This window comes from Rana temporaria, chromosome 6 (genome assembly GCF_905171775.1).
Source record: "Rana temporaria chromosome 6, aRanTem1.1, whole genome shotgun sequence".
NCBI classification, from domain to species: domain Eukaryota; kingdom Metazoa; phylum Chordata; class Amphibia; order Anura; family Ranidae; genus Rana; species Rana temporaria.
In genome coordinates this window covers 126,334,152-126,567,792 of record NC_053494.1, presented here as the reverse complement: position 1 = coordinate 126,567,792, position 233,641 = coordinate 126,334,152, and the positions used below count along the sequence as shown (strand labels likewise).

Genomic DNA, 233,641 nt, shown 5'->3' with positions numbered 1-233,641 from the left:
TATTGGCCTTAAACTGAGGAAAACAATGTTTTATATATGTTTTTGGGGAATATTTATTATAGCAAAAAGTAAAAAATATTGAATTTTTTTCAAAATTGTCGCTCTATTTTTGTTTATAGTGCAAAAAATAAAAACAGCAGAGGTGATCAAATACCACCAAAAGAAAGCTCTATTTGTGGGGAAAAAGGACGCCAATTTTGTTTGGGAGCCGCGTCGCACGACCGCGCAATTGTCTGTTAAAGCGACGCAGTCCCGAACTGTAAAAACACCTTGGGTCTTTAGCCAGCATATTGGTCCGGTCCTTAAGTGGTTAAAAGCAGGGCTTTAACATCCCCTATATTATACAAGCAGTAAATACTTGCAATGTGGGGGCAGCCCCACTGCAAGGGAGGACTTTTGATTTTCCCAGAGTTCACCTTAAAAGCTTAGCTATTCATTTACAAATTCATGATGCACTAAATAGCATACAAATACATCCATTCTTAGGGAGTAAAATATTTTATTAGCAGCATTTAAAATTGTGCATTGTTAAATAATTCAGTGTAAGTCTACGGCTCTTCGGAAAGAACCAACCCTGCTGGTAACACCGCCCCAGTCGCTGTATCTCCTGTACTCTCCAGGTCTCAGGTAGTACTGACGCCCTCTATAGTTGGGCTCCTCATAGAAGATCCAGTGTCCGTCAAGAACATTGCAGGAGTGGATGTCATTATGGCGGAATTTTTCAAATACTTGTGGGCAGTCTTCAGTAAACTCCATCATCTGACCTTTGAAGTCTTCTCTCTCATATACCCTAATCTTGCATGAAGTTTGCTGAAAGAGACAGAAATAGATGTTAAACAAATTTCAGAAAGAAAAAGCTTTGCACAAAGAGAGTCGCTGTACAGAACCCAGCTGATGAACTATATGGAAAACCGCGCCGTCGCTAATGGCTGGTTCACATCTGTGAATGCCATTTTAGGTGCATTACCATTGAACTCTATATACAGCAACATGCAGTTTTCTGAAAGTGCATCAAAAATACAGCAAGCAGGATATTTTTAACACGTCACACCCAAAACACACATAAAGCATACAAGTGTGAATGAAGAACAATATGCAACTTTCTGTGTTTAGTTGTGGTACAGTGTTTTGTATTTTCTAAATGCAGAGAACATATCGTTACAGTAAGCAAGTGATAGAATTTCAGTATTATGTTCTGATAAAATAAAGATAACCCTAAAGTTGAATCTCAAGCAGATACAAAAATCACCACTTACTATAATTCAGATATGTCATTTTTAAAAATCATTGCACACAATTCAAATACAGCTGGAATAAGTATCTAAGTTTGCCTTTACGTTATATCAGCCTGCAGTAATCCCCTACATAACAGAGTTCAGGAGAGAGGAAGGACCAGCAGTTTTGGCCAAATAGTCTCTGTTGCATTGTATGTGTTGTCAGTCTAACACAGGTGACATGCTTACAGGGAGGCAGAGCACATATTTTACTTAATCAGTGTGCTGCTGGTCATCACTGTCCAATCAGGAAGCTGGAACAAGAGTGATGATATCGCTGTATACCTTACATTGGCCACGCTTATTTCCTGGCTGTATCTGGTTGTGGCTAAATAACATACGTACAAACGTACAAGCATATAGCTAAATAACATGGAGAAAAGTCTTAACGCAGAAAACAAAGTGGTGTCACCCTTTTGACTGTGGCAGGGGAATTCCAAAATTGTCTTAAGAAAAATCACAAATATTCTGCCAGGTGAAATCATTCACATAAATGTATTTCAATTGTGCATTTGTTTGTCCTGAGTTTAGTTTTAAAAAATTAACTATTAACATAGTGTTGCACATGAAGAAAACTGATAAATTTGAAATAATAATGATTGTTTTAAAATAAGGATTTTGGTAAATAAACTAAAATACATCAGTCTTTTGGTGTCCATCATGAATTTGTGCCTGTGGGTAAAAAAAAAAAAGTGATCTGACAGTGAAAATCTTGCTGCACTCACTAGGAGCATTTATTAAAAGAGAGTGTTCTCTTAGTACATACTGCTTTTATATGCTGTTTTTAATCTGTACTTTACTAGAAACCGTACCAAGGATGCAGTAAGATTTTTTTGGTATCACACGGAATACTGTATTTATTGGCGTATAACACTCACTTATTTACCCTGAAAATAGAGGGTAAACTGTGCCTGCGTGTTATACGCAGGGGGCCGTGGAAAGTTTTTTTCCTGAAACTTCCCTCTTAAAGTTAGGGTGCGTGTTATACGCCGATAAATACGGTAGATAGACACAACAGAAAATAAGGGGAAATCTCCCCAAAGTCAGGGGAAATCCCACCCCTGACACCAGAACAACTGTAATTATTCAAAGACAATCCAACTTACCCTCTCTAAACTATATAAAAAATATATATATATTTTACTGCAGTTCCACGTTAAGCAGTTGATAACTCCTTGTCTGTCATGGTTGTTATTCAGTGTCAGAATTTAGTATCTTACTGATCTGGATAATGTTTTGGCTAACAGAATATGTATCAGTGTAAAACATTCAATAATACAGGCGGTCCCCTAGTTACAAATATCCGACTTACAAATGACTCCTACTTACAAACGGAGGGAGACAATGGGAAGTGAGAGGAAATCTACCCCTAGGAAGGGAAATTCACTACTGTAAGCATTTTTATGGCAAAAATGTACCTTCACTGGAGCTTTATCACCAGTCCATGTTTCCCTAACAACCACCAACATTTCTCAAAATCCAATTGTCATTGGAACAGAAAGTGAGGTGAAATCTTCTGAACAGGGGCACAAATAGTAAAACAAATGTGTATACTATCCAAAAAGCTTAAAATAATTTTTTTGGGCTGAAGCTACACCTAAAAAATGTACATGTTGCGACTTACAAACAAACACAACTTATGAAAAAACCTACAGTCCCAGAAGAGTTGAAGCGGTTAAAGCTGCAAAGGATGGGCCAACTCAAAATTGAACCCTACTGACTAAGACTGGGATGCCATTAAAGTTCATGTGCGTGTAAAGGCAGGTGTCCTAATACTTTTGGCAATGTAGTGTATATTGACTCAAGTAGCACATCACCCTGCTGTAATTCTCATCAACTGATACATTTGTTTTGTTTTTTAAACAGAATCTTTACTGTGATGCCTATTTAATACCCCATGTCATAAAAATTGCACATGATATTAAAGCAGACAGCATGTGAAAAAAAAACTAATTAGGGCATATTTCCTAAAATATTTACCTGAGGGATAATCCTACAGGATCTGACGGAGTCCCCAAAGCCCAAGCATTGTTCAAAATCAGGATATTCCCCTCTTTTTAAGAAAAACTGGCATCCCCTGTAGTTTGGAAACTCGTAGACCATCCAGTTTCCATGTTCAACCCGGATTGAGCCACAGCGGTTAAAGAAGGAAAGCAAGTCAGAGCTATCAGAGCTACACTCATAAGAGCGGCCCTGAAAGTTCCTGTCCTCGTAGAAGATGATCTGGCCAGGGATTAAAGGAACAAGAAAAAAAAACGATTTTTCAAGATTTTATAAAGTAGTATATATAAACTAAAATGCAATCAAAATTGGAAATTGTTATCAAGAATACAAGACATAAGGGAACATTTAAAATTTTCTCATTTTACTGCACAGACAGCAATAAAATAACCTTTCAGGCCGCGTACACACGTTCGGTCCATCCGATGAGAGCGGTCCGAAGGACTGATGGTCTGATGTGCCTACACACCATCAGTTAAAAAAAACGATCGAGTCCAACGGGGGACGTAAAACACAATGACGTGCAGAGAAAAATTAAGTTCAATGCTTCCGAGCATGCGTCGACTTGATTCTGAGCATGCGCAGGTTTTTAACCGATGCTTTTGCATACTAACCATCGGTTTTGACCTATCGGTTAGGCGTCCATCGGTTCAGTTTTAAAGCAAGTTCTAAAATTATTGACCGAAGGATAACTGACCGATGGGGCCCACACACAATCGGTTTGGACCGATGAAACGGTCCTTCAGTCCGTTTTCATCGGTTTGGACCGACTGTGTGTACGCAGGCCTCAGAGGTTCTATCCCCTCTCAAGGTTTATTGAAATCTGTGTCCCACTATAGATCTTTTCAGCTCTCTATTTTTCCTTCTGATGCATAAGCAAATAAAGGAAGTTCCAGCAATAAAGATACAGCAAGCAATAAAAACATAACAAAAATGTACCCTTGTCTCTTTTTCTGATGACTGGTTCAAACCTTTCCCCTCTCTCTCTTTATTAAATCCCTTCTAAATCACTCTGGACAGAAGAAAAAATATATCCTTGCAGTGGAGCTGCTCCCATTCGACAAATCTTTAGAGAACCGACCAATTTTTACAAGTGATTTTCTAACCGTGTACAGCCAGCTAAATACTTACCTTATCCCTAGACTTCCACGACTCTGTGTGACCGGTCCTACCTAGCCACTTGTCAACAACTCTCTGTCCATCAGTCACACTCTAAAGCCCTGCATTGTATATAACGACAACAAGGGCCCAACCACAGCCCTGAGCACTGGAGAGAAGAGGAGAGCACTAGCTGCTAAGGGAGCAAGGACTAAGTATTACAGCTTATTCCTCTGCCCCAAAACTTAGGGTGGGAATGTTGGAACCCCTGTTGTGTTTTTACTGCTATCTGGGTAAGGCTAGAATCTCTGTCAGATTTTTACTTCTGTCTGTGCTCCTGTTGCAGATTTTCTCTTACTTTCAATCTGACAAAACCATTGTTAGGGGGACACGGAGTGAGGGTAAAACGCTCTTATTGAGCCCTGAATAGTAGTAAGATTCTAAACTTTCCAGACTCTTTTTTTGCATTTGATTGAGAATGATCTGCATCCTTGCCAAATTTCTAAATTAACAATCTGTGTGTGTAGCAAAGGCTACAATTTCCTACACACCATCACCAGGATCTCTAAAGCCCTGTATACACGATCAGTCCATCCGATGAGAACGGTCCGATGAAGCTACACACCATCAGTTAAAAAAACGATCAAGTCCAACGCGGTGATGTAAAACACATAATGCGTCGACTTGATTCTGAGCATGCGTGGGCTTTTAACCGATGCTTTTGCATACTAACCGTCGGTTTTAACCGATCGGTTAGGCGTCCATCGGTTGAATTTTAAAGCAAGTTCTACATTTTTTGACCGAAGGATAACGGACCGATGGGGCCCACACACCATCGGTTTGGACCGATGAAACGGACCTTCAGTCCGTTTCCATCGGTTTTGACCGACCGTGTGTACAAGGCCTAAGGGTCCTTTTTCACATGTGTGGACCGTTCAGATCTGCCTGTCAGTTTTTTCAGGCGGACCTGAACGGGCTCTCCATGTACCTCCTATGAAGCATCGGATGTCAGCGGTGACATGTCCGCTGACATCCGATCAACCCCGATCCGATCCTCTCCACTAAAGTGTGACCCTATTTTGCATCCGTCTGGCGGATTGGATGAAAACAAACAGACGGTTAGTTTTCATCCGATCCCCCCATAAAGGAGAGCGGAGATCTGACTGGTCCATTTCTGCACAGTGTGCAGAGATGGACTAGTCATCTGCCGGCTCAGGGGGGATCAACAGAGCGATTAGGACTCATTACATTACATGCACAAATAGGCTTTTAGCAGCATTTTTTGTCAGGGGCGTTTTCTGGCTGAAAAAAAAAACAGAACTAGTGGGTTTGAAGAAGAGTTTTTCAGTTGAAGTCGCTGAAAAACACGGTTATTCAGATTTTATGTATAGTTTTTCTAAAAAAAACGCTGCAAATCGCTACTTCAAAAATGCTGCAAAACTAATTCTATTGCTACAGCTTTCTACAGTGAATGTTACTGATGTTTTTACAATGTCCAGTGTGCATGAGACCTTAGGCCCATTCACACCTATGGGTGCACAATGTAACCTGTGTTGGTGTGTGTTACGCATGCATTGTGAGTGTATTTTTGTTATGTGGTGATGCAAATATATGCAACAAAGTCAACACCCCACCTGAACTGAAAAAAAAGGTCACATGCGTTTTATGTGTGTAGATGCATGATGAGAATCTACATATAACAGATGTGTACATACAGAAATACATGTGCTGCAACACGTATGAAGTAAAATAAGGTAATTTTAACTCAATCTATGGCTATGTTCAAACATTTATAAAAAGAGGGAAAACAAAACTCTTGGTTCACTTTGTATACTGATCAAATCAAACATTTTAAAACAGAGCATTGATGTTGTACACAAGCATACTGACATATTACTGGGAGGTTTTACATAATTTTTTTATATTTTATAGACGTAATATTGACCCACAATGTATGTGAGATTTTTACAGAATAAATTTAAATAGTTACAAAATACTATATATATTTCATATACAGCGATAATAGCTATAAGAATAGATCAGTAATGATCTGTTCTAATAGAACCAATTAATAGGACTAATAGAACTCTGATAATAAATCTGATAAAACAAATTAAAACAAAACTAAGCTCCCCTGTAAAACAAATCAAATCTGTGGTTAAAATCAAACTAGTTGTCCTTGCTTTAAATATCTTTTAGTGTGGTGTATATAAATTCTCAGTATTTTGCAGACCATATATGCTGCAATAATTATTTCCTTTATTAGATGTAAAAAGATACATGCAAAGATGTATAAATATTATAAAAGAATATATATTATACTGTATAATAAATCTTACCTTTCCCATTTTGGCTTGTTTACTGGTCTGCAAATCACAGTTTTTTTTCTGCCAGTTATCTCTTATATACTCTGCACAACTATAGGCTTTAAAAAAGTGCACAAAAAGCAATTGAGGCCCCTTTCTGTCAGTAGAGGTGAGCCAGCTCTGTCTGTGTTCTATGCTCTGTCTGTGTTCTATAGGGTGATATCTATCCTTTGTAATTACCTATTGTTGGAGGGATTTTCATCTCATTGTTCATTAAGAAACATAATCATTGCGATTAATCCATCAATAAGATAGTAGTACAGCAAGGAACTAGCAATGCATGCAATGGATAATGAAATCATGCATTATTTACTGTATAACCTCTGCAATAAGAAAATACGTAATTATAATTTAGATATGATCTACATTATGTTTTATGTGCAGTCCATATAATGTTTGTATAGTGTATCTACTTTGTATCACAGGTCAGGCATGTTTTTTATATATATATATATATATATATATATATATATATATATATATATATATATATATATATATATATATATATATATATATATATATATATATATATATATATATGCATAGGTTGCATTTCCCTGATTAAAAAATATATATATTTTGATAAGCTGATTACCCTTCTTTCTTTTTGGGTTCACTTATTCTAACCACTAACCTAACCAATACCCTAATATTACTGACTTATGAAATAAATAAATAAATGAAATAAAAAAATATATATATAATATATCATTTTTTTTTTTTTTTGGATGTAGCTGCAAAATGTAATCCCCCTCAACCCTGTTTTTACTGCATTTTGCAGAAACTTAATACAGTCCATTTAACATGTTTTTTATGGTACATGTTCACATCCATACGTTTTTTCAGCTGGTGCATTTCTGGAAAGGGTCAGGGACTTTTTTTCATATTTTGCGTAAAATAGACTTCAGTGGACACGTACCAGAAACTCAAGTGTTGCGTTTTTTATTTGTTTTTACATGCAATTTGCATTGTTTTTTTTCCTCTATGAATAACTGTGTATAGCTGGTTGTTAAGGAGCAGGGCGGGAAGCCGGCCACCGCATCCTTAACAACCAATGGGTCATCAGCTGTCAGCAGGATTCCCCAAAGACAGCTGAATGTAAAAAAATACAAATAAATTGCCGGCAATAAAAAAAATCGTCAAAACATCATTGGGTCCCCCAATCCATACCAGGCCCTTCAAAAAAAAAATTCTGGCCTGTGGTTGTGGGGGTCTGCGGGCGGGGGGGGGTCTGAATCTGGAAGCCCCCTTTAACAAGGGGGTCCCCAGATCCCAGCTCCCCCATGTGAATGAGCATGGGGTACAAAGTACCCTACCCATTCACCAAAAAAGTGTACAAAGTGAGTAAAGCCAACACATGTTTTGACAAGTCCTTTATTAACATATACAAAGTAAATGTCCCCCGATGTAGATTCATTGTCAATCATGACGCCCGCCACCACCGCCTACTCAAAAAAGAAAAAAGCTTTGCTCTGCTGACGGCTCCCACCGTTTGCCTGCTCTGCCATTTGCCATCTTTTTAACCTCCCTGGCGGTATGATTCTGTCTGAAAAAACATGCTGAAAGCGGTACAATTATTTGCAAGGAAATTTGGTGTTTTATACTGTAGGCCTGTAATTTTTAGGAATAACTCACTTAAATCTGACCAAACAAGAATCTAATAGGCATCCCGGGTATGACATTTTTTTTAAAAACAAAATTTTAAATTATAATATAATAAATAATTATAAATAATTATAGCAAGTAATAATATAATTAAAATAAAAATTATTCAATAATGTAATCAACTCAAAATCACTGAAATTTGCTCAGTTGCAGAATTGTCGCTGTCATTATTTATTTATTTTTTATGACGAATTTCCCCACAAATCGCTATCGCACATTTCTGCAAGTGATTATAATTTATTATCGCTGTTTTCTAGCTGATCTAAAACCATTTTTGACATAAAGGGACACTTTTGGACAATCTACAGTTTTTAGGCAGAAATGACATTTTTTATTTTTATAAAAGAACATGCAGGACACTGGGCAGACCACTAGGGACAAGGGGGTGTGTATTTTTTACATACAGTACTGTAATCTATAAGATTACAGTATACTGTATGTAAAGTGTTTGTTTACTTTTTTGAATTTGGCGCCGTTCTCCGCTCCCGTGCGTCGTAACGTCGCAGGGAACGGAGATCGGCGGCACACAGAGGCACTGTGTGAATCGAGCGAGGAGGTCCCGCTCGCTCACACAGCGGGGTGTCATTGCTGGATCCAGGGACAAGGTGAGTAACTTGCCTGTGAATCCAGCGAAAGGTAAGCCGCGCCGCTGCACACTCTGCACGTCCACCCCGAGCGTGACTCGGGGTTACCGATCCTAGCATAAAAAATCAACCCCGAGTCACGCTCGGGTTTACCGCCAGGGAGGTTAAGTAGCTAAGGGGTGGGGCCACCTGGCAATGTCACCTGGTGACACCACCCCTGTGACATCATCAACCGATGCTTGCTGGTCTTCCAACATCACAAGGGGCCCAGCTATTTAAGAACTGTCGGTGGAGCAGGCAGACGGCAGAAGCCTTTAAGTGGAGTTTATTTTTTCAGGTCAGCGGTGGCGGTGGCGGCAGGCGCCGTTATTGATCGATGTAGCGTCTTTACTTTTTTCACTTTTTTGGTGAATGGGTAGGGGTACTATGTTGAGGGCATGTGGCCTGGTATAGTTCAGGAAGAGGGGGACCCTTACACCATTTTTTAAATTTTTGTGTGGGGTTGCCCTCAGACTTCATACCAGACCTTAAGGATTGGGGGGGGGGCCTCGGCAATTTTTGCCGATTTTTTACATTCAGCTATCAGCGGGGAACCCCACTGACAGCTGATGACTTATCAGTTGTCAAGGAAGCAACAGCCAGCTTCCCGGCCCACTCCTCAACATCAAGCTATTCACAGTGTGCTAAAGAGAAAGAAAAATGCCAAACTCATAAAAACGGCATGCAAAAATACATCAGCCGCATAGATGTGAACCAGGGGTAAAAGGAGCAGCAACCACAGAACCTTTTGAATAACAGAGATGCCCAATTATTAATGGTCATGGGTGGCTCTACATAAAAAGTAACAAGACATTCAGGTACGTTATTGATTGGTGTCAGTTTATGAAACAGTTAAAAAATTTCACTGCTTCATTCTCTGGCATTCACACAGAGGAGATCGTTCGTGTGCCAATTTATGAAGCTTTGGAGGAGTGAAGCGATCTACAAATGCTTCAAACAGTGGAGAACTGCCTCTAATACTGGAATGACATGAGACTTTATTCTTTCATTAATTATTTACAAGTTTCTGACCACTTATAAAATGTGTTCAATGTGCTCTCCAGTGACATGCGGCAAGTGCTACGCTGTGGGCTCTTGCTGAATGAAGCTAGGACAGCCACTGATGTTTCTTCATTAGACCCCTTTCACACTGGATACGCCTATAGCGGAGCCTTAAAATCGCGGTAAAATAGCAGTGTTTTACCCCGATTTTAAGGCTCTGCTATAGGCGTATCCAGTGTGAAAGGGGTCTAATGAAGAAACATCAGTGGCTGTCCTAGCTTCATTCAGCAAGAGCCCACAGCGTAGCACTCGCCGCATGTCATTGGAGAGCACATTGAACACATTTTATAAGTGGTCAGAAACTTGTAAATAACTCATGAAAGAATAAAGTTAAGTTAAAACTAAGCACACTATTGTTTTTCTTGTGAAATTCCCAATAAGTTTGATGTGTCACATGAACCTCTTCCTATTGAAAAAACAAAAGTTGGATTCAAAATGGCCGACTTCAAAATGGCCGCCATGGTCACCACCCATCTTGAAAAGTTTCCCCCCTCACATATACTAATGTGCCAAAAAACAGAAATTTAATATCACCAACCATTCCCATTTTATTAAGGTGTATCCATATAAATGGCCCACCCTGTATATATATATATATATATATATATATATATATATATATATATATATATACACACATACACATAAATATGACAGAGGGGCAATGTGATGCCCTGTACACACGATCGGATATCTGATGCAATCTAATCCGATGGATTTTTTCATCGGATATCCGATGAAGCTGACTTTCATCAGTCTTGCCTACACACCATCAGTCAAAAATCCGACCGTGTCCAACGCGGTGACGTAAAACACTACGACATGCTGAGAAAAATGAAGTTCAATGCTTCCGAGCATGCGTCGACTTGATTCTGAGCATGCGTGGATTTTTGACCAATGGAGTTCCACACAGACGATTGTTTTTTTCTATCGTTTTTTTATCCATAGGAAAATTTTAAGTTTATAATTTTCCTTCTTCCCCCTGGATTCTCTCTTGACTCCCCGATGCTCCTCCTCTGAGCTGGTGAATCGGGGAGTGTGAATTCTGACACAGATCGCCAGTGAAGTGCTGAGATCGCAGCTTCATAAACTGCCTGTGTCAGTCAATGGCAGGTTCTCTGTGTGCGGAGATCATCGGAGGGAGAACATGTTCTCTGTTTTATAAACCGTTTATGGATTGTGATCAGTGGCGATCCTCCGGATTACAGATGTTCACAGTTTCAAAAACGGACACCTAAGTGGTAGATTTATAGCTTTAGTAAAGACATAGGTTGCTTTAAAGCTCTTGCTCTTGGGCACAGAGCTGGATCGAGATCGGGCACAGAATGCATGAAGGCAAAAACCTTCTGCCTTTAGAATCACTTTAAGGGGAGACCAACATTTCTTATTGATCTTAAAATTTACAGAGGACTAATTCTTTTATTTCTACTTCTTTAATGATTACATTTCTATAAATATATAAATACATGATATATAAATTCTGTATGTTCCCTTAATCAGGGGGGTTAAAAAGCATTCACCTGCACTAATGATATACCTACTATGCTTATATTCTTATTTATAGATATGAGTCCCCTAACAAATGTCGATTCTGTATTTGAAATATGTGCATTATATTATCCATTCTATAAATAACAAGAATTCTGCAACACGCTACATATATGAATAAAAGAAGTTTAGAATGCAAATAGCTTGTCTTCCCAACATGTCTATGCATAATCTCTCCTAAACATGCAAATGTCCCTCTCTTTCTGTCAAAACCAACCCCCATTTATTGAACATAGTATACAGGCATGTAAATAAAGCACAGCTTTATATTGGTAGTGTAATCAAATTTATTAAGAACATGGAATGCTCTCCCTATAGATACAGTAAACTGTATGGTCTTTTTTATCAGAAGAGTTCAAATGTGCAAATATTATTTGAGGAAACTATAAGGACATACAATATACAGTCAAAAATACGGCAATGATTAATTACCGTAGTTATATTTTAATATCACGGTTTATAAAAGATGAAAAAGGGTCCAACTCACAAGCAGTAAAGGAAATAAAACTGAAAAAAGGTAGAGCTGTAGTTAATTCCAATCAATCCTTATTTGGCTAAAATATTTTAATGCACCTTTCAGAGCAAAAAGGCAAAAATCCTACTGGTAAGAGCAATTAAGAGCAGGGGTTACTAGGCCAATAAAGGTCATTTGGAGACATGTAAGGCTTGAAAAAAGAAAACCAAAATAAAATAAATTTTTAGAAATCCTGAGGCCAGGAAATAAAGCCATAGGCCCATATCTGCAACAGATAAGCAGCAGGCTTCTCTGCCAGAACCAATACCAGTAGCACTCTGATGTTTACAAGACTTGAACTTAACTAATCCCAACTTGCATGTCAATAGTCATATCAACTAATCCTGACAAAAGTTCAGAAAACCAACCAGACTTCCTCACTATTTATGGATCCTCCATGTCTATAATATATGTATGTGTATTTTCTTCTTCAGCATGTCAAAACATGCTTTTGACAGGTTCCCTAAAGTTTTTTTTAATACAGGGGTGTGCAATAGGTTCTTGTGTCTTGTTTCTGAGATAATCTAATGTGCCTATCAGCAGCCCCATTGGCTTCGGAAACAATCCATAATATCATAAATTCAATTTAACATATATATATATAAAAGTTAAATTGAATATATATATATAATATATATATATAGTATGTACCTGACTTCTGTTCATTTCCTTACACTCAAAACTGCCATCAACACACCAGAAAAATATACAGTATTTTGGGGAATATGTGGCAAGCAGGAAGCAAATATTAGGAATCAGCAGACTGAGAAAAATCGACTCTTTCATTAAAAATATTAAATATTTTGTTTCTGGCAGGTAAATGAAAAAGGTAGTCAGGTATTTTCAAAATGCTGGAGGGCAAAGAGAAAAAAGCAAGACACATCTAGGGCAGAGGGGCCCAAGATAGACAAATATAAATAGGGGGGAAGAGATTGAATATAAGTAAAAGGTGCATGGAGCAAAACAAGGACCAAGGACCAGGAGGCCAATAAAAAAGAAAAAATCATGGCCAAGACTAGGCAAAACTGGAAGCCATAGGCAGATAGCAGGTATTTAGTAGCTAAGAAAGGAAGATGATGCCACAAAACATGAGGGAAGATATTCTTAAACATTTTAAAGACTGCAGGAAAAATACACTGCTGGCATAAATTTAGGGACAGAGAATACATATAGATGCAGACTAGAGACTAGAAAACAATGTAACATAGGTATAATGTATTCTATTGTCTAGCTGTTAGGTCAGTTTTTGGCCAAATTAATAAAGGGATTACAGCACTGTGTTTACTAAGAAATGCAATAAGCCAACATGGGATAAATGTTCTCAGTTTCTTTATGGATTTATTTCACTTTCAGTTTCTGCTGTTGTGACTTCTTCAGTCTCAGAGTCTATTGATGTTTCTTGTCTTTCTGAACCCTGTAACAATGCAAGAGTAGGAAAATGATATATATTCAAAATTATAATGGGGTCACAGCACACAAACTATTAATAAACGTATTATCCTAACAAGCTTCAAAAATTAATATAAAATACTTACTATGGACAACTCCATTCATTCACTTGTGACTTTTTCACCTACCTCCAATGTAAGGGGGTATTTCTCCACTCAAGGACATGATACTATAATTTCCACTACTTGTGTTTCTTTTCTGGCCAAATACTATTATTATTGTTAGCTTCATTATTATTACTGGTATTAGTTTTGTCTTATATAGAAGAGGGGTTTTAAAAATGGTCTGTCATAGTTGTCAAATTGCTATTATTTTATAATGTCCTTCTATTTACAATTAATTGATCACACTAATGTACTTGGAACTGTAGATGTAAAAATTAAAGCAGGGAGACATGAAATGTATTTAAAGGGTTTCTTTGTGTTAAAAGGGTTGAGAAAGGTTTATATAGAATTCCCACTAAAATACTTACAATAGTTTGTTGGCAGCATAGCTTTAAAATATTCCTAAATAATTTTTTTAATTTAATGAAGTAGTTCATGGTAGGTTTTAGGTATGTTTTGGATCATTTTCTATAGCCATTTTCTATAGTTACCCCAAACTGAGTGGTGAGAATGGAAATCATACATCTCTGGTGAAGAAGGATCTCCCAAGCAAACTATGCATTGATTTGCATACCATATTTGGTCTCTTTTGAATCATAATATTATTCTTTTTACTAATATATTGGTTGTTGCATGGCAAAACATTGTCATCTGAAAACATAGATATAATTCGAAGAGATGACATTAAGGAACATCATAAAACATCTCCACGCCCTGCAGCAGGCCCTTTGATTGGTTGTTATTTCTGTAAACTCCTGTTCAATGGACCAGAAAGTATGGCTGCATCTGCAGCTCCATAGCTCTCATCTCCATCGAAACTATGAAGGAATATGAGACAGTGACTTTGATACCTCAAATTGGATATACTTTGCCAAGTTCCTATATTGATCTACTTTGTTAAGTACTATTTCACTTTTAATCCCATTTATGTTGCTTATTGTTTTGTTTTCTTACATCTATTTTCTGTAAATATTCCTTCTTTATAGCTTATCCGAGGGGTATATCTACAAAGTAGTGAATGTGACTTTCGCCATTTACGGGTGGTGAGTCAATCACTGCCACCTTAAAGGAGTTGTAAAGGAAACATTTTTTTTGCCTAAAATGAATATCTGCAAGGTAGACAGACAGAATAGTGTAATGATTCTGTTAAAAAAACGAGTAAATACCTATTAAATTCCTTCATCTATATCACCTCCGGCATTCTGCTGCCTCTTTTCTCAGCACGTTGTAGTGTTTTACGTCACTGCGTTGGACGCGATCAGATTTTTAACCGATGGTGTGTAGGCAAGACTGATGAAAGTCAGCTTCATCGGATATCCGATGAAAAAATCCATCGGATTAGATTCCATCAGATATCTGATCGTGTGTACAGGGCTTTAGGCCTCTTTGCAGCAGACCGGTTGAGAAACGCTATCTTAGGCCGAACATGTCCAATGAAAACGGTCCAAGGAGGTGGCTTTTAGGGCTATAGCCCAAAACCTGGGGCCCATAGCCCCAAGTCCCAAGGGTCCCCAACCACAGGGCCGCAGCCCACTACCAGGCTGTGGCCCCCCTGCAGCACGGGAGAGCCGGAGGGCGGCAAGGCAGCACGGGACAGCTGGGCGGGCGAGAGAGCAGAGAGATCACATCATCACTCTCCACCCACCCTGCATCACTGCTGTTCCGCCCTTACTGTGCAGCCGCAGGCAGCAGAGAGATTACATCATCTCTCACTGCCCGCCCTCTCTCTGGTCACCCTGATGTAGGGAGCAGCTCTCTGGGGACTCTGAGGTAAGAAGGGGCTCTCTGGGGACCCTGATATAAATGGGGGGGCTCTCTGGGGGCCATGATGTAAGTGTGCGGCTCTCTAGGGTCCATGATGTAAGTGGGGGGATCTCTGGGGACCCTGATGTAAGGGGAGGCTCTCTGGGGACCCTAATGTAAGGGGGGAGGCTCTCAGGCTACCCTGATGTAAAGGGGAGGCTCTCTGGGGACTCTGATGTAGGGGGGGCTCTCTTGGGAGCCTGATGTAAGAGGAGGCTCTCTGAAGACCCTGATGTATAGGGGGGCTCTCTGGGGACCCTGATGTAAGTGGGGGGCTCTCTGAGGACCATGAGGCTCTCTGGGGTCTCTGATGTAAGGGGGGCTCTCTGGGGATGCTGATGTAAGGAGGGGCTCTCTGGGCACCCTGATGTAAGTGGGAGGCTCTCTGAGGACCATTATATAAAGGGGGGCTCTCTGGGGACCCTGAAGTAAGTGGGGGCTCTCTGGGAACCCTGAAGCAAGGAAGGGGCTCTCTGGGGACTCTGATGTAAGGGGGCTCTCTGGAGACCCTGATGTAAGTGGGGGGGTTTGCTGAGGGGCCTGATGTAAGGGGGAGGCTCTCTGATGTAAGGGGAGGCTCTCTATGGACCCTGATATAAGGGGGGGCTCGCTGGGGACCCTGATGTAAGGGGCAAGCTCTCTAGGGACCCTGATGTAATGTGGTAGGCTGTCTGGGGTCCCTGATGCAATACTGAGGCTCTCTAAGAACTCTTATGTAAGGGGGGCTCTCTGGGGACCTGGTTGCAAGACTGAGGCTCTGGGGACCCTGATGTAACGGGGAAGCTCTCTGGGGACCCTGATATAAGGAGGGGCTCTTTGGGGACCCTGATGCAAGTGGGAGGCTCTCTGGGGACTCTGATGTAAGGGGATGCTCTCTGGGGAGCCTGATGTAACAGGGAGGCTCTCTGGGGTCCCTGGTGTAAGAAGGAGGCTCTCTCGGGACCCTGATGTAAGGGGGAGGCTCCCTGGGATCCAGATATAAGGAGGGGCTCTCTGACCCTGATGTAAGTCATTCATTCAAATCATGTCATTCTGAAGGTGTCTGTAATAGTGGAATGCATCTTTTTCTCGAAATAAAGAGTTTTAAAAAAAAAGCCGTTTATGCTTACAGTGGAATGTTTTCACTTTTTTGTGCACTTGCGTATAGTTTATATACTGTATTTGTGCGTGTTTGCAAAATTAAAATAGGGCCAAATTTTTTTCCCGGTCCAGTCCTGAAGCTATACATAAATACTAGTCACCTATTTCAACTGAAAATGGCAAGATTGGTGATGATCCAACATTAATGAAGTATCTGCAGATTGCATTGACTAGCGCTTGTTGGTAAATATCAATCACAATTATCTTACCACTAATGAGCCAACATTTTGTGTTGTTGGACTGCACTGAAAGACATAGGTGCCTATAGGCAGATCATGCTTGCACATCCAACTGTTCTCTATATGTCTATAATATATTTTTCTCTTGCAAAGACCACAAGCAGTATAATGTAGAGAAGAAGGGGCTGACTTACCAATTTTCCTTAGCAAATGCCTTGTACACAGGATCGGTTTTCCCGGTGGTAAAAAGTCCGCCGGAAAAACCGAGAACCTGCTCAGTAGCTTTTTCCCCCTACACACCCAGCCGTGTGTATGCTCCATCGCAGGTTTTCCGCATAGATAAACTGCTGGCTTAAAAAACACTGGGAATCCCAGCGGTAAAAAAGAGAACATGTTTGCCTCGTACACACAACCGTTTTTTCCGTCGGGAAAGCTGCCATGATAGCTTTTGGGAGGGAAAACCGGCCGTGTGTATGCTCCATCGCAGTTTTCCCAACAGGAAAACCGTCAAGAATCCCAGTGGGAGAAATGAGAATATGTTCTCTTTTTTCCCGCTGGGATTCCCGGCGTTTTTTAAGCCAGCAGTTTACCTACGGGGAAGCCTGCGGTGGAGCATACACACGGCCGGGTTTTCCGACCAAAGCTCTCATGGCAGTTTTCCTGCCGGGAAACCCGGCCGTGTGTAGGGGGAAAAAGCTACCGGGCAGGTTCTCGGTTTTCCCCTCGGTTTTCCTGGCTGACTTTTTACCGCCGGGAAAACCGATTGTGTGTACAAGGCAATTCTCATTTTTCCCGCAGGGATTCCCGGTGGTTTTCCTGTCGGGAAAACTGCTATGGAGCATACACACGACCGGTTTTCCCGGCCAAAAGCTGTCATGGCAGTTCTCGCCGGGAAAACCGATGGTGTGTATGAGGCATTAGTGAATGTGGTGAGATTACCCGGTTTTGTGCAAGGAACATAAAAAAAAAACATTTTGTTTGCACGTGATTAGACGATTGAAGAAAGCAAAGCATCACCTCATTCAGTACGCTAAGAGAAATTTTCTTTGAAAACTAAACAGCTTATTTGCCTTTAGTAAATCAACCCCAAAATCTCCTACCCTAACATGAGAGGTTATTTTGATGGCAGGAATTGCCGATTAATATTTGCTGCTCTACAAGTTATGGCACACTTCGAAGACATTTTTTTATTTTTAATATTTTTGCTAAAATATCTTTAATTTTAAATATATCTGAAAATGCAATATACATGTCATTACAAGGCTGTTCAAGTATAATAACTGGAGGGCACACCATAGTAAATAAACAGCATATTTGTTCTAAATTACTTCTGTAATACATTGTCTTTCAATACAATGAGATTGTTTTTTCTTTTATATATATATATATTTATATATATATATATATATATATATATATATATATATATATATATATATATATATATATATATATATATATATATATATATATATATATATATATATATATATATATATGAATAAAGTATACAAAAAGGAAGTCACGCTAATAGTGATAAGAAAAAAGATGTGCTGAAAACAGTGCAAACCATAAAAATCTAAAATAAAATGTGCAGTGAATCAATTAAATAATGAATGTAATCAGGGCCGCCCTATGATGGGACCGGGTGGTACCATGGGTACCAGGCAGCACTTTTAGGGGGGCAGCATACTGATGCCCGCCAGCCCGTTCTGCTAGCTCCGCTACCCAAATAAAATTGATGTCCTTTTTTCCTCACAAATAGAGCTTTCTTTTGGTGATATTTGATCATCTCTGCGGTTTTTATTTTTTGTGCTATAAATATATATATTTTTTAACTTTTTTCTATAATAAATATCCCCAAAATTTAGAAAAATAAACTATTTTCTTCAGTTTAGGCCAATATGTATTCTTCTACATATTTTTGGTAAAAAAAACAACACAATTAGCGTACATTGATTAGTTTGCACAAAAGACATTGTGGCCGCTGGCAATTCACAGGTCCCTTTATACTCCTGGATACATGTATAGAGCCCATGGCAGGTCCTTTTATACGCCTATATGCATGTACAGAGCCATGACAGGCCCTCTTTATACATCTATAGAGCCATGACAGGCCCTTGTTATACTCCTTTATACATGTATAGAGCCATGACAGGTCCTCTTTATACTCCTATATACATGTATAGAGCCATGACAGGTCCTCTTTATACTTCTATATACATGTATAGAGCCATGACAGGTCCTCTTTATACTTCTTTATACATGTATAGAGCCATAACAGGTTCTCTTTATACATCTATAGAGCCATGACAGGCCCTCGTTATACTCCTTTATACATGTATAGAGCCATATCAAGTACTCTTTATAGTCCTATATACATTTATAGAGCCATGACAGGTCCTCTTTATAGTCATATATACATTTATAGAGCCATGACAGGTCCTCTTGATATTCCTTTACATGTAAAGAGTAATGACAGGTCCTCTATATACATGTATAGAGAAATGACAGGTCCTCTTTATACTCCTTTATACATGTATAGAGCCATGATGGGTCCCCTTTAGTTATCATGATATAAAATAATGAATGTGGGGGCCTTTTGGTTGGCGTGATTTTTTTCTGGGGGGGGGGGGCAGCATTTCATTCTTGGTCCCAGGCAGCACAATGTCTTGGGCCGGCACTGAATGTAATGACACAGTTGTGGATGAACCAGTTCACAAGTTATAACTCAATATTCAGTAATCACAATTCTCTCCTATGTCAGGGGGTAACACAGGAAAACCCGATTAAGGGGGAATTGATGAAAACATTCCTGTGTTACCCCCTGACATAGGAGAGAAATGTGATCACTGAATATTGAGTTATAACTTGTGAACTGGATGTGAGTCCTATTCAGCTGTTAGACCGACTATTATTATTTTTTTATGATCAGTTTATGGTGTCCTTGATACCCATCCAATGACTTATATTGAGGGTTTCAGTCTCGTAGAGACATGATATATTGATAGTTCGATTTACAGTCGAATTTGCTTAATTAATTTTTTACAATTAACTTTCATGTCTTTTAATAAGTATTTACATAAAAGTTTATGTTACTTACTTTTTTTAAATTTTTACCTTTTTACAATAAGGGATGGATGTGCGGGGTGATTCGCCTATTTTTTGCCCTTTTAATATCCATACTTTTTTGCTTTTTGTTTATGTAGGACATCTGGTTGATATTCTCTCCAGATACCTACTTTTTTCCAATAGTTAAGATGGTGTGGTTGCGGCCTTTTAAGACTCACATCGAGGCTGCACCAATCCATTCTGTGTATAAATGCGGTGATTCAGAACGCCGCCTGTATCCCGTGATCACGTCCCCATGGAGACGAAACGTTGGGAGGCGACGTTCTGACATCACCGCGTCAAGTGACCAGACCCGGAAGATACGGGCTGCACGTTTGAGAAGCCGGCCGGCTTGCTATTTTATATGCTTCATGTTTTCATCATTGATGTAAGTGTACATCTTTATATTTTATAATAAACACCCGAAGATTTTATGCTATGCGAGTTCTCTCTTCATATATCTTCTATTGGGGCACTGTTTGAGGCAACTTACCAGTGAGAACATCTTCGGTTGGCGATACTATCCAAAGGATATCATTGGCCTATGCTGTCTTTGATCTCCTATAATTTAGAGATCATACATTTCTGGTAAGAGTCAGTGTGTGATCGTGGTGGAGGTGCTTCTGTCATCACTCTTTCCAGGACCGTTTGTGGATTGATTCTTCACTGGGAGATCATTGAATGTGAACACTTGCCTATGTTGGACTATTTCATTGATTGTGGTTCATCTACAACTGTGTCAATACATTCATTATTTAATTGGTTCACAGCACGTTTATTGATGTCAATTTATTGATTTTTATGGTTTGCACTGTTTTCAGCGCATCTATTTTCTTATCACTATTAGCGCAACTTCCTTTTTGTATATTGTTGTTTATGTTGTATAACATTTTTTAGTTGCAGCTTTCACTCCACTAATTTCTAGAGTATGCGCAGTATTTTTTCCTAAATGAATAAAGCCATTACAATAGCTGCCCAATACTCACAGGTTCATGATGATTCATAGCTAGAACATCTGAGTTTTGATCTTCAGTCACATCATTTTCGTTTCTACCCAGGTACTTACAAAATCTGGTACCTGAAAGAGAAAACAGGATTTTGATCTAGGGCCTATTCATACTTGCTTGCTTTCCTGCAGTAACACACTCTAACTGCACGTACTTGAATTTCACATAGAAATCCTTTTATGTTTTACGAGGCTAGTTCACATATATGCCTCGGAGTTAAGTGTGTATTTTTAAAATGAAACTATAAGGTCCCACTACTATACATACAGAAACTCTCAGGTATAGGTTTGGAGGTTCCCTTAGAGAAAAACAATTTGCATTTGGCGATTCAAAAGGGCAACCAACTGTGAATTGCATTTTAAAATGTAGACTTTCCTACTAAATAAAATAAAATTGTATACACTTTGAGGACACTTTATTATGTACACCATTCTAGTACTAGGTATGGCCTCTTCTGACTTCAGAACAGCCTGTATTTTTCATGGATTCAATAAGGTGCTGAAATTGTTGCTCAAGGATTTCCTTCCAATCTAATGATAGCAAAAAGATGATTTATGCAGATTTATCAGTCACAGATTCATGCTGTAATCCTATATCCCATATCACAGTGAAGGATCCTACTGTCTGTATGTCTGTAACTGAGATTCATCAGATCAGCCAACATTTTTCTGTTCTTCAGTTTTCTCATTTTGGCGATCTTAGGCCCCGTACACACGGCCGAGGAACTCGACGTGCCAAACACATCGAGTTCCTCGGCCAGTTCAGCCCTGAAGCCGCCGAGGACCTCGGCGGGCCGAGAGCTCCCATAGAACAACGAGGAAATAGAGAACATGTTCTCTATTTCCTCGCCGAGCTCCTCGTCGGCTTCCTCGGCCGAAAGTGTACACACGGCCGGGTTTCTCAGCAGAATTCAGCCAGAAACTCGGTCGGAAGCTGAATTCTGCCGAGGAAACTGGTCGTGTGTACGGGGCCTTATGCTCCCTTCTGCATGTCATTGAAGTAAAAAGAGGTTATGTGTGCAGTTGTGGACCTATTTTTAGCTTGAACAAGCTTGCTTAATGTCCTTTGACCCCTGTCAATACCAAGCTGCATTCGCCCAAAGAACTACCACTTCCGGGATTTTTTCCTTTTTTTTCATTCTCTGTGAACCCTAGAGACTATAGTGCTTGAAAATCCCATGCAGTCATCAGTTTCCAATATGTTGTAACCAACATGCCTAACACCAACAATAATAAGTTGCATAGATGATGCATAAGCAGATGGACCTCTTGAATATATCTGCATGTTGTATGTATTGAGTTGCATATCCAATATTTTCTTCTATTGGTATATGCATTAACAAGCATATATATCTATGAAAGAGGCCACAGACTGTACATAAAATAGATAAAATGTACATAAAATACTATATAAGGTATTATACAAGTATATTTGTTATGGGAAATGAAAGAACTGTAGTAATTAGTCTTTGTAACGCAATATAAGAAAAACGATCACTATGCAAACAAAAAAAAAAAAGGTATTTTATCATGCTTGTATTTGGTAAAAAAAAAACAAGGCCTGCTTTCTATCAGTGTTTCATTTTGCACAGTGGTCAAGATATCAGAGAAAGAGAAAATCAGCTCCAAACAAAACAACCAATTGAATACACAGTTGTACTGTTTCATCTTCCAAAGAATTTGAAACTCTGTTCAGTAGGTTTTTCGATTCCAACATCCCTACTAAACAGTACACCCAGGCCACTGACCTTCACTGCAGCAGCAACACAGCTTAGCCAACAACACAGCCCCAGCCAGCTAATTGTACAATGGTAGAGCAGCCAAACTCTACCTGGCCCTGAATGCAGATAGCACCTGCAGTCTAAGAACATCAGGAGGCTGATGACAAGACACATTTAGGTACTGACAAGTTATTGGCAAGTAACTGCCTTAATACATATTATTTTATCTAAAGCCTAGTAACACACTATTAGTTTATTTTCCTTTCGTTCGCTAAAGAGATCAGGAGGATATCATGTACTAACTATCCAATGTTAGTACAGTGATCTCCCCCACTGGGCTATTGTGTTCTAGTGGTGTCCTCCTCCAGAACACACCAGTGAGCACCCCCAGCTGAGAGTGCTGATTGGATGCCTTTTTTGGTCATGCCTCTTCTGTCAGACCAGCTTCCGTACTATTGAACCAGCCAATACTGCTTTCATATTTGGCCCATGTGTATGGCCCTTAACTTGAATGAGCTTTAATTATATTACTGTTCTGGTTATTAAAAAGATTAAAAGCATATAAAGATAACGTGGGCAATCATGACCTAACACACTATCAGTTGTATCTGACACTAACAGAATTATACAGATAGCACACAGATAACACTGCAGCCTGAATGTGGTAGTGTTAATCCATAGTTTCAGGGCCTTGGGCTTGTGTAAATGAAATCAGTTTGAAGTTGATCATTTAGACATCCACTGTGTTAATTTAGCATTCATTGATAGGTTCATTCAATTTGCAGTTGACCATCTTCCTACCTGCGTTTGACCTACTTCAAGCAATTTCACATTTCTATAGACTCATTATACATGGGAGTGCCAAAACCCCCTTTAAGCGAACAAAAGCCTAATCGACACAGGCCCTAAGGCTCTTATTTTCTCAGTGAAGCCTCTAGTCTGCACGTGATCTCCTTTTCATATTTGGAATAATGATCACATTATCAGGAACCACTCTAAGTACACACGACCGAGTTTCTCGGCAGAATTCAGCCAGAAACTCGATTGGAGCTGAATTCTGCCGAGAAACCCGGGCGGGTGTACACTTTTGGCCGAGGAAGCCGACGAGGATCTCGGCGAGGAAATAGAGAACATGTTCTCTGTTTCCTCGTTGTTCAATGGGAAATTTCGGCTCGCCGAGGACCTCGGTGGCTTCACAAGGAACTCGACGAGCAAAACAATGTGTTTTGCCCGTCGAGTTCCTCGGACGTGTGTATGAGGCCTTACTGGTTCCTGATCATCAATGGAGGACCTGAACTGTGAGTGAAAGCAATGACTGAGGGCCATCAGCCACACAAAGCTTTAGCTAGTGGCTCTCAAAGAGGGGACATTTATAAACAAATCTCTTGCATGAGGCATTGTGCTGGGAAATTGATGTGTGTGTTTAATGTTTATGTCACTCCTTGTAACTGGTAAAATAACCCAAATTTGCTCCCATACATACAGTGCTTTAAAGCATGTCTTGCAGCTTGAGGTGCTGTCAGCATGGCAAATGGATGTAGTGACAGGTTAAAGGGCTGAATCCAGTGACCCTGAAAATAAACAGTTTTTTTAACAAATTAGTGTTGGTCATGTTATTATATACACACCATATAGGACTATAATGGCTAAAATGAAAAACGCTCCATAACACATAAGAAGTATAATAAATTGTTAATGTTAAAGTAAATGTGGCTAGATAGAAATTCAAAATTTGTAAACTTGCATGGCTGACTACTTGACTTCATATAAGCTGAATAGACTGTCCTTTTGCTGATCTGGTATATCAGATCTAACTGGTTTATGAAAATCGAACTGGTTTATGAGCAGCTTAGAATGTCTATTGCAGATCATTTTTTAAAAAATACTCCAACTTCTATACCGCAAAGGCTCAATTTGTAATCAAACGCATACAAATGTAAGGACAAGACTGTTGATTTAATTTTTATATTTATATCTTCTCTCCTGAGAAAATTAGTATTTTTTTTTTCTATATTGAATATTATGACTAAACATCAGTAGTGTAGCTCAGCCCTTCAAAAGAGCAAAGCATCATTGTTACAATTATTCTATTACATTCTATATTACTATTACATTAGATTCTATATTACATTTGTAATTATAATGTACTGCTCAAAAAATGGGTAGTACGTGACATATAAGCTAGAGTACCAGAAGCCAAGAAGTTCATCTAAAAAGCAATTAGCCTAGTTATTCAAACGATAATTTACATGTACTAGTATTTAACAGAAAAAAAATCATTCTATGTCAGATTTGTTTTTAAATCTCACGTAATTTTATTTAAGACAGGATACACTCAGTCTTCATTGTGTTTCTCAAATCATAAAAGACAATGGGGGTTATTTACGAAAGGCAATTGCAAAGTGCACCTGAATTTGCACTTGGAAGTGCAGTCGCTGTAGATCTGAGGGGGACATGCAAGGAAAATAAAAAAACAGCACTTTAGCTTGCACATTATTGGATGATAAAATCAGCATAGCTTCCCCTCACTTCAGATCTACCCCTCGAAAAGGTGTAGGTCTCCTAATCTTCAGTGTCCTTTATGACTTGGCAGATTACTAGAATTCAGTGTTGTATCATACTGGCTAGAAAGGTTGGAATTAAACACTAAAAACATATATTTGTACTTTTGTTTTGTATTTTGTTTGATTAACTTTTTCCTTGATATGACAATTGACACATGTAGTCCCTGTATGATACACAAACAGTAATGCTAAATTATTGAAAATTAACCGGAGCAATTAAAAATTGTCATTCCATTATTATTATTTGGTTTACACATTTTGTCCAGTTTTGTGCATGTAATAGCATTAAAAAATAACTAAACAAAATGAAGTAGATCTTTCTAAACCCTACCTGGGTGACATTTAGTTTGCTTAAGCAATGTGTATCATAAACTGTTTCCTTTTTGTTCTTTTAGAAAATAATTTCAGTTTTTTCCATCCTTTTCTTTTTACATCTTAGGCCCCGTACACACGGTCGGACAAAACCGGTGAGAATGGTCCGACGGACCCTTTTCATCGGTTCACCGCTGAAGTGGCCTGACGGCCTGATGTGTGTACACACCATCAGTTCAAAATCCGATCGGGTCAGAATGTGGTGACGTAAAACACACGACGTGCTGAAAAAAACGAAGTTCAATGCTTCCAAGCATGCGTCGACTTGATTCTGAGCATGCGCGGGTTTTGAACCGATGCTTTTCTGTACTAACCATCGGTTTGGTCCGATGGGGCAGCGGTCCATCGGTTCGGTTTTTAAGCATGTTTTAAAATTTTGGACTGAAGGAAAACAGACCGATAGCCTATACACACGGTCGATTTGTTCCGATGAAAATGAACTTCGCTTCATTCTCATCGGACCAAACCGACCGTGTGTACGGGGCCTTAGTGCTACTGATCTCCTCCAGCTTCTTCGCAGGCACTTCTTGTTCACACCCACTCAATCTAGTGGCAGAGTCATAGAGTGACACAGAGACAAGACATTTGGGAGACGGACAGACTGTTGTCACTATGTGGCTAATTTACCAAAACTGGAGCGTGCAAAACCTGGGGCAGCTGTGCATGGTAGCCAATCAGCTTTAACTTCAGCTTGTTCAATTAAGCTTTGACAAAAACAAAACTGGAAACTGATTGCAAAATCTGGTGCAGCTTTGCACAGAAACCACACTCCAGTATTAATAAATCAACCACTGTATTGCCTAAAATGCTTGAACAAGGACCCTAATGGTGGGATCACCAGGTATTATAAAAGCTACAGATTTAAAAAAATATATATAAATCACCTTTAACATGACATAGTTCGTTCTGTGAGATTTTAGTGACGGGATTAAAATCAGCTGTAATTTAATTTGAGCAAATTTTAAGTTTTATTTTTTTGTAACTAATAATAAAATAAGTATTTGTTCTTTCTAAGTAAATATATTTATGATCATATACAGTGCTCAATCGGTCTGTATTTTTTTTTACATTGTTTTAGGCCTGATGTTCTGTATTACAGACAAATACTAAAATGTTTTTTAAAATTTCGACTGGTACCTTGCTTCAGATTGCTCGAACCAGCTAGCACCGCTACCAATGGCTATTCACAAAATACCCTATTAAATCTGCTGACCCCATATATGACGCCTGACATAGTCTCTTTGTTTTCGGAATGCTACAAAGCGGAATTTTGCCTAAGCATTGACTACAGAAAGAAAATTCTCCAATAAAGCGTGACAGCCTGTGTAGGTCTCTTTTGCTGAGTAAACTACTTTATGTGATGGATACAACTAGCTTGCTGTATAACTGCCCTGTTCATACACAGAAGTATATAAGGAATCCCAAAGCTACTGTCAAAACAGTGTTCAGTCAAAGCGTTCTCTGACAGCAAAACAGCCAAAATGGGAAAGGTAATATATTTCACCTTGCTTTGTCTCAGATTTACTAATTTATGATTTAAATGACAGCTAATGAATATGTGAGAGTTTCTGCAGATTTAATGGGTTTTTTTTAATTAAATTTGAAACAGTTCTAGCATAAAGCCATATACTTAAAATAGGTCATGGTTTATATATTTCACTGACAGCGTCACAGATGCCTTAATTTTGATCTAGAGTAACAGACAAACCCACAGTATCAACATTGCCCCTACATATTAGTAAAGAAAAATGAAAAAAAAAAATGTTTTCTGTAATAACCGGAATATGATATTGAGCCAGTGACCAACCATGCAAACAATGATAAGGCACATAATGGTGTTCTGCAAAAGAATCCTGGAGGACTGACAACAAGAGACTATTCAGGTACATCCTCTGATTGGCACCACCACCTGAACAATCTCTTGAAGTCAGAGCCTCTGCACTAACCAGAATGTAAAATGTCTTCACATATGGAACGGGTTCAAAACGATAACATATATGTTATTTAAAGGCTTAAACCTCAGGTATTAGGCAATGCACTGACAAGAATGCAATTTAGTGTTTCCTCAGCTGTATTAGAGCAGTCGTTTTAACCAAAGTAAATGTTGCTTTTGGGTCTCATTAGCCATTATTGCTGAAAGTTTTTGTCAATAGCAAGTCAGGTCATTGGCAAGTAATGAGAGAAAGAAATAGAGTGGCAGCACCATCCGGGATTAAAAACAGATTTATTTTGCGTCCATAAAAAGTACAACATGACCCCATGTGGTGTGGTGATGTTGTACTTTTTATGAATGTGAAATAAAGCATCTGTTTTTATCCCCAGATGGCGCCACCACTCTCTTTCTTCCTCGCATGCTATCTGGCTGGCACCCGGGTTTATACAGCAATGTTGGGATCTCAGTGAAGTGTCTTGGAGTGGTGTGTATCCAGTACAGCTCTACATTGGCAAGTAATATTCATTGTAGCTTAGTGAATTGAGCCTACTGCACATTAATTTCCCACAGAATGTGTGTTAGTTTAAATTTTGCACCAGGGCTCCAGCTTATACTACAGGAGGTTCAATGCAGATAAGGATTTACTAACAATATTCCTTACTGCATAGCAAAAAAGATGAATCCAAGAACCATTATGGAATTTAGTTGTACAATCCAGTTATCCTAATACCTGACAACAGAGATCTAAAAAGTCAGACAGACAATCTGTTTACCTAAATAGCACAATAACTAATAAACAGATGTGTTAATTAGAATGATCAATCTATTAAATACAAAAACAAAATGTAAAATTTGCTGGAAATTATAGTGCTATGATATATTCCAATGTAGCAATCAAAAAATAGAGCTCTTTTTTGATCAATGTTTTTGTTTACAAATTTTAGATCATCTTCTACGAGGACAGGAACTTCCAGGGCCGCTCTTATGAGTGCAGCGCCGACTGTTCTGACCTCCACTCTTACTTCAATCGCTGCAACTCCATCCGTGTGGAAAATGGAAACTGGATGCTGTATGAGCATCCCAACTACACCGGACACCAGTATTTCCTGAGGAGGGGAGAGTATCCTGACTTCCAGCAATGGTTGGGATTCAATGACTCCATCAGATCTTGCCGCATTATCCCTCAGGTGTGTCTCCTGATTATCAGATAAATCTACCTACCAAATAGACCAAAAAGTTGAATATGTTCTTTGTAGTTTCTTAAAGGCCCTCGCTAGTGGAGTGCATATATTATGACTTCCAATTTCACAGGGGGCACAGAGTTGTTGAGTTGTGCAGTGATTTATTTATTTATGCATTTAGAATAGAATTTAGGTTTACATAATGTATACACATTTCAGAAATATCTATACAATTGCTATAAATGCAATTAGTATTCTTAATACTTGCAGAATTTCCCTAAGGATGAAGTTTAGAGAGACATGAATGAGCTCAATAATTTTGTTATTGAGCCCTATAACAAATGTTAGTAGCCCTTCCCCATTCGTCAAATGGTTGTTTTTAACATTCAGTTAAAACCTACTTACAGTGCCACAATAGTGTGTGTGGAAGTAGACAGGAAGTGGAAACTAAGTGTAAAACAAAGTCAGAAAAGCCCTTGTTCATTACGTGTTCTCATGCATCTTGCACAGCGGGAAAAAAAATACATGGACATAAGATCAAATATAGTTTTTTAAATTATCCATTTCCCCCTATACCCTGGCATTTAGGTACACTGGAAAAATGTCTTCATCTTGCATTTTTGTGCATTGTATGGCATTTTCCAATTCAATTTATAATTTAGTGGAGTTCCATTAAAAAAATTATCACTAGCGTCCTACGTTAGTATTTCCCAAATGCTGGTCAGCAATATACAACTAACTTTTGCTTAAAATCACTGCAGTGTCTTCATATGTACTTTTCATTCATAATGACCCCAAATTGATGAATCTGCTGATCTTCAAAAATGCTAACATTATCTCCTCCAAAATGACTCTGGAGTTAATAGAAGCAGACATAACCTGATGATTAAATCTGTACTGTTCAACTAGAGCCTGTAACCGGTATTTAACATCAAACTACGAATGTTCTTTAACAAGAAAGCCCTAAAAAGAAGTTTTGACTTGAACAAAAGACACATAAACACTGTAAAACAAGGGCTTCATTGGCCCAACAAAATTACAACACAGTACACAAGTCTTAAAAAAAAAATCTTCTCACCAAGCAGATAACAGTAATTCAAAGTTATTGGGTTTTTTCTCCACAAATGCTACATAAATATTTTGTTTTAGTGAAAGTAAATATCCTCAGTTTTTGAAAAATGACTTTAAATATAAACTATATGATTCTTTTATATTCTAGCAACGTGGTTCCTACAGAATAAGGATCTATGAAAGGGAAGACTTCAGAGGCGAGAGCATGGAATTTTTGGATGACTGTCCATCTGTCCATGAGCGTTTCAATTATCATGACATCTACTCTTGCAACATCTTGGATGGCCATTGGATCTTCTATGAGCTGCCCAACTACAGAGGTCGCCAGTACTACCTGAGACCAGGAGAATACAGGAGATACACTGACTGGGGGTCTGTCAATGCCAGAGTTGGCTCCTTCAGACGTGTTAGAGAAAACTATTAAACTGAGTTTGAGCAAATGATTTAAATAAAAATATGGTAATTTAAAATTCTACAGTGATTTATTTTAAGTATTAAGTATTGCATAATTTAATTGGTTTAATTGGTTTTAAAAAAAAGGGTAGAATCTTCTTCTGGAGTTAATGTATACACAGGACATTTATCACAAAACATAAAAGAAGTACCGGTACTAGTCATAGACTTGAATAAGCTAAAGAGAAGAACCTGAAAACTGTCAACTGAAACATTGCCAGTAATTCAAAAACACTATGTATATTCATAATACATTCACAATAGAATTCAGCTTAGTTTAACAGTTATAAAATGTACCTTGGCAGAACTATGCAGGTGTGTTGTTGAAGTCTTGTTTCCATATATTTCAAATACATCCTCCACTGGCAAGCTATGCTATTAAATATTAAGCAAGTTATTTTAACTGGAAAGTTTGTGACAGCAGTATATTTAAAGCAGTATCACATTTTTTCATTTTAACCATGCATACAAAATGGTGTAACACTTATGCCGCGTACACACAATCATTTTTCGGCAAGTAAAAAACAACATTTTTCAGCCTCTAGAAAAAACGAAGTTTTTCCAACTTCATCATTTAAACGACGTTGCCCACACATCGTTAAAAAAAAATGCTCTAGCAAAGCGCAGTGACGTACAGCACATACGGCGGCACTATAAAGGGGAAGTTCCATTCGGATGACGCCACCCTTTGGGCTGCTTTACCTGATTTTCGTGTTAGTAAAAGACGATTCGCGATTTTCTGTCTGTTACAGCGTGATGAATGTGCTTACTCCATTACAAACGGTAGTTTTACCAGAACGAGCGCTCCAGTCTCATAACTTGCTTCTGAGCATGCGTGGGTTTTTAACGTCATTTTAGCCCACACACGATCATTTTTTACAACCCGAAAAACGACATTGTTTAAAACGTCATTAAAAAATGCAGCATGTTCGAATTTTTTTTTTGTCATTTTTCAGAACCCGAAAAATGATGTGAAGCCCACACACGATCATTTTAAATGAAATTTTTTTAAAACGTTGTTTTTTACATGCCGAAAAATGATCATGTGTACGCGGCATTATTGTTATTCATTGACAATCAAGGAGCTCACAATACACTACTCTTCCTGACTATACCTCCCCTTTCCCCAGAGAGGCTAATCCCTTTATATTCAAGCATCCTTCAGATGTTCAATAAATGAAAAAAGACCAATCCAATCCAATGTTAGTACACCCGGCTGTTCTATTATCTTCTAACAGGGGGACAGGCGCCCCCACCAGAACACTCTGGTCAGTGCTCTCAGAATTGGCTAAGAGCGCTGATCGTGAGTTGAGCGGCTTCTGGTTTTCCAACATGCTCGTCCGACAGAAGCCAGCCGAATGGTCGGCTTCTGTCGGACAGGCTGCCATACACACGGCCGAATGTCGGAGAGTTTTTTTGAACTGGCCAATGTCGCCCGACATTCAGCCCGTGTTTACTAGGCTTAAAGCAAAGCTCCACTCAAAAGTGGAAGCTCCACTTGTTTACTTCCCCCCCCCCCCCTCCGGTCCACATTTGACACCTTTCGGGGGAGGGGTACCTGTTTTTGACCAAAGGCCTTATCACAAATGGTGGTGGGAGAACCCGGGAGCCGATCAGAAAATCGGCTGGGGTGCTGACATTGCGGGATCCCTGGACAGGTAACTGTCCTAATATTAAAAGTCAGTTTCTTTTTTTTTCTTTTCCCAATATTAAAAGCCAGCAGCTACAATATTTGTAGCCGCTAACTGTTCATTTTTGGAGGGGGGGGGGGGCTGGAGCTCTGCAGTTATGCTTTCAGGTGTGTATACACGTTGACGCAAATAAATAGACCTGGACCATTATGCAGGTTAAGGACCTTGCCCCTTTTTGCGATTCGGTACTGCGTCGCTTTAACTGACAATTGCGCGGTCGTGCGACTTGGCTCCCAAACAAAATTGGCGTCCTTTTTTTCCTACAAATAGAGTTTTCTTTTGGTGGTATTTAATCACCTCTGCGGTTTTTATTTTTTGTGCTATAAACAAAAATAGAGCGACAATTTTGAAAAAAAAATCTATATTTTTTACTTTTTGCTATAATAAATATCCCCCCCAAAAATATAAAAAAATATTATTTTTCCTCAGTTTAGGCCGATACATATTCTGTTACATATTTTTGGTAAAAAAAATAAATCACAATAAGCGTTTATCGATTGGTTTGCGCAAAATTTATAGTGTTTACAAAATAGGGGATAGTTTTATGGCATTTTTATTAATCATTTTTTTTTTTAGTACTAATGGCGGCGATCAGCGATTTTTTCGTGACTGCAACATTATGGCAGACACTTCGGACAATTTTGACACATTTTTGGGATCATTGTCATTTTCATAGCGAAAAGTGCTATAAAAATGCACTGTTACTGTGAAAATGACAATGCAGTGAAGGAGTTAACCACTAGGGGGCGCTGTAGGGGTTAAGTGTGACCTCATGTGTGTTTCTAACTGTAGGTGCGGGGCTGGACATTTGACGTCAGTGATCGTCATTCCCTATATCAGGGAACAGACGATCAATGAAAGTGCCACAGCGAAGAACGGGGAAGGTGTGTTTACACACACCTCTTCCCCTTCTTCAGCTCCTATGACCGATCACGGGACATTGGCGGCAATCGGGTCCTGCGGGCGCGGTCACGGAGCTTCGGACCGGGTCGCGTGCACGCGCCGGCTCTTAAAGGGACGTACAGTACAGACCAAAAGTTTGGACACACCTTCTCATTCAAAGAGTTTTCTTTATTTTCATGACTATGAAAATTGTAGATTCACACTGAAGGCATCAAAACTATGAATTAACACATGTGGAATTATACATAACAAAAAAGTGTGTAACAATTGAAAATATATTTAATATTCTAGGTTCTTCAAAGTAGCCACCTTTTGCTTTGATTACTGCTTTGCCCACTCTTGGCATTCTCTTGATGAGCTTCAAGAGGTAGTCACCTGGCGCAGCACCCCATCACTCTCCTTCTTGGTCAAATAGCCCTTACACAGCCTGGAGGTGTGTTTGGGGTCATTGTCCTGTTGAAAAATAAATGATGGTCCAACTAAACGCAAACCGGATAGAATAGCATGCTGCTGCAAGATGCTGTGGTAGCCATGCTGGTTCAGTATGCCTTCAATTTTGAATAAAACCCCAACAGTGTCACCAGCAAAGCACCCCACACCATCACACCTCCTCCTCCATGCTTCACGGTGGGAACCAGGTATGTAGAGTCCATCCGTTCACCTTTTCTGTGTCACACAAAGACACGGGGGTTGGAACCAAAGATCTCAAGTTTGGACTCATCAGACCAAAGCACAGATTTCCACTGGTCTAATGTCCATTCCTTGTGTTCTTTAGCCCAAACAAGTCTCTTCTGTTTGTTGCCTTTCTTTAGCAGTGGTTTCCTAGCAGATATTCTACCATGAAGGCCTGATTCACACAGTCTCCTCTTAACAGTTCTAGAGATGTGTCTGCTGCAAAAGGTGGCTACTTTGAAGAACCTAGAATATGAAATATATTTTCAGTTGTTTCACACTTATTTGTTATGTATAATTCCACATGTGTTAATTCATAGTTTTGATGCCTTCAGTGTGAATCTACAATTTTCATAGTCATGAAAATAAAGAAAACTCTTTGAATGAGAAGGTGTGTCCAAACTTTTGGTCTGTACTGTATATATACGCCCTTGTGCCCAACCGTGCCATTCTGCCGACGTATATCCGCGTATATCCGCGTGCGGCGGTCCTTAAGTGGTAAATGGCTGTTAAAATGGCTGTGAAAGCTGTTAAAATTATATCTAAAAAAAACTCAAACAATGGAACTGAATACACAGTTGCTGCAGAAGTAGCTTGCCATCTTTGCTGTGATTCATAAAGAAAAGTTTGGTGGTTAGCACATACCCCCATTGCTCCAACTTTCTGGTAAGGAGTCTTTCAAAAATGTTTTCAGCATGCTGGATATTTTGATCCGTGATCCTTTCTTTTGGTTTTAGTAAAAAATAAAAACATGTCAATTGGAATAGGCATAATTGCTGAGGAATTTAATGATGATGAATGAATAAGACAAGTAGGTGACACAATAATGTATTAAAGTGAATTCATCCTCTATTAATGAAATTTCTTTATTTGCTCTGCTGTATCCACCATTGAAAGTTTTTTTTTGTTTAAATTAGTTCACCATCTGCAAAAAGTACCTGATAGTCTTGCTAGAAATGTTATAAGCTGATAACTTCCCGTTCTCTATACAAATATACAAAGATGAAGGTAAGAACACTGGCCCATAAATAGTTATTTTTCTGTCAGTGAGTGTCATACAGTAACCACATTAAACCTCTGCCACTGGAAAGCCTATTGGGTGTTGGACTAAGGGGCTTGTCTTTGTTCTGAGAAGATGCACTGACAGAAAAGCAGAAGCCACAAACCAATGAGGTCACTCAGCTCAGTACATTTTTTATTCAGTGAAATCTCTATAACATGTTGCATCGTTACGGGCTTAGTCATAGAAATGAGGAAGGTCGGAAGGAGGAAAGATTAAATACAATGAACAATTCAATAGTCTATTAAATAATTAAGTAAACGTATGCCTTGTACACACGGTCACACCTTCCCCGATCTTCACAGTGGCACTGTCATTGATCGTCTGTTCCCTGATATATGGAAACACGATCAATGACATCACAAGTCCAGCCCCGCCCCCTACAGTAAAGAAACACATATGAGGTCACACTAAACCCCTTCAGCGCCCCCTAGTGGTTAACTCCCAAACTGAAATTGTAATTTTCACAGTAAACAATGCATTTTTATAACACTTTTTGCTGTGAAAATTACAATGGTCCCGAAAATGTGTCAAAATTGTCCGATGTGTCCGCCATAATGTCGCGGTCACGAAAAAAAAAAATCGCTGATCGCCGCCATTAGTAGTAAAAAAAAATATTAATAAAAATGCCATAAAACTATCCCCTATTTTTTAAACACTATAAATTTTGCTCAAACCAATCGATAAACGCTTATTGCGATATTTTTTACCAAAAATAGGTAGAAGAATACGTATCGGCCTAAACTGAGAAAAAAAATGTTTTTTTAGATCTTTTTTGGGGGTATTTATTATAGCAAAAAGTAAAAAATATAGTTTTTTTTTTCAAAATTGTCACTCTATTTTTGCTTATAGCACAAAAAATAAAAACCGCAGAGGTGATCAAATACCACCAAAAGAAAGCTCTATTTGTAGGAAAAAAAGGACACCAATTTTGTTTGGGAGCCAAATTGCACGACCGCGCAATTGTCAGTTAAAGCGACGCAGTGCCGAATCACTGCGTAATGGTCTGGGTCTTAAGTGGTTAAAGAAACCATACTACTTATTGCATATGAAAAATAAAACAGGCATACAGGAAAGCATGTTTTTGTAATAATATGTCACATCCCATTTATAATTCATTCTTTGTGGAATAAAAGTGTCCAATACTAAACACTTCTTGTTGACTAAGCAAGAAAACGCAGTCTCCTTCCCTATTTAGACAATCCACTTTTTCTATGATCTGAACTCTGAAAGTGTCTATATTAGGCCCATGTCGCTCTCCAAACTGTTCAGCTACATGTGTATTTTGGTTTGTCTGTATGTTGTATCAAGTTGTCTCAGAGTCAGACAAATACGAGACATAGTTGAGGAAACACTCAACCAGTGACATTCTCTACTCATTACAGTCCGAAGTTTAATGCCATCAAACAGAATGTGCACAGGTATCTGCCAATTTTGCATGTAGATAGAAACTTTGTCAAAAGGGGTGTGCTTCTTGGCAAGAAGGGCACCAACAATGGGCAGTATTTTATCCCCAAGCTCATTTACAAAGGAACAGAACTGACTTTATACAAAACACCCACAAATGTAGCTAGATATTTTATAGAGCAAGAAGATGAGAAGTGTTATGGATTTTTACATCAGACATTCACATCCCAAACATGGGCGTCCGCTGAACTTTTTCCAGGGGGGGGCATCATTTTACGATCACCTATGCTCCGCTTCTTTGACAATGTCATGTAGGGGGGAGGGGCTTAGTCATTATCCCATAAAGCGCAAGCATTTGCCCATGATATGCAGCCTCACTGTGCTGATCAATTGTACAATACAGAGGGTGTACAGTATGTGTATAAAAAGGAGTGGATGGTATTGGTATATAGAGGAAGGAAGGTGGGTATATACAGCTCTATATATAGGACAGATGATGTATATCTGCAGTGAGTGATGATGGAGGAATACAGGAAGGAAGATGGGTGTATATAGCTGTATACAGGACAGGACAGATGATATGATCTTTCCTATATCTGGCACCCCCCCCCCCTTCACTGATCATACCTGTATGCACTCAGCTGCCCCCCTCATCTGTATATATGTCAGCCCCCCCCCCCTGTACACAAACAGCCTCCTCCCTTGACTTGTACTCACAGCCCCCACTTGTAAGGTCACGGTGGTCTTCCTTCTCCCAAGTCCTGTTTCCACATGTCCCTTTGAAAAAACATTACAGGCAGCAAAGCAAACATGAGGGTGCACATACAGGAAGCAGCCAGAGGTGGCAGTAAAGAGCTCTGTAAGCTCCGTGAAACTGATTTTACAACAGCTGTGGAGCCGACTCACACAAACACAGAGTCAGCACAGCTACAGATGCGAGCATGGCAGACCATTGCTGATTCCAGGGGGGTCACTCGCCCCCCCATAAACCTATGAGCGGACGCCCATGATCCCAAAACTAAAGAATTATGAGTGGGATGTGACACAAATAGTCACTTCTAGGAGTTGTATCCCTGTACCCCGCCCCACCACCATCTTTTCCTTCCCTTTCCCTCTCCCCACCCCCTCCTTCATGCCACCCTTTGCCTTTTCCATTCCCTCCTTTCCTATCTTTTTTTCCTGAACCCTCCCCCTTCTCCTTCCTATTTCCTTCATTTTTCCTCTCCCTTCTTTCCCCCCATTTCTTTCCTTCCCACCTCTCTCTTAAAGTGTTACTAAACCCAGGACCCCGCATTCACTATAAATCAGGGGTGTCCAAACTTTTTTCAAAGAGGGCCATATTTGATGAAGTGAACATGCGTGAGGGCCGACCATTTTGCCTGACATTCTTTGAAACATTAAAGTAATTCTCTTGCATTTGTGGCTGTGTGTGGTGAAGAGTCTAAGGATGAGCTTGGGCGTGTTATTTGGATATACCTTATTTATCGGTGTATAACACACACCTTAACTTTAAATAAAGAACTGTGAAGAAAAATAAGGGTCAGTGCCCATCAATGCAGCCTAATCAATGCCCATCTTCAGCCTCACCATTGCCTAGAATGCAGCCTCACCATTGTCATAAATGCAGCCTCTGAATGCAGCCTTACCATTGCCATGAATGCAGCCTTTAAATGCAGTCTCACCAATGCCATCGGTGCAGCCTGATCCATGCTCATCTGTAGCCTCGAAGGAGACAGGGAGGGGGCGGGACAAATGCCAACAGATTACATACAGGAGAATCTCCTGTTTACTCAGTGGTGTCTTTATTACAAGGACCCACCTCCTATGATAGATATAACAGTCATCCAATGCCAGCCCAAGAGATGGCACTTCCTATTACAGAAGCTGCCAAGTAAACAGGAGATTCTCCTGCATGTAATCTGATGGCACTTGTCCCGCCCTCTCCCTGTCCCCTCCGAGGAATGATAAATACAGTATAGAACGTAGCAAGAATTTGTATGGTACTACTGTATATTTATTATGCTAAATATATTTTACTGCACACATGTCCAATTATATTTTGTGTTCAATAAGCAGTATTTTTTTTGTATCTTTTTCATCTGTTGTATCCTTAGTTTGTGTAATTATTTCACCTGAATATTGAATTGATCTTGGCATTTAATCACTCCTTCTCCAGACTTTCTATGACTAGCATGCAAGGGTGAAACATATCAGAGATGAACGGTCTCCAGTTGGCATTGCTTTTATGGCTAAATACAGTTGCCATAAAAAGTATGTGGACTTATTTGGAATGATATGGATTTCTGCACAAATTGGTCATAAAATGTGATCTGATCTTCATCTAAGTCACAACAATAGACAATCACAGTCTGCTTAAACTAATAACACACAAATAATTAAATGTTACCATATTTTTATTAAACACACCATGTAAACATTTACAGTGCAGGTGGAAAAAGTATGCGAACCCCTAGACTATTGACATCTCCAAGAGCTAATTGGAGTTAGGTGTCAGCCAACTGGAGTCCAATCAATGAGATGAGATGGGAGGTGTTGGTTACAGCTGCCCTGCCCTATAAAAAAACACACACCAGTTCTGGGTTTGCTTTTCACAAGAAGAATTGCCTGATGTGAATGATGCTTCGCACAAAAGAGCTCTCAGAAGACCTACGATTAAGAAATGTTGACTTGCATAAAGCTGGAAAGGGTTATAAAAGTATCTCCAAAAGCCTTGCTGTTCATCAGTCCATGGTAAAACAAATTGTCTATACATGGAGAAAGATCAGCACTGCTGTTACTCTCCCTAGGAGTGGACATCCTGTAAAGATGACTGCAAGAGCACAGCGCAGACTGCTCAATGAGGTGAAGAAGAATCCTAGAGTGTCAGCTAAAGACTTACAAAAGTCTCTGTCATATGCTAACATCCCTGTTAGCGAATCTAAGATACGTAAAACACTAAACAAGAATGGATTTCATGGGAGGATATCACAGAGGAAGCCACTGCTGTCCAAAAAAAACATTGCTGCACATTTACAGTTTGCACAAGAGCACCTGGATGTTCCACAGCAGTACTGGTAAAATATTCTGTGGACAGATGAAACCAAAGTTGAGTTGTTTGGAAGAAACACACAACATTATGTGTGGCGAAAAAGAGGCACAGCACACCAACATCAAAACCTCACCCCGACTGTGAAGTATGGTGGTGGGGGCATCATGGTTTGGGGCTGCTTTTATGCGTCGGGGCCTGGACGGATTGCTATCATCGAAGGAAAAATGAATTCCTATCACGGGCAGACTAGTACTTACCGAGGCCGAGATGCCGAGAGCAGTTCACCCTTGCGACTAAGCACACTTCGATCCCTGGAGGTGAGACAGGGGAGGAAAGGCACAAAGAGGCACAGGCTACCCAGCAGGTTCAAGTAGACTTGTATCAGGGTCTTTCAAGTGGTCAAGCAGCTGTGTCAAACTGGCAGGTGCGTGGCTTGCTGGAAGAACTTAATCAGAGAGTCCAAAACCAGACTGAGGGTCAAGCACGGGCTGGCAAGATAGTCCAAACACAGCTGGAGGTACTGTGTAGGGAACATACAAGGCAAGTCCAGGTCACAGGCAAAAGGTCAAGGCAAGGAGATAAGAGGCAAAGTCCAGGTCACAGGCCGAGAGTCAAACACAGGAGACAAGCGGAATCCGTAATACAAGCCGAGGTCAGGTCCAGGAGAAGAGTCAGAGGCAATCTGGGTCACAGCAGGTAATCAAACACAGGAACAAGTCACAGGAAACTGAAGACAAACCAGCAATCCCTCTGAGCACTTCCTGAGCTTTTATAGACAGTTTCACTGTCAACTTTGCTGTCATCTAGCATTCAAATGAAAGTAGAACATGACTCTTCACAATGTGTTTCTCTCACAATTCCCAAGTTTATCAAGACATTTTGCAGGAGAACTTAAGGCCATCTGGCTCAACAGAAGATGGGTGTTGCAACAGGACAACGATCCAAAGCATAAAAGTAAATCAACAACAGAATGGCTTAAACAGAAGAAAATACGCCTTCTGGAGTGGCCCAGTCAGAGTCCCGACCTCAACCCGATTGAGATGCTGTGGCATGACCTCAAGAAAGCGATTCACACCAGACATCCCAAGAATATTGCTGAACTGAAACAGTTCTGTAAAGAGGAATGGTCAAGAATTACTCCTGACCGTTGTGCACGTCTGATCTGCAACTACAGGAAACGTTTGGTTGAAGTTATTGCTACCAAAAGAGGTTCAACCAGTTATTAGATCCAAGGGTTCACATACTTTTTCCACCTGCACTGTGAATGTTTACATGGTGCTTTCAATAAAAACATGGTAACATTTAATTATTTGTGTGTTATTAGTTTAAGCAGACTAGATGTCTAGATGTCTAGATGTCTAGTTGTGACTTAGATGAAGATCAGATCACATTTTATGACCAATTTGCGCAGAAATCCATATCATTCCAAAAGGGTTCACATACTTTTTATGGCAACTGTAAAAAAAAATACTAAACCAACTGATGTCATTGGTGTATAGCTTCTCCTTTTTTAGGGTTCACTAGGTGAACCCTAACTCCTACAGCGCCCCCTGTGGTTAACTCCCAAACTGCAACTGTTATTTTCACAATAAACAATGCAATTTAAATGCATTTTTTGCTGTTAAAATGACAATGGTCCCAAAAATGTGTCAAAATTGTCCGAAGTGTCCGCCATAATGTCGCAGTCACGAAAAAAATTGCTGATCGCCGCCATTAGTAGTAAAAAAATAATAATTAATAAAAATGCAATAAAACTATCCCCTATTTTGTAAACGCTATAAATTTTGCGCAAACCAATCGATAAACGCTTATTGTGATTTTTTTTACCAAAAATAGGTAGAAGAATACGTATCGGCCTAAACTGAGGAAAAAAAATTTTATAAATGTTTTTGGGGGATATTTATTATAGCAAAAAGTAAAAAATATTGAATTTTTTTCAAAATTGTCGCTCTATTTTTGTTTATAGCGCAAAAAATAAAAACCGCAGATTTCCCACCTTTTATTTGTGGGAAAAAAGGACGCCAATTTTGTTTGGGAGCCACGTCGCACAACCGCGCAATTGTCTGTTAAAGCGATGCAGGGCCGAATCGCAAAACCTGGCCTGGGCATTTAGCTGCCTAAAGGTCCGGGGCTTAAGTGGTTAAAGGAATAACAGATTTGGAAATGTGCATGTATTGCAGAGATGTATGAAATAAATGTTGTCTTGTTTTAATCTAAAATTCACTTTATTTTTCTTACCATTAGCGTTCCTGCAAAAGAAGATAGAATCATAGCTTCTCTTTCCATCCGGTTAGGGTATTTATGTTGATTTAGTGCTAGCTTGCTATGAAAGAAAAAATACTTTAGTTTACTGTTATCAATACTGGGTAGTTAGTTATGCAGTAATTAGGTGCATTTTTGAAAAGTGAAATCACACATGTAGACATGGGGCCAGATTCAGAGAGATCGGCGCATCTTTAGATAGGCGTAGCGCATCTCATATGCGCTACGCCATCGTAACATTGAGAGGCAAGTACTGTATTCACAAAGCACTCCCATATGTGCGCCGGCGTAACGTAAATGGCCCGACGTAAGCCCGCGTAATTCAAAGTAGGCAGGTAGTGGGCGTGTTGTATTAAAATGAATCGTGACCCCATGTAAATGAAGCGCCGAACGAACAGCGCATGTGCGCGCTTGCTCAGAATCACGTGAACGTAACCTATGCCCAGCCACATTCACGTACGACTTACGTAAACAACGTAAAATCCGACGGCTGTTTCGTCGTCCATACCTTAGCATTGGCTGCGCCTCATATAGCAGGGGTAACTTTACGCCGGACGTACCCCTTATTTAAACGGCGTAGCTTACTGCGACGGGCGCAAGTACGTTCGTGAATCAGCGTATATAGCTCATTTACATATTTGACGCGTAAATCAACGGAAGCACCCCTAGCGGCCAGCGTAAATATGTACCCAAGATACGACAGCGTAGGAGACTTACATCGGTCGTATTAAGCCAAAATTCAGGTGTATCTTGTTTCCTGAATACGGCGCATAGATACGACAGCGCATCCTAGAACTTACACGGCGTATCAATAGATACATCGGCGTAAGCTGACTGTGAATGTGGCCCATACTGTGCTTTCATAGAGCACTCCACGCTGTTACATCAAGGACCCAAATTTTTTATTTTCTTGTATCCATGTCCTGACTGAACGCATAAAAACCTATACCTAAAACCCTTCCCTAAGCCTGTTTTTACCTGCCATGGTTAAAAAATAAGAAAAAAACAAAAACACAAACTTACACGGTTTCAATCGTTAATGGGCAGGCTGAATATACCAAGTTGATCAATCGATCAACTTGGATACAACCAGCCTGCCAGATTATTTTGCTAGCGGCTAACATAGCCGCTAGCAATAATCACTATCTTCTCACGGCAGGGAGTGATTTCCCTGCCTGCCCCCCAGGAGACGACAATCGCTGATTCCCCTGTCAGTACTGTCTGTGTTGATGGAGAAATTGTGCAAACCCATGGTTATAGGAAAGAAATCTGCACCGTGTATGGCGGGCCTAAGGCCTCGTACACACGATCGTTTTCCTCGACAGAATCCATCAAGAAACTTGGTGGCAGAGCTTTTTTGCCAAGGAAAACGGTCGTGTGTATGTTTTTCGTCGAGAAAACTGTCGTGGAACTCGACGAGAAAAAAAGAGAACAAGTTCTCTTTTTCCTCGACGGGAGTCTCAATTTCCTTGTCGTGTTTCTCGTCGGGCTGGTTTACGACGAGAAACACGTTCGTGTGTATGCTTTTTTTTTTTAATTTTCAAATGCAACTTTTTTTGGACAAATACAGATTAATAAATGTAAGTAAATACAAAGACAATGTAATACCAATTTTTGGGGGTAAAATATAAAAGATGATGTTACAGTGAGTACATAGATATCTAACATGTCACGCTTTAAAATTGTGCACCCTTATGGAAAGGCGACAAACTACAGTACAGTACTTTAAATTGTCCATAGGTGACAATTTAACCACTTGCTGACCAGTCACCGTCATTATACTGCAGCAGGTTGGCACGGCTGCGCGAATCGCCATAGGTGTACGCCGGCCATTCAAAGAGTGATAGGGGCACACGCAGAGCCGATGCGTGTGGCCACCCGCGATTGCTCCACAGAGAGCCAGAATGGGGATCTGTGTATGTAAACAGATCCCCATTCTGACAAGGGGTAGAAAGAGGTCTGCTGTTCCTAGTGATCAGGAACAGCGATCTCTCTCCTCCTCCAGTTACTACACTCTCCCCAAAGTTAGAAACACCTCCCTAGGGAACACTTAACCCCTTGATTGCCCCCAATGTTAACCCCTTCCCTGCCAGTAACATTTATACAGTAATCAGTGGCTATTTTTAGATGTCACAGGTCCCAAAAAAGTGTCAAAAGTGTCCAATCTGGCCATCGCAATGTCGCAGCCCTGCTAAAAATTGCAGATTGACGCCATTACTAGTAAAAAATAAATAAATAATAAAAAAGACATAAATCTATCCCCTATTTTGTAGACGCTATAACTTTTAGGCCTCGTACACACGAGGGGACATGTCCGATGAAGACGGTCCGCGGACCGTTTTCATCGGACATGTCCGCTCGGAGATTTCGGTCTGATGGTTGTACACACCATCAAACCGAAATCCGCGCGGACAGGATACGCAGTGACGTGGCCGCGACGATGACGCGGCGACGTGCGCGACCCTGGAAGGTCAATGCTTCCACGCATGCGTCAAATCACTTCGACGCATGCGGGGGATTGCGGCCCAGCGCACATGTCCGATGAGTTGTACAGACCATCGGACATGTCCGACGGACATGGTGCCAGCGGACATGTTTCTTAGCATGCTAAGAAACATTAGTCCGCTGGAAACCTGTCTGCTCGGACGGGAGTCCGGTCCGCTCGCCCATACAGACGACCGAACATGTCCGCCGGAAATGGTTTTCAGTAGACATGTTTGGTCGTGTGTACGAGGCCTTATGCAAACCAATCAATATACGTTTATTGTAATTTTTTTACCAAAAATATGTAGAAGAATACATATTGGTCTTAACTGATGAAGACATTTTTATGTTTTATGGGATAGTTATTATAGCAAAAAGTTAAAAATATTTTCTTTCAAAATTGATGCTCTTTTTTTGTTTATACTGCAGAGGTGATCAAATACCACCAAAAGAATGCTCTATTTGTGGGGGTAAAAAGGACATACATTTTGTTTGGGTACAACGTCGCACGACCACACAATTGTCAGTAAAAGTGACGCCGTGCCGTATCACAAAAAATGGCCTGGTCATTAAGAGGGCAAATCCTTCCAGTCCTTAAGTGGTGCAGGTTACCAGTTTAGTGCTAGAATTATTGCTCTCACTCTGACACTTGTGGTAATACCTCACATGTGTTGTGCGATCATCACTGTTTACATATGCATGCGGGACTGACTTGTGTGTTCGCCACTGAGAGGAAGAACATGGGGGGGGGCTTTCAAAAGAAAAAATATTTATTTTATTATTATTGTTTTTTTTACATTGTTTCTTTAAAAAAAAATGTGATCACTATGCGGCCAGTAAACAAAGAGCCGGAACTGGACGTGACAAAATAGTCGTTGCTTCCAAGTTCTGATGTCACATCGTGGGAGGAACAACTTCAGTTACTCTCATTGTGAGTCCAGAGCTGGATGCTGCTGTTCGCATCATTACTGGGCTTCCCAGTAGCGATTCCAGTAAAGGTGGCAATGGGAGGGGGTGGGACCCCTTTCCACCACCTGTAAAAGTATTCCATCGGCTGCTTAGCCAAGCTCATTACTTTTACTTGCTTTTGCTTTTACTTTATTACTTTTACTTGCAAGAGAATCGCTGGGGCTAAAAAATTATGATGGGATCATGGTTGTAGCCTTAACCATGATCCCAGCACAACCACTTTAAATGACAATTGCACGGTCATACAACACTGTACCCAAATGAACATTTTATAATTTTAGAAATAATTTGGGAATTTCGAAAAATAGAGCTTTCTTTTGATAGTATTTGATCACCTCTGCGGTTTTTATTTTTTGTTAAAAAAAAATTAAATACCAATTTTTTATTTCTTTTTTAATTATATTTTTTTTATATTTTGTTATAAAATTTAGCAAACGGGTAATTTTTTTCCTTCATTGATGTATGCTGATGAGGCTGCACTGATGGGCTGCACTGATGGGCACTGATGGGCTGCACTGATGGGCACCGATGGGCTGCACTGATGGGCACTGATGTGCTGCTCTGATGAGCACCGATAAGGCACTGGTGGGCACTGAGAGGTGGCACTGATGGGTGGCACTGAAGGGCATTGATAGGTGGCACTGGTGGGCACTGAGAAGTGGCACTAATAGGTGGCATTGATAGGTGGCACTGATAGCTGGCAGTGATGGGCACTGATAGGTGGAAGTGATGGGCACTGATGGGTGGCAGTAATGGGCACTAATATGCCACACTGTTAGGTGGCACTGATGAGGCACTGATTGGCACCACTGGTGGGTATTGATAGGTGGCACTTGTGGGCATTGGTAGGTGGCACTCATGGGCATTGATAGGTGGCACTGGTGGGCACTGTGGGTACTTTCAGATGGCACTTGCTGGTGGCAATGGCACGTGGCACTGACTGCACAGAGGAGGCAGAATTGCCTCCTTCCTCTTCGGGACCGATGTCCCTTACACATAAGCCGGTGATAGGCTTTTTTTTCTCCTCACACTGTCAGCGTGAGAAGAAAATAAAATGATTACCGGCTTTTGTTTCATCACGTGATCAGCTGTCATTGGCTGACAGCTGATCATGTGTTAAGGGGCCGGGACCGGCCCCTTACTCGGATCTGTGATCACCCGAGTCTCAGTGACTCGGGTGATCACAGTACAGGGGTGCGGGGTGCGCGTAAAGGGGAGGACGTCTATTGACGTCCTCCGGCATTTGGGGTCCATGCTGCAGCCGTCATTCGGCTATAGTGGTTAAAATAGCTGCTCCACATCAAACAGAATGTTTTTTGTATTGCTTTGGTACATGTTTCCCAGGGCAGTGCCAAACAGTGCATGTCCTTTGTTTGATAATACCTTGCCTATTAGCCAAGAAATTGACCAATAATATTTTTTAGCTTTCGGCTCTCATTGACTTTAATGGGGTTTGGTTTTCGGAACCCAAACTTTAATCATGTGCTGCTAACCTGCTTTAAACTGAACCTAGTGATGTTTTGCTTATATCTGCATATGATGTTACATTTTGCTAGAAAAAAATAAAATAAAAACTGTTTCTAATTAACTCCTCATTTACCCTTAAAGCTGACCCCCCCAAACTGCAGTTATTATATTGCTGCAGATTTTTTTTATTTCTATTTCTATTTTACTTAGGCATTGCAAAGTGGTCATCTACAATTATAATAAAGTACACTGTTTTATTCTGAACTGCAAATGATACAATATTCAAAGTACAGAAATATAATAAAAAAAACTTACATTCTTTCTTTTCTAAATGCCTCATTGTTACTGGAAGATCTAAGCCACTGCAGGGCAACACCAATAGCCAGATCATAATGAGCCTGAAAACAAAATAACAGTTTAATGTGAATAAAGTGTATGTAAAGGCAAAACCAGTTTTATTTTCAGTTTTGGACAGTATATTTATAAGCATAATGCCGCTTACACACGATCGTTTTTCGGGTTGTAAAAAATTAAGTTTTAAGGGTCTAGAAAAAACAATGTTTTTTTTCAACCCAATCATTAAAACGGCCTTCCCTCTACACGATCGTGAAAAAAAATGCTCTAGCAAAGCGCGGTGACGAACAACACGTACGACGGCACTATAAAGGGGAAGTTCCATGCTGATGGCGCCATCCTTTGGGCTGCTTTTGCTGATTTTGTGTTAGTAAAAGACGATTCGCGCTTTTCAGTCTGTTACAGCGTGATGAATGTGTTTACTCTATTATGAATGCTAGTTTTACCAGAACGAGTGCTCCCGTCTCATAACTTGCTTCTGAGCATGCACGTTTTTTTCACGTCGTTAAAGCCCACACACACAACCATTTTTTACGATGTTAAAAACGACGTGAAAAATTAGAGCATGTTCGAAATTTTTAATGGTAATTTTTTACATCGTGAAAAATGCTCTGGAGCCCACACACGATCGTTTTTAATGACATTTAAAAAAAATGTCATTTTTTACAACCTGAAAAACGGTCGTGTATACGCGGCATAAGACCCTTCTTGCTGCCTGTATCCCCACTGGGGATATTCGCCATCTATTTATACCAATGACCATTGTAATCAAGGTAGAAAGTGAGAGGAAATCTTTAAATGTGGTTGTCACCTGTTACAGTTGTCTAAAGCCTCATACACACGATCGGACTTCAAACAATCTTTTCCTTGTTTTTTTGTTTGAAGGCAGTATGGCACACCCATAGCATACACACGGCAGGACTTTTCTGCAAACTTTCCCAACATCACATGGTTTTTCTGCTTTTTTCTGCTCTTTACCGCCACCCTTTGGTCAACTTCTGCTATTGTTGGTTGATTTTAACATTGATTCTGGGCATGCGTGTTTGTACTTCGGACAAAAGTCCAATGGATTTCTGTACACACGATAGGACTTTGCACCGTAGAACTTTTGTCCGATGAAAACCAAAAAGTTTGTCCGATGGAGCGTAGATACAGTAGGAATTTTCTGAAAACTTGCTCATTTTGAAGTTTGTTGTCAAAAAGTCCTACCATGTGTATGGGGCTTTAGAGGGAAATTCCCCTTAAAGCGGAGGTTCACCCTCAAAATTAACTTTTTTGCTAACCTATCTGCAGCCTTAATAAAGGCTTGTAGCGTTGTAAATTTTTTTTCAATGTGTACACTTACCTGTCTTCAGCTGCACTTCCGGGTCTTCTTCCTTGCGGGGAGTGGGCGTGTCGCTCCTTTTCCCCGATGGGGAGCTCTGCGCAATGTCTCCTGGGAGTGAGTGTTGTTCCTCCCAGGAGACGATTGACGTGCGGGTAAAGCACGTCATCGCCTTCCGAAAATATCCTACGGGGACTCGGCTCTTTACGGCACTATACAGCGCCTGCGCCTGCCAGGTAGAGCTGACTGCGCAGGCGCCGTAAAGTGCCGAGTCCCCCTCTGATATTTTCGGAAGGCGATGACGCACTTTACCTGCACGTCAATCATCTATACGTCGTCTTAGGAACGCCTGCTCCCAGGAGGAGCGAGAACCCCGAAGCCGGGTGAAAAAATGAAAAAACTTAAGTACAGCCCGAAAAAAATAAAAAAAATACAGCATACTGTTGATGTCAGGTGAGAAAGCCGCCGCTCCAGGTGAGCACCCCCAGGCAATCACTGTCTGCTCAGGAACCAAATAGGTGCTGGCAATGCACAGGACATGCGGATAGAGAAATAGATGGACAGCCGCACTCCAAAAAGTCTTAAAAAAGACGTGCTCTTTATTAATGGGAAAAATGCACAGCATACAATCAGCATACAGTGGGGAAAATAGCTGACGCATTTCGCATTGACTTTCAATGCTTAATCATAGCTTCGATTAAGCATTGAAAGTCAATGCGAAACGCGTCAGCTATTTTCCCCACTGTATGCTGATTGTATGCTGTGCATTTTTCCCATTAATAAAGAGCACGTCTTTTTTAAGTCATACTGTTGATGTCAGCAGTATGCTGGATATCACAGTATATAGATTTTTTAGGGTGAACCCCCGCTTTAAGCCTCGTACACACAATCGGACTTCAAACAAACTTTTCCGTGGCTTTTTGTCCGAAGGGAGTTGGCCGGGCACACCCATAGCATACACACGCTCTGACTTTTCTGCAAACTTTCCTAAAACTTTCCCAAAATCACGTGTTTTTTCTGCTCTTTTCTGCTCTTTACCTCCACCCTTTGGTCAACTTCTGCTATTGTTGGTTGATTTTAACATTGGTTCTGGGCATGCGTATTTGCACTTCGGACAAAAGTCTGATGGATTTCTGTACACACGATAGGACTTTGCACCGTAGGACTTTTGTTGCCGAAAAGTTTGTCCGTTTGCAGAGCGAACTTTTGTCCGATGAAAACCGAAAAAGTTTGTCCGATGGAGCGTACACACGGTAGGATTTTTTGGAAAACGTGCTCATTTTGAAGTTTTTGGGCAAAAAGTCAGATCGTGTGTATGGGACTTAAAAGTACACACGATGGCGTGGCGTGTTAAGGCGTGTTTACAGGTGTCAAGTACTTGGACATTAGTTAATTTCATTGGGAAAAATAAATAAAACATTACTGGCCACTGAAATATATTAACGCTCAAGTGATAAATGTTTCTAGTGTTAACTCGCATTTAGACGTGTTAGCACGCATTTACAAGCGTCAAGCATTTTTCTGCCAAAACTCTGCTGCTCCTGGACGCACTGGCAGTGAGGTTTTTTTTTTTGCCTCAAAGCCCATGCCAAAAAAACATTGCTAAAAGCCTATGGTATCCTATTGCTAAAGGCAAATAGACTGTGCACTTTGCAAAGAGCAGTTGCACTCTGCAAGTACGGTTGCTCCAGAGCTCTGCAGGCTAAAGGCCAGTACACACGATCTGACTTTTTGACAACAATTGTCCGACGACCTGTTTTTGCAGACAATCTGACAATTTTTTGACAACAAAATTTTTCGGTTTTCATCGGACAAATGTTCGCTCTGCAAACGGACAAACTTTTCGGCAACAAAAGTCCTACGGTGCAAAATCCTATTGTGTATACAGAAGTCCATGCATGCTCAGAACTCATTTTAAAATCAACCAACAATAGCAGAAGTTGGTTTTGGGAAAATTTGCTGAAAAAGTCCTGCCGTGTGTATGCATACCAAGTTCGCGGCCGACGCCCTTCGAACAAAAATCCATGGAAAAGTCTGTTTGAATTCCGATCATGTGTATGAGGCTTAAATGCTAAATTATGCCAAGGGGACACAGACATTAAAAAATACCCTGACAGTGGTTTTAACCTTTGCTTGCTCAATCCAAAACTAAGAAAAAAGTTTGGGCTGTACACAGGGATGTATTTAGGTTTTGTGCTGCTCTAGGCCTGACTAAACTCATGCACCCCTAATTTAAATATGACCCACCCCTTCCTGTCAAGGCCACGCCCCTTGCAGTTTAAGACCCACCCTGAAATTTTCAAGTGGGGACACTAGTTCTGATGGCCTGGGGGGGGGGGCAATGAATTCCCTTAATTTGCATATATTTCCTCTCATTTCCTGTTTGGCTATGGGACAGGAAGTGAAGGGAAATCTCTGCAATGGGACAGGGATGGTAAAAAATTTGAAGCGGCGCCCCCCCCCCCCACAGTTGCAGAATGCCAACCGCCCACATACTGGAAGCAGTGCGGCCGATTTATGGGGGTGCTAAACTAATTTGCCTAACAGTGTAGCGCAAGCCGGTGGGGACACTGTCCGTGCTGCCCCCCTGCAAAGTACTGCCCTAGGCCTGGGCCTTGTTGGCCTAGGCCAGGATACAGCATTGGCTGTACATACACTTTATTGTTAAAATGGTGTTAAACCCAAAAGCAAACATTAATTCTATTGTAACTTATCATTTCTTAGATGTGATGGCTGCATTCAATTTCTTTTTATGGCTTTCTTTCTTCTATTTTCACCTAGTGATCCACCCAGTAAGCCTGTTCTTTTTCAAAAGAACAAGCTATCCAGCAAAATGTTTCAGTTACAGAGATGAGACAAACCATCAGCTTTTGTTCATTTACTGTCAGTTTGTTAAGGCCCATACACACGATTGGACTTATTGACAACACTTCAAAATGAGCAGATTTTTCAAAAAAATTTAACCGTGTGTACGCTCCATCGGACAAACTTTTTCCGTTTTCATCGGACAAACTTTCCGGCAACAAAAGTCCTATGGTGCAAAGTCCTGCCGTGTGTACAGAAGTCCAAAGTACAAACACGCATTCTCAGAAGCAATGCAAAAGATCAGACAACAATACATAAGTTGACCAAAGGGTGGCGGTAAAGAGCTGAAAAAACACGTGATTTTGGGAAAGTTTGCTGAAAAAGTCCTGCCGTGTGTATGCATACCAAGTTCATAGCCAACGCCCTTCAAACAATAATAAGGGGTACTCCACACCAAAGGGAACACACACATTACTGACAGTTATTTTTATTACAGGGAGCTCACACTACATATAAGCTAGCCCTGCTACAGGATACCCGACATAGAAACATCTGTTTCTGGGATTTTAATACTCTCTTCACCCCCCCCTCTTCACATCCTAAGAGTGGGCAGTGCCATCAAACCCCTTTTTCATATATCATATCCTCTTTTTATCTAGCCTCCTCTAAGTTTGGTGTGTCAAACTCAAATGAAACAGCAGGGTGACCTGAGTTGAGTTCATCTTCATAAAGTCCACTATATTTTTCCTGAGGGCCACACCTAGAGTCCTAATAGAAATATTTTAGCACTTTTCTGCAATTCATATCCACCACTGATGACACAGGAAGAATCACCACACAACAGAGTATAAGGGGTTAAGGTATTTGGTCATAGCATTTCCAGTCACGGCTATCCCTCCCATATCTGAGGTATTAGGTGGCTGGTGAAGTCAGTAAAAATCAAATACTGTACTAGAGTTAGCGCAATTCTACATTGGGCCATTTACTTGTTTTGCAAGGTTAGGTACTGAATCATTATTAATGCCGCATACACACGATCGGAATTTCCAACAAGAAAAGTTTGATGTGAGCTTTTGGTCATAAATTCCGGCCGTATGTAGGCCCCATCGGACTTTTTCTGTCTGAATTTCCGACAGCAAAAATTTGAGAGCTGGTTGCTCTGAATCAAGCAGAAGAGCCGCACTGCCTATTGAACTTAATTTTTCTCGGCTCGTCGTAGTGTTGTACGTCACCGAGCTCTTGATGATGGGAATTTCAGACACATTTGTGTGACCGTGTGTATGCAACACAAGTTTGAGCCAAAATCCTGTTGGAAAAAAATCTACGGTCTTCTTGTCGGAATTTCCGATCGTGTGTACGCGGCATAAGAGTTTGTGGCAGGAATCCCAAGTAAGCCTCTGAGCTTAATCTTTTGTGGCAGGGGCTAAATCAGCTCCTGATAAAAAATAAACATGCACTCAGCCCTGCAATAGGGATTTGGGGGATTAGGTCATGTCTTGACTTGTTCACTTGTTTATCTACATTTCTTAATGTATTATTAGGCCTCTTGCACATGATACTCCTGTTTTAGCATCTACTTTTTCAGCATTTTTTTTTGTATGTATTTGCGTGTATTTACACACATTTTCGCCTATTTGCGTTCTCCTTCTACACAATATGTAAATAGGCATTTGCATTCATTCACGCGTGTTTTGCGCGCATGAGGCATAAATTACTGACCAAAAAAGCAGATTTTTCTATTTATTTATTTCTTACTGAAGAATGCACTACGCTCGTTTACACGCATGTGTGCACGGACACATTATAATTAATGGGCTGTATTTTAGCTCTGTGCATAAACCCCCAGAGATGTCTGTGAAATCGCCCCCGAAGTAGGACTGAAATGCTGGTTTGAAAACCCCCCCCTCAGTGTGAACCTTAAAAATTGGCGTCCTTTTTTTCCCACAAATAGAGCTTTCTTTTGGTGGTATTTGATCACCTCTGCGTTTTTTATTTTTTGCGCTATAAACAAAAATAGAACGACAATTTTGAAAAAAATGAATATTTTTTACTTGTTGCTGTAATAAATATCCCCCAAAAATATATAAAAAAACATTTTTTTTCCTCAGTTTAGGCCGATACGTATTCTTCTACATATTTTTCGTAAAAAAAAATCGCAATAAGCGTTTATTGATTGGTTTGCGCAAAAGTTATAGCGTTTACAAAATAGGGGGTATTTTATGGCATTTTTATTAATATTTTTTTTTACTAGTAATGGCGGCGATCAGCGATTTTTTTTTCGGTATTGCGACATTATGGCGGACACTTCGGACATTTTTGACACATTTTTGGGACCATTGGCATTTTTATAGCGATCAGTGCTATAAAAATGCATTAGATTACTATAAAAATGCCACTGGCAGTGAAGGGGTTAACACTAGGGGGCGGGGAAGGGGTTAAGTATGCCTGGGTGTGTTCTTACTGTGGGGGGGGGGGGGTGGCCTCACTAGGGGAAACACTGATCTTCTGTTCATACATTGTATGAACAGAAAATCAGCATTTCCCCTGCTGACAGGAACGAGAGCTGTGTGTTTACACACACAGCTCCCGTTCCCCGCTCTGTACCGAGCGATCGCGTGTGCCCGGCGGCGATCGCGCCCGCCGGGCACACGCACGGGAGTCGGGGGCGAGCGGGGGGGCGCGCACGCGCGCCTCCGGCGGCGCGCGTGCGCCCCTAGTGGCGGCTAAAAGGCAGGACGTCATAATACGTGATCTCGCCTAGGAGAGCCACCTTGTGGACGTATTATGACGGTGCGGCGACGGCAAGTGGTTAAAGCCTCGTACACACTCTCGGATTTCCACCAGACAAATCCGTGGAATTTTGTCCAAAGGGCGTTGGCCTTGAACTTGTTCTGCATACAGATGACAAAACTTTGTCAGCCAACAAATACGAAACTATGTGTTTTTTTCTGCTCTTTAGCGCCACCCTTTGGGCAACTTCTGCTAATGTTATCTTATGGCTAGCATTGGTTTGGAGCATGTGTGTTTGTACTTTTGATTTTGTACACACGATCAGATAATCCGACATTACACATTTGTTGTCGGAAGATTTTAAAGCATGCTATCCCACATTTGTTGTCGGAAATTCCGACAACAATTGTCCGATTGAGCGTACAAACGGTCGGATTATCCGACAAAACCCTGCCATCATACATTTGTTGTCGGAAAATCCGATTGTGTGTACAGGCCTAAAGAGAGAACTGAATGTTGCACCAGTCATGTGTTTACAATGTATTTTTATTTACCAGGTCATCCAAGCATGAGGATTCCTTCTTTCCTTTTGGGTCAAACTCCTTTTCTCGAAGCGTAGTGCTAACGTAGTCACCCCTTTAAAATAAAATGTGTAAAAGGAAGATTTTTATTTACGTATACTGTACACTTGTGGAAGGTGATATTTGCACAGTAGCCAGTTCTGTTAAATTTCCCGTGCTTAGCGGGATACAATTTGCATTTATGTAAACATATATACATTTGGTTTAAAGTGTGACTGAACTTCAAAAAAACATTTGCTGCGTTATAGCAGATATTTCGAGATGTTAAAGGCTAATTTCACTTTTTTTTTTTAAAGTGTACGTCTTTGCAGGTAATATATATATATATATATATATATATATATATATATATATATATATATATATTGGCCTGGATTCACAGACAGCAGGCGCACATTACGCCGCCACAGCGCATCCCCATTACGCCGACGCAGCGCAGAGAGGCAAGCACTGCATTCAGCAAGCTATTGCTCCCAACGCTGCGTCGGCGTGGCGTAGATTTCGAAGGCGCAGGCCGGCGTAGGTGGAAGTGGGTGTGACCCCATGCAAATGATGGTCCGAGCGTGGTGCAGTGTTTTACGCCAGGCGTATCATGAACGGCGCATGCGCAACGACGCATGTTCAGCACCCCTCTGCGCATGCTCACAACTACGCTGGCGTAACCCCCTAAGATACGCCGGCCCACCACGCACGCTGAGAGCATAAGTACGCCCAGCCATATGCCCGTCCAGTGCAAAAGTACACCAGCTTATCTTCCCTAGGGCAGAGGTACTTTTGTTGTCTGAGCCATGTCAGATACTGAGGGAGAGGAGAAAGAAAAATTTCTCAGCGGAAGAGAGGGCGATCCTGACTTCAGCAATCGCCAAGTATGATGTCTACCTCCATGGCGCACAGAGCTGCAAGGACCAGCAAGGCCAGGAAGCAGGAGATCTTTCAGAATATCACCCTGGAGATCAATGCCCTTGGGCATGAAACCAGGACCTGCAAAGATATACAGAAACAGATCAACGACATGTGTCAGCGGGTCAGGGAGAAGCTGGCCAGGGTGAGAAGGCACTTCAGGGGCACAGGAGGCGGATCAGCTTCTTCTCTCAAGTTGACACCTGAGGAGGAGGTGATTGCCAGCCAGGGCCGGACTGGGAATGAAAACCAGCCCTGGAAATAATTTCATACCAGCCCCATAGCATAATTATACCAGCCCAACATCATAACATAATTTTCTTGTTAAAAAAACATACATTTTAAAGCACATTTGAAGAGTGTATTATGTATAAATACAACACATATAAAAGCACATAGGGTATATATATATATATATATATATATATATATATATATATATATATATATATATATATATATATATATAAGCAAATTACAGTTAAAAGTGGTAAAAGTGGAGCAATCATCAAGAACAGTCCACTTATTGCTATGGTCATATGTTGCCAGATAAAAGAATAATCAAAGAATTGACTTCAAAGTATGGAGGATATAAAAAAAAATCAAAACTTTATTAACTTAACATAAATAAATTACTCACAAAGATACAAAATATTAGTAGATAAATATTACACAAAAAAAAACAAAAAAAGGGGCAATGGTGAGAGAGAGAGGGGGTGCAATGGTGAAAGAGAGAAGTGCAATGATGAGAGAGGGGGTGCAACAATGAGAGAGAGAGGGGAGGTGCAATGGTGACAGAGAGGGGGTGCAATGGTGAAAGAGCGAGAGAGAGAGAGTGCAACGGCGAGAGAGAGGGTGCAATGGCGAGAGAGGGGGTGCAACGGCGAGAGAGAGAGGGGGTGCAGCGGCGAGAGAGAGAGGGGGTGCAATGGTGAGAGAGAAAGCGGGGGTGTAACGGCGAGAGAGAGAGGGGTGCAATGCTCTGCAGGCCAAAACAATTCTAAATGCACATTTATTTTTACCTGAAAAAAAAAAAGAAATCCACGAGACAGAGCCAGAGAGGGGCTGCAATGGTGAGAGAGAGAAGGGGGGGCTGCAATGGTGAGAGGGTGAGAGAGAGAGGGGGGGCTGCAATGGTGAGAGAGAGAGAGGTGCAATTGTGAGAGAGAGGGGTGCAATGCTCTGCAGGCCAAAACAATTATACATTTTTACCTGAAAAAAAGTTAAATTAAATCCACGAGAGAGAGAGACAGAGAGGGGCTGCAATGGTGAGAGAGAAAGGGGGGTTCAATGATCTGCAGGCCAAAACAATTATAAATGCACATTTAATTTTACCTGCTTTAAAAAAAACAAGGGGGTGCAACGGCGAGAGAGAGGGGGTGCAGCGGCGCGAGAGAGAGGGGGTGCAACGGCGCGAGAGAGAGGGGGTGCAACGGCGAGAGAGAGAGGGGGTGCAACTGCGAGAGAGAGGGGGTGCAACGGCGAGAGAGAGAAGTGCAATGATGAGAGAGAGAGGGGCACAACAATGAGAGAGGGGGGTGCAATGGTGACAGAGAGGGAGAGAGAGAGGGGGTGCAACAGCGAGAGAGAGAGGGGGTGCAAGAGGGGGTGCAACTGCGAGAGAGAGGGTGCAACTGCGAGAGAGAGAGGGTGCAACTGCGAGAGAGGGAGGGTGCAACTGAGAGAGAGAGAGGGTGCAACTGCGAGAGAGAGAGGGTGCAACTGCGAGAGAGAGAGAGGGTGCAACTGCGAGAGAGAGGATGCAACGCCGAGAGAGAGGGGTAGCAAAGGTGACAGAGAAAGGGGGGTGCACCATGCAATGGTGAGAGACTCTCACATAATAATGTCTCTCTCTCACCATTGCATGGTGCACCCCCCCCCCCCTCTCTCTGAGAGCTGCGAAGCCGAAGCCTTGGCACAAAGCCTGGCCCGCGAGAGGGCAAATGTCTGGCCTGATGAAAAGTGCTGCTCAGAGTTTGAGCTTTTATTTTTATTTTTGGTGCCGTGCACCTGTAAGGGCATGCCATGGCTGTTAATGGCATGATGCCCTTTTTTTCTTTCACGGATGTCACAGCACCATGCACACGGTGAGGAGTGCAGAATTTGTGACTGGACACCGTCTTGCAGGGGCAGGGTTTGCCCAGTGAGGTCATTTTGACCGCGTGACTGGTGTGTGAGTGTGTGTATGTGTGACATTCCTGCCAGCAAGGCGTGTCACCTTGGTTCGTCGGGGAGAGGTTATCCCCACGACCGTGTGAATGTGGTATGAATGGACAGCAACATCATTGGGGCCTTGGCATTGCGTTGCTGCTCCCAAGTCCCGCGCGGTGGACTTGGGCTAAACCAATGTGAGGTGGATGTGGTGTGTGAGCTAGGGACCACAGTGGTGTGCATGCGTGCATTGTCCGTGTGCCATGATGAATGTGTTTGTTTAACGTGCAAGTTTGTTTAACGTGTATCTTCTCTCTCCTCTGGTTTGGGGATTCCGGTATGGAGTCAGGAGATGGGGCCCAAGTGCATATGCCGAGTCACCTGGAAGGGAAAAGACAGGAGGATGTTAGTCGTGCATGTGCCCCTCGTGATGTCTGCATCATGGGGTCGGACAGTCATGCCTCACTCCCATGTCACTCACCAACCAGCCAGCTGTCCCAGTACACGTTCTGTTCGAATTCTGTTGGGATGTTGCTTTGATGGTATATGTAGCTGTTGTGGCTGGCCCCGGGGTGTTTGGCACGGACGTGCCATATGAGGCATTGGGCATCGGCTATCACCTGTACGTTGATGGAATGCCACTGCTTACGATTGCGGTATATGTGCTCTGTGGCACGGGGGGGGGCCGTAGTGCCACATGTGTGCAATCAATGGCCCCGACGGTGCGTGGGAATCTGGCAATTCTGTAGAAATCCTGCATTGTCTTCTGCCGCAGGTGCTCATTGGTGGGTTTGATGTGGTGGGACATGCGTGTGAGGATTGCGGGGACAACCTGGTGCACACATCTGCTCATGGTGGATTGTGACATCCCAGCCACGACTCCACTTGTTAGTTGAAAAGATCCACTTGCAAGGAAATGAAGTGTTGCCAGGACCTTGACCAGTGGCTGCACTGCATGTGAGCGTTGTGTCTGGCTGGTGATGTCATCATGCAGGGTTTTGGCTATTTCCAGGATGGCAGCAGGGCTGAATCTGAAGATGTGAAACACCTCCGATTCCCCCATGCCAAAGACGTTCATGCGCGTTCGGTATATCCTCTCCTGTGCCCTCCTCCGTGCCTGTGGACGCAGTAGTGCTATGATCATGGCTGCCCCTGGCATGTTGGCATACGGACGTGTTGTCCTGCAAGTGTGGTTTCTCAGCTCATCCGTAACGGTGCTGCTGCAGCTGCTCTCCAGCTGACCTGTGCACGTCTGTTGCTGAGTTACACCTCCTTTATGGGGAATAACTTTACGCCGGACGTAGAACTTACGCGCACCGCGCGTAGCCTGCGCCGGGCGCACGTACGTTCGTGAATCGCCGTATTTACCTAATTTGCATATTTGAATGCCTAATCAATGGGAGAAGCAACATGCGTCCAGCCCATATTTGCGCCCACGCTACGCCGGCATGTGCAAGATACGTCGGCGTAGGATGGCCTGTTTTTAGGTGTATGTTGGTTTGTGGGTCTGGCGCACACATACGCCGGGCGCACATTTGCACTACGTTGGCGTAAAGTGATTTACGTTGGCGTAAGTGCTTTGTGAATCCGGGCCATTGTTTTTTTCTCAGAAACCTACAGAGCTTTAGTGAATTGTGGTTGCAATGTCTTCCTTCAGCTTTGTGCCTGTACCTCTGTACGGGCTGTTAGTTTCAGAGCTGCAGGAAGACAGCATCAGCGCCCACACAGTCCATTGAAACAAGTCCTGCTGCGGTGGAAGATGGGACTTGTTCATTTGTATAAAATGTGACAGCAGGTACAGAGAGTGGATCTCCCTCCCACTGTCTCAGAAAAGGGCGGGGAGGCTTGTCCTTTAATTATGCTTACGCAGTAACCTGAAAATCTACCTTTGTCTAAAATTCCTCCTGAATAATAGTAGTGCTGTTCCTGGTATGTGAGAGTGCCTAGATAGCCCTATGCCTACATTCCTATAGCTGGATATATGCAGTGTGGGAGCTAAAGTACTGCTGCATCTCATAGATAGTCTCACCAGATGTGGAATGAGATTCGGTGATATCACAATTGTGCTGCTCACTGTTCACCTTGCTTGAAGGCTCTGACATGGCTGAGATCGCTGACTAGCAAACCAGCAGGTGACCAACTCCCGATCAGCACTCTCAGCCTTTCGTGAGGGGTGGCGCCCCCCCCCCCCCTGTCAGAACATAATAGAACAGCAGTGGAGGTTTCTGTACTAACATCGGACTGTTAGTACATGGGCTCCTACCTGCGCTGTATGGGTTTTTTTTGTTGCAGTGTGTACTAGGCTTTAGGCATAGTAGATCAATAAATTGGGGAAAGATAAAGGAGACTATGAGCAATTAACCCCATGTAAGCCATGCTCAAACAAAGCTAAGTCAGTGATTTTTTTGTACATCATTCTGATAAGGGGGGAGGTGACGATACCTCCCCTGGACTGTAAAATATGTCATATATGAATAGTGCAGGCATTAATACACATTTTCCCCACTGCTTCTTTTTATGTATCTGCAGGGCTAGACCAAGGGGTAAGCAGAAGAGGTACTACCTTGGGTGCTTCAGCAGGAAGTGGTGCAAAATGGCAAGACCTGCAAGCTATGCTGCTGATGTAGTTCTCTTTTAAGCTTTCTTTTTTTCTGTTTTCATTCAGTAATCCAGCCAGTAAGTTTGTCGTTTTTCAAAAGAACAAGCTCTCCGGCAGAATGTATCAGTTACAGAGATGAGACAAACCATTTAAAAGAGATGTATGGTTTTGTCTGTTTTTTTGCAGATTAATACTTACCTAGGTGAATGCAGCATCGGTCTGACTCTCTGTGATGTCAGCAGAGAGTGGACTTCAGCCCGCTCTTTGCTGAAAACGGGTCACAGGAGTGCAGAATGAACTGCACTCCTGTGATCCACAGGAGAAGTACAGCCATACGAACTTTGGCTGTACTTCTGTGATGGAGATTACCAAAATGAATATTTTTGTATTATGTTACTTTCCTCCTGAGCTACTCAAATGTTGCCTTTCTTTTCTTATATTCTTCTATTTCTCTTATTTCTTGATCTATATAAGATATGTATACATATGTATGTGTGAAAATATACTACAGTGTTATTATCCTTAAATGAAGTGACATAGTTACAGGGTTAAAATCTACAAGAGACAGATGGCTTAGCTTCTAATCCAAAACAGATGTGTCTCCAGAACCCCTCCCTTGTACTTTTCACTCCAAAGCCCCTGTGAATTTGAGTTGAGGACCCTGTGCTTCTGGATATGCCACGAGGAGTTTTTGTGCCAAGAATGAGACGTTGCAGGAACCACCATATATGGACTGAACCAATCAAATGTGAATGATGTCATTTTGTCTATAAGGCCAATAAAGGTTCCGCCTCTCTCTCTCTGACGCTGGAACACAGAAAGAAGCAGTCTGTTCCTCAGCTCTCTGCATGCTTTCATAATTTGGGTCAACGGCAGAATGGGTTATGCCCTGAAGTTGTGTCAGGGGTTATCAATCCTTATCACTTCTCCTTTAACTTTAACAGGGGTGCTTGCAATGATCAGAATGTATTTATTTATGTAAAACCTTTAGACCAAAAGGAAAAAAAATGTTGCCATAACTGCTATAAAGTACTAGCTGGAGTTTGGCTTCAAGTTGTTAGTGTATTTAAATCTGCTAGTACATCTAAAAATTCCCTTCCCCAAGATTAAAAATTCTGATGTTGAATGATGCCCCCTATGCTCATTCATTCAGAGTGGGGGCACTTTTATACAGATGGTGTGTTACTGGCCAGATCACTGCATGAAAACAAAGGGGAGGGGATAAGGCTTAAAGGAGTACAGCCAAAGATATTTTGGCTATTCTACTCCTGTGGATCACAGGAGAGCATTTAGTTCTGCACTCCCGTGACCTGTTTTCAGCCAACAGCGGGCTGAAGCACGTTGTCAGCTGCCACCCAAGAGTCGGTCCAGGCTGGGATGAGATTGCGACAACCTGGTTGGGATCCCCCCACAACCATGGACCTGGTTCAGCCTTTCTCTCTATAACTATATTTTAGACAACTCTTATCCCTTTAATAATTTAGTTAGTTAGTTTATTTGCACAACAGAGATTAAACAATTGACACTGCAGCTTTGGCAAAAAGAGTCACAAAACAACCAACATAGAAAAACAAACACAAGAATGTAAATCTACTTGTTCCTTAGGAGAGTTGAAGTCCATCTCCTACTCAGGGAACCGGAATTATGAAATGCAGTATGAACACATACTGTATCTTCTGTATATCCCCGGTAGTTGAGGCCTTTGGCCAACAATTAATCCTTACATTTTGCAAGACTCATATTCATAGTCATACTGCAGAACAATACAAAGATACAAATAAATACACAAACATGGGATTATAAACCCCGTATGGCATCTAAAAGGTTTTCTCATTAGGACAGTATTATCATGTTTACTCTACATTGGTGTTTGTGAAACTTTTATCCCCCCGCAGAAACAAATACAGACCTTACAGAAGATGCGAGATGAAGTAATGACTTACAGAACTTTCTCAAGCTCTTTTCTGAGGCGTTTTCTTTCCATATGTGTTTCAGAGCCCGCACCCTGTCAATGACAGTGACAGCATAAGTGGAAATATTATGACAATAAAACATTTAAAGGGGGTCTTTCTAGCCTATTTCCCTTACTTATGTCACTAATAGGACACTTGGAGGGCACCAAGAACCCTGACGAATGTTCTACCTCTTTCCCTATCTAAGGCCTAAAGCCTTGGGTCCATAGGTGTGCGCAACCTATTGCATCAGGGTGTGCACCCCAAAGCTCAAACACAAATGCATGTGTGTGCATATGTATGTATACTGACAGCGTTAGTAGAGCAATGGACGTCATCAGTAGGGCAGAGATTGGGGTCAGTAGGGCAGCGGATGGTGCCAGTATTTTTTTTTTTCATTATTTTATTTATTATTTTTTCCCAACATTTTTTTTATCTTTTTTCTTTTTTAGGAGCCCCGTTAGGGGGCTTTGGTGAAATATCAGGGGTCTAAACAGGGGAAATCTGCACCACACGGGGTGATTAGAGTGTTCCTAGGAACGCCTGGCAAACCCTGCTCACACACCTATGAGTAGGGGAGTCGGCGGTGTCAGTAGTTTTTATTTTTATCATTTTAGTTTTTATTATTTTAATTAAAAAAAATTATTTAAAAAAAAAATTAAGAGCCCCGTTAGGGGGCTTTGCTGAAATATCAAGGGTCTAAACAGGGGAAATCTGCACCACATGGGGTGATTAGGGTGTTCCCAGGCATGCCTGGCAAACCCTGCTCACATACCTATGAGTAGGGGAGTCGGCGGTGTCAGTTTTTATTTTTATTATTTTAGTTTTTATTATTTTAATTGTATGTTTTATTTATTTAAAAAAAAAATTAAGAGCCCCGTTAGGGGGCTTTGGTGAAATATCAGGGGTCTAAACAGGGGAAATCTGCACCACACAGGGTGGTTAGGGTGTTCCTAGGCACGCCTGGCAAACCCTGCTCACACACCTATGAGTAGGGGAGTCGGCGTTGTCAGTAGTTTTTATTTTTATTATTTTAGTTTTTATTATTTTATTATTTTAATTGTATTTTGGGCGGTGTCGGTAGTTTTTATTTTAATTTTTTTTTTTTTTTTTTTTACATTTTGTTTTACAATTTTTTTAAGAGCTCCATTTTGGGGCTTTGCTAAAATATCAGGGGTCTAAACACACCTATGAGTAAAGGAGTGAGCGGTGTCAGTAGTATTTTTATTATTTTAGTTTTTATTATTTTAGTTTTACATTTTATTATAAAAAAATATATAATAATTTTTAGGACCCCCGTTAGGGGGCTTTGCTGAAATATCAGGGGTCTAAACAGGGGGAATCTGCACCACACGGGTGATTAGGGTGTTCTCAGGCACACCTGTGCGCACACCTATGCTTGGGTCCAATTTCAAACAAGTTTTCTTTCCGTTTTGTGATCTGATGGTGTCACCGTTCATTTTAAAATTCAACCAACCAAGCCTTCAATTTCCCCTCATGTTGCTACAGAAAAGATTTTGGGCTAGATTCAGGTAGCCCTGCGTAATTTAGTGCGCAAATTAGGGCGCAAGTTCCGTATTCATAAAGACGTAACGTATGTGGGCCGGCGTAAGCCCGCCTAATTCAAATGGGGATGATGTGGGCGTGTTTTATTTAAATTAATGGTGATCCTCAGAGAGTTCTTTGCCATGAGGTGCCATGTTGAACTACCAGTGACCAGTATGAGAGATGAAGAGCGATAACACCAAATTTAACACACCTGAGACCTTGTAACACTAACGAGTCACATGACCCCGGGGAGGGACAATGGCTAATCGGGCCCAATTTGGACATTTTCACTTAGGGGTGTACTCACTTTTGTTGCGTTATTTTGAGAGGACAGCTAATTTTCACTGTTATACAAGCTGCACACTCACTACTTTACATTGTAGCAAAGCGTAATTTCTTCAGTGTTGTCACATGAAAAGATATAATAAAATATTTACAAAAATGCAAGGGGTGTACTCACTTTTGTTAGATACTATATAACATATTTTTTTTTTATGAAAAGTTTAGTGCCCCGAGTTACATAGAACTGACAATTTACGCAGCACTTTACATATATATTGTAGATTCACATCAGTCCCTGCCCTCATGGATCCTACAATCTAAGGTCCCTAGTAGGGATGAGCTTCGAGTTCGAGTCGAACTCATTTTCGACTCAAACATTGCCTGTTCGCCTGTTCGGGGTGTAAGCGGCAAATTCGAAAAGCCACGGAACACCCTGTTAAAGTCTATGGGAGAAATCTAAAGTGCTAATTTTAAAGGGTACTATGCAAGTTTTTGTCCTAAAAAGTGTTTGGGGACCTGGGTCCTGCCCCAGGGGACATGTATCAATGCAAAAAAAGTTTTAAAAACTGACGTTTTTTCGGGAGCAGTGAATTTAATAATGCTTAGAGTGAAACAATAAAAGTGAAATATTCCTTTAAGTTTCGTACCTAGGGGGGGTGTAAAGTAAGCATGTGAAAAAGCGCATGTTTCCCGTACTTAGAACTGTCCCTGCACAAAGTGATTAAATATAAATAATGCGCTAAAAAACAACTAATAATGTGATTACAATACAAAAGATCAAGTGAAATCAAGATAACTGAACGATGGATACACACAAGTATCCAACAATGTGAATATCTGGTGAAAAACATCAAATGCACATAACGAATAAATAATAATGTGTCCACATATAAGCAATCACTGCAGATCATCTACTGAGAATGCATAGCCAGCAGCGTGTAAACACAGCACCATAAATAGATGTCAGTCTTGCAATGCGAGCAATGAGATGTAAAACAAATATCCAGCTTCCCCTTCACTCCATTCAATTCCACAGCACATGTGAAAGAAAGAGACAAGATAGCATAATACTATAACACATGGGGAAGCCAATGCGATAGGTAAGCTGATACACTCACAAATTCCCCTTAGACTTAAAGCCGCTCAGTAACACATGAGATCCTCACTCGGTGTCATGATCTGTGTCATGACTCTGGTCACCTGCTGGTGGCACTGTTCCCTCCAGTAACAGGGGTGCAGTTCTGGTGGCCACCAGCAGGTGTCGCCCAATATAGATTTGCACAGGTATTTAAGCCCGCCCTAAACTGGAGTTCAGGGCTTCAGTATTTTGCTTGTCAGTCTGTTCCCTGCCTGACCTGTTAGCTGTTGCCCACCTGTTCCTGCTTCGCTCCCTGCCCTGGACCCTGTCGCTTATTGACCCCGGCTTGTATTTTTGGACTTTGCTGCTCTCTCCTATCCTTGACCCCTGGCTTGGACCTCGGACTTGCTTATGTCTTATCCCTGCATTACCTGCTTAGTGGTTTTTGGTTGCTGTGTCACGCTTGCTTTCTTTGATTGTTTTTCACGTGTGCTTTAACTTTAATAAAACATATATTGTTCACTATCTTGGTGCCTGTTTCCGTTAGTGCAGCCCATTGACCTGTACCCAGTACTCGGATGCCTGCGTGGGCATCCCCTGACATAATACTGAAGCCCTGAACTCCAGTTTAAATACCTGTGCAAATCTATATTGGGCGACACCTGCTGGTGGCCACCAGAACTGCACCCCTGTTACTGGAGGGAACAGTGCCACCAGCAGGTGACCAGAGTCATGACACAGATCATGACACTCGGGAACTCCGATGGTCTCGTCACGATAGGCTCCTCCCCTACGTGTTGCATCACTGGTCAATGTGACTTAATCATGGGTAATCATGGGTAAAAGATTACCCATGATTAAGTCACGTTGACCAGTGACACAACGCGTAGGGGAGGAGCTTATTGTGACGAGACCATCGGAGTTCCCGAGTGAGGATCTCATGTGTTACTGAGCGGCTTTTAGTCTAAGGGGAATTCGTGAGTGTATCAGCTTACCTATCGCATTGGCTTCCCCATGTGTTATAGTATTATGCTATCTTGTCTCTTTCTTTCACATGTGCTGTGGAATTGAATGGAGTGAAGGGGAAGCTGGATATTTGTTTTACATCTCATTGCAAGACTGACATCTATTTATGGTGCTGTGTTTACACGCTGCTGGCTATGCATTCTCAGTAGATGATCTGCAGTGATTGCTTATATGTGGACACATTATTATTTATTTGTTATGTGCATTTGATGTTTTTCACCAGATATTCACATTGTTGGATACTTGTGTGTATCCATCATTCAGTTACCTTGATTGCACTTCTTTTGTATTGTAATCACATTATTAGTTGTTTTTTAGCGCATTATTTATATTTAATCATTTCTTTTTTTGGTTTGGTCACCATTCACTTAATGCAGCTTTTTCACATTTGGTTATTAATTTATGTGTTGTAATTTAAGTTTTAGTAGCGCTGTGTTTGTTTACATTCCCTGCACAAAGTGTCATTTCTGAAAGAAAAAAAGTAATTTAAAACCGGACTCGCGGCTATAATGAATTGTCGGCTCCCGGCAATTCAGAGAGAATTCATTCATTAAAAAAAAAAAAAAAGCGTGGGGGTCCCCCCAAATTCATTTGCCAGGCCCTTCAGGTCTGGTATGGATATTAAGGGGAACCCGCCGTCAAATTAAAAAAAAAATTACGTGGGGTTCCCCCCAAATATCCATTCCAGACCCTTCAGACCCTTGTTTTTTTATTAATAAAGGACTTTTTTCTACGGTGTGTGTGTGTGTGTTTTTTTACAACTATTTACACTTCCTTCATGAAATGGTAGGGGTACAATGTACCCCATTACCAATTCACATAGGGGGGGCAGGACCTGGGGGTCCCCTTTGTTAAAGGGGTCTTCCAGATTCTTATAAGCCCCCCGCCCGCAGACCCCCACAACCACCGGGCAAGGTTTGTGGGGATGAGGCCCTTGTCCCCATTAACATGGGGACATCCTCCCCATGTTGAGGGCATGGGGCCTGGTACGGTTCAGGAGAGGGAGGGGGCGCACTCTGTCCCCCCTCTTTTCTGCGGCCGTCCAGGTTAACGTGCTCGGATAAGGGGTCTGGTGTGGATTTTTGGGGGAACTCCACACCATTTTTAAAAAAAAATTGGGCTGGAGTTCGCCTTAAAATCCACACCAGACCTGAAGGGTCTGGAATGGATATTTGGGGGGAACATCATGACATTTTTTTTTTAATTGACGGCGGGGTTCCCCTTAATATCCATACCAGACCTGAAGGGCCTGGTTATTGAATTTGGGGGGACCCCCACGCTTTTTTTTTTTTTATGAATGAATTCTCTCTGAATTGCCGGGAGCCGACAATTCATTATAGCCGCGAGTCCAGTTTTAAATTACTTTTTTTCTTTCAGAAATTACACTTTGTGCAGAGACAGTTCTAAGTACGGGAAACATGCGCTTTTTACTTTACACCCCCCCTAGGTAAGAAATTTAAAGGAATATTTCACTTTTACTGTTTCACTCTAAGCATTATTAAATTCACTGCTACCGAAAAAAACTCTGTTTTTAAATCTTTGTTTGCATTGATACATGTCCCCTGGGGCAGGACCCAGGTCCCCAAACACTTTTTAGGACAATAACTTGCATATTAGCCTTTAAAATTAGCACTTTAGATTTCAAATGTTCGAGTCCCATAGACTTTAACAGGGTTCTAAATTTCACATGAACATTTGGTGTGTTCGCAGGTTCTGGTGCGAACCGAACAGGGGGGTGTTCGGCTCATCCCTAGTCCCTAGTTCGCATTCCTACATGCACATACTAGGCAGGAGACAATTAACCTACAAGCATGTCATTGTAGTGTGGTAGAACACCAGGTAGAGACAGTGAGAGAATGTAGATCAGGGGTGTCAAACTCAATTTCATTGTGGGCCGCATCAGCATTATGATTGTCCTCAAAAGGGTCGGTTGTATCTGTAAGATTAGATGTCCAGCGCATCCCCTCCCCTTTACATTAGCTGTCAAGAGCCACCACACCATCAGAAGTCCACCACTCTCCCTTACATCACAGTGCACTCCTTTTCCTTATGCTGCTGCTGGGAAGAAGCTGGATGCATTTCTTGAAAGTAGAAAGTAAGGGTCTGGAGTAGGACCAGAGGAGGGCTGGAGCTCTCCTGCAGCTGCAGGAGAGGTGCGAGGGCCACATGAAATAGCCTGGAGGGCCGGACTCGGTCCGGGGGCCTTGTGTTTGACTCCTGTGATGTAGATAGTGCTGTGGTTGGTGGGATTCAAACTGACGACCCTAGTGCTGCCAGTCAGAAGTGTTCAGCAGTTCAACTTTAACCCTCCAAGTGCTGAATTTATGTAAAAAACAAATGTTTAGCACTATGGGCAGCATGATCTCTATAGCATATCTCAGTTCTAAAATGTAATGATGTGCCATGCCATCCTGTGGCTATGGTTATAAATCGGGCAAATGTTATATAAAGCACCATTTCTCATTAAAAACTGATGTTGACAAATGTCAACAACTGTGATTTGAGGTGGCTGACGCGCAGAATAATGCACAGAGAGATCTGCATGTACATATATACTCTGATGCCGGGTACAGACGAGAGGATTGATCCGCGGATACGGTCCGCCGGACCGTATCCGCGGATAAATCCTCTCGAGGATTTCCCCGGATTTGGATCCGATGGAGTGTATTCACAATCGGATCGAAATTCGCGCCGAAATCCCTTCGCGACGACGCTGTCATATAAGGATACCCACGCATGCGTCGAATCATTACGACGCATGCGAGGGAGGGAATCGGACGGATCGATCCGGTGAGTCTGTACAGACCACCGGATCGATCCGCTGAAGCCGATTCCAGCGGATAGATTTCTTAGCATGCTAAGAAATTTTTATCTGCTGGAAATCGGTCGGGCAAAAAAAAATCCGCGGAAAAAGATCCGCTGGGATGTACACACCAGCGGATCTATCAGCTGGAACTGATCCGCAGATCAATTCCAGCGGATAGATCCTCTCGTGTGTACGGGGCCTAAGAAGCATATTGGAAACGAGTAAAGGCTTGTATTTTAGGCATATAATACACATTAAAATATGCATCTAAATATAGTTCCTAACAGCTAAATACAGTCACATCTTTAATGTTATCTTTTTTTCGTGGCCCGTGGCACTGCATAGACTTTTATGGGTGCCTTACATTTGTAGAATGCATGTTAATTTAAAGCACTTCTTAAAATGATGTTTTGCAGTGGGAATAACAAAGTAAAAGGAAGAAACAGAAATCTAAATAAGGCCACGTATATGGTCAAGGCTCCAAATACACACACATACATCTATATCTATATATATATACACACTTTACAAATCCAATGCAATAGACAATGTCAATAGGGAAATTGTAATATTTTCTTACCCGGTTAGTAGAACCAGTTTCCCTGTTCTTCTTGTGCTGCTGCGGCTTACTGAAGAAGCAGCAGATAATGGTAGCATGCTGTTTTTTTTTTATCGTCTTATGTTGCTATGAAACCACATAGCGTATTGCACAATACACTTGAGCTGTCTGTGAGCTGTAAAGCCTGCATTATATTACCTGCTTTATATATCCTCATATTAGGTTTCTTGAGCCAAAGGGAAACCTGAGACCATGGTGCTTTTGCATACAATAGGCAAAGCTGCTTACAGTTACTTCAGTGTAAACTTTAATGGTCACGTGTCCCCGGCATGTCGTTTCTGGCGTAAAGGAATAGCTTAGGAAGCTTTTAGGACTTGTGACTCAAGGGAAATTGGACACACTGAGGAACATTTCAAAAATATTGCTTTGTGCATTTTTTCCCCCCTTTTTCTTTAACGTTTGCTCATTCCTTGGCAATGAGAGAGAGAAGATGCAACTCTGTAGGAAAGAAGAACAATTGTTTTTGTAACATAGTAACATTTCCTGTAATCACTTTGATTGGCTAATTATGATGATCAAATGACAACGAACCAACTAATTACTATACAATAGTGCCGCTGGGGAATCCACAAAGACCACTCTTAAAGGGGTTGTAAAGGTTCATCTTTTATTTTCTAAATAGGTTCCTTTAACCACTTAAGACCCGGATCATTATGCAGGTAAAGGACCTGGCCAGTTTTTGCGATTCGGCACTGCGTCGCTTTAACTGACAATTGCGCCGTCGTGCGACGTGGCCCCCAAACAAAATTGACGTCCTTTTTTTCCCCACAAATAGAGCTTTCTTTTGGTGGTATTTGATCACCTCTGCGGTTTTTATTTTTTGTGATATAAACAAGAATAGAGCGACAATTTTGAAAAAAATTCAATATTTTTTACTTTTTGCTATAATAAATATCCCCAAAAAATATATGAAAACATTTTTTCCCTCAGTTTAGGCCGATACGTATTCTTCTACATATTTTTGGTAAAAAAATTGCAATAAGCGTTTATTGATTGGTTTGCGCAAAAGTTATAGGCCTGGATTCACGTAGCACTTACGGGGCGTATCTCGAGATACGCCGCGTAAGTGTAACGATGCGCCGTTGTATCTGTGCGCTGTGCCCATAGAACTAGATACGCCTGAAAATAGGCTTCTCACGACCGACGTAACTTGCCTACGCCTGCGTATCTTGGGCGCATATTTACGCTGGAGGCATATGGGAAATTCGATTCCCATATGCAAATGAGTGAGATACGCCGATTCACGAACGTACTTGCGCCAGCGCATTAATATACGCTGTTTACGTAAGTCGTACGTCCGGCGTAATGTTCAGCCTCATAAAGCAGGGGTAAGTCATGTTAAGGTATGGACCAGGGAACAGTCGTCATTTTTAACGTCGTTTACGTAGTAGTACGTGAATAGGGCTGGGCGTAGGTTACGTCATGTCGTAGGCAGTGATTTGACGTATCTAATGGAGTATTTACGACGTGATTCTGACGCATGCGTACTGGGATGCGTCCACGGGACGTCGCATGCGCCGTACGTTCGGCCCATCATTTGCATGGGGTCACGCTTCATTTAAATGGATCACGCCCACCTTTCACCTACTTTGAACTATGCGTCGATCTACCTGAATCCGGCCCATAGTGTTTACAAAATAGGGGATAGTTTTATGGCATTTTTATTAATAGTTTTTTTTTTACTAGTAATAGCGGTGATCAACAATTTTTTTTCATGACTGCGACATTATAGCGGACACATCGGACACTTTTGACACATTTTTGGGTCATTTTCACAGCGAAAAGTGCTATAAAAATGCACTGATTACTGTGAAAATGACAATGGTAGTGAAGTGGTTAACCACTAGGTGGCGCTAAGGGGTTATGTGTGCCCTAAGGGAGTGATTCTTACTGCAGGGGGGTGTGGCTGTAGGCGTGACGTCACTGATCGTCATTCCCTATATCAGGGAACAGACAATCAGTGTCACTGCCACAGTGAAGATCGGGGAAGGTGTGTTTACACACACCTCTCCTGTTCTTCAGCTCCTGTGACCGATCGCGGGACACTTACCTTTTCCTTCCTTTTCCTAATGTTGGATAGCATGCTTTAGGCCCCTTTCACATGGGGCGGATCAGTAATGATCCGCCTCCGTATGCTCTGTTTGCTCAGTGGGGATCGCTCCGTTGATCCCCGCAGAGCTGGCGGATGACATACGGTCCGTGTTCATCCGATCCCCCCATAGGGGGGAGCGGAGAAAAGACAGGGCGGTCCCTGCACACTGTGCAGGGACCGCCCTGTCTTTTCTCCGCTCCCCCCTATGGGGGGATCGGATGAACACGGACCGTATGTAAATAGGGTAAATAGGGTTTTCTTCCGTCTGCAGAATCGGATCATTGGGGAGGCGGACGAGATCAGGTGTCAGCGGATGTTCATTCTCTGACATCCGCGATCTCATAGGGACCAATGTATGTCCCTTTTTCATCCGCAAACGGATGGATGAAAAAGCGGACATACGGTCCGCACGTGTGAAAGGGGCCTTAAAATTTTCCCACAACAAATGTGTGTTGTTTGGATTATCCTCCTTCGGACAAAACCTTCAAAGTACAAACACGCCTACTAAGAAGCAATGCTAATCATAACACAACATTAGCAGAAGTTGCCCGAAGGGTGGCACTAAAGAGCTGAAAAACCACATAAGTTTGTGTTTGTTGGCCGACAATTATTTGCCGTTTGTATGCAAGACAAGTTCATGGCCAACGCCCTTTGGACAAAAGTCCTACACTTCGTCAGCGGAACATCAGATCATGTGTACCAGGCTTTACACAAGAATTACACTCTCGCATTTTTTCGCACGCATACGCATACCTAGTCACTGTTCTGTAGGAAATACCATGCACATGCGCATATCTGCACACCAGACATGGAACAGGGATTCCCTGACAACAGGATCAATCAAATCTCCCTAAAAAAGATCATGGAACGCGTTTCAGGGAAATATCTCCTCTTCATCAGCATATCTGACAGCTACACCTCCGAGGATTAACAAGAAACAATCTGTTCAGTGGCTGTTCTGGGGAACATTATGAAACATTCACAATTCATTACCAACAAGGTATTAAACTTCTAAGGCTCACAGGGATTAAAAAACACAATTTATACAGGCATTGAGCGTTTTTAACACTGCTCTGAGCAATATTGCGGTAAAAACATATATGCGTTTTTGCCGCATTTTAGATGCGTTTCCAGTGCATTTTCTGGTTGCCTGCACATGGGAAAAACGAATATGTGATTCAAAAATGTACCAAAACCTTAAAACACGGTGTGTTATTGGTGCGTTTTTGGTGCTTTTTTGACACATTTTTCAAAAATTTCAATAGGGAGCTGTGTTTTTGCAAGAGGTGCAGCATGCAGGACTTTTTTTAAAACGCACCACACCCGCAGCGCAGTGATGTGAAGAGTGCCTTAGGATTTAAAGGGAAACATTTTCTTGCATTTTTCTTGCAAGGTAAAAATGCAGGAAAAAGCATCAGTGTGAAAGGGCCCTTAGCCTTATGCCCTGTACACACAACCGGTTTTCCCGTTGGAATAAACTATGCATACACCCGGTCACACCAAAATCTGCCCGTCAAGAACGCGGTGACGTACAACACTACGACGAGCCAAGAAAAATGAAGTTCAATGCTTCCGAGAATGCGTCGACTTGATTCTGAGCATGCATGTTTTTTAGTACATCGGAATTACATCCAGACGAACGGAAATGCATAAATCTATCTGCGGTGATAGAGGGGTGACAGGAGAGAGTGGGCAGCGCTCCTGCGCCCTCTATGGATGCACCGCCGCTGGTCCTTATTTTAAAAGTCAACAACTATAGTAATTGTAGCTGCTGACTTTTAAAAATAAAAAAAATGGCGGAACTCCACTTTAAGTGCTGCCTATTAGTGCCCATCAGTGCCACATATCAGTGCCACATATCAGTCCCCATCAGTGATGGAGAAAAACTATCTGTTTGCAAATTTTATTTTTTTAAAGTGCTGCATGACCGTGCAATTGTCATTCAAAGTGTGACAGCACTAAAAGCTGAAAATTGGATGGGCAGAAAGGGGGTGGGTGAAAGAGCCCAGCAGGTAAGTGGTTCATGATATTACATTTTTGGTGGACATCAATGGGCTGAATCACTATCTGGCTTTGCCTATTTCTCAGGCAGCCCATCTGTGACATCTCACCCACAGACTTCTAGGTTTTCTGCTCCTAGACCACACGTCCATACCTCCCAACCTTTTTAAGATGGGGGTGACCTATCAGCAAAAGTATGGACACACCCCTTGCCACGCCCCCTTAAAGGAGAATTGAACAAAAAAACAACATTGGTTAAACCCACAAGTGCTTTTTTTTTTTACCACTACTATTCCTTTATATTGGCTTTCGGAATTTACACATGCAGCAATTTAGAAATCGAATGATAGGTTTAGCGCTGGGAAACACCTTTTGATAGATAAAAAGTGTATTTTATATACAATTATATGGATCAGAACAAAATGAGGGACAAATGAGGAGGAATGAGGGACAGAGGGACATTGCTCCAAATCAGGGACATCCCTGGAAATCAGGGACAGTTGGGAGCTATGCACACGTCACTCATTCTACTTTGCTGCATTGACTCATCTTGGCTTCTGGTAAATCCTTTATATATTCCAAAATCCATGTGCATTCAGATTATCGCACTGTCAACTATATAGATATGCTTTATCTTACAAATAAAACATGTGAAGAACATCTACTAAGAATCCTCCATGCGTTCTGTTTCCCATAACAAACATGGCTGACGGTGGCATCACGCTCACAGACGAACACGTGACCCGCTTGCGCCGCTGAAACCACGCCCTGTGAAGGTACGTTGTCTTTCTCATTGCGCATGCGTCCGGGCCGGGCTCGAAATTTGAATTTACAGGACGGAAGTAACGGTGGCTGTGAATAGGACAGGCGCGGATTCGGTATATTTTGCGTTCATGTCTTGTCCTCGTCTTTGTATCTGCATTGTTCGTGTTGTGTGTGCGACCTTTGTCACTTCCTGTTCTTCTAGGATATACATAGCACAAACCAGAGGATAAATGGGAAAGGGCACATAGCAACAAACCGCATTCGTTTCCATGAGCTGCTGCACTGAAATCCTATTGGTGGCTGTCACATATGGGGGGAGAGGGGGTCCCAGTGTTATTTCATTGACTGCTGTGTTATTGAGGGCTGTCACCAGGTATGATAGGATGAGGGCATAGACCTAATATTGATATGACTGATCCCCCCCCCCCCCCCCCAGTAATCAGCCCTGTGTTGCCCAGCAAGCCAGCGATTGGGTTTCTATAGAAACGCAAGACGTCTTCTTCAGTTTGGCGCTTCCCCCCCCCTGCAGCCTCATGGGTTGTAATTGAATTCAGCCCTCCCGTCAACTTTCAGCTTGTCAAAAATCAGTTTCAACCAATAGGGCGCTAAGCTGAGAAGCATGTCTCAGGACTTAGGTTTCTATGGAAACACAGGGCCAGATTCACAAAAGAAATACGCCGTCGTATCTCCTGATACGCCGACGTATCTCTGTTTTAGGGCCGTTCTAACTATGCGACTGATTCATAGAATCAGTTACGCACAGATAGCCCTAAGATCCGACAGGTGTAATTGAATTACACCGTCGGATCCTAGGAAGCAATACTTCGGCCGCCGCTGGGGGGAGTTTGCGTCGTAAACCAGCGTCGGGTATGCAAATTAGCAGTTACGGCGATCCACAAAGGTTTTTCCCGTCGTTACAAGTTTTAGATTCCCGTCGCAAATATAGGGCTGCTATTAACATGTTGTAAAATTACTCCACCATGTTAAAGTATGCCCGTCTTTCCCGCGTCGCTTTTGAATTTATTTGTTTTCCCGGCGTAAGTACGTTACCCACGACGCAATTCTCAACACGTCGGCGCGTCGTAATTTTGCACAAAGCACGTCGGGAAACTTGTGACCGGAGCATGCGCAGTACGTCCGGCGCGGGAGCGCGCCTAATTTAAATGGTACCCGCCCCATTTGAATTGGGCCGCCTTGCGCCGGACGTGTTTACGATACACCGCCGCAAGTTTCCAGGTAAGTGCTTTGTGGATCGGGCACTTAGACTGAAAACTTGCTGCGGTGTAACGTAAACGGGTTACATTACACTGCGCCGCAGGTACGAGAATCTGGCCCACAATCATTATTGGCGTAAAACTGCTTCTTTTTTTTTTTTTTTTTTCGAAAAGGCCGGCAGGGAACATCTGTTTTTATGTTTAATCGCCTACTTATCTTTAATGACTTGCCCCCTGGAAGATCCCCCCCCCCCTTTTATGACCAGGCCATTTTTTGCGATTTGGCACTGCGTTACTTTAAATGACAATTGCGCGGTCGTGCGACACTACCCAAATAAAATGCATGTCCTTTTTTTTTCACAAATAGAGCTTTCTTTTGGTGGTATTTGATCACCTCTGGCTTTTTTATTTTTTGCGCTCTAAACAGGAAAAAAAAAAACAACAATTTTGAAAAAATAACAAAACAATGTTTTTTATTTTCTGCTATAAAACATATCCAATAAAATAAAATCCCAATAAGTGTATATTGATTGGTTTATCAAAAGTTATAGCGCCTACAAACTATGGGATATTTTTATTTATTAATGTGTTTTTTGTTTTTACCAGTAATTGCAGCCATCAGCGATTTTCTAGCGAGACTGCAGTATTGCGGCAGACATTCTGACACTAACACAGTGATCTGTGCTAAAAACCTGTCACAGTACTAATGACACTGGCTGAGAAGGGGTTAACATGACAGCAATCAAAGGGTTAACTGTGCCTAGCCAATGTTTTGGAATAATAATAAACCGTGTGTAATATTGCTGCGGAAATAACGTATTAATACTTGTGAATGAACTTGTCACAAAAAAATATAATGACTTTCCAAAATGTCACATCAAATAATAATGAATCTTCAATACACCATCTACTGTATATAAAATAGAACTATCCAAGTGAAAACTGATGGTATAAACAATGTAGAAAACAGAAGAAGGGGGGGAAACAATAATCCGCACAGCCTGCGCTCAAAAATTGTCTTCATAAACACAGTGCGTGTAGCTCTTTAACCACTTCAGCCCCGGACCATATTGCTGGTCAAAGACCAGGCCACTTTTTGCGATTCGGCACTGCGTCGATTTAACTGACAATTACGCGGTCCTGTGACGTGGCTCCCAAACAAAATTGGCGTCCTTTTTTTCCCCCACAAATAGAGCTTTCTTTTGATGGTATTTGATCACCTCTGCGGTTTTTATTTTTTGTGCTATAAACAAAAACAGAGCAACAAGTTTGAAAAAAAAATGAATATTTTTTTACTTTGCTGTAATAAATATCCCCAAAAATATTTAAAAAAACATTTTTTTTTCCTCAGTTTAGGCCGATACATATTCTTCCACATATTTTTGCGTAAAAAAAAAATCGCAATAAGCGTTTATTCATTGGTTTGCGCAAAAGTTATAGCATCTACAAAATAGGGGATAGTTTTATGGCATTTTTATTAATATTTTTTTTACTAGTAATGGCGGCTATCATCGATTTATTATCGGTACTGTAACCTTATGGCGGACACTTTTGACACATTTTTGGGACCATTGGCATTTTTATAGCGATCAATGCTATAAAAATGCATTGATTACTATAAAAATGCCACTGGCAGGGAAGGGGTTAACACTAGGGGACGAGGAAGGTGTTAAGTATGTTCCCTAGGTGTGTTCTAACTGAAGGGGGGGTGGGACTGACATTGTATGAACAGCGAACAGTAATTTCTCCCCCTGACAGGACCGGGAGCTGTGTGTTTACACACACGGCTCTCGATTCTCGCTCTGTAATGAGCGATCGCGGGTGCCCGGAGTTGATTGCGCCCGCCAGGTGTGTGTGTGTGTGTGTGTGTGTGTGTGTGTGTGTGCCCGCGCCCCTATTGGCTGCATAGTGAGATGACGTATAGCTACGTGATCTCGAGCAGCCGAGCCGACCTGCTGCTGTATAACTGCGGCGGCTGGTCGGCAAGTAGTTAAATCCTCTCCGTGCCCCCCACCCTTGGCAAACTGTTCACCATCAGCTTGTGAAATGCACGCTTGCCTTCGTACAAGACCCAAGAATGGGCCAACTAGGCAATATCTAGGAAGTAATCTTCCACTATATTGCTCCTTGGGTAGTTGGTTTCCACACAAAGGTATGGTGCCTTAGTACTGCAGCCAGCTCTTCTCCGCAACCAATACACCGTCTGTCTTTCTTCCATTTTATTACACTGTGTTAGGTGCTTTTACTAGGGAAAGAAATAAAATGGATTCCCTGCAGGGACACTAATTTCATCCCTTCTGCCCTGTCAGAACTGAGACCTGCCTTTTCTACATAGCCAAATTGCAGTTCTGTCTCTCTAACGATCGGCGTGTGCCGCGCACCCGCTGCTAAGCTTCTGCTGTGTGTAATCGCAGTAAAAGTGAGCCGCCAGCATCAACCCGAAACTGTCAGTTCACGTATAAATAAAAAGCACAGGTGCCACTCTGTAGCAGTAAAACTGCTATAGAACGGACCTGAAGCGGTTAAAGCAGAAGGGAAGTTCAACTGATCCTCCTTTTCCACTGTTAGAACTTTTTTTTTGGGGGGGGGGGGTGTCATGAGGGGACCTAGTTTTGTCAGGTACCTGCTCTTGCTTCCATTAGAATTGCTTATGTCAGGCATGTCCAAAGTCCGGCCCGCGGGCCAATTTCGCCCCCCCCCTGGTGATTTAATACGGCCCCCCTGGGGATTTGGATATAAATATTGTTTGTGGCCCCCAGGGCCACAAAAGATATATACCGTATTTATCGGCGCTGCCTCGGAGGGGACAGGGAGGGACAAGTGCCATCAGATTACATAAAGAGAATCTCCTGTTGATCCTGTTAGCTGAGTACAGCTGCATCTGTAATAGGAAGTCCAGTCTCCTGGGATGCCATTGAATGACCGTTCTGTCTATAATAGGAGGCGGGACTTTGTATTAAAGAGGTAACCGAGTAAACAAGAGATTCTCCTGTTTGTAATCTATCGGCACTCATCCCCCCTCCATGTCCCCTCCGAGGCTGCAGATGGGCATCAATCAGGCTGCACTCATGGCACATGGTGAGGCTGCATTCATGGCACATGGTGAGGCTGCATTCATGGCACATGGTGAGGCTGCATTCATGGCACATGGTGAGGCTGCACTCATGACACATGGTGAGGCTGCACTCATGACACATGGTGAGGCTGCACTCATGGCACATGGTGAGGCTGCACTCATGGCACATGGTGAGGCTGCACTCATGGCACATGGTGAGGCTGCACTCATGGCACATGGTGAGGCTGCACTCATGGCACATGGTGAGGCTGCATTCATGGCAATGGTAAGCCTGTGCGTGTTATAAATACGGTATATCCAAATAACACACCCAAGCTCATCCTTATTCCTGAGCAGCGCTCTGGGATTCGTTGGGGCCACAAAAGTGAATCCAAATAACACGCCTGAGTTCATCTCTTCATCACACACAGCCATAAAGGCAAGAGAATTCTTGTTGGGCAGTGCATTAGTGATCGGCCGAACACTCTTAGACCGAATTTTAATGGTTCAAAGTAGGGTTGTCCCGATACCGAGCATTTGCCCGAGTACTTGTACTCGGGCAAATGCTCCGATGCCTAATCCGATACTTTGTCGAAGGTGCTTCTGTCCCCCGCCGTGTACAGCTTCTGTGTGTCCCCCGCCGTGTACAGCTTCTGTGTGTCCCCCGCCGTGTACAGCTTCTGTGTGTCCCCCGCCGTGTACCGCTCCGGTCCCCGTCCATACTCTATTCCTGTACCCAGCAGTGCTGTGCATCAGTACCCCTCCATGCTCCGCATCGGTCCCCCGCCGTGCTCTGCTAGTGTTTCCCCCGCCGTGCTCTGCTAGTGTTTCCCCCGCCGTGCTCTGCTAGTGTTTCCCCCGCCGTGCTCTGCTAGTGTTTCCCCCGCCGTGCTCTGCTAGTGTTTCCCCCGCCGTGCTCTGCTAGTGTTTCCCCCGCCGTGCTCTTCTCCGGTCCTCCGCTCCTCTCTGTGTACCGCTCTGGTCCCCGCCGTCCTCCACTCCCCTCTGTGTAGCGCTCCGGTCCCCCGCCGTGCTCTCCCCCCCCCCTGTCCTCGATCTGTCAGGATGGAGAGCGGAGGAAGGAGCCCTTTTCTGAATGAACAGTCAGTGATCACTGACTGTCCATTCATAACTGAGCATCGTAACTGTGTTACGATGTCTCAGTTTATGAATGTAGAGGAGCCGCTGTCTCCTTTACATTCATTTACAGTGCAGTTGAGCCTGCAGAGAAAGGGACTGGGGAATCTGTGTCCTTATCTCCTCTTTGAGACAGAGAAAGGGACTATCAGGGGTCTGTTAAGACCCCCAATAACTCACCAAAGCCCCCCCAACAGGGCTGCTAAAAACAAAAAAAATTATTGTAAAAATAATAAAGTTAAATAAAAAAAAAAACTGACACCGCCCCCCCAAAAAGAAAGCTGTGTGTGTATGTGTGTGTGTATGTGTGTATGTGTGTGTGTATATATATATATATATATATATATATATATATATATATATATATATATATATATATATATATATATATATATATATAGTAAAAAATGAATTGTAAAAAATAACTGACAGTCCAAGCGTCAGTACTGCATATTAGTGCCACTGTCAAAATAACATTTAAAAAAAAGTATCGGTAATCAGCGAGTACTTGAAAAAAAGTATCGGTACTTGTACTCGGTCTAAAAAAAAGTGGTATCGGGACAACCCTAGTTCAAAGAATGTCAGGCAAAATGGTCGGCCCTCACGCATGTTCACTTCATCAAATCTGGCCCTCTTTAAAAATAAGTTCGGACACCCCTGGCTTATGTGATCCTAGCAGAAGTTTTCCCCCAATCCCCAGCTGCAACCTCCTGGAAGCCGTGAGGGTGCAGGCTTATTCACAGGGCACAACTCCGCTTGTGTATGCGGAGTGTTTGTAGCTGCTGACTTTCATTTTTTTTTGTCAAAAACAACCTCTTTAAATGCTTCTCTACAGTCACGTGACCACTTGGTGGCCCTCCTCTATTGCATGGGGTGCTGGGGGCAGAGGCTCCCAATGGTGAGGACTGGGATATGGGACAGGAAAAGCCAATGTCAAACACTCTTTCCCACCCTATTAGGCCCCCAGCTGCCTATGTTATCAGCTGCATGACGGTGTGGATAAAAGTGTTTTCAGAGTGACTCTATGGGAAGCCGCTTCCTATGGCAGCACCCAAGCGGGCTACCTCCCGAGCTGGGCTGTGTGCTTCCATTAACACACACAGTGCAGCTTAACCCCTCCCACCGCTCCTTCACAGGCTGTGATTGACAGCAGCAGGTGCCAATGGCTCCCATGAAAAGGGAGAGAGACGTGCTACTGCTGCTTCTGGGCACTGCACTAGATCTTTTTCGGGGTCAGGTAAGTATATGGGGGGGGGGGGGGCTGGTCACAGAAGTTTTTTTTTTTTTTTAATTGGGTAAAGAAAAACTTCTGCCTTTTTTATAATCTCTTCCTTTTCCTGCCCAGGACTACATGTCCCATGAGGTATTGCTCCTTTCACATTCCCAAGCACTTACTGACATGTATGGATGGTGTACTGAGCTGTATGTGTGCTGCACTGTATTTTCTGATCTGTAAACAAATAACACATTCTGCATGCAGGACAACTAATCGACTGACCAACTAATAACTAATTGATTATGAAAATAGTTGCATAGATCTATTCCCCGAAGTGGGAGCAGATACCTGGATTTGACAGATATCTGCTCCCCCTCTCTTCTGAAAGGTGCCAAATGTGGCACCTGAGGGGGGGGGGGGGAATCATTTCAGAGGAAGTTCACTTTCTGAGTAGTTTTCCAACTATGTGTGAGTAACCTACAGTACAGTGAAGATCTGCTTTAAGGTGAATATTTTTTTTTACTTTAGAACCACTTTAAAGCCGTTCTCCACTCTAAAGTGGAGTCCCGCTGATCGGAACCCGCCCCCCCTCCGGTGTCACATTTGACACCTTTCAGGGGGGAGGGGGGTGCAGATACCTGTCTAAAGACAGGTATTTGCACCCACTTCCGGCCACACGCTACGGGCGAAAGACGGGTTTTTCTGACTTCCCAGCACACAACGGGCGACAGACGGGAACACTCGGCTCCCAGCACACAGCGTGTGAGCCAATCGGTGGGCGCAGCGCGACTCGCGCATGCGCCGTAGGGAACCGGGCAGTGAAGCCGCAGCGCTTCACTTCCTGGTTCCCTCAGCGTGGATGGCGGGGGGAGCAGCAGAGAGACGAGCGATCGCTCGTGCTCTGCTGCGATCAGCGCTGGACTCCAGGACAGGTAAGTGTTCTAATATTAAAAGTCAGCAGCTGCAGTATTTGTAGCTGCTGGCTTTTAATATTTTTTCCCCATGGCACATCCGCTTTAAGGTGGAACTTTACCATAACAACTTGATAAATAATGTTCTTTAGCAAGGACCATACGTTCCACATTAATAATTATGCTGCCAAAAGTAGTGTGTGCTGTAAATTGCCTGCAGCATTACTAGTTTCTTTATGCTGGAGGCTGCCATTTTGCTGAAGCCCAGAGTCTCTCAACAGCAGTAAATCATAAAGTGGAACTAAACCCGTCAATTTATCGGTTTCAAAAAAGTTTAATTATTTGAATGCCGGGATTGCCAACTGTCGCATTTGCTTCAATCCTCAACCAAACTGTCAAATCATCAAATGGCTGGTGTCATAACTGATGACATGTGCAGTACCATGGCAGTTGCAGATCAAACAGAAGCAGCTTTATTGGCTGTAAAGAATAGGAGGGTTTAATTCTGCTTTAAGGGCCAGTTCAGTGTGCTTTTTTTCTGCACAAAATGCATGCACAGTGGTTTCCGTGTATTCCAATGGCTCTAGTTCACACCATGCAGTCAGTTTCTGCACCGGAAACTGACTGTATAGTGTGAACTAGAGCCATTGGAATACATGGACAACACTGTGCATGCATTTTTAGTGCAGAAAAAATGCACACTAAACTGTACGGAACTGCGTTTGGTGTGAACTGGCCCTTAGGCTGTCGGCTGTCTACAAATTCAGCAGTGCCTAAAATTGGAGAGCCACTGAGCATGTGCAGAGCAGCGTTAGACGGTGTATTACTGGGTTTTAGGGCCAGTTCACACCATAGAAACGCATTTATGGTGCAATTTTGATGCAGTCCAGTGTATTTTTCCCCTCCTTTTTTTCTTAACCCTAAATAAGTAAGTGTGTTCCAGTGCATTTTGGATGCATTTTACAGCATTCCAGTGCAGGAAAAATGCAGCATATTCTACTTTTTTTTTTCTGGAACTGCAAGCACTGGTGTTAACTATGCCATTGAAAACCATATAACTTTCCATGCGTTTTTGATGCAGAAAAAAAAGCACTGGACTGCATGTGGTGAACTAACCCTAAAACAGTATAGGGTAGGCACTTATTTTTAATGTTTTGCATAGCTATACCTGCAAAAAAGGGCCAACCTATAGTGATCTAGCAGGACTTAATTTTCTGACTAAAGTTCCACTTTAACAATAAATCAAAGGGGAAAACTAGGTATGCAAGTTAAAAGGTAAGCAGCAATTTATATATATATATATATATATATATATATATATATATATATATATATATATATATATATATATATATATATATATATATATTATATTTTATGTCATGCTATGTGAATGGAAACATGTAACGTATATAAAGTAGGTGTTATCCCAGTTTGGCTGCAAGCGTGAAAATGCACTTGAACCTCCAGATTGTGGAAGGCACATATTATTGCCTCTGCTATGGCATACCACAAATGGTCGTCTGAAGTGACCATTAATGTTCAGGGCTCCATTAGCCAACACCGACATCTGAGGGTTCATGCAGACCGCTCTTCTACAATTACAAAGGATCCTAATGATTGTTAGTGCAGCTTCTTTTGAAAAAAAAATTGTATAGGAACTACTAGAGAGAATCTGATAATCGGCACCAAATGTTTTCTACAAAATGCGATCCTGTTGATGTTTTCCTTGTTGTCGTAGCCTTTGCTTACTGTCAGCATTTTAAAATACTGTCTGGAAACCTGGCCATATAGTCTGATAATATCGAATTGTTTTCTACAGCCTGAATATATGCAGCTTTCAGAGAATGGATCTGGCAAACGCCTCGTTGAGTTCTACGCTCCAAACTGCCAGGGACCGGATGAGGGAAAAATTCAATGGGACTTTGAAGGCCGCAAAGCTTCAAACCTCTCTTGCTTCAAAAATTAAGTCCAAAATCTATAGTAAGTTTTCAAAACACATTAACAAGTGTGACAATAGATTTTCCATTTGCCTGTTTATTTATGAACCTTTTCTGCATTTCTTCACAATGTATCATGTACATCAGTCCCTGCTTCAGAAGGAACGTATAGCCTAATGGTCCCATCACAATCTTATGTACGTATAGGTCAGTTTGACATCAAGTCAGTCAGTCTATTGGTTTGGCTTTTGATTGTGTTAAGAAGTTGAAGCGCCTGACGGAAATCCAGCATGGGGGAACCTAATGAAAATGTCAAAGAGAAAGTGTTGATTATTGGATTTAAAGTGGTTGTAACTCTAAAACAAAAAACTAAGATCCTGTTCCTTTAAGACATGCTATATAGCACAGTGCTTGTGATATGTCATTTTTTCCTTCCTAACGTGTAAAAAAAATCTGGTTGATCTTGCCAGTTACTGTGTCCCCCGACCTCTGCTGACCACAATAATCATAGCTGCTGAGCACTGATTATCGGGGTCAGTTTACGTGCATCCATTATCCGCTGATCACCTCTGACAGTCTCTCCTCCCCGTCATCATGAGAGCGGCTCTCCTGCCACCCCTCTCGCTGCTATTAAGCTGCATAATGCAGCTAATATACAAGTATCCCCTCTGGGCATGCTGCCATCCACTACAGTGGGTTTGTTTTTTAAAATGAAAAGGCTAAATACCTTTTGTCACACAGCAGCTATTCGGTCACATGACCCCCCTGTGCTGGCTGGCCCCGATCTATGCAGATAAGCAGGAAGACCCGAGATTCCCCTGTGCTGGCCAGCCCCGATCTATGCAGAGAAGCAGGAGGGGCCGAGATCCCCCTCTGCTGGCCGGCTGAAGTCATGGGAGTCCCCTCCCGCCTTTTTTCCATAGAGTGGGGCTGGCCAGCACAGGGGGATCACGTGACTGCACAGCTGCAGTGTGACAAAAGGTATTTAGCCTTTTCCTTTTAAAAAAACAAACCCACTGTAGTGGACGGCAGCATTCCCGGAGGGGATACAAAGTCATATTGAGAATTTACAACTTTAAGCTCTGGTCACCAGGCTAATCATTAAGGGAACCATAACAAGTGTTTGTAGCGATGCCCTGGAGTTTTCGAACAGGAGAACCCCTCCCATTATAAATAGGACCCTTAGCCACACTTATGTCTACAGCTCATTCCCAGAGGCATTCTTGCCTCATATCTTTTGCTTCTAAAAAGAACCACAGTGCATATTTTTGAAAGAAGTAATAATTCACAGAGATTTGGTCCTGTTGTTTTAATAATGCTGCTTGATGCTAATGTAGGTTTATTGGCTTTTTCCTATCATGACTAGTTATACCTTTAAAGGGGACTATTTACGTTTATAAAAAGTAGTTACAAGGTCCCTTTAAGCTTGTGCCCCTCTTACTTATACTAAACTTGACAGTGCTTCCCCACTGCACCTTTCTTTGTTGCTGCTGCTACTGGAAATTGGCAAAGTTTTAAAATTGCTAGAGAACCATTATTCAGAGCGTAAGTGTAACGGCCCATTTACACTTGTGCTACGTGTCATGTAAAGTGACATGACAAGTCGAACACATATTAATTACACAGGTTCTGTGACTGATTAAGGTGGTAATTAACCACTTCCATACAGGGCACGTATACACCTTCCCGCCCAAGCCAATTTTCAGCTTTCAGCACTGTCGCACTTTGAATGGCAATTGCGCGGTCGTGCTACACTGTACCCAAACAAAATCGGCGTCCTTTTTTCCCCACAAATAGAGCTTTCTTTTGGTGGTATTTGATCACCTCTGCGATTTTTTTTTTTTTTTTTTTGCGCAACAACTAAAAAAAGACTGGAAATTTTGAAAAAAAATTACGTTTTAATTTTTTTCTGTAAATTTTTTTGTAAATAAGTAAGTTTTCTCTTTCAATTATGGGCACTGATATGGCGGCACAGATGAGATGGCACTGATGGACATCGATGAGGTAGTACTGACGGGCACAGATGAGGTGGTACTGATTGGCGGCGCTGGTATGCGGCACTGATGGGCGCTGATATGCGGCACTGATGGGCACTCATAGGCGGCACTGATGGGCACATGGGCGGCACTGATGGGCACATGGGCGGCACTGATGGGCACATGGGCGGCACTGATGGGCACATGGGCGGCACTGATGGGCACATGGGCGGCACTGATGGGCACATGGGCGGCACTGATGGGCACATGGGCGGCACTGATGGGCACTGTGGGGTGGCACTGATGGACACTGTGGGGCGGCACTGATGGACACTGTGGGGCGGCACTGTTTTCCTTTTGTTGCCAGTCAGTGCCCATTTGTGGGCACTGATTGGCATCTTTATTTTTTTTCCAGACTTATTTTTTTTTTTTTTTCAAACTTCATATGACGCAGAGTCAGAATTCTACAACCACTTTGCCGACGTCAATTTGTCATTGGCGGGCGGCAAGTGGTTAAACTCGGTGCATTATCTGCAATAAATTAGCCCCAGAACCAGTTTAATTCATATGTGTTTGGGTTTAAGCCCAGGTTCACATTGATGCCATTTGCCATGCCAAATTGGGGGTTATTGCTGGCAATAACACTGTCTGAATCGGTGCGGTGCCGCAAAGTAAGGTTCCCAAAAGTAGTTTCTGTACTACTTTTGGCGACTTTGGGTGTGATTTTCAATAGACATCTGTGCAGGAATCCGCACAAATTTCTCTAAAATTGCCCCCCGGAAGTCAGACTGACATGCGGATATGAAATTGTGCAGCACGATTTCAATCCCGCAGCAGTGTGACCCTGAGCTAAAGGGATGAGGTGGCAACCGTAGTAACATCTCCATGATACAGAGCAGGTAAAGGCGGTAGGGGGAGGCATCTCTGACAGAAAAGGCTACTAGGATCTTTCACGTTATAAAAAAAAACCCTTGTCCGAAGTTTTTGACAAGTTGAGTTCAATACCACTTTAAAAAAAGGTTTTGCATTCCCATACAAGTGTAAGGGGATGCATAACTTGTGTGAAGCATGTCTGAAGGAGATCAACTGCAGGTCACATGAACCTGGCAAGGAATTATCTCAGAAACATCTCAAAGGCTACGTTCACACTGAAGAGCTATAGTGCTAAAAATAGCGCCTGCGAAGCACCTGTAAAGCACATCTCCTCTCCAGTGTGAAAGCCTGCCCACTTTCACACTGTGGTAATGTGCTGGCAGGACGCTTAAAAAAGTTCTGCAAGCAGCCTCTTTAAAGGCGCTGTAGGAGCGGTGTATACAGCGCTCCTAAAGCGTCCCTGCACATTTAAATCAATGGGTAGCGCTGGCAAAGCTAGTGGGGGGTTAAAAGCGGTCAGCTAGCGACCAAAAAGCGCAGCTAAAACGATGGTAAAGCACTGCCATTGCCTCAGTGTGAAAGTGCCTAAAGGGATACAACATACTCAAGCTCAAAGCCGTTGACATAGGCCCTGAACCCTTTTCAGTGTAGCCCATTAGGGCTGCTTTTCTTTGTTCCCATGGGTGATCAGAGCAGCAGGGGAGCGAAGAGAATTTAAATACTGTATATACTCGAGTATAAGCCGAGAGGCTGCGGGCGTCCATCGTTTAAAACTTGCGGTCTCCTCCTGTCCTTTCTGTGATGGATGGATCTCTGTCTGCTGAGAAACGCCTATCGTGAACGTTCTCTCGTCGTCACCCATCCCAGCAGAAACTGTGTTCAGTGTTCCGCTAATCACGGACACCTTTTCATTCTCAGGCAAGAGGACGTCCTTGATTGGCGGAACACTGAACACAGTGTCTGCTGGGAAACTGAGTCCGAGGATGAGAGAACGTCCGTGATAGGCGGAACTGTGTCTGCTGAGAAACGTCTATCACGGAAGGGACCAAGAGGAGCCGAGACTTTTAAACAATGAATGGACACCCGCAGCCTGTCAATTTTAATTACACTGACGACGGGCACAGTGAGGTTGCAATGGGCATTGTTGACCCTCTTTCTCTTTCGTTCATAGACGGACACAGCATTCTTTGACATTAGGGTTATATCCGCTTTCACTAGGAGAGTTTAGGCAGAAAAAAAGCACTTAAAGTGTTAACAAACACAAACCTCAGTGCAGCTCCTCCCAGGGGGCGTGGCCCCCCGGTATAACCCACACCCTGCTCTAACAGCCTCAGTTTTTTCCTGCCTAACGACAGGAGAGTCAGGCACTCTGGAGTTCCTGTACTCTGGAGATTTTTTTCTTGCGATTTTCTCGCTTTTTATTATTTTGTTCCTGCATTTTTTTTTTGGAATCCTGTGATTCTTCTATCAACAGCCGACTGGGTGACAGGCTGGGTCCTCGGCCCTTGTAGTCCCCCCAGGTTCGGCCTTCGAGCGTGTGCCGGCCCTTAGCTCAGCTTTGGGACGTCCACGACAGGCCCCATTGCTCCAGGGGCGGCCGGGGAACTTCGGTTCTAGGGCACACATATGACCGGTCTCTATGGCCTTGTCACAGTGTGTCTGGCCGACAGCCATGCCGTTTAGCGGACGTTGGATCTGTCTGGGATACCTCCAGCCGGTGGTCGCAGGACGGGTAAGTAGTGGCCTCTTGCTCAGGTAAGTGGTCTGGCTGGAATTTTCCCCTGGGGAGGTCGACTGAGGGTTTGCCCTGCTTTCCTCTCTCCCTTTTTTCCTCTCCCTCCTTCCCAGTTTCTGGGTGACGGCCGTGAGGTGGGGGCCCCGCTTGGGGGGCTCAGTCTGACCTGGGGGCTGCTACTGCTGTGGGTGCTGTGTTTTTCTGGGCTGCCATATGTGCGGAGGGGGTCCTGTGGGCCTGTGTACTGCGTGTGTCACTGGGGCTTTGCTGTGTGTTTTTTTGAAAAAAACGCCGTTTTCGGGCGCCATTTTGCCGCTGACGGCGGTGTTTTATGGCGCAGTTGTAATTGCGGCGGCCATTTTCTCGGAGCCCGCAGACATATCGGCGGCCATCTTGATACAGCTCTTGTGCCTAGGATGACGGCGCGTACGGCTCTGCACATTTTCCTTTTGGATGGCGCGGCACAGGCAGCGTTTTTGGCTCTCGGCAGCGGCGGTCTGGTCGGACGGTGAGTCCTCCGGGGGGGGGGTTTTCCCTGTTCTCTGTGGCGGCTGGGGGGATGTCCTGTGGAGCCTGCCAGTACTAGGGGATGTTAACCCTTAGTGTCCCTGTTCCTGCGGCCTCCAGGGATGCTGTGCTGGCAGTCCCTGAGGCGTTTTGGGTCAGGATGGGAGTGTTGGAGGGATGTGGGAATTGCACTTGTTCCCCCCTCTGCCTCTCTCTGGGTATTTTTTCTGACAGGGAATCAGGCCTCGCTGAGGCGTCTGGTTTTGTTTTTTTGTCAGTAGCTGCTGGCTGAAGTCCACACGGACTGTGAGGATGGCCCTGTTTCAGGGTCAGCACTTGATGGTGCTGTTGTTGGGGCTCTTAACACTGCGGTGCGGGTTACCATGGTTAGCTATGGTGGTTTCGGAGGTGGCATCAGTGGTGTCAGTCCCTTTTTGGGTTCCGTGCCGCCCCGCACCGCAATATGTGTTTTTTCCTTGTGTTCCATGTCTGGAATATGTTGTGCAAGGATTGGGATCAGTCGCAGGGTACAAAATGCTTTGCTGTCTGTCCCCTCTTTTTTGGGGAGGATTCCTGTATCAGGGTGTCTCTCTCTCTCCCCCCCGCCCCCTGTGTTCAGCTGGGTAGCTTGTTTTTGAAACAAGGCTGCCACATTACCTGGGGAAGGGGCTCCCGCTTTTGGGGACCCCGCTGATAGGGGTGCTGTGAATGTGGTCGCTCCATATTCACAGCGGGGGGGGGGGGGGCGCGGTGGTGAGTCCGGTTTTGGCCGGGACTCTGGTGTCGCAGACGTTTCCCGGACGGGGAGCTGGAGGCGCAGAATGCTTCTATGACCTGCGTGGTCCTGACCGACCAGTTGGTACTAGGTCAGATATTTGTCTGTGTGTCGACCCCGGATATGCTCCCCTTGCTCTCCAGGGCATCCGCCTGCGCCATGTTTTCTGCCCTGCCTTGTATGGCTGGGGGTTGGTCTGCGGACGGTCTTTTCAGTAGTCCCTGGTGGTATTGCCCTGTGGGGGTGTACGCAGGGGTGTCTCTGATGTCATCATAAAGGATGCCACGGGCGGTGTGAGCACTCTGCTCCCGCAATCTAAAAAAGGGTAGGTGCCTCACTGTAGGCGAGGGCCCTCATTTACTGTTCCCCATGCGTTTTTTGGTTTTCGCCCGCCAAGTGCGGCAGGAAAACATTTTCAGGGGGCTAGGACGTCCACTGAGGACACAGGCGCCCCGGGTGCCGCAAGCCCAGCAAGCCTGCTTCCGCTTGGAGGTTTGCCTCCGCTCGCATCTCGGGTGGGGGGCTGGCTCCGCGAATTCGCGGCTCGGTGGAGGTCTCTCCTCTCTGACTGTTGGGGTTGCGAGGTAGTTTCCTCTGAGTGTGAGACAGGATTTCTCTCTTGTCTACCAAACGGGTTTTTTCCCTCCATCCTCTGGCTCGCCGGTTGGCTCTGTCAGGGGCTGTCCAGGATCTTTTGGTCAGGGCAGTGATTGTGCCAGTTCCCTCGTGGAACAGGCTCCGTGGTTTTTCGCCAATCTGTTTTGGGGTCCCCAAAGGAGGACGGGGTCCGTCCAATCCTGGGCCTCAGGCCTTTGTTTGTTTTTTTGTAAAAGTGCAAACTTTAAGGATGAGGTTTTTCTGGCGCCTTTGGATGCCGTGAACGCGTACCTGCATGTTCCCATATGCTCAAAGCACCAGAGTTTCTGGACTTTGCGGTCAGGGAGGACCATTTTTCATTGTGGCCCTCCCGCTCGGCTTGGTGTCGACACCACAGGTTTTCACCGAGGTGCTCGTTCCGACACTGGCCCGGCTGTGGCAGCGGGGGTTTGTTATTGTGGGATGTCTGTACGACATTCTCCTACGAGCTTCCTCGAGCTCTGAATTAGTGGAGCCATGTCTGTCACGTGTCAGACTCTCCAAGAGTTTGGCTGACTTCTGTTTTGTCCAGAAGTCAGTGTTGGTCCCGTCTCAGGGACTGGAATTCCTGGGACTAGTCCTGGATTCCGCCGGGGCGAAAAAATTTTCTCCTAACGGAAAGAATTCAGACTCTGCAATCTGCTGGGCAGCAGTTGTCGACCTAGTAGTGGTCATCTCTGCGATTCTGCATGAGGGTTCTGGGTCTGACGATGGCCTCTGTCGAGGCGGTTCCGTATGCCAAATTCCACGCCAGGGTGCTACAGAGGGAACTGCTGTCTCGTGGGGACAAGCTTCCGTCATCCCTGGATTACCAGGTTCAGTTGAGTCACCTGGTCCCTGGTGTGGTGGCTGACTTTTCCGGTGCTTCGGGCTGGAAAGGCATTTCTGCCATGTCACTGGACAATGGTCGCGACGGATGCCAGCTTCTCCGGTTGGGGAGGGTTTTTTTTGAGGCACCCAGTCAGCCCTGTGGCGCTGGACTCAGGTGGAGTCCCACCTACCAATCGGTGTCCTGGATCAGGCTTTGCCTTACCTGGTGGTCCCTGGATCTACAGGGCTGACCATTCAGGACCCTGTCCGACAACGCTGTGGCGTACGTCGACCATCTGGGAAGCACACGGAGTTCTGTTGCAGCGACGAGGGTCGCGCACATCCTTCGGTGGGCCGAAAGGTCCGTTCCAGCTCTATCGGCCGTGTACATTCCGGGAGTATGGAATTGGCGGGCCGACTCCTGAGTCGGACTGCGCTAGACCAAGGAGAGTGGTCTCTCCACCCGTAGGGGTTTTCAGTGTCTGTGCCGAAAGTGGGGCACTCCATGCGTGGACCTTCTAGCGTCCCGCCTCAACCGGAAGGTGCCATGTTTTTTGGCCAGGTCAAGGGACCCATGGGCAGACGCGTCAGGCGCGTTGGTGGCTCCTTGGGGTCACTGTCGCCTACTTTAAACCTTCCCTCCTCGGTAGCTTCTTCCTCGACTGCTGCGCAGAGTGGAAGCCGAGGGAATTCTATCAATCCTGATTGCCCCAGATTGGCCGCGTCGCTCATGGTACGCGGACCTGGTGCGTCTGATGGCAGACACCCCCTAGCGTCTTCCCCTGGGGGTTGATCTTCTGTTACAGGGTCCGATCATCCACCCTGTTTTTTTACAGCCACTGGCTTAGCGGCGTGGCTGTTGAGAGCCTGGGGCTGTGGGCCCGAGGCCTATTGGGCTTAGTGGTCTCTACCGTGCTGCCTGCACGGAAGTCTACCTCACGTAGGTTTTACATCATACGTGGCGGGCCTGCATCTCTGTGTGTAAGGAGATGAAGTGGCACCCTCGGACATACGTGGTGTCCAGGATTCTGCTGTTTTTTACAGCAGGGAGTGGATCAGGCTCTCGCCTTAAGTACGGTTAGGAGTCAGTTTTCTGCTCTGGCTGTTACTTTCGATGAGCCTTGGCGTCGCACTCCTTGGTGCGTACGTCTGGTCTGGGGGTCTGGCATGTGGCCCCTCCACTACCCCCATGGGACTTGAATTTAGTCCTTTCGGTTCTTCTGGATGCTCCCTTTGTGGACATTCGGGAGGTTTTTTTGTTGACTGTCACAAAAGGGGAGCAGGTTTAGCTCAGCGCTAGAGTACCTGCCCTTCATGCATTTGACTCTGGGTGCTAGCCCAGGAAGGTCTGCGTCGTCACGTGGACATGGCTCAGCGTGGGCATTTCCACTGTGATTTTTTCTGGTAGCAATTACCTCGATCAGACGAGTGTTTGTCTGTTCTGGAGGCCTTGTCTTGCAAGGCTCCCTACTTGGTCATCCATAAGGATGAGGTGGTGCTGCGACCGCAGCCGTCTTTTCTCCCCGGGGTCGTTTCGGCTTTTCACGTTGATGATGACATTGTTCTTCCATCCTTATGTCCTTGGCCGAAATGCAGGGAGGCGGCCACTTTACATCCTCTGGATGTGATTCGGGCCCTACGAGTGTACTTATCTGCTACGATTCCGTTCCGAAAGTCGGACTCACTGTTCGCGTCGCTGGCTGGTCCTACAAGGGGGCCTGGTAGTCTCGTCAGCCACCCCTTTTTTCGGGATGGATCCGACGAATTGTGCTTCAGGCCTATGCCCTGAAGGGGCTGGCGCCTCCCTTTTGGGTTACGGCGCATTCGACCAGGGCGATCGGAGCCTCTTGGTTTTTCTGGCATCAGGCCTCTGTGTTACAGGGGTATATGGCAGCGACCTGGTCGTCGATCCACACTTTCAAGGTCTTACGAGGTGGATGTGTGCGCATCTTCTGATGCCTCCTTCGGCCGCAGATGTTACAGGCGGCGTTTTATGGTAGGAGTTTCTCCGTTGAGCAACTCCCGGTTTTGTTTGGGGTGTAACCTGTTTTTGCTGTGTTATTTCCCACCCCTCGAATTTTTTGACACTGCTTTGGGACGTCCCTAATGTCAAAGAATGCTGTGTCCGTCTATGAACGAAAGAGAAAATAGTATTTTTATACTCACCGTAAAATCCATTTCTCTGAGTTCATAGACGGACACAGCACCCACCCCTCCTTGGTTTGTACTGCTTGTTACGTACTGAGGCTGTTAGAGCAGGGTGTGGGTTATACCGGGGGGGCCACGCCCCCTGGGAGGAGCTGCACTGAGGTTTGTGTTTGTTAACACTTTAAGTGCTTTTTTTCTGCCTAAACTCTCCTAGTGAAAGCGGATATAACCCTAATGTCAAAGAATGCTGTGTCCGTCTATGAACTCAGAGAAATGGATTTTACGGTGAGTATAAAAATCCTATTTTTCCGCTTACAGTAGCTGCTGCATTCTCACCCTCGGCTTATACTCGAGTCAATAAGTTTTTGCCTTTCTTTCGCTCAGCTTCAGCTACAAAACATTTTTTTTGTCTACCAGCAGATGGTACAGATTTGTAGCTTTACAAATAACTGTGAATTTTTGGTTAGTAGATGTTAGATATATTTTTGTAGCCTGATCATTTTAGACATAAGAACCTATTTGCAAAAACTGCACAAAAATATGTGGGGAAAGTAATCGAAAATTGAATTTTGCAGCCGGCGACTATGAATGATAGGAGGTTGGACTTTGCTAAGAAACTGACTACTGCACAATATTTCTTAAGTGACTGTTTTATTTTTCCATGACTTTATGTGATATATATATTTGTTTTTCATCTGAATGGTTCTATATATTTCAGATAACTCCTCTATTGTAAAAATCTCCCTAAAGCACAATAACAGGGCTTTAGCCTGTGCTTTGACTGCTGAGAAGGAGAAGGCAAGAATGCTTGAAAATGACAATATGATTTTACAAAAGGAAGTAAAGAAGCTTCATTTTCACAACGCGCTGCTTAGACAGAACTTAAGTCTTGTGGTATGTGTCTTCTTACAATGATGTCGGTTTAGGCATGTTTTTCTTGTCAGTATATAAGTCAAAGAAATCTTACAAATTGCTGTATTATATTGTTCTTTCTTCACTGTGTTGAGGATGTGTTCCTAGAAGTAACAGTCGGGGGCCTATTTACAGGAAAATTGCTGTCTGAATGTGTCAACATTTTTGCAAAAGTCGTGACTTATAAATGATTACATGTTATTTTATTATTTAAAGCTCTTAAAGTTCCGCTCTTCCTCCTCCCCCCCACTTCACATTTGGCACCTTATTTTTTTTGGGGGGGGGGTGGCGGAACCTGGTTTTGACAGGTACACGCTCTCCCACTTCCAGTTGGATTGCCGCAGCGATCCAAGTGGAAGTTTGGGCCCCATTCATTCCCCTGCTGCCTTCTGGGACACATCACAGGTCCCTGACAAAGTGCAGCAAAGTGGTTGCACAGTGGGAATCCGACTGTGAGGATGCAAGGTTTCCCTTAGTTAAGATGCCAGCGCCTGAACCCAAAGCCATTTAACCACTTCAAAACTGCACGTTGTCATTTGACGTCCAAAAAGGGGATCTCTTATCCCGGTTGGACGTCATATGACGTCCTGTACTTTATACGGTGATATCTGAATGATGCCTGCACCTGATGAGGCATCATTCAGATATCATTTTGTTCCGGCGGCGATCCTGCGCACCATAAGAAAGATCATAGCGGCGGTTCCGCCGCTTGATCGTTTTTATAGGCTGTGGGAGCGGACACCCCACCCCCTCCCGCCACCATCCGGTGCTTCTCACGGCTCTCCCGTGCCATCTTAGGCCCGGAGAGATGATTGCCGCGCGCCGGATGGGAGGCATAGAGATGACTGGTGACCAGATGGTCATCTCTATGACCTTTGGAGGCCCGGGCGCGATGTGATGACGTCACGCCCGGGTACCCGTAAGTAAACAAACCGCAATTGCGGCTAGTAAGAATGACATCTGTGAATTTTTTTCACAATCTCATTCTTTCCGGCCTGGAGGAGAGATGTGGGGTCTTATTGACCCCGCATCTCTCCTTAAAGAGGACCTGTCACACACTATTCCTATTACAAGGGATGTTTACATTTCTTGTAAAAGGAATAAAAGCGATCGAAAAAAAAAAAGTGTAAAAAAAAAAAAAATAAGTAAAGAAAAAAAAAAATTAAAACGCCCCTGTCCCCGGTACCTCGCGCTCAGAAGCAAACGCACACGTAAGTCCCGCCCACGTATGTAAACGTCGTTCAAACCACACTTGTGAGGTGTCGTCGCGTGCCTTAGAGCGTGTGCAACAATTCTAGCACTAGACCTCCTCTGTAACTCTAAACTGGTAACCTGTAAAAAAAATTAAAGCGTCCCCTATGGAGATTTTTAAGTAACGAAGTTTGGCTCCATTCCATGAGTGTGCGCAATTTTAAAGCATGACATGTTGGCTATCTATTTACTCAGCGTAACATCATCTTTCATATTTTACAAAAAAATTGGGCTAACTTTACTGTTTTGTTATTTTTTCATTCATGAAACCATTTTTTTTTTACAAAAAAATGCGTTTGAAAAATGATTGCGCAAATACCGTGCAAGATAAAAAGTTGCAATGACCGCCATTTTATTCCCTAGGGTGTCTGCTAAAAAAAAATTATAATGTTTGGGGGTTCTGAGTAATTTTCTAGCAAAAGAATGATGTACAATGTAGGAGAGAAGTGCCAGAATAGGCCTGGTATGCAGGTGGGTTTTAAAGCCCTGTATGGAAGTGGTTAAAGAATTGGCTTTGGTAAAGACAGCACTGGATCACTGGACAAGTAAGTGTACTTATATTAAAAGTCAGCAGCTACAGTATTTGTAATTGAAAACATTTTTTTTTTGGGGTACTGGAGCTCCTCTCTAAACTAAGGCATCCTATCCATTACATTTGAGCATGTCCCCCATCTTGGCCTCTGTTTAGATCTGCAGGTGCCATGGTGCTGCACATTTGATCAGCCAGTCACTAGCAATTTGAGAGCTTTAAAGTTTGGTTGAGAGCTGACATAAGCACACTGGCACTGTGATGGTTATTACCAAAGGCATGTTGAATCTGTTTTGGGAAACCATAAAATTGGAAGTTTTAGTTCTGCTTTAAAGTGAAACTAAACCCTGGTTTGAAACTGAGGGGATATTTATTATAGTAAAAAATATTGAATTATTTCTCAGAATTGTCACTCTATTTTTGTTTATAGTGGAAAAAATAAAAACCGCAATAAATAAACAGCAAAGTTAGTCCAAATTCTTTGTGTAATGTGAAAAGAAGATGTTAAACCGCGAGAATCGTAATCTTTATAAGCAAAAAAATTTAGATTCTCATTTTAGCCAGAATTGTGCAGCTCTAATGAAAACTGAACAACATCCAGTCCAAAGGATGCACATGGTGGAACACTGCTCCGCTCAGCGCAAAGGAAATTCAAGGAAATGTTCTGTCTAGAAACCAAAAAAAAAAAAAATTATTTTGTTACATGACGCTTAAGATGTACTTTTCTATAATTCTTCTCTGCTGTCCAATTAGCCTAGCAATAGTGGGGACAGGATGTCTATTACTAGATTGGAAATTGTTGGACACTGTACATCAGAACCTCGGATTGCGAGTAACGCGGTTAACGAGTTTCGCAATACGAGCACTGTATTTAAAAAAAAAAAAAAAACTAACTCCGTTTGCGAGTGTTGTCTCGCAAAACGAGCAGGATTCAGGCCAAAGCGGTGTGCAGTACCACGTTTGGCCTGAGGTGGGGCGGCGCTGTTTGGAAATGCTCGTAAAGACATGGAAATACTCCGTTCCCAAGCCTTTCCGAGGTCAGCTGAACTGTGCTTGTGCCTTTGCGGCTTTTTCCGAGGCTCTCTGGCCATATGCGGTATTGCATGCCATCAAAGTCAATGCGAAACAAATTATTTTCTTTTCCATTGACTTCAATGGGGAAACTTGCTTCGATATGCAAGTAATTTGGATCTCCAGGATCTCCTAGAATGGATTATGCATGTAATCCGAGGTTCGGCTGTATTGCTGTGCAGTATGTCTAAGGCCGGGTACTCACGAGCAAACATGTACGGTGAAACCGGTCCGTCGGACCGTTTTCACCGTACATGCCTGCCAGAGGGCTTCTGTACGATGGTTGTACTAACCATCGTACAGAAGTCCGCGCGTAAACACTACGCGGGGCGTGTCCGCGTCGTCGCCGCGGCGACGTGGGCGGGCCTGCCATTTAAAGGCTTCCACGCATGCGTCGAAGTCATTCGACGCATGCGAGGGACGGCGGGCGCTCGGATATGTACGGTAGGTCTGTACTGACGACCGTACATGTCCGAGCGGGCAGGATTCCAGCAGACGGTTTTAAAACACGTCCAGGAATATTTGCCCGCTGGGGCAAATTTTGCCCGGCGGGCAAATGTTTGCTGGAATTCGGCCCGCTCGCGCCTACACACGACCGAACATGTATGCTGAAACTGGCCCGCGGACCAGTTTCAGCATACATGTTTGGTCGTGTGTACGGGGCCTTAGACTGTTTAGATCTCTTCCACGCTGCAGCTGTCAAACAGGCAATTCACGTTTTTTTTCCTGCCCCTAAACACTCCTTTGTTGGCCTCTGTTGTCCATCCACACACATTAGTTTACAGGCAGTTGGAGGCAGGGGTGTTTAGGAGCATAAATCTGAATGCATCGAAATTGTGTTTTGGGAGAGGAGCTTTAGGGCAGAAAAAAAATACCTGATGTGTATAAAAGCACCTATGTGCATTTAGTGCCTAAGTGTTTGCTGTTTTTAAATGCTTGACGTGCCTGAATGTGTCTAAGTGTCAAGAGAAAAGCGTCCAGTAGAGAGCATAGTGTTCATGAGGCCTTACATCACTGTTTCTTTTCTATGTTTACCTGTATGTGCATAGTGTAGAATATGCATACTGGGCAATCTAGTTTTTTTTTTATGGGTTGTTCTAGGTCTAAGACCTCTTGCCAAAGATACAGACACTAGAGGTTGGCTTGGTAAGCATTCACAATCTAGCTGCAAGTATACTCATTATTACAAAAGATGCATGGGGCAAACATGCATGTTTTGACCTGAAGGTAATGCACTTTTTGTTGTGTGTTTTTTTTTTTTTTTGGGGGGAACCTGAGAAAACGTAGCAACTGGAGAAATACTTGCAGCTGAGTGCTCAGCCAAAATGCCAATATATATAGGAATATGCCACATGCATGTTTGATTTTTTTTTTTTTTTTTACAGATATTATTATTATACAGAATTTATATAGCGCCAACAGTTTACATAGCACTTTATAACATGGCTTTACAGCTGTCATCCTGATTCTTTAATCCTGATTTTACTACCTGGTAAATGGCTAACATTGAATTTAGTATATCAGTGGGTGTCGGGAAACCTTGTGAGCAGTGCTAGCTTCCATTTTTCTGTTCTGAGGGGTCCAGTTTAACAAAGTTGCCTTCACCAGGTCTGTTAGAATCAATGGATCTTGTAGAAAATGTGATGGATATTGACAGAATTACTGACATTGTCATTATAAAGTTGTGAAGTCTATCCTTTTAACCATTGCTGCTCTTGGTTTACAGAATAAAATAATTTCGGATATTGATATATTCATGAACATTAAACTGCCAGAAGCAATTGAAATAAGCAGCATAAGTGAGGTAAGTGTTTATAATTTTTATGACACATAGATGGAAATCTCCTGGAGCAGTTGGGATGCATTACAGTGCATCACCCTCGGTATGTAATGGGCATTAATGTAATTTCCATTAATCTGCATTGCTACATGCTGTCATGCCAAGGTTTGTTACTTTTCTCTTAAAGACAAAGATACGACCTTTTGAAATGAATTGGAAGGGATATTATGCAGTTGCTAATGGACATTGCTACATGTGTGTCCTAGTGAGGCTCCTTCTATGAGCTTCCATACCTCATTTCTGCTAGCACACTATCGATCAGTGTGGTCGCTATACATAGCTGAGTCTCATTTGTGCATGAAGCAGGTAACACGTTTTATAATTCCTTTCGGGTAGTAGGACTTCATTTATAAAAAGTTTTAAAAACAAATATTTTGCATCATACTATATAGTAGTGTTTCTCAATTCCAGTCCTCAAGGCACCCCAACAGGTCATGTTTTCAGGATTTCCCTCAGATGAAACGACTGTGCAATTTACTAAGGCAGTGAAACTGATCAAATCACCTGTGCAAAATAATGGAAAGCCTGTAAACAGGACCTGTTGGGGCACCTTGAGGACTGGAGTTGAGAAACACTGCTATATAGCATCAGTATACCTTTAAAAAATAATAATAATTGGACTTTTATCATTTAAATCAACTTTTTTTTTTTTTTTTTTTTTTTTAATCTCTAATAATTTTTTTCCTTTCTCATATACAAATATTCATTTCACATTTTCATTTATCTACTTATTAAAATCACATTAATACAAACATTCCATTACATCTTATTCCCATTTAACCCCTTTCTTATCCCTTACTTCCATTACTGTAGTTCCATCCCACTTCCATGCCCCCCTACCCTGAAGCCGTTGTCGCATTCTCTGTCCAATTTGCCCATATTTTTTTTATACTTTTCCCCATTTTTTCTATTATAGTATGTCTCTTTATACAATGACAAATTATTGTTTATCAGATTTTTCCATTGCGCCACCGAAGGGGCTTCTGCTTTTTTCCTATTTAACACTATAGCCGTTCTTGCGTAGAAAAGCAACAAACCCACCTGTATTCTTCTTTCTATAGGGGCCATAATTTCCTTTACAAGTCCTAACAGGCAGATTTCTGCCTCCAGGTCGAGTTGGACTAACGTCACTTCCTCAATTACTCTCAGGACCTCTCTCCAGAACCACCTCATCTTCGGACAGGTCCAGAATATATGTATAAAGTTCCCTGTAGTGCCTGCGCATCTCCAACAATTTTGAGGATTTGATGGAAATATTTTAAACGGTTTATACAGTGTATAGTAGCTCCTATGTGTTATTTTAAATTGGATTAATTTGTCTCGGAGTGAGACTAAAATCTGAAATGGAAATTTATATATCTCCCCCCAGTTTTCTGATGACAGCTTTGGGACATCTCTCAACCAACACTCACATAATTTATTCATGTCTGATGCCTCTGTTTTTACTAAGTGGGTGTAAAAAGTTGAGATCGACCCTTTTTCCTTTCTCTTTCTCACTAGTTGCTCTAAGCCTGTTTCTATTAGCTGCGGGATTCCATCAGAAAATTGGGCTGCCAGGGCATAAACCAACTGCATATGTCTAAAAAAAAATAATTCTCCGGTACATTCCATTTTCTGTCATCTGCAAATGAAGATATTTTTCCCTCCTATATTACTTGTGATATTCTTTTTACTTAATTTTGTCCATGCTCTAGGGTCTTGAATAGAAGTTAAATGTATCAACTCAGGATTTCTCCATAATGGAGTATTTGGGGATACATCTGTTTTTAGATAACTCTCTCTTGCTATACCTACTTTCCATACCTTTTATTGTTATCATTGATGGAGTTAAATCTTGCCTACATTTTAACCCACAAAATGGTAATGCCTGCAGTGCCTCTAAAGACTTGACCACTGCCGCCTCCACTATTGTAGCAGGATCATATCCATCTGGATTCAACCATCTCCTTTGTGTCACCAGCTGGGTTGCAAGATAATATTTATGTAAATCTGGAAATGCTAACCCCCCTGTTCTACTGGACGCATAAGTGTTTTTAATTTTATTCTGGCTATTTTATTTTGCCATATGAATGAGAATAAAACACCATGTAGCTGTATGAAAAAGCTTTTTGGTAACCACTGTGGTGAGTTTCTAAACAGATATAGCAACCTGGGGAGAATCTTTATTTTTCTAAAATGTATACGTCCCAAAAGAGACAGCGGAAGCGTTTCCCATATCTTTAGTTTTTTCTTATATTCACTGGGTCTAAATTTAACTTTTTGAATTCCTCAGCCTGGCGTGATATTATTATGCCTAAATATTTAAACTCTGTTACCCATCTCAGTGGAAAATCTGGAGTCGCTGTATCCTGCGCACCTTGAGCGATGGCAAATAACAGTGTTTATCCCAATTCACTTTAAGTCCTGTAAAACCTAAGAAGACATTCAGTAGCTCTAGGGCTCCCTTCAATGATGGACCTGCATCCTTTAGAAATAACAGCATATCGTCAGCATACAGGGCTACCCTCTCCTCCATCCCCCCTATTCGGAGTCCCTGGATGTCTTGTGAGGTCCTTAGAGCCTCTGCCACTGGCTCTATTGCTAGTGCAAAAAGTCCTGGAGAGAGAGGGCAGCCCTGTCTTGTGCCTCTGTACAGCTGAAAAAAGGATGATAGTTTTCCCCCCAATTTAACCGCTGATATAGGTTTTCTGTAAATTATTTGTACCCATTTAATAAATGTTACTGGAAACCCCACTAGCTTACTTGTATCGGCCAGCCTAACATGATATCATCAGAGGCGTGGCCAAAGATACAAGCACGCCCAAATAAATACAAATGTTCAAAAGCCATCCAGGCCCATGATAGGCCCACATGGCAGCAAAAGCAGCTGTGCACAATTGCCGACAAACACTCCCACCCGCACATGCCCAGTGCGATCGTATTAGTGGATGGTTAGGAAGTGTACACAAAAAAAGGTAGGCGCGCATGTACAGTGCGTCCGCACTAACCTGATAGTCAGGGAATGAGGAAGACCCCCAATCACCACTTCCAAGGTGATGAATGACGGCCGTACTCGCCTAAACGAGGAACCAATGCGTTCCAACGTCTCGTCCGGCGGGCGGAACAATGGCAACGCACACCGGAAGTGATGCGAAAGCAAAGGAGATGGACAATGATGGAAGGCACATCATAACATCAGGGACACGGGATGAACTCCGTGTGACCGGAAATACAATCAAAACCCGGAAATGGCCAAATGTTTGCGTTCCAAACACCCAGAACCTAGATTAATACATTTAGAAAGTGTATGGAATACTTTAAACCCATAGACAATATAATGCATAATAAAAATAATGCAGCATGAATAAACATGTATATAAATGAAACTCTCATCATAAAGGAGGATGAAAAAAGGAGGCTCCTAACACATGATCAAACTGCAATTAATTTAAAATACTAAAAGATAAAACCTAACTAGCAATAAATGAAAAAATACAATTATTTAAAAAATATAGTCAAACCAACCAGAGTATTAACTATTATTGATAAAACAATTTATATCCCAAGCCGAAAGGGGTATAACATTTTAGGTCTCAAATCCAGCGAGTTTCAAGCTTGGAAATTTCTCGCGTGGACGTACTGCCTCGCCAATGAGGGTTGAACCTGTCGATAGCTATAAAAATGGTTCCTTTTATGGCACTCAAAATAATGTCGGGAAACGGTATGCTTCAAAAAACCTTTCCTGATATTCGTAATATGTTCGTTGACCCGAACATGCATGGCATGTGTAGTACGGCCTACGTATTGAAGGCCACATGGCCAAATCGGCAGGTAAACCACATTCAGAGAAGAGCAAGTAATGAAGGTGTTAATTTTAAACTCTGCCCGTAGTGTGTGATTTAAACTGACATATTTTCCGACTTCTATCCTGGTTAATAGCACAAACATTACAGTTGTGACAAGGAAAGTATCCCTTAGATCTTTGGAAAAAGGACACTCTGTTGGGAGCGTCCGAGAAGTTAGGTGCTAATTGAAGCCTTAGAGGGGGGGACTCCTCTAAAAACAACCTGTGGCCGCTCTGGAAGAACTGGACCCCAAATTTTATAGTTTTTTAGAACCCCCCAATGTTTAGTCAAAAAAAATTTGATGTCAAAATGTTGTTGGGAAAGAGTAGTGACCATGGAATAACTGAAGTTGGTTGTATTGGATGGAGCCTTCTTTTTAGTTTGAAGAACTCGCGCTCGATCCATGTTGCCCACCTCAGTAATTATTGCATTCAGGTCATTAACTGAGTAACCCTTTTCAACGAATCTCTCCCTCAGAATGGTAGCCTGTGAGAAAAAATCATCTCTAAGGGTACAATTACGCCTCAGACGGAGGAACTGGCTTTTGGGCACTGACCTAAGCCAGGAGGGATAACTCCCTTGCCCAATATAGCCATTCCTATCAGTTGTGTAAAGTGTGAAAGTGTCTGCGCTGTGGGAAACCTGGACTGGGGAAGTGGCAAGGGGGGGGGTGAGTGAGCGGAAGTCCGTAGGTCAGTGAAATAATGAATGTATAAACACAGTAAATGTGACCCACAATGAAAAGGAAATAGGTGTGGTCTGGCCTGAAAGGTGTGGCGAGAAACACAGAGAAGCCTTATCACTAATAAGTGAATAATTCAAACAAATGAACTTTTGAGGTGAATGGAGAAAATCAACATATAAAATGAGCAAGGCTCAAATAAGAGTGATAGAATCTGATGAACAATGGTGAAAAAACAATCAAAAAACAAACAAACAACAAACAAAGTGGGGATTAACTAATAAGTAAGTAAGTGGTTGAGTGTAGGAAATACCAAACTCCAATGGGTCGTGGTGTGTGATCAGGTAGGTCCACACAACGTGCACCCTTCACCAGTAGTGAATCAAATGGCTTACCTCTCTACTCACATATAAACTCAGGTCAGTCACTGTGCCAGCTGGTTATTGAATGTATATTTGCTTGTTACAGTCTCGGTGCATACATGTAAAGACAGCGATATAGATGTTGTTGCTTTTGACTTCTTGCAAACAACAAGGAGACAAAATTTCCACAGTCAGGGGTGGCTAATTGTCCACTTACACAACTTACAATGATGTATAAGGGGCGTGTGCCTATCTCCACGAGCGCCGGACTCGTATCCCAATCTTCCTGCTACTGCCAGTTTCCTCTCAGCATCGAATGGAGCCGTCCGCTCGTGATGAGACAAATAGGCAGAGATGGAAGGAGAGAGGGGGGCACATCGCGTGAGCCAGGCAAAATAAGTTTATTAAAACAAGTATTAAAAATAAAAGACTCACATAGGGCAGTCTAAAGGCAGTTCCGTAGCTACGAGCGCCGCGCTCGTCCACTGTCCGTCAGGTGCTGCTCCTGGTGTGTACTCTGTATTCCCGACGCGTATTCGTCACATCACGTGACTTCATCAGGGGATGGTTGACTAGAGTACTGGGTCCTGTTTAAATAACGTCTGTCAACGTCTGTCTTTAAATAGACAGACGTTATTTAAACAGGACCCAGTACTCTAGTCAACCATCCCCTGATGAAGTCACGTGATGTGACGAATACGCGTCGGGAATACAGAGTACACACCAGGAGCAGCACCTGACGGACAGTGGACGAGCGCGGCGCTCGTAGCTACGGAACTGCCTTTAGACTGCCCTATGTGAGTCTTTTATTTTTAATACTTGTTTTAATAAACTTATTTTGCCTGGCTCACGCGATGTGCCCCCCTCTCTCCTTCCATCTCTGCCTATTTGTCTCATCACGAGCGGACGGCTCCATTCGATGCTGAGAGGAAACTGGCAGTAGCAGGAAGATTGGGATACGAGTCCGGCGCTCGTGGAGATAGGCACACGCCCCTTATACATCATTGTAAGTTGTGTAAGTGGACAATTAGCCACCCCTGACTGTGGAAATTTTGTCTCCTTGTTGTTTGCAAGAAGTCAAAGCAACAACATCTATATCGCTGTCTTTACATGTATGCACCGAGACTGTAACAAGCAAATATACATTCAATAACCAGCTGGCACAGTGACTGACCTGAGTTTATATGTGAGTAGAGAGGTAAGCCATTTGATTCACTACTGGTGAAGGGTGCACGTTGTGTGGACCTACCTGATCACACACCACGACCCATTGGAGTTTGGTATTTCCTACACTCAACCACTTACTTACTTATTAGTTAATCCCCACTTTGTTTGTTGTTTGTTTGTTTTTTGATTGTTTTTTGATTGTTTTTTCACCATTGTTCATCAGATTCTATCACTCTTATTTGAGCCTTGCTCATTTTATATGTTGATTTTCTCCATTCACCTCAAAAGTTCATTTGTTTGAATTATTCACTTATTAGTGATAAGGCTTCTCTGTGTTTCTCGCCACACCTTTCAGGCCAGACCACACCTATTTCCTTTTCATTGTGGGTCACATTTACTGTGTTTATACATTCATTATTTCACTGACCTACGGACTTCCGCTCACTCACCCCCCCCCTTGCCACTTCCCCAGTCCAGGTTTCCCACAGCGCAGACACTTTCACACTTTACACATCCTATTTTTTCTGTCTTGAGAGGACAACACCCCTGTTGTTTGCTGCAGTACCCACGTCCATTCACCCCATTGTCACCCATCCGGCCCACTCTCCTTCAACCATATCCTACACAGCGCAGGAGTCCACCCAATACATTCCTATCAGTTATTTTAAAAAAGGTAGACAAATTGAATGTGCCATCCTTAATTTGTATAGTGAGATCCAAAAAAATTCTCTTCCTGGTACTGATCTCAAACTGCAATACAATCCCCAACTGGTTATTGTTGAGTTGTTGCATATACATGGTTAGCGATTCAAGGTCACCATCCCATAGGAGAAGGGTGTTGTCTATATATCTACCCCAGAAGACAAACTCTGGCCTTCTGTCAGAATAAACGATATCCTCCTCCCATTTGGCCATAAATAAATTAGCCATTCTGGGCGCAAATTTTGCGCCCATTGCAACCCCTCTGTTTTGCAGATAGTGAACCCCTCCAAACCAGAAATAATTGTGGGTCATCACATATTTTATTAAATCCAAAATGAACTCCTGTTGGGAGAGAATCAAATTGGAATCTCTATTAGGAAACAATTCCACAGTCTCTAATCCGTGTCTGTGAGAGATGATGGTGTACAAGGAGGCCACATCAGTGGTGGCCATGATATAATTCTCCTTCCCCACCATGCCCTCAAAACTACGGATTATATGTGCTGAGTCTTTAACATATGACAGAGTAGCAGACACCAAGGGCATCAAAAAGCCATCTATATATTTACAGACTCGCGAGGTAATGGAGTCCAACCCACTAATGATGGGTCTCCCCGGAGGGTTGGTTAAACTCTTATGTACCTTCGGTAAAAAATACATAATGGGTTTTCTTGGAGCTAAAGGAACTAAAAAATCTTTATCCTTTTTATTAAGTAAATTAATGCGATGAACCTTATCAACAAGGCCAACAAGTTCCTTTTTAAACCTAAAAATAGGATCATAGCTCAACGATATATAGGTTTCGGCGTCAGATAAAATCCTGTTCATCTCAGAGATATAGGAGTTCTTATCCATCGCCACTATCCCACCCCCCTTATCTGCGGGACGGATAATGATATAATTTCTTTGTTTCAAAGAATCCAGTCCCTCACGAAAACGTCAATCACAATAACTCCTTTTTATTTTGAGCTTATCGATATCTTTCAAGACTAATTCCTTGAATACAGAGATGGACGGTGGTATAAATCCAGGGGGGTTAAAGAGGGAGCATTAGAGAGGCCCGAATGTCTTGCTTCACTTGCCTCTCCAACGCTAGTCGTAACAGTTTTGGACAAAAAATATCTTTTGATATTAATTTACCTGATGTATTTTTGTACATCAATAAAGGCCCCAAATTTGCTGAGAGGTTTATCTGGAGCAAACTTGAGCCCATGATCGAGCACAAACTTTTCATTATCTGAGAATATTGTGCTGCTGAGATTAAAAATCCCAGCATCCCCTACACTCTTCGCCTTTTTCGATCGATTTCTCCTCCCCCTTTGGTCCCTCTCCTTGTTCTTCCCCTCTCTTTCTGTTTCCCTGTGGAACCCTGGGAGAAAAAAAAGATGAGGTGGATGGGCCAGGATGATGCGGGGGACCCTGATTGTATTGTTGGGGTCTTCTAGGTGGATAACAACCTGGACTGTCCCATCCCGATCGTCCATATTCTGAGCGCATGTTACCTGGGGTGGGAACAGATGGATGTTGAACAATATAATGATCATCATATTCCTGTTCCTCATAATCACCATGATAAGCTCCCAAAGGTCCAAAATGATTGGAGATTGGGATATCGTCCCGACATGATTAATGATTGGGAGCCTGATCAACAGAACGATTACCTTTATTGAACAGGGGGTCTAGGCGGAAAAGGTTTCTTGTTATTCTGATATATAAAGGCCCGTACACACGATCAGAAAATTGGAAGTAAAATTTTGTCCGATGAACGATCTGCTGATTTTCTGATGGTTACGATGGTGCTTTTCGACAGCTGATTACGAATTTTCGGACGACAAAAACTGGATGTGCAGGCTCAAAATTTTTTGTCGGGTGTGAACACAATGTCCAATTTCCGTTTAATTAGTACAGTTTTTGGCCAAAAATAAATCGTAATGTCACTTCTGATGTTGAATTCTGTCGTACAAGAATTTTCGTATGGTGAGTAACGTCTTCACTTTCGATTTGAGACTAGCAGCATACAAAAAAAACAAACGAAAATTAGTCTGATGATCTGATCGTGTGCACCCGGCTTAAGAGAACAAGGGGAAGTGAATGGGGGGGGGGGGGGTCTCAAAATAGTTTTAAAGGATATTGTTTATTATAAATGAGTTATACTTACCTGCTCTGTGCAATGGTATTGCACAGAGCAGTTGCTTACCTCTTTTCTTTATCGTACATCACGGGACACAGAGCGGCATATTCATTACTATATGGGTTATATGGAGTACCTTCAGGTGTTGACACTGGCAATCTTCAAACAGGAAATGCCCCTCCCTATATAACCCCCTCCCATAGGAGGAGTACCTCAGTTTTTACGCCAGTGTCTTAGGTGTTAGTCATGGTTTAGCTTGCCTCCGCATCCTTGGGATTAGGTGAGCTAACCGGTTCTGTCCAAAAAAGCCTCAGCGCTAAAGTGGTCAGTAACCGGACCCCAAACCCTTGGGGTATAGCCCATAATGCTTTTCTTTTTAGAGAGCTGGACCCTGGGCCCAGAACTTAGAAACCTTTGGGTGCCTAATGTTTCTGTTGCCAGAGTGCTATATGGGCCCAGGACAGTGGATCCTTCATAGGAACCCAGGGCCTGAAGGTCTAGACATCCCCACCGAGATGGGGGAAGATTGGGCCTCTTGCTTGGCAAAGTCCTGCGGCATGGAGCAGGTAAGTGAGGGGAAAACTTGCGGAACTTGGTTCTTAGCAGGTTTTTTCTGGGGGGTCACAGGGGACATGCCTAAAGTTATGCACTGCATCTGGCAAACTAGTCACATATCATAAAGATAGGATGGCTCTATATGTATTATTCCCCATAAAATGTGACCTCCCTTGTAGTGTTGGAAAAGCATTGAGTGGGGCCTGTGTGATATAAAAGTATATGTGTGTGTCAGAGAGCTATGCTTACCTGCAAGCCTCCAGGCGATGCTCCATTCAGTCTTCCTCCTCAGAGCCTGCAAAGCAGGCAAAACGCTGACCTCCTTGTGGTTCCAGGCTGCAGGCTGCAGTTTGCTGGAGCAGAGAGGTCCCTTCCTCCCAACCCCACCCCCCCCTGTCGGGAGGGGCATTTCCTGTTTGAGATTGCTGGGGGGGAAGGGCGGGTCAGTGGCTTAAGGAAGGGGCGGCCCTTCCTTGTTTGTTCCATATAGCTCATTCAATACTTTGGAACTGGGGAGGAAAGACCAGAACGGCAAGCACGGGGCGCCGAGGACACACAGTGGCCAGAAAGAATATTGCAGTCTTCAGAAAGACTGTTTTTCAAGCCTAGGAATAGGCTGTTTCTTTTCCATCTCATAGTTTTTCTTGCAATACTACTCAGGGGGACAGAATGTTTTTTCTTTCCTAGATTTGAAAAAAAAAAAAAAAAAAAAGATTTTTTTTGAAAAAAAAAAGAAAAAAAAAAAAAAGTGTCATCTAGGGGAGAGGAAGCATTTTTTATCCCCCAAACAGGTGTTTGGGCATTTAACTATTTATAAGTCCCAGGTACCAATAAGTAGCAGGTGTACCTCGGTATTGTACCATGGCATCAAAAAACAAGGGTACAAGAGGTGGGGATTCCCCCAGAGAGTCTGAGGTCTCGGACAAAGCTATGCCGCTGCTTTCCCCACAGGGAGCCTTGGGGCCATCGGGATCTGGGGCTGGAGCTGACGCGAGTCAGTCCAACCCTAAGATGGTCACGGAGAAGGTATTACTCACCTCTTTAAAAGAGATGCAGAAAAGCATGGGAAAAATGATAGCCGCAGCTATGCGGGGCAGTAAGCGGAATAGATCTCCGTCGCCCGAGCGCGGACCCTCAGAGGAGGAGGTCCTTTCCTCAGGGGAATTGGACGACCTCTTGGACAAGGACCAAGTAGGTTCAGGGATCGAGGATCCGGATACAGAGGAGTCTGGGGCAGTCTCCCTGAGGGAGAGCTGGTGGATTCAAGGATTGTCGGACTTGGTCCATAATGCATTCAACTTGCCAGTACCAGATCTCCAGGTATCGACGGTTTCAGCTTTGGGCTCACTGAGGGCGCCTCAAAGCAATGCTGTGTTTCCGATCCATCCTCTATTAGAGGGAGTTTTGTTCCAAGATTGGAACAAGCCAGATAAGATCTTCTTACCACCTAAAAGATTCTCTGTCCTATATCCTATGGAAGATAAATTTTCCAAAAGATGGGCTACTCCTGCAGTGGACGCAGCCATCTCATGTGTTAACAAATCGTTAACATGCCCTGTAGAAAACATACAGGTGTTCAAGGATCCAGTTGATAAGCGCTTGGAAGCACCACTTAAGAACTCCTTCACTGCTGCAGGGGCAGTAGTACAGCCAGCTGTGGCCGCGATTGGGGTTGCTCAAGCATTATCGGATCAATTTAAGCAGATGCTTAAACTTATTCCTGCTCAGCAGGCAGAAGAATTTTCGGATGTCCCTAAGGCCATATGTTTTACGGTAGACGCAATCAAGGATTCTATCCAGCAAGCGTCACGTTTATCGTTATCCCTTATCCATATGAGAAGACTCTTATGGTTAAAAAGCTGGGAGGCTGAGCCCCCATGCAAGAAGCTCCTGGTAGGGTTCCCCTTCCATGGAGGACGACTCTTCGGAGAAGACCTAGATAAATACATTCAGACCATTTCAAACGGCAAGAGTACTCTCTTGCCAACTAAGAAGAAGGTTCAGGGGCCTGCGTTTAAACGACAGTATTCCCCTGGGCAGGGGCCCTCTAATACTAAGCAGTATCGACGGCCTCCTGCAAAAGCAAGCTTCGGCTTCAACAGCAGATCACAAGGACAGGCTGTTAGAGGCAAAAGGCAGTGGTTTCGCAAACCAGCAAAACCAGCCCCCAAGCCAACCTTATGAAGGGGCGCCCCCACCCACGAAGGTGGGGGGAAGGCTGCGACTCTTTTCAGAGATTTGGGAAGCCAGCATTCCCGACGAGTGGGTACGGTCTTCCGTGGCCACAGGCTACAAACTAGATTTCCTAAGGTTTCCTCCTCCTCATTTCCAGGAGTCGAGGATTCCAAACGATCCGGAGAAGGGAGCCGCATTAAGATCGGCATTAGATCATCTACTTTCCCAGGAAGTAATAGTAGAGGTACCAGTCCTGGAACAGGGGCTAGGTTTCTACTCCAACCTATTCATCATCCCGAAGTCCAATGGAGATGTCAGGCCAATTTTGGACCTAAAGATGGTAAATACATACCTAAAGATCCGCTCATTTCGGATGGAATCCGTGCGGTCAGCAGCTACCACACTCCAAAAGGACGACTTCATGGCGTCCATAGACATAAAGGATGCCTACCTTCATCTTCCAATTTATCAGCCACATCAAAAATATCTACGCTTCATGGTGGCTTCGCGTCACTTCCAATTCGTGGCGCTTCCCTTCGGGTTGGCTACGGCCCCCCGGGTGTTCACGAAGGTCCTAGCTCCAATCCTAGCCAAACTAAGGATCCAAGGGGTCACGATCCTAGCATACCTGGACGACCTCCTAGTCATAGATCACTCGTCTCCTGGCTTGGAGCGAGCAGTGGCCCTCACGGTCCAATACCTCGAGAGGTTCGGCTGGGTCCTAAATCGAGAAAAGTCCGCTTTCCTGCCCACAAGGCAGTTGGAATATCTCGGCATGAGATTAGACACAGAACAACAAAGAGTGTTTCTACCTCTGAGGAAGGTCAAAGCCATCAAGGAATTAATCCTACTGGTTCTAAGCAAGAAGGAACCGACTATTCGCCTATGTATGAGGTTACTAGGCAAGATGGTGGCCACATTCGAGGCGGTACCATACGCCCAGAGCCACACTCGCATCCTGCAGGCAGCCATCCTGTCAGCATGGAGCAGAAGGCCACAGGCCTTGGATATCCCGTTGCCGCTCTCATCAAGAGTCCGACAAAGTCTGTGTTGTTGGTTAGACCCTCAGAATCTACTGAAGGGGAAGTCTTTCAGCCCAGTGGCTTGGAAGATAGTGACCACAGACGCCAGCCTGACGGGCTGGGGAGCAATTTTGGATGGTTGCACTCGCCAAGGTACTTGGGCAACGCCAGAGAAGCAGTTGCCCATCAACATCTTGGAGCTCAGAGCTGCTCGACTAGCCCTCAGGGCTTGGACGTCAAAATTGCAGGGGTTCCCGGTGAGAATTCAATCAGACAATGCCACGGCCGTGGCATACATAAATCACCAAGGGGGAACCAGGAGTCAAGCCGCTCAGAGAGAGGTGAGCTTGATTCTCCTATGGGCAGAGGCTCATGTGCCCTGCATATCGGCAATATTCATTCCAGGAGTGGACAACTTTCAGGCGGACTTCTTAAGCCGCCAGACTCTATTGCCGGGGGAATGGTCTCTGCATCCACAAACCTTTCAAGCACTCTGCCAAAGATGGGGAGTGCCGGACGTGGATATCATGGCATCGAGACTCAACAAGAAGCTAGACAGGTTCACGTCCCGCTCAAGGGATCCGATGGCCTGCGGAACCGATGCGTTGGTTTGCCCTTGGCATCAGTTCAAACTTCTTTATGCGTTTCCCCCGCTCCAGTTACTACCCCGCCTGCTGCGCAGGATCCGGGTGGAGCACATACCAGTCATCCTGGTAGCTCCAGCATGGCCCAGAAGGGCATGGTACTCACTAATCTTAAGGATGGTAGTGGGAGACCCTTGGACTCTTCCTCTACGGCCAGACCTGCTATCGCAAGGTCCGATCCTCCACCCTGCCTTACGGCATCTAAATTTGACGGCCTGGAAGCTGAATCCCTGATTCTCAGGGGTAGAGGTCTGTCTCAGAAAGTAATCTCTACCCTAATCAGAGCCAGGAAACCGGTCTCTAGGGTGATTTATTACAGGGTCTGGAAGGCCTATGTAGGCTGGTGTGAGTCCAAGCGATGGCTTTCTCGCAAATTCACCATTGATAGAGTTTTAAGTTTTCTCCAGCTAGGAGTGGATAAAGGATTGGCATTAAGCACAATCAAAGGACAGACTTCTGCTCTGTCAGTGTGGTTTCAGCGGCCGCTGGCCACCCACTCGCTGGTTAAGACCTTCCTTCAAGGGGTCTTGCGTATTAAACCTCCAGTTAAATCCCCGCTTTGCCCGTGGGATTTAAACCTTGTTCTGTCAAGTTTACAGAAACAACCGTTTGAGCCGTTGGCTGAAATTCCTTTGGTTTTACTGACAAGGAAGTTAGTATTTTTGGTCGCCATAGTTTCCGCAAGAAGAGTATCGGAACTGGCGGCCTTATCCTGTAAGGAACCATATCTTATTTTTCACAAGGACAGGGTCGTTCTCCGCCCTCATCCTTCCTTCCTACCGAAGGTTGTATCCAGTTTTCATTTGAACCAGGATTTGGTATTACCATCCTTCTTCCCTAAACCTACTTCCAGAAAGGAAGGGTTGCTGCATACCTTGGATATCGTCAGGGCCATGAAGGCCTATCTTAAAGCTACAAAGAAGATCCGGAAAACAGATGTGCTGTTCATATTACCGGATGGGCCCAAGAAGGGGCAGGCAGCTGCAAAGTCCACCATTTCTAGGTGGATTAAGCAATTAATCACTCAGGCCTACGGCTTGAAAGGGTTGCCTCCTCCAGTATCATTAAAGGCTCATTCTACTAGGGCCATGGGCGCCTCCTGGGCAGCACACCACCAGATCTCTATGGCTCAAGTTTGCAAGGCGGCAACCTGGTCTTCTGTCCACACGTTTACAAAATTCTACCAGTTGGACGTAAGAAGGAGGTCTGATACAGCCTTTGGGCAGGCAGTGCTGCAGGCTGCAGTTTGAGACCCTCGGATTCCGGGGGCTCCTCTTTTTTGAGTTAAATTTAAAATTTAAGATTATTTTTCTCAACTAAGTTGGATTTATTATGATTTGAGTATTTCTCTAAATTAAATCCTTTTGTCTTGGAGATGTTCTCCCTCCCCTCATTGTGAGCATTGCTTTGGGACATCCCATATAGTAATGAATATGCCGCTCTGTGTCCCGTGATGTACGATAAAGAAAAAGGGATTTTTAATACAGCTTACCTGTAAAATCCTTTTCTTGGAGTACATCACGGGACACAGAGCTCCCACCCCTCTTTTTTGGGGACCATTTTGGGAGGCATACTGCTTGCTACAAAACTGAGGTACTCCTCCTATGGGAGGGGGTTATATAGGGAGGGGCATTTCCTGTTTGAAGATTGCCAGTGTCAACACCTGAAGGTACTCCATATAACCCATATAGTAATGAATATGCCGCTCTGTGTCCCGTGATGTACTCCAAGAAAAGGATTTTACAGGTAAGCTGTATTAAAAATCCCTTTTTTCTGGAGTACCCCCCCCCCCCCAGTGCTCTTCACTGCTCCTCTCCTGTGCGTGCACACATAGTAAACCATGTGCTATGGGGATACACGTACAAGTGAGCTCCCCGGGCCAAGGTGTGAGCTTTCATAGACACAGTGTGTCCCAGCACTGAAACCCCACTTCCTCCTCACGAATTTGACTGACAGCAGCAGGAATAGTGAAATAAAGGGGGCGCTCCAAATATATTAAATAATACTAGTAATAAATCCTAATACATCAAACAAATAAATAACAAAAGCAACAATTGATATTGTGAGCAATCTCCAGAAGTACCACCCAAAACTGGTGGATTTTGCAAAATATAAATACAAAAGTCCTTAAATAAAAGAATAAAGTGCTTGTGCTCAGATGATATCTTTAAACTTCACTGTGAAAAAATTTCCACCTTCACCAGCTGTAAAATCACCCAAAATTTGCTCAAAGGATGGCACCTTACCAGATGGTGTTGACCTAATAAATAAAGAGGTCAATAGTAGCTTTGTGTCACAATGGACTTTATATGCAGCTTAAATTCCTTTGGTTCAGCCTGACTTCAACATCATATAGTGGGACAAAGAAAAAAAAAAATCGCCATAGTATAATTCCGTTTATTAAAAAGTTGTAAAAAACACACAGTGCCAAGTGGCTCCTTACTTTTGTTGGTGCCTGTAACCCAGCACTGAGGCTGTTAGGCGTGTAGTTGTGGAGAGATGGCTCCATGCTGGGGAAGCTGGCGTGCTTTCCACCTCCTTGTTGCAGAGAACCTGCGGGACCGGAAGTGTGTAGCTGTGCGTGACCTGCGTCAACGCTTCCTGATGACGTGGTAACGAAACGTACGTCGAGGCGGTACCTGGTCACGCACAGCTACACACTTCCGGTCCCGCTGGTTCTCTGCAACAAGGAGGTGGAACACACGCCAGCTTCCCCAGCGTAGAGCCATCTCTCCACAACTACACGCCGAACAGCCTCAGTGCCGAGTTACAGGCACCAACAAAAGTAAGGAGCCACTTGGCACACTGTTTTTTACAACTTTTTAATAAACGGAATTATACTATGGCGGTCTTTTCTTTTCTTTGTCCCGCTATGATGTTGAAGTCAGACAGAACCAAAGGAATTAAAGCTGCATATAATGTCCATTGTGACACAAAGCTACTATTGACCTCTTTTTAATTATATAGGTCAACACCATCTGGTGCCATCCTTTGAGCACATTTTGGGTGATTTTACAGCGGGTGAAGGTGGAAACTTTTCACAGTGAAGTTTGAAGATATCATCTGAGCACAAGCACTTTATTCATTTATTTATTTAAGGACATTTGTATTTATATTTTGCAAAATCCACCAGTTTTGGGTGGTACTAATGGAGATTGCTCACAATATCAATTGTTGGTTTTGTTTTTGTTTTTTTATTTGATGTATTAGGATTTATTACTAGTACTTAATATATTTGGAGCGCCCCCTTTATTTCACTATTCACCAATCAATTTCAGTTCACTGATTTTTTTTTTTTTTTTTTTTGGGGAGCAGCCTATTACTTAGTTATTTATGAATTATTGATATTCACTGTTTTTATTTTTCACATTAAATTAATTTTATATATTTAGTTGGCGCAAGATCCTTACCTTTTCCATTGACAGCAGCAGGAGCCAATTGCTCCCGCTACTGCCTGAGTCTCCTGTGGGAGCAGAGTGTTAAGAGAGAAGAGATGTAGCTGGACACAGCATTGGATCAATAGAGGACTCGGGTCCTAGGCCTAGCCTTGCAAATGCCAGTGTAATTCAGTTCAGGGATCTGAGGACTGCTCCTGTATTTCTCTTATGTATGTGGCACTGTACTAATCTGTAGAAAACTAGCTTTTTGGTCCTTCAAATGGATTATAGGACTAAAAAGTAGGAGATTGAGAACACAAAACTAGCTGGAGTTTGCATTGAGTGTTTCCCTTGCTTTTATCTAATACGTTGTGATAAAATATAGCTGCTAGTAAGAAATTTACAATCAATTGCTCTTATGTATTTAGTCTTTAGATCCATTGGCCACAGAAGAGCGAAAGCGAGAACGTTTCAGTCAGGAAAGTAGACTGTCTGTAGATGAGCTTCAAGGATATAGGTAAATAATATGTATATGTAATATTTATCTTTATTTGTCTAACATAATTACAAACTTTTAACGTCACCATATTTGTGCTCCATTGAAAACTACAATCCCTCTGTCATGATCAGAGGGTAAGACCACCTGGGACTGTAAACTCAAGATCTAGCGGGCCAATGGAGCAACTAAACAGGTGTACCCAGGTACTGATCCTCACAGATGCGGGAGCTGTGTGACTGCACACAAACGAAGGTGTGCCAGAGTCTGGGAATCTAATGAGCCACCCGGTCTTCACCAGAGCCAATGGAAGTGTGAATGTGGGGCTGCAGCTCTCTAACTCACACGTGTGGGCACAGTGCAACAAAAAAGCATGCTAGAAGGACATAGGTACGTACAGGAGACTAGAAACTAAGACTACTGCAGCTAGCTAGGAAGGGACACCGGGACGCAGGAGAGACCACAGCAAGCTAGAAAGGACTGCAGGGAAATAAGAAGCAACTATGCTGAGAAAGACACACATAGCAACAGTGAATGAAGGGATCCACTGACAAAGGGAATACAACTGCACAGTCAGAGGGAAAACGCTGAGAAATAAGACCGGATCAAACAACACACAAAATAAGGGAATACGCAGACAGCGGCAAACACCACAGGAACAGTCTGTCTTCCACGTTGCTTGAACACTAACACACGGGTGAAGAGGCTTAACAATACCTAGGTTCAAGGCCGATTGATTGGCAGGAACCCAAGCAACTCAGACAGGGTGTAAAACCTGGCGCAAGATCAGTGTTCCCGAAACCTTGACACCCTCTGCCACAGTGGCAGATAAGATTTGCGGTTTTTTTTCACAGATCTCTGTGAATGAATGATGTGGCTGTGTGTTCAGAGTGACAAACGGCCACGCCAATTCAAATTTAACATGAGAAAAGTCCACAGATTCTGTAAGGGGAGGTGGGTTGGATGCAGGGGCTGTGTATGCTGATCCTGTTTCACCTTAAAAATGGGTGTAACGTGAAACAAGGTCTAAAACGGTGGTTATCAACCTTCTAGTGCCGTGACCCCTTGATAAAACTTCCCAAGTTGTGGGGACCCCTAACAGTAAAATTATTTTTGTAGCGTGGGTTATCAGCACCCAAGGCATGACAAGTAATTTGCGCCTAAACCACAGACATTTAGCGCTCCCTGTGTCCTTTTTAATGGCAACTATAATCACACTCACTGTGTCTCCGGCTTCACTGTGTCTCTGACTTTGTGGTGTCTCGCAGCAGTGACACTTATGCCAAAATCAGGAGATGGGGTCTCCTCCAGCCCATCCAACTTCACATTCCTTAGCAGTCAGCTGACCTCTAGTCTCTGCCCCCAGCCATGCTGTGAACTGAATGGGCGCCTGCAAGAGGCTGAGTGGGTGGCCGCGGGCTCCAGGAACAGCCCAGCTGGGCAGCCACAGGCTCCAGGGACAGCCCTGCTGGGTGGCCGCAAAAAGGCTGGGAGAGTGGTGCAGGCTTCAGGAATAGCCCAGGATTCGGTGACCCCTGGCAAATTATCATTTGACCCCCAGGTTCAGAACCACTGGTCTAAAAGGTAAACTTTTCAAAGCAAACTTGAACTGTTATACTTGCCCAATCCAGTGTAGACACTTCCATGAGTAAGAAACCTTACCATCTTCTAAGCCTCTATGCCCAGCACAGTAAAAGGTCAGCGGTAAAGTTTATGCCTCATACACGCTGCTTCTGATATACTCACGTTTTATGTGCGTTTAGGTGTTTGTGTTTTTTCTGCCCTTGAACTCCTCTGGACATTTTTAGCATTTTAGTAGCAGGGGAGTTGAGGACGCGATCTGAATACTCTAAAATTGCATTCAGGAGGGAGAGTTTTGACCACAAAAAATGCTGAACACTGTTAAATAATAGACGCGTTTAGCACTTTGGCGTTTATTTCAATGGCCGGAATAAATTTTAATTCAGGCCAATGAAATAAACACCCAAACTCCAAACACTGCTAAACTTGCTTAAACTGGTTTGGAAAAAAAATGAAGCTTAGGTGAGTTTATAACACTGATTTTCTACTGTCAGAATAAACAGTGCTTGCAAGAAACCTGTGTGCATGAGGCCTTAGGGGCAGAGCCAGATGCAGGTCCCTGAAATTGTCAAGTCAAAAACTTTTATTCTAGATTTTGATGGAGTGGGGAAAGATTAATGCCCATCAGATAATTACTGCTATCTAGGACTCAAAGAGATTTAGGTTTCCTTCCAGTTCTGCTGACATTTTACTAGTCAGGAAGGAAGGGTAACTCCACGACAACGCCACAGACAGAAATTAGACTCTTATTTTTGGTAGAGTAGTGGTAAGGCTAGAAACCCACTGTCAGATTTTTATTTCTTTCCCTGTTGCAGATTTTCTTTTACTCCCTGTGTGGTAAAATATCAGCAGGACAAGAAGTAAGGGGAATTCTCTCTAACAGGGCCCCAAAAAAGGTTTTCAATTCTTACCCATTTTATTTACGATTAGAAGGAAAAATGTTGGCATGACAAACACCTTTAACTGCTGTCCTCCTCTATTTCCCATACTCCATGGGTGTGATTTAGGCCCTGATCACACTGGTATTAAAAGGCGTTTGAGGCACGTTTTTTAACGCACCTCAAACCCCTTTTTAAAGCAGTCTGCAATTGATAATATGGACAGCACACTGTGCTGTTCACATTATAAAAACACAAAGCATAGGCGTCGTGTCGCATTGCTGCGCTTTAAAAAGAAAGCTTTATCTGGAGTTTGGAAGGAGTTGAAGTATCTCAACTTCTTCCATTCAAGTCTATGGTAAGGCATCATAAACGCGCTGGCTTGCATTTGCGGTGTGATAGGCCTTGTTCACAACAGCCCAAAAAATACCTAGGCATCTGGTGTGTTTTTGAAACGCGTAAAACGCACATAGGGCATTTAGGTGACTCGCCTTTAACAAGTGTCAGACACAAGGAACAACTCGCATTAACGATATGGGTGCGTTTGTTAAACGTTGGTATTAAGCGTGAACAAGGCCTTATTCCCATTTTTCCCCTTCTGACTGTTCTGGTGGCTGGTGCTTAGTTAACTATTTACTGTTCAGGTACCCAGGGTTGTCATGTGCTGGGTGGTTGAGGGAAAGGTCTTCATCCCTGTGTAAGCTCCAGGTTACTGCCTATTTAAAGGGGGATGTAAGCCCTCGTTTTTTTTTTTAATAAAAATAACAAACATGTCTATACTTACCTGCTCACCAGGCTCCTCCTTCTTATTGGGTGCCCTCAATGAAAGCGTGTTTCCCTGGGGGCACCCGTGTGGGCTTGCTCCCAAATACCGCTGCTGCATCCATTGACACAGACAGTGGGACCCATGTTCCTGTGTCACTGGATTTGATTGACCGCAGCGGGAGCCAATGACTCCTGCTGCTGTCAATCTGTCCAATGAAGAGAGAGATGGCGGCTGTAGTTGCTGTGCTTGTGTACATTGCTGGATCGGCTCAAGTAAGAAAAAGAGCGGGTCTGAGGGGAGCTGCAGCACAGAAGGTTTTTCACCTTAAAGCTGAGTTCCACCGAATTTTTTTAAAAGTCGGCAGCTAAAAATACTGCAGCTGCTGACTTTTAAAATAAGGACACTTACCTGTCCAGGGCGCCCGCAATGCCCTCGCCCAAAGCTGATCTGTTGTTCGGCTCCCGGGTGGAGGTGTTGGCATTTTCAGTATGGGAATCAGGAAGTGAAGCCTTGCGGCTTCACAGCCTGGTTCCCTACTGCGCATGCGCGAGTCGCTCTGCGCGTCCTGACTGGTCCCTGCTGTCTGGGACCTGTGTGTCTCCCAGAAGACAGCGGGGGTCGACGGAGGAGGGGCCGGACATGGCGTAGATCGCCGCGGGTACTGCGGTGATCCATCGCCGGAAGTGGGAGCAAATACCTGTATTAGACAGGTATCTGTCTCCCCCTCCCCCCTGAAAGGTGCCCAATGTGACACCGGAGGGGGGGAGGAACCAGAAAAGCGGAAGTTCCTTTTTTGGGTGGAAGTCGCTTTAATGCATAGAATGCATTAAGGTGAAAAACCTTGAGGCTTTACAACCACTTAAGGACCGCCTAACGCCGATATACATCAGCAGAATGGCACGGCTAGGCACAATCACGTACCTGTACGTGATTGTTAAATGCCCCGTCGCAGAAGCGCGCCCGCGACCCAGTCTGAAGCTCCATGACCGCAGCCGCGGGACCTGCGGACCCGATCGCCGCCGGAGTCCTGCGATCGGTCACAGGAGCTGAAGAAGGGGGAGAGGTGTGTGTGTGGCGCTGTCATTGATCATCTGTTCCCTGATATAGGGAAAGGCGATCAATGACGTCACACGTCCAGCTCCGCCCCCCTACAGTTAGAAACACATACGAGGTCACACTTAACACCTTCAGCGCCCCCTAGTGGTTAACTCCCAAACTGCAATTGTCATTTTCACAGTAAACAATGCATTTTTATAGCACTTTTTGCTATGAAAATGACTGGTCCCAAAAATGTCTAAATTGTCCGATGTGTCCGCCATGATGTCGCAGTCACGAAGAAAAATCGCTGATCGCCGCCATTAGTAGTAAAAAAAAAAATATTAATAAAAATGCAATAAAACTATCCCCTATTTTGTAAACGCTATAAATTTTGCGCAAACCAATCGATAAACGCTTATTGCGATTTTTTTTTTTTTTTTTTTTAACCAAAAATAGGTAGAAGAATACGTATCGGCCTAAACTGAGGAAAAAAAAATGTTTTTATATATTTTTGGGGGATATTATAGCAAAAAGTAAAAAATATTGATTTTTTTTTTAAATTGTCTCTCTATTTTTGTTTATAGCGCAAAAAATAAACCGCAGAGGTGATCAAATACCACCAAAAGAAAGCTCTATTTGTGGGGAAAAAAAGGACGCCAATTTTGTTTGGGAGCCACGTCGCACGACCGCGCAATTGTCAGTTAAAGCGACGCAGTGCAAAAAAGGGGCCTGATCCTTTACCTGCATATTGGTCCGGGTCTTAAGTGGTTAAGATTATTTTTTGTAAAAAAAAAAATACCTGCAAACATACTCTCTCTGCCTTTTTAAGCCTTCAAGTGTTACTAAACCTAAAAACATTTTTAATCTTAATGCATTGTTTGCATTCGGGTAAAAAACATATAAAAATGTCTCTGTGCCCCCCTTCCCCGTGTGAAGGGGAAGAGAGTGGAGAAGAAATCAGCACTGTGCACGGTTGCATCTATTCTCCCCACTTTTCCTCTTTACACAGAATTTGAGCAGCAGCAGGAGCCATTGGCTCTTGCTGCTGTCAATTGGATGCAGTGAAGAGGAACTGTGTGTGTGTGTATGTGTGTAAGCCTAAGTCCCGCTGTGTAAGTCTATAGAGCACGGCTCCATAGACACGGGTCTGGAGCGTGCATACTACGCTCTCCCCATAGCCAGAGGCTATGCCAAGAAGAAGAGGAGCCAAGATCGCCGCCGGGGACCAAAGAAGAGGAGGATTGGGGCCACTCTGTGCAATACCACTGCACAGAACAGTTAAGTATAACATGTTTGTTACTAAAGTTAAAAAGTTTTTTTTAATTAAAATAACACTTTAAGTGTACTTGTCGTCTTTTGACTTTGCTTTTACTATCTGGCACAGGGCATTTTTTTTGTTCAGTTGGCTTTGCATTTTAAGTAAAGATGTTTTTTTTTTTTATACCATAATGTCTGATTTATCCAACGGTCTCAATAACGAAAGCTGTGAATACTTTGTGTGTCTCATTTTGCATTAAATTATAAAATGAATACTTTGTTTTTTAATTAATGAAATGTTATGTTGCAACATTAGACTGACAGGCATGGCATTGAGAGTTCCTTCCAGTTCAACAGAGCAGCAGAAATCCAGCAATGTTCCAGCAGTTTTACTGAATGAAGACCTTATCACTGCACAATCTGCAGATTCCAGTGTTGACAAAGAGAAGCCAGATGGACAGCATGAAATTGAGATGTATACTTCTCTTTCAACAGCCGAAGGTAAATTAATGCTTGAAGGAAATCTTGGCTAATAAAGTACATTTGTCATTATAACTTTTTATGCAAATTAAACTACATTGAACAGCGCTTGTGAAAAAAAAAAGCAGCAGGAAACATTTGCCTGATATATATATATATATATATATATATATATATATATATATATGTATCACCAAACAAAATTAATTAAGCATTGAGTGCTTCCTTAACCACTTAAGCCCCGGACCTTTAGGCAGCTAAATGCCCAGGCCAGGTTTTGCGATTCGGCACTGTGTCGCTTTAACAGACAATTGCGCAGTCATGCGACGTGGCTCCCAAACAAAATTGGCGTCCTTTTTTCCCCACAAATAGAGCTTTCTTTTGGTGGTATTTGATCACCTCTGCGGTTTTTATATTTTGCGCTATAAACAAAAAGAGCGACAATTTTGAAAAAAATTCAATATTTTCTACTTTTTGCTATAATAAATATCCCCCAAAAACGTATATTAAAAAAAAAATTTCCTCAGTTTAGGCTTACATATTCTTCTACCTATTTTTGGTAAAAAAACATCGCAATAGGCGTTTATCGATTGGTTTGCGCAAAATTTATAGCGTTTACAAAATAGGGGATAGTTTTATTGCATTTTTATGAAAAAAAAATTTTTTTACTACTAATGGTGGCGATCAGCGATTTTTTTCGTGACTGCGACATTATGGCGGACACTTCGGACAATTTTGACACATTTTTGGGACCATTGTCATTTTCACAGCAAAAAATGCATTTAAATTGCATTGTTTATTGTGAAAATGACAGTTGCAGTTTGGGAGTTAACCACAGGGGGCGCTGTAGGAGTTAGTGTTCACTTTGTGTGTGTTTACAACTGTAGGGGGGTGTGGCTGTAGGACTGATGTCATCGATCGAGTCTCCCTATATAAGGGATCACTCGATCGATGCAGCGCCATAGTGAAGCACGGGGAAGCCGTGTTTACATACGGCTCTCCCCGTTCTTCAGCTCCGAGGAGCATTCGCGGCAGAGCGGCTATAAACGAATAGCCGCGCCGTCGTCCCGGATCGCTCCCCGCGGGAATCCGACCGCCGCATGTAGCGGGGGGGGGGGTCGCGATCGGACCCCCCACCCGCTAGAAGGCAAGGACGTACATGTACGCTCATGTCATGGTCTTACCTCTCTCCTGTCTCCTTCGTTTGACATGTGCTGGCGGCCATCTTGGTTTCTGGGTCTCTTGTAGCCTCCCACCCTGCGGCTCCTCCTTCCCACTGGGAGGAGCTGGATGCCTGGCTCAGATATATAGGAGGTCTGTGGCTTCAGTTCCTTGCTTGGTCCTCCTGTGTTCACATGCTTCTAAGACTGCTGCTGCTTCTGGTTCCGATCCTGGCTTCGTCTGACTTCCCTGCTGGTTCCTGATCCTGGCTTCGTCTGACTTCCCTGCTGGTTCCTGATCCTGGCTTCGTCTGACTTCCCTGCTGGTGTTTGATCCTGGCTTCGTCTGACTACCCTTCTGGTTCCTGACCTCTGGCTTCACAAGACTCTGCTTCACCATTCGTTTGGACTTTTGCTTTACAGCTTCATTTTCAATAAAGCCTTCTTATTTTCACTTATCTCTTGTTGTACGTCTGGTTCATGGTTCCGTAACATTAGGACCAAGCCATGAATTTTGACGGTACAGGGCCATCCTCGCTACCCACGCTGGTTGCCAGACTTGATCAGCAGGATTACCTGTTGGGTCAGTTCGCCGTGGCGTTGCAAACCCTGCTTGAACGCACGGCTCATTTCGCTTCCGTTGCCGATGGGTCGGTTGTCGCTCCTGGGCCCGCTCCTACTGCTGCTCCGGTTGTTGCGCCAGAGTCTACCCCGACACCTGTTGCTGCGCCTGCGGTGTTTCGGGGTATGATCGGTTCTGCCCCCCTTCCACAGCGATTTGGGGGAGAGCCAACTCAGTGCCGAGGTTTCCTTAACCAAGTGGGCATTTATTTCGAGTTGCTGCCACATGCCTTTCCCACTGAGAGATCAAAGGTGGGCTTCTTGATCTCGCTGCTCTCGGACAAGGCCTTGGCCTGGGCCAGCCCTTTATGGGAGAACAACAATCCGGTGGTTGCTGAGTTTTCCGGTTTTGTTGCTTCTCTTCGGAAGGTATTCGATGTGCCGGCTCGCGCCGCCTCTGCTGCGAAGCTCCTTATGTCCGTCAGACAGGGTTCACGATCCGTAGCCGAATACGCCATTGAGTTTCGTACCCTGGCAGCAGAGGTGGGCTGGAATAATGAGGCTCTGGTCGCTGCTTTCTCCCATGGTCTCTCGGATGCCTTGAAGGATGAGGTTGCAGCTAAGGACCTACCAGTGGAGCTCGAGGCTCTTATTTCTTTCCTGATTTTGATTGACACCAGACTCAGGGAGAGACCTTCCTTTAAGGAGAGCCTGCGGAGGCCTCCTAACAGTTTGGCGCCTACGTTTGCTGTCCCACCCGTGCCTCCCTCTCCTCCCACGCCTCCTGGGGTTGACTTGTCTGGGGGTGAACCCATGCAGCTGGGGTTTGCTCGCCTGTCCGAGGGGGAGAGGGTACTCCGGAGACGCGAGGGCCTATGCATGTACTGTGGTCTCGGTAGGCATTTTCGGTTGGCATGTCCGAACCGTCCGGGAAACGCTCGCACCTGAGATCCTGTCGGGGGCAGATCTTGGGTGGAGTCTCCTCGTCCCCGGTTTCCCGTGTTGATAAACCACTGATCACTGTTGTCCTCTCCTGGGTCGGGGGCTCGGTGACGACCCAGGCGTTGGTGGACTCTGGTGCTGGTGGTTTTTTCATTGATAGTGAGTTCGCTGCCGCCAATTCCATTCCTCTGCAGGCTCGAGGTTCCCCGCTGGCTCTAGAGGCGATAGACGGCAGACCCCTCCAGCCGTCACACGCGACTCATGAGACCCTTCCAGTGGGGATAGCCATTGGTGCCGTTCACAGAGAGTCGGTCTGCTTCCAGGTTATTTCGTCTCCACACTACTCGGTGGTCTTGGGGTACCCCTGGCTCCAGAAGCATAATCCGACTTTCGACTGGAGATCGGCCGAGATCCTCTCATGGTCACCACAGTGTGTGGCTAGTTGCATCCATGGGCCTGTCAAGTTGCTGTGTACTTCCTCGGACTCCCTGTTGCCTCCTGAATACGAGGAGTACCGGGATGTATTCGATAAGGTGCGCGCAGTTGCCCTACCTCCGCACCGCCCATACGATTGTGCCATAGAGTTACAACCTGGTGCCGTTCCTCCTCGCGGCAGGGTCTATCCACTGTCGGTTGCGGAGAATGAGGCCATGGAGGAGTACGTGATGGAGGCGCTGTCCCGTGGTCACATTCGCAAATCCTCGTCCCCGGCAGGGGCTGGATTTTTCTTTGTGAAAAAGAAGGGCGGTGAGTTGAGGCCTTGCATCGATTACAGGGGCCTTAATCGCATCACGATCAAGAACGCTTACCCGATACCCTTGATTTCCGAGCTGTTCGATCGCCTCAAGGGGGCCACGGTCTTTACCAAACTCGACCTGAGGGCGGCATATAACCTGGTAAGGATCAAGGTGGGCGATGAGTGGAAGACCGCGTTTAACACCAGGACCGGTCATTATGAATCCTTGGTTATTCCCTTTGGGTTGTGCAATGCGCCCGCAGTCTTTCAGGAATTCATCAACGATGTTTTCCGTGACCTGTTGCAGCAGTGTGTGGTGGTCTATTTGGATGACATCTTGGTATACTCTGAATCCATGGAGGCCCACATTCTGGATGTCAAGCGAGTGTTGCAACGGTTACGAGAGAACAAGCTGTTCGGTAAGCTTGAGAAATGCGAATTTCACCGATCCCAGGTAACCTTCTTAGGTTACATCATTTCCGCTGAGGGGTTCTCCATGGACCCTGAGAAGGTTTCGGCTGTCTTACAGTGGCCTCAGCCCAGTGGTCTTCGTTCCTTGCAGCGCTTTTTGGGCTTCGCCAATTATTATCGGAAGTTCATCAGGGACTTTTCCATGCTGGCCAAGCCTCTCACGGATCTGACCAGGAAGGGCAGTAATTCCCAGGTCTGGCCGCTCGAGGCCATCCGGGCTTTTGAGGCCCTAAAATCCGCCTTTGTGTCGGCTCCGATTCTGTCTCATCCCAACCCTGGGTTGCCCTTTGTCCTCGAGGTGGACGCGTCTGAGACGGGAGTAGGCGCCCTTCTGTCTCAGCGTAGAACTCCAGAGGGTCCGCTGCTTCCTTGTGGGTTTTACTCCCGGAAACTGTCACCCGCGGAGTGCAACTATCAGATTGGTGATAGGGAGTTATTGGCCATAGTGCAGGCTCTCAAAGAGTGGAGGCACTTGCTCGAGGGCTCGGTGGTTCCGGTTCTCATCCTGACGGACCACAAGAATCTGACCTACCTTTCTGAGGCCAAGAGATTGACACCACGTCAGGCCAGATGGGCTCTGTTCTTGTCATGTTTTAATTGCGTGGTCTCCTACCTACCCGGTTCCAAGAACATCAGGGCGGATGCCTTATCACGGCAGTACTCCGAGCTGTCCAGGGAGGAATCTATACCGACTTCGGTCATACCTCCGAATCAGATCCTGGCCGCCATTCGCACCAGCCTGACCTCTCCCCTTGGTGAGCAGATTTTGGCGGCTCAATCTGGTGCTCCCTCTGAGAGACCCAACGGCAGATGTTTTGTGCCTGAGGAGTTGCGCACTCGGTTGTTGCGAACCTACCATAACTCCAAGACCGCGGGGCATCCTGGTAAGAATCAGCTGTCCTGGGCTGTTTCACGTCTGTTCTGGTGGCCTTCCCTACGTTCCGACATCGCTGCATATGTAGCGGCATGCTCCGTTTGTGCCCAAAGTAAGTCCCCTCGGCACCTTCCGTTGGGCCTGCTGCAACCCATAGCCACCGGGGAGCACCCATGGTCACACCTGGGGATGGATTTCATTGTGGACCTCCCTGCATCCCGAGGCCATACGGTCATTCTCATGATTGTGGATCGGTTTTCCAAAATGTGCCACTGTGTTCCTCTCAAGAAGTTACCCTCTGCACAAGAGTTGGCCACGATTTTTGCCTGGGAGGTCTTCCGGTTGCACGGTTTGCCCAAGGAGATAGTGTCGGATCGGGGGAGTCAGTTTGTGTCCAGGTTCTGGCGCGCCTTTTGCTCCCAGTTGGGAATTAATCTCTCCTTCTCCTCAGCCTACCACCCTCAGTCCAATGGGGCCGCAGAACGATCCAATCAGGCCTTGGAGCAATTCCTTCGTTGCTATGTCTCCGATCACCAGGACAATTGGGTTGACCTCCTGCCTTGGGCTGAGTTTGCCAGGAACACGGCGGTGAACTCTTCCTCTGGGACGTCTCCCTTCTTGGCCAATTATGGGTTCCAACCTGCCGTGTTACCGGAGGCATTCTCTCCCCAGGATATTCCGGCTGTGGAGGATCACCTTTCCGTCCTACGCGCCTCTTGGGTACAGATCCAGAAGTCCCTTGAGGTCTCTGCGCAGCGCCAGAAACTCCAGGCTGATCGCAGACGAGCGCCTGCTCCTTCCTACCAGGTCGGAGACCGTGTATGGTTGTCCACTCGCAACCTCAACCTTCGAGTGCCCACTCCCAAGCTGGCTCCTCGCTTTGTTGGTCCCTTCCGAGTGCTTCGCAGGGTAAACCCGGTAGCCTATGCCCTTGCGCTTCCTCCTGGCATGCGGATCTCCTACGTGTTTCATGTCTCCCTGTTGAAGCCACTGGTGTGCAATCGCTTCACTTCCTCGGTTCCTCGGCCTCGTCCGGTCCAAGTGGGCAATCATGAGGAGTATGAGGTGAGCAATATCCTGGACTCACGCCTGGTCCGCGGTCGGGTGCAGTTTTTGGTCCACTGGCGTGGTTATGGTCCAGAGGAGCGTTCCTGGGTTCCCTCCGCAGATGTCCATGCTCCTGCCTTGCTCCGAGCCTTCCACGCACGCTTCCCTCAGAAACCGTTTTTTGCACCGCGGAGGAGGGGCCCTTGAGGGGGAGGTACTGTCATGGTCTTACCTCTCTCCTGTCTCCTTCGTTTGACATGTGCTGGCGGCCATCTTGGTTTCTGGGTCTCTTGTAGCCTCCTACCCTGCGGCTCCTCCTTCCCACTGGGAGGAGCTGGATGCCTGGCTCAGATATATAGGAGGTCTGTGGCTTCAGTTCCTTGCTTGGTCCTCCTGTGTTCACATGCTTCTAAGACTGCTGCTGCTTCTGGTTCCGATCCTGGCTTCGTCTGACTTCCCTGCTGGTTCCTGATCCTGGCTTCGTCTGACTTCCCTGCTGGTGTCTGATCCTGGCTTCGTCTGACTACCCTTCTGGTTCCTGACCTCTGGCTTCACAAGACTCTGCTTCGGTTTTACCATTCGTTTGGACTTTTGCTTTACAGCTTCATTTTCAATAAAGCCTTCTTATTTTCACTTATCTCTTGTTGTACGTCTGGTTCATGGTTCCGTAACAGCTCATTTGCCTGTACGTGCCATTCTGTGGACGTACATATACATGCGGCGGTCGGGAAGTGGTTAAAACTACATTTTAATTTATTTTGTATGGTGATGCAAAAACTATTATGTGTGTGTGTGTGTGTGTGTGTGTGTATATATATATATATATATATATATATATATATATATATATATATATATATATATATATATATATATATATATATATATATATATATATATGCAGTACAGACCAAAAGTTTGGACACACCTTCTCATTCAAAGAGTTTTCTTTATTTTCATGACTATGAAAATTGGAGATTCACACTGAAGGCATCAAAACTATGAAATAACATGTGGAATTATACATAACAAAAAAGTGTGAAACAACTGAAAATATATTTCATATTCTAGGTTCTTCAAAGTAGCCACATTTTGCTTTGATTACTGCTTGGCACACTCTTGGCATTCTCTTGATGAGCTTCAAGAGGTAGTCAACTGGCGCAGCACCCCATCACTCTCCTTCTTGGTCAAATAGCCCTTACACAGCCTGGAGGTGTGTTTGGGGTCATTGTCCTGTTGAAAAATAAATGATGGTCCAACTAAACGCAAACCAGATGGAATAGCATGCCGCTGCAAGATGCTGTGGTAGCCATGCTGGTTCAGTATGCCTTCAATTTGGATTAAATCCCCAACAGTGTCACCAGCAAAGCACACCCACACCAACACACCTTCTCCTCCATGCTTCACGGTGGGAACCAGGCATTTAGAGTCCATCCGTTCACCTTTTCTGCGTCGCACAAAGACACGGGGGTTGGAACCGAAGATCTCAAGTTTGGACTCATCGGACCAAAGCACAGATTTACACTGGTCTAATGTCCATTCCTTGTGTTCTTTAGCCCAAAACAAGTCTCTTCTGCTTGTTGCCTTTCTTTAGCAGTGGTTTCCTAGCAGATATTCTACCATGAAGGCCTGATTCACACAGTCTCCTCTTAAAGTGGAGTTCCACCCATAAATATAACATTACATCAGTAGTTTTAAAAAAAAATTCATTAGTCCTTTAAGAATTTTTTATTTATTTTTTAGATGCCTTCAAAGTGTTGTTGCTAGGCAGAATAGTTAATCTTCACTCTTCCTGCACCTAGGTGCTTAAGCTTCCTAACCTACACCGCACAGACTCCTGGGAATGTAGTGGGTGTAACTTTCCAGGAGCCTGTGCACTCCCCAGTCTCAAAGAATCATGTGACTTGGACAGTACAGGTGCTGAAACCTGATCTGAAACCTATTACACTGCTTGTGCAGCACTGAGCATGTGTGAGATCTGCAAGGCTGAAATCCAGGAAGTCATACAGTCTGGCTTCATGATGCCCACACTTAAGATGGCCCCAGTCAATTTCTATTTTATAAAATGTCTAAATGCTGTAACAACCTAACAAAATGGACCTTAGTTTACAGACTAACTTTACTAGAATACATTAAGCTTGTGTATTACAGGGGTATTTATATTTAAAAAGTGAAATTGTGGCCGGAACTCCGCTTTAACAGTTCTAGAGATGTATCTGCTGCAAAAGGTGGCTACTTTGAAGAACCTAGAATATGAAATTTATTTTCAGTTGTTTCACACTTTTTTGTTATGTATAATTCCACATGTGTTCATTCATAGTTTTGATGCCTTCAGTGTGAATCTACAATTTTCATAGTCATTAAATAAAGAAAACTCTTTGAATGAGAAGGTGTGTCCAAACTTTTGGTCTGTACTGTATGTCTGAACTACGAGACTGGGAGTGACTACCTATTACATGCTGTTTATGATCCCCTGTAATAAGGGATCATGGAGATTTGGTAAGGAGCCAATCCATAGTCTGGTGGAGGATACCTCACTGTTTTCTTTGGACAAGTTTTCAACTAATCTGAAATTTGGCACAAATCACGTTTTTTTTATAATTCATCTGTTAAATACTTATGGACTTTATTGCCACAATTTTTCATTTTCAATTTTATTTTTCATATTCTATTTTTTTTTTTTTTTTTTTTTTGGTTTCTAGTTTTTGCTTGTATATGTTTTTTGATCGACATGTATATAATTCATTCTTTTGCTGGTATTATCATATAACTGTTTTATTAACACTGAGGAGTTCTGAGATTGCCACATAGTGCCTTCTAGTGGCTATCAAACTCCATTGTCTTTGATATATTAGTGAGTTATATATATCAACATATATCACTCACATTTAAAATCATAATTTTGTGTTTTCAACAAGTCTTTATGGTTTAGAGGTAGCAGGATTTATTTATTTCTCACATTTTTTTCACTTGTATTTATTGTTTTACATGTTAATCGCAGCTCTCGGAGTGAATAGACTGTCACTAGGTTGCAAGTCTTTTTTCCTCTTTTTCACTTTCTCTTGTTTATGGTATTTTAGCGCAGTTTCTTTCCAATTTTCCATACCATTGCAGGGCGGAAGCAACGTCAAAAAGTCTCTTCCGCCTATAGCTCTTAAAGAGCTTTTTTTTTATTTGCGTTTTAGTGTAAATATGAGATCAGAGGTCTTTTTTGATCCCAGATCTCATATTTAGGAGGTTCTGTCATGCTTTTTTTCCATTACAAGGGATGTTTACATTCCTAAGCTCGCACGCAGAAGCGAATGCCCACGTAAGTAGCGCCCACATATGAAAACGTGTGAGGTAGAGGTCGACAGATATGAGTTTTTCTCTGGCCAATCGGGGCGGCGGCTGGCTGATATATTGCCATTGGCAGATGGCACCACTGGCAGGTGGCACTGGTCGGCACTGACAGATGGCACTGGCAAAATGAATACCTATAAAGTGCAGTGCTGCTAAACTCAAATTCAGTATAGTGTGATATGTGAATTAAACACAGGTTATAACCATCGCTTAGGCCTCATGCACACTGCACATGCCCATTGACTTACTCCACCCAAATGTATTTATTTTTTAAGTTTGGGCCTTTAAAGCAGTAGGTGCGCCAATGTTTCTCTAGCTTTGCTTTGAAGAACGTAGTAAGAGGACACAGTCCTTCTGCTGGCAAACAAGCCTTGGGCTCTTCAAATCCTCCAGATCTGCTGTCGCATAGGCTGATCATGTATCCTGCTTTACAGTTGCTGGCATTGACCATATGGCTGTGTAGGCCCAAATCCTGAGGCACAGGGGTGTTTTTACTGTTTTTCCTATCCTGAACAGGGCAATGCGACCTCTAGGAAGGTCTACCATTGTACTTGGAAGGGTTTCTTTGCCTAGTGTTGAGGCTCAAACGCTTTTCTCCTCAACTTGCTGGTCTGGAGTGGTCTCTGGCCTTGTGTGTAATGTATGTATGTCTGTGAGATCTTAATGTGGTTCAGTCTATTTTACAGCATGCTCTATTTGAACCCATTTGGGATATTCCTTTAATGCTTCTTATATGCAAGGTGGACTTTTTGATAGCCATTAGCTTGTATGGTCCTTCAGAGATCTGGTGTTGAGGCTTCTTTCCTCCAAAACCAGGATATGGTGTTACCATCTTTTGTCTTAATCCATAACACCCTGGGATGGTTCTTCACTGTTTGGATTTGATCCACGCTTTGTAGGCATACCTGAAGTCAATGGCTTTGTTTTGGCAGTCTGATTCGATGTTTGTTCTGCCTGAAGAGCCTCGGGAGGGACAAGCTGCTTCCCCATATTCTAATTTTCAGTGGATTCAGCAGCTTTTTTCTCCATGTACACTGCTGCTAAACAGATGTTCAGAGGCAGTTGGACACTTTTCTCTTTCGTTCATAGACGGACACAGCCTTCATTGACCTTAGGGTTATGCTTCTTCCTGGAAGAAGCATAACCCTAAGGTCAATGAAGGCTGTGTCCGTCTATGAACTCAGAGAAATGGATTTTACGGTGAGTACAAAAATCCTTTTTTTCTCAAATCGCCTTTCAGGACAACCTCGGAGAGAGCGCAGCTCCGCCTCTTCTGTAGGAAACACCCACAGGCTTTAAATCCCTCCTCTTCCACCATGGCTTCAGTTATTGTGTTTCCTCCGCCATGGTGGAAGCATCAGGTTGGAGCCAGGGAGCTGCGTTTCTCTCCAAGGCTGGAGAACAGGCTTTCCCTCAGTATTTTGTTGGTGTGTGTTGTACCATCCCAGCTCCCCCACTGTACCTTTAAGGGGGGATGCTCCGGAGTCCTCTGGTCTCGCCTGCTCACGGGAGCTTTGGGATCCATAGGAAATGCGGCGTCTGGTGCCCGGGGTCCGCGAGTTTTGGCCCTGGTGGTCGGGCGGGTGCCGTTTCTCGTTAAGAAACACGTCCCGCATGTCGGTCCCGGTCTGGCGGATGACGTCACGCCGGCGACGCTGGGTTTCCTGTGGAGGCGTGGCGCCTGTGGCTCCTTGTGCCTGGAACGCAGGGACTAGAGGGCGGGTTCTCTGACCGGCGCTTCCGTTTCCGGCTCCTGTTGATGACGCGGAGCCCGGGAAATTTAAAAACCCCAGCAATTTCTCTACAGCTGTCTCTCTGCGATGGAGGAAAGAGTAATGGCGGATGCAGGCGCCGTTAGCACCGGTCAGGCCCAGGTAAGAGGGGTACAATGGTGCCTTTATTCTGATCCTTATGGGCTTATTTTGTGTAATGTTGTTTCCTCCCTATGGGAGCCTGCTCTGCTCTGATGGAAGCTTGTGCTGGGCCATCTAGCAGTAATATGGTGGTTGCTATGTTTTTTCTCTTAAAGGGGACATTTCACTCTGGTGGTGGTATCACACGGTGGTGGTTTCTTCTTGCTCAGCTAATAGAGCTTTGATTAAAATCAGTTTAATTTCTCGTTTCAGGAGAAAACTGCTAGTAAAACTAAACCAGTAAATCCACCAAGCCAAAGGAAATGTCCTTCCTGCAAAAATCCTCTGAGAGACTCTTGGCAGAAAGCCATGTGTAGATCATGTATTAAGGAACTGGTTGAAGAGGAATCTTCTCAACAAATTAAAGAATTATTTTCGTCAGTCAGGGAACTTTCGGACTCACTCAGTTCAGTTAAATCTATGCTAGTACAAAGTTTGGTCCATACTGAGCCCCAGCAACCACCAGCAAGCCCACGAGCTTCCACCTCCAGGCCAGTAGTGGTGGACTCTGGGGATGAAGGGACAAGTACTCTTCCCTCTCTTAAAGACTCTGAGGAAGAGGAAGAAGAGGATGCAGGCAGAACCTCTAAAAAGAAGTTATCCCTGGAGGACGTGGATGAACTGTTAAGTGCAATCTACACTACCCTGGATATTCAGGAGGAAAGAGTACAATTATCAGTCCATGATAAAATGTACCAGGGTATGGATGATTCCAAACACAGAGTTTTTCCAGTTCATAAAGTGTTATCAGACACGATTAAGAAAGAATGGAAAGATCCGGAAAAAGGTCCCTTCCTACCCAAATCTCTTAAGAGAAGGTTCCCCTTTGAAAATAAAGAATCTGAAGTTTGGAATAAGAAACCCAGAGTGGATGCTGCTTTTTCACAGGTTTCTAGGAGGACAGATCTGGCCTTTGAAGACATGGGGGTCTTGAAAGATGCGATGGACAAAAGGGCAGATGCTCTCCTGAAAAAAGCTTGGGATTCTGCATCTGCCAGCCTCAAACCAGCCATGGCTTCCACGGTGGTAGCAAGAAACCTGGAATGCTGGGTAGAGAAGCCAAAGGGCCACATTGAAGCGGGTACCCATAGGAAAGACCTTTTAGAGTCTTTCCCTCTAATTCTTAATGCAATTAAGTACATGGCTGATGCATCAGCTGAATCAATTAAAATGGCAGCCAGATCCTCAGCACTCGTTAATTCAGCTAGGCGTGCAGTCTGGCTAAAGACGTGGTCAGGGGATACAGCCTCAAAGATTAAACTTTGTGGCATTCCTTTTTCAGGGGATTTTCTTTTTGGTCCAGACCTGGAAACAGTCTTGGATAGAACGGCCGATAAAAAGAAGGCTTTCCCCGCCAAGAAGAAGCAAACGTTTAAAAAGAATTTTCGTGCTGTTCAACAACCATACAAAAATAGAGAAGATAACAACAAGAAACGCTGGGTTCCTCAAAAGGGTAGGGGAAGAGGCGGAGTTCTCTTTAGATCTCCCCCAGATCAAACCCCTAAAGACAAATGACAAAACTACTCCAGTAGGGGGAAGATTGTCATCCTTTCTCCCTCAGTGGAGTCAAATATCCACAAGTCCTTTCGTAACGAACATCATTTCACAAGGTTACAGACTGGAATTCTCGGAATGTCCGCCAAGCAGGTTTTACCTTACAGCCCTCCCAAGAGATCGGGAAAAAGCTTCTGCCATGATGAACCTTTTACAGGATCTGATTCAACAAGAAGTCATTGTCCAGGTCCCGAAACAGGAGGGTCGGGGGTTTTATTCCCATATATTTCTAGTGAAAAAACCTTCAGGCAAATACCGTTTGATTCTGAATCTAAAGATCCTAAACAGATCAATACGGTACAAACACTTCCGCATGGACACAATTTATTCCATCACAAAACTGTTGTCTCCAGGCTGCTTCATGGCATCCCTGGACCTAAGGGATGCCTATCTACATGTGCCGATAGCACCAGCCTCCCAAAAATTTCTTCGCCTGGCCATCAATCTGGGAACATCAGTCTGGCATCTCCAGTTCAGAGCCCTACCATTCGGCCTATCATCTTCCCCCAGGATTTTCACAAAAATTATGGCGGAAGCCCTGGAACCCCTGAAACTGAGAGGGATCTCGGTCGTGCCATATCTGGACGACCTATTATTTTTTGCGGATTCCAGGGATCAGGTTGTGACGAACCTTCAAACGTCACAGACTCATCTCAAAAGTCTAGGTTGGATTTTGAATCTAGAAAAATCGAATCTAGATCCCTCTCAGGAGATGAGGTTTCTGGGTTATACCCTAAACTCGGTGGTGCAAAAAGTGTTCCTGCCTCAGGAAAAGATAGAGAAGATCTTTTCAGCAGTGGGTCAGATCCAGACGAACCTTTCAGTCTCAGTCAGAACAGCTATGTCAGTTTTGGGCCTTCTCACGGCTACAATTCCAGCAGTCCAGTGGGCAAGACTACACTCCAGACCTCTCCAGAAAAACATTTTACAGGTCTGGTCACACCAGGTGCCGCTCGAAAAACTTTTCAAACTATCTGCGAAAGTGAAACGAGCACTATGGTGGTGGAGGGACTCTCCCAATCGAACGAGAGGTCTCCCATGGGTCTTTCCCCTGGACAAGCATCTAACAACCGACGCAAGCTCCTGGGGTTGGGGAGCCCATCTGGAGGGTCAAACCGCACAAGGCACGTGGTCAAAGATAGAGGCAAAAAAATCATCAAACTGGCGAGAAATGAAAGCCATTCATTTGGGTCTCCTCGCCTTTCAACAAGAGGTCAAGGGACATCATGTACAGATTCTGTCAGACAATACGACAGCAGTAATCTATGTGCTCAAACAAGGGGGAACCAGGAGCAAAGGTCTCATGGATTTAGCCAATCAACTTCTGTCATGGGCAGAAATAAATGTGGCCTCCCTATCGGCAGTCCATCTGAAGGGATCACAAAATCTGTTAGCAGATCTGCTAAGCAGAAGAAGAGTGGTGGAAGCAGAATGGAGTCTGAACCAGGAGGTGTTCGATATGATATCGGAGGAGTGGGGACATCCTCAAGTGGACCTGTTTGCAAGTCAGCAAAATACAAAGGTTCAGGAATTCTTTTCTCTTCACAGAATGGATCAGGCAGTGGGCATAGACGCCCTAGCACACCCATGGAATTACCAGCTGTGTTGCGCCTTTCCCCCTTTTCCACTAATTCCTCTGGTTCTAAGGAAGTTCAGGGAGGAAAACAACTTGCTCCTGATCACTCCCTTTTGGCCAAAAAGGCCTTGGTTTGCAACACTTTTGAACCTGGCCACAAAACCTCCCTGGAGATTACCATACAGGAAGGATCTATTGACACAGGGCTCTGTGTGCCATCCGGAAGCAAGCAGGTTACATCTAAGTGCTTGGTTTCTGAAGAAGACCTTCTAAAATCTAAAGGACTTTCTGATAAGTGGTTAAGACTCTACTATCAAGTAGAAAAGAGGTAACTAGATCCATCTACCTCAAAGTATGGAAGAAATTTAACTCTTGGTGTTCTTCCAAGAATTTCGAAATCAAGAGTACCATTTCAGTTCTGGAATTTCTCCATGAAGGAATGGAGAAAGGTCTAGCAGCCAGCACCCTGAAAACACAGGTAGCGGCTCTCTCAGTTTATCTTGAAAAATCTCTATCCAGAGAAACTTTAATTTCTAGATTTTTTAGGGCTCTTGCTCGAAATAGGCCTATAGCCCTCAAAGTTTTTCCTTGTTGGGATTTATCTATTGTTTTGCAAAGTCTCACGGGAGCTCCGTTTGAACCATTACAGAGTACATCGTTAAAAAATTTAGTTCTCAAAACAATTTTTTTAGTTGCCATTACATCAGCAAGGAGAGTCAGTGAGCTCCAAGCTCTAGCAATTACGGGAACCCTTCCTTAGAGTTTTTCCAGACCGGGTGATCCTTCAAACGGATCCAGCCTTCCTACCGAAAGTGGCCTCAACTTTCCATCGGTTGCAAGAAATAATTTTACCAACCTTTTCCTCAGTTCCGGCTAATGCAGGAGAAGAAGCTTTCCATACACTGGATGTGAGGAGATGTTTGTTACAGTTCCTTTCCGTCACCAAGGAGTTCAGAAAATCAAATGCTCTTTTTGTGGTATTCTCCGGTTCCTGCAAAGGTGAAAAAGCTTCTAAGAGTACGCTCAGTAGATGGCTTAGACAAGCAATTTCTGAAGCCTATCAAGCAAAGGGAGAAGTTCCTCCTTCAGGTATCGCTGCTCGCTCAACAAGGTCAACCGCAGTTTCTGTAAGGCTGCTACTTGGTCCAGTTTTTCAACACTTATTCGGCACTACAGGTTGGACTTGCTGTCGGCCGCAGATCAAGCCTTCGGCAGGAAGGTACTGCAGGCAGTAGTCCCACCCTAGGGTAAGTTACTTGGTTATCCTCTCCAAGGTTGTCCTGAAAGGCGATTTGAGAAAGGCCTAGTTAAACTTACCGGTGACGGTATTTCTAAGAGCCTTTCAGGACAACCGCTATTTCCCTCCCTAAATGTATATTAAAGTAATTATGTATCTATCATGGTGTTGTGGTTCTCTGTGCTTTGTTTTCCAATGCTGGAGGCCACACAATAACTGAAGCCATGGTGGAAGAGGAGGGATTTAAAGCCTGTGGGTGTTTCCTACAGAAGAGGCGGAGCTGCGCTCTCTCCAAGGTTGTCCTGAAAGGCTCTTAGAAATACCGTCACCGGTAAGTCTAACTAGGCCTTTTCAACTGCCCCTGAACTCATTCAATGTCATCTTATGTGTACATGTACACAGGTTTGTTTACTGTTGTTTTTAGGCAGTTTAGTTTTATAGGCCAGTTCAGACGCCGACGTTTCCAACACCAAACACGGCTAAATGCAGTAACCCGCGAGTTTGTTTGTGACTAGGGGCTTGACTTCTGGGCCAAGATTCACTGACCTTTTTGTAAATTAAAATGCCCTAAATGACCACTAAAGTGCTCTCATTGCTTTCATTTTTGATAGAAAATTGAACCCTAGTAATAAAGGAAAAATACATCAGAGGGACGGACAGAGGAGGGTTTTCTGGCTATATATCTATATTAACCACTTCAGACCCAGAAGGATTTGCCCCCTTTAATGATCAGGTCATTTTTTGCGATACGGTACTACAACGCTGTACCCAAACAAAATTGTTATTTTTTGTCCTTTTTTACCCACAAATGTTTTTCTTTTGGTTGGTATTTGATCACCTCTGCAGTTTTTATTTTTTGCACTATAAACAAAAGACTGACAATTTTGGAAAAAAAATTGTACTTTCACGTATACAAACTACGGGATAGATATAGGGACTTTTAATTTTTTTATTGTTTTTACTGGTAATGGCGGCGATCTGCCATTTTTAGCGGGACTGCGACATTGCAGTGGACAAATCTGACATTAAATTACACTTTTTTAGGGACCAGTGACATTATTACATTGATCAGTGCTATAAAAAAGTACTGATCAAATGACACAGGGAAGAGAAGGGGTTATAACACTAGGTGTTAAGTGTGTTCCAACTGTAGGGCTCACTTGGACATGACAGAGATCACTGTTTCCCGTCACTGGGAACAGATCTCTGATATGTCATTGGGCAGAACGGGGAATCGCCTTGTTCACATAGGCAGTTACCTGTTCTGCCTTTGTACACACTATCCTTGCATAGACCAACCGACTTTCTTTCTTTTCTATTTCTTTATTTTTCTTTCTTTCTTTCCCAACAAAAATAATTTTATTTCCCAACAGCGCCTTGCTAGTTAATTGAGAACTACAAACTGTTAGCCACCTAATCCTGCTGTCAGCTGACATCACAGAGCCAATCCAGGCTGGGGAAAGATCACGACCATATGGATGGGATCAACCCAGGTTCCTGAGCCAGCTGCTTCCTCCTCTCCTTAGCCTGGCACTCCAGTGAGCGCTTGACAGTCACTACGCTCTGCTCAGAGTGATCAGGCGAACTGAGCAATCGGCAGTATTTGATCGCTCAATTTTCAGCCATAGAGCTGGTGGAGGATCGATGCTGCATTCACCTACTTAAGTATGATTAAAAAAAAAAAAAAAAGCTTCTCTTTTAATTAGCTGTAATTATTGAAGTATTGCATTTGTTCTAAAATGGCAAAAAAATAATATTGTCTACTTTTTTGTTTTTTAAACTTTTATTTTTAGAATGCGATTCATCATACGATAAAAATACGACCCGTGATTCTTCCTTAAGTAAGAAAGTTGGTTCTGAATTGCCTCTAGGTGAAGACAGGATCCCAAGCAGTAGAAGTGGAGGATTTGTAACTCAGAGAAGGAAAAGGTCTACAGCATCTACTTCAAGTATACAGTCTTTGAATTCAGACTTTAATCAAAGTAAGAAATCATTAGAAATTGGTAGAGAGAGCTGCTTCAGTACACAGTGGGAAATCAACAAACATGACAGCCATCCTCATGAGCCAGGACATGCAGGTGTAACTGGAGATAATGCCCTACATTTTGATCTTGTAAGGAAGTACATATTGGAAACGTCATGTTCACCACACTCCTTAAATCCAGACAAAAACTTTGAAGCAAAGAAAGAAACCAAAGACACACATCTTGATACTGAAACTACACATCAGCCTGATCTGCTACAATCAGGGGAATGGGATCTACATCCCATTGTTAATAGGCCTGTGGAGCAAGAGAAAACAGTGTATGAAGCTGACATGGAAATGACTTCCAGTGACTCTGCTGCAATTGTTGCGGTCATGCCTAAAAGAAAAACAAAGGCTTCCAAAACAAAACTACCGGTAAAACAAGATGGGAGATCTTTAAGAAAGGTAAAGACAACGGCACATGAAAAAGCAAGGCAAAGTAGTTCTTGTAAAGAGAAGGAAAGCAGTGTGTCATCTAGAGATGAAGAAAAAATTGAATTGAGTTCAACTATTGATAAAAACATACCCTTAGAATTCAAACCGGATTCAACGGATAAATATGATAGTCGGCGTACAATTGTTTTACCATGCCCTGTAAACAAGGATAAGTTTGATGTTTTTGAAAGTGAAGCCAAACTGATTTCTGGTAAAAATAAAGCCACTCCTTTGGTGGCTTACAGTGTACAAGAGTCATTCACTGAAAATGTTGATGAAAATATACCCTTGGAATTCAACCCTCCAGAAGACTTCAGAGAAGTTTTAACTGATCAATATAATAGTGAGCGCACATATGTTTTACCAGGCCCTACGGACAAGGTAAAGACTAAAGATTTTGAAACTAAAACCGAATTGTATCCTAGTAAAAATGATGCCAAAACTTCAGTGGACTGTAGGGTTGAGGAATCATCCACTGATACCAGCTATTTATGTGATGCAAATAGTGACCTGGGTTTTGCTGTAGAAAACGTGCCAAGTTCAGGTGTAAAACACAACATAAATGACAAAGTAGCTAAGAGAAAATCAAAACTTGGCAAAAGGCCTGCAAAAGATTTGGAAAACTCCAAAAAGAAACGTAAAATAACTACAAATTTAAGCGATCTAGAACACCTAGGTGAAGGTCATGGCAGCCACAAATCCAATGAACTGGACAATGCCCAAATAAGCAATACTATTCCAAGTATTACTATGAAAAATCTAAAACCCGCTATAAGAAGGGAAACCTATGTTTTAAATTCATCAAAGCCAGGTTGCATGCTGTCTGAGTTCATCCCTGCAGATACAGGAATTGATTGTAGGAGGAAAACCTTCGTTATCCCACAGCCAAATTGCCTAATATCTGTTTCAGAAGAGAAGGCTAAGACTCTTGATCATCCTTTGCAGTCTTTAACATCTGCTGAGTATAAAGATGTTCAACCGAAAGGTAAAGATGTAAGTGTCACGGAAAAGACAGATTCAAATTTTGTCAACACTTCCTTGGATATGGACTTTACTAAACCTTTAGGTTTTATGAAATCCAAATGTAAAGAAAAAAAACAAAATAAAAGGTCATCAAATCTCTTTTCTCAAGTAGACAAAAGAAAGACTCGTATATTAACTACAAATCAGAATGTCATCAGGAGTGATAAAGATACACTTGTTCGTGAAAGCTGTGTTAGTGCGCCACAGAAACACACCAACGAGCCAACTAAGTTCCTAAATGCTGTGACTGCAAATGAACAAGACTCTTTTATGCTTGATATGGTTAGTGAATCCATTCTTGATGGAACACTCGATTGTCCTAGTTTTTTAGAGTTCCCATCAACCACCGAGCTTGAAACTGCTTGCATGTACAATGCTTCTTTGAATAACATCCCTCTTCTCGATTCTCCTGTATCCGATGAGCGTGACACCAAGGAAAACAAGCAACCTAATGCTTCTAAGAATTTAGATCATCTTGATGAAAATGACAATGGCCTTGCACAAGAAATCTTTGAAACTAGAAGTAATCAACATTGCAAGGTTGAAGACCTGAGCATGGAAATTAATGAAGCAGGTAACTATAGAAATGGCTGTTGTGTCTATTAACATGTTATTGGTTAGGGAGATCATTTATAATCCTATATGTTATTTGCTATTGAGCTATAAAACAAATGTCCTTCTCATCCATTATTGGACACAAGAAGGCATATACTGTCGAGTTATACTGCTGCCCACAAGAACACTGGAAACTGTTGAACAAAAAATCTGTTGGCCAGCCAAGGATAAGCCCTCCTACTATATCCGCATATAGTCTTTTTTTGCTTTGGGAAGTCTCATCTAATTTTTTCCTAGCATTTTTATCTTCAGTTCTGTTTCCTTTTTTCTTCAATCAAGATTCTTTGCTACATTGCTGCTTCAGCTTATCTCTACATCTTAAAGGATTTTGTAAAGGTAACATTTTTTTTTCCTAAATGGCTTCCTTTTACCTTAGTGCAGTCCTCCTTCACTTACCTCATCCTTCGATTTTGCTTTTAAATGTCCTTCTTTCTTCTGAGAAATCCTCACTTCCTGTTCTGTCTGTAACTACACACATTAACGCAAGGCTTTCTCCCTGGATTGGAGTGTCGTGCTCGCCCCCTTCCTTGAGGGGGCGAGCAGGAGAGTCAGGACGCTCTCTACGTTGCAGAGAAAGGAGCTGTGTGTTAGTGGGCATCCTGAGGGGCGAGCACGACACTCCACACCAGGGAGAAAGCCTTGCATTACTTTGTGGAGTTAAAGACAGAAGAACAGGATGTGAAGATTTCTCAGAAGAAATTAGGACATTTAAAAGCAAAATCGAAGGATGAGGTAAGTGACGGAGGACTGCACTAAGGTAAAGGAAGCTATTTAGGGAATTTTTTTTACCTTTACAACCCCTTTAAGCTAGAAATTAGTACTCTGCTAAGGCCCCTTTTAACAGGGGGCAAAGTCCGCCTGCTCAGCGGGGAATCTGTCTGCTGATCCCCGCTGAGCCGGTGGATGACTGGTCCTTGTCTGCTCTGCTTTATGCCCACTCTCCTCTATGGGCACTCAAATGTAAACAGACCACCGCCATGCTTGACTGTAGGCAAGACACACTTGTCTTTGTACTCCTCACCTGCTTGCCGCCACACGCTTGACACCATCTGAACCAAATAAGTTTATCTTGGTCTCATCAGACCACAGGACACGGTTTCAGTAATCCATGTCCTTAGTCTGCTTGTCTTCAGCAAACTGTTTGCAGGCTTTCTTGTACATCATCTTTAGAAGAGGTTTCCTTCTGGGATGACAGGCATGCAGTCCAATTTGATGCAGTGTGCGGCGTATGGTTTGAACACTGACAGGCTGACCCCCCACCCCTTCAACCTCTGCAGCAATGCTGGCAGCGATTAATGTGTCTATTTCCCAAAGACAACCTCTGGATATTATGCTGAGCACGTGCACTCAACCATGGCGAGGCCTGTCCTGTTAAACCACTGTATGGTCTTGGCCACCGTGCTAAAGCTCAGTTTCAGGGTCTTGGCAATCTTCTTATAGCCTAGGCCAGTTTTATGTAGAGCAAAAATTCTTTCTTTTTTCCTTGGAGTTATTTGCCATAAGGTACCATGTTGAACTTCCAGTGACCAGTATGAGCGAGTAAGAGTGTCATTTCTTCAGTGTTGTCACATGAAAAGATATAATAAAATATTAACAAAAATGTGAGGGGTGTACTCACTTTTTTTAGATGCAGTGTGTGTGGAAAATATACACACACACACACACTGTCAAAATTATTGGGACGCCTGCCTTTACACACACATGAACCTTAAGGGGTCCCAGTCTTAGTTCGTTGGATTCAATATTGAGTTGGCCCACCTTTTGCAGCTATACCAGCTTAAACTCTTCTGGAAAGGCTGTCCACAAGTATTAGGAGTGTGTCTATGGGAATGTTTGACCATTCTTCCAGAAGTGCATTTGTGAGGTCAGGCACTGATGTTGGACGAAAAGGCCTGGTTCGCAGTCTCTGCTCTAATTTTATCTCAAAGGTGTTCTATCAGGTTGAGGTAAGGACTCTGTGCAGGCCAAACAAGTTCCTCCACCCCAAACTCGCTCATCCATGTCTTTATGGACCTTGCTTTGTGCACTGGTGCGCAGTCATGTTGGAACAGGAAGGGGCCATCCCAAAACTGTTCCCACAAAGTTGGGAGCATGAAATTGTCTTAAGAGTTCCCTTCACTGGAAATAAGGGGCCAAGCCCAACCCCTGAAAAAAAACACACACCATACCCCCCTCCCCCCACTAAATGATTTGGACCAGTGCAAAAAGAAAGGCAAATGAAGACATGGCTAGTGAGTTTGGGGTGGCCGTACTTGACTGACCTGCACAGAGTCCTGACCATAACACCCTTGGGATGCCAGGCCTTCTCGTCCAACATTAGTACCTGACCCCACCTTCCGCTTCTGGAAGAATGGTCAAACATTCCCAGAGACATACTCCTAAAACTTGTAGACAGCCTTCATATAAGGGTGTGCCAACTCAATATTGAACCCTACTGATTAAGACCTGGATGACATTAAAGTGTGTGTGTGTGTGTATATATGTATGTGTATATATGTATATATATATATATATATATATATATATATATATATATATATATATATATATATATATATATATATATATATATATATATAATTATATACACACAGGCGTCCCGATACTTTTGACAATATAGGGTATAGATATACTGTGTGTATATATAGATATCTGATACAGTATATATCCTATTCAGAATATTGACATCTACTGTTTGTTTTATTTGCTTTGTACTGCCAAAAGTGACCACTATGTTTTTTGTTTTTTTTTGTTTGTTTTTTTTTAGATAATAAACCATTTCAGGATTTGACAAACAAAACACAAGACTTAACTAAGCAGTCTCCCAAATCCTCTACAGATGATCAGGAGGAGGAACAAGTTCATACTAGGAGAAGACGCAATCCTGTCAACTACAAGGAGCCAAGCCTGGGAAAGTGAGTTTTAAATAATAGGCTTGTTGCAAAATATATTAGTAATGGTTAAGACATTTTTAAGGTTCATATCAAACTATTAGGTTCACTTCTAAAAGGCAGAGGAGAGGAAAGGTGGACATATTACCTGCTGCGTTCAAGCCCATAAAAAGGCTGCAAACACAAATGCATATTATAAATTTAACAGTCCCAAGTTTACACATTTTCCTAGCTGAATTGAAAAAAATGTGTAAAAGTTGTGTGAAAATTATAAAAAAAACCCTTAGGGATGCTGTGCACTTTGTTCTAAAGCAGAGCAACCAGTTCCCTGACTAACTCGGATTGTATCAACATGTCACCAAGGCTCCATGCTAGTGGCCTGTCGGGCCACTAGCATGGAAGAGGCACTAACAATTTTGGCCAGATCGGTAGTCAAAATACCCCAATGTTTGTCTAGGACGGAGCGAACAGAGTCCCACTGTGAACCAAAGGACGTAATAATCCGTATTGGTTCACCAGCGTCCTTTTGGAAGCTCATCGACCGGTGGCTTTTTGAGTAGGAGATCTGAGCGGTCTCTGATCACTGCTCTCTTTTTGGCCCTTTTTAGCTGTCTATGTGAATAGCCACGCTCACGAAATCTAGCGTACAGCTCTTGGCTTTTACGTTTATAGTCATTGATGTTTGAACAATTTGTTTTTAATGCGCAAGAACTGACCGTCTGGAATCCCATTTTTCCGCCAATGGGGATGATGACTTGTTGCATATAGAAGTGTGTTGGCTGCCGTATTTTTACGATATGTGCATGTACTGAGCTGGCCCTGTTTCAATGAAATTTGTAGGTCAAGGAATGACAATTTTTCCATACTAAAAGTATAGGTGAGGCGTATGTTACGTTGGTTCCTGTTGAGTTCCAACATAAACTGATGTAATGTGTCGGGTGTACCCTGCCACAACATCAGAACGTCGTTGATGTAGCGCCACCAGGTAAGTACATGGTGGCGGTACATCAACGAGGTATAGATGTCCTTCTGTTCTCATATCCCTAAGTGGAGGCAGGCATAGGTGGGCGCCCATGCTGCCCTCATTGACGTGCCCCGAATTTGATGATAGAACGTGTTCAAGAACTGAAAGAAGTTATTGTGCAAAGCAAATTCCAGTAGCTCAATTATGAACTCATTTTGGGGTCCCGACGCCGGGAACATGTAATCAAGAAATCTCTTGACGGCGCGGATACCAACCGGATGGGGTATTGACGTATAAAGTGATTCAACATCAATACCCACCAACAGCACCACATCCGGTCGTTCACACACCCTCAGTTCATCAATCTTCGCCAACACATGTCACATGTCCTGCACGAAGGATTTAAGATCATTGACCATCTCCTTCATAAGGGAATCTAAATATTTCCCTATTCTTTTAAGTGGACCCTGACAGGACATTGAATTCCTGAACATTTAGATAGTTAAACTCCCTTGTAGTTATCCTCATTTTTGGCTAGTTTTAATGATTTAGATTTGCCATGATTCACTGCTATAATCTGTGGAAATAAGCAAAGACAAACGAACACACACACACACACACACACAGAGATGTAGGGGGTAAAAATGTGAGCAGAATGCTGATGGCAATCTTCTCATTCTTAGCTTTATTCTCCTTATGTCGTCACAGAATACACACCCATCAATCCCTCCCAATAACCCTTTACTCCACCCAGTTACCCTCCCATTCTGTTAATCCACATGGCAAAGTCTTTGTTTCATCATAAATGATAGGGGTCTCTCGATCAGAACTGCAAGGATGTAGTGAGGTGGGCTGGAAAGGGGCATGTCCAGGACAGGAGGAAGGATATTCGTTGGGAAATAGTTCCAGCAAATCGCCCATTTAGAAATCCATACACAGGAAACCAGCACGTTGCCTTTTAAGGGAAAAACAGTCCAGGCTACAAATTCCTTTTCCATCTCCAAAAGGCAGGATGTAGCAAAGTCACAATTTCCTCTTGAAATGATCAGGAATGCAGGGAAGAGTGAATTACAATGGGGGATGGGGAAGCTTCATTTGAAAAGTCCTCTGCTTCTTAATTTGGAAAACAGTTCTGCTTTTCACAAAACATCAAATCCCTTTAAAACAATCTCTGATAGAACTTATCAAGGAAAATAAGCAATATACTAAAGAAATATTACCGAAATACACTTTAATATTTCTAATCATAACATAAAATTTTCATTTTAGTTTCACGTCTATCACAGCCCCCCCTTGAAATGAATATTTTATCAGTTCATTCTCTTTGTTATTTCTTAACAGACAAGGACGGTAATGGAGGACACGGTCCATATAACAAAACATTATCATAACCAATATAAACAGAATTGCTATACCTATTTGAGTACAAATGTGTTATCACCCAAAATATTGTCCGCAGGTGACATTCTAAATGCCCCCCTTGTTCACCTAATATCCTGTATAAGGCCATAATTTTATACAAAGTCATTTGTGAAGTGGCCTCTAGGTGTTCAGTAATATACTGGAATGCATTCTTGTTTATAGTTAACAAACCTCTATTGACCATAGCAACCATAATTGATCCAATCTACATTTACATTACTAAGTTAAATTTCATAAAAGCATCCGTTCCCACCAAATTACTATATTTCCCTTCATTAGCATTTTAATTTTATATTGGGCTCTGTCCTAAATATTTTATTTCCTAAAGAAACTTTATTTATTTATTACTTTATTTTTCACTATTTTATCTGACCTTTTTTAAGCTATGCAGATTCACACCATTATCATTCTCTTTAAAATGACACCCTCAAAGTAAGGTATTCTTCAAACCAAATGGTGCAAAAACCCACAGTTTAGTAACATATGAGAGAAAGAAAGAATGAGAGAGAAAGAAAGAGCAAAAGAAAGAGAGAGAGAGAAAAAGAAAGAAAGGAAAAGAAAGAGAAAAATAATACTTTATTAATAAGGGCTTTCTTTCAGATCTTCTAATGATTGTGTACAAATTACCTTTTATTATTAAAGAAAGATTTACCCTCATAATACGCTTCCATAGTTTACTTAACATAAACTCTGATATTTATTTATTTTTCCCTTCAAACTAGGCAAAGTTGAGGATGTTTACACTGGGAGTCGGATTTCAAGCTAGCACTCACTCCTGTAAACCACCACAGCCTGTAACCTGATCTGCTGTTAATGACCTCTTAAGGGAAAACATCTGTCCCCCCCCATGCTTGGAGCAGATTGTACAAGTTTTAGACCATATACAATCCAATCGAATTGCATCGTTTTTCTCATTTTTAACTCTTTTTCAAAAATTTTAAAACATATTTGGTTTGTACATCTGCCAAAAATCATGTACACCACATTATAACATGACATTCCTTAACTTCCAATAGCGACAAAAGATCGCTTAGAGGACAAATCTCATGAAATCCACTGACCAGTCCCTGCGCATGAACCGACCATTGTTTTCTACTGATAAAGTCACTCATAATTACTCACAATCTATATTTTATCAGAAATGTCATTTTATAATAACTTTTAACACTTGTTTATTTTTTAATTTTATTTTTACAATTTTTATAATAATATTTTTTATAAAGTTTTTAGATTGAACATAACTTTCATATTTTAATATTTTTCTCTGGGGAACCTTATAATAAACCAAACCCAAGTTTAGAATCTGTTGTAAACATTGCTCAAACCTCTACTTATTAATTCTTACAACCAGATCTGTAGGATTTCAGTTAAACATAAAATACCATGTTGTTTACCATAGACTGAATTGTATACAATTCTTCACACAATCTCAATCAACAATTTTCCCATTAAACCTTTGTTCTAATCCCATGCATGTTTTGACATGTCATAATACATTTTCAGTTGTTGGGGTAAACATATTCATAAACATTTACAGGCAGAATTAAACTTAATTATCTCATTAGAGAACTTCTTTACACTCTGACATTATTTAACTAATTAGCCCATGTAACCGGGACCCCCCTTTGAGATATTCCAACCCACAAACCCCAGTGGTCACAATCCCATGTATTTGAAAAAAGATATATAATTTCATTCAGGTTTGGGCACAGTCCATCATATCACTCATCTCCAGAGAATATTTTCGAAGGAACCTCTTAATCATCACCCAGGGGATATTGGTAATTATCGGTACCTACATCAGGAATGCGAGAAAAAAAACTCGTACACGAATATTAGTTACCTATTTTCAAAAGCGGTCACATAATCATAGCTCATAACAATCTAATCTAGAGACTGTCTCAAACAAGATTTCAGAAAGGGATAATGTATTGAATGCTCCCCCCTTGGGGCCACTTACCCACTTAACCCTGAGGATGGCATGGCACAGCATGTGGAATAAAACCATTTAAATGTACTATGTAAAATGTTCTACTGTTCCAATGTGATACCCAGAATCTCCTCATCCCTCATTTGTGACTTGTGAACACAGCTTCTGTAGTCATGAACGCCAGGATTTACACACTCTCTCTACCGCTTTTGGGCACCCCATGAGGTCGGGGCACACATGACAGCATATGAGCGGATTCTACCTTCAGGTAGGTCTGCCACTCCCATCTACATCATTCTCCTCCCTTACGTGTCTGTCCAGCGAAGTGGCATTGTAGTTACCCCCCCCCCTGGACAGACTAAGGAGGGCATGAAGAAGAAGGCCCGTGGGCCGGAGGCGACACCATATGCGTTCAGAACGAGGCAAAGCCTTCAGCAGGGAAGAGCATCCGGGCAGGCCCATGCTTCCTCCAGCGGGGCATACAGTTGGGCAGAACGTGAGGGGAAAGAAGGGGCACGGCCTCAAGCAGTCGGGCGGGGCCCATGCTTCCAGCAGGCATCGTGGGCAGACTTGTGAGGGAAACGAAAAGACAATAATAGGCCCTGGGTATCACATTATAAATTTCAAAACTGGCAAAAAGCCCTCTATGTATCAAGTCAAAATACAGTGCATGGCATCGTCAGTGTAAGTGTAAGTGGGCAACCCAGATGGGACAGGTCCCCACAGAACACGCATTCAATCCATCCGATTAAAAGGATAAAAAAAAACGGGACGAAATAATTCACCTAAATTAATTCTCTGTAGAAGATTTTAACTGTAAAATAAAGACTTAACAATTGCTTATTATGTGCATCAAATGTCTGTTCCATATTTTTTAAACCTCAGGAGAAATATCCCATTATTTCTAGTTAAATCGAATTATCTGATAAATCAGCGTACAATGTAACAGGCATATTCAGACCAATTTTAATTGTACAGAAACAGTTGCAATATCCCAAGTCAACCTTTTGTTAAAAAAAAACTCTGTGTTACAAAAAAACTGTCTCCTAGGTTGTCGTCCCTGGGGGGGAAGAGAGGGGCTATCCTCCAACTTGCAAATGTGGCAGAGCTCAGGGCGGGCAGGATGCAGGGGTCTGGACCTCCCACATTCCTCACACACCCAGTTCTATCCCCCCACCAGGGAGGGGGCAGGAGTATATATTATATCAGGGAGGCATCCCAGAAATATAAAAAAAAACAGCAAAAATAATAATAAGAAGAATTCATTCACCACTTGCCAACAAGGAATTGGGAAAAGGGATCAATGAATTTCAATGGGAAGAAGAAAAAAAAAAAAAGGGTTGAAGAAAGGAGAAAGAAATAAGAAAGAAAGAGTTCGATTCCAGCACAGAGTTGAGAACCCAAACGAAAAGTGCATGCAAAGAAAGACACCATAAGTTATATGTTACAGACACAATGTACCATTAGACGCAATCAAATCACTTCTTGCACAGTCAGTACAATTGGCATGCTACATAGAGGGAGAGGAAGTTAGAGGGGCTACGTAGTAACCAGCAATGGAAAGGGTTGGCAAGGCAAGCTACAACAGAAGAGAGAGAGAGAGAGAGAAAGAAGGAAGGAAGGAAGGGCTATGAAAAAGGGAGAAGAAAGAGAGGAGCTATAAAAAAGATGGCAGAGGGGGGAGGAGCTATGAAAAAAAAGCGGCAAGGATTTGGAGAAGAAAGGGAGGAGCTAAGAAAAGATGGCAGAGAGGGGAGGAGCTATGGAAAAAAAAGCGGCAAGGATTTGGAGAAGAAAGGGAGGAGCTAAGAAGAAGATGGCGGAGGGGGGGGGAAATCAGGAATCAAGGAAAAAGTAAAGACAAAGCAAGGAGAGAAGAAAAAAAATTCAACCTTCAGCCAGATATTAAAAACAGAAATCAATGTCAACAGCAGTTGATATATATATGACAAGAAATCCAGATATATCTATACTTATCAGAAACAAGTAATTGCTTAACCATGCGGTCCTTTCAGACTGGCAAGGAAAGGATTCGTTCTATTCCTGTACCAACACAGTGCTTTCCAGCAAAAACCCCATAAGCATATATATATATATAAAATTAACTAAGAAATGGAAAGGCACAAAAATGAAAAAGGTTTTCTGTTTAGACTGCAAAGAGTTAAGTATGCTATCTATTGCAAGGCTCAAAGTGAAATGGAATCCAGCTGTGACAAAAGGCATAAGGTTTCAGGTCACAAATTAGCACAGTTAGCAGAGCAAGAAGCCAGACACAGAATTTAGCAGCCTTTGTCCAGATAAAGGGTTAAGTAAGCTAGCTATTGCAAGCCAGCTGTAACAAAAGGCAGAAGTGTAAGGGAAAAAGCAATTTAAGACACACAAATGTACACAAATAGCCAGCTAGCAGAAGCCACACAAAAACGACCTCCTCCAGCTCAGCCCCCACCTTTCCTAGCACAGGGAAGTTCAGTAAACAAAAAAACCCCCGCGTTATTCAAAGCAAGGACAAAATGTGGAAAAGCTGACTCAATATCTCACCACAGACATACTCAAATAAACCCCAGAATCCCAGTTCCCCAATTAATCTAAACAAGGAGGTTTGGAATATTTTTTCACAAGCATAAAATAAAACAAACCCATATCTTCGCAGCCAACTTCCTTAGAGCTGTCCCAGGCTCAAATCCCAGCCAGCATGCACTCCCCGTGCACACAACCTTTATCACATCGGCTTAATCCGAGACGATGCACGACCAGTACCTTAACTTAGTAGGCCGATTTCACACACCCCTTACAGAACCACAAACAGACAGCAAACAACCCACAAGCTCACCCTTCTACTCACAGGCAGCAAACAACCCACAAGCTCACACCCTTACAGCATACAAACAGGCAAGAACCAAAAAAAATTAATAGCAGTGAATCAACACAAACCGGGGTTCGCTTCTGGACCAGAATTATACCGTCTGTTTCAAAGGCTCGGAATTTGTAGACAAACTAGATGGGAATAGAGGCCGTCCAGCCTGTAACACGGTGTAAGGGAGCCAAAAAAAAACTCGCACTTACCGTGTTTAGGGGTTCATGACGCCCCTTTCAATGGTAGACGGTCCCTCAATTCTCAGCCAGTTTCTTGTGCGTCCACAAAGTCTGTCCTTGAAGTCCAAAAGAAGCACGTTGAGCGTCAATTGATTTAGATTTGCCATGATTCACTGCTATAATCTGTGGAAATAAGCAAAGACAAACGAACACACACACACACACACACACACACAGAGATGTAGGGGGTAAAAATGTGAGCAGAATGCTGATGGCAATCTTCTCATTCTTAGCTTTATTCTCCTTATGTCGTCACAGAATACACACCCATCAATCCCTCCCAATAACCCTTTACTCCACCCAGTTACCCTCCCATTCTGTTAATCCACATGGCAAAGTCTTTGTTTCATCATAAATGATAGGGGTCTCTCGATCAGAACTGCAAGGATGTAGTGAGGTGGGCTGGAAAGGGGCATGTCCAGGACAGGAGGAAGGATATTCGTTGGGAAATAGTTCCAGCAAATCGCCCATTTAGAAATCCATACACAGGAAACCAGCACGTTGCCTTTTAAGGGAAAAACAGTCCAGGCTACAAATTCCTTTTCCATCTCCAAAAGGCAGGATGTAGCAAAGTCACAATTTCCTCTTGAAATGATCAGGAATGCAGGGAAGAGTGAATTACAATGGGGGATGGGGAAGCTTCATTTGAAAAGTCCTCTGCTTCTTAATTTGGAAAACAGTTCTGCTTTTCACAAAACATCAAATCCCTTTAAAACAATCTCTGATAGAACTTATCAAGGAAAATAAGCAATATACTAAAGAAATATTACCGAAATACACTTTAATATTTCTAATCATAACATAAAATTTTCATTTTAGTTTCACGTCTATCACATTAACTTGTGATTCAGTTTGTCGACGACCAGGGGAAGGGGATTGTGGTCAAGTTTCTGGTAAGTCCGCTCATCACTGAGCAGACGTTTAACTTCATTCTCATATTGCTGTTGATTAAGCAAGACCACATTCCCCCCCCCCCCCCCCCCTTGTCGCTGTTTTTGATAAAAAATTTTCCTTGAGGCCTGTCTTTCCCCTGCTGACAAATTATCAGAGGATTTTTTAGTCCAATCTCTTTTCTCCAAGTCAGTCTGGACCATGTCGAGAAAAAGATGTAGCCATCTATTTTTAGATAATGGAGGCATCTTTTGAGATTTTATTCTCAAGTTAGCACGTCTAACGACCAGACTACAGTCATCACTGGATATGTCATTCTTATCCAGGAGTGAGTTTAGTATATCCAAAGCTCTCTGATCATCCTCTCCAATTAATTCTGCTGTATCGATAGAATTATCTTCTTTGGAGTACAGAGAATGAAAGAAGACCTTTTCGTAGGAATAAAGTAACGTCTTTGAACACTGTAAACTCATCCATGTTGGCCACTGGTGAGAAGGTCATGCCCTTTTGTAAGAGATTTAAATGATCAGGGGTTAAGTGAAGGTCAGATAAGTTAATGACTTTCATGTTGTTTTGTCTGTGAATTGTCTGTTGGCAAGGACCTTTTATTGTTATCTTCTCTGACTCCTGGTGTAAGTTTGTTCGTGGGTCGTTTTTTTTTTTTTTTTGGCTTCTGAGCGTAGTTGTGGACTTTGACTTCGGGGGTGGTGCCTGGTCTGGGCCTTGCCTCTCCCCCTTCAGATCTAATTTTTTTTTTTACAGTTTTAGCTGTTTCGTTGTCAGTGTCGCTATGTGACTTGGTATGGCGACGTCTTAATTGGGGACGGGGGTCCACGTCCAATCGACTTACTGCGTCCACGGCGTATTGTGAGGTAGAAGACCTCGTCTTTCTCAAAGTCAGCTAAATCCCGCCGAAATTTACCCTGTTTACATGGGGAACTTCCCCACTGTGTGTGTGTGTGGTGTAAGCTACACATGGGAAACTGCCCCTGTGTGTGTGTGTGTGTGTGTGTGTGTGTGTGTGTGTCGTAAGCTACACATGGGGAACTGCCACACTGTGTGTGTGTGAGAGAGATGTAAGCTACACATGGGGAACTGCCACACTGTGTGTGTGAGAGATGTAAGCTACACATGGGGAACTGCCACACTATGTGTGAGCCCACTGCCTTACTAAATATATGCCATTCCCTCCCCCCACTGTGATGAGGAGGATAGAAAGGAGGCCGCACTCAAAAGATTACAGTAAGGTAACAAAAATATATATTTTTTTAAAAACAAATGTGTTTTGACCCATGTAAATTATTTGTTGTATTTACAATGGCCTTTTAATGCAGTGTGTTAAAAAATACTTTAATAGAAGGCAAACTGGGCAGAGTAGAAAACATTCTATGCCATCCTCCCAGGGTGCATTGCCCTTTAAATAATACGCAAGCCTCAATATTTTATTTTCTCCCAAGAAAACTACGACGTGATGTCACTTCTACCGATGATGAAATATTAAAGATGCCTGTTTCCAAAGGAAAGAGGAAAAAAGGAGGTGGTAGGAAGAAAAAAATCATATCTGAAGAATGCCCTACAACAAGTATGTAAGAAAAGAATTGTCAGCCATTGGTTCCAGGAGACGAATATTCCAGAAAGTGCTTAGAATTTCAAGGAACCTGTTGGTGCGAACTGTATTTGTATGAAAGGAGATTACCTTGTTTATTAAGATCTTTTGTTTAAACTTGTTCTCTGGTCACAAATGCCAATGCATATCTTTATATTCGATGTATAAATTCCATGTTTTTTATTCAATTACAGTTGTGTATTTTTGCATCACCATCAATTTTTATTCAGTGAGCACGGTGTAATGTACAAAATGAAGTGGTCCAGCTAAATACCTCTAATAACTGAATTGTTAAGGGCTCATAATGATAACTTTTCTTTGTAAAATGGTAGTCCACAAAAAGTGCTCTGTAATTAAAGTGCAACTCCAGCTGAAAACTTCTTTCCTCTTTCGTTCATTGACAGACACCGCAACTAAAATCTTGACCGTAGGGTTATATCGCCTGAAGGTGGCGATATAACCCTAAGGTCAAGATTTAAAGTGCTGTGTCCGTCAATGAACTTCAGAGAAAAGGATTTAACGGTGAGTACAAAAATCCTGTTTTCATTAGTCCAGCTAAGTTACCGCTAGTGCTGGATATAATGTGTCTGGATGGCTGCTGGGGGTGCTGAAAATCAAATTTTCATGCCAGAAACAATTTTCTACTTAGGATAGTGTTTACTCTTCCCCCTCATTCAATCCTAAAACATCCTGTATTCAAGGGGAGAGGATGGACAGATGAATAGCAGGACTCTTGGATTCTGTGAATAGATAACACCATCCTTCACTCTCTGAGCACTGGAACTCAGACGCAGAGCATGAAGATCAAAGCTGGCAGTAGTATCTAGTATGAATACAACTAAGATTTTTGGCAGCTTCAGAAGCCCTCCAGTTGTGTATCCAGCATTAGAGGTAATTTAGCTGGACCAATCCAAAATAAAACCGTTTCCCCCTGAAATTCTTCTATAAAGCCTCATACACACAATCCGTTTTTACGATGGGAATTGTGTGATAACGCTCCATTGGACAATTGTCGGATTTTTCGCGGACAAATGTTGGATGGCAGGCTTTAAAAAAAAATGATGTGGACAACAATGCTTACCAAACACAACATTAGCAGAAGTTGCCCAAAGGGTGGTGCTGAAAAACCACGTAGTACGTCACTACGTTTGTGTTTGTTGGCCGATAATTATTTTCCATTTGTATGCAAGACAAATTCCTGGCCAAGGCCCTTCGGACAAATGTCCCATGCTTTGTCTTCGGAAAACCCGATCGTGTGTACGAGGCTTAAGTCTAACAATGGCATCAGCTAGCTAGGCATGTAACCTTCTTCTTATGGAGACCTTCACTCTATGACTATCTTGTATCGCACCGCCTTTCCTCTGCAAACTTCCATGTTCTCCATCAAGCTACTTGCACGTGTTCACCGTAGACTTTTACTCCTCTGCTGCCCCTTGACAAGCTTCCTATTAAAATGACTGGAGTGTGCACGAAAACAATGAAGAATTCTGAGAGACTGCAGTGCCAGGCAATCAACATAGGAATATCGGTGTGATCTGTTAGAAAAATGTGTGGGGTAAAAGTGGCAGATGATGTGTGCATTTAATCTTTAAAAGAAATGTATCCTACAGCAAACGTCAAATTCTTGTCTGATTCTTGAGATGCACGCTAGATCTGGTATTTTAGGCTGGGACTGTGTTTCATCTGTTAAAGGGATGACCCCACTAGACTGCAACTAGCATTCAGCCCAAGAGGCTGACAATATCACTTTTTACTGAAATTCATCCCAGATTGCCATTAAACAATGTAATTTAATTAGCAAAAGTACAAGAGGGCAAATTTTGTAACCAAAGCAGGGCCTACCCAGACCACTTTTTAAATTGTGTAGTTCTCAGGTGCCATAATGTATTTTTATTTATACAGAAATGGTACCTGTGTCCCTGATTCCTCTTGTGAAATGAAAGCATTCAGTTAGGGGATGTGACCTCTGTTACTAAGGACACAACTTCATGGTCTACAAATGTGGTACCCAGCTCAGGGACTCCTCAAACATCCTGCGTGCCTGTGTTATCAGTTGAATCATTCGGATCAGTCAGAAATTCATTGCAGGTGCGTTGACCTGCTTTTAGCTATTTTTGCATTCCCATAGGATAGAAGCAGTTTTGAAGCAAGCAAACAAAAGCCTCTTCACACTGGCTCTTAGTATTTTTCTAAACAGACAGCAGCTAATGTAGTAAGTGCAAGTAAAATGACCGCATTTATCCACACATTCTGTCTTGTAAATTGGAACTGAATGTTTCGGGATCCACTAGGGTTAGTAGTTCTGCTTGGCAAATCAAACCTGTATTAGTTGTATTGTATTTTAACAGCCCTAGATTGTTTAATGTTTAAACTTTCACTGATGTGTTCTTATAGCACTGTAAAGAAAAATACATTATAGAAGTTGAGTTCTTGGCAGTGTCCACTTTTTTTATATATTTAGTACTTACCCAATAATTTGTGTAAAGCCTCGTACACACGCTCGGTTTACTCGGCAAGAACCAGCAAGAAAAGAGCTTTCTTGCCGAGTATACCGTGCGTGTGTACAAGGCTTTCAGGTTTCTCTACAAGAAAACTGCCCAGAATCTAGACGTTCTCTATTTTCTCGTCGTGAGATTCTCTGCAGTTTTCCTGCCGAGAAACCCGAAAGTGTGTATACTTGGTCACCGTGGAAACCCGTGCATGCTCGAAATGACTTGGACGCATGCGCGGTAGCTTCCTAGGCATAGGTAGGGTGCAGCAAGATGGCGGTGACGGCATCGAATGTGACGAGCGCATGCTCGTCGTACGCAATGACGTCACAGCGTTCTTGCCTTTCAAGAGAACTGCGGTTCTTTTGAAAGGAGAGTCTGTACACTCGTGCGGCAAGAGATTCTTGCTAAGAATCTCGTCAGGAAAAACATTTTTTTCCTGATGAGATTCTGGCCCGTGTGTACGAGGCTTTACTGTATATTCCTAAACGTATAAGTGTGTTTTGTAGACTGGCGGCCCTCCAGCTGTTGCAAAACTACAAGTCCCATGAGGCATTGCAAGGCTGATGGTTACAAGCATGACTCCCATAGGCAGAGGCATGATGGGACTTGTAGTTTTGCAACAGCTGGAGGGCTGCCAGTTTGACACCCCTGTTGTAGATGCTGTATTACATTGTGTATATATATTTAAAATGTATTGCATACATAAGCTTAATTTTTTTTGAGGATGAAAAACACAAGTGTCAAGCACAGTGCTATGATATTTCTGCTTTACTTCTTGGAGAAGAACAGTGTGTTGAAGGTCTGTTGGTTTTATATTCCTGTTAGCAGAAGTTAAGTTTATTTGCTGAAGTTAATAAAACGTTTTTTACAAGAAAATGTGCAGTGTGTCGTCTTTTCCTAAAAGGAATGTATTTCCAGGCATTCCCTGGGAAACCATCATTGTTTCCCCCCTCACCTTCCAGGACAGCTACTTGAAAGATGATTGGCTCCACCCTCTACAGGAAACACAAATCCGATACAATTTAAAAGGGCCCTCCCTTTCCTCTGACCTTCAGTTGTTTTGTGTTTCCAGACCCTCCAGGAGCACCGACACTTGTTTGGGAAATTTTCGTTTCACTTCCTGTCCAGAAAGTAAAAAAAGTAAGGGAAAGAAAATCTCCCCAGTAAGAGAAAAGCAAGTTTTAAAACGTTGTCCCAGAACAAATGTCCTCACTGACAGATTTACTCATCGTCTGTTCTAGTGACGGCTTTAAACGTTCCATATGCGATTTACAGTATAATGGGGGGGGGGGGGGTTTACTTTGGATATACCTTTTATTTTTTACCTATAATATTGGCAGATATGTTTTTAGTTGCACAAAATGCTCCATGACACACATTGCAGCATATTCGGCCAAAATTGATCCAATAGGTCCTACTAATCAATACTTTGATAATTATCCTTGGCTTTGCAGTTAAGCTAAGTGAGTGCTTCTTAGCTTTACTCTTGTAACAGAATAAAAATGTATAAAGATGAGCGATACCCTTAAAGCAGTCAGGATGAGATAAGATAATAATATAAAACAGTGAAAAAATCCAAGTAAAAAGTTCCAAATAAAAGAGCGCTTGTGCGGAAGTAAACAAAACAGGTGCTCCACTTCTCAATGCCTCAAGTGTTCCCATACTGACACTCAGCTCAAGTTGTTGGCCTACTATTGTTAGTCAGGTCAGTAGCGCTTGTATTTGGGAAATAGACCCCATAGTCGCCAATTGGCTTTTTCCTATGGCTTCTTTTTAGATGGTGTACCGTCATGCATGCAAATAAATACCATACCATAGTTTAAAACCATTCAGTTTTATTAAAAACGCACAAATATTGTAAAAAATGTACACTAACATTTGTAGGTGCCTAGAAGAACCTGCACTGGGTATGTATGGCTTGCATAGGGAGGAAAAAAATGGGTGCCACTGTGCATGTGTAGAAAACCAGTGTGTGCTCCAGTGGGCAATATATTGCATAGAATATGAAAATGTAGCAAAGTCAACCTGTTTGTTTCGTGGAAAAAAATTTTTTTTTGTTCTGTCTTTTGGATTCTGAAAAAAGAAGCAGGGTCACCCCATTAAATATGATTAACATCTTACTAAAATGACATTTTTGTTGCAGGGGATTCCTAAAATCTGACTTTTTTGACAGATTTTTATCTTATTGCAGACTTCTGGGAAAATCAGTCAGCCAATCATACAATCAGGAAATTACATTTCTGGGGTTGTTTCATATACCAGCTGTGTTTATAACTCTAGGTTGCCAAATTACAGCACTGTGGATTGGAAAGGAAATTTAATAACAATATGGCTTGTGTCATTATGTATGCCATTTTTTTTTCTGTGAAAGTAGAGTTACCCTTTAAAGTGGACCTGATCTGTGAAAGCTGTGCCAAAAGGGCAATCAGATACCAAATGACTAGTCACCGGTATTGACCGGTCTCCCTGCAGCCGATTTTTTTATTTTCTTTTTTCCCCATTACAGTCGTACTATGACTGTCTTTGCGCAGCAGTGGCCATCTGGTAGAGGAACATGGCTTGGCTTCCTCGCACCAGATCTACCTTCCTGATTTCTGGTGCCCCAGGGCCTGGTAAGGGAATACTCAAGAAGCAGCAGGCAGGGTGCAGGAACAGATTTACAGAGCGGATAAAGCAGAAATTGAGATTTTGGCACTGCAGGTCCTTGGGTTTAGTTTTCTCTCCAGCAAAGAGAATAGTAAACGGCACAGGAGTGACATCATCACCTTTTCTATCTAAGGTCCTGGAGCAGGTTGTGTTTATCCAGCTGCAGAAGCAGTTTGAGTCACACGGTCTGTTCCATGACTGTCAGTCGGGATTTCGACCCGGGCGCGGTACGGAGATGTCTGCCCTAGATATGAGGGAACATCTGCTGGGTGTCCGTGATGTGGGGGGGGGGGTCCCTAGCCTTGGTGCTGCTGGACCTCTCCACAGCGTTTGACACCATTGACCAGTCTATCCTTCTCTCTAGAATGCAATCCTTATTTGGCTGTGAGGACGCAGTGTTAAATTGGATTAGATCCTTCCTGTCCGAAAGAACGCACTCCATAAAAATGGAGTCGTACCACTCAAACACCCAGTCATTGACCTGCAAGGTACCTCAGGGCTCTGCCCTTTCTCCCTTATTCTTTAACTGCTATATGCGCCCACTTGCCGACCTCATTACCAGCTATGGTCTAGGCTGCCAGATCTATGCGGATGACACGCAGATCTTGCAAGTGGACCCAATATGCCTGACCAGCTGAATAAGGGACTATCTAACATCCAACAATGGATGGACACAAACAGGCTAGGCCTTAATGCCGACAAAACTGAGCTTTTGCTGATCAGGCCAACTTTACCTTTTTACCTGCCTGGCCATCTTCGTTTGGCCCTGCCCCAACTCCAGCTAAGCAGGTTAAAAATCTTGGTATCATTTTTAATGCTGAACTAAGCTTCGTACCTTACACAAAATATTGCATAAAATCAGCCAACTACCATCTGCAATTATTATGGAAAATTAAGATCCTTTTCACTCAGCACAACCGTATGATCTTAGTTCATGGACTTATGCACTCTAGGTTAGATTGCTCTAACGTTTTCTCTTTCTAGGGCTCCCACAGAAGTGGATAAAACGATTGCAGATTACATAGAATCATGCTGCAAGACTAGTCACAAACTGCCCAAGGCGGAATCACATCTCCCCAATGCTTAAGGATCTACACTGGCTCCCGATAGCAAAACTGGTCGAGTTCAAGGCTCTGTCTGGTGTTTTCGGGCCTATTGGCAACTAGGCCCGATGTACTTTTCGAATATGACACAACACTACTGTCCACCCAGAGAGCTCCGTTTGACTGACGCCCTGTTAGCGATTATTCAACCTAGTCGATCAGCTTCAAAGGGTGGCCAACGACTCCAAACACTGGGGAATTCTCTTTGGAACCAGCTCCCTCATCAGCTCAGAGCATCCTCCTCCTTGATGGCCTTCCGTAAGGGCTTGAAAACACTGCTTTATTCACAAGCCTACGGATAGACACTTGGCCTTCCAAGCTCTTAGCAGGACGCTGCCTTAATCCCAGGCTGCGGTCCATGGTCAGGGAGTAGGGATAGGCTTTTTGTGTCCTGCCCCCCCCCCTCCTTTTTATATTTCTGTTTATTTCTTGCTTGTTCCCCTCTTTTACTTAGATGTCCTAGTTTTTCTTTTTGCTCCTGGGAACTGGATACCTCCAGTTTGTTGGTAAGCGCTTAGACGCGAGTTTCACAACTCTCATTCGGCGCTCTATAAGCATTTATTCCAATCAAAGAATGAGAATATAAAAACAGAGAACAGTGCAGCGCTAATAAATGATAAATGTAGGATTCATTAAGTGAAATTAATAAATCAAAAAGTTCATTTCTGGAATAAAATAGAAAGCCAGAAAGATAAGAGAAAAAATTGGTGTATTAAAGAAATAAGTCCATAGAAGCCATGAAGTGAAGGAATCAAGTGACTTAATCCAGCATCGTTTCTTGTGAAAAAAAGACTGCTGTACAAACAATGTGATGAGTCATGATAGGACTTCAACGGGGGATTAGCCGGATCAACGGCTAATCCCCCGTTGAAGTCCTATCGTGACGAAACGATCGTAGGGTGCCGTGACGTCATCGCGTTCCGTCCTGAACGCCGGCTGTGTTTTTTCTGATCGAGTAGTGAGAAGCATCGGAACAGCAGAGCGGAGGCGCTTCTCCAATCCACCATCTCATGCACAAAATTTACTGCATAATTGTAAGTGCATTATCTATTAAACCCTTTTCCTTGTTAAACGTTATACGCTATGAGAGATCCTCTTTTCTTGTCGTTTACGTTATCCTGGATCATATGCTGAGTTCCTGAGTCTTACTGAGATTATCTAGACGGACAGGGTATTGGGAGACCATACTTCCCACAGGCTCCATGAGACTGATGCAAAACAGTATTTTCCTTCGGTAAGCAGGCAATCTTATCAACCGGGTGTACTGGTGAAATCTATCTCACTAATAGCAACCAGGAGGTCATCACATTGTTTGTACAGCAGTCTTTTTTTCACAAGAAACGATGCTGGATTAAGTCACTTGATTCCTTCACTTCATGGCTTCTATGGACTTATTTCTTTAATACACCAATTTTTTCTCTTATCTTTCTGTCTTTCTATTTTATTCCAGAAATTAACTTTTTGATTTATTAATTTCACTTAATGAATCCTACATTTATTAGCGCTGCACTGTTCTCTGTTTTTATATTTTGCCAAGTTGTTGTACACAATTTTAGTGCTAGCAGCTCACTGTTCTATGGTTTATTTCATTATCACTTTATGCTAGCGCAGCATCAGCCTTTTGTTTGCTATTCTCATTCTTTAGAAAAAAACAATCAGTGGCAGCAGTGTGATTATACAGCTGAAATAGTACAGAACACAAGTGCTTAGGCACAGGAAGAGCACTGCTGTTTATCAGTAGTAGCTGAAGACAGTACCTTTTTTTTTTTTTTTTTCAATGTTCTACTTAACATTTCTAAATGCTTCCTAATAATAATAAAAAAAGAGCATGTTTCATTATGAATCTGCTTTAATAAAAATATAACATGGATTTCTGTAAAAACAGACAATGTGTTAGTTTTTACAAAACACAGCAGACTATGACATTAAGCCAAGACACCGATGGATTCTTTGCACATAAAATGGGAGAACCTAGGTTGAAGCTGAACTACAACCTAAAAATAACAAGTTAAGATTGCTTCCCCCTTTGCCCGTCTCCTAAGCAATGTCTACAACATTTTTTTTTTTTTTCATAAATGTTCTAACACACTAAAACTTGTCTCAATCTATGTATGGCCCCATGACATCTGGAACCTTAGTCCTCCAATCTTCAGCCCTGTAAGGTTTGCAGGTACCTTTTTTTTTAGGCTCCCGCCTAATGGCATTTGTCCTGCACTGATTAAAATATAGGCATGCTGAATCAGCAGATTGGTTGTTGCAACCAAAACCAGTGAGGTGAAAGATCACAGGACTGTGCTTGAAGTATTGGTAGGTGTTAGGACTGTTATTTGAAAAAAATGAGGTAGAGTTTTTGAATTCTGCATATTTGAGTAAGTTTATGCTGCAACATTAAAATGTATGGTTTCAATTGGTTTCTGATTTCCAGAGCACCGAAGTTCATAAAGAATCCTCAAGATAAACACCACATTAAACAGGAAGAAACAAAAAAAACACATACTGGACTAAAACAAACTGCCTAAAATAAACCTGTCATGAGAGAAACATGGGGCTACTACTAATATCAGTGTCTGTAAATGCTAGTTCTCTGGCTGTAATGCTGACCCTCTGGCCTCAGGACTTTGAGTCAGTGATCCAAAAAAAGCATGCAGACAAGAACATCTTATTTTTTTTATTTTTTCAGACCTGCAGTCTTGATCCAGGTTGGTAACTTAAAGTACTGTAGCAAGTGTCAGGGTAATTCCGATTACTCTCCAACAGCAGTAATTGCAAATTTTGACGACTTGCCTGTTTTGATAGAACGCCGGCAGGGCATACAGTACGGTAGACGATATGAGTAAAGAGTGTTAGTCTGCCCATACTGACAACCAACATGGCCGCCTCCAAGGCGGCAAAAACTTTTGTCGTCCTTACCCGGTGTTATGTCAAAACAGCCAACATGTCGTGTACCGTAGTGTCAACGGAAGTGACGTAGTTCGGCGATTTTGACAAGTTGGCTCTCTTCATGAAGTATGTAAATAGCCTTCAACTATAGCAAAGGCATTATGCTACATTGGTCAAAGCAGCTTGTTTACCAACAATAACTACAAAGTTGAAATTGTTATCGCAGTCAGGTGCGTGGGTGGATTTGGACAGCCTTGAAAGTGGACACTAGGGTAGTGGAACAGATGAATAGTAAGTGAACACTAAATAGGTGCTCCAGTGTAAAATAAAAAAATGAATGCACAATTTAAAAGCTAGACTCAAAACATATGCACACTGTCTCGGGCTAAAGGAAGTTCCACATAAAACAATGTCCAAGAAAGACGCCAAGTAAAAGTTATCAAATAAATCTTACATGGTGCTCCTAGGCAGTGATGGAAAGTTAGCAGGCATCCAGCAAGGACAGGGAGAAAGATGGCTGCCACCCCAGGGGACTCTAACCAGGAATGATGTCACCAGAGCATGGAAGTCCTCAGCCGCTGCCTGGGAACAAACTGAATGGACAAGTACACTAAGCTGGTTACCAGGATAACACGTTTCGAGGCATGTCCCTTTTTAAAGGATGACATGTTTCAGGGCATGCTCCGAAACATGTTACCAGGACGAACTGTTTTGGGAATATCCCGAAACAGGTCATCCTGGTAACTGGCTTAGTGTACTCTCTAGATGGATTGCCTAGTGTACTGTATGAATAATATATATTTGTAAATGCTTCTGTCTGTACTGACAGGGATTTGAGTAGTTTATAGATCTGAATAAGTCTTCTGTACACTATGTAAATGGGACTTATATTCAGTATGCGACTCATCTGTTTAAAAGAATTCTTAAAAAATAAGCACAATGACTTCTCTTTTCTCCTCCATCAGTTGTTTTTTTAAGGAACTATGTAGTGATTAGGTTAGTGTAATAAGCAGCAAGCTGTGGCTGTTATGAATGGAAAAGCCACTAACCTGCTGCAGAGCTATCCAGACAAACTAGAAGGCTGCCAAATTGGGTGGATTGGATTTTTTATAAAATTCAGGAAAGTGGACTTTGTTTCTGTGACAATATTACTAGAATAGTCGTAACAGTTTACCAAATGACTTTACTTTTTTAGAGTTCAACACCATTCAATTGTCTACATTTGCTTAAAAATGTATATATTTTTTCTTAAAACCATGGATACTGAATACAGTTGTAACTGTAAAATCAGAATTTTAGTGACGATCATTTTGATGGAGGACTGGGATTAGTCATATTCCACTTGGCAGAACCTGGTGCCCCATTTGGTGTACACTTATTTTACACCATAAGCAGCTTTTTCTTTTTTAATGATGCAAACATATGCTGAGAGAAATATATAGGCTGCCATCATGGCTATCTACTAAGAATAGTAGTTGCTGGGCTATTCAATTTGATTCAATAGCTTAACTACTCTCTAACTTACAGAGCATGTATTAGTAGTGCAGACTTCCATTTACTGCATGCTAGTTCTGAGAAAGTACTGAAGTAACATCCAGGCAATTGGCATTTTCCAAAGGATGCCAGGAATGGCAACCTCCATTTTCTTTCAAAGCAGGTTTCCTTAATGCAAGCTGAAGACCACAGAGAAACATTGCAAATATTTTCACAGCAATTGAGATGACCCTCCTGTTTTATGATTTGCTACCTGAGCTCTTGAAACCACAAGAGCAGAATCTGGCTTTTGACATATAACCAGGTCTTCAGAATATAACAGTAAATATGTACAACTATGGCATGACTTTCCTCATCCATACTGAGGAAGAGCTTATCAGAAAATCTGCAATAGAAAGGTCTAGACGTGTATCCAGAAATTGTATAAAAACCTAAATACAGAGCAATAGGAAGGGACTGATGATTTGTGGTGGAAAATAATGAAGTCCTAATAGGTACTGTAAACCCATGAAGAATAATCCTGAGTAGTTTTCTTCTTAGTGCAGCTTTTACAATTTAGGGTGAGCGGAGAGCTTCAGCTGTAAATTTTCAGCCAATTTATCCAAGAATTCAAATGTATTCAAGTAGTCAGATCGCTGCACACTAGAGGGTAATAAATATAGCAAAGATTAATATTTTATGATTTTTTATATTTGATGTTCAATAATTTACAAATAAAAAAGCATAGCTGTGAAGACTACTTACTTGGGTAAGCCTTTGATACAAGCAGCAAGGTCTTTAGTCATAAAACCAGCCTCTATTGTCTCAATGCAAACTTCCTCCAAAGTTGTAGCAAAGTTTTTCAGTTCAGTGTTGTTATCGAGCTTCGCTCTATGGTCCAAGCCACGTGTCCAAGCAAAGATGGAAGCTAGCAAAGGTAACAGATCACATTAAAAATGTAAGACATTAAATAGGAAACAAAGAAATACACATCTCCATAACTCAATACACCAATAATTATAGTTGTTCACATTGGCATTAAAACCCATAGGACAGTACAGACCTAAAATGATAGAATGCAATTGTGTTATACGGTAACAGACTTAAGAACAGACTGCAATATGGTTTTTAACAGCCAAGGCTGGAGAGGTTTTCAAAATGAGGACTAACCTTTTGGTAGTTCAACACTGTTGTACATACAACAGAATAAATAATGTCAGACTATTTTTTTTTTTGCTTTAGGATAAAAACAGACCACTGCCAGTCCCTATAATTAGCTGAAAATAATAATAAACTCTCTCATGGGGGGGGAGGGGTTAAGGGGTGATATCCATGAACTTAACAACTAACTTAAAAGGAGTTGTAAAGGAAATTTTTTGTTTTTGCTGAAATGACTGTTTACAGCAGGGGTCTCAAACTCAAATTACCTGAGGGCCACAAGACAAGTTTTCATATGCCATGGGGGGCCGCATGCAAACTTTCAAACTTCAAAAACAACAGTACTGGTGTCAGCGAACACATTATTAACCCCCAGCACTGGTGTCAGCGAGCGCATTATTACCACCAGCACTGGTGTCAGTGAGCGCATTATTACCACCAGCACTGGTGTAAGTCAGGGTTTGACAAATTTGCTTGGAATCTAGGAGCCAGCTAAACAAGTTAGGAGCCAGAAAACGCACCCCGTCCCGACGAGCTTGCGCGCAGAAGCGAACACATACGTGAGCAGCGCCCGCATATGTAAACGGTGTTCAAACCACACATGTGAGGTATCGCCGCGATTGGTAGAGTGAGAGCAATAATTCTAGCTCCTCTGTAACTTAAAACATGCAACCTGTAGATTTTTTTAAACGTCGCCTATGAAGATTTTAAAGGGTAAAAAAGTTTGTCGGCATTCCACGAGCGGACACAATTTTGAAGCGTGACATGTTGGGTATGAATTTACTCGGCGTAACATTATCTTTCATAATATTAAAAAAAAATGGGGATAACTTTACTGTTGTCTTATTTTTTTATTAAAAAAAAGTGTAATTGTTTCCCAAAAAAGTGCGCTTGTAAGACCGCTGCGCAAATACGGCGTAACAGAAAGTATTGCAACGATCGCTATTTTATCCTCTAGGGTGTTAGGATAAAAAATATATATAATGTTTGGGGGTTCTAATTAGAGGGAAGAATATGGCAGTGAAAATAGTGTAAAATGACATTAGAATTGCTGTTTAACTTGTAATACCAACGGCCACCACCAGATGGTGCCAGCTCACATCTGGTGGTAATAACTTGTAATACCAACGGCTCACCACCAGATGGTGCCAGCTAAAAAAAAAATTTTTTTTTTTTTTTTTTTGCTCCCCTCACTTCCACCCTGCCTGCGGGCCATTTATAACTGGTCTGCGGGCCGCAAATGGCCCGCGGGCCGGTACTTTGAGACCACTGGTTTACAGGGTATAGAGACATAATAGTTAACCGATTCCTTTTAAAAAATTATTAAAAATAGATAAAAATCACTCATATAATGTACCTGCAATTTCTAGTTTCGTTTTTGCATGTTGTTTCCTGCTTCTGTTATGTACAGAGCCAATACAGGGCAGTGATGGTTTGGAAAACCAAACTGATTGGTGCTGAGGGGTTTTAGACACAAAGTAATCACACCTCCTTGATTAGTGACCACAGAGAGAAAGCTCCCAGTACTGTGGTTATCAGGAAACAGACAACCAGGAAGTGTGGAGATCAGAGAAGAATTACAGCAACAACGAACAATGAGGACATGAAAACAGCACTGCATTAAGGTAAAGGAAGCTATTAAGATAAAAAAAAAATCCTTTACAAACCATTTAAAGCTAACCCCCTCCCTCCAGACGGCTCCATGGTCTGGAGGAAAAGCATTGTTCTGTGTTTGGCTGTTTGTGTACTTTGATTGCCCCTTGGGGCTTCTGTCTCATTACACATAGCAGTCCTCCTATTCAAGCTATCGGACCAATCCCTGCTGACCCTGTTTCAAGTCCTCATTTGCATGGCTAAGAGGACCTAATTGAGAACTACAATGTACTTTACAATTGACCAATAGGAAAGTGTTTGTTGGGGGCGGGGTGTTCAAACTGCTGTATGAAAGTGTGTTGTGTGCATCCAATAAAAGAGTCTCCTGTTTGAACTTACATACAGCCTGCCTGGTGTTTGTTCTGATGGATTTCGAACGGCACATAGCTGTAGTTTGAATCCCGGAGCATCAGACGTTGCGATCTGCAATCTGATCCAATAGTAGCAGAGGAGTGTCGGGAGAGTGGAACTGAGCGAGCAAGGGTCTTGTTACACAGACCACTGCCAGTCCCTATCATTAGCTGAAAATAATAATAAACTCTCTCATGGGGGGAGGGGTTAAGGGGTGATATCCATGAACTTAACAACTAACTTGACTTTGGCAATGGCAACCCCACATGTTGTCTTCAAATAATAGAGGAGTGACAATTAGAGTCATCTTTCATCTGTTTTTTGTCCAAACCAATTCCAAAACATCCTCATTATTACAGGTACACTTATAGCACCATCAATGTCAAATTTACACATCAGTCCCTTCCCTCAAGAATCTTACACTCTAATGCCGCATACACACCATCACTTTATGTGATGAAAAAAAACGACATTTTCTGTGAAGTAAAAAACGACGTTTTTGAAACTTCAATTTTCAAAGACGAAGTTGCCTACACACCATTGTTTTTCTCACAATGTTCTAGCAAAGCGAGGTTACGTTCCACCACGTTTTTCCATTGAAGCTCGCTTCATAAGTAGCTTCTGGGCATGCGTGGATGAAAGTTGACGTTTTGAAAAACGACACATAAAATTGAAGCATGCTTCAATTTTTTTTGGTCGTTTTTTAGAAGACATAAAACAACGTTTCCCCCACACACACGGTCAATTAAAGTGACGTTTTTAAAAACATCATTTTTTTTCATCACATAAAACGACCGTGTGTACGCGGCATAAGGCAGGGCTTGACAAATTTGCTTGGAATCTAGGAGCCAGCTAAAAAAGTTAGGAGCCATGTTTTATTTTATTTTATTTTTTAAACGACGACAAAGCTTTATTTTCAATATAAGAATTAACCAATCTCAAATTTACACAGAAAGACGACTGGAACCAAATATACTTATATATATAAAAAATTCTTAAGAAAAAAATAAACCGTTTTTACTTAAAAAATAAATAAAAATAAAAGCCAATTCCGAAAAAAAAAAAAAAAAGGCTGTGAAAACAGGCAGGGGAAGCTCCATTAACATTGCTGGTTGTCTTGTCATATCAACGGCCACCACAAGAGAGCTCCAGATTTCAGAAGAAAGTATAGGACTGCAGAAGGCTGCAAAGCCCCAGCCTCGATTACCGGCCGGCGCGACCCGATCGTGCGCGGGGGGAGGGGGTTTGTTGCTACGCACAGAGACAGGATACCCCAGCTGTGCCGCCCCAGGTGCCATGTCACTAATTCTAGTCGCAAATGAGACCTAGTGCCAGGGGTTTGTCGAGCCCTGCTCTAAGGTCCTCAACTCACAGGGGTGCAACGGATCGTCATTGATCCGTGATCCGCACGGATCAATGACTTCGGATCGGCACACACGTGATCCGTGGCGTGCCGCGGGACTGCAGAGCAAAGCGGTAAAAAAACACATTGAAATTGTCTCCGCTGTTTGCACACAGCCCGCCTGCTCCTAACCACGCTGTGATAGACAGAATGCGTGTCCAATGCGCTGATGTGTTTTGTCTATTACAGCGTGGGCTTAGGAGGAGGTGGGGCTGTGTACGAGCAGGAGTGGAGACGGCGGTGAGTTCAGTTGGTTTCTAGCAGAGACAATGTGCTGCTGCCGTCCATCCGTTCCCCCCACACTTCTCCCTGCTGGCTCTGATAAACCCCCCCCCCCTCCCCCCAGCTGCCGTCCGTCCGTTCGTAAGCTATGCTCTTCCCATCTCAACTGTGAGGACTGTTTTTGGAGCTGACAGGGTTTACAAAGAGAACCTGTCACCTTCAATTGTTACGACACAGAGAATTTTTTTTCACTTGTGTGATAGCAAAGTTAAATGTAAAAAAAAAGAAGAAATAATAATTCAATTAATAAAAAAATAAGTAATTAAAAAGTAAAGAAGAAAAAAAATAATATTAAAAATAAGAAAATTATACAAAAATTAAAAAAGTAAAAACGACAAGCTACAAAAAAAAAAATGATAATGCAATAAAAAAAAAAGAAGAAACAAAAAATATTTGAACTAACCATGCCGCCCCTGCCATCCAACTGCTATTCTCCGGGGGGGGGGGGTTCGGTTGGTGGGGAGGGGGTGCATTGCAAAACCTGGCCTTGGGGTGGCAGGGAAAGGAAATCCAGCCCTGCTGGCTGCCCTCTCACTTCTTCCACCCTGGCGAGGCGGCAATTTGGGGCACGGCGAGGCGGCAATTTGGGGCACAGGGAGGCGGCAATTTGAGGCACAGGGAGGCGGCAATTTGAGGCACAGGGAGGCGGCAATTTGAGGCACAGGGAGGCGGCAATTTGAGGCACAGGGAGGCGGCAATTTGGGGCACAGGGAGGCGGCAATTTGGGGCACAGTGAGGCGGCAATTTGGGGCACAGTGAGGCGGCAATTTGAGGCACAGTGAGGCTGCAATTTTTTTTTTGCTGATCCGAAAATTGATCCGATCCGTGACTCCTGATCCGAGGAACGATCCGAACCGTGAGTTTTTCTTTATCGTACATCACGGGACACAGAGCAGCATAGCCATTACACATGGGTTATATAGTGTACCTTTAGGTGATGGACACTGGCACTCTCCGACAGGAAGTTCCCTCCCTATATAACCCCCACCCATAGTGGGAGTACCTCAGTTTTTTCGCCAGTGTCTTAGGTGTTGGTGCACGTTAAAGAGCTCTGCCTATAGTTGTCCTTGGGACCCGGGCAAGCCTACCGGATCCGTCCAAGGTGCTTCATAGCCAAAGTGGACGGTACCCGGGCCCCAAGTCGTGGAGGGGTTCTGCCTATAATGCCTCTCCTTTTGGGAGGGCTGGACTCTGGGTTCCAGGACTGGTTTTTAACCTAGCAATCCTGATGCCAGCAGTGCTATATAAGTCCAGGTGTGTGGTGTTCCTAAATTGGACCCCGGTCCCTGAAGGTCTATGACCATACCCACGGAGATGGGGGAAGATTGGGGCCTTTGGCAATCCCTGCGGCGTGGAGAAGGTAAGCGAGGGCCCACGGAACTTGGTTTGTCAGTGGGCCCTCCACAGGGGATTCGGGGACAGCCTATTTTATGCCTCTGTGCATGGGCAATATAGATCACCACAAAGTCTGTTTGCACTGGATGGTTTTTCTCCCCCATGTGATTATTCCCCTGGCTGGTCTAGAGGCTTGCTGCGCTGCCATAGAGGGAAGGGTCCTGGAAAAAGTAAGCTGGACTTACCTCCCAGAGATGGGAGTCTTCCCTGGGTGCCTGTCTCTCCCCATAGCTCCGTCAGCGTCCACGCTGTCTCCCTGAGACTTCCTGGTTCCTCCAGCAGCGTCAGACGTACGCGCGCACGTTGTAAATAACTTCGGCGACGCAGCGTGGGGGGGGCGGGCTGAGCGTAGGGCGGTCCTTCTGAAGCCTATATTAGGCTCTCAGTCAGTCACGATCGCCGTGGGACACGGAGCTGCAGCCTGAGCTGCGTATAGTTTGTTATACCAGGTTTTTTTGGGGAGAGTGACACCCGGTGGCCACATTGGAGTACGCACCCTAATAAGAGCTTGGCTCTTAAAATAGTGATTCTAAAAGCCGGTGTACTTGCAGCAGCCTAAGCTAGTGTAAACCCAGGCGTCTGGACCAGCAATTTAAGGGGGTAATACCTGGCTCATAGTGGTCCTATGAGTGACAAGCCCTTGGGGCATTGTATTACCTATCCTCTTAGGTTTGGGAAACAAGGTTTTGTATTACCCTAACCTATTACTATTTCTATTTAGTAACCGACGCCTCTCTTGTTAGGGGGCGTGTATTTACTCCGACTTAATAGTCAGTAGTATTATAGCGGAGTACCTTGGGTTTGTATCATGGCTCCTAAGGGCGCAGGAGGCTCCAAAAATGCCAAGGGCCCAAAGAAACAGAAGGGTTCCCCATCGGGCTCTGAGGATCTCGGCCAATCGTCGGCTGTGCCTTCCTCCCCAGATAAACTGGAGGTTGCTGCCCTAGATGTGCCACCAGGGGTGTTGGATGCTGCGGCTGGCCCCATTCAACCAACTCCTACCTTTGTTACGGAGGAGATGTTAGCCACCACCTTGAGTGGTTTAGAGCGGAGAATGGCTGCTTTGATTTCAGCCTCATTACCTGGGAAAAAGCGGGCTAGGTCCCCATCCCCTAGGGTTGAGTCTCCAGATGAAGAGATCCTTTCCGCAGAGGAATTAGATTTCTCAACGGAGCAAGGGGAAGACCACTTGGAACAGGGTTCTGAGGAGTCCACTATAGAGGAACCGTTTTCAGCTTCCCAAGCAGAGAGGTTATGGATCCAGTCCCTAGCGGACATGGTACGGACGGAGTTTAAGTTACCCCTGCCTGAACCTCAGGCTGCCGTATCCTCTCTAGGTTCCCTAAGGGCACCTCAATCCAATGCAGTGTTTCCGGTCCATCCCTTACTGAGGGACCTAATTTTTCAGGACTGGGTCAAACCAGATAGGATTTTTCTTCCTCCTAAAAGGTTCTCAGTGCTGTATCCTTTGGAAGAAAGTTTTTCTAAGAAATGGGTTGTCCCTACAGTGGACGCAGCCATTTCATGTGTTAATAAGGCCTTAACTTGTCCAGTAGACAATATTCATATGTTCAAGGACCCTGTCGATAAGAGACTTGAAACGTTGTTAAAGGCTTCCTTTGCCACTGCAGGTGCAGTAGTTCAACCAGCTGTGGCTGCCATAGGAGTATGCCAGGCATTGAAGGAACAGACCAAACAGGTCTTAAGGGACCTTCCGGCACAACAAGCTCAGGACCTAGCTGACTTGCCCAGAGCTTTATGTTTTGCCGTTGACGCCATTAAGGATTCCATCCAGCAAGCTTCTCGTTTATCCTTATTTCTGGTTCATATGAGGAGACTTCTCTGGTTAAAAAACTGGTCTGCAGAAACCCCCTGCAAAAAACTCTTAACGGGTTTTTCCTTCCAGGGTGAAAGATTGTTTGGAGATGATCTAGACAAATATATTCAGAAGATCTCCAGTGGCAAAAGCACTCTTTTGCCTGTTAAGAAGAGGTTTCGGGGGCCTGCCTTTAAACGTCCAACCTCTCCAGTCTCAGGACCGTCACCCTCTAGGCAGTATCGACGGCCTGCTGGCCGTTCGCCTGCTAACAGGTCGCAAGGGCAAGCTTCAGGCAACAAGAAGCCATGGTTTCGTAAACCAATTAAAGCTGCCCCTAAAGCGAATTTGTGAAGGAACGCCCCCACTCTCTCGGGTGGGGGGAAGACTCCGCTTCTTCTCGGAGCTTTGGAAGGCCAGAATCTCCGACCAATGGGTTCTGTCCTCATTGGCCCAGGGGTACAAGCTGGAGTTTTGGGGGTTTCCCCCTCCCCACTTCCAGGAGTCAAGGCTCCCAAGCGATCCTCAAAAAGGAGTCTCGCTTCTAGCGGCCCTAGACCGCCTCTTAAATCAAGGGGTGATTATGGAGGTACCAGCCCTGGAGCGCGGACAAGGATTTTATTCAAATCTGTTTGTAGTCCCGAAGCCCAACGGCGATGTAAGACCAATATTGGATCTAAAAGCCCTAAACCGCTTCCTAAAGATTCGCTCTTTCCGAATGGAATCTATTCGTTCGGTAGTGGCCGCCCTACAAGGGAAAGAATTCCTCGCATCTATCGATATCAAGGATGCATACCTGCACGTCCCGATCTTTCCCGGGCATTTCAAGTTTCTCCGATTTGCTCTGGGACATCGGCATTTTCAGTTCGTAGCCTTGCCCTTCGGGCTAGCCACGGCCCCTCGGGTTTTCACAAAAATTCTGGCCCCGGTTCTGGCCAACCTAAGATCTCAGGGGATCCTGGTTATGGCTTATTTAGACGATCTTATAGTGATCGATCTCTCAGAGGCCAGTCTGAGGCAAGCAGTAGGCCTAGTGGTAACCTACCTGGAATCTCTGGGTTGGATCCTAAATCAGGACAAATCGGCCTTACAGCCCACAAGAAGATTGGAATATCTTGGGCTGATTCTAGATACTGTGCATCAGAAAATCTTTCTTCCCCAGTCCAGGGTGGATTCTATAAGGGAGCTAATTCAAGTAATTCTAAGCAGCGCAAGGCCGACCGTTCGTCTGTGTATGCGCCTATTGGGCAAGTTGGTGGCGACCTTCGAAGCGGTGCCCTACGCCCAAATCCACTCTCGAAAACTACAGAGAGCAATTCTCGCAGCCTGGGACAAGAGGGTCCAGGCCCTGGATCTTCCCATATCTCTATCCCATGCAGCACGTCAGAGTCTGTGCTGGTGGTTAGCCCCGCACAACCTTCTAAGGGGAAGATCGTTCAGTCCAGTCTCATGGAGAATTGTTACCACAGACGCGAGTCTATCAGGTTGGGGTGCAGTCCTGGAAGGGTTGACCCAGCAGGGGAAGTGGTCAAAAAGAGAGTCGACTATCCATAAATGTCCTAGAGATACGAGCAGCCCGGTTGGCTCTAGTAGCGTGGACGGATGTATTACAGGACTCCCCAGTAAGGATACAGTCCGACAACGCCACTGCTGTGGCTTATATAAACCACCAGGGCGGCACCAGAAGTCTGGCAGCCCAGAGAGAGGTGGACCGAATCTTTTCTTGGGCAGAGACCCATATTCCATGCATTTCAGCAGTGTTTATCCCCGGAGTGGACAATTGGCAGGCGGATTTTCTCAGCCGCCAACAAATGTCCCCGGGAGAATGGTCTCTCCATCCCGAAGTGTTTCAGGACATCTGCCAGAGATGGGGAACTCCGGAGGTGGATGTCATGGCCTCCAGGTTCAATACGAAACTAATCAAATTTGTATCCCGGACAAGGGATCCATTGGCCTGCGGGACGGACGCCCTGGTATGTCCTTGGCAACAGTTTGCGCTGATCTACGCCTTCCCTCCGTTACGGATGCTACCCCGTCTTCTTCACAGAATCCAGGTGGAGCGCAAACCAACGATTCTGGTAGCCCCGGCGGCCTTGGTACTCCCTAATAATAAGGATGGCAATAGAGGAACCTTGGGTCCTCCCGTTGCGGCCGGACCTCCTCTCACAAGGGCCATTCTTCCATCCTGCCTTACCAGCCTTAAATTTGACGGCCTGGCGGCTGAATCCCTAATTCTTAAAAACAGGGGCCTTTCTGGCCAGGTTATTTCCACCCTAGTTAATGCTAGAAAGCCAGTCTCTAGACTTATATACTATAGGGTGTGGAAAGCCTACATTGCATGGTGTGAGGCTAGGAAGTGGCTTCCCCGCAAGTATGTCATCGGGAGAATCTTGGATTTCCTACAGTTAGGAGTAGAGAAGGGTCTAGCTGTTAGCACAATCAAGGGGCAGGTTTCTGCCTTATCAGTCTTTTTCCAAAGACCCTTGGCCTCTCACTCTCTAATAAAGTCGTTCTTACAAGGGGTTATTCGGATTAATCCTCCGGTGAAGGCTCCCCTGTATCCTTGGGATTTAAATTTGGTTCTATCGGCCTTACAATTCCAGCCTTTTGAACCCTTATCTGAGATCCCGCTGGTCTTGTTAACTAGGAAATTGGTTTTTTTGGTGGCTATGTCTTCCGCCAGAAGGGTGTCGGAACTGGCAGCCTTGTCGTGTAAGGCACCCTATTTAGTACTACATAAGGACAGGGTCGTTCTTCGGCCACATCCGTCCTTTCTTCCGAAAGTAGTATCTAGTTTTCATCTAAATCAGGACTTGATTCTTCCGTCATTTTTTCCTAAACCTTCTTCAAAGAAGGAGAGATTGCTACATTCCTTAGATGTGGTCAGGGCTGTTAGGATTTATTTGAAAGCCACAGCCCAGGTTCGCAAGACTGACGTCTTGTTTATTCTGCCAGAAGGACCCAAGAAGGGTCAGGCAGCGTCTAAAGCCACCATTTCCAAATGGATTAGACAGTTGATTATTCAGGCCTATGGCCTAAAAGGGAAAAACCCGCCTTTGTCGGTTAAAGCTCACTCCACTAGAGCTGTGAGCGCCTCTTGGGCAGCGTATCACCAGGTCTCTATGGCTCAAGTCTGCAGGGCAGCGACCTGGTCATCTGTTCATACGTTTGCTAAATTTTATCAAATGGACGTTAGGAGGAACGCTGATTCAGCCTTCGGGCAGGCGGTTCTACAGGCCGCAGTATAAAGTCCTCTTGTCCTTTGGCACCCGCTGTTTTTTTTGCTTTACCTGGATGCTCTCCCTCCCCTCATTTAGCATTGCTTGGGGACATCCCATGTGTAATGGCTATGCTGCTCTGTGTCCCGTGATGTACGATAAAGAAAAAGGGATTTTTAATAACAGCTTACCTGTAAAATCCTTTTCTTGTAGTACATCACGGGACACAGAGCTCCCACCCCTCTTATGGGGAATCTTGGGAGACACATTGCTTGCTACAAAACTGAGGTACTCCCACTATGGGTGGGGGTTATATAGGGAGGGAACTTCCTGTCGGAGAGTGCCAGTGTCCATCACCTAAAGGTACACTATATAACCCATGTGTAATGGCTATGCTGCTCTGTGTCCCGTGATGTACTACAAGAAAAGGATTTTACAGGTAAGCTGTTATTAAAAATCCCTTTTTTGATCCGTTGCACCCCTAACTCACATCCATACGTTGTTATGTTAGGGCCAATTTAGATAGGAGCCAATTAACCTCCCAGCATGTCTTTGAGGTGTAGGAGGAAACCGGAGTACCTGGAGGAAACCCACGCCGGCACAGGGAGAATATGCACCAGGTTGGTAATGCCATGGTTGGGATTCGAACCGACGACCCCATTACTGCCAAGCGGAAGCACACTTAGCCACTGTACTGCCCAAGTCAGAATCTCTGGAACCACTTTCTTTCCACAAACTGGAATCCCCTCCACCCCCAACTATTTTATCAAAGGAAAAAAAAATGTTGAAGTTGTTGTACAAGTCTTAGAAGAATAAACCAGAACCTTCCTTTCCTTTAGTGCCAAAGGAACTGCCAACTGATCTCAAGTTGCCATGTGATCAGATATGACACTAGCTCACTAAGAACCCTTCATTGGCTAACCGTAAAGGATAGGGTCACATTCAAGACTTTGTCTTACCCACAAGTGTACACAAGGAATCGCTCCTCAATACTTGTGCGAGAAAATAAAGCATTACACCCCCAATCGCATTCTCCGATCAACTAACCAAAACCACCTCCACATCCCCAAATCAAAGGGAGAACGAAGATTTGCAGCCAAGGACCACGGCTATGGAACGCTCTCCCCACAAACATTCGCATGGAACAAAACCATCGGGCCTTCCGGAAAAAACTCAAGACTCATCTCTTCTGAAGGATAAGGACGGCACTGGATGGAAATAAGCGCCTTGAGGCGATTCAGTTACCATTTGTAGCGCTATACAAAGTTATTCACTCACTCACTAGCCATTTGATAGCTTGACAGTTCAGTCAAATACTAGCAAAAGCACAATAGTACCTGCAACAGTTATTCAACGCCTGCCTCCAGGCCATTTCATGTGGCCCTCGCACCTCTTCTGCACCTGCAGCAGAGCTCCAGCCCTCCTCTGGTCCATCTCCAGACCCTTACTTTCTGCTTTCAAGCAATGCATCTAGCTTCTTCCCAGCAGCAGCATAAGGAAAGGGGGGTGCACTGTGATGTAAGGGAGGGTGGGAGACTCAACTTCTGATGGTGGGGTGGCTCCTAACATCCAATGTAAGGAGAAGGGATGCGCTGGACATCTAATCTTACAGATACAACCAGCCCTTTTGAGGGCAATCATAATGCTGATGCGGCCCACAATTAAATTGAGTTAAAAAAAACACTGCATTAGGGTAAAAAAAAAAAAAAACACTTACACTGGTAGTCCCCACCCCACTCCTCTCTCTAAATACTTACCTGAGTCCTGCATCAATCCAGTGCTGTGTCTGTCTGGTTCTCTCTCTCCCCCTGATTAGACAGCAGCGGGAGCCATTGGTTCCTGCTGATGCCAACCACAGTCAGTGAAGAGGGCTGGGCTGAGCCACACTGTCTTATGGACACACACAGCTGGCCTAGGAGTACCCCCATACAAAGCGGTACTTGTTAAGGGGGAGGGGCCAGTATGGGACCAGAGAAGAGGAGGATTGGAGTTGCTCTGTGCAAAAACAATTGCAAAAAGCAGGTAAGTATAACATGTTTGTTATTTTTAAACAATAACATTTAAGCCTGTACAATCACGTTAAAGCGGAGTTCCACCCAAAAATTGAACTTCCGCTTATCCCACTCCTCACTCCCTTACATGCCACATTTGGCATGTAATTTTTTTTTGGGGGGGGGGGGGAGTGGGGGCTTCAGGAGAAGGGGACTTCCTGTCCCCCTTCCTCCTTCCGCCGAGGGGCTGCAAAGGCGATTAAGCTTAATCGCCTTTTGGCAGCCCCTCCCTGTAGGCGATCGCCTAGGACACATGACAGGTCCTAGGCGATCGCCTGTCCAATCAAACAGGGCCGATCGCGCATGCGCAGTGCTGCTCGCGCATGCGCAGTGGGTGCCCGGCCGTGAAGCCGAAAGCTGTCACGGCTGGGTGCCCACAGTGACAATGAAGACGCCGGCCGGGGAGGGGGGGGAGAGGAGCGGAGCCCCGGCCGGCACGTCGCTGGAATGCTGGAGCAGGTAAGTGTCTATTTATTAAAAGCCAGCAGCTACACTTTTTGTAGCTGCTGACTTTTAATAAACATAAATATTGGCTGGAACTCCCCTTTAAGACCAAGTCTAAGCTGGTGTACAGAGGTGGGAAATGTGCTGTGTAGCAAAGCTGCATGTTTGTTGCAGCCGCCCCCTCCTCTCCCAAGCTGGCACTAGTTGTCACTGTCAACAGGCTCCTAGCAACCAGTGATGCCGACAGTGGACAGAGCCTGATGGGAAAACGAGTCCCTTCAACTTTCCCTATCAGTTCGCTCCTATCTTGTAATTGATGGCAGGCAGTGGGCAGATTCTATAGCAGCTCTGATGGCAAGCAGATTCTATAGCTAAAAGCAGCCCTCATTCACAAATGGGAGTAGACATGATGAGGAATTGGTGTCTCTGAATCGCCATCAGGCTCTATCCATCCAGCTACAAAATTCCTGCAGTAGAAGCAGCAGACCGATTGGCTCACCCCCTGCTGTCATTGTGTTCTTTACTTCAACGTGCAGCATAAACACTGCAGCACAAATGACTGGGTCCTTGTCCTGCTTCTCCTGCTCCCAGGCCTAAATTCTGCTGAAGAGGGATTGCGATAGGTGGATGTTGAGTCAAATTCAAGTACTTTTTGCATTAATTTAAAAAATATATTTAATAATATATTACTGCAGGAGTTGGCAACAGGTTAAAACGCAATCACCCCATTGTTTACCATCTAAGAATATGCTATAAACAAGCTGGAATTACTAGACCTGCACAATAACAATCAGTTGGAATGTTTTAGTTGTAATCACTGGTGTCCAAAATCTAATACAGTGAAACCTCAGATTGCGAGTAACGCTATACAAGCATTTTGCAATACGATCACTGTTTTTTTTTTTTTTTTTTTAAATCCTGACTCGGTTTGCGAGTGTTGTCTCGCAAAACGAGCAACGTTCAAGCCACAGCGGTGTGCAGTACCGTGCCCAGCCTGAGGTGGGTCCTAGAGCCGTTCAACAAACCTCAGAAATACTCCGCTCCCAAGGTTTTCCGAGCTGTCCTCAGGCCTTTCCGAGTGGTTCCGAAGCTCTCCGGCACCCCCCCCCCCCCCAGGCCACATGCGGTATTGCATGCCATTGAAGACTGAAGTCAGTGTGGAACAAATTATTTTCATTTACATTGACTTCTATGGGGAAACTCGCTTTGATATGCAAGGGGTTTGGATTACGGGCATTCTCCTGGAACGGATTATGCCTGTAATCCAAGGTTCCACTGCATTCCAAGCAGCCAGACTTTTCTATAAAAAGAGTCAGAACACAACCTAAAATGTACAGTATGCAGAAGTGCAAATATAAATTATGTCTTATACTTACCAATAGGATTAGTAGATGTTTCTTGGCCTTTCTGGTGCATCCTATAATGACGGGTTACTGTGCCGTGTGCCGCTTCTGCCTCCACAGTCTTGCCATCCGGACATATTAAAACACTGGTCATCATTCCCAAAGAACCATATCCTAGAGATATACAGATCCAAGAGAATACAGGGCTTAATGAAAACATTCTGCTACGAAATGTCCCGATACTGCAATCCAGTTGTGTTGGCATTTTACATATTTGAAAAGCAGTCCACTATAAATAAAAAAAAGTGTAAACAAAAAGGCAAAACTTTTTTTTTTTTTTCGTTTTGGATAGAGTGGAGAGGAATTAGAACACGGGTCAGTTTTTATTCCTTTTATTCTTATTTACCCTCTCGATTTGTCTTGTTTACTGTTATAATCAAAAGTAAGAGAACATCCCAGGGTGCTAATTGAGGGAATATCTTCCAATGGGGACACTAGTTCTGGTGACGCACTGGGATTCCCTTTCACTTCCTGTTGTGGCTATGGGAAAGGATGGCAAAATCAAAACTGACAAGGGTTATAACCCTCCCTTATTCTATCCAAAATGAAATAAAAATTTGCCTTTGTTACACTTTAATATTTATTATACGTTTATACAACTCTAAAAAACGACTACACTTTTAGCAGCAGGACACCGATTCTGATATTGCATCAGGTGTCCTGCTGGGCATATCAGGTAAAAGTGTCCAGGAACAGTGTTAGCAGCCAGAAGCAACTGGAGGAAAGTACTAAGAACTACACCTGTGGCCAGGAGCAACAAACAGAATGTACCAGGAATGGTGCCAGCAGCCCAGGGTAACTGGAGAAGTGTACCAGGAACCATGCCAGCAGCCAGGAGCAAAAGACAGTGCTGGGAGCATCAGATGAAGCAAAGCAGAAGTAGCACCAGTGGGCAGGTGGAGTGAACCTAGCGTAGTGGGTACAAATGGCACAGACCAGAAAGTGGGACCAGCCGGGAAAATAAAGGGACACCACCAGATTCTGGGCAACTTAGCGGAGGGCTTGGCGTTACATGGAAAAAAGGTTGTACAGACTTCTTTAAGGCCAGTCATTTGACATGGATGCAACTGACTAGCGGTAGTTGGGAAACCCAAAAGTGAGCATTGCCACAAGCCCTAGGGCAGTGGTCATCAACCCTGTCCTCAGGGCCCACTAACAGGCCAGGTTTGCAAGATAACTGAAATACATGACATGTGATATCATTTGCTGCTCAGTGATTGCAGTATTCTAGTCTGCATCTCCCCAAGGTAATACATAAAACCTGGCCCGTTAGGCCTTGTACACACGGTAGGACCAAACCGATGAGACTGGTCCGTCGGTTTGTTTTCAGCGGTTCACCTCTGAAGTGGCCTGACTGCCTGATGTGTTTACACACCATCAGTCCAAAATCCGACCGGGTCAGAACGCGGTGACGTAAAACACACGACGTGCTGAATAAAACAAAGTTCAATGCTTCCAAGCATGCGTCAACTTGATTCTGAGCATGCGCGGGTTTTGAACCAACGCTTTTCTGTATTAACCACCGGTTTGGTCCGATCGCCCAGCGGTTCGGTTTTGAAGCATGTTTAGAAATTTTGGACCGAAGGAAACCAGACCGCTAGCCTATACACACGGTCGGTTTGGTCTGATGAAACTGAACTTCGGTTCATTCTCAGCGGACCAAACAGACCGTGTGTACAAGGCCTTAGTGGGCCCTGAGGACAGGGTTGATCACCACTGCCCTGGGGGATGAGCTGCTGGAACAGGGTTGGTTTCACAACATAAAGGGATCATAACACATAGTTGACATAACAGCAGAAACGTGTGGATAACCAAAGAACGGGTAGATTCAGCCATACAAAATATTTTTAGTTTATTTCTCACCTTGAGCAACAGAATCTGACTGGACATCTCCATCATAGTTTTTGCATGCCCAGATGAAGCCACCCTCAGATTTCATTGCTTGTGCCACCATATCGTCAATAAGTCTGTGTTCATACCAGATCTTTTTTTCCTCAAATTGAGATTTGTATTCCCTGCAAAATAAAGCAGAATACCAAATTAAAACAAATTTAAAACGTTCTGGTAATTGTTCGACAAAAAAAAAATAAAAAAAGTTGTATTTGTATATTTCCACTTGCATGTAATAAACTCTCACCTCTGCTATAAAAAATAAAATTGTTTGTATAATATATATATATATATATATACACATACATACATACACACACACACACACATATATATATATATATATATATATACACATACATACATACATACACACACACACACACACAAACATTTGCTACAGCCATCCTAAAGACCCATACACACGATCAGACTTTTTGACAACAAACTTCAAAATAAGCAGGTTTTCAAAAAAATCCGAGCGTGTGTACGCTTCATCGTACAAACTTTTTCGGTTTTCATCGGACAAAAGTTCGCACTCCAAACGGACAAACTTCGGCAACAAAGTCCTACAGTGCAAAGTCCTGCCGTGTGTACAGAAATCCATTGGACTCAATGTGGCTTCACTGCCCATTTCCTACTGCGCATGCGCTAGTCGTGCAGCTTTTTGTGAATGGGCACACTGTCCTGTGTGTCCCAGAAGGCAGCACGCCTCCATTTCCCAGCAGGCAACGTGAGAAGGAGAACACAGAACCTCACCATGGACGAGGAAGAGGCAGATTAGGACGATCTGCCCAATAACAGCCTTTTCTGGTAAGTTATATATTTTTATTTTTTTTTGGGCTTTTTGGCCAATTTCTTTTTTTTTTTTTAGGTTGGACCTCCACTTTAAGGCGAATTCATTTTGCACTTGAAATTGCACTGAAAGTTCACTTGGAAGCGCAGTCGCTGTAAATCTGAGGGGTAGATCTGAAATGAGGGGAAGCTCTGCTGATTTTATTATCCAATAATGTGCAAGCTAAAATGCTGTTTTTTCTTTTCCTTGCATGTCCCCCTCAGATCTACAGCGACTGCATTTTCAAGTGCACTTTGCATTTTTAGTTTGCACTTGTAGTGCAAAGTGGATTTGCCTTTCGTGAATAACCCCCAATGTGTCTTCCTTTAAGGGTGCAAAGTAAGGTAATGTGATTTTAAAGGGGGTTATTTTTTTCTTTATCCACTGTACAATATTGCTTCAACATAATGTCATGCGTATAAAAACAAATATCCATGATTATGAGCAACCAAGTTCAGATAGAAAAATCCATTTAGGGGTCCTTACTGTAAAACGATATGTACAGCAATCAGTCTTGTTTGCACTGCAAGTACCAACTGGTACTAGTCTCCAAAGACAAACAAGGTTTGCAAGTTCAGCTACTATATGTGAGGTTCAATGAACCCTACTGTAGTGTCAGCAAAGCTCCAGTACCTGTGCTGAACAAGCTGAAAGCAGAATGACCAAGCACATTACAATTTGCCTTTAAATCAAATATATGACAATATGGAAATGCTTCTTTTGTGGTAGTTTACTATAACCCAAAAGCAGTTTCTGAAACACAATAAATATATTCGGATAGTCCACATTATGTCTACCCCAAATGGCTGAATTGAAATAAAAATAATTAAAAAAAAAATAGACTTTTTCAAACTGCCGATTTCATGTGTATTTATGTACCAAATCTTGACTATATTTTGGCAATGAAAAAAATAAATAAAAAAGTGCTACATACTTCTCATAGATTTCCTGGAATATATCCTTGAAGCGTCCATCATATTTCTTGAGGATGGTGTTTTTAGTGCTCATGTACAGAGGCCATGCTTTAACCAGTGCCATCTGGAAGGAACTGTGGGCAAAATCTTGAATGGATTTGTCAGTGTTGTACATTCCAAGAGTAACACCTCCACCGTCTGAAAAGGAAACAAACAATATAGAAATGATATTATAAATGAATATTATATATATCAACCCTCTAGATTTGAGAATACGCTTCTCGATTTAATGGATTCCTGGTCCACGCCCCGTGTACTACCACCTCACCTTTTTCCTTTCCTATTTTCTTACTTTTCCTCCCCCCTTTTCTCTTTTCTAAGGTCTGGGATGGATGTTACACTGCTAGCCTTCTAGTATTATTATACGGTAGTCGCTGTTATATACAAAATTTATTGACTATAGATGGGTTTGTGGCAGGCTGCATTCATTTTTGGTGTGGATACTTTTGCTCTTTACCTCATGTAGCGTTTCCCAGTGTCCTCTGCTACATTGGACTGTGATATTTATCTTCTAGATGTTACAGATCAACTCTCTTGAAACCTATAGGACTTGTAGTATTGTTATTTATTATTATTTTTTTATAAATACAAGCATTTGGAGCAGGTGATCGCCTGTTCCAAATTAGCAATCCTGTTTTAACACTCTTATGGCAATACATACCATAATGCCATACCTATGTTGTCAACTGTATTATTATTTTTGCACATATTGGCTCCTTTGTTTACCTTTAAGGGAAAAAAAATTGCTGAAATGAGGGTATAGAGACATAATAGTTAACTGATTCCTTTTAAAAAAGATTAAAAATAGATAAAAATCAATCATATAATGTGCCTGCAGTTTGGTTTCGTTTTTAAACTAGTTTCATGTTTCTGTGAAGTACAGAGACACACAGAACAAAAAACAAACAAACACAGGGCAGTGTTTGTTTTTAAAATGAATCCGATTGGTTCTGAGGAGTTTTAGACACACAGTAATCACACCTCCTTGATCATGGACCACAGTGAAAAGCTAGCATGAGTTTTTTCATAAGGAGCCAGACAAGCAGGAGGTGTGGAGATCAGAGAAGGATTACAGCTCCTTTTAAAGCAAAAACGAACAATGAGGACATTGAACCAGGACTGCAGTAAGGTAAAGGAAGCTATTTAGCTAAAAAAAAAAAAAAAATCCTTTAGTGACCCTTTAAGCTTTGTCCTCTTTGTTTTCTTTTTTACCCCCTTTCTGGAAATTATGATGAAAATTTCAATTAAAAAAATATATATTGTCGTTAAATCTGAGCATTAATTCTTCAACTTTCACAATATGACAAAAGCAAACCGTGTTAAAGTAATAAATGTTCTAGTAATAATTTTCTATTGGTAAAATATTTTAATTTTCTTATTCCAGCTTTTAATTCTGTCTGGGAAGGAGATGTTGGAGCTCTGTTGTATACAAAAGAGAAATAGGTTCCAAAAGAAAACATCCCGTACCTGTAGCAACCGATAAAATGTTTAACAGGACATTATGGTACTAGATTAGACAGCTGTCATTCAAAAAGTAAATGGGTTACAAATATAAAAAAAAGTAGTAACAATTCCAAAAGATACACATTATCTAGAAAGATCAATAAAAGGAAATAGCAAACAAAGCCGGCCATACATGGATTGAAATGTGTCTGGTTCAGCGGGGACTTGACAAATTTCGATCCATGTATGGGCACCCTGGTTGCACACAAGTCCATCTATTGATCAACTTGTGTACACCCAGCCTTTTGTTTTTTTTCCCATTAGTGCCACCAGCTATAGTCAGCAACACTAATCAGAAGGCTCCCCTGGCAGAATACAATAATCCTGTTGGAAAGATTCCCCCCGTCATGACTGATTATTGGGGAAATCAAGCAATTTTATTTCCTTCCACCCACGGTAGAAGGAAAGAAAAGCATAATCTATGTCTTGCTTAAGACATCTGGCAGCTGTTCCATCTATACAGCGGAACTCTGCTGTTCCATCCATACAGCGGAACCCTGCTGTTCCATCCATACAGCGGAACCCTGCTGTTCCATCCATACAGCGGAACCCTGCTGTTCCATCCATACAGCGGAACCCTGCTGTTCCATCCATACAGCGGAACCCTGCTGTTCCATCCATACAGCGGAACCCTGCTGTTCCATCCATACAGCGGAACCCTGCTGTTCCATCCATACAGCGGAATCCTGCTGTTCAGTGAATGTATGATCATGGATCCATCCAAGATTTGGGAAGTCAAAACATGACCGCATACTGATCTATTATGTTAGACTAATTTCAGAGTTTTTGTCTCTATTGATATCCATACACAAATACAGGAAATCAGGGCAGTGGCTGCATCAAATAACACAAAAACGTAAGTGTCCACTCTGTCATCATGTAGACATTACAGTATTAACAGTTTTGATTATTGCTGCTATGTCTTAATAAAACAATGTTGTCAGTCAAATCTACATTGGGCGCATTTATACTTTCCCAACTTCTCAAATCAATGTTCCATCACAACTAACATCTTCCATGACAAACAGCTAAGGTTCAGATGTTGTAGGTTTTCATTTATTTATAAATGCGGTGGCCTCCTAGCACATACCAGAACCCAATAACATCAGAGCATTAATAATTAACTTAAAGAACAGACACCAGTAATGCAATATTCTGTGTCCTATTATTCATACACATATTGGAGAATTAAAAGGAAACCTATCATGGAGCAATAAATTGGTTAATATTTTTAAAAGTACCGGTTGACCGGGTGCCAAGCTGCTCCAACTTCATTTAATGCACTAAAAGAACACCAAACGATTAGATTTTTGACCTCACTGACTGCATGCTTGTTGCGGATCACTGACTGAGAAAACATTGGTGTCACAGACACCCAGGCAATCCTCAATTTTCGGAAATAGGACAAAGACAACCTACATATATATCTCACCGTATAGGTGACCTTAAAGCGGATGTGCGCTCAAAAATAAATATTAAAAGCCAGCAGCTACAAATACTGCAGCTGCAGACTTTTAATATTAGGACACTTACCTGTCCTGGAGTCCAGCGGCGTCCACAGACATTTTAGGCTAATCCATTTCTGTTTCCTGTTCCCATTTTTATTTAATTTTTATTATTTTCATTAGTAAAATTCCGTTGCCATTTTGTATTATATTCTTATGTGCTGGCGGTAATTGTGTAATCACAATTGTTTGACAGTTACTGTATCACCTGCTTGGTTTTGTATAACAATGTGGATGATTAAATATGTAGGGAGAGCACCACCGCGCATTACAAACTCAACTCCAAGGGTTACATTGCTTGCATATCCCTGGTAGTTTATTCTATGGGGACAGAAGGTTAACGTTAGGTCCCATTGATTGGCGCATCCTAGGGGAGTGGGCGTTCTCGTTGTTTCTCTTAATAGGACGCAAGTGAGTAGTGCGCAACACCGCCTCAGAAGATGTTGATGATGGAGTTACGCACTCACGTTACTTTCGGGAAACGCCAGGTGGAACGCAGCTGCAGCGCATGCTGTTGTTCGCTAGCACAGGCGACTTTTACAAACACCCTAAGCTTGTTTTTAATCAGCTTAGTAGCTAATAGTAGCCAAGCCTGGAATTTGTATTTAATTTGTATTTATTTGGGCCACAACTGTTTTTTATATAAGTGCTACACTACGTTTGTTATAGCCGGCAGTAGTGGCCGCAATAAAATTTTAATTAAATACTACACTATGGGATCCAAACTTTTTTCTCTCTGAGGAATTACTACATAATTTGTTGCTGGGAATCCTTAATCGTTAACGATCCCGATCTATCAAGGGGCACCCTGGAGTAACGCAGTACCGGGAAGTTTGCACTATATGCCATAAACCCCCCTGGCGGGGTAGTAGGATCTGGTGAGTGGGGATACCTGTGGGGGCAACACCGGAACCACTGCAAATCCACCATTTGTGACATAGGAGCACCTCCCTCACTGCAAGAAGTTGCACCATATAAACTATCAAATCCTTGTTTGGAAGTAATAGAACTTTATGTCATAGTTTCCTCATAGGACAATTCTTCACCTATGTCAGTGGTTCTCAACCTTCTAGTGCCGTGACCCCTTGATAAAATTTCCCAAGTTGTGGGGACCCCTACCTAACAATAAAATGATTTTCGTAGCGTGAGTTGTCAGCACCCACCTAAGGCAAGACAAGTAATTTGCACTCCTAACCTACGGATAATTTAGCGCTCCCTGGGTCATTTTAATGGCAACTATAATCGCAGGTAGTGTCATTCACTGTGTCTCCGGCTTCACTGTGTTTTCAACATTGTGGTGTCTCGTAGCAGTGACACCTATGCCAAAATCAGGAGATAGGGTCTCCTCTATCCCCTCCCACTTAACATTTCTCACCAGTCAACTGACCTCTAGCCTTTGCCCCCCAGCCATGCCGTGAACTGAAAGGGCACCTGCGAAGAGGCTGAGTGGGCGGCCACATGCTCCAGGGATAGCCCTGCTGGGTGGCTGCAAAAAGGCTGGGAGAGTAATGCGGGCTTCAGAAACAGCCCAGGATTCGGTGACCCCTGGCAAATCATCATTTGACCCCCAAGGGGGCCCCGACCCCCAGGTTGAGAACCACTGACCTATGTGATTCATACTTGGTGCATCATATAACTGTTGCTGTTTATTTTTATTTGATACCATCTTATTTTATGCCATCGTTTTTTTTATATTATTATTTCAATTATGTTGACATAGGGTGTATCTGACACTGCACTGGTTGTGCCATATTTTACTTTATGGTCATTAAGGTTCTTTGTCACTAAACTATGGTTATTGGAATTGTGTTGTTATAATATTGCACATACCTATATTAGGGTTGGTATAGGCATACACATATATCTTATTATATTAATGCAGGGCTCGACAAATCCCGGGCGCCAGGTCGCCATGGCGACTAGAAATAGGGCCCTGGCGACTTGGCTTGGAAGGGGGGGCAAAAAAAAAAAAAAAAAATTTTTTTTTTTTGAGCTGGGGCCATCTGGTGGTGAGCCGTTGGTATTACAAGTTATTACCACCAGATGTGAGCTGGCGCCATCTGGTGGTGGCCGTTGGTATTACAAGTTAAGCATTACAAGTTAAACAGCAATTCTAATGTTGTTTTTCACTATTTTCACTGCCATCTTCTTCCCTCTAATTAGAACCCCCAAACATTATATATATTTTTTATCCTAACACCCTAGAGAATAAAATGGCAAACGTTGCAATACTTTCTGTCATGCCGTATTTGCGCAGCGGTCTTACAAGCGCACTTTTTTGGTGAAAAAATTACACTTTTTTTAATTAAAAAATAAGACAATAGTAAAGTTATCCCCATTTTTTTTTTATATTATGAAAGATAATGTTACGCCGAGTAAATTCATACCCAACATGTCACGCTTCAAAATTGCGTCCGCTCGTGGAATCCCGACAAACTTTTACCCTTTAAAATCTTCATAGGCGACATTTAAAAAAAATCTACAGGTTGCATGTTTTGAGTTAGAGGAGGTCTAGGGCTAGAATTATTGCTCTCGCTCTACCAATCGCGGCGATACCTCACATGTGTGGTTTGAACACCGTTTACATATGCGGGCGCTGCTCACGTATGTGTTCGCTTTCTGCGCGCAAGCTCGTCGGGACGGGGCGCGTTTTCTGGCTCCTAACTTTTTTACCTGGCTCCTAGATTCCAAGCAAATTTGTCAACCCCTGTATTAATGTTTATTTATGATAGTTTTTGCACATTGAATATTTTAGTAGTTCACTTACTAATAGTTTAGTAAAGGACCCTTGGTTAGGAGTCCCATCCCCCTACCTATCTTTAGGGATACAGAGGGGTAGGCAGCGCCATTACCCCCTTTTTCACACTTTTTTCACTATCCTCCTAGGGGGATTGTTTTTAGGGGGGGAAGCAGCCTTTGGCATACACATTTGGTCCTAAGCGCAGGATTTATCTATTTTTATCAGTTATTGGTAATGTCACTGTTGTGCCATAACTGTGTTCCATGGTATATCTAAGGCCTTGGAAATTATTTTGTACCCTGAATGATACCTTTTAACACAGAGATCCCTCTGATGCTTTAGAAGCTCTCTACGGATCATGGCTTTTGCTGTAGGATGCGACTAAGAAAATGTCAGGAAAGACCTACTAGAACATTTGAACTTTATTTGGGGTTAATTAGAGGCACTTTAAATGATGGCAGGTGTGTACTGACTCCTATTTAACATGAGTTTGAATGTGATTGCTTAATTCTGAACACAACTACATCCCCAGTTATAAGTTATAAGAGGGTGTGCACACTTATGCAACCATATTTTAGTTTTACTCCCCCCCCCCCCCCCAAAAGAAGTAAGTTTGTTATTCAACTGAGTTGTTTAGTTTAAAGGTCACTAAAAATTAAAGGTGGAAAAAGTTCTGAAAAGACTTACCTTTGTCTAGTTTCTTTTTACATCAAAGAAACCTGACATTTTAACAGGCACGTGTAGACTTTTTATATCCACTGTATATAAGAACAATGTAAAAAACTAACATAAAAAAAAAAAATAATAATAAAAAAAAAAACACACACAAACGGTCATTATAAAATAACACATACCTTTAAAATCATGGACGACATATTTAATGGGTTCTCCACCGTCTTTAGGAGTAAATGAGATTTCCACCTTGCCTGGACCAGGAACAACAAAGTCAGTTGCCCTGTACTGCAATTAAGACAAAATAGTTCTGTTAAAACAGTTTTTTTTATAGTTACTTTTTAAACTATGCAGAATGTGCGTTATATAGGAAGTAAAAATAAATCTACAAAAATTGTGATAAAGACACCAATAAAATTAGATAAAAATGGTTCCTCTCCTTCACTACCCAAAATAAAAAATAAACTCCAGGATCTGCCTTGCAATGCTCCTGGTCCTCCCTCTGCCCAAGGTCAGTCCATACCCTTAATTTTTTTCACTGTATAACTGGATGTAAAATTACTGGATTAGCAAAATCCTTTCTCTGGCTGGGTGTAGGGGGGAGGGTCCTGTCTAGAGACACGTGTCACTTCAGACCCCCGTGAGCCACACAGAACCACATATCCTGTCAAACCTTGGAACCGCTGTAATGTTTTTGGGTAGTGACAAGGAAGTTTTTTGCTCTGTCTCTGCCTCCTAGCTGCAATCACAGGCAGGGCTGTGAAAGTCAGATGGATCAGAAAAAAAAGATCTACCACGTAACTATGTCAGCCTTGCATAAATACTACAAGGAGCCGTTTCACTTCTGGCAACCCTACACCAGCAGGAAAAAAAAATTGAATAATGACGAAACGCGCATGGAAGGACGTGCAGTGACGTCACCACGCTAAGCAGGAAGGGCTCCGCTAGTTGCCGGCCGGCACTTTGTTTTCTACGCTGCATGTTTTTATCTGCTCTTGTAAATACAATATATGCTTTTTAAATTAAAGTATGTTTTACGGAATTACACTATGGTGCACCCTTTCTCTACCCATATATCTGGATGAGCCTGAGATTACCCCCGGAAATTCTTCCCTGGGAACCTGTCTCCCCCTGCATTCCTGTGAGTCCACTTAAATAAAGGCCACAGCTGGGCTATAGCCGACTGCAAATCAAGCTTGCCCTCTGGTAAGCGACCTCATATCTCGGTAGAGGGTTGTCACTTCAGTGTGGAAATACTGGTCACATCACGGTGGTGCTTGTCCTCAGGATCGTGTATATGTATGCACTTTTAGTGCGTTTTGGGACATTACACCCATATATATTTTTTGGACTTGCTTAATATTCACTATTGAAATTTTAATTTTAATCTATTTTATTTTAAAATTGTTTTGGCGCAGATTGTCTTTGTAACCCTACACCAGTGAAGGAACGTCAACTGTCTAGCACAAAAGGAGCTAGAATTAAGAATCAGTGCCTTTGAGCATTCTACTTTGAGACGTTCTTCATGTACAAAATCTAGGTTCAGGTGCCATCTTTTTTTTCTTTGGGGAGCCTAATTTTCAACTGCTTTGTGCCGAACTGTTAAAGCCTATGTCTGCATTCATTTATTGAGTTACCTTGTGATATATCAAGGTTGATGTTTTCAGTACACATTTTCTTACAACTTTGTGTCATCTTTGGGCATTGTTGGACTATAATGGGAGGTGCTACATATCTGTAATATTGTGAAACTTCTTCTTGGGTTTTAAATGTGTTTCTATTACTAAACTTGTGATAGATTATTTATACAACATTCATAGTCTGTATTTTTTTAATGTTAGTGTTTATTTGTTTAATCTCGCTGAGTCCACATTTCAAAACTTTGTGAAGTTGATAAAAGTCAAAAGCCTCACCTGATCCCCATAAGCATGACGTCCAATGATGATAGGCTTGACCCATCCAGAGACAAGCCTGGGAATGTTCTTACAAATGATGGCCTCTCTGAATACTGTTCCTCCTAGAATGTTTCGGATGGTTCCATTTGGAGACTTCCACATTTGCTTTAACTTGAACTCCTCTACTCTGTTCTCATCAGGGGTAATGGTGGCACACTTGATCCCGACATTGTATTTTGTGATGGCTTCAGCGGCTTCAATTGTGACCTTATCATCTGTCAAATCACGATTTTCCATTCCAAGATCATAGCTGTAAACGATATAATGTGTTATATCGACACAAATGTAATAATGATGTATAGACATGACACTATCTCTTTATCTATGGTGAGGTGGTCTTGTGTGACTTCTTATGCATGGAATTCCATCTCATTTGCCTAGGGCAAAGTTATGATTAGTGACCCTGTCTAGAGACACTGAGCCTGATGCTTGTGAAGTGACCTATGAGTATTCAAGGTGAACTAATTGGAACCCTTAGAAGGACATTCAGTTTGAGGCTGTTAAGACTAATTGTACATAATTTGTCTGTACTAACCTCAACTTGCCTTACTTGTTCTTAGAACAAAGGTCTGTAGTAAACTCAGACAACCTCTAGAGCAGTGGTTCTCAACCTTTCTAGTGTCGTGACCCCTTGATAACATTTCCCAAGTTGTGGGGACCCCTAACAGTAAAAATATTTTCGTGGTGTGGGTTGTCAGCACTCAAGGCAAGACAAGTAATTTTAGCGCTCCGAGTCCCTTCCATTCTCTTTTTGTTCTCCTTTCTTTCCGTTTTCTCTCTCTCTATTCTAATTTCTTTCTCCCCCCCCCCCCCCCATCTCTGTCTCTAGCCATCTTTCTCTCATCCTTTCTCCCCCTTTTTCTTTTCCTCTCCCTTCCATGTAATTCTCTATTTTTCTTTCTTTCTCTTACTCCTTGGTGGGGGTTGGGGGGAATGGGATCAGTGGCAGTGCTGGTGGGGAGTTGGGATCAGTGGCAGTGCTAGCGGGGAGTTGGGATCAGTGGCAGTGCTAGCGGGGAGTTGGGATCAGTGGCAGTGCTGGCGGGGAGTTGGGATCAGTGGCAGTGCTGGCGGGGAGTTGGGATCAGCCAACTTAGGTTCTCTTCATCAAGGTTATCTGCTGATCTGAGAACTGTAGTGGGGACTTTTAATGGCAACTATAATCACAGGTAGTGTTACTCACTGTGTGTCTGACTTTGTAGTGTCTCGTAGCAGTGACACCTATGCTGAAATCAGGAGATCGGGTCTCCTCCAGCCCCTCCCACTTCACATTTCTCACTAGTCAGCTGATCTCTAGTCTCTGCCCCTATGCCGTGAACTGAATGGGCGGCTGTAAAGAGGCTGAGTGGCCAGGCGCGTGCTCCAGGAACAGCCCAGCTGGGCGGCCTCAGGCTCCAGGGACAGCCCAGCTGGGCAGCCTCAGGCTCCAGGGACAGCCCAGCTGGGCAGCCTCAGGCTCCAGGGACAGCCCAGCTGGGCGGCCGCAAATAGGCTGGGAGAGTGGTGCATGCTTCAGGAACTGCCCAGGGGGTCGGTGATCCCTGGCATATCATCATTCGACCGCCGAGGGGGTCCCGACCCCCAGGTTGAGAACCACTGCTCTAGAGCCTGTATCCATGGTGAAGTAATGTGTACCAATGATCTCCTTCTGGTCCCCTATCACATTTATAGATCTGATCTAAAATGTGAAACCCCAAAAGTACATACAAGGTCCAAACATTTTTTTTTGTTGTTGACACACTATATATAAAGAAAAGGAGTACACCTCATATACGTTATAGAAAAACAGTGTACAAACTAAAATTATTCAGGAAGAACAGAGCAAGAAGCACGATAATTGTGCAGGTTAGAAGACATCTGTTGGCTTACACAACTCAGTGCAACTGGAGCTTTCACATACATTATAAACTACGAATAATGAAACAAAGATATATTCCCAGTGTGTAGGTGTCTCCCGATTTTTGTTTGAGAAACAAGAAAACCCATAGCTGGGGAGATACCCCAAGCATAGCATAAATAATATATGCTAGTAGAGAAGAGGAGGAGGAATAAAACAAAAAGTCTTGCAGTCACGTCTATGGCCCGTGGGGCTCGGTTCGTCAAGAGAGTGGAGAGGAAAAAAATATAAGGAGGGGGGGCGACCAGAATGATATGGAGTAAAGGGTAGGGGGAAGGAAACATGAGATGACAATAAAAGAGGGAACCATCAATAAGCTTCACCTATAAATCTGAGAAAATTACAGTTCAAGATACCGTCCCATAGGGCTCCCCATCACAACTCCAACACATGAGGGATAAAAATGTAAGAGAACTATCTGGTCCAAACATTTAAAGTCCAGTTTATAAATGCATTGAAAGAGTATGCTACTCTGCAAGACAAAGTAATGTAAAAATATCCTGTATTGTCTCTTGATGATGGCTTTTTACATTGGCCTAGAAATACCAGCCAATCTATGTAATTAACAGTTGCGTATAAGAAATGTTACAGGAAAAGTGACCAGGACACCAACAACAGCCCCCAAAATCTCCACTCGCCTGCTCACATTTGGCAAATGGACTTTAGCGGCGGGCAAGTGAGGAGCAGGCCCCCCCCCCCCTCTAATGTCCTGTAAAAAAAGACTGCACCGCTTCTTCCAGAACCAATCAGCCAGGAAACCGCCAAGAAGATCTGGCGGCTTGGATCACGCAGACTGGGAATCATCCACTGAGACACTTCTTGTATATGAATAGCCTCGCTGTCAAACTAAATCCTGCCTCTTTGACCGGCATTGGACAGTGTGCTGTCAATTGGAGTCACCAGACTTTGTTTGACAGCGAGGCTATTCATATACAAGATGTGCATCAGTGGGAGATTCCGGCCGCTAGATCTGTCCGATTCTTCCCTGCTGCACTTTTGGGCAATGATAGGCTGCACTGATGGGCAATAATATACTGCATTGATGGGAAATGATAAGCACTGATGAGGCTGCACTGACAAGGCAGCACTGATGGGGCTATATATTATATATACCGTATTTATCGGCGTATACCGCACACTTTTTTGCCCTGAAAATCAGGGCAAAATCGCGGGTGCGCGGTATACGTCGATACCCGCTTTCCCGCGCCGAGTTTTGAATACTGCGCCGACATATACCGAGCGCAGTACACTCGGGTATAGTCGGCCAGTCTCGGCTCCTTCCGCGCTCACGTCCTGGACGTACAGGACGTGAGCGCGAGAGTTGCCGAGCCTGCCCGACAATACACGAGTGTACTGCGCTCTGTATATGTCGGCGCAGTATTCAAACTCGGTGCGGGAAACGAGCGGGGAGGACGCCGCAGAAGGACGCCAGACCCGACGAAGAGGACACCCGAAGCCCGCAGACGGACCCCGGACCCGACGAAGAGGACACCCGAAGCCGCAGAAGGACGCTGGACCCGACGAAGAGGACACCCGAAGCCGCAGACAGACGCCGGACCCGACGAGGCCGCCGATGGACACCGCGCAAGACACCAAAACTGTAAGTACAAAAAAAAACTTTTTTTCCACAGGATTCGGGCCACTTTAGGGGTGCGCGGTATACGCGGGAGCGCGTTATACCGCGATAAATACGGTACATACATACACAGTGTGAAAAAAAAAAGTATTTGATCCAGTGCAGATTTTGTACGTTTGCCCACTGACAAAGAAATTATCTATAATGGTCTATAATTTTAATGGTAGGTTTTTTTTTTTTTTTAACAATGAGAGACAAAAAACAACAAAAATATCCAGAAAAATGCATTTTAAAAAAAGTTATAAATTGATTTGAAATTTATTAATTGAAATAAGTAAGTATTTCATCCCCTATCAATCAGCTAGATTTCTGGCTCCCAGGTGTCTTCTATACAGGTAACAAGCTGAGATTAGGAGCACTCACTCTCAGCTTGTTACCTGTATACAAGACACCTGCCCACAGAAGCAATCAGATTTCAATCTCTCCACCATGGCCAAGACCAAAGAGCTGTGCAAGGATGTCAGGGATAAGATTGTAGACCTACACAAGACTGGAATGGGCGACAAAACAATTGCCAAGCAGCTTGGTGAGAGGATGACAACAGTTGGTGCGATTATTCACCAATGGAAGAAACACAAAATAACTGTCAATCTCCTTCTGGGGCTCAATACAAGGTCTCACCTTGTGGAGTTTCAATGATCATGAGAACAGTGAGGAATTAGCTCAACGGGAGAATCTTGTCAATGATCTGAAGGCAGCTGGGACCATAGTCACCAAGAAAACAATTGGTAACACACTATGCCGTGAAGAACTGAAATACTGCAGCAGCCTGCAAGGTCCCCTTGCTCAAGAAAGCACATGTACAGACCTATCTGAATGATTCAGAGGAGAACTGGGTGAAAGTTTTGTGGTAAGAGAAGACCAAAATCTAGCTCTTTGGCCTCAACTCGCCAGGTTTGGAGGAGGAGGAATGCTGCCTATGACCCCAAGAACTCCATCCCCTCTGTCAAACATGGAGGTGGAAACATTATGCTTTTGGGGGTGTTTTTCTGCTAAGGGGACAGGACAACTTTGCTTCAAAGGCCTTGTGGGGCCATGCACCATCAAATATTGTGGGAGAACCTCCTTCCCTCAGCCAGGGCATTGAAAGTGAGCCGTGAATGGGTATTCCAGCATGACAATGACCTAAAACACACGGCCAAGGCAACAAAGGAGTGGCTCAAGGAGGAGCACATTAAGGTCCTGGAGTGGCCTAGCCAGTCTCCAGACCTTTAACCCATAAAAATTATGTGGCAGGAGCTGAAGGTTAGAGTTACCAAAAATCACCTTCAAGGATAACTAGGGTTTCATAACAGCCATCGAGTGTGAGACCTGTCCAAAAGTATTGGAGAACTGGAATTCCTAGTGGTGTGACCTTTGCTCCAGATTCTGGATTGTTAAAGATTTGCAGCCATAATTGTGCAATGCATCTCCTAGAAAAAAAAAATCTTTAATCTGTTCAAAGTCTCTGCTTGATAAACAAAGTTGTTGGATGAACTAGAGTAAAGGGAAGAAAGGTAAAAGTCCTGAGCTAAGGTGCATAAATCAGAGCTGAGTAAACACTTCTACAAAGCAGTGATATTTTATTCAATTGTATGTGCTGTCTGCTGTACAATGGCTGACATTTACCTGTGTAGCTAGGTAGAGAACTACCTTTTGCAAAAAAAAAAAAAAAAAAAGAAGAAGAAGATCAATAAATGCACATATTTTGTGGATAAAAAATGCATTTAATATATATTTTTTGTAAATAAGCCTGCAAAGCATTGTAACCACAAACAGTGGATTGTGAGTGCAATGCCAGGCTTCTGCAGGCTCTTCCTCCAGCTACAGGTCTTTAACAAGTTATGGACTTTCAGTTAGAGAGCTCAAAGAGGTGTCAATTGACTAGGAGGGTTGTATTCCACTGTGCAAGATGGGACTTTCATTCATTCATTCATTTACAGGTCTCTGAACCAATAAATATTCGCTTATTGTGTTTTTTTTTTACAAAAATAATGTAGAAGAATATTTATTGGCCTAAACTGATGAAGATTTTTTTATTTTGTTAATGTTTGGGAATATTTATTATAGCAAAATGTAAAAAATCATTTATTTTTTCAAAATTATCGCTCTTTTTTTGTTTATAGCGCAAAAAAAAAAAAAAAAAAAACGCAGAGATGATCAAATGACACCAAAAAAAGGATGCAAATTTTGTTTGGGTACAGCATTGCATGACCGCGCAATTGTCAGTTAAAGCGACGCAGTGCCAAATTGTAAAAAGTGCTCTGGTCAGAAAGGGGATAAAAGCAGCTGAAGTGGTTAAAGCGGAAGTTCCACTTTTGGGTGGATTAAGTGGTTTAGCCCTTCACACAGAAATGGTGGCAGATCTGTCCAATACGTATCAGGGGAAATGCATACACTGAACACATACAAATGACTACACGAATCATGCCACTGCCTAAAGCAGTGTTAAAAAATATTAAAAGCCAGCAGCTACAAATACTGCAGCTGCTGACTTTTAATATATGGACACTTACCTGTCCTGGAGTCCAGCGACGTCTGCAGCAGAAGAGGAGCAATCGCTCGTCTATCTGCTGCCCCCACCGCCATCCTCGGTGAGGGAATCAGGAAGTGAAGCGTTCCGGCTTTACTTCCCGAGTCCCTACGGTGCATGCGCGAGTCGCGCAGCGCCTTCCTCACTGGTACCCCGCTGTGTTCTGGGAGCCGTGTGTTTCCCAGAACACAACGGGCGGGGGCGGAAAGTGACGCATTACCCGCAGAATCCCCGCAGAGAGGACTCCCGGCAGTGGGTGTAAATACCTGTCTTAGACAGGTATCTGCACCCCCCTCCCCCTGAAAGGTGTCAAATGTGACACCGGAGGGGGGGAGGGTTCCGATGAGCGGAAGTTCCACTTTAGGGTGGAGCTCCGTTTTATAACCAAAAATAAATCTGCCAGTAATGAAGGTTGATGGAATACCATATGCACCCTAACAAACTAGATTTAGCTCCAGTTCACACTGGGGAGGCTTCAAATTTGCCTGACTCTGAAGCTCCCCCGTACTGCGTAACTTCACCGTGGCTTGCAAAACGACTTCTGTATAGAAGTCAATGCAAGCCGCTCCGAAGTCGTCCCCAAGTAGTACAGGAACCTTTTTCTAAGTCAGAGCGAATTGAGTCGCTCCTATTAGAACGATTCCATTGTACTGAATAGAGCGCAACTTGTCGCCTGACAGGTGGCCCCTGTGTGAACCGGCACTTAACATGACATGATTGGTTTAATAATCTGGATTAATACATGTGCGCTTGCCGAAGAACCACAGATCTGTGGCCAATGTTAATACGACGAGAGGGATGACTACTGCTTATTGCAAAACAGAGTGAAAGCAAACTAGAATTTAATTACCTGTGCAGATCCAATTCCACGAAGGGTAAAATGAGCTTGTCTTTAATCAGATCCCAAATAATCCGAGTCATCTCATCCCCCTGCATCTCCACCACGGAGCCACCTTGGATTTTCTTGGACATTCTAGTAAGAATAAAATGGTTCTCATAAATAATGCTCCATTTAACACTACACATCAATTAAATAAATAGTATATCTACTACTAGTAGGCACAGTAGTGATCATTGGTGGATAGTAGTAGTAGTTTTTACCATGTAGGGAAAAAAAAAAAAAAGATAAAACACTCAGCAAATTGTATTTAGTATACCTTTTATAAGGTGTGCTAATTTTTGGGCAGCCCAGTCTGAAGCCTCATACACAAGATCCAATTGTTGGCAGATGATTGTCTGTTGACAGACTGTTGCCCTAAAATCTGACCGTTAGTATGCTCCTTCTGACAATTGTTGTCCAACTCATGGCCAACAAATGTTGGATGGCAGGCGAGTAAATTTTCAGCAGACAGCAGTCTGTTGTCCGATTTTCGTAATATCGGTACACAAGTCGAAAGTACAAACACGAATGCTCACCAAACACGAAATTAGCAGCAGGGGCCCAAAGTGTGGTACTCAAGAGCTAAAATTCTTCATAGTACGTCATTACGTTCATATTTGTTGGCCGATAATTGCGTATACTGTTGGTATGTAAGACAAGATCCAGGCACACGCCCTGAAGACAAAAATCTGACCCTTGCTTGGCCAACAATTGGATCGTGTGTACGAGGCTTGAGTCATCATTGATTGAGTATGGGCAGTGGCCGGGCCTGTGCAATTCAAAGAAGCTACTACACAGCTACTTGTCAGTAGGGAGGTAAGTTGAGCATCCAAAATCTTAATTTGGCTGCTTCCAGAAGGGTAGGGCCGTTTTAAAAGGTATACTTCTTACAGAAATAATTTTTGTTCACTATGGTTTTTCCTACAACTGTTCCAAAATGACAATAATGCTTTTTGGGAAGATAATATACACTGCTCAAAGAAATTAAAAGGAACACTTCTGAATCAGAACTCCTGGGATATTTATCTGGTCAGTTAAGTAGCAGAGGGGGAGGGGTGTATACAGAGGGGGTTGTTAATCAGTTTCAGCTGCTTTGCTGTTAATTGAAATTAACAACAGGTGCACCAGATGGGCAACATGAGACGACCTCCAAAACAGGAATGTTTTTTCAGGTGGAGGTGTCTGCCATTTTTTTCCCTACTCATCTCATAGCATTTGATGGTCTGGGGAGGCATATCCATGGAGGGACACACAGACCTCTACAGGCTACACAATGGCACCCTGACTGCCATTAGTTATCAGGATGAAATCCTTGGACCCATTATCAGACCCTACGCTGGTGCAGTGGGTCCTGGGTTCCTCCTGGTGCACGACAATGCCCGTCCTCATGTGGTGAGAGCGTGCAGCCAGTTTCTGGAGGATGAAGACATTGATACCATTGAATGGCCCCCACACTCACCTGACCTAAATCCAAAAGAACACCTCTGGACATTATGTTTCGGTCTATCCGGTGCCGCCAGGTTGCACCTCAGTCTGTTCAGGAGCTCAGTGATGCTCTGGTCCAGATCAGGGAGGAAATACCCCAGAACACCATCCGTTGTCTCATTAGGAGCATGCCCTGATGTTGTCAGGCATGCATACAAGCACTTGGGGGGCCATACAAACTACTGAGGACCATTTTGAGTTGTTGCAATGAAATTTCAGCAAAATGGACTAGCTTGCTGCATAATTTTTTCACTTTTAATTTCGGGGTGTCTTTGAATTCAGCCCTCTGTAGGTGGATAATTTTCATTTCCATCAAATGATGTGCAATCTTTTTATTCCTAACACATCACCCAGTCCATCAGTATAGATATCCAGAATGAGATTTTTGCCTGTTGAGATCGGATATGTTTTCAAAGAGTTCCTTTAATTTTTTTGAGCTGTGTATTTGTGTTGGATTAAACCCATGTACTACTTAGATTACATACATAAAATGTACATCTAATAAATATCTGGAGAGCGGTTTCCTACAAGTGAATTATGATGCAATTAAGCCTGAGTACGTACTATTACATAAGAGCATGATTCTGCAGTTTTGCATTATAATGCTCAGATAAGGCTGTGCACAGAGAGAGCAATCATACAGGCAAATGCAATCCAATATGGATCATGGTGTCTTTTGGTGAACCATCACATTAATTTGTTTATCATGGGGAGGGGGGGTGGTTGTAACAATTGATAAAGGTTTCAAAACCCATCTAATCACCTTATCCCATCATCTAAATCAGGGGTCTCCAAACTGTGGCTCGAGGTCCAGATGCGGCCCTTTGCTAGCCTTTATTTGGTGCTTGGGATACTATTTCTCCCAATAATAGGAGACACTATTCCTTCCCCTGACACCTACTACCTACACCTACTATGTGTTCCACTGACACCAATATTGGTGCACTATTCCTCCCACCAATACCAATGATGGGGTACTACTCTGAAGGGTAGTAAACTGGCCCTTTGTTTGAAGTTTGGAGACCCCTGATCTAAATTGTCAGGTTTATTCTCCTCTGTATAAAGGGTTAGATCAGTAACCTATAACTGTTTATAAGCTAATTCAATAGCTGATCAATTTTTCTTTAAGAAGTTTTCATATCTACGAATATCCTATAAGGTTATTTTAATTGGCCAAATAGGCATTGAAAACGGGCTCATGTTTTGGTGCCAAATATTATGTAAAAGTAAATTATATTTAAAGCGGAGCTCCACCCTAAAGTGGAACTTCCGCTCATCGGAACCCTCCCCCCTCCGGTGTCACATTTGACACCTTTCAGGGGGAGGGGGGTGCAGATACCTGTCTAAGACAGGTATTTGCACCCACTTACAGGAGTCCTCTCTGCAGGGATTCTGCAGGTAGTGCGTCACTTCCCGCCCCCGCGAGAAACACACGGCTCCCAGAACACAGCGGGGAACCAGTGAGGACGGCGCTGCGTGACTCGCACATGCGCCCTAGGGAATCGGGCAGTGAAGCCGGAACGCTTCACTTCCTGATTCCCTCACCGAGGATGGCAGTGGGGGCAGCAGATAGACAAGCGATTGCTCGTCTTCTGTTGCAGATGTCGCTGGACACCAGGACAGGTAAGTGTCCACGTATTAAAGTATTTGTAGCTGCTGGCTTTTAATATTTTTTTAACGGCGGATCTCCGGCTTTAAAACTAAAAACCATGAAAACAAATGTTTACGGGCACCCATACAATTTATTGAATTCAGGTATACAAAAAGGTAAGGCCATAAAGACATGGTTTGCCAAGTTGGGCGTTGAGGAACTTGACTGGTCTCCTCGGAGTTCTGTCATCAACCCTACTAAACACCTTCAGGATGAACTAGAACACTGTGTAAGACAGGTCTTCCCATTCACCACATATGCCTCGTACACACGACCGGTTTTCCCGATGAGGGGGGGGGGGGGAATACCGGCCGTGTGCATGCTCCTCGCAGTTTTTCCAACGGGAAAACTGCCCAAAAAACGTTGGACAAAAAAAAAAAAAAAAAAAAGAAGAAGAAGAAGAGGACCAGTTCTCTTTTTTCCTGCCGGGAAAACCGGTGGACTTTTGCCCGGCGGTCTTCGGCAGTTTTCTATGGGAAAAACTGAGATGGAGCATACACACGGCTGGGATTCCCAGCAAAAGATCCATTGCAGTTTTCCTGTCGGGAAAACTGACCGTGTGTAGGGGTAATGACTGCCCGAGCAGGTTCTCGGCTTTCTCGGAGAGGCGATAACTGGCAAGCCTGTCAGCACATTGTTGATCGGTGCCCTGGTTATCAGTGTAAACAATGTCCTGATTATCAGTGCTGCCCTATCAGCAAAGAAATAAAATTACTTATTTGCTAAATTTTACAACAGAAACTAAGAAAAAATATATTTTTTCCTTTGTTAAGCAAAAAAATGAAAAAACCTAGTGGCGATTAAATACCACCAAAAGAAAGTTCCATCCGTCTCAAAAAGGATGATAAAAATGTAGTTTTAGTACAGCATTGCATGAACATGCAATTGTCATTCAAAGTGTGACAGCGCTAAAAGCTGAAAATTGGCCTGGGCAGGAAGGGGGTGAAAGTGCCTGATATTGAGGTGGTTAAAAGAGAAATATGGCTTTTTTTTTTTTTTTACAGAATCAAACTTCTCTATCTGGATGCTGCATCTGTCCCCCGCCGGCTCTAACACTGAGAACTGAGCGATCGAACACTGCTGATCACTGGGTTATCACAGCTCCCTAAGCAGAAAGCTGGCGACGGACAGTCACTGGCTCTCTGACCCCCACTTTCCCTCCCCCGCACTCATTGGAGCACTGGGCTGTGGAGGGGGGGGGGGAGCGTACGGCTCAGGCTCTCAGCAACTCACAGAGAGGCTGAGCTATGTGCCGTTGTTTCGTCACAAATAGCGACCCATCACATTTGGCTACCCGCTGGAGTGCGCATGCGCGACACCGCCATATGCGTTCCAACACTTTTACAAATGCAAAATTTTCATTGAAAAGCAATTACTAAAACGTTCACAAATTCCTTTCAGCTAAAGTCTCTAGCTCTCACATTTGTAAAAGTGTTGGAACGCATATGGCGGCGTCGCGCATGCGTACTCCAGCGGGTAGCCAAATGTGATGGGCAGCCATATGTGACGAAACACCGGTCCAGGCATGTAGGTAAATCCCAACTTTATTTTTGCGATCTTTGCAAAACAAACTGCACTCCTGTGACCCACAGCCAAACAAGCTTACTGGGCACTTATGCCCCCCTTCTGCCCAGGCCAATTTTCAGCACTGTCGCACTTTGAATGACAATTGCGCTGATGTCCCTGTAACAGAAGCTGGTTACCGACTTTCTTCCTTTCTTTGCGTGATATCATCAGAGAAAAAAAAAAAGCTGATAACCGGTTTCTGTTTACTTCCGTGATCCGCTGTCATTGGCTAACAGCTGATCATGTGGGAAAGGGCCACTGTGATTGGCCCTTTACCCTGTTCTGTGATCACCCGAGTCTGAAGGACCCGACGATCACAGAGCGGAGCGTGCAAGCAGCGCAATCACAGGAGGACATCTATTGACACCCTCCCGACACTGGAAGCTTGCGCTGTAGTCGTCTTTCAGCTATAGCGCTGGCGGAAAGTAGTTAATGTGTAACGTGTTCCAAAAGGTGAACTGATCCTTTAAAGCGGGAGTTCGCCGAAATTTTTTTTTTAACATTAGATTGATGCTCATTTTGTCAAGGGGAATTGGGTGTTTTTTTTTAAATCGAAGCAGTACTTACCGTATTAGAGAGTAATCTTCTCCGCCGCTCCCGGGTATGGTCTTCGGAACTGGGCGTTCCTATTTGATTGACAGGCTTCCGACGGTCGCATACATCGCGTCACGAGTAGCCAAAAGAAGCCGAACGTCGGTGCGGCTCAATACGGCGCCTGCGCACCGACATTCGGCTACTTTCGGAAAATCGTGACGCGATGTATGCGACCGTCGGAAGCCTGTCAATCAAGTAGGAACGCACAGTCCCGCAGCCCATACCCAGAAGCGGCGGAGAAGATCTATCTCTAAAACGGTAAGTACTGCTTCGATTTTAAAAAAAACACCCGATTCCCCTTGACAAAATGAGCATCAATCTAATGCTAAAAATTAACTTTTTGGGTGAACCTCCACTTTAAAGCGGGGGTTCACCCAAAAATCAACTTTCTGTCACTAGATCCAGCATACTGCTGACATCTGCAGTATGCTGGATTTTTTTTTTTGTACTTATCATTTTAGCCGTATTTCTTCTCCTGCACCGAGCGGCGTATCCTTCCGGGTATAGGCGTTCCTAAATAAAGCGCAGTTGATTGACGGGCTTGGATAGCGTGTCACACCTTCCGAAAATAGCCGACGTGACTCTCTGCAATTTACGGCGCCTGCGCAGTCAGCTCTACACGGCAGGCGCCGTATAGCGCCGTAAGCAGCCGAGAGTCACGTCGGCTATTTCCGGATGGCGTGACACGCTATCCAAGCCCGTCAATCAACTGCGCTTGATTTAGGAACGCCTACTCCCCGAAGAATTCCCCGCTCGGAGCCGGAGAAGAAATACGGCTAAAACGATAAGTACAAAAAAAAAATCCAGCATACTTCAGATGTCAGCAGTATGCTGGATCTAGTGACAGAAAGTAGATTTTTGGGTGAACCTCCGCTTTAAATATAACTGTTTGAGGAACCCGTTAAATCAATGGGTCTAATTCTGCTTTCAATGCAAATCATTACATTTGGAAACCCATAGCAACCAATCAGAATTCACCCTGGTACATATTGCCTGCTGATTGGTTCTTGCACTTATGTATTAGCCAATAAGAACTCTATACTAAATAAATAGTATATAAGTAAGACAACTACAACCTATAATGTTCCAATATAATCTGCTTAATTTAGAATTGTTTATGTTCTGATCACTTTTGTTTTGTATTGATCATTCTAGGGATAGGGATCATTGATACATGGAAGAAAGAAAAAAAACACACCAACATATTCTACTAATACAAGCAGAGCTCCTGCAGAGATTAGACAATGCAGATAAGGAATGACTTGGCAAGTTTCTGGATGGGAGAGGAGCAATCCTTGTAGAGCTCAGCCACTCCCAGCACACAGACACACATAGGCAGGGTGTAGTGGGTGAGCCCAGCACACAGACACATAGACAGGGTGTAGTGGGTGAGCCCAGCACACAGACACACATAGACAGGGTGTAGTGGGTGAGCCCAGCACAGGGTGGATCTGAAGGACAAATACATAGGATCTAAGACATACAACATGTACATACATACATTATATTATACAGGCACACTGGGACTAGGAGTAGAGAAGAGGAGTGAGCTGACAGTAAGTGTCTCTCTAATATAAAGAGCGATCTGATGATTGGACGATCGGATCCAATGACAGGACTGGAGGTGACAGCTCGGTTCTGGTTACCTGGCGATGGAAGGCTGGACACTGGCTTGATATGACCCGGATCACCGCTGTGCTGCTGGTAAATGCACTGAGCGATCTCCAGGACAAACCACTTCCCAGGGTCCACCCTTCGCTCCGCCCTTCTCCCAGCTGATCCTTCTCCGACCTATAGGCGACGGATGAAGGAGACGGGCAGCCAGTAGGATGTCACCACGCAACATGGAGCCAAACCTTCCCGGAGGGGCTAAAAGCGGAGCTGCTGGGCGTGGCTCAGCCTTGTGCCCTTTGTCAGTCACGGCGCTGCTTCCCAGGATTGGCCGTGGGTGTGCGGGGGGCGGGGCTTATTAGGTGGTAATTAGGGCAAAGTTGATCGCTAGAGGAGGCAGTGTACAGTGCTGCACGGAGGAGAACAATGAGATGAATGGCAGGCTTTATGTCTCTGGATGCGGGGGGAGGACGGTGTATTCTGGGGGTGTCACAGCCCAAGCAGAGGAAGCCGAGTGTGTGATATCAGATCAGCGTTCTATACAGGCGATCCTTTCTCTGTAATCCACTGATCCAGATTACCCCTCCTTATACCTTATATCAGTGTTTCTCAACTCCAGTCCTCAAGGCGCCCCAACAGGTCATGTTTTTAGGCTTTCCATTATTTTGCGCATCTGATTTGATCAGTTTCACTGCCTTAGTAATTACTACAGCTGTTTTATCTGAGGGAAATCCTGAAAACATGACCTGCTGGGGCACCTTGAGGACTGGAGTTTAGAAACGCTGCCTTATATGCACAGGTGCCAGTGGCGGCTGGTGCTGATTTTTTTCTGAAACAAAAACATCAATTACCGTATTTATCGCGGTATAACGCGCTCTGGCGTATACCGCGCACCCCCAAAGTGGCCCCCAATCCTGTGGGGAAAAAAAGATTTTTTGTTGTTTTGTACTTACAGTTTTGATGTCTTGCGCGGCGTCCATCTGCGGCCTCGTCGGGTCCAGCGTCCTTCTGCGGCCTTGTCGGGTGTCCTCTTCGGCGGGTCGGGCGTCCGTCTTCGGCGGGTCGGGCGTCCATCTTCGGCGGGTCGGGCGTCCATCTTCGGCGGGTCCGGTGTCCATCTTCGGCGGGTCCGGTGTCCATCTTCGGCGGGTCCGGTGTCCATCTTCGGCGGGTTCGGCGTCCTTCGGCGGCGTCCTCCCGCTCGTTTCCCGCCACGACTTTGAATACTGCGCCCGCATATAGCGAGCGCAGTACACTCGTGAATCTTCGGGCAGGCTCGGGCGCCTCTCGCACTGACGTCCTGTACGCTCAGGACGTCAGTACGAGAGGCGCCGAGACTGGCCGAAGATTCACGAGTGTACTGCGCTCGCTATATGCGGGCGCAGTATTCAAACTCATGGCGGGAAAGTGGGTATCGGCGTATATCGCGCACCCACGATTTTGCCCTGATTTTCAGGGCAAAATAGTGCGCGGTATACGCCGATAAATATGATATATATCAGACAGGAGGCTCATATCTTATGCATTATCTTTCTTTAATAATGCCCATAGCAGAAATACAACTTTTTCAGTGATTTCAAATAGAAAAACGTTTTAACTGAAAGAAAAGAAAAAACTACAACACCCAGCAGCCCTCAGGCTGGGTCTGCCAATCATGAGGCAGGACAGCCGGTATATAAGGGGCTGCCTCCTTAGAACCTTCCTCTTTCTTTCTGCTCATGGCAGAGATAAGTATTCCTATGAGTTATATGTTTGTTCTTTAATATCTGAGGTATAATATAGACATCTGTGGCATTGTGGATAGTTTTTCACTATCTACGGTGCACCTTTATTTATTGTATTTTAATTTTATTTTAATGTCATTTTAATTTCATTTTAATTTAATGTTAATTTTAAATGTAATTTTATGGGTGTCGTTTGGTATGTAACATCCTTTTGTAGGGGACGCAGCTCTCCGCTACTGTGTACATTTTTGTACAATTATTGAGCTCATTATTGCGCTTTTTAATGGTTATTCTCTGAAAAACCGTTGCTCGTTTTTCTTTGTTTGTCCCCTTGCTTTGTACTCCATTCCCGGCCTCCCGGTTGGGCTGCGGCCGATGCACATCCCTTCCCGGTGCGCTCTAGCACCCTCGGCACAGTTTCTGACTGGAGGTAGGACGGTGCCATTTAAACACATTGGTGCTTTTTTCCTACCTCCCTTCTTCTCCCCCCCTGCATCACTCCGACAGTGTGCGGCGTGCGGGGCAGGGCTTGGAATGCGGGTCCGCATGTCTAGTCTTGTAGTGGGGAGTTTCTCCCCTCACAGTGATAATCTTGTATGAGTGAGGGAACGAACCTTGCCTCACTCCTACAATCCATTTCAATGCATACAGTTTAGGTCGGGGGGCGGAGTTTCCGCCGCGGCCGCTCCTCGCCGTCACAACGGTGCCTCTCTCGGTAACGGGAGGCGCCCCCCCCCCCCCCCAGTCTCCGAGCGGGACGGGAAAGAGCGATTCTCATCGACCGCTCCGTCCCTCACCCCTCGGACCAATAGGGACTCCAGAGGCCGTAGTCTCGCGAGACTTCGCCTCTGGAGCTGAAATCTCGTCAGGAACCTACTTCATATTTGCAGCCAGTAGATGGCAGTGTAACCTCACAGGAGGATGAGAGATCTCATTTCGACCACTAGATGGCAGTACATCATTCCAAGTCGAGATCAAAATATATAAATAAATGTATATATTTCTTTTCCTTCAGGTTTCCAATAATTGAATGAAATATTCTAAATAATCAAAATTTAAATAAATAAATTAAATAATTCAAATCTAAATAAATAAATAAATAAAATAAATGTATATAATAAATAAATAAATTACATAATTTAAACGAGCCAGGACCTCGCTTCCCCTGCATCGCTACGCCAGTGTGCGGCGTGCGATACAAGGCACAGGACGCGGGTCCTCATGCTTGGCTCCATTGTTGTGGGGAATCAGTCACAAACAAATGAATACGTTTAATAAATAAATAATAATACATATATTGGTGAATAAGTATTTTATGGTTATATATTATATATAATATTATATGATTAATTTGATATGACAAAATATATGATGTATATTTTATAAATATAGATCATATTATATTAATAAATGAATATATTATTAAATAAATATTATACTAATCATCGGTTTATGTCTCTGGGGAATTTATTTCCCTGGCATGTACTCTACTGAACAAATAAATAAATAAATACATATTTTAATATACAAAGAAATGTATAAATTATACAAATAAATAAATAAATTATACCAATAAATAATTTTATCACAGGTTTCTAAAAATCTGATCGGTAGATCTGTCCGGGCCGCCCTGGCGTCGGTTATCCCAACCCGCCTGCACCCCCTATGTCCGGACCATACGGCAACGGTTTACCGCCCCTAAGAGGGACTAGGTGTCTCCAAAACACCGCCACATTTCTGTGGCCCCCGACTCCCCGTCAGGGGAAGTAAATAACATGCCCCAGGCAGTACCCCACCAGGAGATGCACAGGCAGAGGCAGCGATCCGCTAGACGGACTAAGCCAGACCCATTCGTGGACTCTTCCAGAGTCGTCCGAGGCGGCTAACACCTTTGAGTCTGAGGATGAAGATGATGAGGATGATGATGATTATTTGAGCAGTGGGCACATGGCGCTTCATGACGACGCCAACCCTGTGTACCAGGGTGGAACATTATTGGACTCTCGTGGAGAGCCATTGTCGATCCGGGGGCGATTGCCATCCTCACTCCGGTGACTGGCACCTCTCCCCGAGGTGGCCCAATATATCAATACTGGACCCGGACATCGGTCGGTAAACCCCACCGAAACAAATTGAGGGCGTTCTACCCCCTTCCATTGCCAAATAAGATTGTGCATACTCCCGGGGTGGACCCCATACTCTGGAGGTATCTCACCAAACATGGGAAGTATCCCAAGAAGGGAATAGAGAGGTCCTTTCGGACCATTCAGGCCAGGGTCTTAGACCTTTTGGTCCTATCACCACAGCCTACGCCTTAGCGAACAGACTACTACCGCTGAACTACCGTTCGACCCAGCCCAACTCAGGGGCTGGGCCCAACGGGCAGTTGCCTCCTGGGATGCACGAACACTACGTGTCCGACAGGACACCGCCGCTCAATCTCAATGAGACTTGATCCCCAGCGGTTCCACCTAGCCGAATCAGACCCCGGCCATACCACCGAGGGCATGCTACTCGGGATCACGCGGATAAAGATATTACAAGTCGGTAGGGCTCCGGGCTTCCTCAGTACCATCTTCCTGGCCAGGTAAGGGTGACGGTTATCGCCCTGCGGTAAAATCTCACCTCTGCGGTTCAGAGGGGTGAGGTCGGTTATCTACTTGGACAACCTACTCTTAACGGCTCGTCCTCCTCGCCTGGCGAGCGAACACGCCTCCCGGACAACTCCCCATAGATCACGGGGATCTATCCTCTCCCCATCGCAGGGGATAGAGTTTTTCGGGTTCTTGGTGGACACCAGCCGAGCGGTCCTTCGGCTACCCATGACCAATTGACCGCCATCTGCAAGAGATCAATATCTTACTGGGCAAACTACGGGTCTCCTTACGCGGATTGGCTCGCCTAGTCGGCCTGTTATCGGCGTTAATCCAGACCATTTTTCCGGCCCCCCCCCTTCATTATCGAGCCCTCCAGAGACTCGGGGCCCTGCGTCTTCGCTAGGGGCTTCACTGTGCAGACGAAGTCGCTTTGGACACAGAAGCCATGTTGGACCTACGGTGGTGGTTGCGTCAGGCCGGCGATCGGACGGCAAGACCATCTTCAATTCCACGACGGACTTCGTCATAGAGTCGGATGCCATCCGCCTCGGCTGGGGTGCTCGGTGCGGTCCCTCGTCCGCAAGAGGGACTTGGTCCGCAGCGGAGTCTCTGCTGCATGTCAACACGTAGAACTCCTGGCGACCTTCTTGCCGTCAGGACTCTGCTACCACACACGTCCAACTACTGTGTGTTCTTGCGCATGGACAACGTAACCGCGGTCCAGTACGTCAATCGCTTGGGGGGTCCCAGATCCAGAATCCTAGCGGATCTTCCAAAGACTTCTGGCACTTATACCTGGAACGCAACTTCGTTCCGGTTGCGGAATATGCCCCAGGCACTTCCAATATGATGGCGGATTGGAATTCTCGTTACCCAACCGATTCCGGCGATTGGCGGCTTCGCCGGTCAATGCTCCTGGCCCTCGCTCACCTATGGGATCCTTGCTAAAAACTATGGACCCATTCGTCTGACCCTCAGGGTCCTCCTTCACATTACAGACATGAGAACATCAGTCGTGCGGTTCACTCTGCGGTGGCCGATGTAACCAAGGCTTCCCCTCCTTCTGGGGATGTCGGTGGATCTCCCCGGGTTGTTTACTCACCCCCTCATCTCCTTGCCAGTCCGAACGGGGATCTGCACCCTCTACTCACGGCGTTCAAAAAAGAAGGGGGAGGGGGAATAACATATAAGCACTCACAGTAGCCTCTACTCACGGCGCTCATCCTACCTCGCCCCGCTTGGGTGGCTTTGGGGTGCCGGTCGCGGACAGCGATCTTTAAAAGTTCAGCTGGGGTCTCCTTGCTTGGGCCTGGTCCCCGAGGCTAGATCGACATCTCGATCTAACTGGGGACTCTAGTTGGTGTGATCAAGGACAGGTTGGCCTGTTCAGGCGTCTGCCTGTAGTGACCAACTATCTGACGGACTCTTTTGAATCCGGGAGGTCCTATGGCTCCCTTAACGTCTATCGCTCTGCGACTCTAGCCTACCGCTCCCTTGTAGTCTTACTACCGGTGGGTGAACATCCATGGGTGTACCGACTTTGACAGGCGTTAAGTTTCAACGCACTCCACGCCCAAAGTATCAGCACTCTTGGGAGGTGACCTAGGTCCTGACCATGCGCTCGGACTGGGGGGGACAATCTCACTCTGTCCTGAGGTTATTGTCCTTCCAGCTTACTGCCCTCTCGTGTCTGACTCCGTCTTACGTGTGTCAGGCTTCACGACGTTGGACATAGCCAGGCGTCGGGTCTCATCTCAGTGAGTCAGGTTTTTTCCATCATGTGTAGGCCAGCGACGGGTCTTCCATCGGCTTTCTACCCGTTCTTCCCCGCGCATCCACAACTATGCGTGCTCCGCTCTATACAGGCTTACGAGCCCTTGACGGTCCCGCTGCGATCTTCGCAATTCTCCCAATCCCTTATTTCCTACGTTAAACCTCAATTTCTGGATTTCGCGGCTACGCTAACCAGAGGGGCGCGGTCGGTCATGGAAAGGATAAGGTTTGACATAACCCCATTAGGTGCCCATCACTAAGGTTGTCACCTCGAACGACTCCCTCCTAGGACTTACGGCTAGCGGCGGACTGGTCGTCCCGATCACCTTCCGCCAATTCTGCTTCAGACCGGAGGAACACATATCTGTATCAGTTTGTAGTTGTTCCGATTGTTATCATTTATATATACATTGTTATAGCTTTGAACTTGCATAAGATATGAGCCTCCTGTCTGATATATAATTCGAGATTTTCCTAGCTTGTGACGGAAAATATAAATTATATGAAGACAGGAGGCGAGTATCTTCCCTCCCGACCCAACCCTATCACGGTGTTGTCTCTCTCTCGTTCTAGGCTGTTGAACCACGCATCCTGCAAGTCGGAGGCTGATACGCCCCGGGAGTTGAGATGGCTGTTCCGTTTTGATCCATGGGTTTTAGTTCATCGCAGACCAAAAATGGAGGTTCCTACTGCGTTCCAGATCCGGAGTCGGGATGCCGTTGACCGAATCCGGTACCGACGGTCCAGTTTACCAGGGTCCCGGTGTTTTCGAACTGTTTGCTGTTCCGGGCTACCTGCCGATTCGCCTCAAGAAAGAGGAAGGTTCTAAGGAGGCAGCCCCTTATATGCCGGCTGTCCTGCCTCATGATTGGCAGTCTCAGCCTGAGGGCTGCTGGGTGTTGTAGTTTTTTCTTTTCTTTCAGTTAAAACATTTTTCTATTTGAAATCACTGAAAAAGTTGTATTTCTGCTATGGGCATTATTAAAGAAAGATAATGCATAAGATACTCGCCTCCTGTCTTCATATAATTAATATTTTCCGTCACAAGCTAGGAAAATCTCGAATTGCAGCCAACTGTGCCCAGCAAATGTAGCCAACTGTGCCCAGCAAATGTAGCCAACTGTGCCCAGCCCCAGCATATGTAGCCAACTGTGCCCATCATATGCAGCGACTGTGCCCATCATATGCAGCCAATTGTGCCCAGAAAATGCAGCCAACTGTGCCCATCATATGCAGCCAACTGTGCCCCTCATATGCAGCCACTGTGCCCAGCCCCAGCATATGTAGCCAACTGTGCCCATCATATGCAGTCAACTGTGCCCATCATATGCAGTCAACTGTGTCCATCATATGCAGCCAGCCACTGTGCCCATCATATGCAGCCACTGTGCCCATCATATGCAGCCACTGTGCCCCATCATATGCAGCCACTGTGCCTAGCAAATGCAGCAAACTATGCCCAGCAAATGCAGCCAACTGTGCCCAGCAATTGCAATTGCTATCATATCCAGCCTCTGTGCCCATAATATGCAGCCACTGTGCCCCCCCCGCCTGCCTGCTGTCTTCCCGACACTTACCCCATTGTGGTGGTGGGTCAGGCAGAGGGTGACGGCGGCGAGCTGTGGGACGGGTAGTGCGGGTCAGGCGATGGTTTCTGTGTACTCCCTGCTTCTCTTCTTCCTGTTCTGCTAGGCGGCCAATGGGATCACCTCTGCCTTCAGCCAATCAGATGATCGGTATTAGATCCGTGCCTCCTGATTGGCGGAGAGGCGGTTCAGTGTTAGCAAAGCAAATATTAATTTGCTTTGCTAACATACCTATGGCTCTAATCAGGTGCTTCAAAAAAACACCCCCGCCGCTGTATACTGAAAAGGGACCGGACGCCTGAATAGGGTGTGGCTACAGCCGCCATGTATAGATTCATGCAATGCATGAATCTATCCATCTTACATAGAGGGGGTGGCTGTAGAGAGGGGGCGGCCCCCGTGTGCCCTTAATTGACGCACTGCGACTGATAGGTGCCAACATTTCACAATCATTTCCCGAGATGCCACAAGCCATTGTAGGCGGAGAATGTACTTTAATTAGAGTCTGGGCATTCATTTTAACCACCTCAGTACCGAGCCAATCCTTCACTTCTAACATACATGGAAAAAATCTACCTTTTTTTTGCTAGAAATGCCCAAACATTATATACAGGGCAGCCATCAGAAATTGCGTAGCCCTTTACACAACTTTAGGCCCAAGCCTACCCACCAATATTTCCTAGGGCCTGCCACTGGCTGTACCACCTAAATCCGCTCACTGACCATCCCATACCATGTCCCCTTCTTCCTCCTTCTCATATCCTCTTCCTCCTCCTTCAGTCCTATCTCCCCATATCATGTCCTCCTCTTACAATCTCATCTCCCCCATCCCATGTCCTCTTTCTCCTCCAGTTCCATCCTCTCCATCCCATGTCCTCCTCCTTCCCATGTCCTCTTCCCTCTCCTCCTTCAGTCCCATCTTCTCCATCCCATGTCCTCCTTCTTCCCATGTCCTCTTCCTCCTCCTCCTTCAGTCCCATCTTCTCCATCCCATGTCCTCCTCCTTCCCATGTCCTCTTCCTCCTCCTCCTTCAGTCCCATCTTCTCCATCCCATGTCCTCCTCCTTTCCATGTCCTCTTCCTCCTCCTTCAGTCCCATCTTCTCCATACCATGTCCTCCTCCTTCCCATGTCCTCTTCCCTCTCCTCCTTCAGTCCCATCTTCTCCATCCCATGTCCTCCTTCTTCCCATGTCCTCTTCCTCCTCCTCCTTCAGTCCCATCTTCTCCATCCCATGTCCTCCTCCTTCCCATGTCCTCTTCCTCCTCCCCCTTCAGTCCCATCTTCTCCATCCCATGTCCTCCTCCTTCCCATGTCCTCTTCCTCCTCCTCCTTCAGTCCCATCTTCTCCATCCCATGTCCTCCTCCTTCCCATGTCCTCTTCCTCCTCCTCCTTCAGTCCCATCTTCTCCATCCCATGTCCTCCTTCTTCCCATGTCCTCTTCCTCCTCCTCCTTCAGTCCCATCTTCTCCATCCCATGTCCACCTCCTTCCCATGTCCTCTTCCTCCTCCAGTCCCATCTTCTCCATCCCATGTCCTCCTCTTACAATCTTATCTCCCCCATCCCATGTCCTCCTCCATCCTATTTACCCTCATTCATCCCATATCTCCCTCCTCCTCCACCCCATGTCCTCTTCCACCTCCATCCCATGTCCTTCTTCTCCTCCATCCTATGTCCCCTTCCTCCTCCAGTCCCATCTCCTTCATCCCATGTCCTCCTCCATTCCATGTCCCCCTTATCCATCCCATGTCTCCTCCTCCATTCCATGTCCTCCTCCTTTCCATATCTTCCTCCATCCCATGTCCCCCTTATCCATCCCATGTCTCCTCCTCTTCCATCCCATGTCCTCCTCCACCCCATGTCCTTTTCCGCCTCCAGTCCCATCTCCTCCATCCCATGTCTTCCTCCTCCTCCTTCCCATGTCCTCTTCCGCCTCCAGTCCAATCTCCTCCATCCCATGTCTTCCTCCTCCTCCTTCCCATGTCCTCCTCCTCCCTTCCATGTCCCCCTTATCCATCCCATGTCTCCTCCTCCTCCATCACATGTCCCCTTATCCATCCCATGTCCTCCTCTATCCCATGTCCTCTTCCTCCTCCAATCCCATCTCCTCCATCCCATGTTCTTCTTCTCCTCCATCCCATCTCCTCTTCCTCCTCTAGTCCCATCTCCGCCATCCCATGTTCTTCTTCTCCTCCATCCCATGTCCTCTTCCTCCTCTAGTCCCATCTCCTCTATCCCATGTCCTCCTCCTTCTTCCAATGTCCTCCTCCTCCATTCCATGTCCCCCTTATCCATTCCATGTCTCATCCTCCTCCATCCCATGTCCTCATCCTTCTCCTTTTCATGTCCTCCTCCTCCTCCATCCCATGCCCCTCTTTTCTATCCCATGTCTCCTCCTCCTCCATCCCATGTCCCCCTTATCCATCCCATGTCTCCTCCTCCTCCATCCCATGTCCCCCTTATCCATCCCATGTTTCCTCCTCCTCCATCCCATGTCCCCCTTATCCATCCCATGTCTCCTCCTCCTCCATCCCATGTCCCCCTTATCTATCCCATGTCTCCTCCTCCTCCATCCCATGTTCTCCTCCTCCTCCATCCCATGTTCTCCTCCTCCTCCATCCTGTGTTCTCCTCCTCCTCCATCCTGTATCCTCTTCCTCCACCCCATGCCAGTAGGGCAGTGAATGGTGTCCGTCCTTTTTTTGTTATTATTTTTTAGGGCTCCTGCAGCAGAAAGAATTGATAAATCAGTAGAAAGTGATAGCAAAAGCTGATATCCAGAGTGAAAGAATTACACGGAAACTTGGTAAAATGCAGCAATCTATAAGAGCCACAGTCCCGGCATTAGGCAATCACAGTGATGTCATCCAGATTTTATATTAGACCCCTTTCACACTGGGGTGCTTTGCAGGTGCTATAATGCTAAAAATAGCGCCTGCAAAGTGCCCTAAAACAGCCGCTGCTGTCTCTCCAATGTGAAAGCCCTGCAGTTACAATACATGACAGTGTCACACACTGAGGGATCTTACAAGCCCGAATATCAGCACAATGTGATAATGTCTCACAGGTATCCCGGGGTACACATTGCTTGGATAAAGCATTTCCCATCAGCCCAGGCAGATCTCAGGATACAGCCGGCATGGGGCTACACAAACACTACATAGGTGATTAGGGTGTGCCCAGGCACACCCAGCACACCCTGTGCGCACGCCTATGGGCAATAGATATATGCCCCTACAACTTTAACCTCACCTATTGCAGCTGGTATAACCACGGTGAGCCTTGTTTCTTCCCCCCGTCACAGTTTTCGCCCATATGGGGTGTCGAGGGGAGCAGAGGAACACATGCCAATTTACAGTAGTTTCACTAGTGATTATATTAACCCTTTATAACTGTTATTTGAACATGGCATGAGTTGTCATTTACATGATCTCTTTTATATTGCCCAATGCATGACACCTTTTGTTTATCTCTGTTCTTTTCTTATGTTCTTTAGGAAAAAAAAAACTCAATAAAAACATTGAAATGAAAATAGGAAGCATCGAACCGCCTACTTGCCTCCTGTCAGTAGCCTCTGGGCCACGATTCGAATACGGATCGGGCTTCAGCGGCAAGGAAGGTTTAGCCGCATGTCCATCCTGACACTCCACTTGCCAATCTCTCCGGCAGCAGCTGCAGCTGGTGGGAGTGAGGTAGGGAAATCTGGCTAGAAGAGCTGCATGGAGGGATTGCTGGGGATCAGAGAGTTAGGGGAGGCGCTAAAGGGGGTCCCAGCAGTGTTGCCAACCGTCAGTATTTTTACTGGCAGCCAGTAAAAAACTGTAAATTTTCTTCTGCCAGTAAAAATAAAAGGTTGCCAGTAAAAAATATGGCTGTGACACTCAGCTTGGTCCGGAGCTGGCTGAGACCACCCGAGTGCGGAGGTGGTGTCTGAGCATGTCGTGTGATGTCATGGTGCAATGGAGCCAAGCCATAGCGGCCAGAGCCTCGTGTGTGGGCCTGCAGTATGGGAGCAAGGCAGGCTGGGACCCGGACTGACAGTTCTGTTTAGACTGGAGTGGACTGGAGGGACCCCTTGGCTTGGAGAGAGACTATCACTGGGATGTGTTGTGTCAGTGAATTCTCATTTGTGCTGGAAAATGCCAGTAAAAACGTGACTGTGCCAGTAAATTTTGGATGTTGTGTCAGTAAATTTCAATCTGGTAGGTTGGCAACACTGGTTCCCAGTGGGGAGGGGGGGGGGGAACATAATTTTAAAAGATTAACTCTGCAATTGCCAGCGGGAGAGGCAGCAGGGGGATTGCATCTGATTCACGGAGATCCGTGCTAGCAGGGGCGAAGGCAGGGGACAGTGGGGGACAGGGCTGTCTTAATGAGAAGGCACACCTGGGCACTGCCCAGGGGCCCCAGCTGCATGGGGGGCCCTGCACTTTCCCCAAAGCAGCTGGTCCTTGAGTCCATGCCGAGTGCTGGGGGGATAATTGAGGTGTAAGGGGTCAGAGTGTTGGGGGGATATCTGGGGTGTAAGGGGTCAGAGTGCTGGAGGGATATCTGGGGTGTAAGGGGTCAGAGTGCTGGGGGGATATCTGGGGTGTAGAGGGGTCAGAGTGCTGGGGGGATATCTGGGGTGTAAGGGGTCAAAGTGCTGGGGGGATATCTGGGGTGTAGAGGGGTCAGAGTGCTGGGGGGATATCTGGGGTGTAGAGGGGTCAGAGTGCTGGGGGGCTATCTAGAGCGTAGAAGGGCCATAGTGCTGGGGAGGCATCAATCTAACAGATACAGTATATTATATGCACAGGACAGCTTTGTTACTTTATGTATGTAGTATTTTCTTTGCTGTACAGAATGATTGTTCATGTAGTTAATGCGGAGCTCCACCCAAAAGGGGGAGCGCCGCTTGTCTGCCTCCTACCTAATTGATGTCTGTTTACCTGCACTCCTGCACTGTCTCCATTGTAGGGGCCCAGAGCATTACTTTGCCCAGGGGCCCATGATGCTATTAAGATGACCCTGGTGAGCGTGGGGGCAGCGCAGTCATTTTCGACAGTACTGATTGGTGGCTTGGTAGCTGCTACTGTCAGAGTCTGCTGAACATTTTTGCTTTAAGTACATGGTCACTGACTGTATAGGGAGCTGGCATGCTGGAAGCAGTGCTGTAGGTCCTTACGCCATACGAACCTAGCAGTGAAAGGGTTAAAGGATAAGTTCACCTTAATAAAAATGTTACATGTTCCACCAGTTTTTAATGTTTCCATTATTTCTGTAAAGATTACTATGATTCTATTGCACAGCTGCATATACTGTATATCAGCAAGTGAATAGTTAAACATTAGCAACTACTTCTTGCAACATAATAGTATGAAGCGCTGCAGAATAGAATAACGTATTTTGCGTTACAACAGAATCATTACCATATACTATATGTGTGTAAAAATATAGTGACACCTAGTGAGAGTGCTGAGCATTGCAGCCCATCATCCCACTATGCATTTTATTATGCCCCCTAGGAACACATTTAGCCTCTTTCTGATAATAATAATAATAATAATAATAATAATATAAGAATAATTATTTTCCTACATGTGGACTAGGGATTTTCATGGATAATCATGCCAAAAACCATAGTGATTTCATGCTGATAAGAAAATTAAATTGGAATTGTTTTCCTACATGGGGATTATGGGTGCAATATCATGGTTACACATGCCAAGGGACACATTTGATTTATTTTAGATAAGAATATGGGTAAGAATTATTTTACATGTGTGGATAATATGTAGCTATAATATTCCATCCATAATCCCTATGGATATAAAAATAACTGCATTATCATCAGAATTACATAATTTTCCCCCCTGATGTTTGTATCATATAAGCTTCATTTTTATATCTTTTACCGGTTCCTAATAAAACAGTTAGAATGTAGTGCTTTACACAACATGTACTGTATGAAATAAGTAATCTAGTCCTAGAAATATATGGAGTAATGTTTCCATTATTTCTGTATAATTTACCATGATTCTATTGTACAGCTGCATAAAGATTAGCAAGAGATTAAACCATACCTCTCAACATTATGAGATGGGAATGAGGGACACCTACTAGCAAATGTATGTAAGCATAGGACACGCCCCCTGTCACGCCCCTTAAAGGGGACACAACAACAAAAACACTAATTTAATTCCTCAAGTTCTTTTTTTTACCACTAATATTCCTTTATATTGGCTTTTAAGATTGACAAATGCAGCAATTTAGAATTTGGATAAAAAGTTACCACTGGGAAACACTTTTTAAAAGATAAAAAGTGCATTTTATATACAACTATATAGATCAGACCAAAATGAGGAACAGGACAGTCCCTCGAAATCAGGGACAGTTTGGAGCTATGCTAAACATTAGCGACTTCTTCTTGCAACACAGTGGTATCAAGGACTGCAGAAAAGAATAACATTTTTTAGTAACAACAGAATCATTACTATATGTACTGTATGTGTCATGTTACATGATATTATTTTTATTATGTACTGTCTCTTTAATGTCTATCTAGTTTGTCTCTTGTGGCATTCCGTAGTTTCCATGCTGCTCAGTCTCCTCCCCCTCTTTTTCTGTATCAGTCATTTTAATGCTGTAATTCATCTGACCTGTATGTATCTTCTACCTGCATGGAAATATCGTTCTTTTACCTGTTGTAACTTGCATTCTACGGATCATACGACGAATAAACATCGCCAGATCTTCTTTCATGTGAGTTGTGACTGAGTTAGCTATCTGGAAATGTGATTTGGGATGGGTAATCTCTTCAGGGCAATGAGCTCCATGTGCTACTGAAAACCACATTCATAGCCTTTGCAGCCGATTCAGAATAGTAAAAGAACGTATCCAGCAGCCTGCACAGAGATAACTGCGTCACAGGACAGATCATAGTGAAGTGTAACTGTGTGTATTGCATGAGAATTCTGCATACAACCCCAGCACAGCTTGTTACAGCTCCTCACAGTATACAGACACTCTTCACTGCTACAGTCAAGCCTGTGTACTGCAGGCCATCATGAGTGGAAAGGGCTCAGTGTGTGATGAAACACCACAGCATGCACCACACAGAGAAAGCCAGGATGAGGACCCAGAGTCCACTGCATTGACCAAACGCTCTGTGAAACCCACTTGGAAGGTTAAAGAGAACTATGAATCCATGAGAACTGAACTAGCAACCAGTTTGAAGCAGATTTGGGATAAAATCCTCACCCACATTGATGTGATTTCATGTCCCAGCCATGAGGTACTGCAACTAGAGGGCGCCATAAAGCATCTCTCTGCTTCATAGGAACTGTACCAGACTACAAGCAATAAATATAAAACTATTCTGCAAAGCATCAACACTGAGGAGTCCTTAGAGCAACTTAACCACTTAAGCCCCGGACCAATATGCAGCCTAAAGACCCAAGGTGTTTTTACAGTTCGGGACTGCGTCGCTTTAACAGACAATTGCGCGGTCGTGCGACGTGGCTCCCAAACAAAATTGGCGTCCTTTTTTCCCCACAAATAGAGCTTTCTTTTGGTGGTATTTGATCACATCTGCGGTTTTTAGTTTTTGCGCTATAAACAAAAATAGAGCGACAATTTTGAAAAAAAAGCAATATTTTTTACTTTTTGCTGTAATAAATATCCCCCAAAAACATATATAAAAACATTTTTTTTCCTCAGTTTAGGCCGATACGTATTCTTCTACCTATTTTTAGTAAAAAAAAATCGCAATAAGCGTTTATCGATTGGTTTGCGCAAAATTTATAGTGTTTACAAAATAGGGGATAGTTTTATTGCATTTTTATTTTTTATTTTTTTTTTACTACTAATGGCGGCGATCAGCAATTTTTTTCGTGACTGCGACATTATGGCGGACACTTCGGACAATTTTGACACATTTTTGGGACCATTGTCATTTTCACAGCAAAAAATGCATTTAAATTGCATTCTTTATTGTGAAAATGACAGTTGCAGTTTGGGAGTTAACCACAGGTGGCGCTGTAGGATTTAGTGTACACTTAGTGTGTGTTTACAACTGTAGGGGGGTGTGGCTGTAGGAATGACGTCATCGATCGAGTCTCCCTAATAAAAGGGATCACTCGATCGATGTGCCGCCACAGTGAAGCACGGGGAAGCCGTGTTTACATATGGCTCTCCCCGTTCTTCAGCTCCAGGGAGCGATCGCGACGGAGCGGCTATAAACAAATAGCCGCGCCGTGGTCCCGGATCGCTCCCCGAGCGGACCCGACCTCCGCATGTAGCGGGGGGGTCCCGATCGGACCCCCCACCCGCTAATAGGCGAGGACGTACGTGTACGCCCATGTGCCTGTACGTGCCATATTGTGGACGTATATGTACATGCGGGGGTCGGGAAGTGGTTAACAATGCCCAGCTTCTTAATGAGGAAAGAGAAAGCTTTATCCAGCGAACTAAAGCAAAGGCAGAAGCAAAATTAATGCTGCCACGGGACACTGTATCTCACAAATCTGTATCCACCAGACGTTCTAAAGGTTCCTCTAGATCCCGAAGTTCAAGGCACTCAACGCTCAGTGAACAGCTAATAAATGCCCGCGCCGAAGCAGAGGCTATCAAAGTACGGGCCGCATATGCAAAAAAGAGAGCAGACATGGAGGCCGAGGTTGCAGTAATGGAAACCGAGGCAGCGCATCAAAAGGCAGTAATGGAAGCCGAGGCAGCGCATCAAAAGGCAGCAATAGAAGCTCAAACGGCACGTCAAAGGGCAGCAATTGAAGCTTTAAAGGAACAGAGCAACTACGAGGCAGCTGCAGCAAAACTAAAGGTTTTGGAACAAGCTATCGGTGCAGATGAAAACGCTAGCGAAAGGGTCAGCGTCAAGGCAGATGTAGAAGATCCGTTTGAACGCACTAAGAACTATGTTCTAAACCACAGCAGTGAACACTCAATTACCTCCACGTTTCACGGCAACGCAAGGACTTCACCACATCATCAGGTAAAAGCTGTTCCAGCCACTGGAACATGCAAACCCACCCCAGTGCAGCTCCCGACTGTCCCGCATATGTCACAAAACGGCACACTAATCCGCAAGCAAGTTGCCAGCCTCCTGCTAACAGTACTGTTCCAGACCTTCACCCAACAATTCAGCTGAATGCCCTTGCTGCACCATATCTTCCCACGTCTCTTTGCAACAATACCATAAACAATGCAATCCACAACAATCAACCAGCAACCTCCTATGTAAAGTCAGAGGCAACCGATACAACAGAGGTAGTAAAGTACTTACTTCGACATGAGCTCACCAAGTCAGGCCTAGTAAACTTCGACGACCATCCTGAAAATTATAGAAGCTGGAAAGCCGCTTTCAAAACTACATTAGGCGTTATCGGTATTACTGCCGATCGTGAGCTGGATCTGCTGATCGGGTTGCTTGGCCCACAGTCTACAGAACGTGTCAAGAGCCTCAGGTCAGTTTACATCGACAATCCAACTGCAGGTCTCACCGCAGCATGGGAGCGTCTAGAACAGACTTACGGTAGTCCTGAAGCCATAGAGAATGCATTGCTCAAACGATTGGAAAATTTCCCAAGGATATCTGGTAAGGACAATAAAGAGTTCCAGAGACACAGTGACCTTCTTCTCGAAGTCCAGCTTGCCAAAACTGACCCTAAGCTACCTGGCCTCAGTTACCTGGACACTGCTCGAGGAGTTAACCCTATCGTTTGCAAGCTTCCGCATGGCATACAAGAAAAGTGGATCCAAGTTGGGTCATCATACAAACGGGAAAACAAGGTTTCCTTTCCCCCGTTCTCCTACTTCTGCAATTTCGTCAGGAACATTGCTGACACCAAGAACGATCCTAGTTTTGCATTCAGCGAGTTCAATACTCCCTCGCCTAAAGGTGACAACCTACATACTAGCTACAGGAACCGCAGAGGTCCCGTGTCTGTTAGGAAGACAGACATTATTCCCACTCCCGCCCCAAACAAGAGCGGCAAGATCGAAAACCCAAACCGATTATGTCCCATCCACAAGAAGCCTCATCCCCTCAACAAATGTATCGGTTTCAGAAAGAAGCCCCTACAAGAACGAAAGGAACTCCTAAAGACTTTTGGGGTATGTTATAGATGCTGTGCTTCCACCGATCACTTTGCCAAGGAATGTAAAACTCCTATCAAGTGCATAGAGTGCGGTTCCGAGGACCATGTGCAAGCACTCCATCCCCTTGAGTCCAATCCTTCACAACATGCAGACCTTCCTCCTGGGCAGAACCACAGCGGGAAGAGTACAGATCACGTACCTAATTCCACCATGGTATTTTCTTCGTGCACTGAAGTCTGTGGGGAAGACCACTGTAACAAATCTTGCGCTAAAATATGCCTAGTGAATATTCATCACAAGGATCAGCCAGAAAAGACTTTAAGGGTGTATGCTATCTTAGACGATCAAAGCAATCGATCGCTTGCACGATCCGAACTGTTCGATCTATTTTGCACAAAAGGAGAGGTTCACCCTTACACCTTAGGCACTTGTAGTGGAACTACAGAGGTTTTTGGAAGAAGGGCTCATGGATTTATTGTGTCCTCCCTAGAAAATAACCTACAATTACCCTTACCTACACTTGTAGAGTGTAACCAGATACCAGCCAACAAAGAAGAAATACCTACACCAGAAGTTGCCTTCTACCACCCTCATCTAAGGTCAATAGCCAGTGAAATCCCACCACTTGACAAAGATGCTAAAATCCTTCTTCTGCTGGGAAGAGATATTCTAAGGATCCACAAGGTACACAGGCAGGTCAGCGGACCTCCAGAGGCCCCATTCGCCCAGTACCTGGACTTAGGCTGGGTCATCATAGGCAACGTCTGTATAGGCAAAATGAAAAGGCCTACTAACATTTCTTCATTCAAGACAAATGTATTGCCAAATGGTCGTAATACTCACTTTGAGCCATGCCCACATCACTACTGGGTAAAGGAGAAGGTAACTAGCTGAAAGTTGCAACATTGCAACACAAACCTTTCCCGCACCTACGATGACAGCTTTGGTTCTACAGTTTTCAATGTAAGCAGTGAAGACAACAAGTTGGCTCCTTCGGCAGAAGACAAAGAATTCCTTAAAGTAATGGACAATGAGTTCTTTCAGGAAGATTCCAATAGCTGGGTAGCACCCCTACCCTTTCGCCTCCCGAGAGAGAAGCTACCAAACAATCTACATCAAGCAGTCAAAAGATTCTCCTCCTTAAAGCGTACCTTAAGCAGGAAGCCAGAGATGGAAAGACATTTTGTGGACTTCATACAGAATATCTTTGACAGGGGTCATGCCGAACCCGCACCCCCATTGAAAGAAGGAGAAGAATGCTGGTACCTCCCTTCCTTCGGTGTGTATCACCCACGAAAGCCAGACCAAATCAGAGTTGTCTTTGACTCCAGTGCCCAACATGAAGGCTTCTCACTTAACGACATGCTCCTCACAGGGCCCAACTTGAACAACAACCTCATTGGAGTCCTAATTCGCTTTCGTCAAGAACCTGTAGCGGTGATGGCCGACATTCAACAAATGTTCCACTGCTTCATCGTCAAGGAAGATAACAGGAATTACCTCAGGTTTCTATGGCACAAGGACAACGACATCAACAAAGAGGTAATTGATTACCGAATGAGGGTGCATGTCTTTGGGAACAGCCCTTCCCCAGCTGTAGCAATCTATGGACTAAAAAAGACAGCTCAGCTTGGAGAAGCTGAGTATGGATCCGATGCTCGTCAATTTGTTGAAAGGAACTTTTACGTAGATGACGGGCTCAAATCCTTTCCTACTGCTAAAGAAGCAATTAATCTTCTTACCAGAACAAAGGAGATGCTAGCTGTAGCAAACTTGAGACTTCACAAAATTATATCTAACAGCCAAGAGCTAATGAATGCATTTCACCCTGAGGACTATGCTGCCAGTGTGAAAGACCTTGACCTTGGGTCAGACACACCCCCTATGCAGAGAAGTCTAGGTCTGCTGTGGAACATCAAAGTAGACACATTCACCTTCCAGGTGTCAACCTGTGACAAACCCTTCACCAAGAGAGGAGTCTTGTCCGTAGTGAACAGCATCTACGACCCACTGGGATTTATAGCCCCAGTCACCATCCAAGGTAAGATGTTATTAAGACAGCTTACTACTGATAACATAGATTGGGACACTCCGTTACCTATTGAGAAACAACAAAGATGGGAGAAATGGAGAGGTTCTCTGAAGACACTAGAACAGCTCCAAATTCCACGTTGCTATGCCCCAGTCTCCATCTCAGCCGCTGTCCAGAGGGAAATCCATATTTTCTCTGATGCATCAGTTGAAGCTATAGCTGCAGTGGCCTATTTGAAGACTTCAGGAGTTAATGGAGACATACACTGCAACTTTGTTCTAGGCAAGACAAAGCTACAGTTGTGTTCAAAATTATTCAACCCCCAATGCTGTAAAGGGTTTTAGGGAATTTAGTGTACATTTGTAATTGTATTCAGAATGAAATCCTACAAGGACTTCTTAAAGAACCATATGCAACTAAAATGACATCAATTGGTTTTGTAATACAGTAGTAAATGTTTCTTTAGTGAATTCTTCATTTACACAATTATTCAACCCCTTAAAGACTACCACTCTGAAGAACAGAGGTTCATTGAAGTGTTTTCAATCAGGTATTGAAAACACCTGTGGATGTCAGGGAGCAGAAATAAAGCCTAATAAGCACCAATTAGGCAGCTTTAAAATGACTGTGATACTCAGCTCCTTCTAGACATTTACTGGTGTGGTTACAAACATGGTGAAGTCAAGAGAATGGTCCAGGAAGACAAGAGAAGAGGTGATTACTCTTCACAGGAAGGGCAATGACTATAAGAAGATTGCAAAGATGTTAAACATACCAAGAGACACCATAGGAAGCATAATTCGCAAATTCAAGCCAAAGGGCACTGTTGAAACGCTACCTGGTCGTGGCAGAAAGAAGATGCTGACTTCGACTGCTGTGCGCTACCTGAAGCGTAGAGTGGAGAAAAGTCCCCGTGTGACTGCTGAGGAACTGAGAAAAGATTTGTCAGATGTGGGTACTGAAGTTTCTGCTCAGACAATACGGCGCACACTGCGTAATGAAGGCCTCCATGCCAGAACTCCCTTGCTGTCTCCAAAGAATAAGAAGAGTCGACTGCAGTATGCCAAAAGTCATGTGGACAAACCACAGAAGTTTTGGGATTGTGTTCTGTGGACTGATGAAACAAAATTAGAACTGTTTGGGTCCATGGATCAACGCTATGTTTGGAGGAGGAAGAACAAGGCCTATGATAAAAAGAACACCTTGCCTACTGTGAAGCATGGCGGGGGGTCAATCATGCTTTGGGGCTGTTTTGCTTCTGCAGGTACAGGGAATCTTCAGCGTGTGCAAGGTACCATGAATTCTCTTCAGTACCAGGAGATATTGGATGACAATGTGATGCAGTCCGTCACAAACCTTGGGAGACGTTGGACCTTTCAACAGGACAATGATCCCAAGCATACCTCCAAGTCCACTAGAGCATGGTTGCAGATTAAAGGCTGGAACATTTTGGAGTGGCCATCGCAGTCACCAGACTTAAATCCGATTGAGAACCTCTGGTGGGACTTAAAGAAAGCAGTTGCAGTGCGCAAGCCTAAGAATGTGACTGAACTGGAGGCTTTTGCCCATGACGAATGGGCAAAGATACCCGTAGATCGCTGCAAGACACTTGTGTCAAGCTATGCTTCACGTTTAAAAGCTGTTATAACTGTAAAAGGATGTTGTACTAAGTACTAAGATTGAATGTCAATTGGGGGTTGAATAAAACTGATAATGATGTGAGCACAGAAAAGACATTTGTGGTTATTTCATTATAAATGTTATGTTATATTTGTCTGACCTACACGTGCCTCTTTGATTTAATTGTAAGCAGGATGACTGAATGATCAAAATCAATGTCAAACTGGCCAAAACAATCAATTTCAGCGGGGGTTGAATAATTTTGAATACAACTGTAACACCAACACCCGCACATACCATACCCAGACTTGAACTTTGTGCAGCTGTGCTAGCAGTGGAAATAGCTGAAGTCATAAAGAGTGAAATGGACATTAACATTGATTCCTTCACATTTTACACAGACAGCAAGATAGTGCTTGGTTACATTTACAACCAAACTAAACAATTTTACGTGTACGTCAGCAATAGAGTAGAACGTATCAGAAGGTTCTCCTTGCCAAAGCAATGGCATTATATTCCCACTGACCTTAATCCTGCCGATTGTGGGACAAGAGCTATATCTCCAGTAGCTCTCCTCGACTGCTTGTGGCTGTCGCCTCCAAGATTTCTTTCTGAAAACTCCTACTCAATTTCCACGGACACTACCTATGAACTGGTACATCCTGACGATGATAAAGAAATCAGGTCTAGGTACACCACACTGTGTACCTCTGCGAGTTCAGAACAAAAACTAAAGTCGCATCGTTTTGAACGTTTCTCAACCTGGTCATCAGCTGTTAGGGCTGTTGCTTATTTGATACACATTGCCTATTGTTTTAAAAGGAGCTCAACTTCAGAATGTCATGGCTGGCATATCTGTACCAACCTCCCTACTGCAACGGAAATTGAGCAGGCGGAAAGGGTTATCATTTGCTGTGTACAACAAGAAGTGTACATGGAAGAGTTGCAGAGATTCAAAGGTGGAATACCTCTATCAAAGGGTAGTTCACTATTTAATCTGAACCCTGTAGTCGATGACAATCAGTTGCTACGAGTTGGAGGTCGAATAGAGAAATCTGACCTGTGCAGCAAGGAACAAAACCCCGTCATCATACCAGGTCAGCACCACATTGCCACTCTTCTAATACGGCACCATCACAAACTAATACAACACCAAGGCCGACAATTTACAGAAGGCGCTATCAGGTCAGCTGGCTTGTGGATTGTTGGAATGAAGAGATGTGTTTCTTCCCTGCTTTTTAAATGTGTCAAGTGTCGCAAGTTAAGAGGTAGACACCAACTACAACAAATGGCAAGCCTGCCATTTGATCGCCTAAGTACAGATCCACCCTTCACCTACGTTGGAGTTGATGTATTTGGTCCGTGGACTGTGGTAACTCGTAGGACTCGCGGTGGAGCAGCCAATAGCAAGAGGTGGGCTGTGTTGTTTACCTGTCTCAGCATACGAGCTGTACATATCGAGGTGATCGAGTCAATGGATTCGTCTTGTTTCATCAACGCTTTACGAAGATTCTTCTCCATCCGAGGACCTGTCAAACAGCTAAGATCCGACTGTGGTACCAACTTCGTTGGAGCCTGTAAAGAACTTCAACTAGACAATTTCTTAGCAAACAATGGATGTACTTGGCTGTTTAATTCACCACATTCTTCGCATATGGGAGGATCCTGGGAACGAATGATTGGAATCGCTCGAAGAATTCTCGATTCCATGTTGCAGGACCACAAGTCTTCACTATTGACTCATGAGACTTTGAGTACCTTTTTCTCAGAAGTATCCGCCATCATTAATGCAAGGCCTCTAGTACCAGTATCTTCCGATCCTGATGCTCCAATGATCCTTACCCCAGCCACACTCCTTACTCAGAAGGTTGGAACTACCGTGATATCTTCTGCCGAGATTGACCCGAAGGATATCTATAGGCGTCAATGGAAACGGGTGCAACACCTAGCCAATGTGTTTTGGCACCGCTGGAGAAAAGAGTACCTGCATACCCTTCAAAGCCGTTCCAAATGGCAAACACCCAAGCCTAACCTCAAAGTAGGAGACCTTGTTCTTCTGAAAGATAGAGAAGTCTGTCGCAATGAGTGGCCTATGGGTCTTGTAACAAGCGTAATGCCCAGCGATGATGGAAAGGTTCGAAAGGTTGAAATTAAGATAACTAAAGGAGGTTCTGCTCGGACTTTCTCACGACCAATCACGGAATTGGTGCTTCTTCTCCCAATTGAGTGACTTAGGCAGGAGTACCGGCTATACCTGCTATGGCGGGGAGAATATCACTATCACTATTGACTGTGCTACTGTTGAAGTCCCACGATTATAAACGATAGACTACAGGACTCAAGCCATCTCTTTTTGGACGTCATGTTTCATTGTTCATTTACTGCATACCTTATTGTGTTTGCGGGTATCTCGTATCTATGGTTTACACACCAGTTTTAGCTTTAACGTTTCTTCCCCTACAGGTTCAAGTTGGACTTATCTTTATATATGTAATAGACTTTGAAATCTAAAGATTTCAGGCGGGGAGTGTCATGTTACATGATATTATTTTTATTATGTACTGTCTCTTTAATGTCTATCTAGTTTGTCTCTTGTGGCATTCCGTAGTTTCCATGCTGCTCAGTCTCCTCCCCCTCTTTTTCTGTATCAGTCATTTTAATGCTGTAATTCATCTGACCTGTATGTATCTTCTACCTGCATGGAAATATCGTTCTTTTACCTGTTGTAACTTGCATTCTATGGATCATACGACGAATAAACATCGCCAGATCTTCTTTCATGTGAGTTGTGACTGAGTAAGCTATCTGGAAAGGTGATTTGGGATGGATAATCTCTTCAGGGCAATGAGCTCCATGTGCTACTGAAAACCACATTCATAGCCTTTGCAGCCGATTCAGAATAGTATGTGTGCAAAAATTATACTGACACCTAGTGAGAATGCTGAGCATTGCAACCAATCATCCCAATATGCAGTTTAATATGTCCCGTGGTAAAACATGCCTAGGAACACATTTAACCTCTTTCCGATAATAATATAACAATAATAATTTTCTACATAGGAACTATGGGTATCATGGTTACAGATGGCAAGAACAACAGTGATCTTTTTCTGAAAAATGGGTAGAATTATTTTTCTTTATTGGGATTCTGGGTGCAATATCATGGTTACACATGCCAAGGAACACATTTGAATTATTTTGGACCAGAATATGGGTAATAATTATTTCATATATGTGAATAATGTGTAACTATAATATTCCATCCATAATACCAATGCAGAAAAATAATACCATATATACTCGAGTATAAGCCAACCTGTGTATAAGCCAAGGTACCTAATTTTACCACAAAAAAATGAAAAAACATATTGACTCGAGTATAAGCCTAGGGTGAGAATGCAGAAGCTACTGTAAGCAGAAAAGGGGGTCAACAATGCCCATTTGCAGCTGCACTGTGCCCATTTGCAACCTCACTGTGCCCATTTGCACGCCTCACTGTGCCCATTGCAACCTCACTGTGCCCATTTGCAACCTCGCTGTGCCCAACCTCACTGTGCCCATTTGCACGCCTCACTGTGCCCATTGCAACCTCACTGTGCCCATTACAACCTCACTGTGGCCATTGCAACCTCACTGTGCCCAGCCTCACTGTGCCCTTTGCAGCCTCACTGTGCCCGAGTCAGTGTACCTGAAATTCTTGACAGTCTGCGGGCGCCGTTCATTGTTTAAAATTCGCGGTCTCCTTCTGGTCCCTTCCGTGATAGGCATTTCCCAGCAGACACAGTTCCGCCTATCACTGACGTTCTCTCATCCTCGGACTCAGTTTCCCAGCAGACACTGTGTTCAGTGTTCCGCCAATCCCAGATGTCCTTTCATCCTCGGACAAGAGGACGTCCGTGATTGGCGTAACACTGAACACAGTGTCTGCTGGGAAACTGAGTCCGGTGATGAAAGAACGTCCATGATAGGCTAAACTGTGGCTGCTGGGAAACGCCTATCACGGAAAGGACCAGGAGTAGACCGCGACTTTTAAACAATGGACGCCCACAGCCTGTCAAGAATTTCAGTAAAGATATTTGCCAGCACACCATGGAACGATGTAAATAGTGTCCAAGCGGATGATTTATTGCATGAACACAACACAAAGAGAGTGCAATGTTTCGGAGCCACACAGGGCCCCTTCGTCAGGCATGCCATGTCGGATGCCAACACTGGACCACCAGGGAGTGCCCCCCAGTGCAAAAAAAAAACAATAAAAAAAAAACACAATCAATGCCAATCAGTGCCCACAAATGGGCACTGACTGGCAACATGGGCACTGGTTAAAATAATGCCATCAGTGCCACCCCTCAGTGTCCATCAGTGCCACCTCTTAGTGCCCATCTATGCCCAGTGCCCACCTATCAGTGCCCATCTGTGCCACCCATAAGTACCCATCAGTGCCACCAGTAAGTGCCACCCATGAGTGGCCATCAGTGCCGCCAAAGAGTTCCCAGTGCCGCCTATGAGTGTCCATCAGTGCCGCCTATGAGTGCCCATCAGTGCCGATTATGAATGCCCATCAGTGCAGCATACCAGCGCCTCCTATCGGTGCCCATCAGTGCCACCTCATTGGTGCCCATAAGTGCCACCTCGTTGGTGCCCATCAGTGCCGCCATATCAGTGCCCATAATTGAAGAAGAAAACGTACTTATTTACAAAAAAAAATAACAGAAAAAAATTAAAAATAAATAAAACATTTCGGTCTTTTTTTAGTTGTTGCGCAAGAAATAAAAATCACAGAGGTGATCAAATACCACCAAAAGAAACCTCTATTTGTGGGAACAAAATTATAAAAATGTAATTTGGGTACAGTGTAGCATGACCGCGCAATTGTCATTCAATTTGCGACAGTGCTGAAAGCTGAAAATTGGCTTGGGCAGGAAGGTGCGTAAGTGCCTGGTATGGATGTGGTTAAGCCTCGTACACACGATCAGATTTTCAGATGGGAATTGTGTGATGACAGGCTGTTGGCGGAAAATCCGACCGTTTGTACGTTGGATAGCAGGCTTTAAAATTGTCCGCCAACAATTGTGTTTTGTCAGATTTTTATACACAAGTCTTTTGGATAAAACTCCCATGTGCAAACACGCATGCTCGGAATCAATGCTCACCATAACATAACATTAGAAGAAGTTGCCTAAAGGGTGGTGCTAAAGAGCTGAAAAAACACATAGTTTTTAGTTTTTTGGCCGACAATTGTGTGCCGCTTGTATGCAAGACAAGTTCCTGGCCAACGTCCTTTGGACAAAAGTCTGAGGCTTTGTCTGCGGAAAATCCGAACGTGTGTATGAGGCTTAAGACTGGGATGCCATTGAAGTATAAAGGCAGGTGTCCCAATACTTTTGACTATATAATGTGTGTATTTATACACACACATTATACATATATATATATATATATACACAGTGCCTTGCGAAAGTATTTGGCCCCCTTGAACTTTGCGACCTTTTGACACATTTCAGGCTTCAAACATAAAGATATAAAACTGTCTTTTTTTGAAGAATCAACAAGTGGGACACAATCATGCAGTGGAACGAAATTTATTGGATATTTCAAACTTTTTTAACAAATAAAAAACTGAAAAATTGGGCATGCAAAATTATTCAGTCCCCTTAAGTTAATATTTTGTAGCGCCACCTTTTGCTGCGATTACAGCTGTAAGGCCTCGTACAGACGGGCAAACATGTACGATGAAAACGGTCCGCCGGACCGTTTTCAGCGTACATGCCCGCCTGGAGATTTCTGTATGATGGCTGTACTCACCATCATACAGAAATCCGCACGTACACGATACGCGGCGACGAGGCCGCGCCGTCACCGTGACGATGACGCGGCGACGTGCGCGGCCCTGGCAGTTCAATGCTTCCACGCATGCGTCAAAGTCATTTGACGCATGCGAGGGATGGCGGCCGCTCGGACATGTACGGTAAGTCTGTACAGACGACCGAACATGTCCGACGGACAGCATTCCAGCGGGCATGTTTCTAAGCAAGTTTAGAAACATTTGCCCGCTCCAAAACGGTCTGGCGGGCAAATGTACGCTGGAATCCTGTCCGCTCGGCTGTACAGACGACCGAACATGTCTGCTGAAACTGATCCGCGGACCAGTTTCAGCAAACATGTTCGGTCATGTGTACAGGGCCTAAGTCGCTTGTTGTATGTCTCTATCAGTTTTGCACATCGAGAGACTGAAATTGTTGCCCATTCCTCCTTGCAAAACAGCTCGAGCTCAGTGAGGTTGGATGGAGAGCGTTTGTGAACAGCAGTTTTCAGTTCTTTCCACAGATTCTCGATTGGATTCAGGTCTGGACTTTGACTTGGCCATTCTAACACCTGGATATGTTTATTTGTGAACCATTCCATTGTAAATTTTGCTTTATGTTTTGGATTATTGTCTTGTTGGAAGACTCAGGTCTCAGGTCTTTTGCAGACTCCATCAGGTTTTCTTCCAGAATGGTCCTGTATTTGGCCCCATCCATCTTCCCATCAATTTTAACCATCTTCCCTGTCCCTGCTGAAGAAAAGCAGGCCCAAACCATGATGCTGCCACCACCACGTTTCACAGTGGGGATGGTGTGTTCAGGGTGATGAGCTGTGTTGCTTTTACGCCAAACATAACGTTTTGCATTGTTGCCAAAAAGTTTGATTTTGGTTTCATCTGACCAGAGCACCTTCTTCCACATGTTTGGTGTGTCT

The 233,641-nt window shown here is 43.7% G+C and overlaps 5 protein-coding genes across 5 annotated transcripts; 2 read left to right on the top strand and 3 right to left on the bottom strand.

Annotated features, from left to right (window-relative positions):
- Positions 1 to 482: 482 nt before the first annotated feature.
- On the bottom strand, positions 483 to 6,822 carry LOC120943780 (gamma-crystallin 1-like). The gene is made up of 3 exons (XM_040357327.1): positions 6,713 to 6,822; positions 3,255 to 3,497; positions 483 to 810 (listed from the first exon to the last, which is right to left on the bottom strand). Exons 1-3 carry the CDS (start codon positions 6,719 to 6,721, stop codon positions 538 to 540), a joined length of 525 nt encoding a protein of 174 aa, XP_040213261.1. The 5' UTR covers positions 6,722 to 6,822; the 3' UTR covers positions 483 to 537.
- Positions 6,823 to 13,201: 6,379 nt separating this feature from the next.
- On the bottom strand, positions 13,202 to 69,005 carry C6H2orf80 (chromosome 6 C2orf80 homolog). The gene is made up of 10 exons (XM_040357325.1): positions 68,922 to 69,005; positions 61,593 to 61,654; positions 53,973 to 54,054; positions 46,521 to 46,603; positions 41,262 to 41,346; positions 38,107 to 38,166; positions 30,539 to 30,616; positions 24,151 to 24,238; positions 20,927 to 21,018; positions 13,202 to 13,568 (listed from the first exon to the last, which is right to left on the bottom strand). The coding sequence occupies exons 2-10, from the start codon at positions 61,631 to 61,633 to the stop codon at positions 13,485 to 13,487; spliced, it is 693 nt and encodes a 230-aa protein (XP_040213259.1). The 5' UTR covers positions 61,634 to 61,654; positions 68,922 to 69,005; the 3' UTR covers positions 13,202 to 13,484.
- On the top strand, positions 26,985 to 30,260 carry LOC120943779 (gamma-crystallin 1-like). The gene is made up of 3 exons (XM_040357326.1): positions 26,985 to 27,093; positions 28,481 to 28,723; positions 29,937 to 30,260. The coding sequence occupies exons 1-3, from the start codon at positions 27,085 to 27,087 to the stop codon at positions 30,210 to 30,212; spliced, it is 528 nt and encodes a 175-aa protein (XP_040213260.1). The 5' UTR covers positions 26,985 to 27,084; the 3' UTR covers positions 30,213 to 30,260.
- A 4,828-nt stretch (positions 69,006 to 73,833) lies between the features above and the next one.
- On the top strand, positions 73,834 to 154,273 carry SGO2 (shugoshin 2). Its single transcript, XM_040357324.1, has 9 exons — positions 73,834 to 73,931; positions 83,174 to 83,334; positions 93,470 to 93,645; positions 98,241 to 98,318; positions 115,424 to 115,512; positions 121,328 to 121,512; positions 138,698 to 140,962; positions 143,771 to 143,918; positions 153,652 to 154,273. The coding sequence occupies exons 2-9, from the start codon at positions 83,199 to 83,201 to the stop codon at positions 153,782 to 153,784; spliced, it is 3,210 nt and encodes a 1,069-aa protein (XP_040213258.1). The 5' UTR covers positions 73,834 to 73,931; positions 83,174 to 83,198; the 3' UTR covers positions 153,785 to 154,273.
- A 7,599-nt stretch (positions 154,274 to 161,872) lies between these two features.
- On the bottom strand, positions 161,873 to 205,617 carry IDH1 (isocitrate dehydrogenase (NADP(+)) 1). The gene is made up of 9 exons (XM_040357322.1): positions 205,509 to 205,617; positions 198,537 to 198,659; positions 191,600 to 191,891; positions 189,869 to 189,974; positions 183,227 to 183,404; positions 181,431 to 181,582; positions 179,541 to 179,681; positions 165,160 to 165,322; positions 161,873 to 165,057 (listed from the first exon to the last, which is right to left on the bottom strand). The coding sequence occupies exons 2-9, from the start codon at positions 198,656 to 198,658 to the stop codon at positions 164,964 to 164,966; spliced, it is 1,248 nt and encodes a 415-aa protein (XP_040213256.1). The 5' UTR covers position 198,659; positions 205,509 to 205,617; the 3' UTR covers positions 161,873 to 164,963.
- Positions 205,618 to 233,641: the final 28,024 nt, after the last annotated feature.

Excerpts from the sequence above, each read along its gene's own strand:
- LOC120943780 (XM_040357327.1), bottom strand. Across the intron at positions 811-3,254 it reads CCTGTAGGATTATCCCTCAG|CAAACTTCATGCAAGATTAG; the intron begins GTAAATATTTTA and ends TGTCTCTTTCAG.
- LOC120943779 (XM_040357326.1), top strand. Across the intron at positions 28,724-29,936 it reads CTTGCCGCATTATCCCTCAG|CAACGTGGTTCCTACAGAAT; the intron begins GTGTGTCTCCTG and ends TTTATATTCTAG.
- C6H2orf80 (XM_040357325.1), bottom strand. The coding sequence starts at position 61,633 with ATGGAAAGAAAACGCCTCAGAAAAGAGCTTGAGAAAGTTCT. Across the intron at positions 54,055-61,592 it reads AAAGAGCTTGAGAAAGTTCT|GGGTGACTACGTTAGCACTA; the intron begins GTAAGTCATTAC and ends TTTATTTTAAAG. Across the intron at positions 38,167-41,261 it reads CTTTTGCAGGAACGCTAATG|GCTAGTCATAGAAAGTCTGG; the intron begins GTAAGAAAAATA and ends TCACCCTTGCAT.
- SGO2 (XM_040357324.1), top strand. The coding sequence starts at position 83,199 with ATGGATCTGGCAAACGCCTCGTTGAGTTCTACGCTCCAAACTGCCAGG. Across the intron at positions 115,513-121,327 it reads GATGAGCTTCAAGGATATAG|ACTGACAGGCATGGCATTGA; the intron begins GTAAATAATATG and ends TTGCAACATTAG. Across the intron at positions 140,963-143,770 it reads CATGGAAATTAATGAAGCAG|ATAATAAACCATTTCAGGAT; the intron begins GTAACTATAGAA and ends GTTTTTTTTTAG.
- IDH1 (XM_040357322.1), bottom strand. The coding sequence starts at position 198,658 with ATGTCCAAGAAAATCCAAGGTGGCTCCGTGGTGGAGATGCAGGGGGAT. Across the intron at positions 191,892-198,536 it reads GTGGAATTGGATCTGCACAG|CTATGATCTTGGAATGGAAA; the intron begins GTAATTAAATTC and ends TATCGTTTACAG. Across the intron at positions 183,405-189,868 it reads TGTCGTCCATGATTTTAAAG|ACGGTGGAGGTGTTACTCTT; the intron begins GTATGTGTTATT and ends TTTCCTTTTCAG.